The 288,358-nt window shown below is 38.0% G+C and overlaps 10 protein-coding genes across 22 annotated transcripts; 2 read left to right on the top strand and 8 right to left on the bottom strand.

The window, feature by feature from the left end:
* Positions 1–27,249: 27,249 nt before the first annotated feature.
* Positions 27,250–33,433, bottom strand: LOC114355756 (uncharacterized protein K02A2.6-like). 4 transcript variants are annotated; one of them, XM_028308766.1, is made up of 2 exons: positions 30,708–33,433; positions 27,250–28,900 (listed from the first exon to the last, which is right to left on the bottom strand). In XM_028308766.1, the coding sequence occupies exons 1-2, from the start codon at positions 33,278–33,280 to the stop codon at positions 27,370–27,372; spliced, it is 4,104 nt and encodes a 1,367-aa protein (XP_028164567.1). In that variant the 5' UTR covers positions 33,281–33,433; the 3' UTR covers positions 27,250–27,369. The 4 variants fall into 4 exon arrangements, with proteins under 4 accessions (XP_028164567.1, XP_028164568.1, XP_028164571.1 ...); XM_028308767.1 differs by having other exon boundaries at positions 27,250–28,908; positions 30,716–33,433; XM_028308770.1 differs by having other exon boundaries at positions 27,825–27,894; positions 32,497–33,433.
* Positions 33,434–69,465: 36,032 nt separating this feature from the next.
* On the bottom strand, positions 69,466–70,728 carry LOC114355734 (forkhead box protein D3). Its single transcript, XM_028308728.1, has one exon. The coding sequence runs from the start codon at positions 70,690–70,692 to the stop codon at positions 69,796–69,798; it is 897 nt and encodes a 298-aa protein (XP_028164529.1). The 5' UTR covers positions 70,693–70,728; the 3' UTR covers positions 69,466–69,795.
* A 26,157-nt stretch (positions 70,729–96,885) lies between these two features.
* On the bottom strand, positions 96,886–99,814 carry LOC114355705 (uncharacterized). The gene is made up of 2 exons (XM_028308676.1): positions 98,588–99,814; positions 96,886–96,923 (listed from the first exon to the last, which is right to left on the bottom strand). Exons 1-2 carry the CDS (start codon positions 99,687–99,689, stop codon positions 96,886–96,888), a joined length of 1,140 nt encoding a protein of 379 aa, XP_028164477.1. The 5' UTR covers positions 99,690–99,814.
* A 19,878-nt stretch (positions 99,815–119,692) lies between these two features.
* Positions 119,693–122,194, bottom strand: LOC114355704 (activity-regulated cytoskeleton associated protein 1-like). Its single transcript, XM_028308675.1, has 2 exons — positions 120,615–122,194; positions 119,693–119,704 (listed from the first exon to the last, which is right to left on the bottom strand). Exons 1-2 carry the CDS (start codon positions 121,653–121,655, stop codon positions 119,693–119,695), a joined length of 1,053 nt encoding a protein of 350 aa, XP_028164476.1. The 5' UTR covers positions 121,656–122,194.
* Positions 122,195–123,701: 1,507 nt separating this feature from the next.
* Positions 123,702–149,675, bottom strand: LOC114355759 (proclotting enzyme). 3 transcript variants are annotated; one of them, XM_028308774.1, is made up of 6 exons: positions 149,129–149,675; positions 130,404–130,548; positions 125,771–125,880; positions 125,216–125,386; positions 124,714–124,831; positions 123,702–123,945 (listed from the first exon to the last, which is right to left on the bottom strand). In XM_028308774.1, exons 1-6 carry the CDS (start codon positions 149,648–149,650, stop codon positions 123,767–123,769), a joined length of 1,245 nt encoding a protein of 414 aa, XP_028164575.1. In that variant the 5' UTR covers positions 149,651–149,675; the 3' UTR covers positions 123,702–123,766. The 3 variants fall into 3 exon arrangements, with proteins under 3 accessions (XP_028164575.1, XP_028164574.1, XP_028164576.1); XM_028308773.1 differs by lacking the exon at positions 149,129–149,675 and adding an exon at positions 145,156–145,977; XM_028308775.1 differs by lacking the exons at positions 124,714–124,831; positions 149,129–149,675 and adding an exon at positions 145,156–145,977 and having other exon boundaries at positions 123,807–123,945.
* A 726-nt stretch (positions 149,676–150,401) lies between these two features.
* Positions 150,402–162,677, bottom strand: LOC114355746 (MAGE-like protein 2). The gene is made up of 3 exons (XM_028308749.1): positions 162,609–162,677; positions 157,279–157,401; positions 150,402–151,230 (listed from the first exon to the last, which is right to left on the bottom strand). The coding sequence occupies exons 1-3, from the start codon at positions 162,627–162,629 to the stop codon at positions 150,751–150,753; spliced, it is 624 nt and encodes a 207-aa protein (XP_028164550.1). The 5' UTR covers positions 162,630–162,677; the 3' UTR covers positions 150,402–150,750.
* Positions 162,678–170,210: 7,533 nt separating this feature from the next.
* On the top strand, positions 170,211–202,712 carry CPSF1 (cleavage and polyadenylation specificity factor subunit 1). The gene is made up of 24 exons (XM_028308674.1): positions 170,211–170,565; positions 171,095–171,315; positions 171,694–171,867; positions 172,429–172,592; positions 176,130–176,269; positions 176,911–177,021; positions 177,835–178,016; positions 178,661–178,808; positions 181,398–181,603; positions 182,322–182,523; positions 185,065–185,186; positions 186,607–186,745; positions 186,997–187,136; positions 189,360–189,479; positions 190,307–190,441; positions 192,843–193,034; positions 193,777–193,962; positions 196,581–196,731; positions 197,638–197,816; positions 199,025–199,239; positions 201,395–201,541; positions 201,630–201,733; positions 201,843–201,969; positions 202,079–202,712. Exons 1-24 carry the CDS (start codon positions 170,403–170,405, stop codon positions 202,710–202,712), a joined length of 4,302 nt encoding a protein of 1,433 aa, XP_028164475.1. The 5' UTR covers positions 170,211–170,402.
* Positions 202,713–211,809: 9,097 nt separating this feature from the next.
* Positions 211,810–280,614, bottom strand: pum (pumilio). Of its 8 annotated transcripts, XM_028308691.1 has the most exons (11): positions 280,473–280,614; positions 279,740–280,197; positions 279,014–279,508; positions 263,696–263,828; positions 263,278–263,430; positions 262,988–263,183; positions 261,244–261,574; positions 260,420–260,492; positions 260,084–260,184; positions 257,468–257,635; positions 211,810–215,174 (listed from the first exon to the last, which is right to left on the bottom strand). In XM_028308691.1, exons 2-11 carry the CDS (start codon positions 279,953–279,955, stop codon positions 214,596–214,598), a joined length of 2,445 nt encoding a protein of 814 aa, XP_028164492.1. In that variant the 5' UTR covers positions 279,956–280,197; positions 280,473–280,614; the 3' UTR covers positions 211,810–214,595. The 8 variants fall into 8 exon arrangements, with proteins under 8 accessions (XP_028164492.1, XP_028164491.1, XP_028164494.1 ...); XM_028308690.1 differs by having other exon boundaries at positions 279,740–280,614; XM_028308693.1 differs by having other exon boundaries at positions 263,278–263,427; positions 279,740–280,614.
* A 1,995-nt stretch (positions 280,615–282,609) lies between these two features.
* On the bottom strand, positions 282,610–283,653 carry mago (mago, exon junction complex subunit). The gene is made up of 2 exons (XM_028308683.1): positions 283,154–283,653; positions 282,610–282,836 (listed from the first exon to the last, which is right to left on the bottom strand). Exons 1-2 carry the CDS (start codon positions 283,409–283,411, stop codon positions 282,654–282,656), a joined length of 441 nt encoding a protein of 146 aa, XP_028164484.1. The 5' UTR covers positions 283,412–283,653; the 3' UTR covers positions 282,610–282,653.
* A 1,106-nt stretch (positions 283,654–284,759) lies between these two features.
* RpS8 (ribosomal protein S8) lies at positions 284,760–287,128 on the top strand. Its single transcript, XM_028308732.1, has 6 exons — positions 284,760–284,864; positions 285,086–285,192; positions 285,376–285,475; positions 285,556–285,731; positions 286,524–286,653; positions 286,984–287,128. The coding sequence occupies exons 1-6, from the start codon at positions 284,861–284,863 to the stop codon at positions 287,091–287,093; spliced, it is 627 nt and encodes a 208-aa protein (XP_028164533.1). The 5' UTR covers positions 284,760–284,860; the 3' UTR covers positions 287,094–287,128.
* Positions 287,129–288,358: the final 1,230 nt, after the last annotated feature.

Raw genomic sequence — 288,358 nt, 5'->3', positions numbered from 1 at the left:
TGAAAACACATTATGTTTCATTATCGTTGCGTGTTAGTAGAAAAATAATGCCCGTATTCACAAACATTACTATGAGGTCTTACAGTGCGTGTGGACGGACAGGGTGACATACGAACCAATTACAGAGCTCTATTCAACGCTGTGCGTTCCAGTTGCTGCTTCACTTAAGCAAGCATCGTTTATGAATACGGGCGTAAGTCTGTAAATAGAAAATCAGATAGACAACTTCAACTGAATTGTCTAATTCGTTTACTTTAATTACACTTCAGCACCAAACCTTGAACCGAATACTTATGGAGTTAAGAAAATCCAATCTTGGTTGTCATGGGGCGAACCGTTAGTAATTCAATAAATCCTCAATGAAAGGGATCACACTTTTTCGTACGCAACATAATATAGCATTCCCTTTCGTCATAAAAACGTACCCGCTAGTGTTGCGCTCAATGTCTGAGGGCCTTGTGTGAGTTTTTATTAAATGCGCTCACTATCACTATCACGGGCTCACGCCGTCAAAAAATGACATTAAATGTATGACGGATTGTACAGCGACCTTAGCGGGAAACTTTCAAAAACTAAAATTTTTATACATTTTGTTAAACGCGCTCACTAGCGAGTGCGTTTAAAAAAACTCACACTCAGCCCACTGGGATATTATAGTGAAAATGAAATAATAATAACAGTAATTCATTTTAGATCGATAATTGACTGTAGATAATTTTAATAATAACTAGTTCCAGTAAATAAATGCATCTCTATGCATGTCACTCGTATGGCATATAATCCAGTAACTTAATTGTTGCTTTATGTGATGACGACTATTATACAATTCTAAAAAAAATTGCAATTAAATGTCATAAAACTGAAAGCACAGATGACTTCAGCAAGCTATATACATTTTTGTCGCGAAGTCTGTCTCAGTTTTTACAACCATAATAAGATCCCACAATGTTTGTGCCATCGTAAGCACTAAGCCCGTATACAGAAAGAAAGCTGGAAACTTATAAGCGTAACCCGCGCAGGAAAATATATGAATGCGCGCCGATAAACACTGAACGGCCCCGACAAGTATCAACACGCGCTGGTCAGCGTTGGACGCTGGCATATAAAAATTCAGCTTGCCAGCTTCCTTTGTGAACGAACGGACCAGCGCTGACAAGCGCCGGTAAGCGCTTATAAGTTTCCAGCTTTCTTTCTGTATACGGCCTAAGTAGCGACACACGGGCATCCCTACCCGCCTATCTGTGGATGTATTGCCAGTAATAACTCACGCCAGTATTCATTCGTGTCAAACAAATCGTAAAATGTATTCCCGATCCAGGTTTCAAGTTAAAACGAGTTTGCTGCGTCATATCGTAACATCGATACGTGATATTAAATCATATCCTATCTAGATTTTGATTTATTCAATTTTTTTGTCGTGTTATATTAAAAACGTTCAAAAAATATTTTTTGCTTCGTTGCGGATCCTTTTCAAAGTGCGAAGTTTGGATGTTTGTTACTCTATCACGCAAAAACTACTGAACGGATTTTGATGAAACTTTACAGTATTATTGTATATAACCCAGAATAACATATAGGCTATAATTTATGACGATCTGTGACAAACGAAATTTCACGCGGGTGATGCCGCGGGCAAAAGCTAGTAATAACTATTTCAACTTAGTGTTTTGCTAATTAATTTTGATAGCTCTTTGTAATATGGCTTTCTAATATTATGCTACAGTTAATTAAAGGAAGTTAAGTAATTACTGTGGAACACCTAGATTTATCAAACCAGATTTACGTTAAGACACTTAATTAATAAATAAAACTTACCAAAACGGAGCTCTTCGAGATAAATTGACCCTAAAAAAGTCGTAAAAACTTAAATCATGATAATAATTTTCACTAAAAATATGGTTTTCTTTTGAAAAGTTTGTGAACTTGGGAAATTATTTTCAGGATTTTCATCTTTCAACAACTCTTAAAACTAAAGTTTGCGTGTTATTATAGCCGATGTAAAAGGTCCGAAAAGCTACGGAGTAGGATAAAATTGAAGGTAATTTATTATTATTTATGACAAACAACACGTGTAAAGTACTTATTTAATTTACGAATTATTTTTTCACTGTATTTTTCCTGCCAAGCTTTTAAAAAATTTTGATGTCACTTTATTATTATTATTATTTACGGTAAAGGACACGTATAAAGTATTTAATTTTTATTAATATTTTTTCTCTGTATTTTATTTCATTACATTACAATACCTATAAACTACAAAAATCTAAGCAAAAACCGTTTCGCTGTCACTATGCACGATGAATGGATTCGATGGAAGGTTTTAAAATAAAAATGTCTGCCGAATGTTGATTAAAAAATGTTTTGATCAAACCGAAGTCCGCCCAATGTTATTTAGTGTAACATGTCAATGGTATGAAAAAGGGTGTGAAAAGACTTTCCCAAAAATTGAACTCTTTTGTTCAAAATACAATAGTTAACCCGTGTCCACAAAAAGGGAATCTCTTTGCATCCTTTATTCCGCACATCCACAGATAACGTATTTCTTCAGTCCCTTTTAACTTTATCTATTATGCTAATATGAGGTCAACGCTTTATCATGTTTAAATGGATTAGGAAATGTTGTTTTATCTCCTAATGCTTTTATGCGAAGAAAAGGCTTTGACAGACGTCTAAGCCTTTTGTTTTTTTTTAACACCGTGGAAGATTGCAACGTTATAACTCAGCAGAATAAGGGTTAAATAAACATTAAAGTGTGTTTAGCAAAGGATTGAGAGATGTAGTGCATTCAAGTGTACGAGTACGTATAAGCATAACATTCCCAGCACAATTCCCAGTGAGAAAGTGTGATAGGTTTTTATGATCAAGAAAAACTTTTGCCAATACTCGAAAACCTGTAACCCAAGTAAAGTCAGCTCAATCTCAGCAATGAATTACCAATTTTCTTCATAACAAAGTCGTGACTTTCCCAGTTTTAACCCTTTCAGTGGCTAAGTTCGTTCATTACGCTGCCGACTCGGGAACTTTTTGCCGAGTGTCGAATATTCGAGAGTAGCAAATGAGAATTTGTTGAGTAGGTTTTGATCAAAGCCGCGACGCCATGCACTGTTGGAGGCGGCAATTTTTCTCGCGAAACTTTTTTTTCGTTTGAAGTCAGAACTCTTGAGTCAATGAACTCACGACCGTTCAGAATTTGAATGTTGATGCTAACGCGTCCCCTTGTATCGTAAATTTTAGATCTCACGCTATTACTACTCACAGGCCTTTCATAAATTTTAGGATATAATGAGTCTTGGCCCAATCTTGAGCTTACTCATTAATTGAACATAAAGTACGCCCTAGTTTCTCTAGTAAGATCAAATTATACGTTGAATAAAAGGCAACAATGTAGCAAGCTTGTGGTAGTAGCAAATAATGTACTGTTAATTGGTATATTTTATCTCGGGACGCAAACAAACTTTAAAATTCCAAGCTGTTAACCACCCCGGGTCGGGTGTCAGGTGATTCTTTGTATAATGGGACCTTTATTCAGGGTCCAAGTATTAAATAAATTAGTTCTGTCTGTTGACTTTAGAATGATGGTCTATCACGAACACGGCTTCGACCTGCCACCGCGGCAGCGCTTTCGTGTAATATTTAATATTAAAAGGGCGTTCTGGGTATTTGTGTGTCTAGAATAATCATTTCTACTTTCATGAAATTGGCTTCTCAGAGAAAAATCCCAGATTTTCTTGAAGACAAGTTGAATTGAATTAGGTTATTATACCTATACACTTTTTCGAATAATATTCGGAATGTTCCAAATAAAAAAGAGGCTTAGCAAGGTACGAATGTTTGCCGTGTACTATATACTTTTTGTGGGTTGTTAAAAATTTCGATCACCTTATTGAGTCCATACAACAAGGCCGCCGACGCGTCTTTCCGTTCTATACATGGCCAGAACGCACCCATAGGAAACTGCTCGTGTATATTTCGGAGTGCCTGTTTGTAAATTTGTGACTCCAAACTATACACGAATTTTGCGTACTGATCGTGTATAGTTTGGAGGAGCTTAGTAAAAAAAGTCATCTCCAAACTATACTCGATTAGTTTCTACTACACCACTTACACTTGACTAGAGTGTGTTTAGTTGATATTGATTTAGTAAAATTAAGTAAAATATGGAACTATTTTTAAAATTACATTTATTTGATATTATTACATAAAATATTATTATTTTACTGAATCTATAATAAATCTAGATTTTTAAAACTATTGTAAGTGGTTTTTGAAATTAAATTGATTAGGTAGATTTCAAATTAAATAACAATTTAATTAATATGAGAGAGAGTGAGAGAAGAAAGTTCAACGCGCATTAAATACAATATTATGCGAGACTTTAAATGCTAGGTTTGTATTGTCGGCCGTTTGGTGTAGTGGTTCGAAGTGGTAGCGGGTTCGATTCCCGCACAGTACAAAAATTTGTGTGCATGAACATATTTGTTTGTATTGGACTGGGTGTTTTCTATGTATGATAAGTATGTATTTACAAAAAAAAAGTATTTAATTATGTTTATATCCGTTGTCTCGTACCCATAGTACGTACAAGCTTTGCTTAGTTTGGGACTAGAAGCGCAGTGTAAAATGTCTAAGGATATTTATTTATTATTTATTTTATTTATTAACTTTTATCTCAAGAACAAAATCATTTTGACATATTTCCATACCTACAATTGGTGAAATATCAGCCCCAAAACAAATATCTTTTCTATGGCAGAATAAGAAACACCAAAAAATCCTTTATCAAAACAATGACACGTGTCGTAAGATGATTCAATGTTTAAAGTAGACACGCAGATATGAATTAATCTATCTATATAAATAAAAATGAATTGATGTTCGTTAGTCTGATTAAAACTCGAGAACGGCTGGGCCGATTGAGCTGATTTTGGTTTTAAAATGTTTGTCGTAGTCCAGGGTAGGTCTAAACGGTGAGCAAATACGCGCGCGATATTGTTTTTCTGTAACAGACAAAATTCCACGCGAGCGAAGCCGCGGGCGGAAAGCTAGTATGTAATAGAAAGAGAGGTCAATAAGTCAAAATGACTAGCATGCAACTACTCGCGTATAAATTGTAATCACGCACTTATTACAATACATACATGATTAGTCCGTATGCGTACTGGCGATGTATATTTTGGAGGAAGATAATTGACCTAAGTCACTACAAAGTATACGCGAGCAGTACGCAGCGTATGCGTACTGGTCGTGTATAGTTTGGAGGAGCTTAGTAAAAAAAGTCATATCCAAACTATACTCGATTAGTTTCACACCCTTGCGTTCTGGCTATGTATAGAATGGAAAGACGCGCCGCCGACAGCCGACATGACTCATGTCGGCGCGTCGGGTTTGATAATATGTAGACTGCATTAGTGTTTAATGCCGATGGGGCAGCAAGGTTCTGGAGTGGAGGCCGCGTACCGGAAAACAGCGTGGGTCCACCCACAAGGTGGACCGACGACATCATAAAGGTAGCAGGAAAGCGCTGAACGCAGGCCGCTACCAACCGGGCAACATGGAAAGCAGTGGGGGAGGCCTATGTTCAGCATGGACGTTCTATGGCTGAGATGATGATGATGATTAGTGTTTAGTGCTAAAAACACGATTTTTAAGAAAAAAACAAGTATTTAGATATAATAGTCGTGTTTGATTATTTATCGTGTCAAATTATTTATTTTCATACAACTACTTTATATAAAGTCTCCATTGTATATTTCAGTATTCCTTGTGCCCGATGTATGGTTTTGCACACGCTCAGTGTAGCGCCCGTTTCACTCAAACTTGGTAATGAGAATAATTTATTCTAATTATTCTTTGGTTCTGCCTGTGCGGGCCATTGAACGCTTTTACATAAATTACAAAGTAAACTGGGTATTTATTTATTAAAANTAGTTTAATTCACGATAATGTTCGTTTTCACAGTGCTCGCTCAGTACAGGCACATCTAAACCATTTGGATATACCCATGATGCAGTGGCTGGCAAGATCCCTAGACAAGAATCCTATAGAGCATGTCTTGGACTTTCTTAAAAGATGTGTTAAACTCAGAATACCACCGGTGGTGTTGAGAAACGCGTTACTAGAGGAATGGCAGACATTGCCCCAAAATACCCTTCATATCATTAACTGCAGCATGCTCAGATGAATGGAAACCATCATCAGAGCAAGAGGGGGAAATACCCATCATTAATTCATTCATTTGGATAGTGATAAGCTACCCTAATTTTTAATCTGGCCACAATTTCTAATTTTTGTTCAAAACTGAAAAATTGAAATTTCGTTTCGATGATTTTTTATTAAATAAAAACGACTAAATATTTAAAAAATATATGTTATTTTATTTTATTTTAATTATCTCTTTATTTTGTATAATAAATATTTCATAGATCAGTAGTAATTTTCCTTATTTTCATACTTTTTTTTGCGTTCCGCTAAATCTGCCGGTGTGTGTATTATTGTTCTGTATGTATTGTATTGTAATACCTATTATTGTATATCACCATCATCATCATGACATGACGTCCAGTGCTGAACATAGGCCAATGATTTTCACAAAAGCCGGTCGTCGGTAGCGGCCTGCATCCAGCGCCTTCCTGCTACCTTTGAATGGATGCGTTTACTTAATTTATCAAATTGTGATTGTGCTGAATTTTAAGCGCGCATTATTATCAATCATTAAACAATCGGATATATTTGATTCGGTGTCAAAACTGAATAACTTCAATGTTTAGAGGGCAGAATCTAGAGTTTAGGAAAGTTCAAAATCTACCCTTGATAACAGAAATCTAGTTTTAGCTTTGATCCATAATTAAGTGATAGGCTCCGAGTGGCGTGAAGTTCGTATGAAGAATTTGTTTGACTTGTCAGCAATTTAGTTACAGAGGCCTTTGCCCTTTAGAAATACCACATGAAAAAATATAAATTGTGTTCAGTATCTTATATTATTAATTCAAGTGAATAAAGAAGAAGAAGAAGTAAAAAAGTGTTTAAACTTAGGATATAGGGATGAATACGAAACTATTATAAGCCGTACAAGTCTTCAATGGACGTCTTTCGGCTGAAACGAACGAACGAACGAAGTCTTCAATGCTGAAAAAAAAACAGTAAGTAAGTTGTTGTAGCAACTACCTACGCGACATTATGAACAACGAATTGCCTAGTGTTTCGATTCTAAGTAAAAAAGTTACAAAGAAAAACGATGTAGTACCTAGTCGTTTTACTAAGTAATAGCACAGAATAATAATAAGTACTATAGGCTTTTTTGTTTTTTTTTTCTGTAACATCTTATCTTTATTTGGAATATAACTAAATGAAAACCTGTTGAATTTTTGTTGTCGCGTCTGCTACACCGAACCCTTCCATTATATCTACAAACGAGAGGAAAAAATAAACCTTATTTTTTGGGGACAAATCGCGATAAAACTGATTAGCATGCCACAACCCTACTCTGCATTAAACAAGATCGGCTAACAATATTCCAGTACGTATTGTACGTAGAATACAATTAATCTACGGATTCCAAATCCCATTCATAAATATTCTAGATTTATAGCACGTAACACCGCAGCGATTACACGTCGACCAAAATTGTAATTTGCGTTTCATACGGTCAGCCGATGGCGATTCGCGAGGTTTGCCGACCGTATTGTTAGGTTTTGAGCGTTTTCACCGCTGTTTTCGATATAACTTATTGCTGGTAGCCAATTGCGAATGAAATTAACGAAATTAATTAATGACTATGGCAAAGTAACGATCGAAACTGTAATAGACAGTTTAATAAACGCAGTCTTAACCAGCATGTTTCAATAATTGTTTATCTTTATTCAATTTATCAAATAATACAGTAACTAATAACTGTAAAGAAAGAAACTAAAAGTTGTACCATTCAGTCTCTTCTCTTTATTATTTTGCTTCTATATTTCTTCAACGACAAAAGTAAGTGGCTTAAAAAGTTGCCAGCCGTTAATCTTCCGTTGCAAAATATTATCCAACAAACAAATGAAAAGGTGCAAATCCTTGAGCAAAACTGGAATGAAGTCAGAGGCCTAAAATTAAAAATAACAGATCTACCTACTGGGAAATGAGGCACCCTTAAAGAGAGCTCGTTATCTTCGAAGTCTGAAGAAAATAATCAGCGGAAAACAAAGCAAAGAAAAATAGCTGGATGAATAAATTTTGAGTAAAAATCTTTGGTACATTTTTCTAACTGCATTTCTTTAATCCGGGATCCTTAATTAAGTATTTTACTCACTTAAGACGGCAATAGACTTTGACAAACAATGAAAATGGCTTTTAGTGCCCTTAATTACTGATAAACTCACGCTTTGAATTAAGAAGAATACGCTATAGTAATTGCTTTAAGAAAACAGAGAACAATTCAAAGTACCTATTCATTTGAGTATCTTATGTTTCATGAATACTAATTAACTTATTAAGTTGTGAAGATTTTTGTGTTGTTATTTTCTTATTTGTTATGAATTAATTTAAATAGTGGTTTAATCGAGATTCACGCTTCTGAGTGTCAAATACCATCACCATCTCACTTTAACTTTGACAAACGTCAAAAATCTGTCAAATTTCCTATTATCGTCATAGTTACGGTCAAAGTTAGGCGTGGTTAGGTGGTGCAACTCAGCCTTAAATTCGATTTACAAGTTCGAACGAATAGGTTTTTGGCAACACGTCATTCGTGTGAACGTTTATATTAAAACTTATACTACTAAACGGGATCCTACAAAAATCAGTCCCTGCAAGCACTCCTGTAGAAACAAGCTCTTAAAAAGGATGCAACGCATTTCAGAGAAAACTAAAAAATAAGTGGAATTTAGAATTCAGCGTCGACACGAAGAAACTTCTATGCAGAAGTCCTATTTACACGCTGCTAAAGAAATATGAGCTCTGCTTCTGAGTGAATTATACCAGTCGTACATAACGCTTCTTAAAATGTCTGTTCCAGTTTTACACACGAACAAGTTCCAAGTATTCAATGTTCATGAATAAGTAATATCCTTGTTACGAAAGGATACGGAACCAAAACTTGTACCGCCTCGATAACTTGGAAGTAGTTAAGAGTAACATAGCTGACGAGCTCTTAGCAACTAATTGCAGTTTTTCTTAAAAAGAAAACGAATTTAATAAGCTAAGGATCAGCAAAGTTAGCTCAGTAGATGCAATCTCAGATTAAACGGCTCCAAAAGTTAAGGATTAACTTTCAAACTCGAGATGATTGTGGCTTATGCTTTGATGTTATTAGTCTCCTCCAAATTTTTAATTCTATATTAATCTTCGATTAAAATTATAAAAAGTAAAAAACTTTGACTAAATTAAAATTTCGTAGGCTGCTGTTAGATGCTAAGGTAAACGATTTAAAAAGTTACCTACATCAAAATAAAATTGATCATTTGATTTTTAAGTAAAAAAATCTCAGGTATGCTATTTGATATGGTTATTCACAAATTCGTTTATTGGCGTAGTTAATTATTTAAATTGTATTAACAAATGTAATAAAGAATGTTGCCAGAATAGGTATTCAGACATAACGAGATTTAGCATTTAAAAAATCTCTGAAAGCGGTGAGAAAAACAACACTAGCGGAAAGAATCCCATCCCATCCCAACTAATATTATAAATGCGAAAGTAACTCTGTCTGTCTGTCTGTCTGTCTGTCTGTTACGCTTTCCCGCTTAAACCTCGCAACCGATTTTGATGAAATTTGGCATAGAGATAGTTTGAGTCCCGGGAAAGAACATAGGATAGTTTTTATCCCGGTTTTTGAAACAGGGACGCGCGCGATAAAGTTTTTCTGTGACAGACAAAATTCCACGCGGGCGAAGCCGCGGGCGGAAAGCTAGTTCTAAATAAAACACAGGGAACAAGCATAAGTGATGTAGTAAATAGACTGTGACAAATACCCTTAACCGCCGGGGAAATCAGTGCGAAGCCGACGACTGAAAAGAAAATCTGGAGTTGCAGCCCTCCGGTGAGTGCATTCCGGAGGTTAAATTAGTATGAAACACAAAGGATTCTTACTCCGTTTTTATTTGTTGTTACTTCCTCAAAACATTTATGGAAATAAAAAATAGTTGGAAATGTGTTTTGTTGTTGCTGTGTATAGATCTATGTATTTAGGTTATAATGAGTTACAAGAAATTATACAAAACTAAAATTTATTGTTTCACGGTGTGACAAAAACCATTGCAGCCGGGCTAAGATGCGCAAAGTGATAAAATCTTATTTATTTATTTTATTTATTTATTTGGTACACCAACGATAGGTACAACAATACACAATATGTTAAAAAATACGCAAAATATTAAGCTAATTGCACTATCACTTATCGATGATTTTAGACGACAAATGTATGGGCTTATCGAGTAAAATCGATAAAATGGCGTGATAAACGCTTATCGCGGCGCGCATCCTAGGCCTACAGGTTTGATTATGGTGTACGAGACCACGGAAACAAAATAATACTTGTAGGTATTCCACATAACATGCGTTACTAGTTTTCGTTGCTACATCTTAACACGATTTCTAAAAATATAAAATTAGTCAAAAATGTCGTAAAATATTTACTTAGTAACAATATAGAAGAAGGAAAGAGGCGTTAAATGAAAGACGTTGCCTGTATTCGTGGAATTTGGTCTGTGGTTTATCGCGAGCTCCCTGTAAATGATGAACTTCAATGGGATAGAAGTATTTAATAATCTTTCACAATACTGCCTATTTTGACCCAAAAAATTCTGGAAAAATCATAAGAAAATTCATCAGGAGAGTAATTATTAACTAACCGCAGACTTTACCGTTCAAAATATTAATTAGTTTGGTTTAACTCTAGGTTTAGGTAATAACTAATTTCGTGAGGAGAAAATAGGGTTAGTAGTCATTTGGTCTAGACTAGAAGATTGAACGTCATATCAAAAATAGTTTCTCAATTATATTATAAATAAATGGCCTTTCGATATTTACAGACAAACACTGAAAATCTGGTTTGTAAAATCATGACTCTTTTGTGTGATTTTCCAATAATATTCAATGTTTTAGATTTTTGATGTCAATCATTATTTAAACTCACTTTCACTCACAGGGAATAATTAAAAATGACACACACAGACCTTTGATTCTGTCGAAATCACTAGCATACGAATTGTGTATTGTTTGAAAACAATGGATGGTGGTATCGTCGTTAGTTGACGTTGGCGAGGCGCATTGTTCACGCAGTAGCCTACATGCTACATGGGAAATACACAGAGACCAACATTATTTTGAACTAAAAGTGCTCACAGGTGGCTAGGCATCGAGACTATACTTCTTTGCATGGCAACTTTAAGAATTTAAGCTTGTTTCGTCTCATTTTGTAAATATTTTTTTAAACACAACGAGGAAGCTCTTGGCCTGCATCTCACCTAATTCGGCCGAAGGTAGAAACAGTGGAAGCGAACTATTCTTGAAGTCTTTCTATTTTCAAAAATCGTTTAGGCAAAAATGTGACAATAAGGAAAAAGTACTGTGGTATGAACAGACCAAAAAACAGTACGTACAAGTACAGTGCAAGTAACATTTATTTTCCAAACAATTGTTTTTGAAACGAAACTAATCCCGCGAATAAACTGTATTCATCATCATTTAGCAATTCCTAAATTGGCCTTTAATCTGTCAGGCTTACTCAGCAATATGGAACAAATCCTATGACAAGTGTGTAACATAATGCTCGTTTAATTTTATCAGTTGCAAATGACAGATGCGCATTTAGGACATTAGAGAGCAAACCGCGGCGACATGTCGCGGTCGATTCAACTATGCAAATTGATTGCACCGTCACTCTCGCAACGAAACCTCATTACTGTAATTACTGTACATGCTTTTCGGTGCTGTAACTAGGGTTGCCAGGTCCAAAAACACAAAAGCCGGACTCTGTGCTTCATTTGGCCGGACATTTTACCCTAAAAGCCTAACATCTTGATGCGTGAGCTTGATATTATTCTGTAGCTCGACTTTCGCCTGGCACGGCAGCCACATAAAAGCCGGGCAGGCCGGACAAGCCAATATTTTTCCGGACAAGTCCGTAAAAAGCCAAACATGTCCGGCTAAAGCCGGACACCTGGCAACCCTAGCTGTGACGCGATGTGGCTAACAGACGCGTTATATGTTAATGTTTTATTGCCATTAAAGAGGTGGCAGGGTTAAACTGAAAGGATTAGTACTCACTATACCTACAGAGGAGAGACAGTACGCGGGCGATGATTCGTGGGTCTCATTGAGGCGTTTCAAGTACCAATCGCATCTTATTAAGTCTGACACCTGAACTAAGTACACCTTATTTCTGAACATTGCCGATAATTGACTGTGTGGTTCGAGCAGAGTAGAATAGGATCATCTCAATTCAAATCGGGAAAAGTTAGGGAGAAAATATATGAACATCAGGCCCCGAGCCAACGTGTGGATTTTAGGCCAATCCTTCTTCTTGAATTTAGTACCTAAAGAATAGAGGGTTACTTTGCTATAATGGAGTTTTAATGATGATTACTTAAAGAATACACCTTCACCGCTTATGTTTTTGAGTTTATTATATTCACAAAAATGTTATCCATCAAAATTAGCTCACTTAATTACATCAATCAGGCTACAGTCCCCAAATCAAGTAAGAGGTGCTTGCAACTCAGTGTTGAGAGCACTTCGGCAGTGATTATCTAAGTTAAGCGACACATCGTGAGAATGAGCTACATATTCACCTTCTTATTAGGTATGAGGAATATTATTATCATGATTTTAGCAGTCAATGTATGTAATGTAACAAGTATGAGTATGTAACATTTATGTAAGTTGTATTTACGTATGTTCTTTCGTAGCGCCTAAATTATTTTCCGATTTTGATGAATAAAGTTTCAGGCTACGTTTTAACTAACTTTAATAAATAGGAAGAGTCGATTTTCGGTCGAATAGTCGGGCCACAGATTTTTTTAACTTCTTGTTAATTTATTATTAAGTGACGCTGTATAATGTTTATCATCATCATTATCATCTCAGCCATAGGACGTCTACTGCTGAACATAGCCCTCCCAATGCTTTCCATGTTGCCCGGTTGGTAGCGGCCTGCGTCCAGCGCCTTTCTTCTACCTTTACGATGTCGTCGGTCCACCTTATGAGTGGATGTTCTACGCTGCGTTTTCCATATGTTCACTATTTAGTAATTTAATTGTATAATCATACAAAATAGGACGACTGGCACTTGGGATGCATTCTAATTTTCTCTGTTTTCTCTGATGTAAACTCTATATAATTTAGTCTTTTGCTCATGTCCTCAGATATTCGGCCCTAGCGGGCATAGCAGACACTGTAATCTCACAGTGCCTTAGTTTTAGAGGTACCCAAATTTCGTTGTTTTCATAGCAAATAAGTTTGACTTCACCCAGATGGTAGCATGTAACTAGTGACATGAACAAAAAATATCTTATTATCCTATCCAATGAAGGCATGCAGTCCATCTAAATGTTGTTTGGAACCATAAAAACTATTGCAACCAATGAAACTCATAGATTTTTTTTAAAAGCTGGCATTTTATGTACAAACTTCCCAACCAAATACGAGTATGTGTTAGTACGTTTGTATGGTAACTAATTACAATCATATTATGAATTGCTGATTTTTTAAATAAGTAATGAAGTTATTGTAGTCTGCAGTTACCAAAGTTATTATGTTTATACCTAGTCAATATTTAGGTCATGTTTTTACCAATTATAATCTACCATGTAGGTTGAATATTCTCCTCGCTGCAAAATAAGCGTTCATTACAACTGGCCAAACAGTAAAAACGTATTCCAATTTAAAAATTAAACAATAAAAAGACTTAATTAAGTGGTCACGTGAGCACGCGGTGTTCTACGAAACAGTATGGAAATGTAAAAATTAATCAAAATGTGCTCCTCTTGGTACACTCTCACAATTTAGTGGAGTGTGCATATGTGTGCGGGAATTCCCAAACGTTAACTTAATTAAAACCACATAAATGGTATTGTATTTCTAGGGAGCTGTTAAATGACGTGGGTAACTTGATAATATTGTTTCAAGTACTGTAAATCAACTTGAATGTGTTTATTTTGACTGGATTCCTTTTCGTCTGTTTTGGGATCGTGGATGTGATAAAAATTTATTTTAAAAAATTCCAGCTCAATAGAAAACCGGGAAGTGGGTCAATTTTAAGTTGCAAGATTTGACGACAGACACCAGACATGTGAAAGTAATAAAAAGCTTGTAATATTGTGGCTGTCTATGCCTGCGAACATGGATGCTAGGATAATTATTATACGAGTATATGAATCTACCTAATCGAACTCTGATCGCTATTGCGTGCATCATAGACTTAAGAGGATGGATGACTTCACTGTATCGTACTTTGCACTATTACTTAGGTAACTTTCGACTGGCGATGCAGTGCATTACAACGCGTCGTGTGAGCATAGCTTAAGGTTTTAATTGTGAAAATTAAAATAAGCTTTTAGAAAAATGTAATTTTTACACACATTGGACTAATGACTTAAAAAAAATTATCCTCAATTTAAGGGCGGCTTCCTTTTTGTTACTAAAAGATGAACAAATTTCAGTAAATCCGCTTCTATTCTATGGTAAAATGAACACTGTAAAAAACCTTTTACTAAACATGGGCTGGGCAGGTTATTTAACTCGCCTGTGACGTTAGGTCAGGAGGCTCTATTTTAGCAAGCCCCTAAAGCCACAACAGTTTCAGCATGTTGTGTGCTCCAAAATTGTAATATCCTTTGAAGGAAAATATGGAATGTCGATTTTTAGACCCGATCCAAATTTCTACTCATATGTACCTATTGTGATTGGATGTAAAATTGACTAATATTCAAAATAGAAAAATCATGAATCATGTCTTTAATTTTTTCATTCAAATAAGAACTGTAGCCCTTCAAGTACCCGCGAATCGAGACACAACAGAAATCAATACATAGTTACCGCGGTTTCATGAGATAGCGCCGGGTGAACACATTTGACAACAGAATATCAAACGCTTGTTTACAGTTTATCCTAGGCGCAGACCACCGACTTTTAGTTGGCCGATAGTTGAGCCCGATTCTAATTTGAATGAAGAATCGGCCGATACCAAATCGGTGTAATGTGCGCACTTTTATACTAATTAACAGCCCGACTGATTAACAGCCCGACTAGGCTTACAGAAACGACTTCCAAAATCACGGTATATTCCACTTTGATTACCTGGATTTGATCACCTAGGTGATCAAAGTGGACTTCTTGGAAGAGGAGGAGAATGATAAAAATATCTGTGAAAAGAAAAATCTGAAAGAATTTTTCGTCAATTTGTTTATAATCAGCAAAATCAAAGGAACAGGATTGGGCCTTTAGAGACTGATTCTGCTAATGTCAGGCGTAAAGATACACCACAATATTACGAAGTCAGTGTCAAGAGACTATTTAAATTAATGACTTAATAGTCGTCAAGTCTTCAACTGATCTCGAAATTAATTGAACCCAATTAGAGGTCCCACAAACCATAATAGGCTCTTCAATAAATTAGATGGACGATTCCATCTATATAGTATTGTTTGAGTTAAGAACCTAGGTCTATTAAGGGCTACGTTTGTTTTCAAGTAGCATAGTTGAGTTCGTTGGAAAGTTGAGGAATTCGTCGTAGTTATGAATGCTTAATATTTGTTTTCGTTGCTTGTCAGCCCTAGTTTGAAGAAGACCAAATATCCACTCTTTAGATTGACCACTAAAGAAAATGGTATTTTGGAGATACTGGTTGCTTCTAGGAAAAATATCTCTTGAGTTAGGAACTAATTCAAGTAACTAAATCTTAAAAATCATCAATTTTATTAATTCTGCTGCTTAGATGTCAGGACGACATGATAAAGAATTGTTTGTGTTAAATAAAATTGTGCTTAGCTTAAAATTATAGAATTTGCACTTCGTGACACAGTAGGACTGTCTACCTACTTATCATTTGCTTTATTTTCAAACTAAATAATCAAAACCCGAGCATTGGCTAACTCCGCTTATCGCTTGGCGTTTCACTGATAAATTCCAAAGGTTCGTTGATTTCAAAAAGATCCTATTCACAAACAATCAAGTAAACCGTAGATAAACGAAAATTTACATGAGAACAGAATTCTGATAAAGACAGTTACTGTAGCAATCAGTGTTTAAACGATTTAATGTTGCAACATCCAACTCCAGCCTTAAAACATTTCAAAGATTCCGGGCGAGTCGGTATCAAATCAATTTTAAGCGCCGTCCTTTATTTAGTATTGAGTAACTTGGCAATTATAAGACAGGGATTCTGATTTTGCCTTTGTAAAAGGATGTTTTTGCGACAAAAAATAATTTTCAGGCGTTGAACTATGATTGAAGTATTTTTAGGAACTCGTCTTTTGAGTAAATGATAAAAATATAACAGTTGTTTAAATCTAGTTAAACGTTTGTTAGAATATTAAGGAAAATATTTTTGTAACAAAAATAAACTTACTTAATTGTAACACAAAACTTCACGGTTTCTACGTTTCTATGTACGAGCACCTAATAAAACAACGAGAGTTTAGTGAAACTTGTACCTACTCGTATACCTTATAATGTCTCACTATACTAGCAGTTAGTACAGTCACGGAACGAAAAGGTTCGTCAGTTTTCAAATTGATTCCTTCAACGAATCGCGAGCACATAATATATTACCTTTTGAAACTATGTTACAGAATAATCTCGAGTTAGAGAAAATAATCTTTAACTGTTCGTCACTAAAGTTCAAAATTATTCAGATCAAAGTTGTTTGACGATTTATCTTGTCAAGAAGATTATTATGATTGATAAACTAAAACCTTTTTGTTGGTTCAACCTGCCATTATTATTTCTTTTAAATTAAAAAAAAACTATTGTCAATTGGTCAATGTCATCATTGCATTGCACTGATGGGATAGAAAAATAAACAAGCAAAACCTTCCCCCCTAGACAAAACGCACTTTTTGATCGAATCGAAAATCGAATCCGTCAAAACTCCATACAAAAAACCACAATCAATAGTATTCGGTTGTCGCTGAACACTTGGAAACTGAATACATGACTCCGATAGATACGGAAACAAGGCTTTTACATATATTTTTTGCGATTTTCCTAGAACACCAACAAGACTATCGTACACACGCAGTATTCCATTAATGTAATAAATACAACTCCAGTGCCCCACTAATCCCACGTCACCGTCATAAATTACTTGAAGGTGCGTCTCATTTTTAGGTACAGGTTCAATCAGTTCAGGGTGTTGAAATAATTCTAGCTCACGCGGTCTAAATGATGTGCACCGAAGTAACTTTTCATGAAATGCGCGAACCACATCATCTTCGATATAGTTATTATAATTCAGAATGTAGGAAAACGTATTATCTAAAGTATCCATTGTTAGATGATATACAATAAGCTTTAGAAATTTTAAAAACCTGCTACGAAACACTAAAATTTGCACCAAAAACAAAGGAATTTATATTATTGGGGGATTTATTAGTACGTGACCGGTTTAATAGCACCTATTAAACCAGTATACCTACTTACTTATTTTTTATAATAGGTACAATTCAATATTAAAAAGTCTCAACGCCAAATTCGACTTGCGAAAGAAGTAAATGGGAACGATGAAATTCTCTTAGCGCGCACAAGTGACAACGACGTCTGCCCTCACGTGTCTGCCCGTTCGGGTCGACGCGGTTAGCTATCTTATCCCCGCTCCCGCGCGAGACCACGCCCCGCAACTCACGCGCTGCAGCGCAGCGAGCGACCGATCTTCTTGAATCGATGTAATAATAATCTATAGGATTAACGCGTTTTAAAAATATTGGTTCGATGGATATGTTTAACCTATTATTACTCAACAATCACATTTGTAATATTAAACTTTATCAAATGCACAATGTATTTAAGGTACATTACTGGATAAGGATTAATGGCGTATTGCTTGAATAAGCTAATATTTCTCGTAAAAAGTACCTACATTATAAAGATTTTATATCATCGCGGATTTTAAAAGGTGTACAATACTGTAGTATATTTTTTGATCTATCTTATAAGGTTCAGCCATCGTTTTCAGTGTAAGCACAATAACTTAACCAAAATTACAGTTAAATCAACCTATCTCAAAAACTATAAGAGATACTTTGATCAAACCAAAAATCGTTGAAAGAGTTAATTAGCATGCATCACCTCTATTTTTTTTAGAATTTTATACCCCGTAGTTATAAAAATAGAGGGGGGGGGACATACTTTTTACGACTTTGAGAGCTGATATCTCAAAAACCGTTCACTTTAAGAAAAATGTTTTTTAGAAAACTTTATATCATTTTAAAAGACCTTTCCATTGATACCCCACACGGGTATGTACATCGAAAAAAAAATTTTCATCCCTCAGTTACATGTATGGGGGGCCCCACCCCCAATTCTTTTTTTTACTATTTAGTGTCATAATTTTGTAGCGGTTCATACAACACATATTCCCATCAAATTTCATCACTGTAGTACTTATAGTTTCCGAGTAAATCGGCTGTGACAGACGGACAGACGGACAGACGGACAGACGGACAGACGGACAGACGGACATGACGAAACTATAAGGGTTCCGTTTTTGCCATTTTGGCTACGGAACCCTAAAAAGGGGCTTTTCGACCACTTATCGACTGGTTTGCGATTATAATTTGCACTTTGTCTAGACCCACTTATTCGTTAGCAAACGTCATATTTATTTAAATGTTAGCAGCACTGTTTCTTGTACTGTTATGTTGGCAGGTTTGACTCTTACAGTACCTAGTGCAAGCGAAAACCGACACTAAGGTGACGAACCTTTTCATTCTGCGACTGTACATACTTGCCGTGATACATTATTTATTTTATAAGCGTACAAAAGGAAGATAAGAAAGCGTTGAAATAAACTCAAGATAACGAACCTTATTTACTGTAAGCAAATTACCTAAATCTTGCCGAGCCTAAAAATAAGGTTGGCTTATTTTAGCATTTTAACGATTTCCTTAATTACAATCATTTTGCCCGAGAACAAAATACGTTTGTCCCTTAATTGCCTAAGTAAATTGCGAATGGAAAGTGAACATTTTCTTTTATATTACAATCAATAATTGACTTGCTACTTCCATAGTATGTGCGTAGTGGAAGTTAATAAATGAAATAACGAATGGACTGTATAAAGGACAATGACCAAAAATGTATGGAGTGTGGTCCAAATGTCCACCACTAACGAGACCTATGTAGTAAAATAGTCTACTAAATACTGATTCATTATAACCAAACCGCAATAAAAAATATGATGTCAGTAAAAAGTTATGACTGAAAGAAAAGTCATGTTTTTTACCTTTTCATCCGAAAAATTTTTTTGATATCATTCTATCCATCGCACATTTTGGACTAATCTATGCATGTTATGTCATGTCGCTTAGTGTGCCGTGTTAGGTACTCGCTAAAAAAAAAATAAGCTCAGAAGAAAGACAACAATATTGGAATACTTGGAATAATGCGAAAGGGGTAAAAATAGTCTTATTTCCAACTGGACGGGATTATAGATGAATTATGTTTTATATTATACTAGCTGTGCCTACGACTTTGTACGCGTGAAAATAGTTTGAATAGAATAATATTTCCTATTTTAAAACATTTGTCTTTACTGCTCCGCCCCTATTGGTTGTAGGGTGATGTTATAAAACCTAAAACCATCCTTGATAAATGGGCTATTCATAACAAAAATAATTTTTCAAATCGGACCAGTAGTTCCTAAGATTGGCGCGTAAACTACTACAATTTTTCAAACAGTCATAACTTTTTACTGACAGCTTATATTTTTTCGGCCCATACTAAAAGTTAATCTCTATTTAATGGACTATAAGCCAATATAGGTCTCATTAGTGGTGGACATTTGGACCACTTTTGGTCATTGTCCTTTAGTTATCTATTCGATTTACAATGGCAAGATGAGACCGTTTAGTGCCAAGACGTTGAAGAGAGTGCGTCAGGGTAATCTTCGTGAATGTTCGCTCGCGAACCGAACATTGCTCGTTCGCCGAACACTCGCCGCCCGCTCGCTGCTCCCTCCGGTCACGCCGCCAGAGTAATTAGTCCACGTCTGCCCACAGTTGGGTAAATTATTTCTATCATCTTCTACACTTTGTGAAGCTACTAGTAATTTTAATATGACTGTAATGGCCACATAATAGTACAATCAATATGATTTATGTATTCTCAGATTAAGTTTGCGATCGACTATTGAGTTATTACTCTCTATCACAATCAATGGTGAGTAATAACGAAGAGTAAGAAATGAGCTCGATTACCTGAGTCGTCTTAGCTGAATATTCGATTTTTAATATTTGACTAAGTATGGATTGAATTGAATAATCGAACCGTTTAAATAGTCTAATAACTTTTTAATTCAAGTTCATGAAAATTTCATTTGATCATCAACATTTTCATTTTCAGGCAAGTTAATATCCATTGTAGGAGCACGATCCTATTTAATTTTCCAGAAGCAAATGGAGGATTTCGCCTCCATTCCTCATCCTATCCAGATGGGTCAGGAAGGCCTTATGTTCGCATGCTTGTCCCTTAGTCGCCCTGTTCTACATCCAACGGAAAAGTGAAGATAGACCTATTCTACACTTCAAAGATTATTTGAAATTTAATCATTAATTCTACAATAGTATTTATCACATTCTGAGTAGCTAAATTGTTCTCAATAACCCAGGGCCGGATCTACCATATGGCTTTTTGGGCTTCAGCCCAGGGCCTCGTAAATTCAAAGAGCCCCAGCTAAGTCAAAAATCAAAAATAGACGTGCAAAAGAGTATAGTAGGTGGGCCCCTAAGAAGTATTAGCCTAGGGCCCCCTAAACTCACGGTCCGGCCCTGCAATAAAATAATAAAAGAAAATTATGACGTAATCTAACATTTCCCCAGTTTTTCCTCTGCCTGTTTATATACTTATTTAGACAATATTAATAAACATGTGCTCAGGTGTGATGATTACCGCACTTCGCTGGAAAGTTTCAGGAGTCTACCCCTTTGGTGCTCCCTCAGGATTCAAGTTTGTCCCAATTTCCAAGGACGACATGTCAACGGTACATTACTGCATGTATGTTTTCTATTGTTATGGTATATTCAGTTTGAAAGGATGAGCAATTCATGTTGAATTTTACTGTCAAGTCAAATGTGTGATAGAATGTTGACACATTTGAATCAAACCACTACTTAAACTTTCATAATAACATAGTTTTTTAGGCAATAAGTCAGGTAACTGAACAAATGCACATAACGCTAATAATACTTACTTACTTCATTACTTAAAAAGACTTGTGCTTAATTTTTTATTATTGTGACTTTATGTTTTTTCTTGCGTTGCTCCAGCTTTGCGTAAAAGAAGAATATTCGTCNCTCTTAAGAAAAGTGACTGCAAAAGCAAACAAAATAGGCATTAAACCAGCTTCTCGTCTACTGCCTCATAATCTCTGCCAATATCGCTGTGTGAGTGTCCCCCCAGTGGGGTGGGGAGTAGGGATGTACCCCACCAGTCCACTGTTGACAATTGATGGATGTCTCTTGTCTTGAAAAGGCAGGATTAATGTTCTGCCCGCGTAACAATGGTGACAGTCCGGAGGATTAGCGTTCGAAGTGAGAGATCTCGCTCTTCAATAGGGAATATCCAGGATACAATGAGGAAATGGGGGGATATTTTTTAAGGGCACCTTTATGGTTTAGCTCTCCGAGGATTGGCGACTGAAGATTCGGATTCGCTTTGACGGACGTTTTGTAATCGAATCAAAGGGTGGGATTGTTTTTTCAATACGTTGCTTGGAATATTTTATTTGATGCTTCTTATTAAGTAAATATTCGGATTAAGATACGATAAAATCTAAAATGGTCGACGTTGGAAAATTATATCCCTAAAATATTTTAACTAATTACACAGTCTAGTGCCCTCTCTCTAAAAGGAACGCCGCGACGCTTATACACATACAAATCTAAAAAAATTCTAAAAATATTTTCAGTGGTTTGATTTGGTTTTAATACTGAAATTCAAAAATCACTGCATGAATCCTTCCATGGAATTAAATTGATGAGATGATGATGACCTTCACTGGTTGGGTTTTTATTGGCGGTCAAGTTGTAGATCCTGGCTACACAGGATTTGCAGCGGTGGGAAGGAGAGGTGGGTATAGTCCCGTAATAAACCATTTAATAAGGCTAACAAGATAACAAATTGACATTATTATCCCTCCAAAGTTTTTAGCCTTGCCTTCAGGAGTTATGAATAAAAAAAGCAATTTGGGACATTCCTTATGACGCGAGAGCCAAGCCAAGAGGCCATCGCTGGACAAAACACGAATATCTCCGTAGTACAAGCCAACATTATTGCTGACAGGGTTTATGGAGGATATGTTGTCGGGTGATAAAAACGTACACCGGGAGAGATAAACGCCGAACTTTTGGAAACGCGTCGAACTATCGCCTGTTTGTCGGCAATGGAATTCGCTGCCTGCTGCTGTCTTTCCCGAAGACTATAATCCGGGCCTTTTCAAGGCGAGAGTGAATAGGCACTTACAGGGCATCCTAGACTGCATCCCACTTAACATCAGGTGCGATTGAGGTCAAATAACTGCCTTGTTAGGCATTAAAAAAAATCGGTACTAGGTCAAAAGTAGAGTTACGATAAAATATATTTACCTTTTATTTAGTTTATTAATTAGCGGGCTATGCCAAAAGCACGTGACTTTTTAATACTGATTGCAGTGGTTTAAAACTAAAGAAAATGTTTCATACTATTACAGGAATAGCGTCATAAAAATTATTTCAGTCTAGCTTTATCATGTACGTATTTCCGGTTCAAAAACCGAAATAAAAATTATCCTATCTTCAAATATCTCTAAGCACAATTTTATCAGTTCTGCTGAAAATGTAACAATACAGAAAGACATTACTTTTATACAGAAATTACGGACTGATAGTAGGTACGGAAGTAAGGATTTTGAGCAAATGAGAGATATATTTTGACGTAGTTTTCTCTTTGATATTTTGACTGTCTCTAAGCTGTCCACTCTGTACCAATTTGATCTTCACTTTTTACACGTTTTCAGTGTCCGGTGACCGTCGGCAGCTGTCCGGCCAACATATATGTATGCAGCTCGCGACGTGTCCGGGCGTCCGTCCCACGAGGTACATTATTGACTCGTCCAATAAGCGTGCGCCTTTTATCAGCTTCTTGAGCGGGTGCTATGGAAATGGACTCTTTGATAAATCTTCAAGGTGAGGGACACTTACATGTAAATACATATTTACCATCCCAGAATGCATCTCACTTAACATCAGGTTTGCGGTCAAATACGTCATGCTTTTTTCTGCATAAAAATACATACCAGCATAAAGTTAATACGATGCCCGTATTCCAACCCAATAGATATGTGGGTAATCATCAACGTAATAGACTTAAATATTGCTCTTATTTTCCTTTTCCCTTCTTCGTCCATCGCGCGCGCCATAAAAAAACTACTAAGCGTAGCTTCAAAGTAAATATTTTGTTTTGACGTGCATTGATATAGGGTTGCATCAAATCTAAATTTACTGGCAAATATCATCTAGGTTTTTTTTAATTCAACTTTGAAGTTTTCCGAAAAGTTAAAAATGGACTGAACATTTAAGTTTACATGGCTATAAAAAAATAAATAAAAGAGATAGCGATCTTCGGATTTTATCAAAACTTCAATGGGGATAGACTAGAGTCTATCCCCATTCAAATGGTATACTAATCTTGTTTAAATAATAACAACAACTTCACAAATTCCTTAAATTAGTGCATTGACTCTACTCGGACTGATTTGCGAAATTTGTGTTTATAACCCCTTTTTGTGTGAATAGCACGTTAAACACCTAACAGGTAAAAATTATTTATCTTATGCAATGTAAAAACCTTTTCCCTATCGTTTTTTAATGTGGATTTCTTGAATTTAAGGACGAAAATAATAATTTTGATCGTTTATTAATTATTACAAATTTAGTTCAAAATGTCCGCCTCGGCAACGTATACACTCACGACATCTTCTTCTAATTTCGACGGTTGTCGTATGTATGCAGCCACATTTCTCTTTTTATTACTACAAAGGCGTTTTTTATTCGTTGTTGTAGTTCTTTTATTGTTTGAATCCGTTACGTACACCTGTTCTTTAACTCGTCCCCAGACGTAAAAATCTAACGGAATTAGGTCTGGGGAACGTGCAGACCACTGTATAGGGCCATCTCTTCTAATCCACGAGTAGAAAACGCCTTTGTAGTAATAAAAAGAGAAATGTGGCTGCATACGACAACAGTCAAAATTAGAAAAAGATGTCGTGAGTGTATACGTTGCTGAGGCGGTCATTTTTAACAAAATTTGTAATAATTAATAAACGATCAAAATAATTATTTTCGTTTTTAATTTCAAAAAATCCACATTGAAAAACGATAGGGAAAAGGTTTTAACATTGCAAAAGATAAATATTTTTTACCTGTTAGGTGTTTAACGTGTTATTCACACAAAAAGGGGCTTTAAACACAAATTTCGCAAATCAGTCCGAGTAGAGTCAATGCACTAATTTAAGGAATTTGTGAAGTTGTTGTTATTATTTAAACAAGATTAGTATACCGTTTGAATGGGGACAGACTAGAGAAGTTTTGATAAAATCCGAAGATCGCTATCTCTTTTATTTATTTTTTTATAGCCATGTAAACTTATATGATCAGTCCATTTTTAACTTTTCGGAAAACTTCAAAGCTGAATTAAAAAAAAACTAGATGATATTTGCCAGTAAATTTAGATTTGATGCAACTCTACATCAATGCACGTCAAAACAAAATATTTACTTTGAGGCTTAGCCTAGTAGTTTTTTTTTTAATCTAAATTAAATGATGCGATTTGGGTATTTTGGTGAAATTACTAAAAAAATTAATATAAAAGTAGCCGCTTGGCATGGAACGTGTTATGGGGGCTGAAAATATAGGAAATGACCCATTTTATCTGCCAAATCATTTTGGCACACGATGCGCCAAACACCCTGTATATCTTACAGGAAAGATTACTGCTTACAAAAAAGTCTCTTCCATACTTTCTTCCCCATAACGGTCTTCTCCCGAACAAATTCCTTCGCGTGATTAAATGAGCCGTCGGCCATCGCGGCATATTGCTCGGCGAACACGCGCGAATGTGGATTGCCTGCGCGGAATCTTATACCGCATTAGGTCATCTTTATGTCATGTTTAGTGTGCAGTGGGATTTATTTGGTTGAGGCTGTGTTTGTAATAAGTCGACATGGGAGCATACTTAAGTTCGTTCGTTCGTTCGTCTCAGCCAAATGACGTCCACGGCTGGACAAAGGGGTCGCGGGAAGAACTTGGATGCGGGCAGCGCAGGACCGTTCATTGTGGAAAACCTTAGGGAATACTTAGTATGATATCTTATATGATACAGCAGAAATAGTTGATAAGTAATATACCGCCTCTGTCTAGTGGTAAGACCACCTGCTTCAGTGGCCCCGGGTTAGATTCCCAGTGGGAATAGTTTACAGTCTCACGACGATGATTTGTAGATAGAATAATAAGCGATATTTTTGACATCTGTAATTGAGAAAAACGGGTCTCAAACGCGACATTAACACGTTGAGTGCGAAACCAGGTCTATAGACCTTGTGTACGTCTCGCTTACCGTGCGGCTAAGAAAATTATAGTCTTCCTTGTCGTGCGAAAGGCATAACTTCAATTGGGTCTTGTGTAGGAAAGTGATGAATATATATCTATGATGTATTCTTAAAATAGAATCCAATGATGTACCTACCTTAATACCAGGTTTTTAGACCTGGTACCGCACGGAAGTAATAAAATGTCTTCACAATGCGAAACCAGGTCGAAGCACCTTGTACCCTGCGCACCTGGTACCGCACNAACTTCACTTGGTAAGTTCGTTTGATCATTCAAAAATGGGAGCAAATCAAAAGGTGAGGCCGCGTGCTATCTTGGAACTCGCGGTGCTTTAAACAAGATATCTTTGACAATTGATCTCAAAATTCGTAGCGCGTTTCGACCTCGAATTTGTTGAGCCGGTATTCGGTGTAATTACATTATGTTGCCTTCTCTTTAACTTTGATTATCTATTTGACATCGCACCCAGAACACTGTCTAGCGCCTAATGAGGAACATTGGACCTTAATTCAAGAAAACATTTTTCTTAACCTAATTATTTTGGAGACGACCTTTGATGAAGCCTTTTCGTCCTAAGTAGCTATTTTGACGAAATGCTTTTATTAATTAGTGAAATAAATATTTAAATTTCATTTACTATAAAACACTATTCGGTTTTATGGTTTGTCAGGAAAGTGTTAAGTAGGTACTTCCTCAGTAATTAAACAGTACAGAAACTAAAGAAGATTTTGATAATCCTACTACCCTTATTGTTCTCATCCCATTCTTAACAAAAAAAACAATATGGCGTCTATTCACTACTTGACACAAACTTGTAGGTACATACTTACCAGTAATCAGCTGTATCATGTAACCACGAGAGATGCAGGCCAAGAACTTCCTCGGTGTGGATAAAAAAACTTAACAAAACACAATAAATCGTTTGTCTTGCTAGAGCACAATTGGTATACTTACCATGAAAGCATTTTTCCATTTTCATTCTCCGACTAGATCTAAGCGTGAATTGAAAGGCTCATAAATTGTCATACTTAGGGTTTGTGAGTGCTCCAGACAATTCAGCCTTCATTTTTGTTATATACTTTTGACAGAATGAGGGTAAGCCAAATTAGCTTGTCTTTTAGGACGCACTGACCTCTATATGAAATATGATCCCAGTCTTATAGACAATAAGGCCTTATGATTAATCAAATATCTATGCTCAACTCTGATGGCCATAATTTTATTGAAACAAGAGAAAATAATATTGTATTGTACAGTCTAAGGCTGAGTTGCACCATCTTATTTTAACTTTGACAAACGTCAAAAGTCTGTCAAACTCCATACAAAATACACCGGTTATCGCAATAGTTACTGTTAAAGTTAGTGGTGCAACTCAGCCTAAGTCAAATAGTTTGTTACACCGAAAGTGTTCAAAAAGACACGTCTTTGGTTGTTGTTATATACGCGAATAGGGACGTGTTTAGTGAAAGGCCGGTTAGAGCGCACTGAGGTTTATTGGTATAAGCACAATAATAAATATGCCGGTGATCGCAGTCACGCGGCGAATACCCAACAGTTCCTCCCTCAATAGCTTAAGAACATATCAATAAAAGAATTAAACATCTAAGCAAAAGAATTGTTTATAATCTACTTGGGGTACGGGCCGTAACAACCTTCCGGCTGCTCTGCTACGTGCATTTGGTAACGGGGGCTCCGAAGATTGCGAGACTGATTCCAAACCTGCCCCACTCTCTCCTTCTAGTTCAACTGCCTCATAGAACTCCTCTTCTTCTTCGTCCTGTGAGCGTTGAGGTATTGGAACCTGCCCGACGTTCATGGGCTCGGTAATGCTATTCGGTGACATAGACTGTGACTTTGTGAAATCGTCTAATTCTATTACACAGTCTTTAGCAAGCAGTTGTTGGTTACTATTGGCTGTACCCCTATAAAGCGTTAACTGATTTTTATGTTTTTTACATGTTAATGACGTTATACAATCCTTAACTAAATAGGTTACTTTTCCTATTTTTTTTATAACTATACCCTTATTCCATGGGTGAAACTTAATATTATATGTTTTATAAAGCACAATGTCTCCTTCACTAAAGTACTGTTTATTTTTTCCACCATATGATTTACTCTGCAAACACTGGTTGTTTTTAACATTATTTGCGAGGGCGTCGGATGACGGCGGGGCAGTTAAGGGGTTAATCAGATCCAAGCGTGAACGAAGTTTACGACCAAAAACTAGCTGAGCGGGCGAAAATCCTGTTGTAGAATGAATTGAATTTCTATAATCGAATAAATACTTTAATATTTTTGCATTCAAATCTTTTTTATTGTTTTCAATAATACATGACTTAATGCCACGTTTAATTACTTTAACGTAACTTTCCGCCTGTCCATTGCTAGCCGGGTGGTAAGCAGGTGACGTCACATGCGAGATTCCGTTAGAAATACAAAATGCTTTAAATTCCTGTGAGGTAAAAGCCGTACCATTATCACTAACAAGCGTCTGTGGGAGCCCGAAGCGCGATATGAATTCCATTAATTTACTTACTACCGAACTAGAAGAAGTGCATTTCATATAGTAAGCCTCAACCCACTTACTGTGAGCGTCTACAACAATTAGGTACGTAAGGTTATTAATGGGACCGAGAAAGTCTATGTGTATTCTATGGAATGGCCGCTTAGGGTGCGGCCACACTGCTAGCGGCGCTCGACCGGGTAATGGCCTTAGTTGAATGCACACTTCACAATTACTTATCATATTCTCTATTGCATTGTCAATACCCGGGAACCATAATCTAGCACGGGCCTCAGCTTTGCTTTTTACCACCCCCAGATGTGATTTGTGTAATTCTACTAGAATTTTGTGTCTTAATGCCTCTGGAATGACCACTTTATGTCCCCGCATTATACATCCATTTTCATAAGAAAGTTGTGTCCTACATAAATAGTATGGCTTTAGCACTGGATCAGATACCTTAGGTGGCCAACCGTTTAATATATAGTTTACAACCTTACAAAGTACTCTGTCTTTACTAGTAAGTTCGCGCATATCGCGTAGTGTGACAGGTAACGTGCCATCTGTAACAAAACAAACATAGGACGCACGGTCGTCAATGACGTCATCGGGAGCGCCGTCTCGCTCACAATATTTATTAACATGAAGCCAAAAATAAAATTAATATATCTTAAATATTACAAGGTCTTTAAGCCTTGTGCCGCCACAATGTAAGTTTTAATACCAGGTTTACTGACCTTGTACCGAAGGAATGGAAAGTATTAGAAAGTTACTGCCGCAGCAAAGGTGTTAACGCGCGCGCGACGTTATTCATTTTCTCAATTTATCAGAAGAAACTTCGAACTCGTAATTCGAAGTTAGATCGATATCCTTCAGTACAAAGCGGATGACTGAAAGCCATATTAACCTACTCACTATCACCGAAAAGCACGAGAGTTTTTCTTTGCCGCGACACGAAGTAGAAAAATTAAAAAAATATTATTCACTTTAAAAGTTGTGCGAGTTTACAGATCCTGCCAAGTTATTTGTTTGCTCTACATTCTCACAAGAAATAAGGCAGTCTAGCCTAGACTGCCTTATTTAATTATATCAAAAATAGTATCAAAAACGGCAGACAATGATTGATTTTGCCGCTAAAGGTAGGTACATAATGGATAAAGTAGTTGCAGTTCTCACTATACTTATGTGATTAATTTTGAAGACTTAGTTTGAAAGGCAGCCCATCTAAAATGGTGTCAAAATGGCAAACAATATTGATTGATTTTGCCGCCAAAGGTAGGTATAATGTACAATGCACTTTCCTGCTCCGTGATTTGTGCGCTCTACACTTCCACAAGATATAAGTGTGACATAAGGTAGTCTGAGCCATCAAAAACAGTATCGTAAATGGCAGACAATGATTGATTTTCCCGCTAAAGGTAGGTATAATGTACGAGTACAATGCAGTTTGCAACTCCGCTAAGTGATTTGTCCGCTCGCGTGCATTATTGATGCGCAGCCGGCGGTTGCCACGGCTCTCTGTTATTTTGTAGGCTCCTTTTTGCGAACGAAAATGTATAGGTAGCGGAATTGGTGGTTGGTGATGATGGGTATTGGAATAAAAAATTTGTGATAAGAATGATAAAAATATTAGTATGACAAAGTTGGTAAAAGTAATACAGGGTTGCCAGGGAGTTGACGTTCAAAGCTAAAATTTAGATTCCTTACATCAAGGTGTAACTAAATCACCCCCATGTACCTATGTTCTACGATTTTGCTTCGTTTATGAGATAGAGTTAATTTTGTGATTTATCCCAAACTATCGAACGGTTGGTTTAAAACGTTTTTGTGGTTTTTTTCATTACAGATATACATACTATCAATTTCTGCTAAGAATTATATTGAAGTAGAGTACATTTTATTATCATATCATCATATTTTATCTTTCTATTGATGAAGTTTTAAATACGCTGAAAAATCTACCAACAACTTCGACCAATGAAATAAATAAAACAATTGACAGATATTTGTCATTTATTAACACACAAAGGAGTACTAATCGAATTAATACCGTACATTTCAGATGACAGAATAAATAATTGCCTCGGACATCGCTGCAGTTAAATATTCATACACATAGCACGCAGTAAATCCAATTGCGTTGTGGAGCTTATTACGGAAGTATTCGTAGACTGGGAGCTTTAAATTGAGTAAGCACTACATTATGACGCTAATAAATTAGCTGTAGGACTAACTTATAAAAATCAAAACTTGGTAAGTAAAATATGATAACTAAACGAAAACACAAAAACTAACCACTTTTTACGTGATTGTTACTTTAGTGAGGTACAAATTACATTTTACAGTAGGTAAATCACTACCGGTGTTTTTTGTATGGAGTTTGGCAGATTTTTGACGTTTGTTAAAACGTTTATGTTTGTTTGTTTTCTCGCTCGGCGCGCGCACGCGCAGCCGCCTGGGCGAGCTCTGGCAGACTGGCCCGCGATAAGTAGTCGGCGCTATTGTTACTGCTACTTATGTATTCTATTGTATAGTTGTAACCGCTTAAAAACATTGCGTATCGCTGTAATCTGTTAGCGGATACCTCGGGTATGCCGCGTTGTGGGCCAAAGATAGACAAAAGTGGTTTATGATCTGTACGTAGAACGAAAGGAACAGATCTGCCGTACAGATATTGATGAAAACGCCGTACTCCAAAAATTATAGCTGTGGCTTCTTTTTGAATTTGCGAGTATTTCTTTTCAGCCGAGTTCAGAGTACGAGAAGCAAAAGATACAGGCCGTTCCGTTTCATCGTCCCCTATTTGCGATAATATTGCCCCCAACCCGTGCGGAGAGGCATCCACTGTCAACACAACCTTAGCCTTGGGATTGAAGTGAGCTAGAACATGATCTGAAGAAAGACACTTTTTGATTAGATTGAAAGCATCGTTCTGTTCTTTACCCCATTCCCACTTATGTCCCTTGTGTAATAATTTGTAAAGTGGGCATAAAATTGTTGATGCATTAGGTACAAAATTTCGGTAGTAGTTAACGAGACCTAAGAAAGACTGAAGTTGATTAATGTTAGAGGGAATGGGGGCCTCTAAAATAGCTTTTACTTTTTGTGGAGATTTATGTAAGCCACATTTATCTATAGTGTAACCCAAATATTCAACTTTATCTTTAAAAAGTTCACATTTACTTTTTTGAAGTGTTAGTCCTGCGTCCTGGAGTCTCTTCAACACTGCATTTAGTCTTTCCAGGTGCTGAACTCTATTAATTCCCGTGATCAAGATATCATCGAGCATGCATACAACGCCGTCCAGCCCCGACAGCAAACAATCCATCGCGCGTTGGAATATAGCTGGCGCGCTAGCTAAACCGAACACAAGCCTAGTGTATTTGAACAACCCGCGATGAGTATTAATGCATGTGAGTTGTTGCGAGTCTTCGTCTAAAACAAATTGCGAGTACGCTTGTGTAAGGTCAAGTTTACTGAATTCTGTCCCGCCGTGTAAGCGAGAAAACAGTTCCTGAGCGGTGGGTAACGGATACTGCTCCACTAACAACTGTTTATTAATTGAAACTGAATAGTCTGCACATAACCTAATTGAACCGTTGCGTTTGAGCACAGGGACTATGGGTGAAGCGTATGCTGCATGCTGAACCGGTTTTAGGACACCTATACTTATCAAACGATCAATTTCCGCATCTATCTTGGATTTTAGGGCAAAAGCAACTGGACGAGGCTTAAAAAATATGGGCTTTGAGTTTTCTGTCAACTGTAATGTTACCTTGTATTTATTAAATTTGCCTAAAGAATCTGAAAATACAAATGGATATCGTGATTGTAATTGTTCCAACAGGTCGTCCGTTGACAGAAAATTAATAGGTAACAGTGCTAGTTTGAAACGTGAAATAAAATCGCGTCCCAGTATCGGCGGTCCGCCGTGCTTCACGACGTAAACATCAAGCGAATTAGTTACGTTGTTATATGTGAATGCTAAGCGTATGATACCTAAACAAGATATTTTTTCACCTGTGTAACTTAACAGACGCTTGTTAGTTGATTTTAACGGTACATTTTGAAATTTCAACTGATAAATTTTATCGGAAATAGCTGTGACTGCCGACCCACTGTCAATTTGAAACTTCATTTTCACGCCCTGAACATTAACCATTTCAGCCATTGGCTCCCCACTAAATGACCTAATATTATATAAAGTTGACCTACCGTCGTCATCCTCGCTCTCGTTTACCACTGCATTATCCAAGTAATTAACTTTTTTGCACATTCGCTGTAAATGCCCTTTCGTGTTGCACTTTTTACACTTGTAACTTGCAAACCTACACACCGATGCCGTATGATTTTTGTAACCACAAACCGAACACTGGATTTTTTTATCACTTGCACTTTTTACGCGATCTTGCTGCTGGCTGATTTTAAATAGCGCCTGGTCGTTTGGCGCATGCGACGCCGCCGATGACGCTGCTCCTTGGCGAGCGCAGTGCACGCTCACCGCCAGCTCCAGCGCCTTGGAGAGTGTCAGCGCCTTCACATCCTGCGCGAACAGCTTCTCACGTTCCGGCCCCGGTAACATGCCCATCACAAAGCGATCTCTAAGAGCTTCTTCCACATTGAGGAAACCGCAATGAGCTGTTAGACCACGCAGTCGTGCCGCCCATTGAGTGTATGACTCGCCCAACTTTTGCGTAGCGACATAAAAAGTGAAACGTTCGCTAAATCCGCATGTTTTTGGGGTGAAGTGGTCGTCGAAAAGCTTAATTATGTCTTCAAATGGCAAATCTTGCACTTCTTTTGGCAAAGCCAAATCTGCTGCCAATTTATATGATCCATCGCTGAGTGCACTCAAAAGGATCGCTCGTCTTTTTATACACTGAGGATCCTCTGCCCTTCCGATGTTATTCGCGATAAACCATTGACTCAACCGATTTTTATATGTTTGCCAACACTGTGAATTATGGTCAAAGGTGGCCAAAATCCCAAAATGAGCCATTTTTTTTTTGCTTGTGGGTAGACGTCGCCACTGTTATATACGCGAATAGGGACGTGTTTAGTGAAAGGCCGGTTAGAGCGCACTGAGGTTTATTGGTATAAGCACAATAATAAATATGCCGGTGATCGCAGTCACGCGGCGAATACCCAACAGTTGTGTTGTGAACTTTTTGGCCAATTTGAGTTTCACGAACCATTTGACGCAGACTGTAAGTATATCTATTAGAAATTACTTAAAAAAAAATATTTTTATGATGTGTAAAGATGGTTTTTTAATAATTTCCTCTTTTTTTTTAAGAGACGCGCGCTGGTATCTTGAGGAGCTTTTCCAGCTTCACCGGGCAGAGTGGCGAGTACAGAAGGTACTCTAACCGTTTGGCGATCGTCGGTGCGCGTTTCCTCCATCGAAAATCTTATTAAAGTATGTAAAATACGTAGGTATCAGTGTTGCTATCAGCGCGGCAGCGTGGTTATTCATGAGCAGTGACAGTCTTTGATAAATATTCAATGTTTAAGTTTAACCTCCTTGTTCTGTTATGTATGGTTTTCTGTTGGTGGTGGTTTATAAATAATGGGTGTAAATATTCTGAAGAATATCACCATTATTCTTATGGAAACGAATTAAAGCCACTGCTTTAGCACCATATTGTTTAATCCGTGTAGAATTTTTCTAGTCTCTACCCCACCATCACCACCACCAGGCTTTACTTGGGAATTCAATAACTCTTATTTTATCAATTAAACAGTAAGTATTTTTTCTATTCTGAGAACAAGACAACGAGCAAATAAAGACCCACTATCACTAAGCTTAGGATCAGTAAGCGCTGCGATAAGCTTATTATCGATTTCCCACGATAAGCCCATACGTAGGTCACCTAAAATCATCGATAAGACTGTATCATGCCACGCATCCTAGACCGGCTGGTTTGGTGACTGAAAATAACATAAAAAATACCAATAGTATCAGATCTGAGCTGCATCAACCTACTCGTTAATTTATTTTGTGATAATAGGTAATTAATTTGAGCTTTCAGCTAATTGCTTAGGTAAATCCAATTCATCTGAATCTGTTCATATCAATTTTAACACGTACTAATTCTATAAACAGTCATGCCACCTAAAACGCAGGTGTAAATTGATTGACAATCGCAAACTAATCAGCGATATAGATCTAGTGCAACCTGCCGGGTAAACACGATGTCTGACGTTTGATTAGTTAGATAACACGGAAATTAGCTCAGGGATGTGAACTTAATTGCACAATAGGGGGTCATCTACGCAGAAGGGAACCAGATAGTCGTAATCAACTGGGTACGTCAGAAAAAGGTTTATGAGTCGCCCTCGCTGAAGCAGGAAAACGGTCGCAAATATAACAGACTGTAAGAAAGAAGTTATATGAGTTAAAACCGAAACGTACCTACAGTTTTTACGCTATTTTGTAGATGAAAGTTAACATTTTAAAGTTATTCAGGTAACTCACCCGTGATAAACACCACTAACTGATCAAGATCAAAGTGTACTTAATTTTATTGACGATTCTTTAATTTTTATTTTCTTTGATGTCCAGCAATAAAGTAAAAAACTTTACTTTTCATAAACCTTATAACTTTCTCTTATGAATGTCTCAAAATACATATAAGAACTCAATACTGGGTGTTTTAATATCTACTTATATTGAAAGAGGCAGTAAAACACGTGGAATTAAGATAAAAAGGATAATCCAATAAAGCGAAATATTAGGACAAGGTCACGTTGGTTTCTACTCAGCGAATTTCCACTCACCCGATAAAATTATATTGGCGGCGCTAGTTGGGAGTAACCCAACCTCTGCCGTATAAACCACAAAAAGACGCTTTTATTTATTGGGCCCAGAAAATAGGTAACGCTTACAGAGTATGACGTGTAATATTAAGTATGTATGTGAGTCAGGCGGTGTCCACATTAATAAATGTGATGTATGCGACTTTTTGCGAATTACATAATTCATCTCGTAATACAATCTCGTCTCAGATTAAACCAATTCCCAGGTTAAGTCTGGTAAAGAAATCGTATAGTGGTTTTGACATTGAAACGAGAGATTTGCGTAGTGCGTGAATTCTAGTTTGGCTTCAGATGTTCGGGGAGATATCAAGAGGCTATAGAAGCCAGAAATTACTAAACTAGATAGAAAGATTAATATCTAGATAGTCTTTTTATCATAATAATATAATAACCCCAGTGGGGTTCAAACTAGCGTTCCTCGGATCTCAAGTCGGCCAGTCCGACAATGACACCGTTGGGTTATTGTTGCCCAAAGTTATTATTGTATTAACATACTTTTTGTCTGATTTATGATACAAGAGCGTGTATTTGTTATGTATGGTTAATAAATTTATCTTAATCTCAACGTTAGGAAACTTTTCACATGAAAGGGGTTCATCATCATTTCAGCCACAGGACGTCCACTGCTGAACATAGGCCTCCCCCAATGATTTCCTTAATGACCTGTTAGTAGCGGCCTGCATCCAGCGCCCTCCTGCTTCTTTTATGAGATCGTCGGTCCATGTTGTGGCTGCGCTTTCCGTATACTAGAGCTTACTTATTAATCGCTGAAAAGTATTTAAGAATAGTAGGACTAGCTCGAGTAAAAACCTGACCTAGAACAAGAATATTATTGTTGTTACAGGTTTCCTGACATGCGGTTACTGATCCCACCACTACTAACTGCATACAACGGATTCGTCTGAAGGGCTTTACCTTATGCAATCCACAATGTAGACCCACCCTAGCAAGCATGTGAAAAGGTCTAAGAAAAACACGCCGCCTATAAAATGCTCAAAGTAAATTGAACAGGAAACTACTCCTTCTCTATTTCTTATCACGTACGCGCGTGGAATACACGATAACGACCTTCCTGTAGTTGTGATATTAAAGAAAATAACATGGACAAATTGTATTATAAGAGCTTGCTACAAGAAATGTGTGATAAGAAGTTAGTATCGAATATTGGAAGTATTGGAGCCAACGTCGCGGAATTCGACACCGTGGGTCAAGACAAATTATGCTGAGTGGGGTCCATTGTGCCAGAGTTTCACTGCTTAGGCTGGGTTGCACCATCTTGCTTTAACTTTGACAAACGTCAAAAAGCTGTCAAATTTCATACAAAAAACCGGTTATCGTTATAGTTACGGTCAAAGTTAGGTGGTGCAACTCAGCCTTACACTTTCACTTTGCGCGATAATAAATTAATGTTTTTGGTAGGTAGCGTTCACTTACCTTACCTGGGTTTAAATCTAGTTTAAAATGGGTACTGCATGGAGTGTGTCAACTGTATTATATTCCAAATTATATTTGTAATACGTACTGTGTAAATATTCATAACAGTAATTTATTATTCATGGAAATCCAGGTGGGAGCATCAGCGTTTACATACTATTTACTGTTCGGATTAAGAACACAAAAACGTCATGTTCTCTCTTTGTATTATCCCACGTAATTGAAGTTTTACCCCAGAATTTGTTTTAAAAGCAGCACATAATGGCATGTTATGGCCTATTAGAGGCACGTTCGAGGCGATGTCCGTTGTTTTTTCATAATAAAAAAAGTTATTCTATGACCACAGTCGTCCTTTTGGCTGTTTAAACAAATAATATAACGTCAGGAGAGTGCTTTTCTTCTTTTTTGTAGTGTAAAGTGGCACTATAAAGTCAGCTGTATCGTTTCGCTTTAATTACTTTGGTTTACAAAAAATAAGATGAAAGAAAATATGGGCAGATTTTTGGGAACCTACTTGTATAATGAGCTACTTAATAGTCTATGATTAAAGTTACCCCAACCGTTGGCTTTTCAAAACATTTACTTAGTTTGTGGCTGTACAGTGTATTCAAGAAGCTAGCCCAGACTATTGACTGAAAATATTACTTTAATGTAACGTCTTGCTTTAATATTAAAAGTAAGTTATATTTTGTAGGAACGTTCGAAGTAATTCTTTGAATCTGCGACTTCAGTTAGTTTGCGGGTGCAGTTTTGAGTCCGTAAACTTTGAATGCTGAAGTGCGGTAAAGGAAAAACTAAAAGGAACTTTAGTTTCTTCATCAAAACTTATGCACAGACACATTTATTTTCATCATCTACATTAGTAATCTTGTGGAAAGTCAAGAAGGTTATATTAAGTAGATACCTATGTGTTTTTTTTTACTTCTATTCATCTTTCAAATCATGATTTTTTTAATCCACAACGAGGAAGTTCTTGGCCTCACCTGATAAAAAGTGATTATGAAAGGTTTTGAAATAGATTCATTTCAATAAGGAATATTCCATCTTTTTTTTTATAATATAATAAATATTATACATAATTACTTATAAATATTAACATTGAAAAGCCAATGATTATGTTAATAGCAAATTATAATTTACAATAATTACTCTGTAAAATAATTAATCACCGCCATTTCGTATTTAATTTTGGCAACTCGTGGACTCCATACGTTACTGGTATATACTTTAAACTTACATAATTATTTTAAATTGAACAATGCCCGAGTGAATTCAATACAATTATTTTCTCACACAATGTGTTGTACCTCGCTTTTGTGGCGCTAAATGTTCACCGAAGCCAGAGTAAACGCATTCTGTCTTTATCCCCCAAAAATGTAGACCGGGCAAATTTCTTCGAACAGTCTTTGAGAGCTTTGTTGTTGTGGTCCAAAGATTTGTGGGTATTATATAGCACAGAATACATTTAATAGTTTATTTTTTTTTAAAAGGGCAAGAACTTCGGTGAACTTTAAGGCAGATGTGTGATATTCATCTCACAAGTTTTTGCCCGTGGTTTCGCGGTAGTTGAATTATTTTGGTCTATTAAAAAATGCCTAAGCTTTAAAAATAATGCAGCTCTCCACCTGATGGCAAAAGAACTATCAAAATCGGTTCAATATTTCCAATGATTAAGTTAACAAACTTACAAAGTTTATTTCTATATTTTAATTCTGTCAATTTATTCTGAAAGACAAAGACATCCGTCAAGGATTTCCATGTTGGCCTTTGTCCAGCAGTGGACGTTATTTGACTGAAACGAACGCAGAATGAGTAAAATAACTTATATAGATGACCCACGCTGAACTGTCCCACCAAACTCAATGACAGGGGGGCGCTACCATCGTTCAACTATAATAATATGGCAAATATCGGAACCAGTGATCCGGTATTGACGGTGGCGCCCCACTGTCAATGTCATGGATAGGACAGTTCAGCATTTTGGAACTATAGCTTTTGAACGCTCGCTATTTATTAAAAAACAAATTCTATTCACAAAAGTTCAATTAGATTTGCAGTCCGTAATTAAAAAGGCGTTAGAGTATAACAAAGCGTGCGTTCATTTGCCTGTTGTGCGCTTGGAACAATGACACACAAAGTTCCGCGGAATCTTAGCCGTTTGCGAAAGGAATTCTCCAAAGTGCTTGGATTTTGCAGTAGTGGCGCCAAATTATCGACATTTTTATCGACAGTAAGTAAGCCCAAAGACTGGAAATTAAAACATTTTTTTTCTATTGGCCTTAAAACTCACTAATGTTGTATTTTGTCTTTACGTTGTTCTAATCTATCTATTGCTGAATACCAAATTATCAACACAGTATATATCTACTGTGTTATCAACGTTGCAATTTAACTTTGTATGATTCAAAAGAAATGTAGTTAACTAAGATTTTTTGGAAATATGATCGGAAATAAAACTTTAATCCTAATGCAGTCCGCGTGTAGGTATAAGAGATTGACTTCTTGCCGGTTGACTATTTGATCGAATAAATTACGCAGTATCCTAATTTCTTATACCTTCTGAAATAAGTGCCGCAGCATAACAATCGTACTAGTGTTGTACAGTAACTTATCGATATTGGTGCCTCGAGGAACATCACTAGCGCACAGTAGTCGGCTGGAACTCGTCGCCTCATTGCTTGTCCTATATACGCCCTTCATTACATTTTCTCTTTCAAAAAAGCATTCACGTCTGAAGATTCATAATTTGGCACAGATTACCCTTTTTGGCATTTAATAGGATAAAGTAGATCGAAAAGAGCCCGAGTATTAATACAAAATTGAAACGTAACTTTGTAGAGAGTTTATCGATATACATTTTGAAGAGGGTAATCACTTTTTTAAAGTAGCAAAAATATTGAATTATAGGACAAAATTATTTTATCGCAAAGAAAGATGGGTGCGAATGAATAAAGTGATGAGAAAATGTTTAGTAAGTAACTATCATTTTGTCAACCTACTACTGTCATCGTAACTCTGATAAAATAAATACCTTTTCAGATATCTAGCCATAGATAGATAAGTAATTTTATGGGTCCTAATCTACTAATATACTACTATTAAAATAATCACAGTTTTAATCTTTAGTATTAACCATTTCCCATAAACTATTATATAATTTCCCATAAACAATATTTATTTAAGTTAGCTAAGCCTGTTTTGGTTAGGCAATATCGCGTCCTTTTGTACTCGTAGTTTAAAACTCGTGTAAAATATTGTAGGCCACATTGGTTCCCTAAGTACTCCCACGGGCAGGAGTCGGAGTGTGCCTACTATTTTTATTCGGGTCAAAGATTCCCACGAGATTTCATACCCAACTTTAAGCTAGTGTTTATTCATTTGGAAATTCCGTACTTAATTGAGTTAGTAAAAATGTTTTTTAGGTTGCATAATCTAAATATTTTTTCATTTCGAAAACTGACATCTTTTAAAAATAGGTATTACACTTTCTTTTATATTTGGAAGATATTTGAAAGAAATAAGCATATTTTATGCAAGACACGTCACTCAAGCGATATTTCTTTCATTATCCTGCNACCCAACAGTTTAATTATGAAGGTGCAACTCAGCCTAAGACATAAGACATTGATTATTGTCCTTCACACCTTCGCATTAGAAGTTGGACTTTTTTGACTTGGATTTCTGGGTTCAAAGAAATGTGAGAAATCCCTGAAAATGTTTTTCAGTTTACTTACTATACTGTAGTTAGGTACTTGGCTTGAATTTATAGGCTTCAATCAAGATTATCTGAAACATGGTTTTGTGATTCGGAGGAAAAGTTAAGTTTCTAGTCTGACTGACTTACGCCAGACACAGCTTATAAAATCTGTCATCAGGATTGTGGTCCCAATTCATACAATCCACACTAAAGGAAAAGCATATTAAAAAAACGCGTATTTCTAGATTTAACCATCATTTTACTACAGTATTTTATTAGCAATTGTGCCATGTTGAGTGAATCGCGAAGTAAATGAGGCGCCGCGCCATAATAAGTGTTAACTCTCGAATTATGAATATTATTCATCCCCTAGTTCTTGCTGTGTTCAGATTGTGCGACTGATAAAAATTGCGCTACTGGCAGCATCAGAAACTTCACAACATGTTTTTCAATAACATTATTTCCATTATTTTTATTAATGTTACTGTTCATTTTAACCGACTTCAATAAAAGGAAGAGGTTCTCAATTCGATTGTACATGTTCATTTATTTATTTATGTTTTGTATGTATGTTACCGCAAAACTCCGTCAATTATGAACCGATTTTCAAATTTTTTTTCTTGTTCGATAGGGTTTCTCCTTGTCAGGACTACGGAACCCTAAAAACCACACAATCACAGAAATGAATACTTTTCGGCGGTTTTAAGTTGTGATGCCATTTGCTAGAGAATCGAAAGTCACATCGATTGAGCCAATATGAGTAAAAAATCTAGAAATAAAATTATTTAAGTAGATTGTCAAAAAGACTAAAAATTTTCAGTTGTTTTTTTCACTCTCCTTTTTAACTCCTGGTGCAAAAAGAGAGGGGTGTTATAAGTTTAAAAGGTGAGTATAGACAAAGCATTTTTATGACTGACTATGCAATTGAGTCTTCTTACGAATGGTGCAATACCTACATGTAAATACACGAAGTGAAAGATGATACACTGTAACTTTTCAAAGAGCGGCTCGTTGTTCTGATTAAATGCTGTAGTCTATTTCACCTCTTAATTTTAATTTATTAGAAAAAACCGATAGTCTGTGCGGTCAAACGTGACGTATATTATGTCATGCCCTTTGACCTTTTTGTCCCTGTTTTTGTTTAAAGTTGTTTTTATAAGCATTCTTGCCTTGGTTAACTGATTGGGGTCATAATAGAAAGGTCTTTGTTCTTCAGCCTTGAGTCGATTCAAAACATTTCAGTTATGTTACAATGAACTGATTGTGGGTTCTTATAATGTTAGCTTTAAAAATTTGCTTGTCTTTCAAATATTAAGTTACAATTTAATTGTTAGGTCTATTTTGGATTCAAAATACCAAGGCAATATTGTAATGGTTGCTTTAGCCCACAGTTTCGCCCATGGGGATTTTAGTCTGGCATTGATATTAGTCTCACTCATCTTGATTACAATAAACTCAATAAGTAAACCATACAAAACTAATATTACAAACACACGGAGTTGATCAGGCCGAAGGTGGAAGCGAGCTTCACCCGGAATCCTCAACCACGAAGGAACTGACTATCTTACCTCTAACTGCCGGAACACAACAATGCTGTTAACATTGTTGTTATGGCGACAGACTTAGGTAAGATGGAAGAAATAACTAGTTTAAAGGCATCTCAGTCTGAGCGTCCCCAAATGGAAATGGATCCGGCATTCCTTCTGGTTTTTAATTGAAATATTTATAATTGCGCGCGCTGTAATGCGAACGCGTAAGCAATTATTGTTTTTATTCCCGTTTCCTGTTCCCGTAAAAGGGAATTTGCGGGATATTTTGCAGACTTGTGAATTGAGTTTGAAATATTAATTTTTACCCGACTGCGTCAGAAGGAGAGTTATGTTTTTGAAGTTGAGATGAGACAGTGGGATATTTATACAAGCTTTTGCCCGCGACTTCTTCTTTTACCAATCAAAAGTAGCTATCAGTAGCTCAATCATCCAAATGACGTCCACTGCTGGACAAAGGTCTCCCCCAATGATCGAAGAGTACCAATGGTCTAGTTTTACAAAAGAATGAACTTAAAACATATTTTCTGCCTTCTTTCAAATTATACTTACATTGATTACTAGCTGCCGCCCACGACTTCGTACGCGTGGACTTCGTATTGTTATTACTTCGCACTGTTTCACCCCCTTAGGGGTAGAGTTTCGTAAAATCCGTTCTTAGCGGATGTATGCCCTGCACCCTATAAAGAACCTACCTGCCCAAGTTTGTAGGTTTCTAAGATTTCGTGATGAGTGAGTCAGTGAGTTTTTGCTTTTTTATTGTATTAAAGATGTCGTGCGTGGGTAATAATTACAACGAATTCTTACCATACATGTGAATATTGCCAATCATGTTTACTCATAAAAATATGTGCTTATCTAGCAAGGATTTAACAGCTTATACAAATTCGTAGTCGCGCGTAGCTTTCGTAGTCTCGTAGCTACAATTGTTTATCCGTAGACCTTACCCTACATAAACATGTTTAAAAGTTAAAGAATGTTATAATTATCTCTTAACCATCTAAGGTTCGGTTTCCATCACAAACGGAGCGGAGCGAATTTTTCTATAGAATAGGGATGTTTTCTGGGTAAAAAAGCAAGAGTTTTAATTAGTCCGTCAGTTAGCTTATCAAAAAATACTCGACACGTATTTTTCACTTTTTCAAACTAATGAAAATGTAAAGAGATAAAGCGTGTCAAAGCTCTAAAGAAAAGGCCCGTGACATCAATGAGTGCTTAAAAGTGCAGCACTTTATGACGTCGCGCGGAACTTCAACGCACTATAACTTTGTAATTATTTGTTTCATTGACAATTAAAAATATACGTATCCAATTTCTTTTTATATTAAAATTGACGGACTAAACATTTTTTTTAGGAAACTAGCTTATCAGACAGCGGTGGTGGTGCGGCGCGAAGCGGAGAAGAAAAGTGGAAATCGGCCATTCTCAAATGAGCTAGTTTTTGAGTGTCCGGGCTGTTAAATCGTTAAAAATGACAAATTAGAGACATGCAAGTATTTTTATATGTTACTTAACAACCCCATCCAGTTGTGCATTAAATCATAGGCCTCTATTTTAAGTATTTGTGACTTAATTAATTTCATGAACCTCTGTTCTCTAATTACCGTTACGCGTCCGCACACCGACTTAATGTTAAAACTTGGCTGTAATTTTTATGTCGTATAGATTTGGTTTACTCCATTCAACATTTTAAAGAGTACAAAAGATTGTCTTACGCATAGCAAAATATCTATTCAATAGAACCATTCTGTAAATAATTAGAATTAAAAAACTGCTTGTCCGAGCGAAAGTCCTAATTCCCGTGACGTTTTCTGTTTTTGGGCACACAAGCCTAAATAATAATATTTGACACATCATTTACGCGCGCGGCGCGAGCCCTTAGTTAGTTCTAAGACCTGTTAGCAAGTAGACGTCTATTGCGTTGGCGTACCGTCGATGAATTGCGTAAGAGTATAATTACCATATCTTTGGTTTTCAATTTTTCTATTTACCATGTCCTTATTTTTATACTCGATTTTTGAAGGTAGATCCACGTTGTTAATTTAAATAGATTCAGTACTTTGGCCTTCATACGTTGTAGTAAGACAGTATTTGCATAAGCTGAAGATTTTGGAAATTTTGAAGAAAAACTATCGTTTTATAATTTCCATGTACTAATTACCGTATATTTATAATCACCGTTGTATGATATTATTACCTACAAATTGCACTCACGATTGAATAAGTATGATGATAAAATATGAAATATACCTAGACTATCGCATAACAACTGTACGGACTTTTCTTCCAATCTGACAATCAAAATTTAAAAAAACTTTCGTTAGAGTAACCTCGAAATAGATTCGATTTCATGACAAATGTTCAGCTTCAGTTGCTGCATGGTTGTTGGATTTAAGAGTATATTTTAACCCCTAAGGTGACCCCACAAAAAGAAGTTACCTGGAGTGAAATCGGGGCTTTCTGATGGCCAGGAGATGTCACCCCTGCATGAAACATGTCTCGTACCAGATATTTATTTTTACTTTTAGTATAATTGATATAAACATTTTAAATCATTGATTAATTCTAATATAATACCATTAACATCTATCCATAATACCTTTGCTCTAAGAAGATGAGATTTTTCAACAGTGACACTTACCTGGCGTGATCATATTAAGAACAAAAGAGAACAAATCAACAGACAATGGGACTTTTCAAGGCAAGAGTATATAGGCACTTTGTACCATCCTAAACTGCATCCTACCTGCTTTGTTATGCATAGAAAAAACTTCGTGAATATGCAATGGGTACTGGACAGAAGAAGCTTGGAGAATAAACTATATACAAATGGATCCTAAAACCCATGTAGACATGGCATCGACTTAGCCTCGCAAATGTAGAAATACTTTAACGTTTTCAAAATAAAGTTTTAAAAATCTTGAGCTGTGTACCTTGGTTTACAAAGTCCATTGAAGTGATACCAAACGTCAAAGAGGGTGTGGAAAATCCTGTAAAGCTTACAACCAAAGACTAGTCCTTCTTGCAATCTATTTGCTGTATCCCTTCTAAATTTTAAGAATTCTGCATTTAGGCTCAGGAGAAAGCGAATAGCATCAATCTAAAAACTTATTGTAAAAGAATCGAGGTGACAAATCATGGGATATGCTGAGCTGGAACTGTCATTATTACACAGTCATTATTACAAATTCAATTTAATCTGAAAATGGGTGATGGCTAATCGCAGATAGATTAAAAAGAGGAAAAATCACTTAAATCATTAATTAATTTTTCGACATATGCATATCCGAAAAATCAAATTTGTGAGATCTCCTGATCCATTATCTGTACGTTAAATCGTTTGTACCACATTGAAATCAAATAAATGATGATTAAAATTCTGATGAAATGTGACACGTAGCCCCTTCTGGCCGAAACTAAGTGTTCCTGTTATAGCCTCGATTATTGCAGTACACTGAAAATATCTTGATACAATAAATAATAGAAATAAGTGTTTTCCTTTTTTCAAAGGGTTATTCAGTGTACCTACAGCGTGTTTTATGACGCTATTTATTTATATACAAATTTATCAATGCAAGATATTGTTTTCTTACTATTTTACATATTTTTTATAATTACCGTTAGATTAAGTATTAGCCTTATCTAATTACCGTGACCATAAAATTTTTGGGTCTCATTTATTCTGGCCGAAACTAAGTGTTCCTGTTATAGCCTCGATTATTGCAGTACACTGAAAATATCTTAATACAATAAATAATAGAAATGAGTGTTTTCCTTTTTTCAAAGGGTTATTCAGTGTACCTACAGCGTTTTTTATGACGCTATATATTTATATACAAATTTATCAATGCAAGATATTGTTTTCTTACTATTTTACATATTTTTTATAATTACCGTTAGATTAAGTATTAGCCTTATCTAATTACCGTGATCATAAAATTTTTGGGTCTCATTTACGCGAAAACCGCTTGGAATAATTTGACGCCTTAACGATTGTTAAATTCGTACTTTTCATGTGTTTCATATTTAAATGCGTTTAAGTCAATTAAGCCAAATTTCAAAAATGATATGGTAATTAGGCTGAGAACGCCTAATCGTGAGAATGGCCGAAATAATAACTGATTGGTTATTGAAAACACTTCTCCGCTTTGATCCACTTCTCTCCGGCGTCGTGGCGGAAACCGGGCCTAATCGAAATGAGCACGTGACGTATATCAATTTCACGATCAAACTCAAATTCAATTCAAAAAGAGCGTTAAAACATTCATTAAGGCCGCCACGTCGATATCTCCCGTGTCATCTACCCTCCGCAAACACTTCGCGAATTGTCCAATTATTGTCACACTACAATATTACATCGCTCAACGCCCGCGACACGTGACCACTCGTATGCTTTATTGCTTTTTTATTTGTATAACATCCCTTTCAAACTTGTCAACTTGTTTCTTTGGACAACCCTACGCTAAAAATGCTACAGCATTTTAAACCTTATGCTGTTGTTATAAGAGTGGCCAATATTTAGGGGGAGGCATAGACAAGGAAGCAGTGCACTTATTTGCCGTTTGCTCAACGGATATTAGTTGAGTTGGAGAGTATTTGATGTCCTCGGATTTGTTCCCATAGAAATGGTATTAGCAGCGATTTTGTTGTTTTTCCATTTTGCAGTCGGCTGTGTGTGTTTTATTTCGTTTAATCCGGCTTTGTGAGTGGTGACACTTCAGTTTGATTTAAAACTAATCTACATTTATAAAATCATAAAAACAGTTATAGATTATGACTGAAATGTTGTGTAACAGTTAAAATTACTCGTATTATGGACTCTACATAATATTATGCTGATTTCTTACTGAATAAAGACGCAAAAACTCAAGTAGCACTAGGCCAAAATAAATCTATTTAGACGATTCTAGCCGTAAAAGGTAAGGTAATTCAACCTCACGAAAGAAATAAGTAACTCTAATCTGGCTTACGAAATTAATTTCTAACATTTTTCAATAAAACGTACTACGTCTCCATTCATTCAAAATCCCCGCGCAAAACTAATTCATTCGGCATTCCACAGATCACCTCCCATTTCGCGCCAAGGCCGGGCAGAGACAATCGCGAGGATTTTTTTTTCTAAAAAAAGCGCAAGGGAGTTCATCAAAACGGTATTTCATTAAGACTCATCGGTTGGAGAGCGTTACGTCGACTGAAAGAAAGGCGCGCATTCCTCGAGCCCCACTTTTGTTGTAATGAAGAATGTCCATCTTAAAAGGCTGACTCGCCGCTTTGTCTTTGCCATTTTACGGATTAAAAAAAATAAAGATTTCCCGCGTATTTTTCGGCGACATAGTTTTGGGAGGCAGTTCATTATATTCATTGATCTTTAGATCTTTAGCATAGTTACTAAACTTTGGGGCCCGGTCTTGTAGTTCAGTATGGTTTCATAGCTAAGATTTCAAAAATCTGTCATCATCATCACTCAAAGTAAACCTTAATCAATAATTTAATATCCTTTAATCCAAATTAGATTCATAAAACAGCTTTCAGCAGTTTAGAAGTTAAAAGTTACTCAAACGTAACAGACATGTAGGTATCTAACCTATGTTTGTATTAGGTACTTATGTATCCTATTCTTGAAGTAGGTACAAACGATAGTTTGGGTACAACAAGCTAAATACGGCGGCAACTTGTGTAGTAATAGGTAGTATAATTGGAATAATCTACTTATACTAATATTATAAAGAGGTAAAGTTTGTGTTTTTGTATAGATATTTGTTAAATTGTAAGGGGTAGTGGGCTGGTCAGGGCACATAGTACGCAGAACTGACGGCCGCCAATGGGGCAGCAAGGTTCTGGAATGGAGGTAGACGACCTGATAAAGGTAGCGGGAAGGCGCTGGATGCAGGCCACTACCAACCGTGCGATGTGGAAGTCATTGGGGGAGGCCTATGTTCAGCAGTGGACGTCCTGTGGCTGAAATGATGATGATGATGATGATGAAGGGGTAATCTCGGGATCTACTGAACCGATTTTAAAAATTATTTCACCAATAGAATGCCACATTGTAGTGGTTTGGGTCCCAACAGCCGAGGCCTAGGCAAGGGTACTCGCTGAAAATCAGCGTCGGGACATTTACTTATGTCCCGAGTATCGCTGAGCGGGCGCCTTTTTGGCTCGGGATTTTTACTGATCTGGCTGGATTATTTTACTGTTTTTTATTTTTTATTTTTTTCTTCTTTGTGTACCTTTTTATACTTGTAATTATTGTCATTTTTTGTCCCGTGCCAAATAAAGATTTTTATTATTATTCTCTTTATTAACTTTGGTTCTTAATTTTAAATTTTTTTTACAATGTAAATTATAAAAAAAAAAAATACATTATAAAAAAATACTTAAAAATAGTTATTCCGCTGGTAGCGGAGCAGGGCCCAAGCTACCGGTGGTCAGGGTCACAGGCTGAGGAACCTCCGGACAATGCGTGCCGTGCTGAGGATCACCGCCTTTTGCATCTGACCCTTGAGCCAACCATCCAGCGAGAGCTTCTTTAGATGTTGGTCGAAGCTCTTCGCTATTAGCCCGTTTGCCGAGACAACTATCGGGACAATGATCGTCGAGTCAACATCCCACATGGCGGTCACCTCGTGGGCCAAGTCAAGGTATTTGCTTTGCTTTTCCTTCTCGGCCTTCACGAGGTTTTCGTCATGCGGGATGGTAATGTCAACGAGCATTGCCCGACGTTGGGATCGGTCAACCACCACAATATCAGGCTTATTACAGACAATAGTCCTGTCTGTGATGATAGAACGATCCCAATAGAGCAATGCATGACCATTTTCGAGAACTGGCACCGGCTGGTATCGGTAATAAGGCGTCTCAGATTCAAGAAGGTCGTACTGAAGAGCAAGTTGCTGATGGATGATTCTGGCTACTAGGTTATGCCTGTGCAAGTACTCACCGTTAGCAAGATGCGAACAACCAGAAATTATATGCCTGAGTGACTCTCCGGGACGGTGGCATGCTCGACAAATGTCGACCGTACCGTCCTTCAGGATATATTATTATTATTATTATATTACATTATTGCTGAGTGTCATAGGTTATATAAAAAACCGAAAAATCACGCGGGCGAAGCCACGGGCGGAAAGCTAGTGTAGCTATAAAGATGTGTGATGCTATTTCGTCTACAATACGTCCTGTCGGCGTTCTTATCCAATGACATGTCTCACTCCCGTATTCACAAACATTACTATGAGGTCTCACAGTGTGCGTGGACGCACAAGGTGCCACACGAACCAATCACAGGGCTCTATTCAACGCTGTGCGTTCGATTTGCTGCTTCACTATAATCAAGCGTCGTTTGTGAATACGTGCTTAATAATAACGCACAAAGCGTTACATAATAATTATGTAATAGTAAATGGCAAATGCCTGTTTGAAGGCCAAAAATGGACTGCTTGTTTATTGACTTCAGCTACATTAAGGACATACATGAGTTAAATCTAAATAGCAACGAATTAAAGTCGTTATTTGCTCATTTATCCGCCGCGAGTGTCGCCGCAGGGCTGTGTGCTGTTCGCACTGCCGCGTGCGCTAAAGGGCTGGGAAGGACGTGTAATTAGAACGTAGTCTGACTATAGGGACTTACTTTTGTTGTAAAGTAGAACCTATTGCAAGTACATAAGCCACTGTGTTTAGGTTCCATCGTGTGTATAAATAAAAGTACCCTAACAGACGGTTATAGTCACTGATAGAGATATTATTATACCATTGATTTAGGCCCGTATTCACAAACATTACTATGAGGACACACAGTGCGCGTGGTCGCACAGGGTGACATACGAACCAATCACAGAGCTCTATTCAACGCTGTGCGTTCGATTTGCTGCTTCACCTAAGCAAGCATCGTTTGTGAAAGCGGATGTTAGTTAGGTGTATTAGGAAAATTTCTTTTGAAAAGCTGAAAAAAAAATTCTTTTTGATTCAAAAGATTCGTTTGAAAGCATGAAGGTCTTACACAATAAATATAACGAATATTTTTTCACTAACTTTTTCCCGCTTCTTCATTAACTTTTTCGATATAAATTATTTAAAAGAATATCAATTGATGCATTCGTGAAGACTGTATAAAATTATGAATCATGATTGGTGAAGGAGGTATGATGAAACTTTTTGCTGAAAAGAAAAAAAAACTAAATTTTTCCTTGTTCTAATTTTAAATCTAACTTATTCTCCCGCCCAAACCATTCATATCTGACATACCGCCGAACCGCTGTAGTGTGACACTTTTGATGTTCACGCCACGTGGCGTGCGCGCGCGTTTATTAGCACAGATTAAATATATCATAGCGCTTGATTGGAATGTTTTGGGGTGCGAATGAATAGTTTGCCAATCGATCGACATGAACGATTTTATGAGTGTCAGAAAGGATGCCAGTTTGAGTTCTGCGGCTATTTTTGACATAATTCTAGCCAATAATTATGACCAAAATAATTAATAACAATAAGTATAGCGTTTAGCTGTTTTTTATTTTATAAACGAAATTCTAAGAATCGTTGACTAAAAATAATAACAAAATTTTCTTAGAAGAATTGTCTATTCTTGAAACTTGGATTTCAAACTTTCTGAATTTCGGTTTCTAAACTTCGGTTATGTATAAAAAGTTTAGAAAAGCTCTTTTGGATTTGATTGATATCTATTAAATCTGCTGGAGTCAGCGATAGGAATCCTGTGTGTCCTTGATATTATTTGTTTTAATGAAATACGTTTGGAAATGTACTGAAAATAGTCCAATCTACACCTAATTAATTATACAACGGTATAATTATACCAGTTACGACAAAGCTTTCAGAAAATAAGACAATAGATAATCCAGTTGTACATGAGAGAAAATCTTTGTACTACGACAAATTCGCTATAATTACTTTTTATCACCCAAACAAAGCCAGCCCGACAAATATGTTAAGCATGTATTTACACGCGGTGACGTCACAGGGAGACCGGCTTAATCTCACCCGCGCTGAAAGTGTGCTTGAAAATGTGTCATCACGCTGAAAAGCACTATTTTCGTTCGGATGCGGTGGAGACGCGGCGTCTAGGCGGACTGACACTGTTTGATCGTTTATGGTTTAGATTTTTGTTGAATTAAAATCTACTTGTTCATACTTGGAATGTTATAGCTATTTATACTCAGTATGAATCCGAATATTTTCTGCATAAGCGAATTGAATGTAGATCTGTTTAAAAATATCACCAACTTCTCTACTAGAACTCATTGGATAGTATAACTTTTTGACATTCATAATTAACTACCTACCTGCAATACATAGAGCTAACAAGGTTAGAGAAGCATAGCAGTAGGTCGCTATTAGTTATTACATAATAGCTTTTTTTAGCGTTTTTTTACAAACCTATACCACCGATTTACTAATAATGTAGTTACTACGCTACGTCCTATACTCGGATCAAAAAAATCTATGAAATCGCAACGCAGCCTCTCCATGAAAGAAAGTTAAAAAAAAAATATGTACCTGTTTTTTTTAATAAATCAAATACTGTGGGTACTTTCTCCTTCTTTAAACATAAAGTTACGATTCCTTCAGTGTCACGACTTGCCAGGCGGAGTGTACGCTAGATCCGGTTTATTTGCGCGTATATTGTGTGGACACAATACTCCAGCGGATCACGGCGCCGACTGTGCAGGGACCGTCTACACACCTATAGTGCCGACTATAGGAGGATTTTCTTTTGAGGATATTGTTTGTGTGAAAGTGGAAGAAAACTGAGAAATGCTCACTTTTTGAGTAGTCTTAGGATTTTCACTTTTAGGAGTTGCAACACCTTATTTAAACAGTAACTATAACCTTAGCCTGTTTTTTGCATGGAGTTTGACAGACTTTTGACGTTTGTTAAAGTTAAAGTATGATGGTGCAACCCAACCTTAATATAGCGAATGATATACCTACGAGTATCATTCTATTCTTTTCTAGTCATTGCAAGTGCTATTATTTTCTATGGACGAATCAGTGGCATTATTGTGGGAGTTTTAAAAGGAAAAAGCTTCATAGGTTTCATAACTTTTTTGTTTTTATCTATAAAATCCGGATTGTAGCGTTGTTATAGCCAAACACGATGTTCGCCTTTTTGTTCTTTTTGGTCATTTCACGATCGTTGAATGAAATTTCAGATTCTGTTCCATAGTAAACATCAGAAAACATAAGTAAATAAAAATCTATTGAGTACATTCACTAGAAATATAAGATTTAAATCTTTCATACGAAAATAGGCACAAATCACAGTCTATATTTGCCTGAGAACCGCACATCTGTGGAAGCCGAACTGCAAACAGCCGTTGAATGTTTAATGCGCCCTAAAAGCGCATGGAGTTTACATTCAGTTTTATTGTCTATGCCTCGAGTGGCCAGTTGGCCACCGTAAGACTGGGGAATGCGGGAGAAAAAAAATGTTGATAAAGTTCTAATAACTTTTATATTTGGAACAGTAGTTTTTTTTTTGGCTAGTTATTTTGGAGGAAAGGGCAAAGACATACGCCATACAGCCAAATCAGCATGATTTCAGATATTTATTTAGTCTATAAATTAGCTAAGATGGAGGAGCTAGGAGTGAGTGTGCTATGAATTTGATGTTTTGTAAAAAAAATACACAATTCAGTTCGTCAAGTTTTATGACATTTCCTTGGGAATGATAAAATTTTATAAATTACTCATTCCCAAGGAAACATTACAATACATATTTTTTAGATACGTTAATGTATAGAGATGCCCCCTGCGGAATTCGAACCTGCAACTGAAGCTGACGTCCGAATCAGGCGACCTTCAGCCAAAATCTACGCGTAACTTAATATTTACCAATAAGAGTTCCTCCTTTATTACTATTTCAATACATAATTCAACAGTCACTGTCGATTAATTAAATTTTACGACTGCCCACAAATTGACAAGTTTGATACCCACCATTATCGATGAATGCACTGCCAAATATCCCACCCCAAACTTTAATCCACGGATAGTGGTGTGAATTAATCGAAACCATTTTAATGTCGATGTCAGACTTTGCGTGGCTCCACTTTACACAAGTTAAAAATGCTATTTTAAAGCATTCCTAGGGAAAAATGGCAATGCCTTTTGCATTCGAGTAGCTTTTCAGGCAAGAAATATTTTAGGATGAACGCAATTTTTACTTTACTAAAATTCCTACATTACTGTTTTAATACAATCACAAATCATGGAAACAAATAATGCTCGCTAGAATAAAATGGTTTAGAAGTGTTAAATGAAACAAAATGCTAATTGAAAATAAAAATAACGGTAAGATTATTGAGTCATTTTAATTTCTGCTTGTATGAGCAAAATTAGTAAAATCTAATAGCGTGGACGGTGGGCATATTATTATTATTATCAGTAGTAGAGTCATCTTAAAGATATGCTGTTTATAAAGAATCATCATAAATGTTGAGCCGAATCATCGCTTAATTTGTCGATAAAATTAACCGTCTATTTATCGATAACCATCCCCATCACTACTCGCACTACTTCTAAATCCCTCTGTGCCCTAAATGAATCTCTTACACCCCGGGCCCTCATTTAAATCTTATTTGTACTATTAGTCGGAAGAGTCAACAGTTTAGTACGTGTGGGGCAGCGAGGCTAAAAATTGGTTCGTGGGAAATTGAAATATGTTTCAATGTGCAAATACATTTGGCAACGTCATGGAATGTGTTTTAATGGTATGCTTGTAGCCTAAGAATATTTTTGAAAAATTAGGTACTATAACTTTCCTGATGATGATGATGATGATCCATCCGACTGATTTCAGCCATGTCGACCACTCTGACTCCTAGCTGACTTGGCGGCGCTGGTGTGCCCGAAGATGGCTTACGTAGCCGATCTTTAACTTTCCTTTACACGTATGAAGAAATACCTAACAATTTCATGGAATTTACGAACTGTTAGGTATACAAAGATGATACATGTTAGTTGGGTGTGGATTTTAAGAAATATAGTTATTTGACCGACGGATTAGCAAGATGAACACTTGGTATGCAAAACTGACGGCCGATGGGGCAGCAAGGTTCTGGAATGAAGTCCGCGTACCGGAAAACGCAGCGTGTGACGTCCACCCACAAGGTGGACCGACGACATCATAAAGGTAGCAGGGAAGCGCTAGACGCAGGTCGCTTACCAATCGATCAACATGAAAAGCATTGGGGGAGGCCTATGTTCAGCAGTGGACGTCCTATGGCTGAGATGATGATGACATGTTAGTTGGGTGTGGATTTTAAGAAATACATACATTTTAGTTATTTGAAGTCTTTTATACAATAAAAAAATAAACGTGTGTATTCTTACTATAACTTATCTTCCTGAATTTCAGTCAACGGCAAGCCGTTGCTGCAGACGTAAACCTTACTCAAATAACCTTTTTTCATTCACTGTCAGCCAACTTTTTGAGCAAGATAAAGCGGCCTTTTACTTGTCGGAAAACTGATAAAAGGGAATAAACGGGTTCCTGGATGGAGATGATAATGGTAGGTATTTTAGTGTTTAAGACGTCAAAACCTGCACGATAATTAAAACCGATGACCTCAAGAAATCTGGCAGATACTATGATTATCTATCTATATAAATAAAAATGAATTGATGTAACGGCTGTGCCGATTGAGCTGATTTTGGTTTTAAAATGTTTGTCGTAGTCCAGGGTAGTTAGGTCTAAACGGTGAGCAAATACGCGCGCAATATTGTTTTTCTGTGACAGACAAAATTCAACGCGGGCGAAGCCGCGGGCGGAAAGCTAGTTTCCAATAAATTATAATTGCCATGGTCAGGTAAAAAGAGAGTTCGTTTATGTAAAACATCATGTCTACCAAAACGCACCAGACAGGGGACAAAAACTACATAAAACGTTACCAATTAAGCCCAAACAAGCCACATACCTCACTTTTGGGCACCGTTGAAAAAGCCCGGTAGTTTATTTCCTCCCAAAGTCACGCAATAGAAATTGTTCATGGTGCTTACGCGCGAACAATCGGCCGTTTTGTGAAATGGCCGGGCCAAATTGGGGGCTGGGGCAGTCGGGCGTTACCGAATTTGCCCCACCGGCAAAATATTTATTTCATTACTCCTATTCATGAGCTCTAATCTGTGTTGCGGTGGAAGTGTGATTTTATAGCGCGAGGTATTTCTGGTTTAGGTTTTGAGATTATGCTTTTTTCATGATTACGAACTTGCGGCATGGTATAATAGGTATAGTTTTAATGTTTTTTGAAATAATTTAGCATACCTTAATATTATGTATAGTAATCATTTAACAAACTCAGTTCAGCAAACACTGATTCAATTTCCATGAAAACTTATTGGTTTTGCTGGTTTCTATGAGTAAATAAAATCGGTAATGTGTGTAAACATATTTACACATGACAATTTAGAATGTTACCTAGTGTAAGTTCTTGCTTTATAAAATGTCAAACACAATAACTTTTATTAATTTACTTCATGGACCAAATTAGTGTTTGGTACAGTTGTTCTTTATTTATTTCTTTTATTGAAATTGAAATACTTACTTAAAGCAAATTATACTACTTATAAATGTGTGAAAAAAAAATCAAAATTGCCCTAGACATACTCCAAAAGTCCTTTTTCCCACAATCACCCGCAACAACAGTAACAGATCATAGCTTACTACCCAGGGTGTCGGTAGAGCCGGCTTTCCCGACCCCTGCCGTGACATTGTTCCTCAATCCCGACCTTAATCCCTTATCATAAGACCCACATTCTCCCAGCAAAAATCTGTCGACGTAGCTTCAATGAGAAGCACTATTGAAGATAATGCTGCGATCAAACGCAGTTCCATTGTGGTATTTTAAGAACTACAAAAATGAGTCTTAGTAAGATGCTTTTTAAGTTCAAATTGTGGTTTTGCAAAACAATGCATACTTAAGTAAGGACAAGGGGTAAGTGAGATAGGTTTAATTCGTACAAATTGTCGCAGGGACGGTTAATTTTGAAGGGTGTCTGGGATATTAAGAAATGTTTTGGCAATGACCAAATTCTTTGAGTTAGGGAAATAACATGCCGTTGTTTTGGAAATGAAAAGGTTTAGTTTTTATTTGAATTGAGTTGATTGTGTATTTTGTAGTCCGCGTGTGTCTAGAAGTCATCATTATAACAGAGAGCCAGTCCTTAATACATATTAATATCTTTTTCTTACAAAATAATGAAACTGCATGCTCTCTATTTAAAGCGAGCGAATTTCTCAACCCGTAGCCCATGGATTCGGATCCTATAGGTGACATGTTTGCATCGACTAACATTTAAATCACAACTTAGTGGTCTCATACTTTTTAAGCTAGCAAACGTGGCGTACCTATGTATGTCTCAATTTATTATGTTTTTACCTCTATCTCTTTTTAGAAAATTATGTTGAATCACCATCACTATATTATGTACCTAGGAATCGTGCCCAGGACCTGCTATTCTAATGCAAAACTCACGCTATGTTATTGACCGTAGCTAGATCCGAATCTCTTCAAGCCTGAAATTCAAGTTATTTTGGTACCGAATGCCTTCCAAATTCATCCAAAAAATTACATGCCAAATCGAAAGTCTTTTCAGAAATCCGTCGAATGTTTATTAGATATACTAAGTTATTAAGGATATTATACGATAGTAAAAAGGATAATATGCTAAAGTATGATTGTTAATTTAAGCAAAATGTTATTTAACTAGCTAGGTAAGTATATGTTTTGTAACATTGTTAAAAAAACAACAAATCACGCAAACAAAATGCGCACGTAAAATAACATCATTGTATCCATCTCATGTATTTAAGCATGTTTTATTTATTTAAAAATAACAATGTGTTGTTTGTTGATAAGGACTACCGTGATTTTAGCATCAACTAGATGTAAAAAAATTACTTAGGCTGAGTTGCACCACCTAACTTTAAGGCTTGGTATTTCTGCTAAAGTAGGTATTTCGCGCTGTCAAAATCTGCGCGCGCAATACTTCGCCGAAGACAGCGCGCCAAAGAGCTCTCGCGGCTACACAGTATAGAAATACCAGTTGGTTAGGTTAGGTTGACTTCCTTCCGTTCAAGCGTCATACTCACAGCACTTTCTAATACAAATCATATCCAAGTGATACAAATTAAAACAACTTTCAGAATTTTTGGGAATATATTTTAGAATCGAATAAATATAAAATATAACTGTCAAAGTAAACACGGTTCAAAGAGGCGCGGCGTGGCGTCACCCGACCTTCCGGAATTTTCAAGATTACGTCACCCGACCTATCGTTAGGTCCTCGGGAGCTTGAGCGATTGGAAAAACATTTTATGATCAGTTACTCTTAGTAGCGATTATTTAGAGCTTGGATAATAAATTATAGTTGTTGCAATTCACGAAACTTTGCATGTGGTTAATTACATTAATCAGTACACGCATCAATTTTGTACAGTCTTTTTGTTTATTAATAAATAAAAATATCATACTAAAATTGCATACATATTTTTTTGTATTGGTCTGGGTGTTTTCTTTCCATAATTTATGTATAACGTATGTACGGGGCTCTGTATTGAAAATCACTATGAGCATCACACGCGGTTACCTGCCGCAGGCACCCGCTCTGAGCACTCATGGGAGTTTATGCAGAGGTCGCTAGAGTTTGACTTTGAGCTTTGTTTATAGTCATTACGAAGCAGATTTTGATGGGAAACTGCACTGTCTTGAATTCGAAAGGGTAATTTGACGGTGTTAGGGGAATTCTAGGAATAAATGCAGAGCCTCCTCATTGAAATTGAGACATTTCAATTTGAGATTTCACTTGACATTGATTGCAATCTGACATGGAGTTTTCAAACACTTGTAAAAATAAAAAGTAATTAAATCAAAAGCAGTAAGACTCCCAAAATAACTTTCTACCCCTTTTACACGTTTGTCATAAATTATAATATTAAGNGGAATTTACTATGTATCATGAGTAGAGTCTTCGTTTAAAAGGATGCGAACGATTTAAATTTCAATAGGTAGACAAAATTGATAATTCTTAATTATCAAATATTTTAGCTTTCTCCAGTAACACTGATATTAGTATACTGTGACTCATCAAAGTCATCATTGTCAAAAATATTGACAAATCGCGAACTGTCACGTCCAAAAACCTGACACGCGTCCGTCCTCCGTAAGCGCCACCGCGCGACTGATTGAGATTGTCCAAGCCGTCATGGACGATTTTTTCCACATTTTTTAACATAGTAACTAAATAAGACGCAATATAAAAATTCCATCCGTTAAAAGCCCTCAAGTTATTTCTGAACTTTAGTTTAGTAAAAGATTTAGAATCTCAAATCGCTTATTTTAAAAATAAAACCATAATTAGAAAACGAATAGAGGTAACTTTGGGAATTTATTCTATCGAGTCAACTTAATCAAATCGTGTTTCCATCCGTTAATAGCCTTAGAAAATATCCTCAACTATGCCCAATAAAAATCTTAGCCTTTAATTTTACTGTTTAGTACCTCAAAAATGAAAAATGAAAACCTCATTTTCGCCATTTTCTCTGCTACCCGGCCTTAACTGTAACTAAAACAGTAACAAGTGTTTTTTGTATGAATTCAGACGTTTGTTACAGTGAAAGTAAAGTAAAAGTAAAATGGTGCAACCCGGCTTTAGAATCGCGAAAAAATATCAAAAAATATTTTTAAGATGTAAACATAAACATGCAATAAAAGAGTAAAATGCCTTTACAATTGTTATTAAATAGTTGAACTTCAAACTAAAGTCTAAACACCACTGTAATCCGAGTAATCCACGAGTAGTCCGAATACATCAAGAAGGTATTACAATCGAACTCCTTAAATTGTTTTCCCGAAAGTCTTGGAGGGATGTTTATTAGATTCACAAAGGATGGCCCTCCAATCCCTTTCCGTATATAACAATAGGTAGGCATGTCTGTTAGGTATTCGCCGATTTAGTCCGGATTTTTGTTTGGTTTATCGCAGAAATTGGTGGATGAAGACGTATTTTGGAGAAGATTTCGAGTGGAATAATGAATTCGTAGATTACGAACGAATAACCTGCTCACGGGAATATTTGTCTTCACGGAATCCATGAAAAAACAAGTTATAGTTGTTGCAATTCACGAAGGCGACATGTGTGGTGGCTCGCTACCGCTACTGTTAGTTTTTGAAAAGTTTTGATAGACATTACACTCGTTATGTGCATGTACCTACACGTACACACGCAAGTAAAGCTCACTCGCCTTCGTGAGTTGCAAACACTATAACTAGAAGACCATGTTCGAGTTACATCAATTTCGACTTGAAAGATAAAAAGAAGAATTCGTTCACGGAAACTGCCCAAGTGATAATGTTCCTACACCAGTTTTATGGTCTTTGCCTGAATTCAAAACAATGATGAATAAAATAAAATTTCAACTGTTCACGCAATTAAATTGAAAAACTGAATCACAATAACTCATTTTGACCCATTACTGATTGTTAAGATAAAAGATTCCTTTGTCCATGTAATTTTTACCCACTGCTGCGCTTGAAGGAGGGTTTATTATTTTTGCTTCTTTTGATAATGTTATTTTGTCCATGGTTTCTATTTGTATTACTAGAATGAAAAGCACTTGTCTAAAGAAGAATACTAGTGGACTTGATAGTCCAGTGCAAAAAACATACCAGCTGAATGGAGAACCTCCTCCTTTTCATGAATTCGGTTAAAAATCACGAAAAACGGAATTAATATTATTTAAGAAAAATGTCTATCTATGCGTAGTCATAGATTCGCGGCGGGTTCTTCCAAGTAAAAATTATGACTGTTCTAGGTGTAATAAAATAAATGCAAATAAAAACCATGAATCATGGTATAACATGTTTAAACACACTTGTATTCCACAAGAGCCCTCCAGTGCAGATGACAGAATAATTACTGGCAAACTTACAAATATCAAATTGAATACATTATTCGCGACAAAAGGACACAACTATTAAAACGCACTTGCGTCTAATCGCCCTAGAAATGGGACAAAAACATTTCGTATAACTCAATAAGAGTCGAACCCGCTACCCATGTGTTCAAGGGTTCTCCACTCGAATGCACCCGTCATAATATGAGATGCTATGCTCATGCGCAAGGCGCGTTTTATGGGGGCGCGCAGCAGGCGGCGTGTGCTGTCAAAGACTAAAAGATGTGGGAGCAACTTCGAGTTTTATGCCTTCTAAAAAGATCAAGTTGTGTTTCTCAGTGTATTCCCAATGGTATTGAGCGGGAACCGATAGAGACCAAAAGCAAGAGTTTTCAAGAGGAAGAAAGCTCTGGAGAAAATGCCTCCAAAGGCGGGAGACTTTTGCTAAGTAAACCATGGCCTAGAATCGCAAACTAATTTCCAGGACATCTTAAGACATACTTATTGTCACTCTCAACAAGCTAAGGAAGTATCTGATGGAGGTCTATTTTTATCTACTTATAACTAGTAAAAAATCTTGCCTTTGATTGGATTAATCGGGGGTAACTTCTACTTAGTTACTTCTACGACTATTTCAAAGCTGCTCTCTACAAAGTAATTTTAGGACAGAATGGTCACTACATTGTAGAGGGTATAACCGCTACAATGTATTGACCATTCTGTCACTTATTCATCATTGCCGATTGTTAAAATTAACCAAAGCGCGTAATTCACAATACTTAATTGTGCGTACTATCACTTGTGGTTCTTTTGTTGTTTTCTTCTAGTGATACTTCGGAAGTAAGGAGTCGTGGACTGATACCTATTCGTAAAAAGATATTGTTGCTATCAAAAGAAATGTTTTACGCTAATAATAATGGCACTGTAGACTTTATCTTGTTTTTGTATGCGTACTTATGCTTGTAAAAACCATTTTTATTTGCTCGGCAAACATGAAATACATTTCATATGACGTTTTGTTAAGATAACTCAACGCACAGACATGAAAAACTGCTTTGCATAATATTCAACCGATGTTATTGGTTTCGTAAAAACATTATTGAAGGTTCTTTTTACCCGACTGCGCCAGAAGGAGGGTTATGTTTTTTCGTTTTATATTGTAATTTTTGTCTACTATTGTAGGTCTCAAGGTATCGCACTAGTTAGTTACATAAAGTTGGCAACTTTTTTACAAACGACGATATAATATTACACTGTTACTTTAGTACCTAGAGTATAAGGTGCTATTTATTTTGCAAAAAAAACTGATATACACTTATTTACTGTAAGAGCAAAAGCAGTAGGCATATCTTTTCACTTTTTATTTTATTTTGGAGTTAGTTTAAGACAAATATGCGTCACATTTTATGTTTAGTTTCAAACTATTTGTAAAATTATCTGTCGCAAATACAGCTTTCAAAGATAACGTAGAATAATTTCTCCGTGGTTTGTTCAGTCAATATTTGTTTATTAAAGTCCACAGGCTAACATAATAGTGTTACATTGTAGTTAAAACAATAATGTGGTTCAACAAAGATTGCGAATGTTAAGATAACATTGATGCTGTAACTAACTACACTGATAGAGCTAATTGTGGTAAAGGCTTAAATGCTACGGGCAGTAACAGGCATAATAATATCTAACGTAAACGAAAATTTAAAACGAAATGTAATGTAAACGTAGTATCAAAGAAAACGTATCTATCATATTAAATTGATACGAGTAGCACACGATTTCGTGCCCTGCGTGCCCAAACAACTGCACGCAGGAAGATTTAATGAAGGCTACTGACAACGCCATTCTTGTGGCGGAGTTTTGGGCTGACGCTGTGTAGGTTTGTTGTCAACACGACAAGAAGAAGAAGAATTGATATAATTTATTATTTTCAAATATGTGTGGCACAATGTTAGCCCTCAGTCCCATAGTCACCCCCGCATATATCAAAAACTACCTACTACCTATATCAAAAACTCAAACTTATCATATAATCGTCTCTGTACATAGAACTGGATTATGTGTTTTTTTAATTATGGTGATTTTAAAATATGCTTCAATAACCTCAATTTATATGCTGTCACAAGACAGGTGTGAGAAAATAGGAAAATATCATAAACGATATCCCCGTACTTATCTGTCTTCAATGCCCATAAATATCTACTCGTACTCTCAGAACTCAGGAAAGTTCTTCCACTAGGTGGTGGACCGACGATCTGGTGACAGTCGCGGGAGGTGCCTGGATGCGAGCGGCGCAGGACCAGTCTTTGTGGAAATCCTTGGGGGAGGCCTTTGTCCAGCAGTGGACGTCTTTCGGCTGAAACGAACGAACGAACACTCAGACACTCACGAAAAGTCTAATTTCACAATATAAACGCGACGCACCTTGAACCAAATAATGTCTCCGTCCTTCTGTGTATTTGCCAGTCATTCAATGTAACAGCTGATTGATATAATTGTAGTTTCATTTAATTAATTAATTAATAATTACATGCACCGGAAGAAACTAAGGAAAACGTTTATCGATATTTACTGATGTTTGAATGGAATTATACTGTAAAGATAATAATTTGTATATTTCTATCTGCCTTCATGGAGAATGGATATCTACAACTAATTGGTTACTTTTTATTTGTTGAAGTACTGAAGAGGGCTTATGGGCACATTAACTAAGTAGTATTAAGTCCACACGTTTGCATTTTTGGAGTTACAGAACCCCACCTTTCATTTCCACCTCTTGGACATTAGTGAATTGATTTTGAAGTCTTTCAGTAGAGAGCTACTTTATTCTTGAGTTTATGTAGGTAAAGTCGCGCTTTAAAATGAATAGGTTTGTATTTCCAAAATAAGTGTTTAATTGCGCTAAAAATGATATTCAGATGACGCTACATCTTAATACTGCTATTCGTATTTAGAGAAACATCGTTTTGACAGATTTTAATAAAATATCGCCATTCAACAAACCACAATACTGCGGATTTACACTTTTTTTCGCTCCTATCTATTTCAATCAATTGCACTTCGGAAGTAGGCACCTACTTTAGAAAAAAAATACAATACAACAATGCTACACACAAAATTGAGTCTACCCTCAAAATTACACGCTTTGGTTAATTTTCACAATCTGTTTTTGGTTATTTTTTGGAAGCTTATGGAGCTTTTTTATAAGACCCTAAGCTCTTATTATAGATATATACGTTAGGCTAAACACTGTTTGTAATATTTGTGAATTGTATTTTACTGAATCAGGGCGCTACTTCACACTTTGAGATAAGATCTATAATTTTTTATAAACAAGTAATTAATCATCAAAATCTAAAAAAAAAATATAAAATCCAATTATTTTTGGTAATTATACTATAGTCCTCTGAACGGTGCCTATAGCTATTCCGTTGAAACAAACCGTTTACACAGTTATAGAGCAGTTAATTAATTTCTGTATTAGGTAGATACTAATTACGATAAAATGTCATTTAGTATCGAATGCAAACCCTTCAGATTCTGAGTTAGTTTGTTGTTTTAGTTGGGGCACAAGAAAGAAAAATAAAGGTTTTTTATGCAAAAAGGCGTCAAACCTCTCGATTCATCATCATCATAACTTCATAACAGAGCAATGAATTGCTACATTTCAGTTACTATATTGTCATCATTACAAGACAGCTTAGAATCTGTTTAACGACATCGCTATCAAAGCCAGTGACATGTTACAATGTTTTCGAACGAGACCACACATGTTTATCTGGCATAAATTACTTTTTACAGCCGGTACAGGCGACGACAGATGTTTTAAGGATTCATTCTTACAAAGGTAATAAAGCAGCAGTGGTAGTTCATTCATGCAAATGTAAAGAAAGTATTGAACTATTGATTGTGTAAAGTAATGGTTGTGTGAGGGGGTAGTGTAGAGTAGAGTAATGGTTGTGTAGAGTAGTGTAATGCTTGCTCAATCAGTTCAGCCCCCATTGAATAAAGTCAAGAAATCAAAGTATAGAAGGTGTCTCTATTTAACCAAATCACTTTGCTCTACATTTTTTAAAGTAACCTCTGCGCTCCATCCACAATAATTACGAAATTGAATCTGTAATGAATGTAAAGCATACAGTAGAAATATGTCGGAAAATTTAAATTACAATGTGTTGTTCAGTTCCAATTAGAGTTTAAAAGAAACCAAAAGAAAAATAGAACAAAAAACCAGCCTTTTTTACTTTTCCCACCGACTGTACGCGTTCATCTCTGCTCAAATAACCCGCTTACAAAAGTTTGTTTTCCCAAACACAAAATTTGTGTTAGTTTATGTTTGTTCGAGTCGGATTGCGAAATGGCATTTTTTACGTTGTGCAATCCGTCACATTGTGGGTTTAATTTGAGCAATTGCAATGTCGTAATATACATACAGTAGAGTCATGTAGCGTTTTGATAGGCCTACTTTTAGTGACAGAAGAATAGTTTTTATTTAAAGGTAGCCTTTCGAACTAAGCGTCACAGACGCAGCGTCTTTAGCTTTGGTCTTGTGCCACTAACGCCGCATCACTTAACTCGCTTCGAAAGGCTAACTTTAAGATATTAAGCCTTCGAAAGGCTACCTTTAGGAAGGTATTTGACCGCAATCACATATTATGATGTTGAATGAGATGCTGTCTAGAATGGTATTACAATACCTGCCCTGTAAATGGCTATTCACTCTCGCCTTGAAAAACTCCTTCTAATTCCCAGGCTAGATGTTGTACTTTCTGGTAAAATCAGGCAGGTTATACTGAATTAAGATGTTACTTACGAAGATAGAAGACACTTATCAACATTACAAGTAGTCGGATGAGAGTGAACTGTGTGCCTACCATGAGTTTACGTTAGGTGAGCTCGCTAGCGAATACGTCAAAAAATTCTATGAAGATTTTATTTCTTGAAAGTAGCCGCTAGGGGCGCTGCACAATATGTCATACATTTAAATGTCATTTTTTTACGCAGTCGCTAGCGAGCACACCTAACGTAAACTCATGGTAGGCACACTGAACGAAATAGAAAAAAACTTATGTAAGGAATTAAAACGTTTGCAACATTTCTGATTCCGAAATTAAATGAAAATTGCAAATAGCATGCTTTATTTGTTGACTCTTATATTTTAATAAACCATTACTCATACTAATAAAATAAATAGATAGTTACTATTTTCCAATATTAAGTAAAGCAAGCGAGTCATCATCATCTTCATTTCAGCCATAGGACGTCCACTGCTGAACATAGGCCTCCCCCAACTCCCTCTGAAGTAAGCGAGTAATAAAGACAATTTATGCATTGATACCTACCAAAATATTATGAGGTTTTGCCTAATTACCACACTCGAGTTTTAGAATGAAACATTAAAAAATAATGTCTGAGTGCCCATCATAAAAAGAGCTACTAAAAATACATTTAGTACTAGACATTTCTACTGATAAAGATCTTTATTTTTACTAAGTCTAGCCGGTCAAAAAGGTTTTTCCTTCACCCAGACCACCCACCTAGGACCCGTGACGTAATTCGCAGCTAGCTATCTGGCAGGTAATCCTCTCCGCGCTAAGCCCGGCTCACAGGCCTAGTTCGCCTCCCGCGTGTGTTTGCATAAAGGATACAAACTCGAGTAAGGATTTAACAGGCCTTCTGATTGATAAGTTGGAGTTAGGGTAAGTTGTTTCAATAGAGGTACGTACTCGTATGTCTTGAATATAATAATAACAAAACATATTATGTAGAGATTACTAAAATAGCATATTACACAGTAAATTTTGCTATACCGTAGTTTACCGTACCGTACCGCGTAGAATACCGTAGTTTTATTACTATTCCATTTTAATTTGGTTTAAAATACTTTATTGACTTAATTATATTTTTGTCATGTTTGTCTCGTTTTTTACGGGAAAAGATAGCTTTTCAGTCCGTTTCTAAGTTGTGTGTATATTTTCAGTGTTTTTATTTTACCACGAAAAAATACTAACTACTTACAATCATAAAAATGTACTTATGTCCATTACGTAAGTACGAGTGTTTGTATGCCTTTCAGCTAAGTATTTTAAATTGAACCGTTTCAAAAACGTAGGTATCTCTATAAATATGCAAGTATATTTCCTTTCTTCTTTTGTGTAGTGTACAATCAAGTGTTTATCCACCTATCTATATTTTTTGTTATTGGGTGTTTTAGTTCTAATTGATTTTTCATGAATTTCGTAGAGACGTCTTCTCATTTGATTTTAATACGCTATTAGGCTCATAGCAAGATTCTTTGCTCTCGTTGCACTTTTTACCATCACTTTACTGCACTTTGGGACACAAAATAACATCAAAATACTTAAGTCAATTAAATATTAAATACCAACCACAATTTCCATTAAACTAGCCGCTTGAGTCATTCTTACATCTGTAAATATCGTTTAAATAAACATCATACAGTCTGCACTCTTAAAACAATTTTAAAATCGCAAACAAACTGCAAATGTTCCAACTTTTGTTTTACGTAATGCATGGGACGGTAGGTATGTGAAATACTGGCAGCTGTGAAGGGTCACCTTGGGGACGGATCTACAAAAACCATTTGCTACGGGTTCCGTTGAGAAGAAAAGTTATTTACGCAGATATTTTTTTAAATATCATAAAGTTTATTTATTCGGTTGTCTATTATTATTACTCCATTCATCGAGGCTGGGTTATATTATAGTAGCATCAACAAAAGAGGAAAATTTATGAAAACTGTTGCAAAAATAGAAACTAGGGAACGGGAACGTACTGCAAAAAAACATCCACGGTAAGTGAAAACCTCAATATTTTATTATTTTTCTGTTTCATTAGACAGGGTAGGTAGTTATCCAACAGTAGAGACTGATGATATGATGATGATTATGCATTAGTAATGTCTGAACTTTCTATATTTGAAAAGCGAAATGATGATGATAACTGAGACAGTTTACTCTCTGTTTCAGTCAATTTCATCATTGTAATGATACCGTGGAGCCATGGTATTATACCGATACAGGATTTATCAGTTCTCAAGCGGATTTAGCATACAATTTCTAGAATCATCATCATCATTTCAGTAATAGGTGAACATTTATGATCTCCCCGTACTATTTTCTAGAATAACAATCTTGTGCCTGCACCGACCATTTGAGTCTATGAAGACTTGACTTGGAAAATTGAGGTAGAGTCAAATGAGTTGTAACATGTTTCCAAAATTTATATTGATTTTTCATTGGAAAAACGTATGATTTAACATTTTTGTGAAACTATCGGATTGTTCAACGTATAAATGCCCGTGTAGGAGAGCGTCTAATAATTATGTATACCTACTGTAAATTATGTAAAAATTTATCTTTTTCACACCAAAATGAATCTCCCTTCGCTCTGATGGTGGATGGAAGAAAAGTAACTTGTTATTGTTTTTTTCATATCTGACAAGCAGCAAAAAACTGTTACAAACGTGTGCCGTAACATAAACATTTTATGACACGTTCTGGAAACCAATTCGACTCGAGCTATGTTTTGTTAAAAGAGATGAACGGAGCATTGTATTGGCTTTAATTTAATTTATTTTAATATTGCCGAGTTGATTTATGGAGGACTCAAAGGTTTCTTAAAATTAAGATTTCAACATGTTATCGCGATAAGGAATGGGACAACTAAACGTTTTTGTGACTTAAAAAAATGATTCTTCCACTTGAAACTTTGACAGTCACTCAGTCAAGTGGCTTGATATCCCTCTTTCAAGCCGCTTAATTTTTTTTTAGATAGATACGAGTTTAAGTAAACAAAATAATAAATTATTACAAAAAAAGTTAAAGTACCTAATCAAACAAGTGGTTTAAATAAAAAAAGTATAAAAAATCGTTAGGGCCATATTATCATTAAAAAAAACTTATTTTTTCTCAAAATCAGATTCTAAGCAGAAAACAAACATACACGATTTGTTATCTACATATAATAGGAAAATGAATCGCAAAATAAAATTTTACCAATTCTTTTTTTTAATGTTCGTTGAAGTCCAAGGATTGTTTTTACCGAGATTTGCAAAATTCAATCCCTAAGGGGGTAAACCGGGGTCCACGCGTCGAAGTCGCGGGCGGCCGCTAGTTGGGGATAAAAAGGCAAATTAATTCATTTCTGAAAACCTCACATTTTCAAGTAAAAATAACTTACACCACATTTTTTTTATCCACAACTAGGAAGCTACCTGTATCTCACCTGATAGAAAGTGATGCTCACGCCGAAGATGGAAGCTTCACCCGGCGAGCGAGCGTACCTAATCTTGAAACATAATGTAGAGTCAATAAAATTGCATTTTTTCAATGTATCTTCAAATACATTTTTAACGATTTCAATTTAAATTTAAATAGGTAGAATGCAGTATCCGCTCACATATTATAATTTAATTTGACATTTGCACAGGAAAAGATAAAAAACCTAAATGCTCTTTGAATTTTATTTCAAAGAACATGTGCGCATGAGCATGGAATTGCATGTACCTTTTATGTCATATGTTAATAATTGTTATTTTTACTCGTTATTTATTTTACACAGACAACAGGTCACTGTCAATGTCACTAAATGGTGTAATAACAATAACAGAAAATAAATGCTGCATTTGTGTAAGCTTTTTCAGCTGTCCAAATGTTATAATATGGTCAAGTGTGCATTGAAATACGAGTATGTGGTGAAGTATCTAGTACCTACAACATAAGTTTTAGGGTTCCAGTTCCATACCCCTAGAGTAAAAACGGGACCCTATTACTGAAACTTCAGTCTGTCTGTCTTTAGGTATCTTGTGATCTGTGATATCTAGGCGGGCAAAGCCGCGGGCGTATGTTAGGAAAAAATGATTTGTTTTTCTTAGATATTTTTTCTCCAACCCAATCAGATTTTCTTTTGAATTGAGATATTTCTATGTAATTTATTTTCAATAGTTCATTGAATTAGAAAATGAGTGATATACAAAATCTATGAAGGAGTCACTATTTGAACCTCTTAACAAAGTGTTAAGTCAAAAGATTGTTTGTGCAGCTAGGTACTAGCCAAAAATGGCTCTAACCACCTTTCTGTATTTTAACGATGTCATGACATTGTAAACATGTACGAGTACCTACCTAAAGAAACTACAATTAAATAAATAACTATTTGTATAACTCGTACATCATTTTACCAAGACTGCTTTAGATACTAATACTTATTAATCTGTGATATTTTGAGAAAAGTTAATAATACGAAAATAGTTTTTTCTTCAGGGTTATTAAAATCATAAAACGTTTTCTCGTAATATTTTTATATTTATCACTTAAAAATAAGTTATTACACAAAAATATACTACAATTGTACTGTTTAAATACATCTTACAATTATTTTTTGATGTACAAATTCCTTATAATTCAAGGACTTTTGGAAACTACATTTTATTTTAGCGAAATATTTTGGCAAACGTAGGCAAACCTTGCAAGTTGCAAGATGGATGTTCCCTAGCATATAATTATTTATCTACACTAATAAATTATTGCAATACCACTAATTAGAATTAGAAAAGTCTACAATAACTAATATTTACAAGAAAAACTTACAATTTATCCTATTTTGTACACGAAATGACTAGACATTATGATTTATCACCACTTTTTAATAAAAAAAGAAAGAATATGAATAAACAAAATATATTAAACAAAATTATCTTATTTACCTAAAGAAAGTTTAAGAGTTGTTTATTAAAAAGTAGAGATAATATTTTAGCACTTTAATTTTAAACTTATTTCGTATTTATTTTTACGGACGACCTTTCGCAATAACATTATTCCAATGTAAATAACAACTCAACATGCGTAAAGCATTAATAATTACATTTTGCCACAAAACAAACATATTTGGTAACTTTACAATGGCTTGGTCATTATTACTAAACACTATTTGATATTTGGTTGAAGCTTTATACCCGTGTAGGCAAATATACATCTTAAAATCACTGAAACGTCTTTCAACTACCACTTCAGTCATGTAGCGAGGACTCGGTACTCAGTCCGACGGACTTAAAACGGGGAGGGACTAGAAACACACCCGTTGAGGTACATTCACCTCGCCCAGTCGTCTGGAGGACAATTCCCCTGATGCAGGGGAGAAAACGCACTTCTTCTAGGCTCGGATGTCACTGGGGAGTCTTGTGATCCAATTATTGACTCAATAGAGAACCCATTTCGTGACCGCTTCCCTCTAGGTTCGGTGGTTTCTGCAACTCGCGGCGGCAGCGGGACTGGGCGCAACGCCGCCGGCGGCGGGCGCGGCAACGACAGCAGCGGCGTCGGCGGCAAATAACACGGCAGCGGCAGCAGAGGAGCGTACGCCTCCCGAGCGAGCATCGCCACCACTGCGTGAGCATGCTGCAACGACGGCGCCGGCCTCTTGTACCTCTTCCTCCTCCGCAGAAAACTCCCATTGTCGAACATATCCTCCGCCAACGGATCCAGCGTCCAGTAATTCCCTTTTCCAGGATTTCCCGGCTCCCGCGGAATTTTAATAAAGCAATCGTTCAAACTCAAATTGTGCCTGATCGAATTCTGCCACGCGGGAAACTTTTCTCTGTAGTACGGAAACCTTGTCATGATAAATTCACAGATCCCGCTCAGCGTCAGTTTTTTGTGCGGCGACTGGAGGATGGCCATTGTGATGAGGGCGATGTAGGAGTACGGCGGCTTGATGAGCTGGGACGAGGATTTTTGTTTGGGTTTCTTCGGCGAGCTGGATTTTGTGTCACTGGGGCTGGAGGCCTCGAACCTTTCGGAGTCGCTGGACGGCGGCGGGACTTCTGGCGTGTCTTCGTCCACGGAGACGTAGGTGTCGTCTTGAGGGTATTCCGTGCTCTCGTCTCTGAGGTAGTGAGGGAGGTAAAGCCGCGGCGGAGGTCGGAGGTCGAGCGGAAGATCGCCTTCGATGATCATGTCGCGGTATTGGGCGAGATCACAATCTTCCATGCTGTGTCACATGTCAGAGGTGCGTTTGGGCGCGTGGCGCGGTGTGGACTGCGGCTGAGGGCCGCGGCCGGGGCTCTGCCCCCGAGGCCCCGCCCCCGGGGGGCCGCCCCGGGCCGCGTTTACGTTCCAGTAAACACAACAATTGTCGTTATTATTACTGCGGGTCGGGCTTTGTGCATGAATTTCAGGCCGCCGACTAATAATTATTAGTACGCCTCGTGCTTATCGATTCAACTTTGTTGCGGTATTTATTTTGGATGGGATTTTGTTTTTCGCTTTGCGCTCGACGCGTTTGTTTTTTGTTTTGTGGTAAATCTACATGGGATAGTAGAATGTTTATCACATGTAGCTTTTATTGTATCTACGAGTGTAATATGATGGTTACTTACTTATTTTTATATCTTTAAAATTAACAATAGGTTATAGGTTTTTTACAAGGATTTTATTCATGTCACCTATTTTAATGTTGATAAGTTTTATCTACTTCCCAAAACAATATTTAAAAATTAATTAATCATAAAGTCTGTGTACTCAGCTGCTCTTAAAAATTAACGCATGCATATTGACCATGAAGTCGCAAACGAACAAAAAGTCAGTTCAACAAACCAGTTAAAAACATCATGCCCCAAACGAATGATAACAAAAATCCGATTCTCATAAGAGCATGTTCAAAGAAAAATTTAATAAAGACCTTTCGTATCGCAAAGGCAACTGTTTACAGAGATATATGCGACCCATGATCCTTTAATCCTAAAGGACTCGTTACGTAGTTATTGAAAAAAATCTCATAAAGCGAATTCTAGCACTCCATTCAGGTAGATGTCTTCAAATAAAACGCGCGCAAAAAATATCCAGAGATACCGTTGACAATGCCCCGGTCTGTAGAAAACCTTCGTATATGTTTCGTACCAAAACATTTACCCCTCAGGCGTTGGGGAAAAAGCTACACGAGGGAGCGGGACAGGAGAGCCGCTAGAGAGAGAGGGGGGACGGAATTGGCCAATCAGGGCGGGGATACCGCTGGGCGGGGCGCCCCAAAGCTAACATGTCAGGGCGGGGCGGTAGATCCTATTATTGTCTCGCAAGGCAAATAATATTTTGCACAATGTACACACTGGCTAGGGGGGCGCACAGCGTCCCTCGCTAATTTATTCCCAACTTCGGTTACCGGTTGTTTTTCAGCTTTGCAAGCTTGTTATTTAAATTGGAAGCTCCGAGTTATTTGTGTGTTGCTGGCTGTAGACATTGTACGTCGTAATGAAGGAATTTCACGCTGTTTGTTGTAGGATTTCGGGCGATTGTGGGGTATTGCGTGAGTTCTGTGGATCACTTCTTTTTGATCGCCTCTCTTTACGCCGTTCGCAGTTTAGGGTTAAATTTGGGCAACTTTTGCGGGAAACTTTTGATGAAACGATCTGGATTGTAGAGTTTATGATTGCTGAAGCTTTCGCGTTCAAGCTTCGCGTTCTAGTTAGAGAGTGGATTTTCCTGGAAACCCTGGGTTCGATATCCCGGTGGGGCACACGAATTATTCGTAGTAAAGAAATTAAAATCTTTTGGTAAGTATGAATACAGACGAAAATTGGCCAAGTTATGAAACGTCTACATACATAGGACAATACAACGGCCGCCATTCAGTCCTGTAATATTAAGGTAACTTATGAGTTAGTTATGACAAACGCCTTTCCTCATCTCTGCATCACTGAGAATTATTAAGATGGGATAATTAACTTACTGAAGTAAGGCAAACTTACAAAATACTACGTGCTGATTTAATTGGTATGATTCAAGTTTCAACCCCTCAGAATAGTAATAAATGGGAAAATGCTGTCGCGACGTTCTTTCTGCATTCCTATAACTTGGCTGGCTTTAAACACGAGTTAATAAGGGACGAGGGACTTATTTCACTAAGGATGATAGATCCTACAAGTATGCATGCTTTTCAATGCAAAATTCTGTACCATTTTTTTAAAGTTTCGAGTGCAAACTAGGAATCAAACTTGTGACTTCGTTATATTTTATGAAGTTAGAGCACCTTAAAAGCTTTTGTAAGTAACTACAATGTACATCGGCACAGCACATTCCCTACCCACCGGGTGTAAGAAGTGTAGCTGGCTCGAGTATTGGCATGTTATTAAATGTATTAGATACTGTAGTGACTTTTTATTGGTGTTCCTATTAATGAATATTAAGTAAAAGTTTACATTTACGTAGTATTGCATTATATTGCAAAAAATGCTAAATAAATTCGTACTTTAATGTTCAGTTTAATAAAATAATAATTTATCATAAAGTTTAGTTTTCATTCAGCGTTTAGCTATAGGTAGGTACTTCAATATTAAACAAGATATGTAGACCTATATAATCCAAATATTCTAATAAATTCAAAGTGAAAGCGAAAATACGGCTGATAAATGAAATTAAAAACAATTTAATCCACCTAACTGGTACATTAAGCGTTTTAAAGCTAGCAAATTGAAAATAACGATTCTACAGGATGTTAGGTAAATGGGTATATTAGCCGACACTAGCCCATGTTAACATGGTCATATAAATGGTATGGTGAAGTCAGAAATTTGATATTATCATTTTAATTTTTTTAATTTTCATACAAAATAAATTTTATAAAATCCGATTTGTATGAAAATTAAAATAATTAAAATGAAGATATCAATTTTCTGACTTCACCATACCATNGTATGGTGAAGTCAGAAATTTGATATTATCATTTTAATTTTTTTAATTTTCATACAAAATAAATTTTATAAAATCCGATTTGTATGAAAATTAAAATAATTAAAATGAAGATATCAATTTTCTGACTTCACCATACCATTTATATGACCATGTTAACATGGTCTAGTGTCGGCTCATATACCCATTTACGTAACACCCTGTATACTAAAATATTTAATACAACCAAATGGACTCTAAGAACGATTTTCTTTTGCCGACCGTTTTAAATAGACATCATTTTAGCTCAATTGAACTTCAAGTTTGGCTAAATTCGACTTTTGAGATCTAATTGCCTTCTTGTAGACATGTGATGTTAAGATAACTAATTTATTATCATCGTAATAAATTATTCTAATTTGCAATCTCCAGAATTAATACCGGTACCTATTAGGCTTTCTTTTTACAGTAAAATAACAAAGTAGCATAAAAATGGTTTTGCGCCTACCTTTTCAAAGAAAGTGTGAATGTTTTTTCGCGGGTTATCCTGAATCTACAATAATTCTACATTAGTTTAGATCGATTAAATACCTACGTATGCTACCATCTGTCACTGCTTCTTCTTAGCACTTACAAAATGTTTGTCTCGAAACGCTGGTAGAGCAAAAAAAAATGTGACATGTAAAGGCTCCATAGGAGCAATAAACGAATAGAATTTTATAATTCAGCTGTCTGCTACTTTATTACATTTTAATGTAAATTTCAACCACTGAAAAATGGAAAAGCACATATTGTTTGGATAAAGTAGATAATTCAGCTGTTAAAAAAGGAAAATGGGACATGAAACTTTTCATGGATCAATTTTTTCGTTACTTAGTCGTATGTAATAGAACTTGAGCAACAAATTTTCAGTCTATTGAGATATTTTGTAAAGCATGTATTTTTTTAAACCCAGGACCCTCTAAAACCGGGACAAAAGTTTTCACTTAAATTAATTTAATCCGAATCGCGAAAACGAAAATCCATGCTAGGCTTTTTAACTATGGTTAATTTATTTTCCAAAACCGATTCTCCTAACATAATTCATTACGCAGGTAGAACGATGCCATGTTTTGAAATACATACATATTCATTTTACTACATGATACAATCTTTCAGTTTTTCAAAAATAAAAAATTATTAACACATTAAATTTAAAAAGCATAAACATTAAACAGTAATCAAGTTTATTTTCCAGATTAAAAGGAAGCAAACGAAGAAAGTTGCGGGATTTAGGATAGGTAGGTAGCTACCTACTTAGTTACTTTAAAATATTTTCATAGACTTTATTTAGCCAATCTTGCTCGAAGGTTGCCGCTGGATAGCGCTTAATCCAGCTTCGTCGTCCGTCTGCTTATCTTAGGAATAGAAATGTTTGCCCAACAGGCTTACTGCAGCTAACAGATTATCTTTTCACCAGACTTAAATCCGAAAGGGAACTCAACTTGTTTTGACACGAGCTCTTGTGTTCTACGTAGCAAGTATGTACCTACCTACATACCTATTTTAATACTTTATAGGTAAGTACTTAGGTTTTTAATTATTATTATATGTAGGTATGTAGTGTGCCTATGTATGACTAAATAGTTTTCATATTCCTAAAACTTAATTACGGAATATTTTATGGACTTCGAGTACTTTTTTGTCCATATTATTTAAATTTACTAAAAGTAGGTAGGTACCTTAATGAAAAAGGTAAAGTCGATGATTATTTAAAAGATAAAAATGTTTGGGATGCTTAACTGCCTAGCTCGCATAAATATTTTTATCTTTATGTATGTTTTAAAGTCTGTAAACCTTTGAAAAAAAAAGCCTGACAATAGTGACTGAGTTTCTTGCGCTGCTTCTTCTCAGCACTGGCCCATTTATTGTCCTGAAGCAGTGGTAGGGTTAATACTGGGACGTGTAAAAATGCCTTTTTAAAGCCTACTTGCATAAATAAATGAGTTTTATAAATCCCTTAAAACTGTATCTAATAACACAGGAATAAAACTACTCTACTTATACAAAAAAAAATCCGTAAAGGGCAAACCTGCCTGAACCCTGAAATAATATTTCCTATAGTTATTTTAGCTCTATAATATAAAAATGTCGGTAAGCGCCTTAACAACGCCTGGACTGATTTTACAATTCTTTTTTTTTAATGTATTTTGAAATCCAAGGGTGGTTTTTACGGCGAGAAAAAATCGAATAGTTTCCGGGAAAATCCTAAAAACAGCCCTTTTTTCACGCGGGCGAAGCTGCGAGCGGAAAGCTAGTTTACGATTAATTACATTATCATTATTCAAAATAAATTCAATTTTTCATTTAATCTGGAAAAATAATCAGTGGCTGATCTACATTATAAATAGCTATAAAATGTAGATATCGAAAGCCCCACATTTCAACTCGAAAAGCTTTTGCTCGTAAAAAAAAGCTTTTGCTTAAACACCTAGCGCCACCTAGAAGTTCAAATGTAAACTAAAGTTATGAACTACTGCCATCTATGATTCAGATACAATACTAGTTATTTATTACATTGCCATCTAGTGGCATAATTTTTTTCTACTTGCCAGAAGAAGGCAAGTCATTTAACCTAGTTTGCATAGATGGCGTTGTTTCGAGTCTACAGGTGCTTTTTAATTGTTTACTTTAATTAAATATAGATGTCACTAAATAGCATAATCTTGATTTTTGTTTTATTGCAATAAATATTTGAGAAGGAAACCTAAAGAGACGAAATCCTACTACTGTTTTACAATGTTTTTATTCATAAATTTTTATAAATAATACGTTTGACAAATAATTTAGTTAATAATAAAATCGCATAATCAATGAGTCCTAGTTGCAATCTATTTTGCTGCTATCCTCCACTAGCTAAATGAATTAAAGTTTGCTGAAGAACGTCGTACATTATTTATATTTTAAATAACCATTTTAAAATTGGTAAAAAAAAATACAAAATAATTAGTAAGTAATAAGTACCATACCTGCTTAAACACAGGGTTTATGTAAAAAATATTTTACACAAATAACTAAGTTATATAATGAGTAATTTATGATATTTAAACGAAAAACAAGGTAAGGAAATAATGACTAAATGGACGTAAAAATGTAATAGGTACCTAATAGGTTAACGAAAGTTATTTAAACTTAGGTACAGAAGATTATTTTTATTAAAATAAATATTCTTAAATACAATGTGTACACGCACCTTCACGTACAATTTATTAAATTTTTTTGTAAGTAGGTAACTTTCGTTATTAAGTACCTATTACATTTTTACGTCCATTTAGTCATTATTTCCTTACTTTGTTTTTTGTTATCATAATGTAGTTTATACTTATTGATTATTTTTATACCTATTGTATTTTTATCAATAACGTCGCGATCCGTTTAAACTCCGTATAAATTGTATAAACTCCGTAAACGCCACGCTGATTTCAAATCAGTCTGCGCGCGCATGCGCTCCGCGTTTGACGTGTGTTGTTGTGTCGAATTTTTTGCTGTCAATCTTTCGTAACGTATTGATATCGTTGTGAAGTGTTTTGTTCTCGTTTTGTAATAAAAATCAATCGAAAATGGAGAGAAACGATCGCAAATCGAACTCTCGAAATCACACAGTGGCTGTAGATCGTGAATCTGCATATGTTTTGCGAAAAGTCTTCATGGATTTCGCTATTGTATTTTGCAGTAAGTTTATTTTTACTTTTCTATTTACACCCGAATAAATCAATGTTTACACCTAATAACTTTGTGTATAAGTATAACTTGTTATTATCACGATACGCATGAGAAATATTTCGAATACTATTATTGAAAAAGACAGAATTATTTAGGTATTTATTTACTCCAGAAAATAATTACCTTTATAACTCTTCTTTCTCAAATGATATTCTGCTCTGAGAGTAAAATAAATAATGCATTCAAATGTATTTTCTTACATTTTTTAAATTCTAATAATTATAAATACTTAAATTATAATTCCTGTTTATAATGCTGTGTTTATTTTATAGAAGAAATTTAATTGAATGCAATACTACTGCGAAAACTATATTTTGACGATTTATGAAAATGCCAATACATGTGGTTTAACCTATTTAGGGAAAATGCCTTCAAAAAATTCATTGCAAAACAATAATTATTATCATGTAAGAAATTAACATTCGTTGCTACCTCAGATCTCTATGATCTGAGCTTGCTACTATCTTGTTGATAACCATTGGCCTTTTAAAACAAGGTACAATATAATAATAACAACCATATTAATATTTAAGAGTAAAATATTATAAAAACATATTTTTTGATCCCACAAATTTTGTTTACATAGTTCTAATATTCTTTTAATGTGATATGGAAATAATCCAATTAACGTTGGACAATATGACAATATTTTATCAATGTCCTTATAGTAGGCATTTTATGCCTAAACTAATTTATAAATGCTTCTTTTCTCCTTATAGTGTCGACAACAAACCTACACAGTGTTAGCCCAAAACTCCGCTACCTACTTATTAATTTACTTTTTAAATTAATATTTACTTAATCACAATGACTTTTAAAATAAATACACAGTCTGCATAACAGTAAACACTTGTTTGAAGGCAGTTTAACGGACATACATATTGAATTGTATATTTAATTTTGCAAAGCGATACTTAAAAACAGATGTCAATATCCAAAGCTGATAGTAACAAAGTTTACAGTCATGCATTAACACATCGAGTTGCATTCAGGGCTTGCAGTCTAATTAGTAAATTAATTAATTAATGTTTTCTGCTTAAAATATTTTTATTCACTTTTTAAAAAAAGTTTTTTTTTTAACTAAAAGGCTTTTTTAAAAGTAACCTGTAATAAAGTGAGTAAAGCACAATTTCTGAATTGAGATTTCCAGCTTGTTAATGCTCAATTGCTCATCTTAGGGCAAGGATGAATTTAATATCAAAGTAGATAGTTGATTAGAAGAGGAGCACATTTGAGCCAAAAATTGTATCTAATTTTGAGTTTTTTGAGTGGTTTTGTAAATGGACGAATTGCACGCATAACTAGAGTATAAAAGGCGAACTTAATGCCAGCATTCTCTTCCAGTCAACCATTAGGCCCAGGTAACATTAGAGGCCTTTATTTGTCAAAAGGCGAACTTAATACCAAATGGCAGTCTTTCAGTGAACCATTGGGCGAAGGCGAAAATTAGAGTAGGCCTTTTAATCGGGTTTTGGCGAGCCCTAACCGCATCGCATGCGGTTCCCATGGCACAGAGGCCCATTCAGGCTGAAGTGTGCCATTCATGCCGCCATACTGCAGGCGGTACTTGGAAATTGACATTGTATTGTTGCTCTTTCAGTATGCAGGTCGTTGTGCCCGATGATTGCGATTCTTGCAATCATGTTTCATTGAATGCTGCATGATGTGCATAGGTCCCGTAAAACATACGAGTTTTAATGTACCATTAACCTTATAATAAGACGTTGCTGTAATAAAAGTAACAGGGAAGCGCTGGACGCAGGCCGCTACCAATCGATCAACGTGGAAAGCATTAGGGGAGGCCTATGTTCAGCAGTGGACGTCCTATGGCTGAAATGATGATGATGATGATGAAAACGTTGCTACAGTTTCATAATTCAAATATTTACTTTTTTTATGCTTAACATGGCACATTTGATCGCGATCGCACCTGGTGTTAAGTGAAATGCAGTCTAGGATGGTACATGTCTGCCCTGTAAGTGGCAAATCACTCTCGCCTTGAAAAGCCCGGATTATAGTGTTCGGGAAACACAACAGCAGGCAGCGAATTCCAGTTCCTAGTTGCTCGCATTATAAGAACTTTTTGAACAGCATTTAAAATATATTTTTTTATTGCAATAATCGCATAACCGCAAATATTTTTTTTCTATCAGCAAGCGGATAAAACTTATTAATTACTTTTTTAACTACTTTACTACTTCCTAGAATCTAGATCAAACTTTTTGTACACCTTTTGTAACATTATGGATGCAATAAATGATTGAGTATTGAGTATTGAACTTCTTTAATGCCTATGCATTCAAAAACGTTATTGGGTTTTCTCAAAATCCTATCGCCAATACACCAGGCAAAACATTTTTATGCAAATAGCACTTATTTAGAACTCAATAAAATGTCACAATGTGTTTTACTTGATATGCTTTCGTTACAAGGAAATAGGTCGCACATTTTATCGTATGCGATGGATCGATGATATTTTCATTCGGGATTTTCCTGCATTTAAAAGGACGCGCAATATGATGGTAGGTAACGTTTCAATTCCTTGAAAACTTCGCAAGTCGTCTCGACTCTTGTCTTGTAAAGTTAAGAAGTATAAAGAAGTTGTTCTTATAGTTCGCTAGAGGTCTATGCCTAAGTGATAGAGCTTTTGATAGAGCAATAAAGTCTAGTTTTATGAGGCGCACTTGCTAGGACAACCTGTTGACATCTTTGAGGTAGTTTTCCCTTACTACCTCCTTTAATTCCTGTACGGTCAATAAGTCTTCTGCAACAAGAAAGGGTTAACCCGGTCCTAAAAATCTATCTGAAAAATACTGTTTCATATGCCAGCGTTTCCTAAACTTTGTTCTGTCATGGCCCGAAAATGCCCTATGATCTGAGCATATGCCGATGGTTCGTGTATTCTGTGAGGCAGGTGGAAGAAAATTGTCCATTTCTGGCCCACTCAACACTTTGAAACGTGAAGATAGCATACGCTCGTGTTATGCACGTTTAAACTTTTTCTCACACTACATCGCTAATTACCAATTGCTGGCTAGGTATTGCCAGTAGCTCCATCGTTGGTGGTGCCAATAGCTACTAGATAGTTCTTACGTAATTACAAAGACGTGCTTGTCTGCAGGCGCCGCCCTGACCTTGGCACTTGCTACGGTCATTGCATACCGTCGGCCATTAATGAGCTGCGCGAACGCCCATGTATGTAAATTCGTCGATGTAAGCACTATGTTTGTGATTTACCGCTATAAGTAAAATATAGTAGGTAAAGGAGTGGGTGAAGTAGCAAACCTTGTAGACAAATTTATCTATGTACAGGTCGTTTTTAATGAATTTGTCATGTTGCTCTATAATTCTGAATAGGATGTAGATATTGCCTTTTTGCCTTAGATTAATAAAACCTAGATGGATAGTCTTCATACAAACGCTTCGTCAAGAGTGAGGCAAAAATCTTATGTCATTAGTGTCAATTTTGTTGGGGAGTGTAGACAGTGAAGGCGATTTTCCCGAAAGTAGGGAAATTTTTAATACATTTTTAATAATTTTATAATTAACAAAAACAAAACGCATCATGTACTTACTTATTTATTGAATTCAAAGTACCTACCTAATAACAATAAGATAAATCGACTTAAAAGTCTCGATTTCATAAAAAAGGAAGTGTATTTGTACGGCGAACAATTGGGAAATAAAGGACATTGTCAGAAACCGCCTAAAAACCGCCCAAAAACATTAACCCATCATAATTATTTTCTATTTTTTTTAATACATTAAGCACCCATTCATTCTAATGGACACTTAAGCATTGAAAAATTAAATAAATAAGTATTTTAACGTTTATTCTATAATACTATTACAACTTCCGGACGTTTTGGTGCGTGGCATGGTCTAAAACCTATCAAGTTCCATAATTTTTGCCGATAAAATCTGTACGAGGCATTACCGTACTTTATTGCTGGGAGTCCATGTATAGTGATGTTCCTGCGGCCATCATAGACAATAAAATATCGATTTTGAAAATAAAATAAATCGATTAAACTGCTTTGAAGACTAGATTTGCGTTAAAAGCTAAAAAGATATTGACAGTTTGACACTATTACAAGAAGATATCTAAAGTGTCCAACTGGTCGAAGGTCGTAAATAAAATAAAAATAATTAGGGAGAAACCTTCAGTTGTGGTGTCTTTGCGGAAGAATCTGCGAACGCTGATAATCTTCTTGCTACTGCTCAACATGGTAAAGATTTTTTTGTTATTGTACTTTATAGGCACATTTCGAATTATCCCCGTGGTTTCGGTGGATGAAGCTGGAATGCTGGCTTTGAACTGATTATCACTTAAGAAGGTTTTATTATTCAGTAGTGCATTGGCTAGACCTGGCTTTTCAAAGTAGACTCCTATTTTGTACTTGTTGAGTGCTTTCAAATACTTAACGCCTTTATTGTACCTTCTCAGAACGTTGGAAAGAGATAATAAATCTCTGGTACCAATGGGCCTCTGGCTATCAGCTGACTCTATGAAGACTACGAATTCAAAAGCTGCAGAGTCCTCTGGGTATAACCTGGTGTAGTCAGTAACATAATACGGAACAAGAACACTTCCCTGACCATCCTCCACCTCGGAATCTGATGAACTGGTATCGCCGTTGCTGCGATCGCCCGGATCCAAATCGGTGACCTCCACTTTTTTCCTTTTTTTACTACCCCTCCCCATCGTCTTAATAAACTTTCCTAACAACAGAAATCTAACAGATTTAGTTTTATTAATTTAAAACTTTCGGAAGCGCGTCTTGCCACTTCGAAGTTTCCCGCCTTTTTTTTTCTTTTTTTTTTTTTTTTAATTTCACTTTAATTTAGGCAAAGCAAAGGCGTGAAACGTGTAATTCATTATTTGAATTTGGAACGTACGAAAACTTTAGAGTACACACCGTTGATTTTTCGTCGGCCGATAGTTTAATCGGGCTGTTGATCAGTATGGGCATGTATGGGAGTGCGCACACTACGCCGATTCGATTTGGCCGATTCTTCATACAATTTGAAATCGGGCACAACTATCGGCCAACTAAAAATCAACGGTGTGCGCCTACTCTTACTTGAAGAAACCCACAGACAAAAAAATTGGAACATCTGGGGGCACGGCAGTGCCCCCACCAAGTCGAGCAAAAAAGCGGCACGGCCGTACCATCCTTTTCTCGAAGCAATTCAGGCTATTTTCGACTACCTGTAACTTCGTTGTGGATAAAACTAGAAGGCTGAATTTTCATTAGCTATGCAGGCATTGTAAAGACACGGTATATTGNTTGGCTGCGACTCGGCGTGACGACAATACAAAACATTTTTCGCGAATCGGTGTTCATACATTCACACAATACATTAGACGCCATGTTGTCATAAACGACATATTATAAAATCGCTGTGATTTAATATTCTTAATCATTAATTTTATGGCAAGTGTCCATCAGGAATCATTGTTCTTACACACAGAATCGTATTATTTCGCTTTCGGGTAGTAATATGTCAAAATTGTTGGTTCTTAGGCGAACAATGTATGGAGAACGAACATTGTCCTTTCTTGTTACTGGTATCATTCCCGTATTTAATTTTTGAAAGCCAAATTCAAGCAAAATACGCATCGAATCGTAGTATACTTACTTATGAAATGTAACACTGGTCACTTTCTTTTGTTTTTCTGATGTATTTTAGACACCCTTTCACAGCACAACCCGTTTTAATTAATTAAAATTAGTCGGACGTGTTTACCAATTTTTCACTTTGACAGTTCATGTGACGTTTACGGGTAAGCCGTGCCGGCTCCCTAAAAACTGCCTCACCTTTCGTGCACTGACTATCTATCTAGGTTTTATTAATCTAAGCTTTTTGCATCCAGCGCGCAGCGCCCATGAATTATTTTCGCATCAACTTACTAGCTTACAGGTACAGACAAATATCATTAATTATGTCACTTACCATCACATTTGACTGAATGATTGATGATAATTACTGAACTGACAATCTTAAATTAAAGAAAAATCTTATCAAAATACAACGGTACCTGAAGGCCTGAAAAGTTCTTGGTTTTATCTCAAAACTTACACGCAATGTCAGTCAGGATTTAACTGGCTCACACCGAACAGGTTTTGCCTTTGCTTTTGTACCTTACCACATTGTCATAAGAGTCAAAAATAGGGTCAGATTATTGCATCAAGTACACCCGCAGGATGTGAACGGTGGGCACAGCGAACCGCCAAAGTGGCAGGTAATTGCCGCGCTGTCAAAACATCCGACGCGTACCTACCCGCTGTCAGATTAACCGTATCCGCTAAGGAGGCTGAACGGAGGATGCCGTTGCCTGCGTGAGATTTAAAAAATAATATGTCATTGTAATTTCTGCCGCGTTTTTCGTGGGCGCGCGCATGATGACATTTCGCCTTTTTTGGCAAGACACAGGCAAAAAATTGCAAGACGTAATCTTTGCATAAAAAATCCTTAGTGGGTAGGTGCTGTATTTCTTGACCCCAAATAAGGAGACAATGAATGTCGATAACACATTTTTGTAAAAAATCCATTTTGACTCGTCATCAAATCAAGTCAAATCAAAATTATCTTTATTTGTAAAGACTAATTAGATTAGTAGTTACAAATCGTCATAATGTTCTTTTTTTTGCCCTACCAGCGCTTCGAGACAAACATTTGGCAAGTGCTGAGAAGAAGCGCCGCAACAAATTCATACATTTTATTTAATAAGGACATCGATCGAAAAGCTTTTATGTCCAAATTTTTAAGCAAGTATACATAGCTTTTTCTTACTCAATGATTCAGTTTTAATAAATTCCAATCTTTATTAATAAAATTTCATTTTTTTGTTATTTAAAGACGTAGTCCATTCCAAACCACGGCCTCACATAGTCCTCCTTTTTGAAGTCGGGTATAGAACAATGCCATCTTATTGCCAACTTAAGGCACTTTTAGGTGCGTGGGTAGAAAATATACACAGACAGGACAATGGCATTGTGACCATATTTATTGTGACATCAACAATTCTTTTAAATAATCCTCGGAAAGTTGTTATTTTGTCCTTTTTCGTACACGTATCATCATATACCATCTGAATTGTTTTCTTTATTTTATTAAGGTTCCAATTTGAATACACCATTTTTCAATTATTAGGAATTAAGTACAAGAAGCTTTTCTAAACAGAACTCTCACTTGACCTGAAATCGCAATCAAAAAGTGAGTTCACAGGTTCCAGAAAAAAGCAGCATTCACAATATCTTTAAAATCTTTCAGTATCTTTCAGTATCTTTCAGTCTTTCACTTTATGTTTTGAGTAACTTACTATAAGTGCCCTCGAGAACTCACCTTATCTATTTTATGTTTCCAACATGTTCCTTCAACAATTAGAGGATGATGTTGATGTCCCATATAAGGGACCCGATGCCAAAGATTAGTTTTACGTAGAAGTGACATTTGTCATTATGCTTTTTTACCTACCACTGTTTTAGAATGAAATTAATACGCGGGATTTTTCTCGTCCGTTCCAAAGTGTAAATCCTTAATGCAGTATTAATTTTCATATTACATGTAACAGATCTGAAAAAAATATCTTTTTCTCATAATCCATCTCCAAGCAAATGAGTGGCAAGTTAAAATTGGGCGCAATAAGTTTACTTAATATCTAAAAGGTACTACTATAATAAATCTTACTAATATTATAAATGCGAAACTTTGTATGGATGTCTGGATCTGGATGTTTGTTACTCTTTCACGCAAAAACTACTGAACGGATTTTTATGAAACTTTACATTAATATGTCGGAGAACGGTCAGAAGGGGCAGGACATTATGTTTCACCAGGAAGTTAAATAAAACGATGTATAGTTTTAACACTATAGATTGTTGTATTTCGGTAAGAATACAATAATAACAATAATAATATTCGAGCAGTCTCACACACAGGACCGAGACAACANTGACTCACCGATCATCAAAATTCTAAGGCACTTCTAGCAGACCTAGAAGCTTCAAATTTGGAATATAAGTAGTGTTTGGTGTATGAATCAAGGAAAAACTAAAATATTTGGGGGCACGGTAGTGCAACCGCCAAGTCGAGTAAAATTTTTCAATTTCGGTCCAGTTTTCTAGATACATAACTGCTGTCTACAAATCGCATGAAAACACGTGTAAATTAAATTATTTAGTGCGATGGCCAAGTCAATATATTTATGTAAAACGTTAAAGATTTCCTGGCCTGGACTTGGTATTACATGGATCTCACAACTTTTTACCGTAGAACAACTGAGTTGCGAGACTTGGTTTTTTTGACAAGTATTGTTTTTGATGGGATCATCTTTTCAGCCCAGCAATCCAGTTCGTTTACTCCAGTTTTGTAGTTTTTTTCATGTTATAAACTACCTAATTGTTTTGAGAAAATTACTTTCATATTCTAAACTTAACACTTAATCCAGTGGCTTGTTCCCAGACTAGATAACTGTTTTGTAAAGCAACATGGCTGGTTAAGGTGTCAAGTAGGGACCTACTTTATCTGTCGCTTTTGTGGCCTTATCCCGCAGTTGGCGGGATTTGCAGGAAATTCCAGGGCAGTTTTATTAGTATTGAAAATAAGGGTGAAGACATACGGGCGACTTTTACACATTTCAGTGGTTTTAACATAAAAAGGTAACAGGCAGACAAACCTACTATCGAGAGAAAATAGTATTAGTAAGAATGGATACTCCAGCTGGTATGTTGTCCCGAAGAAGTGATAGGGCAAGTTATATCCTTATAGGGCCTTTTCAAGGCGAGACTGAATAGGCACTTACAGGGCAGATATGTACCATCCTAGACTGCATCTCATTTAACACCAGGTGCGATTGCGGTCAAATACCTGCCTTGTTCTGCATTAAAAAAATCTATGACGTGCATAAATGTCCTGCCAGGTTAGGATGCGGCTTATCGTTTTACACGATAAACCCATACATTTGTCGTCTAAGCCTAATAATCACTACATAGTATAAAGCAAAGTCGCTTCCCGCTGTCTGTCACTCTGAATGCTTAGATCTTTAAAACTACGCAATGGATATTGAAGCGGTTTTTTTGATAGATAGAATGATTTAAGAGGAAGGTTATGTGTATACCAAACACCCGTGCGAAGCCGGGGCGGGCCGCTAGTAAAGAATATAAGAATTTGCGATTAGTCGTCCGTGCTCGCTCGCCCTAATCCTCCAACACCCACCTTTTTCGCTGGAATCTCCGTATCTGATAAATTGTTTCGGTTTACTTGGGTGTCCTTTATTTGGATTATTAACGACATGCATTAAAATAAATGGAAGAAGCTTTGGGAGAGATATTTTATTGGGCACTAGCTTTGCCCGCGACTTTGCATGCATGGAAATAAACAAAAATATTAATGTATATTAAAAATGTCCTCAGACATTTTGTTTTTATCTATACTATACTAACTAATATTATAAAGCTGAAGAGTTTGTTTGTTTGTTTACTTGAATGCGCTAATCTCCGGAACTACTGGTCCAATTTGAAAAAATCTTTCAATGTTAGATAGCCCATTTATCGAGGAAGGCTATAAGCTAAAATCACGCTACGATCAATAGGAGCAGAGCAATAATGAAAAATGTTACGAAAACGGGTTTTCACGCGTACGAAGTCGCGGGTACAGTTAGTTCTAAAGATAAAAAGCTTAGTGAATAAACCTACTTGAGTCTTTTGTTATTATTTTTAGGTCATACTACCTACTGATAATCTAGAGAAGGTCGCGGGAAGCACCTGGATACAGGCAATGCAGAACCAATCGTTGTAGAAATCCTTGGGAGAGGCACTCCTTTGTCCAGCAGTGGACGTTCTTTGTTTAAAACCAACGTAGTATTAGTAGAGACCTTTGTCCAGCAGTGAACATCATTTTTTTGGAAACAACAAACCTATGTAAAGAGTTTTCAACACAAATTACATCCTTTTTCAGCGTTGACTACTCTGTCAAGTCCCAAAAGACAAAAGGGTTCAACTAAGTCAATAACATCTGCGGTCTCGGTAAAAACATGTGCAACTCAAAAAACGAAAAATCCAAGCTTAACGTGCCCATTGGCGCATCGTTTTTGCGCTCTTTGACATGGTAAACAAAACAGCGTCAAAAAGAAAGATGGCGGCGCTTTTATTTGCGGTCAGACTGCGGCCAAAACGAGATATTTTCGTCACGATCGGTCAGCAGCGCTTGCGTTTGTCACTTGATATTTTTGAGTGACAAAATAGTAAGTGTCTACATTTCATTTTGTTGCTTGTCATGGTTGAGTTCAAAAGCAGAAACCCCTAAATGTCATGCAATCTCGTTACGTTTAAAACTAAATAAATAACAAACTGACAAATTAAGGGGTGTTTTTGTAATTTATATTTTTGCTGGAAAACGAACTAAGGATCTCCAGAAGAAAATCGAACTCTGTAACCAACACGAAGGTGTTGAAAATAAGAACATCTTTCAACATTGTTTCCACCGTTCAAGGTAAAATAGACACCCCTGTGTGGTTGAAAGAAAGCAAGAAAAAAAATGTTTGACAACTATTAGAAGTACAAAAACAATGGAGAGAAAAAGAAAGAAAAAAAAACAAAAAATGTTGCCAAAGAGGTCACCCACTCAGTAAGAAAACATGTTTATTCAGTATCACATCACATATACATAATTTTGAGGATTGAGGATTCCTGGTGATTGATCATCCCTTTCCACCAAATGAAATGCAAGCTAAGAGCTTCGCCGTTGTGATAAAAAATACTCTCTGGCCTGTAAAATGTTACCAAGATGATGAAAAGAGAAAAAATCTCATGTATGAATATCAAATCTCATGTAGAGCCAAGCTTCTAACAATCTACATCAGTCAAAATACAGGGTGTCCCAGAATGGGTGAATCAAACTGCTAGGGGAGGTAGCTCTACTAATGTACTATCCCTAAAAAATATGATTTTTTTTTTTAAGTGAAAATAAATCAGCTTTGCCTAAGTATCTGGCTATAATTGCTGCGTTTGGAGTTTATTTGTACTTTTTTCTTACTAATATTAATTGTACATGATCGCTTCGTTTATCTGTAAACAAACTTTTGAAAATAATGACTAGATTTCGAGAATAGAGCACTTTATTTAAAAAAAAATCCGAGCTCAAAATTTTTTTTTTCATATTTTTAGGGATAGTACATTAGTAGAGCTACCTCCCCTAGCAGTTTGATTCACCCACTCTGGGACACCCTGTATGTGTCAGATTCCAGTTTAAGCTGTTTGTAATCTAAATTAATAGAAACAGTACGAAGTTTTGAAGGTCATTGATATACACAAACCCGTACAGTCCTATCAGATATCAAGAACTCCATTCGTCTTACCCAATGATACAACAGCTATCATGTCCGACGACCACAGAGTCCCTAAATGTATATTAAGTATTCTGTTATGTCTGTCTAGTCCCTTGAGAGTTGGGACGGACACGATGATTTATCGATGTTTTGGGTGGTTTAATTTCTGGTATTGGTAACTGAGGTGTTAGGTTAAACGACCCAGTGAAAACACGCCAACTTTTTAGTGCTACTTTGGTTACTTAAATTACTCGAAGTCAGAGCGATAATGAGAATAATTTTATAGTCTCAGGATACTGACATAGTCCCGATAGATGGCGTTGTTTAACATGAGGTCACAAACCTGGTGTCAAATTCAATGTTCCATCGCGGCCCGAAATGGCACAATCAACCGATGGGACGGCTAAGTAACTAAACATGCCTTATAAAGCTCGAAAGGGTTTTAATCCCGAGAACTTCAGTCTAAAGTAGGTATCATTTTTTGCATCAATTAATTAGTTCATAATGTGTTTAGCTTATAGATGACGGTTTACGTCTAAACTTAATGGTTTATTAGACCTTTGATCCAAAATTCGCAGCAATTAAGGTTTGCTTTTGAAAAGCAAAGCCGTGGATAGAAGCTGAATCACAATAAACTTATCGACTCGATTTTAACTTAGTCTATCGACCTATTTACATCACTAATCCCTTATCTCCCCGCAAACTAGTATGTAATCCGTCAAATCACACAACTACCCTCGGTGATAATATTAAACTGAATATAGCATTTAATTAACTATGGGATTAAACAATTTTGCTATGAATGGGCAATTTGCGTAATCGGTGTCACTAACGAGACATACAAAGCTTGTGAAACACATATCAAGACCTAACTCAAAATCATCTATTCTTGAGCAAAGACTCGTAACTCAAGTGACATTTAATCTGCAAGTGGGTTTTAAAAAAGATATTTTACATGTCGTCGTATTACTTTAACTCTACCACTGCTTCGTGACAATAAGCAGTACTGGGGTTATTTTAATTAACATAATCCCAATAATATTATAAATGCGAATTCGCTGTGTGTGTCTGTCTGTGTCGCTTTCACGCCTAAACCTGAATCGATTTTGATAGGCATGGATATAGTTTGAGTCCCGGGAAAGGGCATAGGATAGATTTTAATCCCGGTTTTTGAAACAGGGACACGCGCGCGATAAAGTTTTTCTGTGACAAACAAAATTTTACACGGGCGAAGCCGCGGGCGCAAAGCTAGTACCTAAATATAGGAGCTTCTTATTGGCTTCTTTGTTTAAAATAGGTATGCCGCTTATGTAGTCACCTCACAAAAAAAATTGTCTATCTTTGTCTCTACATATAAAATAAGCTGATTTTTTTTCTACATCTACACTAATATTATAATAGAAGAAAAAAATTATTGTATGTATGTGTTAAATAGACTCAGAATACTGGACCAATTTGATAAATTCTTTCACGAACAGAATACTACATTATCTCTGATGAACATAGCCGGGTACAAAACCGGGTCAGCTAGTCCCAACTAATATTATAAATGCGAAAGTAACTCTGTCTGTCTGTCTGTCTGTTACGCTTTCCCGCTTAAACCTCGCAACCGATTTTGATGAAATTTGGCATAGAGATAGTTTGAGTCCCGGGAAAGAACATAGGATAGTTTTTATCCCGGTTTTTGAAACAGGGACGCGCGCGATAAAGTTTTTCTGTGACAGACAATATTCCACGCGGGCGAAGCCGCGGGCGGAAAGCTAGTATTTAATAAACGCTAAAACCCGGTCACCCATATCTACACCAACGGTGCATAAATTTCACAAATCCAATTCATGAAACTAGATATCTTGGCTTAGAGCGTTTTCGCACTTAGGCGATTTAACAGCGCGACAAACGCGCGACAGACGCGCTGCCAAAAATGTCATACTATGTGACAGCGGATGCATGCCTTCACATTATAAAAACGCCGCTGCCGCGCTGCAGTCGCGCTACTAACGCCCTAATGTGAAAGCGCTTTATACTGCGATTTAGCAAACCGGGGATTACACTATTGCCGTTTGGATCTAATTAAATTTTAGTTGACGTCGACATTCATCTGTTAATGTCGACGTCAACACAGTCGTATCAGTTGCTGAATTTCGGGTTTATGTCTGTGATTAATTAGTAAGATAGAATCAGCAATAAGCTCCTTGAGAAGCTATTTGAGAGCTTTTTGACAAATTTTTGAGATAGAGTCGGAGATACCGCCAAAAACTCTTTACGGACTGTCAAAACGTTTTTTTTTTATGGGTATAAAAACATGAGACGTCTCTCGTTGGCCAAATAAATTGAATAATAATTGCTACTAACTGCGTTTTCAGAACTAATATAGGTCACTGAATAACAGTTTAACGTGGTCTCTGAATCACGGTTTTTTCGGTCTTTTACGTTATTTTTAAGTTAACAATTTGTCATCCTAAAAGGCAATAACTTCACAAAATTATTTTTGATCCTCTCTTCCTAGTAATCCAACCCTGGGCAATTTTTCGAAAGAGTCCGGCATTTTCACCACGGTGTGATCACTTAAGTGCCTAAGTAGCAATAAAATATCACATTCCACGGAACGTGATATTATCCCTTCTCACCACTAATTCAAATCGGCGCTTTGAAGTCCCCAAACGGAATAACGAAAAAACAACACTGTCTGCAAAAACTGAACGCTCCATAGTCGTGTTATTGGTGTGTGGCTTTGTAAAGACAATGTTTAGGTAAAAAAAATAACATTGCTAGATTTAACTGGGGTTTTCTTAATCATACAACATTATTACTTATAGCAAGGATGGATTCCAGTTAGATGGACGGACCAGATCAAGGCCGCAACTAAGTGTTCGGTTAACGAAAGTGCCCGGAAATCTGCTGTCCGCGAGGAATGGCGCCGTATTGCGAGGAACATCACTCATCGTGATTCACAATGATGACCACGACCACTCTGACAAGAATGTACCGACTGAGCAGAAGAAGAAGAAGGATGGATGCACAAAGCTACAAACTGCTAAATGGAGTTCAATGAAGTTTAAAGTATTAGGTATTGTTTATACATCAGCCGGGCTAGGGTGCGCGCCATGATAAAATGTTATCGATGATTTTAGACGACAAATGTATGGGCTTATCGTGAAAAATGTACAAAATGCCATGATAAAACTTTATCGTGGCGCACATCCTAGGCCTACAAGAAAACAACAGGTCATACATAAAGATGTAATAGAGCAAATTGTCCAATTGATAACGCTAAGCCTCAGTTGCATCACCTTAACTTTAACCGTAACTATTACTTTAACCTTTTTGTATGGACTTTGACAGACTTTTAACGTTAAAGTTAAAGTATGATAGTGCAATCCAGAGTATGTGTCAAGCAAGTCAGTATTTGTGTGACATTCTGAATAGGTACACGCAAGCAAAGCCATGGACAATAGCTGTGCCACGGTACGCCTGTCACCGAACTATGGAGAATTGGAGAAGACAATGTGACAGGCACATAATTACGATTCAAATTGGCAAATTCTACACTTGATATGCGGAATTAATTAGTTATTTGTGATGGCTGCCGACGTATTTTAGGTAGAGGAACATGTAGGTTAGCTGTAGCGTCGATACATAATATCAAATCAAATCATTTATTTGCATTACATGTGTGGTTTACCAGTGTATGTATCTTATTACGAGTTCGTACTTTAATCATCCCTTATACATCCAACATACATACATGTTTATAAAAACATAAATAAAAGACACCGTACAAAAAATTTACAGCGCGCAGTTTTAACTTCCTTCTGAAAAATTACTTCTTTTACGAAGTGTTAGGCTCTGCGCAATTATTTTAAAGACTAAAACTTTTTTCTTATCTCTGACATGTGTTTTGTGTACGCCAATATTATTATTATGTTTATGTATCTAGGTGTATGTCTATTATATTAATATGTATTCTTATGTTATTTATTTTATCTAATGCTATGTAAGTATATTAATTAAACGTCATATTTATTGCACCGCCTTAGTCTCTCTACTCGACCTGTGGTTGACTGGCAGATAATGCCACCTGGCATTAAGTCCGCCACTGTACAATTGTATGTGCAAAGTGTAAATAAATATGCCAATTCGAATATAACTTGTACACGCAAAGTTATATGAACTTAAAGCCAAACCACGGAATAAATATAAGTTCGTTAATTTCAGCCACATTTCCATAACGATACTACAATCCAATTCTAGTACAAAGTAATGTTTTAAATGCCTCTTTATTTTACGATATCTAAAAAGTTAATATTAATTGACTTATCAGCTTACAAAAATACACACTGGAACTAGTGTGAAAAAGCCAGTTTAACTTCGAAAATTCTACCAACAACTGACTTTGTTCTCCTCGCTTGGCCGGTTAAACAGATTAAACTGTGCTTGACCACTGCCCAAACCATTCTGCCTCGTCACTAACCTTGTGCCTAAATCTCCCCAAAAACGGGGAGATTCGTTTTTCCCGTTAATAGCATTATAATGAGTTGCCGTGGCCTAACGAGGAAACAAGTTAATCTATGTGCTGTATTGTGCGTCACGCTCGCTAACAAGGGCGTAACGTGAGACGGGTATAGTGATGTTGGAATAGCGATTAGATTAATGTTAGTACCATCCGAAACAGAGCTCAAAACTCTATTCAAACTTAAGCCTGTAAGTTTCGACAATTAGAAGTTACAATTTGAAATCTTTGAAAATCGTTTCCAACTAAATACGGACCTACTCTTGTATGAAAAATCGGCAAGACGGTTATCACTGGTGCATTACACTAGGAACCACATGCTCTACAAGATGGGCCTAACTACGGATGACAGCTGTCGTCCTGTATGTGGAGAACATGTGGAGTCCATGAAACACCTGGGATCAAACCATAACTGGGATGGGTCTCCTGGGGTCGGCTTATCCGGCACCAGAAGATTATAGGTCCGTCTCTTTTAAGCACTTGATCCACTTAATGGATAGGATTTGGAGGAGATCCAAAAGTAAGGGGAAGCACAAAAGATCCCAATGGGTCGACGTACGCTGCGCTCATGTTTGGCCCTAAATATTACTAGTGTACAAGTTCCAAAAAGCCCACAGGTAGTAACTTGAATAAAACCAAGATTCCAGTGGCAAGTTTCATTTATTCCGAACCAAATTTGACTATTATGTTGCCGTCTAAAACTTACATACCGCGATTCAACCTACAGACAGCGCCATCTCTCGGTAATTCAATACACTACATATATGAAGCTTAACATTGAACAACAAGATATGGCAAAAATGATGTTAAATCGCTTGCCGCTCATCTTCTCACCACAATTGCACCTTTACCATCCCTCTAAGTCCTGATCTCCACGCGGGAATAGTTGGGGGATTCTTCGAAGTTCTCAACCCAGGGATATTGTGCGTGCCGAGATATTGTTGGATGTTGCTATACAACAGTTATGTTGCTACAAGTTATGATGTTGCATGTTTGCGGAGACTCTTTGTTAGAGATACGGAGTTTACTAACTCGGAGATGCTTTAGTTACTCTTTTAAGTGGTAACCTACTTTTGAGGGAGTTGGGTAAATCTTTGAAGAGAGATGCGATACAATTTTACACCAGGACCAGTCTATATTGCTTTATTATGAATGTAACATTGTCAGTGAGATACAGGCCAAGAGCTTCCTCGTTGTGGATACAAAGAAAAAAAAAGAAAGAAAAGTCATTTATTTGACAAGCAACAAAGACTTTGATTTGATTCCTGTCATCATCATCATCATCATCATCATCATCATCATCATCATCATCATCATCATCATCATTTCAGCCATAGGACGTCCACTGCTGATCATAGGACCCCCCAATGATTTCCATGTTGATCGATTGCTAGCGGCCTGCGTCCAGCGCCTTTCTGCTACCTTTATGATGTCATCGGTCCACCTCGATTCCTGTATTTTAGATTATATCATTTAATATTTAAATGTTGTTTAATTATCTCTATACGACTGCTACTCAGCATAAACCCTTATTAACCCTCTGTAACGTTAGTAGAGTTAATTAGTAACTTCAAATCAATCTAATTTTCTAGCACGAAAGAAAAACGCAGGGATTGAATTTTCTGTAATGAGCTAGGTAACTTGATTCCAATCTAAAGTTGCTAACGTTTGTAGCATAAACACAAAGTATAATAACATTAATAAACTATTTAAACACCACAGTTAGTTCCAAACAAGTAACACAACTCTCAATAAGCAAGTGGCTTCAATTCCCTGTGGGGTCTCAATCAAAGAGGTTAATTAATTTTGCTTGCGGGGTCTTTTACAGAACAAAACAATGAGCATTAAAATCTAAAAATTTAAAATTAACCGTTTTGAATACAGATTCATAATCAATCTACCTTGGAGCTGAAATGACTAAGAGAAGGAAATATGGGACTGTGCCTAGATTTTTCGCAGACTCTATGCACCGTGAGAAATACGAAATACTATTCTCACCTCCCGTTCCCACCAAGCAATTCCTGTGTAGCCAGGATCTACGGCTTGACCGTCAATAAAAACCCAACCGGTGAAGGTCAAGTTCGTCCCGGAGAAAAGTTCAACTGTCATTAGACTCGCTACAAAATTAATCAGAAGATCATAGGAGGAGTTAGAAATTAAGTTATTCCTGTTGATAAAGGAAAAGCTTCTGTGTAACGTTATTCACTGTGTATTGCCTAAACTTGCCATGAATAAGTGGGGTAACTGAATAATTAATTTAAAGACAGTGTATTCATTCAATTAGGCTGATAACATCTTCACGCTTCAAAGTCACACGATAATTGAGTGACATCCTGTACACTAGAAAGGCCGCCGTCCCATTTTTGTCCCACTTGCGAGTTTGATCGTCTCTAACTTTTTTATTTTTTAACGAAAGTTCATGAAACTTTTTGACTTTTTCTGATTTATTGAGTTTTATCATTTTTTAATGTTTTTGATACTATAATATTAATAGAAAAAATTTCAAAATCGGTTTTACCTAGAAGCGCCACTGGGTCAATTTTGTCCCACCCTGGTATTTGCAACAATAATTCGACGAAGAGTGCTTGTTTCGAGGAGATACGAGAGTGGAGAGGTGAGGAGCGTTTAGGTGACTCGTGACAATGCAGAAATGTAAATATATTGTACTAGTTCTTGCCTGTGACTTCACCCATGAGAAATTAAATTTATCATAGAAAGACCTAACTTCTTTGCATTTATCGTTGTTATTTGACCAAATAACTGAACATTATTCTAAATTATAGCCTATATTATGTTATTCTGAAGTATTAGCAATAAAACTGCAAAGTTTTATTAATATCGGCTCAGTATTTATTGCGTAAAAGAGTGAAAAAACATCCATCGATCTAACCATGAATCCATACTCACTTAGTTCAAGTTCAAGGCATATATCCACCCATTCATCCTTCATATCCATTCATCAGTCCATCCATCCTTCAATTCATCAATCTTTACTAACTTTTACACTTATAATATTAGAAGGAAGGTGGCTTTTAAACATTGGCCAGTTCATACATTGTATGATTTGATACATTTTTAAAATGTGTGACTTATATTTTTTTTTAAATTAAACGTACATTCTTTTCATTGCAACTGGTAAAAAACTTAACTGAGTGTGTACGGATAACAGAAAAATAACCATACCTATAGAAATTCCTAAACACATAGTACACCAGAGAGACAAAAAACCCATACAAAAAAGCTTTGAGCAAAATGTGCACTACTATTTGTAACATATTTATTATTCCTTCAAAAATAATAATGAATAGTAAAAGTAGTAATGTCATAACTTTAATACAGTATAACACCATGTAATATGTGTCAATTTTTATATGAAACCAAAAATATCTGTTTTTTAATAATTCAAAATTAAAATTAAATATTTTTATATTTTTAAAGAAATATTCGGATATCGGAATAAATAGTCGGAGAACGGTCAGAAGGAGCAGGACATTATGTTTCACCAGGAAGTTAAATAAAACGATGTATAGTTTTAACACTATAGATTGTTGTATTTCGGTAAGAATACAATAATAACAATAATAATATTCGAGCAGTCTCACACACAGGACCGAGACAACAATACCGAGCGGCGGGTGAGGCCAGAATGCCACGACTACGGTCGTGCTCGTTCTTTTATACAGCCATCCCTACCCAAACCGGCTAGCAGGTAGCGCCCGACCTGTCTCGGTACGGTCAATACAACTCCTTTTACTTACTGTAAACTATTTTATAACATAACTAGACATTTACAATAAATCAAATTATAATTTATTACATTTAAAATTAATGTTGTTATTATTATTTGGTTTTATTAAAATGATTACTAAGTAATTACATGACAATCAATATTCTACGACACGGCCTTCCTGACGTTTCACACGTCCTCGGGTGATGAGTACTCTTGAGAATCATCTGCAAATGAGATAAAATTTATGGATTATATTGCTCGGCCAAACCTGACTTCAAAAATGAGGGTACTTTCTACTCAGAGTTTTTATACTACTTACTCCAAGGGTTCATACTACTCAAAGAGTACATACTACTCAAAGGGTTCATACTACTCAAAGGGTTCATACTACTCAAAGGGTTCATACTAAAATGGTTCATACTAATCAAATGGTTCATACTACTCGAAGATTTTATAAATGATCAACACAAAGGAAATTCTTCAATAAAACTAAAATTGTATTTTATATCTTCTATACACAAAATTGACACAAGTTACCGAATACCTAGCGCAGGTTGCCCAACCCGGTGTTACCCGAGGCAGCCACCGCCACCCAAGGCAGCCTCCGCTCCACACAGGAGCCCCCGCTCCACACAGGAGCTCCGCTCCACACGGGAGCCCGTCATAGTTATAAGTCACCTCCACACAGGAGCCAGTCACAGTCATAAGTCACCTCCACACAGGAGCGCCCCACACAGGAGCCCCGCCCCACACAGGGGCCCCGCTCCACACAGGAGCGCTCCACACAGGAGCCTAATCATAGTCATAAGTCATCTCCACACAGGAGCGCCCCACACAGGAGCCCCGCCCCACACAGGGGCCCCAGTCATAGTCATAAGTCGTGCAGGATCATTATCCACGATGGTAGATAAGACCCCCACAGCCCTCCCAGTCATAGTCGCAAGTCATGAGTCTTGTATAAGTCATAAGTCACTTATTCCACTAATAAAATACATTGTGCGGGATCATTATTCACAATGGTAGATAAGACCCTCACAGCTCTCCCATGCTAGCCCAGATCGTCACCCAATAGAGCAGGTGAGACTTCAGCAATAATCAACATCAGTTTGACGTGATAAGGTATTTTCAGACTAGGTTTTAAAGGTATTGCCCGGAAAGCTCTATAACTGTGCTTTATTACATTTGAATTAAATTACCAACGTATGAGACTACTATCACATTGTATACAAATTTTAAAAGTACAGTTTTTTTTACTTTTTGTTAATTAAAATGTATTATACAGTGAATGACTTTTTAAGTAATAGAATGATGTGACATCGGTAATGAAACTTAATTTGACATTTACAATTAATTTGAGTCTAAAACTAAATGTAGCAATAATAATTAACATAACTTTTGTATTATTATTATGCTGCTGTTATGTATAAGAGCTGTGGTTTTCTGAATAAAGAAAAATTAAATAAAAAAATAAAACTATAAGAACAAGAACTTTTGCACGTCGCATGCGACAATATGCTGGAATTAACTAAATTAACACCAATCTGTAAGCATGTTCCTGCAAATAAATGATTTTATTTATTATTTTATTATGTGATACTCGGTATTTACTACTCGGTCGGTACTAAATTCATTTATTTTTGCAAATTAACCCTACCACTGCTTCGGGACAATAAATGGGCCAGTGCTAAGAAGAAGCAGCGCAAGAAACTCNACAGACAGACAGACAGACAGACAGACAGACAGACAGACAGACAGACAGAGTTACTTTCGCATTTATAATATTAGTTGGGATTGGGATGTATTAAAGAATTATGCGAATTCTCTTTGCATACGGAACATGTAAAATTGTATCTACATTTTTGTGCATGCTTATTTAAACATATTTTACATAAATTGTAATTATTTACATGTGAAAGCCTTTCTGAAAGCTTCATTGATAAAAAAGTAGGGCATTTGTATAATTTGTGACAACTATCTCTACACAATAAACAAGGAATCATTGTTGATTTTGCATTATTACACTTTGGATTAGGTTTTGTATTACACGTGGAAATATGAAAAGACATCGAAGCCCTTTCTGTACGGCTCGTGTCACAAGCCGAGCTAGCCTCGAGCGAGATAGCACGTCTCTCTAGAAAACTCAGCAGCGACTCCATACTGGGCATGCTACAAAAGTCCTGCTCTGCACTAAACAATCTTACAGTCAGTGAATCTAATTTCTTCATCACGATGCAAACCAATATGGAGTCCCAGCTATCAACGGGTTCATCATAGCTACGTAGCGCGCTCATTTGCTGCGAAATCTGTGACACTAAGGAACGGATGGCCTGGGCAGTGCCACGCGTAATACTAGGTAGATCTAAAATAGTACTAATATGCGTTTTAATCATTAGTCCCTTAGTGTCGTATCTCCTATTCAACAAAGCAATAGCATCATGATACGACTGGTTTATGAGAGGCAAATTATTTACAAGATTTAAGGCCTCGCCCTTTAAATAGCCCTTTAAATAATATAATTTTTGTACATTGGATAACTTAAAGTTTTTTCCTATTAATTCCATAAAAAGCTCGATGAATGGCTTGTATGCACAGACGTTGTTACCGTCAAACGATTGGATTTCTATCGGAGGCAGCCTCGTGGTCTCGAACAGCGGCGTCGAAACGTCCACGGCACTCGCAAACCCCAGCGGCGAAGCACTGCTGCAGCGGTCCAGAAGAGCGTCGATCCGGGAGAGGGCTTCGTAATAGCGCTCCTCAAACTCCTCTTCACCGTCCAACACCTCTTGGCCTTGCAAAATGGCCTCGTCCGCCAGCCGGTTGTAGCGCGCGAACGCTTCTTCAACTGCCTTCCGTCGGTTCGTCAGTTCAAACACACTCGGGTCTGACTTTTTGTCCAAAAAAGTAACACATCGTGTTATAGCGGCCTTGCATTGTCCTTGTAATAGTTTGGTTTTATGTTTATTAGTGTCACCACAAACCTGGGTAGCCATAATACCTACTGCAATTGGCAACTATGCCGGCGTTGGCCCTCGGGATAATTTTCTAGCAGCTCACAAAAAAACCAATGTAATCGATGTATGGGTTTCGGCACCAAATTTATGTTGCATAAGACATAAATTAACTATTGAATGTATGAATTATTGGACTAATGTATTAAAATATGGATAAAATGTATGAATAAAACGACTTTCTTTCAGCTGTCAAAGTGAAGAAGTAAAATTTTATTTTGTTTTAGAAGAAAAAGTAAAAAAACATTAAAAACTCTTTTGTTGGTTCTCAACAGGTTTTTTGGAGTCGGTTTTTTTTTTATACAAGCAAATCTCGCGNAAAAAGTCATTCACTGTATAATACATTTTAATTAACAAAAAGTAAAAAACTGTACTTTTAAAATTTGTATACAATGTAATAGTCTCATACGTTGGTAATTTAATTCAAATGTAATAAAGCACAGTTATAGAGCTTTCCGGGCAATACCTTTAAAACCTAGTCTGAAAATACCTTATCACGTCAAACTGATGTTGATTATTGCTGAAGTCTCACCTGCTCTATTGGGTGACGATCTGGGCTAGCATGGGAGAGCTGTGAGGGTCTTATCTACCATTGTGGATAATGATCCCGCACAATGTATTTTGTTAGTGGAATAAGTGACTTATGACTTATACAAGACTCATGACTTGCGACTATGACTGGGAGGGCTGTGGGGGTCTTATCTACCATCGTGGATAATGATCCTGCACGACTTATGACTATGACTGGCTCCTGTGTGGAGCGGGGCCCCTGTGTGGGGCGGGGCTCCTGTGTGGGGCGCTCCTGTGTGGAGATGACTTATGACTATGATTAGGCTCCTGTGTGGAGCGCTCCTGTGTGGAGCGGGGCCCCTGTGTGGGGCAGGGCTCCTGTGTGGGGCGCTCCTGTGTGGAGGTGACTTATGACTGTGACTGGCTCCCGTGTGGAGGTGACTTATGACTACAACTGGCTCCTGTGTGGAGATGACTTATAACTATGACGGGCTCCCGTGTGGAGCGGAGCTCCTGTGTGGAGCGGGGGCTCCTGTGTGGAGCGGAGGCTGCCTTGGGTGGCGGTGGCTGCCTCGGGTAACACCGGGTTGGGCAACCTGCGCTAGGTATTCGGTAACTTGTGTCAATTTTGTGTATAGATGATATAAAATACAATTTTAGTTTTATTGAAGAATTTCCTTTGTGTTGATCATTTATAAAATCTTCGAGTAGTATAAAATCTTTGAGTAGTATGAACCATTTTAGTATGAACCCTTTGAGTAGTATGAACCCTTTGAGTAGTATGAACCCTTTGAGTAGTATGAACCCTTTGAGTAGTATGTACCCTTTGAGTAGTATGAACCCTTTGAGTAAGTAGTATAAAAACTCTGAGTAGAAAGTACCCTCATTTTTGAAGTCAGGTTTGGCCGAGCAATATAATCCATAAATTTTATCTCATTTGCAGATGATTCTCAAGAGTACTCATCACCCGAGGACGTGTGAAACGTCAGGAAGGCCGTGTCGTAGAATATTGATTGTCATGTAATTACTTAGTAATCATTTTAATAAAACCAAATAGTAATAACAACATTAATTTTAAATGTAATAAATTATAATTTGATTTATTGTAAATGTCTAGTTATGTTATAAAATAGTTTGNTTAAGAACATAGAAGGAGCCAGGGCTATGTAACACTTCAATAATATTCGTCAGTAATAAATTCGTAGGACACTCGAGTATCTCCATTTCCCACACTAATTACCATTACTGAAACTGTACCATTAAGTACTAGATATCACAACGCTGTGTGCATCACCCATCGACTACACACTACGATTTACGGCTCAAAAGCAAATTCGAGTTCCCATTACAGAAAAATCGTCATCACCGCTACTGTGAACAGCATGTACCTCGACTTCAACTTTAGACTGGTACAAAACCCTATGGCATTCTTCTCAATTGATCATGAATAGGTAAGCAAGTGCAAAGTGGCAAAGCTGCTACTTTCCCGAGATAAAATCTTATTTTAAGCCTACCGCCCGTATTCTATTACACGAGTACCTACTACAAGGTAAACCGATAATGAATTCAGGAAGTCTATTTAAGCGATTCTAATAGTTTCAGTCTATTTACATCCGTCACGATAATATTCAGATCAGTGGTGAACCGTGATAGGTTCAAATAGTTTACAATAACTTTTTTTCACTCAATGCACGTGACGTAATTTATTGCATGTTCATAATGGCGCACTTTTTTTTGATACTATTTGTACCACTGAGCCAAACTAAAAATTGTTTTGAGTTAAGATTAAATTATCACTTATGATTGGATGTAAATACTAATTTGCAAACTTTAACCATAATTATGGTAAAACATGAATATTCATCAACTGAAAACTACCTTGTCTTATAAAACCTACTATAACGAAAATAAAAGATAAAAGTCAAAAAGTACAAGTGCATTTTAGTCAAATATAAAGAAAGCATCATGAATAGTAGGTATGCAAGTGCCACAACTCTGAAAGCCATCCCTGTGACTATAGATATCAAAATAATGTAATCATCCCTGTGATTTCGAACATGGTGATAGTCAATTGAAAAAAAAAAATAACACGGGCCTTCTATTTCTGCATTTCGGTGTTTGAAGGGCTCCAGAACAGCCGATAAATGACTTAGCGGAGTAACATTGACGTGAGGGTTGTTAGAAATATTTTAAAAACATGGCCATAATGTTCCTTGAGTTTTTGCCTGTACGGCAGAAAGGAGGAAAAAAAAAAATTGAAGTGGGCTGGCCTTCTTTATCCCGCTTCTGATGTCGGAGAACGGTCAGAAGGAGCAGGACATTATGTTTCACCAGGAAGTTAAATAAAACGATGTATAGTTTTAACACTATAGATTGTTGTATTTCGGTAAGAATACAATAATAACAATAATAATATTCGAGCAGTCTCACACACAGGACCGAGACAACAATACCGAGCGGCGGGTGAGGCCAGAATGCCACGACTACGGTCGTGCTCGTTCTTTTATACAGCCATCCCTACCCAAACCGGCTAGCAGGTAGCGCCCGACCTGTCTCGGTACGGTCAATACAACTCCTTTTACTTACTGTAAACTATTTTATAACATAACTAGACATTTACAATAAATCAAATTATAATTTATTACATTTAAAATTAATGTTGTTATTATTATTTGGTTTTATTAAAATGATTACTAAGTAATTACATGACAATCAATATTCTACGACAAGTACATATTTATTTAACTATATAGATAAACCATTTTTTAAGGATACCATAAATAGTTTTAACCATAATGTTCATGCCTGAAACTAAAAAATGTTACAAAAGATATGCTGGGACAAAATTGACCCAGCGGCGCTTTTAGGGGGGTCGTAATCTTCGGCACTTCTAGTGTTAATGGAAAACGTGTCACTAACACCAGAATTTTTATTTTTATATAGTCTTCTTACCTTTTGGGCTCTACCAACACTTTGAGACAAAGATAATAATATACCAAGTGCTAAGAAGAAAGAGCGAACTCTTGTAGATTGAGCTTTCAATTGGCTAAAAGATTATGAGGATGAAATACAGACTTCATGCCTAGCTCTTACTTCTTGTAGGTACATCTTACACCTACATCTAAAGAATAAAATTCTTTAAATAAAGTTTTCTTGTTAAAATTGTGTCTAAGTGGTAGTTGGGAAAAAATTGTGAAGGACACAGTTAACTATTCTTATTAAATCATTTCTATTCGAATTCCTCTGATCAAAACATACAAGCTGGCAGCTTAGAAACATATTTTCGATTCACTGACTTGGAAAAATATTCAAAAGAACCACTTCCTAGATCATTTTTCCCCAAAAATGTATACCGATTTTTCCGATCACATTAATTTCGCAAAACGCAGAGTTATTAGCAATTACTAAAATAAAACGTTTGCGCGATCGTAAGACCGGGTAAAATATTATCCGGGGTAAGACAGGAGGTTTTATGTAAATCAAACTGACAGGGAACAGAGTTTCGTGGATTTATTTTAGTAGCGTTCTGCTGGAGAATATTTACAAGATATTGTATACCAAATAAAATTTCAATCGATCCAATTGGTCCGTAGAATCATTTTGTTGCGTATTTTTTGTTGCCCTCAACTCAACAGTAATCGAACAGCGTAGGAATGATGTAGGTGGAAATTAGCCTTATTAATTTAAACTCTTTTTTATGTAGGCATCCTGAAAATTTTGACAACTTGTGCATTCCAAGGTCAGAATATTTTTCATTTGGTCATTAGCAGTTATTTATGATGGTATGCCCTTCAAAAGGCGGAATCATATTTTTAACCGACCTCTAAAAAGAGATAACTAACTACCGTCTCAATTCGGTTGTAAGAAAGAAAGAAGAAAGAAAGAAAAAAATTATTTAAGAGTATGTTTTTCAAGTAATCAGGGAAATTCAAGCCCCGCCATGTTATTTACAAATACTTATCTAATCAAATTACCATCCCGAAGCAGTGGTAGAGTTTATACTGGGACGAGTGAAGTGCTTTTTAAAAGCCTAATTGCAAAAATAAAATTATTTAATTATAAGTTTTAAATTGGAAAAAACTACAAATTAGTTTGTGTTTCCCATCCGGGTGTATAACCCAGGACTATGACGAGTCCAGCTCTATAAACCCCCGTTTATTTTCCTTGTTTGTATGCCAGCTCGCCCTTGACCGTTTAGCGATAAATCTAATGGGCCACTGGGCCTAAGGAACGATTGTAATTCGGCTTATCGCGATTGAGAGCGGCGTTTGAGATCGTGCGAGGTGGAATGCGGCAACTGGCATTTTTCTTGCAACGATTTGCGAAAAAACGATCGACCCGCTGAGTACCTACAATATGTTCATTTAGATTTTTAATCAATAGTAGGTAGTCTAAGGTCGGAGAAAGATTGCTCTAATAAAGCCATTAGACACGACACCAAGAAATAGAGCATTAATTCGGTAAATATTAGACTAAACTAATCAATCTAAAACTACATAATTAGTAAATCACCATAAAAAGCCGAGCCGGAAGACGTAGCGTGGGCAAGCCTCCCACTAGGTGGACAGACGATCTGGTGAAGGTCGCGGGAGGTGCCTGGATGCGAGCGGCGCAGGACCGGTCTTTGTGATAATCCTTGGGGGAGGCCTTTGCCCAGCAGTCAGTGGACGTCTTTCAGCTAAAATGAACGAACGAACGAACACCATAAAAAAACTCCAGCTCATTTAAATCAAGACCCTAGTCAAATGTGTATTTTTGTCATTTTTCTTTCTATTGGATTTACAAATAAAAGAACTTAAAATAACTCACTCACACAAGAATGAACATCAAACGTATCTTATACATTCACTATGTAATTTTTCTTTTCTATTCTATTCTGTTCGATTTTTTGTGTGAGTAAAATAAAGATTTATTTATTTATTTATTTATAAATATATAAAATTAAAGTGTACACCATATTCAATCTTGTAATATAGCGTGGAATGGAACCATTTGCCTGGGAACTCGAATCGTCGATTTTACTTAAAAAAGTATCATGGAATGGAGGCCGCATAACGGAAAACGCAGCGTGGGACGTCCACCCACAAGGTGGACCGACGACCTGATAAAGGTAGCAGGATGGCGCTGGATGCAGGCCGCTACCAACTGTGCGATGTGGAAGTCATTGGGGGAGGCCTATGTTCAGCAGTGGACGTCCTGTGGCTGAAATGATGATGATGATGATACTTTATCGCTCGTCTTATATTATCTTATGATACTTCATCTATACTTATAATAAATCTGTAGAGAGGTCAATTCTGTACATGAAATATATTTTCTCTATCAGAGGATGATTAGTGATCGATACTGATGCCAAAAATGCAATCAGTAAAATTTTTGTCTATCTGTCTGTCGGTCTGTCTGTCTGTCTGTATGTTCCTTATAGAAACAAAAACTACTTGACGGATTTTAACGAAACTTGGTACAATTATTCTTCATACTCCTGGGCAGGTTATAGGATACTTAGGAATTCCCACGGGAACGGGAATTAGCGGGAAAAACCTTTTGTATGAAAAATCTAAACCGCTTAAGTAAGACGCTTGAAATTTGGCATGCAGGTACCTTAGTAAACTTAAAGCTTAGTACAACAGGATATTGCAAAATTCCCACGGGAATGGGAGTTAGCGGGAAAAAACATTTGTATGAAAAAATCTAAACCGCGTAAGATAGGTGAAGGGGGTAAAACGGGATTCACGCGTACGAAGTCGCGGGCGGCCGCTAGTAAGAAAATAAAAATGAAGCTAGAGGTTAGAGGGATAAGGTGCATTGTTAATACTTTCATCAATAATGCCAGTTGCCTCATTCCACACACAGCCAGCCCCGCCAAGTAAATCTGCCGTTCAGTACTAATGGGTGAGCCCTTGAGATATAAATCTCCGATATCCTAAGAGATTTGTCTGATCACATTCAATGTTTGTTATTATGTTCATATCAGAGTTGAAGAGGAGAGGTTGCTCTATTCTATCTGTAAGGCCTTTTATACATTAAAGCTGAATGAGCCAACTAACTTTAACCGTAACTATAACTGGTGTTTTTTTATATGAAGTTTGACAGATTTTTGACGTTAAAGTAAGATGGTGCAACTAAGCCTAAGACTATATGCAGTTGTAAATGAAACAACCTTGATGCAGAATCAATACACGTCTACCTATAGACACAAATGTTACTAAAAACCGCAGTGTATAAATAAATGGCTTAAGTAAACAAGATGACGTAGCGACACATTTGGAGGCGTGTTTCTGGGATATTAGATAGAATTCATACGACTTTAAACCTGACCTCTGAGTTACGAACAAACATTTACAAATACCTACGTCGAGACTTCTCTATCTTCTTCAAAATTCATGGTTCATGAGAATTGTAATCAGCAATTAGACAGTTTATTAATGGTTTGTAATTTTTTTTTTCAGAATTTGGATACTGTTCCTGTAGGAATATTGTTCCATTTTGAGCAGTAAAATCAATCCTTTTTGTTTGATCACCCACCCTGTATGTATAACATATTCTATCTTGTTTACTATCCAAGATTTCCATACTAATTAACCCTTCTCGATGTTACATCTTAATATACAGTATCGATTTAAAACTCGAAAAACTGGTTGGAACTGATGATCACAAAGATCGATTTATTTCCATACTAGCGGCCGCCCGCGACTTCGTACGCGTGGATCCCGTTTTACCCTCTTCATCTATCTTACGCGGTTTTCCCGCTAACTCCCGTTCCCGTGGGAATTTTGCAATATCCTGTTGTAACTAAGCTTTAAGTTTACTAAGGTACCTACATGCCAAATTTCAAGCGTCTAACTTAAGCGGTTTAGATTTTTCATACAAAAGGATTTTCCCGCTAATTCCTGTTCCCGTGGGAATTCCTAAGTATACTATAACCTGCCCAGGAGTAAGAAGAATAATTGTACAAAGTTTCGTTAAAATCCGTCGAGTAGTTTTTGTTTCTATAAGGAACATACAGACGGACAGACAGACAGACAGACAGACAAAAAATTTACTGATTGCATTTTTGGCATCAGTATCGATCACTAATCACCCCCTGATAGTTATTTTGAAAATATATTTCATGTACAGAATTGACCTCTCTACAGATTTATTATAAGTATAGATAAAGAAACTATAGCCTGACCAGGAACATAAAAACCCTGGCATAGAGGCGTGTCAATTGCATTTGATAGTGCAACACTGAGTACAGTCGTACATGTGTTAAATTAATAGGCAAAATGTATGTATTATATATATAGGATTACGGGCTAATCTGATATTTTCATAAATTAACGAAAAAATATTATTAAAGGTAACCTGGTTTAAATAAATTAAATGAAACCATCAATCTAGCTAGAAGGATTTATTTTATTATTCATCAATAATCAAATTCAGAACTTGAATATTCAACTTCAATGTCTGCTCATGAACGCTTCAAACTCGGTACTTCTTTCCCAATTCCATAAAATTCAAAACTTAGATAGTGACAAAAAACTTTAAAATAGGTAGTTGAAACAGACTACAGCTAATTTTCATAGTGGACATATAGTACATATACGATAAACATGTCAGTCAATTTGACAACCTTTGTCGGAAACATTATTCAATGAAAATATTGTCCGAACCCTTAGTATTTCTCTTCGACAAATACATTAACACATTGTGAACCACTTTTCTTTCACGACTATAAAAATATTTTAGCAATTTAATTCACAAAATCAATTGCACACATTTATAATAAAGTTTGTTTACACTTTGACAACAATAGACTGACATGCAAGGTGACATGTCAATGAAGTTTTCAGTTACTGTTGCCATTAAAAGAAATTAGTACCATTAGTTTTCCGCAACATGGCGAGGGTTTTTATGTTCCTGGTCAGGCTATAATACAAAAGAAACGCGAGTTTCGGAACGCGACATTAAACTCCTCCAACTATGTATATATAGTTCCAAAATACTGAACTGTCCTATGCATGACATTGACAGCGGGGCGCCACCGTCAATACCGGATCGCTGGTTCCGATTTTTGCCATGTTGGAAACCATACAGTTGAACGATGGTAGCGCCCCCCTGTCATTGAGTTTGGTGGGACAGTTCAGCTTGGGTCATCTATACTTATGTATTCTGTGCTCCAACGCACACACGCACACACGCACTTTGTTTTGATAGATAAATGATCTTTGACGTTAGGAACACACCTACATTGCTTAGACAACAGTGAGTGCTTGTAATTTAATATGAACTTTATACCATAGCAATAAAGCTCAAATTGACTACGTTTTAGTTACAAATCATTTGTATGAGAAAAAGAAAAGGGCTATTTTTAGGGTTTTTCCAGCAATAATTCTAATTTTTCTCGCCGTAAAAACCATCCTTGAACTTCAACGAACATTTTAAAAAAAGATTTGGCCAAATTGGTCCAGGCGTTGTTGAGTTATGCGCTTACCAACACATTTTGCGATTCATTTTTATATTATAGATAATTGACAAACCGGAAAATATTTATCTTTAGCGCAAACCACAATGGTTCTTAATGATAGTTAACCTAACTTTATCGACACATTTTCCTTGGTTTAGTAATCTAGATCATCTTAAGGTCACAGTAATTCTAATAATAGCTGGGTAATTAGTGTGTTGAAGTGTTTCAATCTGTTTCTAAGGCCTTCGGGGCTTTCATCAGAGCATGAGGATTTTCCCAACCTATTTTCAAGACGTAGTAAGTAATTATTATCAAACAGAATGGTCACTTACTACTTTCATCTCAGATCTCATCGAATTTAAGGGCATGTAGCCTGTATTCAATAAGCATGTAACTCAAACAGTTGGCAATCCTTCAAGAAAGTTTTTGCCTTTTTCTTTCCATTACCTAAGTGTGCAAAAATCACTAATTCCCTCCAGCTAACTATATTATTATGTCCATGGCTTCACTACAATAGCCTAGTCACACAGTCGGTGGGTCAAATAACCGCTTGAGTCCCAGACGGCATTCATTAATTTCATAACAATTGTTTATCTATTGTGTCTAGATTCGCGGGCTTTGAAGGATTAAGTACAAAACAACTAATATAAATTTTGCTTTATTTCTTTAGATTAAAGATACAAATCATCTAGAGGTCATTTTCTGATAAGTCAATGTGCAAACCATTCATAACCTTTTAAATGACCAGCCTCACATACAGCCAAAACCAGTTATATATTTTCCATAAATATGTGTATTATTAACATCAACTAACAATAAAAACAGGTACGAATATAATTTGTTCTGTCATTATAAAGGTTACAATTCAAAGCATAATTGTACTCTAATATCACTAGAGGTAGGTAATAATCCTAATCTTTGTAATAGCACTATATTTCTCGTCATATTTAAACGACGGTCTCCTCCAAAAATAATTAATTAAATACAAAATAAGGTAAAAAAATAGTATTAAAAATAAACTTTGGCAAAATACTCATCTTTATACCACTGCTATTTTATTGAAGTACTTTTTAAATACAATAAAGATTCGTGATCCGTCTTCATAATTCTGAAACTACGTCATACTAATTATATTATTGTCCAGTTTCTCTGTTGTACTTTCGGTGACGTCATCTTTTGTTACACTATCACTAAGATTATCACTAACACTGTCTTTTTCACTTAGATCACTGTCATTCTTATGTGGATTTTCACTTATTTCTAACTCAAATACTTCAACTTGTAACATATCTCCATCATCAGGTTCATCTTCTATCAGTTCTCTGTCGCCAAACTCTTCGATTTCAGCTTTTCTTCTAGCACTTAAATCGTGGACGTTGACTTTCCCCCTCAATTCTTCAATAACTTCTCCAATATCCACTTCTTCTGGCACCAACGTTCCGTTGTCAAACACAAAGTCGACTGCGACCAGTCTCTCTTTCAAGTAATTGTTTGAAAAAGACTCAAACACAACTTGGTCGTTTTCAATGCCATCGTCGCAGCAACGTTTGAAGAAAAGCCTGATCACAGGCCGGTCGTGAAGGTAGTTTAAAACCACAATCAAAATAAACGACACTAGAATGCAGAACGTCAAAAATCTCCACCACATATTTGTCGCATAGTTCGACTATAGCTTGGTGCGTAGTAGATGGGTGACGATGTTGAACTAACCGAGGAAAACGCAATAAAAATATATCAGCATCGACTAGTAATGAGACTTTGATTGTTTAAGGCATCGCCTGGGGACGGCAGACGAGCTACTTTTAAGGTCGGGCTAGTCGCAGTATAAATTAATACATTTACATACTTTAACATTGGTTCCTACTCGTAATTATAGAGTTTGAGTGCCAAACTAAAGTTTTCGACGTTTTATGCATACAAATACCTTTTTTTATTTTTATGGGCTTAATCTTCAAAGTGTTTTGTTTAATCCATTATGTTTATTATTCAAAGGACAAATACTTCACAAATCATCTGATATCAAATGGATATCTATAGGTTGGACGCTCTTACATTTCTTGCGTTATGATGTTGAGAGCTTTTAACGAGAGCTTTTAGCTTGTAACGACTAATGGAGACTAGGATGAAGATCTAATCTAGCGTCCAATAAGTGGACCAGTCTGTCGTACCCAATAATAAGGACGTAAGTCGCCGGTCTGCACAGCACCTATTGTCGCCACGGCCAGCACAAATGAAGTATATCGCTCGTTTGTATGCAGATGCCGATGCTACCCCAAGATGTTTATCCGATGTGCACCGAGCATAGTAATGTGGTCCCCGCAGACCATAAACTGGATGTGGCGAACCTTACTAAAGGAAATGTCTTTGTTAATATTTTGAGGTTCAAAAACTTGTAGGCACTATACGATTACGCTGCATACAACTAGGGATTGGAACTCGCTATTCCCGATAACGCATCATCATGATTTCAGTCATAGGACGTCCACTGGCCTACATAGGCCTCTCCCAATGATTTTCATGTTGACCGGTTGTTAGCGGTAGGTCCCGATTACTATGATTTCGAAATTAAAACTGACGAATGTTAACTAATCGTCTAGGTTTCCAGAATCCAAATTCTAAAACCATTTGCCTATTACTGACATGTCTCTCGTTTTGCTACAATTCAGGGCAGTCGATAAAATATAATAGACACTTTAAAGTCCTCGTATATTCTTCTCATAACATTCGTTGCTGGTTCCAAAACAATCAAATCATACTCAATCTACTCTTGGTGGGTTTTAGGGGTCAAACTGTAGACCACTCTTGGGTCAAAAGTGAGAACGAGAGTTTAGGGAACTATTCCCACCTCTCGTTCAAACCGCTGCAACTTCTGTGTAGCCAGGATCTACAGCTTGACCGGCAATAAAAACCCAACCAGTGAAGGTCAAGTTTGTCCCGGGGGAAAGTTAAACTGTCATTGGACACGCAACGATAACGAGAGCTTATAAAATTACTCTGAGTCTGGATCCAACTGAATTGGTGGATTCACCATTACCCTACATTCTTGTGTCGCTTCCAGCTCTGATTATTGACCATAGAAGAGCCTCGCCTTTGGAGATGAATTTATTTGTCTTTGGCTTAATTTGCCGGCCTCCATCGGACCAGTAATTGTCCCACGTCCCGTCCCGCTGGTCCGAGGAATTATAACGATTTACATAAATTCAATACGAGTATATGCCCCGATACCAAGAACGTATTATGTAAAGTCTTCTATGTACAAATAGACAGGCTGTGTGGGGTAAGATTAAGAAACGTACTAAGGCTGAGTTACACCACCTAACTTTAATGGAAACTTTAACGATAACCGGTGTTTTTATATGGAGTTTGACAGATTTTTGACGTTTGTTAATGTAAAAGAAAGATGGTGCAACCCAGCCTAAGTTTGTGATGCCTAACAATCTTTCTTTGTGGGAACTAAGCTTCTTTGAGAGGTTTATTTCAGATAATCGTTTGAAATAGAGATTAATTGTATAATAGAAAACGGGACTATCAGTTCTATTGGTTTTTCATGGATTCCATAGAATCAAGTATTCCCGTAGGTATAAGCAGGTTTCAAGACGCCCATCGGGACCAAAGCGAGTAGTTTACACGACAACTCGCTTGACACTTAAAGGTTACTCAAATTCAAAGTTCGTTCGTTCGTTCGTTTCAGCCGAAAGACGTCCACTGCTGGACAAAGGCCTCCCCAAAGGATTCCCACAAAGACCGATCCTGCGCCGCTCCAGGCACCTCCCGCGACCTTCACCAGATCGTCGGTCCACCTAGTGGGAGGCCTGACCACGCTACGTCTTCCGGTTCAAATTCAAAATATTTTTATGTATTTTTTATCACTTCAGTGCAGTTTAAAAAAATACAATGTAATTCAGTTGAGTCACTGAAATCGAGCCTATTGTCACAAAAATCCACAGCGAAGTGTAATAAAATTTTTAGTCCACTTTTCAACACTCTTTTGATATAGGCTGTCGTTTTGCAAATAAAAACAGTTTTCCGATTGTTTTCATAGTTTGAACTGGTTCATTTGCATATTTTTTATTGCTGGCAATAAATCGGGGTTTAAATATGAAAACAATGCGTATGTAAATGTGATATGGCGCCGACTGCATGCGATTTATACGCTCAATCAACGAATTTCATTATACAAAGTATGCCGGGAAATGATACTTTTGTATACTAAGTATCATTTTATTTTAATTTTACCAATGGCTCCTATACACTTCTGGACAAAGGCTTATAGCTTCTCTTTGGGAAAAGCAAAGAGAGCGTTATAGTATGAATAGTTGTTGCAATTCACGAAGGCGAGTGAGCTTTATATGTGTGGTGGCTCGCTACTGTTTGTTTTTCAAAAGTTTTGATAGACATTTACATTATGTGCATGTACACGTACTCGTACACACACAAGCTAAATAAAAGCACAAATGGACTAGATCTTTAGGAAATTATATCTCAAAACAATACAGGACAAAAGCGGTAGCAATTTGTACCTAGTATAAATAAATAAATATATAAATATCCTTGGACATTTACACTGCGCTTCTAGTCCCAAACTAAGCAAAGCTTGTACTATGGGTACTAGACAACGGATATAAGCATACTTAAATACTTTTTTTTTTGTAAATACATACTTATTATACATAGAAAATACCCAGTCCAATACAAACAAATATGCTCATGCACACAAATGTTTGTACTGTGCGGGAATCGAACCCGCTGCCTCCGGAATAGTAGTTCGTTTCGAACGAAGCATAAGATNTAGGTTAAGGTGCCCTAAGCCGCCTATTTAGTTTTATACACACATAAATGACCTCATATTAATCACATTTACCAAATCATGCGGTAATTATTCATAATAACCGGCGATTATTCATAATTTTCACATTTATCACTTTGACCGTAACATATACAGTGTGAGTCACGTTAAAGTGTACATATGAAAACAGATGAAAGTAGACCTATTTTTATCGACAAAAAAGAGGTCAAACATTTTTGGAGATTTTTTTTAATTTTTTTATAGAATTTTTTTTCTTCCAATTACTTATTGTAAAGAAAACGTAATAACTTTTAAACTAAGCGGTATATCCTGATAAAATAAAAACAGTAATAATGCTAAATAACAGGCAATACTGAAAAAATACATAAAATACCCAGAAAATGCCAACAAATAATAAAAAATGATACTTTTTGAAAAAATCTGCTTAAAAATTCGTATTTTTTTTGTTTTTTGATAAATTTCTCAAAAAAATGCCCCTATAGCAGGTGGTTTTTATTACTTTGTATTATTTTCTATCGTATTATCTTTGTAAAACCAAAAATCGCATGTCTCTATCCCTATCACAATATTTGCTATGATCGTTTGAACAAAGGCCTGCCACCACATTATTCTCCGCTACAGGTAGATACAATTTTAATTTTAACTAAAATGCTTATTTTGCTTCGAAATCTTTTGTTTTTATTTGAAATCTAACTTGTTTTTATCAAAATTACAAATCTAGAGCCATTTTCAGTTTCGTTGTCAACGAAGCGTTGAAGGCGCGCCCGGAGAGGCTTAGTTCAAACAATCATTGCAAACGTTGTGATAGGGATAGAGACATGCGATTTTTGGTTTTACGAAGGTAATACGATAGAAAATAATACAAAGTAATAAAAACCACCGGTTATAGGGGCATTTTTTGGAGAAATTTATCAAATAACCAAAAAAACACAATTTTTTTAGCAGATTTTTTTCAAAAAGTATCATTTTTTATTATTTTTTGGCCTTTTTTGTGTATTTTATGTATTTTTTTAGTATCGCCTGTTATTTGGCATTATTAGTGTTTTTATTTTATCAGGATATACCGCTTAGTTTAAAAGTTATTACGTTTTCTTTACAATAAGTAATTGGAAGAAAAAAAATTCGATAAAATGATAAAAAAATTAAAAAAAAAACTCAAAAAATTTTTGACCTCTTTTTTGTCGATAAAAATAGGTCTAGTTTCATCTATTTCCATATGTACACTTTAACGTGACTCACACTGTATATAAACTAAAGGTCGCGGGAAGAGCCTGGATGCGGGCGACGCAGGACCGGTCGTTATGGAAATCCTTGGGGGAGGCTTTTGTCCAGCAGTAGACGTCACTTGGCTGAAACAAACGAACGAACGATAAATTAACTATTATTGAAGTAAACCTCAATTAGGTTAGTCTTAAGAACGAGAAGAAAAAAGATGAACAAATAACTTGCTCACGCTCAAAAAACGCTCGTTATGACTCTACGATACCTACAATGAGAGGAATCAATGCAATTAATTGTTATGCAATGCATCGAGTCATTGACGCAATGCATAATCGCCTGGCCTCGGCATTCACACATTTACATGCAAACATTTCATTTGATGACTTCAAAGACTGTATAACATGTTTATTTATGTATTGTTGGTTATCCTATTCAATAAATAAAGACTTGTATGTGCCACTATAGGTCGTATTGAACGAAAATAATGTCACTAAACGATGAGATTTCTATGTTATCACTTCATTTAGTCGATTGCCAGCCTTATTGGCATACCTCGCAGAGCTGATGGCCGCTGGGGCAGAAAAGTTCTTGAGTGGCGACCACAAGCCGGAAGACGTAGTGTGGGCAGGCCTCCCACTAGGTGGACAGACGATCTGGTGAAGGTCGCGGGAGGTGCTTGGATGCGGGCGGCGGAGGACCGGTTGTTGTGCAAATCCTTGGAGGAGGCCTTTGTCCAGCAGTGGACGTCATTCGGCTGAAACGAACGAATTACGAAAACAAAACTCGAAGACTTTCTTTGACAGAAACTTTTTTTGAACGAAATTCACGCGACGCTGCGGGCAAAAGCTAGTATAATTTAAGATCCCAAAATCTTTAAATTATTTACTCTTCAAATACATTCAAATGTTTGTTATTTAACATTCAGATAGTACATAGGTACTCATCAGCGCGAGTAAATAGAATGTTTGCTGGCAGTCTGCGTTTACAACACAAAATTGATTGACTTGTCAAGTGGGTACATTCAGCGTCAAATAGTTCCAAAGTGAAAAGTGGCCAAAATAATAAATATCCTTAGACATTTTACACTGCGTTTCTAGTCCCAAACTAAGCAAAGCTTGTACTATGGGTACTAGACCACGGATATAAACATACTTAAATACTTTTTTTTTGTAAATACATACTTATTATACATAGAAAACACCCAGTCCAATACAAACAAAATAAATATGTTCATGCACACAAATGCTTGTACTGTGCGTAAAATCGAACCCGCTACCTCCGGAATAGTAGTCTGTTTCGAACCACTACACGAAACGGCCGACAAAAGTTGACATATTATAACCTTATTCCAACGTAATAAAGACGTGGGCAGGCCTCCCACTAGGTGGATCGACGGTCTGTTGAAGGTCGCGGGAAGAGCCTGGATGCGGGCAGCGCAGGACCGGTCTTTATGGAAATCCTTGGGGGAGGCCTTTGTCCAGCTGTGGACGTCATTTGGCTGAAACGAACGACCGAGCGAAAGACGTGTTGTGAACTTTTTGGCTACTTTGGATGTCACTAACTTATTTGACTGTACTTAATAAGGACTAAGTTGTCGTTTGAAATTGGGAGTAACCGTATATAAAAAAAATCGAGATGAATATTTTTGTGGGCGCTATGCTATAGGGATCTTGAAAGGCAGAAACACTTGTGAATTTATAGGTTTACTTCCGAACTCTTGACGATCATATTACACACTAGCTTTCCGCCGCGGCTTGCGTGGAATTTTGTCTGTCACAGAAAAACTTTAATGCGCGCGTCCCTGTTTCAAAAACCGGGATAAAAACTATCCTATGTCCTTTCCCGGGACTCAAACTATCTCTATGCCAAATTTCATTAAAATCGGTTCAGTAGTTTAGGCGTGAAAGCGAGGCAGACAGACAGACAGACTGACAGACAGAGTTACTTTCGCATTTATAACATTAGTATAGATATAGTAGGAAGTAGGATTAGTCTAACAGACCTGCCGATAGCTATAGGTGGCTCTCTAGGCGGGTTTGCAAGCGCTCCTTATTAGGGCAAGCTTACGTCCATGAGTGGGCTTAAACAGGCGACCGTGGATGACCAAGTTCTAATGCCAATCACGAGTCCAGTATCAAAACAATATCAAACTGCACGTGACGACCGTCTATTGAAGTTAAAGGTGTGTTCATATGAACGGGAGTGGAATAAGAGGACTTTTTCAAATGTATTAGTCATCATCATCATCATTTCAGCCACAGGACGTCCACTGCTGAACATAGGCCTCCCCCAATGATTTCCACATCGCACGGTTGGTAGCGGCCTGCATCCAGCGCCTTCCTGCTACCTTTATCAGGTCGTCGGTCTACCTTGTGGGTAGACGTCCCACACTGCGTTTTACGGTACGCGGCCTCCACTCCAGAACCTTGCTGCCCCATCGACCGTCAGTTCTGCGTACTATGTGCCCTGCCCACTGCCACTTCAGCTTGCTAATCCGTCGGGCTATGTCGGCAATGTATACTAAATAAATACGTGGTTGAGGATTCCGGGTGAAGCTCGCTTCCACCTTCGACCTGATCATCACTTACCAGGTGAGATACAGGCCAAGAGCTTCCTCGTTGTGGATAAAAAAAAAGTTTGGAAAATTGAAATGTGTAAATAGCGAAAATAAAATAAGATGGAACTTAACATTATTCCAAATAACATACAAAAAAAATTAAAGGACATTTTAAAGGTAAACTACAATCCGATCGAGCTAACTGCGAGTGCGCACCTCGCTGGAATGCGACTCTTCCTCCCACTCGCCTGCTCACCTCCCCGCGATCGCCCCGTCCGCGTCCGTACGAACGTCGCCGCGTCGTCGCCGCGTCGTCGCCGCGCCGTCGCCGCGCCGCCACTGTGGCGCCATCATGCTCAGGGGGCTTACGCCCGTATTTACAAACATTACTATGAGGTCTCACAGTGCGCGTGTACGCACAGGGTGACACACGAACCAATCACAGAGCTCTTTACAACGCTGTGCGTTCGATTTGCTACTTCACTTACCTAAGCAAACATCGTTTGATGTAAACTCACAGTAAGCCCTCTTAACTCGATCGGGTTATCTACTATATAAAAATAAGTCGGGTTTTCCTCCCTGACGCTATAACTCCAGAACGCACGAACCGATTTCCACGGTTTTGCATTCGTTGGAAAGGTCTCGGGCTCCGTGAGGTTTATAGCAAAAAAAATTCGGGAAAAGGGGGTAAAACAGGATCCACGCGTACGAAGTCGCGGGCGGCCGCTAGTAAATAGTATAAAATTTTTATTCTACTTACCATTTGGATCTCCTCGAATCCCTTGCCGCGGTGAAAATTCCAACCAAGCACGAACAACTTAAGGTTTCACAATACACTATGCCACAAACACTACATATTATTATCACCACTAAATTGTCTGCTGCAGGTTGATTTTGATTTTAATATTTCATGTTGCATTAATACTAAAGTCTCACTACTACCGAATTTTGCAACACCAACATTTTTAAAAAGGTACCTATTTACCTTCCCGACGCGTTTCGACTCGGTTGCACGAGTCATAGTCGCGCGCAGACTGAAGGGATGCGTCGTCTGCTCGGACGCAATGAATTTTCTTAACCAACCCGCATTTTGTCCGTGTTTTTTGTAAACGATTTTGATTTTTAATAAAGATGAAGCATTTCACATTAGTCCGCGAGAGAAAAATGAAAATGTGAAATCGACAAAATGCTTGCCCGTTTGACATTCTTTTTTTTCGCGGAAAAATTGAAAAAGGAACGAATGAATGAACGAAAGAGTCAATCTTGTACCTGTTATTTTTCGTATCAAATGATATTCTAAATGCATTTATTTTGTAATTATTTCTGTTCTGTGTATAACAGGTATTTTATTGGAATGTCAAATTAATTTAAGACACTACTAAACCAAAAATGTAAAAGTGATAAAAATAAATGTAATAAATAAATTAAGTTACTTAAGTTTTTTGGCCTGAAGGTTAACTGGTAGAGAATGCCACACGGCCTTTTGTACCGCATTTTTTTGCAATAAAATCCAACGCCGACATTCTAAGTTTAGCAACCGCTAGCCGCCACGCTTCGCCCTGCTACTGGATGATCGGCCTAGATCCGATCATGATTACCAGCCGGTCTAATTATCCGGCTACATCCGATGCTGTCCAGCCATTATCAACATAATTACTGTCTAAGCACTGATTGCAGGCGGGCAAGATAATACAATGGATTGATATTGAATTTCATTCAATGTTGTGTAATTTAAGTTTAGTGTAATTTTGGTGTATTCAAAATATCGTACCAATTTAAAAATCGTTTTTAATAGACATTTTAGCACCACCAATCAATTGACGTACTTTTCAAAACTGTCAAAACGAAACTCTTCCATAGATTTTGCATGGCACTACAAGCAAGTGACGTCACTATTTTGTCAACTCAATTAAACTATTTTTTTCAATTACAATGCGAAAAAAAATCGTTATTTACAGGTAATTTAAAATTAATTAAGTTTGTAATGCCAGAATGAAGGATCTCTTTAAAAAAGTTGTGGTTTCGAATTATTGGGGTATGGTGTCAAACTCTCTATTATTGTAGATTAATGCATAAAACAATGTTCCATCAGCTACTCTATCAAATCAATATTGTGACAGAATTCAGAGGTGTTGATTCGATTTCGGGTGTTTTGTGAAGCGATTAGAGCCTAAGCACGGTAATAATATCATTTTAGCGTGAGACTCTTCAGTGTTGGGCTCTTCTCAGGGTTTGGGTTCTTTTTAAAATGAAGAACACGACGCAGGAGTATGTTGGCAAGTGTGTATTTCGCTTCGAAGCTCACAATCAACTGGCTTGTTACTGCGAAGACGCAGTAAGGCAAAAACAATACAAACTAATACAATACAAAGCAATAAAAACAATAGAAACACCGCAGCCCCTAGTCGTGGTATCTTTTGGGCCGTTTGATTGGCCGACGCTTAGGGCGCGAACTGGAGTGGTGTTCGTTGGTTGGTTGTCGCATATGGCGCGAACGAGAGTGAGCGCGGCGGGAACGAGGCGAATCGGCCAGACTACCTGGATTGGCGATAGCTGGCGTTATTAGGCGCGCTACATAAAATCTAGTTTAACACTTTTATTTCGACCGACATCTACTTGCAGCGTAGTGGTTAAAACTTGGCGCCACTGCGCTGAGCCATCAGCGAGTTTGACTCGCATGGTCATCTCGATAGTCGGGTGTCGACGCTCTTGAAGCAGTTTATATAAAGAACTTCCTACAACGCTCCTTTTAGCACCTGTATCTATTAGCGCTGTCCCTTGCAGGTCTAATATTCTAACACTTAAAAGAGGCCGTGGTTGTGACGCAGATGTGTGACGAGTATGCGAAGACGTAGAAAAAAGTTCTAAAATATCAAGCTCGTACGTCACTTCGTCGACATCTGAAGAAAATCCGCGATCGCAATTAGAGCTTATGGTCACCCTACTACTCCCACTGAACCCCATACGCTTGTTAAAAGGCTTCGTGGTACTTTTGGATGGGTTTGACCGCTTTGTTTGACGACGATCGGAATCATACAAAGGAATTTTATTATCTACGGATAGCACAGCCGGGTTGTTAGTAACACCATCTGGGGACGCTACACGTGAACCATCATTGTTCAAAATAATAGAGGTCGTAAAGTCTACGGGAAGTATGGGAAAAAACTCAGACAAATAAAAATCAGTGTCTTCAACTGACGTTAAATTATTTTTACAATTATTATCTTTAGGCATGATAGCATGGTATTTTCTACGATTATTACGCTCAGCGAGGTGAAATTTGTTATTAGGAAGAGATCTAGGATTATGTGAGGAACGTAATTTGACGTTTTCGGCCCCAAAACAATCAGTAGTTTTACTTACCTGTACGGGCGACTCACGATTGGAGAGGGAGGTTGGCGACGCCTTATGATATTCACACGATATGGCGTTGAACTGCGTACTACACTTTGCACAGTTGGCCCGTACGACTCCTCNGCTGGCTGCGGTCGTGGACGAATTCGTGTGCGTGGGTGACGGTGAACGGGCTGAGGCATCGATGCACGTGCGCGGAGACGCGAGTGGAGGCGCGCGTTTTCGCTGATTGTAGGCACTCGCGGGCGCAGCGTCACATGTGTTTTCCTCAGCAACCTCTTCTATTTCGCGTGCTTTTCGTAGCAGCGTTTCGAATGTTTCCACTTCTTCTCTTCGTAAACGTTCCCGAACTCGCACATGGAGAAGGCCGTAAATCATGTCGAGTTGCACCTTTGCGCTGAGGTCTTCTTTCGGGAGGCGTGCTAGCTGAGCGCGTGCTTTGGCTACATAAAGCTCAGTTCTCTCCCGGAGTTGTTGCGGCTTCGAGAACAAGTCTCTGTAAATCCTGTGTGGAGGTCTACTGTCGCCGAAGGCGCTGCGGAGATGCTGCAGGGCTTTGCTCCACGAGGTGATCGTGGACTTAACTCCCTGCCACCACGTGGCTGCGTCGTGTGTGAGAAGTATCGACAAACCACGTAAGGCGTTAGCATCACTGATATTTGCGCAATCTTTAAATGACTCCAAAGCATCGATAAAACCGTCGAGGGACTCGGTGGGCGCTCCGCTGTAGGTCGATTTGCACGTGGCGAACGTTCCAGATGCAAGTTGAGCGGGCGGCGGCGTGGAAGAGCACTGCGCGGCGTGAGCCGGCGCGGGATGTGAAGATGGCGAGCGGCACTCGAGCACTCTTGATAGCAGGCGCTCAAAGTTTTCTGCTTGCGACTGTTGCAGGGACACCATCATGGCGGTGAGATCGTCCACGGTGATGGGCGTCGGCGCTGGCGTTGGCGTCGGCGTTCTTGCAACGTTGTTGTCGCGTCCATCGTCTTCCACGTCGAAAAAGTCGGTCTGGCGGCGATTTGTGTTGCGGCGTGTCACAGGGCGTGGCATTTTCTTAAAATTTTATAAATACCACGGAGGTCGTGTTCTTTTAACTTGCTCGTCGTTGAGCTGCCAGTTTGTGCGTGGCAGCGTTCTTCAACTTGACTCACGTTGGGCTGCCAATTTAGCGTGGCAGCGTTCTTCAAAGTGCCCCACGTTGGGCGCCAATTTAGCGTGAGACTCTTCAGTGTTGGGCTCTTCTCAGGGTTTGGGTTCTTTTTAAAATGAAGAACACGACGCAGGAGTATGTTGGCAAGTGTGTATTTCGCTTCGAAGCTCACAATCAACTGGCTTGTTACTGCGAAGACGCAGTAAGGCAAAAACAATACAAACTAATACAATACAAAGCAATAAAAACAATAGAAACACCGCAGCCCCTAGTCGTGGTATCTTTTGGGCCGTTTGATTGGCCGACGCTTAGGGCGCGAACTGGAGTGGTGTTCGTTGGTTGGTTGTCGCATATGGCGCGAACGAGAGTGAGCGCGGCGGGAACGAGGCGAATCGGCCAGACTACCTGGATTGGCGATAGCTGGCGTTATTAGGCGCGCTACATCATACAGTATTGTAACTTCATATAAACAGACGAAACGAGAACTTTCTTTCGAAATTCAAATCTCGGTATGCGCTCGGTATGCAAAAGTCGGGGGTGTCGCGAATGTGCCGAATGGACGTCGGTGGCCAAGTGTTAAAAATGACAAAACTGATTGAATTTGAGTGACCGTCATTTACGGTCAAATTGTTCAAAAACTAGTCAATTTGTCATTTTCAGTCAGTTTGATTTGAAATGAAAATTATATTGTATTAAACCAGCTTTTGCCCACGACTTCGCTCGCCCGAAATTAACGTAACAGATCATTATGATTATTAAAGTTTCAAAATTATTTACGTAGTTTTAAATAATATAAATCTACTAATCACAAAACAACACACATTTTTAACCTATTCCATTCACAAAGTATTTTGTTTGTCTAACTAAATAAAAAAGTACAATCACAAAACTGGATAGAAATTGTAAGTAGGCAGATGTAATTAAACTGGGTACTGTAGGGGGGCACCCCTATCGCATGTTGTCATAGCGTGACGTACCGCGCGACTGTTGACATTTATTTCAAAAATATGGCCGAGTTGGAATACTGTATAGATAGTATTACCGTGGCCTAAGCTTAGGTATACCTACAGGTGTATAATGAAACGAAAACCTCACTATATTCAAAATATTTACAAATATTAAGCCCTTTTCAGAGTTGCCAACCGGTCAACATGGATATCATTGGGGGAGACCTACGCGCTATGTTCAGCAGTGGAGTTCTGTGGCTGAAATGATGATGATGAAGGCCTTTTCAGAGCACTTACACATTCAAATATTCTGTCCCGACGTGGTGGTGGTGGTGGTAGCTTGCCCTACCACCACTTCAGGACAATATTATATCGATTCACTACTAAAGCAATGAACGAGTGCTACAAAAACAGAAATGACGTCACAAACACTTGCCTTCTCTCTCACAAAGCTTCCGGTGCAAGTTCCAACTTAAAACAGAGCTACTTTTGTATGGAAATTGTATTTGTTCATTCTATTCTGAACTGGATCCGGTCTCTGGAGAAAATTTTAAATAAGCTCTAGTTGGCGATTCAATTTTGACTTTTGCCTTTCTATTTCCTGAGAATCAAACACTAAAGTTTCAGCTGAAAGTTTTAGCTTTGAACTTGTTGAATATTTTGTTGAAAAGCTCTTCAAAGTACCTAACGAAGTGCTAGGGGTAATTTTGAGAGGGTGTTATTGGTTTTCTGATAATCTATTTCAGTATTGTAGAATTTCTTTTTCCTCAATTTATCTTTTTTTTTCTGTATGAGAAGTAATAGAAAGATGTTGGTACTCTACATGACCTTCTCCCAGGTCATATTCGGACACAATAAAGACAAGAAGTATTATTTTATGGCCTCTAAAGAAGGTTGATTTATCTCTATACCAAAATTTATCAAAAAATGTTAAGCCATTATATTATCAGACAGGCAAACTAAAAAGTTATTTTCACAGACGTTAATTTATATTAATAATTTTTACACGATTTAAAATCATTTATTTTACCTTAAAACTAACTAAACTCTATCTTAACAAAATCTTAAACATCAATATTCTCAGAAACCCATTGCGTGTTGTTCTTCAATGACGTGTAGTTGACGTTCTTGATGAAGCAAATGCCTCGATCCGTCGGGTCGCCAGTTCGAATCCCTGCTAGGTACAATTTGTTTGCTTGCTTGGTCACGTATAAGCCTCCGTAGCTTGGGCAAAGTGCCACATCTGTAAAATTGTATCTTCTTTAGTATGGAAAACGGCTTATCAAGCTAATCAGTGTCTTTTGTAATGGTAATAGGTAATATATTGCAACAAAATTTACAATGCCCGTTTTCACCATCAATCCCTAATTTGTAAGTGACTCCTATGGTAAGTTACCATTGGTAACACATAACAGGAATTTTGTTTAAATAGGGTCACTTAAAAATTAGGGATTGGTGGTCAAAACGGGCATAAGTCTGTTAATCTTATAAGTATTACAACCCAGGGAGTAGCAGTGATTCTCTCTATAATGACTTCTCAGTGGAGTTAGTAAGTAAAAAGTGTATTTTCGGCTTTTGCGATAGCTACAAGAAAAGTATAATAAAAGTAACAGAAAGGCTGAGTTGCACCATCTTACTTTAACTTTGACAAACGTCAAAAATCTGTCAAACTCCATACAAAACACACCGGTTATTGTTAAAGTTACGGTGAAAGTACGTTGGTGCAACTGAGCCTTAAACTTCATAATTAACACGTCAAAAATGTCTGACGTGGCGCGTAAACAACACAAAAGTTAGCAAAGAAAATAGGCATTAAGTTGTTTTGTTTAATTATGTCGCAAAATGGGAAAAATAAGCTTGGTAGAGAAGTCACGCACGTCCTTTTAGCGACAATCGGCTCAACAGAAAATAAACAGTGCCCACACGCCCTGGAAGTCGCCGCAATAAACCACAAACAGATATACATTATTATACACACCGCCATTATCCCTAAAAAACAAAATGTCCTCACCATCTCCGTAAGTGGCACAAAAAGTATTTTCCACTTTATTATTCGAGTCGCAAGCTTTACTTTTCTCTTTATCGAAATATATGAGAGCGATGTCACCGGAAAGGCCCCACGCGGTGGTCTAAAACAAAAATGCTTCTTTGTGAGCGCCTAATGAAACCGACATAGCAAACATTACTTGCTGGTGAAATGTGTCGCGGAGTATTTCTGCTATTCGTTTTCGTTAGGCGTTCTGAATTAGAGGAAAGGGAGTCAGTCTGTAACCTTTTCAGCAATAGCATAGGCACACATATTCACACATTAACAAGCTATTAGCTTTAATTAAGCAATAAAAAATATGTCTCTAAGGCTGAGTTGCACCATCTTACTTTGACTTTAACAAACGTCAAAAAACTGTCAAACACTATACAAAAATCACCGGTTATTATTAAAGTTACTGTTAAAGGTGCAATCCAGCCTATTTTTAAAAAGTATGCAAAGTGATAAATAAGTATGCAAATTTTACCACAGAAACACTCGATTCTCCATCTTCCTCGTTTATTTCCATATTCTCCAAGTTGGCTTTAGATATGCCTTCATTGAATAAAACAGGCTCTTCCAATGTTAATACAGCCAGATCATTTTGAGCCACACTGCTTGCGATTGTGAAGTATACGTGGGTCTTCACATCTTGTACCTGTTTATAAAATAAAGTAATCGTAAGTAAGATTTTTCACTAAAACCTAAATAATACAATAAACTTTACTGTTCATAATACTACTTTTTCCTAAGACAAGCTTTCTTATACAAGGTCACCTTCATAGCAGTTGTACTATAGTTAGGGGGGAATTAAACTTATGATTATTATGAACAACTTTGTAGGGAATCAATGGTGAGAGCGAAAAAGCCGTTTTATACAAAAAGTTGCTATCGATCGATTTAACCAAAACACATGAAACCCAATAGGGTAACAATAAAATAAATAAATAAGGACCAATACGGACAAATAATATACCGTTACAAAAAAAATGCAATACAACCTTTGAAGACCTTTGGGTTGTACGAATTTATTAGAACTTACTCGTAATATTTTCTCCTGGCTTCCAGATATCCGTAGGGATGTCTTTCCCAATATTACTATGAAGCTCTCTGGAGAGTAGCTGCCGGTTGCATTGCTGACGCACCTCGCCGCTGAAACAATCATCATCATCGTCATCGTCATCGTCATCATCATCATCATCATCATCACCGTCCCCAATGATTTCCAGATTAACCGGTTAGTAGCGGTTACCCTTATTTGGTCAGAATTTTTTTGTCAATAATAATGTATTCGATGGCCGCCTCTTAGTTTGCAACCGGAATACAATCCAGCTGGGTATCAACGTGGATTTCAGCTTTTAAGGGTCGATTCCTATTGAGGGCAAGATTTATAAATGTTTAGGTAGGTCATTTCTCTACAAATTAAAGTCTGGATCGGATTCCAAAAATATTAAGCTGGAAATGTCAGAATTAAAACTGTTAGTTGTCCAATAAAGCAATCATAGACAATTATACGAAGCTCCTCCATCTATCACAGTTAAAATAAATGTTTCAACAGTTCTTAATTGGTCGTCTTAATCGTCCCTTTTTTAATCAAAGGAAGAAATTTAATGACGATTTTTCATGAAAGATAAAAACATCTCTCAATTAGACCCGATTTATCTTAAAAGCGGAATTATTACTTTTAAGAGCTTTACCGATTCATGAACTTTTTTTTTGCCGCCGGCTTGGTGCTTGCCGTACAAGATTGATAACAACTCTACGGTTGTTGATTCGAATCCTATTTTTATCCGAGGTTATATTCTATACATAATAATATGTTCATTCGTATACTACAAGCTGTACCAACTTAATTTAGGGTTAAGCCAAGTGTTAGGCTGAGTTGCACCACCTAACTTTGACCGTAACTTTAACGATAACCGGTGTTTTTTGTATGGATTATGACAGATTTTTGACGTTTGTCAAAGTTAAAGTAAGATGGTGCAACTCAGCCTTAGAGTAGGCGCACACCGTTGATTTTTCGTCGGCCGATAGTTTAGTCGTCCAGTTGATCAGTATGGCCATGTATGGGAGTGCGCATACTACGCCGATTCGATTTGGCCGATTCTTCATACAAATTAAAATCGGGCACAACTATCGGCCAACTAAAAATCAACGGTGTGCGCCTACTCTTAGACTATTTATTAATCGGATAAAATTATTTTATTGCTCTTTATTCCAGGTTCATATCTAGAAAGGAAAAATCTTGATTTTTGAGTAGAAATGCAGACCTTGGCCTCTCGCTTGGACCTCCACGTATCTTATTATGTTTAAGTTTCATGACTGCCATGTAACTTTTTGTCAAACCATAGCGACCACTTCCTACTTCTCCAATATGGCTGACGTAGTTACAATAACTAAAATGGAACCCCCACGACTTCCAAGACCCTGAAGACTGATGGAAACTTGTCCCCACTCGCCAAGTTCTTAATGACAAAAAGTTAATTAAACTCAAACGCTCGGCTTTCATTAGACAGCAGGTTCATCCGAACTTGCCGTTAATGAATTTCATTACTGGACACTTAGTTCTGATCGTAGTGCTTAATTATTTCGAGAAATTTCCAAGTTTCGGATAATTGGACAAGTCTAGAGGTTAAGACTGTTTCATACAATATTTATAAATCCCTTATAGTTACTTCCTAAAACAATTAACTCGAGAGTGAAAATCCGAATAAGTCCAGACGTTTCGAAGATTAGCCGGGACAAATTGACAACCAAGGAAACTTTCTGATGCATGCAGTAAATACATATCATTATCATCATTTAGAAAGAAAGAAAGAAACATTTATTGCCATGGACATCACAAAAGACAAAAGATGTAAATAAAAAAAACAAATAAGACAGAGGTGACATAAAACATACAATGGAAGAGAAAGTAAACTAAGCAGTGCCACCCTGTCGCACAGCGATGTCCATCGCAATGGGACCCCACTCAGCATATGCCATATACACATTTCAGCCATAGGACGTCCACTGCTAAACATAGAACTCCCCCAATCAATCAAAAACAATTGGTGGTCACTTTACTAGACAATTTTCACCTCTCGTTTCCACAGCTGCAACTCCTGTGCAGCCAGGATCTACAGCTAGGCCGTGTATAAAACCCAACCGGTGGGGTGTCACTTAAGTAGGTGAACTAAAATTTCCCCATTGAAGATCTCCGTGAACACCGGGGACAAACTTGACCTTCATTGGTTGGGTTTTTGTGGCGGTCAAGCTGTAGATCCTGGCTACACAGGAGTTGCAGTGGTAGGAACGAGAGGTGGGAATAGATCCGTTGTCCCGTTGATCTACCGTGAACCTTATGCCCCCAATCAAAGCCTTAAATTTATAATGGTTTCCTACAGCATTCGCTTGCCCTTTCTCTCAGCTATAGGCTATAGATCTAGCGCTTATCTCAGACAGTACCTGAGGTATGGGAGAGGTGACATACCATCAGGTGAGATACAGGCCAAGAGCTTCCTCGTTGTGGATAAAAAAAACATTGACATAATAATATTACGACGTGACAGAGTATACAAAACTGAAGCACAATTGAAGTCTCGCTGACGGACTTCTTGGCGGGAATCTGAAGCGTCATGTTAGCGGTTTTGTTTTATTTCCTCAAATTCGTGTTTAGGCGACTATTAATGTGTAATAATGGTGGATTATTAACCATTGAGTGTTCGTGAACGTGCATGAGCGTGTGGGCAAGTGAAGCAAAACAGTGCATCGTGATTCTTCGGGTTCTCTCAAATTGTCCATAGGAGCCTAGGAGGTCTCAGTAAAGCACCACAACTTTACTGAGACTTAAAGGGTGGGAGGGGGTATCATCTATCATCCTTCTTATATAATTACTTGATCTCACTTTCTAACTCGTATCATTTAAATACTTGAAAATGGCACAAATCAAGTCGACCTCGACGTGTATTGCCAACTTCATCAAAAAAGAAGAAGAAGAAGAAGTCTCGCGAACGTTTGACGTCACAAAAACACCCTCCCGTGCCGCTCACATACCTCAGGCACTGACTGAGGTATTAGACCATTGGTTCCCAAAGTGGGGGTGCGCCCCCCAAGACCTTTAAAGGGGGGCGTGGGCCATCTGTGAGAAACCTGCGACCACTGAGAGAATGCATTCTAAAGCCTGGTCCGTGAGCACGTAGAATCCCGTCCAATGACCCCAAGCTACCCATCCTTATCGCTCGCGCGTAATTATATTGCTGTCGCGACTGGGCGACGGGCGCCCGCAGTGAGTGTGCGAGCGCGACAGCAACATAATTACGCGCGAGCGATAAGGATGGGTAGCTTGGGGTCATTGGACGGGATTCTACGTGCTCACGGACCAGGCTTTAGACTGCTCGATACGACCAATAAATAATCTTGACTGAAGGAATTTTTTTATGGTCGAAATGGGGCGCGTCTCAAATAAGTTTGGGAACCAATGCGCTAGCCCGTTTTCCGCTCTAACTATAGCCAACTTGTTGGATCCGTTATTTGCTCTTTTTGCCCCAAGGTAGGAAGGAAACTTAATTATCGACTCCTATAATTAAACTACATAGTTGACTATGATTTACTTTCGTAACGTGAACGAAACAATCTCTGGTTTAATGCAATTTGTAGGTTATAGTTTAACGCCCATAATTCACAAACATTACTATGAGGTCTCACAGTGCGCGTGGACGCACAAGGCACATAAATCAATCATAGAGCTCTATTGAACGCTGTCTGTCATCAATGATTGAACCGAGTTGTAATTAACTGACTTTAAGATATCAAAGACTACCTTTTTTACCTTTAGCTTGATATTTTAAGCTCCTTGTTATATCTGCACAGTCTTTCAGCTTTTTTTGCCTTTTCTTTTCTAACAATGCTTTCCCAGTATAGCCACAAGGCGAAGTAACTAAATAGAGATTTTCTTTGCAATATTCTCCATATTACACTAACAAAGCATGAGGTTGAAGGTTCTTCTTTGCAAACTCCTTGATAAGTCGGCGTGTGTGAAGGATGGGAGCAATTGCCGGTTATTCATAACTGGGATTATTAAAAAACTTTCGGCGAATCCGTTGCTTTGAGAAGTTTGGTAGAGAAAGGTAGAAGTTTTTGGGTAATTAGTTTTCACAGGTGTATAAAACCTATTATTTAGCGTATATGGGCATTTGATTGAAATTCTAATTATGAAATAATGCGGTGAAGTTTAAAATAAAATCTACATATTTCTATAAGGCGATTCATGATGCCAGACAAATTTCTAAATTCATGATGCCAGCGCTCTTTGGGTACAGAACCATCCATCTTTCTACAAATACATTTACTGGTAAACTTAGTGTAAGCAAGCTCCTCTCGGTGCACTGAGGATCTGGTGAAGGTCGCGGGAAGCACCTGTAGGCGGTTGTAGAAATCCGTGGAAACCTTTGGATTTAATGCTGTTAAGACATTATTTCCCTCATCCAGGAACTTCCCGCTATCTTTACCAGATCGTCGGTCCACCTAGTCCTCCCACACTACGTCTTCCGGCCCATGGTCACCACTCGAGAACCAGGAGCAGGACCGGTCGCAGTGAAAACCCTTGGGGGAGGCCTTTGTCCAGCTGTGGACGTCATTCGGCTGAAGCGAACGAACGAACAAAGGCATTATTGAATATAATAAAGCGCTCTTACCAGTCAGAACAGCTCTATCCGAGACCAGGGCTCCGTCGCAGTAGTAATCGAACTGGCTGCCTGTCTCGTTCTTGAGGAAGATGGTGGCGATCCATGGTGCCATTCCCTTCAGGATCTCATCTTCCGTTGTACTGGTTTGGATGTTCTGGAAAATATGTATATTGAATTAGTAAAAGAACATTTATTTATTTAAAAACTCATCGTCCACCGCCATCCATCCATTCATGATTTCGTCTCAAATGTTTATAAAGATTTGTCCAAAGATTTTTTATATTTAACATGGTGTTAATAATTAAAAACTGCCACAATAATCAGTATGCATCATTTAAATACATAGTGACAGACTAACTACGAGTATTTTAATTGTAGTTATACTCGTTTTCGTAAAATTTGTGCTTAGGTATTTTGAAATGTTTAACATGTTTTATTTAAGCGTACGTAGGCATTTGGATGCAATATTTTTCGGCATGTATTTAAATGATCTTTTTAAATTAGCAAAAACGGCAAATAAAAAAATCTATTTGGTCGTCTATTTTAATGATTGATCCTCTTTCTTTGAGACATAAAATAAATAAAATCGATCGATATTTTAACCTCTTTTGAACTACGCAAAAAAAAATTGAGATGTAAAAATTATATCTGATCGTTACTTGTTGGTCCTCAAAAATAAAAGAAATGAGCACCAAATATTCAATATTGTGATACTTTTTTAAATAATTCGATTTGTATAAATTATTTTTTGTCTATATCAAATAATCTTCAAAACAATTATGTTATGGTACTTATTTTTATTAAGTTGTAGTCAAAGGATGGAAACTATTTAAAGGCACTTGATGTTCAAAGATTTTTTTTTATTAAAAAAGCATACTTAACACGTTCACACTGCGTTATCGGGTCGAATTGACCTTAGGTGCTGGATGCGTTGGTGCGGGATGGATATAATATTCGGTCTTTTCAGTAGTACGAAAGATAAATAAATATTGTTTTGCAATTGTTTAAATATTTGGAAAAAAAAAACTTATCAGGTCCTTACGACCCGATGTCGCACTAAAAGTAAACAAATATCCTTTAGTGCTTTTATCGTGTCTAATCGACCCGTTGACAGATGACTTTATGGTCACTGATCACGGTCGAGATCGGTACCTATACTAAGAGAAAATCAACCTTGCGATTTGAAAAAAATAAAGAGGTAAAAATTATGATGTCGGGTTCAGGGATGTCAGAAGTAAGAAATTATTTTACATAGCGCCTCTAGTCCCAAACTAAGCAAAGCTTGTAATTTAAACAAACAGGGCAATGTACTATTCTGCTTGCTTATTGGCCGCTAAGCCCTTGGCCAACTCAGTAACCAATGACGGATGATTGTTACTCAACCACAAAGTACCGCGTAAATTAAAAGATATTTTTTAATTAAAAATATTAACCAATAATATTTTTTGTTAGATCAAATATATTTTAAAGTTAAGTTATACATAGATCGAAATGTATTTATTAGGTGATCAATAATAAAAGGCAAACTTGATATAAAAATCATCAAATTAACAAAATTAAAGATCAATAACTAAAAAAGAGGATCAAATATTATTTTTGTTTACCAAATATTAAAAGAGTATACTAAACATAAATATTATGTTACCTTTAATGAAGATCATTCATAATTTATCCGTAGATCAACTAATATAGACCCAATAATTAATATAAAGATAAGATATAATAAAAAACATCATTTATTTTTAAAAGTGCACATACAAAAAAGATCAATTAGTTTTTAGAGGATCAAATAATATTGTCCCATATTTTTCAGTCTAGTTTTCAAGTCTTCGCGCTATTTAAAAGTTAAAAATCCGTGGTCTACAATTAAGTAATTAGTACTAACAAGTTTTGTTTCCCACACGTCGGTCAGCCTGTCAAAGTTTGTGAACAAGCCTACAAAAAGTTACAAGTTAATTACGGCAGCTCGAGCGGCGACGGGAAATACAGGAATAAATTACGTGGGGCACGGACGAGAAAAGTACATACAGTTTGTTTGCCTTTCATCATTTCAGCCATAGCACGTCCACTGCTGAACATAGGCCTCCCCCAATGATCCCCATGTTGACCGGTTGGTCAGCAGCCTGCGACCAGCTCCTTCTTGTTACCTTTATAAATTCCACCTTGTGGGTGGACGTCCCACGCTACGTTTTCGCCTCCACTCCAGAACCTTCTGCCCCATCGGCCGTCAGTTCTGCTCACTATGCCACTTCAGCTTGCTAATAATCGGTCGGGCTATGTCAGCGAGTTTACTTCGTTTGTCATGTTTGTCTTTAGCCAAATATAATGTGGACAAGATTCTGGAGTGGAAACGTGCCGGAAAACGCAACGTGGGAGCCCACAAGGTGAACCGACGACCTCATATGCATAGCTTTCGATTTTGTATGCCACAAAGTACTTCTTTCGAAACTTTATAAATATGGTATTCGCGGACCATGCTACACATGGATCGAAAGCTATTTGTCACAGAGAGAACAATGTGTGATAACTCAGAAGTATTGTCCTAAAAGTAGATGTTTAGAGAACTATGTATCATCATGTGAAGTTAATAAATTTGGAGTGCCTCAGGGTAGTATCTTGGGACCGCTTTTGTTCCTTCTGTATATTAATGATCTACCCAGAAGTATACCACATGAATGTATCTTGTTTGCAGATGTTATCAAAGGTGATAAAGATAAAAATTATTTATGTCATGAAAGTGATATAAACATGGCATTATGTAAGGTTATTGAGTGGCTTAATAGAAACAATTTAAAAGTAAACATAGATAAAACAAAATACATACAATTTGGTACACATAAAAAAATACAACCGAAACTTAACATAAATTTTAAGGTACCGGTAATTAACGCTGTTCAACATACAAAATTTTTAGGAATAACTTTGGACAGTCATTGTGATTGGAAGCAACATATATTTGAAATCTGTTCTAAGCTGAATAGGTTTGTTTTCGCTCTTAGACGTATTAGTCAAATTGTATCACAAGAGGCTGCTATCACTGCTTACAATGGCTCTGTACATAGGGATAAGGCATTTATTATGCAAAAGAAATGTATTCGAGCTATTTTTGGACTACAACAAATAGACTCCTGTCGTCCCTTTTTTAGAAAATATAATCTGTTAACTTTACCTTGCCTTTACATTTTTGACTGTTGTTTATTTATCCAACAAAATCAAGACTTGTTCAGAAATTTCAAATTTCAAATCGAAACCTACGTTCTGTATACAGAAATAAACTAGTAAGGCCTCAGACAAAATTAACACTAGCATCAAGGAATGCTTTTATTATGTGTATAAAAATATATAATACACTACCAGACGATTTTAAAGAACTAAAATTCTCAAAATTTAGAAATGTTATTAAAGAATGGTTAATTAAAAAATGTTTTTATAGTGTACAAGAATACCTAGATTATAAATAAATATGTTTAGATATAAAAATTAAAAATGTGTATACGCCTGAAAGGGTACGATCAAGTGATACTCTGTAATTAATTTAAGATCTTTCTGTAACCTTGTTTCTATACACAATAAAGAACTTACTTACTTACTTACATAAAGGTAGCAGGAAGGGGCTGGATGCAGGCTGCTACCAACCGGGCGATGTGGAAGTCATTGGGGGAGGCCTATGTTCAGCAGTGGACGTCTTGTGACCGCTCGACTATTGTGGTTAACTCACTCGTAACACTAGCCTATTTAGCTTAGTACGGGGGTTAACCACACTACATAGGTACCTATTTGCAATTTGAGCAATACCAAGTTTGGTTTTAACCGTTTTTCTGCAAGATAAACTTCAGGGTCCTTATTCGTACAATGGAGCATATTGTATTGTCCTAGTTACAAAAGTAAATTAATGGCCGTGTCAAGGTATATTTAAAGATGTTCATTCATGATAATGGGAGTATCACGATTCCTAGTTTGTTTTTGAAATCTTTTATCTGAGTTGTATTTAGAAAAAAATCTTATTTGTCATTGTTACATTTGACATTACGCATAAACACCTACCAAATCGAGGATGTTAGTTTTAATAGTTAACTAATTACAACTTATTTTTAACATTTTACAAAGTCACATACCACTGATTTTCAGTCACTTAGATTCGCCTCTATGACGTATAATTATCATAATAATATTTAAGATATAAAGTGTCGTAGCATATTTACATAGTCACTACGACTAATACTGAGGCAAGGACCTTTTTGGTTTTTTTTTTCTGTACGTTATGTGTTTTTATGTATAATGTGAGCTACATAAAGATATTCTTTCTCTCTACTACAGAATTTTCGCAAAAAACGATGTTAGGTTGTTTAAATAATTAATAACATGTTCCTTGTTTAATACCCTGAAATAAATCCACGAATTACAAAGAAAACCATACAACTCCGGTCCATTCCAAACATAATAATATCACTTACGCTACTTTCATTTAATTCCTGAAAACGGGTTCCCATTGAAAGAAAATTACGTAGTCCTTTCATTAAAGTAACAAAAAAAACCGGCCAAGTGCGTGTCGGACTCACGCACAAAGGGTTCCGTAACATTGATTTAAGAAATTAAAATTATTATTTTTTAATTTAAGTTATTTGTATGAAAGATTACGCGGTAATAAGCGGTTTACGATTTACGAGGTATTAAAAAAAACTACTTACTAGATCTCGTTCAAAATAATTTTCGTTGGTAGTTTTTATATTAATGTACATCATATGCTTTTTTTAAGATTTTTCATTTTCTTATTTTAGAAGTTAGAGGGGGGGTGGCAACTTTTTTCCCCCTATTCCACTGTAATCCATTGGTCAAATCCATTAATGGATTAGATTCCTCTTCTGGGTACACTTTAGTCCATCGATGGACTTGTTTCCGCATCAGAGTATTCCCTAATCCATCAATGGATTTGATTCCGCTTTTAAGTACACCCTAATCCAAGAAATGTTACACAACTGTTTAAAGTAGGAGTAGAATAGGTACCAACATCTTTTATCCATAAAATTATCACTTCACGGGATTTATTGCAACAATATCTATTTTAACGGTAAATAATATTTACCCTCCCATTATTTATCTTTTATCCATCCATTGGAAATACATTTTAATTCGAGATTTATTTTATTGAAATATAAATAACATAGATTATAGAAAATACGAACTCATTTATTTTTACAGGAAAAAGCACAGGTTTTTATTTATTTAAAAATCTGGGACGCTATATACAGTGTGAGTCACGTTAAAGTGTACATATGAAAATAGATGAAACTAGACCTATTTTTATCGACAAAAAAGAGGTCAAAAAATTTTTGAGATTTTTTTTAAATTTTTTATAGAATTTTTTTTCTTCCAATTACTTATTGTAAAGAAAACGTAATAACTTTTAAACTAAGCGGTATATCCTGATAAAATAAAAACAGTAATAATGCTAAATAACAGGCGATACTAAAAAAATACATAAAATACACAAAAAATGCCAACAAATAATAAAAAATGATACTTTTTGAAAAAAATCTGCTTAAAAATTCGTGTTTTTTTGGTTATTTGATAAATTTCTCCAAAAAATGCCCCTATAACAGGTGGTTTTTATTACTTTGTATTATTCTCTATCGTATTATCTTTGTAAAACCAAAAATCGCATGTCTCTATCCCTATCACAACATTTGCTATGATCGTTTGAACAAAGGCCTGCCACAACATTATTCTCCGCTACAGGTAGAGACAATTTTAATTTTAACTAAAATGCTTATTTTACTTCGAAATCTTTTGTTTTTATTTGAAATCTAACTTGTCTTTATCAAAATTACAAATCTAGAGCCATTTTCAGTTTCGTTGTTAACGAAGCGTTGAATGGCGCGCCCGGAGAGGCTTAGTTCAAACGATCATTGCAAACGTTGTGATAGGGATAGAGACATGCGATTTTTGGTTTTACGAAGGTAATACGATAGAGAATAGTACAAAATAATAAAAACCACCGGTTATAAGGGCATTTTTTGGAGAAATTTATTAAATAACCAAAAAAACACGAATTTTAAGGCAGATTTTTTTCAAAAAGTATCATTTTTTATTATTTGTTGGCCTTTTTTGTGTATTTTATGTATTTTTTTAGTATCGCCTGTTATTTAGCATTATTACTGTTTTTATTTTATCAGGATATACCGCTTAGTTTAAAAGTTATTACGTTTTCTTTACAATAAGTAATTGGAAGAAAAAAAATTCTATAAAAAATTAAAAAAAAAACCCAAAAAATTTTTGACCTCTTTTTTGTCGATAAAAATAGATCTAGTTTCATCTATTTTCATATGTACACTTTAACGTGACTCACACTGTATATAAAATACTCGAACAAAAATTGGCACTTTAAAGTTTAATAATTTGCAAACAGATCCCTAAATCGAAATATAGTCTTAGAAACCCCTAAGCCATTTTAAAAGGCCTATCCAATGATACCCCACACGATGGGGTAGAAGATGAAAAAAAAATTCATCCCCACTTTACATGTAAGGGTAGCTACCCTAAATATTTTTTTTTTCTAAGTTTGATTGTACCGTTTTGTCGGCGTGATTAATATACATACATTTTTTAATTTTCATACAAAATAAATTTTATTAAATCCGATTTGTAAAAAATTAAAATAATTAAAATGAAGATATCAATTTTCTGACTTCACCATACCATTTATATGCCCATGTTAACATGGGCTAGTGTCGGCTCATATACCCATTTACCTAACTCCCTGTATATAATTTATATTTCAATAAAAGAAATCACGAATTAAAATGTATAATCCAATGGATGGATAAAAGATGTTGGTATTCTACTCCTACTTTAAACAGTTTTTTTTATTTTTGCATCAATATCTTAATGCGGTTCACCGAATACATTTACCTACCAAGTTTCAACAGTATAGCTCTTATAGTTTCGGAAAAAAATTGCTGTGACATACGGACGGACAGACGAACGGACGGACGGACAGACAGACAGACATGACGAATCTATAAGGGTTCCGTTTTTTGCCATTTGGCTACGGAACCCTAAAAACTCGTAAATTCGCTTTTATAATTACAAAAGCACTGGAACCCGGGTGCGAAGGCCAAGTCCTGTGCCATTCGTCATAGCATTCAATGGAAAATTGTTTTTCGCGCGTTTCCAAATGGATTTTTCTCCTATTTTGCGGTGGGCATGATTGATTTGAACGCCCGGACGGTGTGGTGATCCTTGGGGACTCACGGGAGACGGGAACGGTCAGCAGAAATGGAAGAGAACAAACGAATGAATCTGATTCCATGGAAACAGGGCCGTTGGAATTGAAATAAGCGACAAAACACAATACTTGACAATACTTCATCTTTATCTACCTAGTAACTATTCATGTTAATCCTGTTACAAATGTCATCTATGTTTTATGTAATAAATTATACAATCATTCATTAGTCTACAAACTTTTTGTCGGCCGATAGTTGAGTCAGGCTTTTCCGATGAATCCCTATGGAAATGTGTGAATGTGCGCACATTACACCGATTTGGTATCGGCCGATCCTTTTACAAATAGAATCGGGAATAACAGTCGGCTGACGAAAAGATTGTAGTCTGCGGGGTATCCATATCTTCTATAGGTACATTAAATATTAAATATCTAAATCTAAACATAACTCAAAGATGACTAACTGACTGATCACGCACAGCCCAAACCACTGGACGGGTCGGGCTGAAATTTGGCATGCAGGTAGATGTTATGACGTAGGCATCCACTAAGAGAGGATTTTACGAAACTCCACCCCTAAGGCGGTAAAACGGGAACTACGCGTACGAAGTCGCGGGCGGGCGATAGTTCTACTCTATAACTTGGCTTTATTTATGTTATTTTAAATTCTGGTTGCTGTATTAATTCGCTAAACTCAATACCCGTGTGTCCCCCGAATACTTATAAAGCCATTGTTATTTCCCGGCTCAAAAACATTCCGCTCATATTTTAGGCACAATGAGTTTTCTAACGGCGCCGTAACGGAGTCGCGACCTGCAAACTTGATAACTTAATCATTATACAGCTCAGAGTGCTTTAAAAGCCATTTAACAGCTGTTTTAAAATGGGCTTAAATCTTTTCTTCATAGAAAAGGAGGAGGGGAGAGGAGGTTTTATTTGGTACTAGCTCTCCGCCCGCGGCTTCGCCCGCGTGGAATTTTGTCTGTCACAGAAAAACTTTTCAAAAACCGGGATAAAAAGTATCATAATTATGTTCTTTCCCGGAACTCAAACTAACGTAAATGCGCCTATTACCGCCAGTTTAAGCTGTCTTCGGATAAACGTTAGAAAATTAGATATAAGACGTGGTGATAGAAAAGACACTTTAATTTATTTATAACAATGATGAAGTAATCTTTGAATTCAAGTAGTAACAATGAGTATACAATCACACAATAATGAATAAATAGCAATTTAATCTGAAAAAGCAGTTGTTTCTATTACCGACCTATAGACGAGGTGTGTTTCTATTAACGTTTTTTCTGTTTCTATTACCGACCGCTAAGAATATTGCTCTTCAATTGGGTATATTCCAAGAGGCACGGGTTCGATTCCCACTCAGAGGCTCGGGAACCACTTGATTTTTTCAAGTTAAATTTGTTTTGCTTTTAGTTTTAGTTAAATTTGTATTTTTTTTCAAGTTTTTTTTTTAATTATTAAAAGAGAAAAGGCACGCTTCTCGAAAATAAATAAATAATCAAGCAGAAATAGTAAAATAATAAATTCCTCTATTATACTTGATTACGCGGTACCCGGTGTTGTAGTGAGTAGTGGGGGTCATTATTTAAACTGTATTTGAGTTTTAATAAAATTTAATTTTCATTTAATATTTTATTTCTATTTTTAATTTGACTATAATTTTTAATTAGTTTTTGATTGATTTTAATTGTGTGTAATTGTGTATTTTAATTTAAACTATGAACAATTGGACACTGTCTGTATAATTATTTTAAATTATTTTTTATTATTCAAAAGATCCTAAAAAGTTACATAGTAGTTGTGATAACGCATGTTTGGTTTGGTGTCATGTCATAAATGTTAGTTATATACAAAATAAAGGCTTATAAGTCTTCGCATGTGGCGTTATAGTTATGAGGCGGTAATAGAATTAAGTATGAATATTACTTTATTCTATTAGCGACCGTAAAAAAAAACAGTAACCAGCTAAAATATCTACTTTAATGAAGACGTGATCAGTGAAGTGACATTTTTATTAGGTTTTATTTTATATCAAATAGGTACTAATTAGAATTTAACAGGTTTTTATAAAATCTATTGTCATACATTATTAGAGATATTATTTAATGTTCATTGCAGTTTTATGCCAAACCTATGACAGTTAACATATGGCGTTAATTGATTTAGTTATGTGAAATATTCTTATGAATCGATAAAGATAACAAAATGGAGGTTAAATGCGTAATTAAAGATATAAATACTAAAATAAAAAACGTTATCAAAATTCTAACAACGCCATGGGTCGTTATTAGGAACCAAATTATTAAAAGTGTTTCTATTACCGCCCTTATTTAAAATTGTATTTAAGCGACAAAAATACAGCGAGAGGGCTATATTGAAGTTTTATTAAGGAAACTAAAGTACGAATTAATATTGTTATGCAAAAACGTGTTGGTATACTCATTTTAAATGTGTTAAAATCGCTAATTAATAACAAGGTGCACCTTAAGTAGCTGGGAGCGCGTCAGTATGAAAAATGCGCCCGTTGCAGGCGCGTCCCATTTAATGTCAAATAACTCCGTTTACTGGTTATTTACGAACACAAACTTTAATCGTTGTGATAGTCAATAAACATATCTAGATATTTTTTAGGTAACGTGTTTTCTGGGACCTGTTATTATGTCTTTCATGAAAGAAATAAAAATAGGGCGGTAATAGACTACAAATTTTGGGGGGTCGTTAATAGGCGCACTTACGTTATCTCTATGCCAAATTTCATCAAAATCGGTTCAATGGTTTAGGCGTGAAAAAGAGACAGACAGACAGACATTGTTACTTTCGCATTTATAATATTAGTATAGATAAAATTTTCAGGGAGCAAAATGCACTCAGGTATCCCGAAGTAATGGTTACTTATAGAATATTCTTCAGTAAGATCTTTTTGTAAGTTTCAGTAAAATGTTTTTCCGTTTTTGGGCCTAATATTGAAAGAAGGAAGAATATTTTTTATGATAATTTTGAATTATTTTATTGCGCTCTTTCTATTGAAATAATTTAGAAAAAAATGGTATGAAACTTTGATAAAAAAAAGCCGTAGCAATGGGTACCTAAGGTAATAAAAAGGATGAAGCAAGTAATGAATTTGATTACAGAAACCATCCAACTAAATTGAAAACACATAATAATTTTCAAGAGTAACTAGAATAAAAAGTTTTAGTATGGGTACATAAAACCTTGAAAAAGAAAATTACAATGTTCTTACTAGAGCTAGATTTAGACTAAGACACGTGATAAAGCTAAGACCTATTCAATATTACCTTGCAGGGACTAACAATAGTTTATACTTTCCCCGTTTCTCCCACAATATAAGAGCTTATTTACTCAAGCCAGGTAATACCGTAATAGCTCTATGTACCGCATATGCGATCAATCATCCAGAGGCTCGTGCTCCCCCAAGGAGCGATACTTTAAAAGCTTTCTATCAATGGATATTCGTGTCTGGGAAACCCGGAAAAGATCGAATTTGTTTACACCTTTGAGTGCATGTAATAGGGAAGAAATGGGTAAATTTCCCAAACACATTTTTTGAGCGGCGTAGCTGAAAATCATATGTTTTTTATGACATAGAACTTTGATTTTTTTTTACACGAAAATATACAGAGGTTCCATTTTGAGGACAACATTATTAATGAGTACTTTCTTTTACAAATTCGACAAAAAATAATTGAACTAAGCGTTTCTAATTTTGGTGCAGTGTCCACATCCTTAATTTCTTACAATATGTATTTTTTTAGCTGAAAATCAAAACAGAACTTAGGGAAAAAGTATATTTTTGGATTATACAATCTATCTATTATCTAAGATTACCAAATTAAGCAAGTTTCCCAAATAACTGTGATTAAGTCACGTCCTTAAGTTTTGTCCGCGAAAAATTTATGATTTTGGTGTCAATAATGAAATAGCTCGTCAGTTTCTTTAAAGATCAAACAGGATTTAAACACTCCCATCATTCGTTAGGTTTAGTACCGCCCCCGCGAGCAGTGACGGCAGACGGGTGCAAGACCTCTGCGTCTTCCCGCCAAAAACGTAAATGTGTCGTTTTTTTTTAAACGGACAACAATTCTGCAATTTTGGTGTCTTTTTGTATAAGATTTCTAAGCTATTCTTTTTAGTTGAATTCCTCGTATAATGTAAAGGAACTGTTTTCATACCATGTGTTAAAATGTTATTGTTATATTTAAAACAGATTTCATATAATTTAGCTTTTTCAACGAGAATCTAATTTTGGTGAGTCAATTTTGGTGTTTTTGGTGGTGCACCAAAGCATTTTTAACCGACTTAACTCCGTCAATTGTGAACCGATTTTCAAAATTCTTTTTTTGTTCTATAGGGTACACTTATGTGGTGGTCCCATTGTCACCAAGTCAGGATCTGATGATGGGATCCTAGGGAAATCGAGAGTAAACCTCAAATTTTGTAGGAATGCAATACGTTTTCTAAAGTTATTCAAGTAGTCATCATCTAATGTTGATGAGGTGATGATGGAAGGTAAAACTCCTTAACGCTTAGGAGTTGGAGGATAATTCTTTAAATATTTTAGGTAGGTATGTACATACAGTTGTATTATTTCAGGTATTTAAGATGAGCTGATGATGAAAGGTCAAACAACATAAGTTAGGAGTTAGATGATACTCAATACTCATTTGTTGATACATACATTGACACATGATACATTGATACTTTTTAGTTGCCGATATTTAAAGTAGGGAGCCTGTATTTTGCTAGGAAGATTATTTACACTTGGATTGTGATTAAGACTATAATTTTCCATTACAAAATGGAAAATTATAGTCTTAATCACATTAAACATAGGTACTGTCCCTCTTCAGTGACAATAACAAGGACTAATCAACTAAAAAGCATGAAAAAAAATAATTTTAACAAAAAAATTAAAACCGACGCCAACAATCACTTAAAAGTAGAAAATAAGTACGTCGTTATTTATTTATTAGGACAATATACCATGATTAATATTTTTGGAGTCGGTGCTGGTAAATTTAAAACCATTTCTTGAGCTTGGCACTAAGATATGACCGACTGACAGCATATTTTCTAATTTTGGTGCTTTAATATAAATTTTGGTGTTCTCTTAATTTTGGTGTAAGGAAAATCTAAAAAACTACTGGACAAAATTTAATGTCTTAATCATTTTAGAAACAGTATAGGTTTCCAATAAATTTGATCCATAATTAAAGAATAAAAATACACAAATAACAATTTCCACCAAAATTAGGCAAAAATATGCACTTGTTGAAATTCACCCAAATGTAAAAAACTAATACTTCTGTTCTTCCTACTGATGGACAAGCATGCCGTTAAAAACCTATACCGTATCGTACCGCCTCTGTGGTCTAGTGGTAAAACCACCTGCTTCAGACGCAGAGGGCCCGGGTTCGATTCCCAGTGGGGGCCGATTTTTCTGTTCGGTTTGGTTGGTGGTAGGGCTTTTTCTAAGTTCGCCTGGCTAGCTACCACCATCTTACCCAAGTCTGTCGCCATAATAACAATGTTGACAGCATTGTTGTGTTCCGGCAGTTAGAGGTAAGATAGCCAGTTCCTCCGTGGTTGAGGATTCCGGGTGAAGCTCGCTTCCACCTTCGGCCTGATTGTCACTTACCATCAGGTGAGATACAGGCCAAGAGCTTCCTTGTTATGGATAAAAAAATTATTGTCACCTGTCATCCGCTTTACACTGGAGAGAAGTCGAAACTTCTTCGAATTCCTCCTATGTTCTTCTGATTCATTTCGTTGCGGGTCCAATGACAGCTTAACTTTCCCCCGGGATAAACTTGACCTTCACTGGTTGGGTTTTATTGGCGGTCAAACTGTAGATCCTGGCTACACAGGAGTTGCAGCGGTTGGAACGAGAAGTGGGAATAGTCCAGTACCGTGAAAAACATGAAACTTGTTCGTTCGTTTCAGCAAAATAAAGTCCTCCCGCAAAGATTTCCACAGTGGCCAGTCCTGTGCTGCCCGCATCTAGGTACTTCCCGTGNCACATCCACTATGAATTATCTTTGGGTAAAAGAAAAACTGTTTTTTTGTAAACTAGTGTTATCTAAGATGTTACATTTCGCTGCGCCCGCGACCCGGTGAACTCTGCCATTCACTTTTGCGTCACACTTACCGAATAAAGACTTGTAGAGCTTATTATGTGATGTTACTGTATAAAAAAAACTTTAACTACACTTAATTATGAAACTGTTTTTTTGTTTGATTGAAAGTGCTAATCTCGGGAACTACTGGTCCGATTTGAAAAGACTTATGCCCGTTTTCACCATCAATCCTTAGTTTCAGGAATTTTGTTTTCATTTCACTTAAAAATTAGGGATTGATGGTGACTAAAAACGGGCACGGACACGCTTCCATAAATAGGAGCAGAGCATGAATTTTGCAAAAACGGGAAAAAATCAAGCTATTTTCACGCGTACGAAGTCGCGGGCATAGCTAGTGTTAAATGTAAAGTGGGAAAAAAACTAAAACTGAAAACAATAAAGGCGATATCATCTGATTGATCTAATCATTTTTATAATAATAAACTTCTATAAGCTAACTCAGTCAAGGTTAACAGCGCAGTTAATAGTGTTTATTATTTCCAGTAAGAACAGCCAAACAATTAAAAATATTTTGATTAGTCAACAAGAATTGCCTTTGTTTTATTCAATAAATCCGTACACAAACAAAATCCACCATTGTCATTATAACTCTAGTTTACACGTGTAACTAGCTATTTCAACTTCGTGACTTATTTTTCCCACTTATTTCAATTAAAAATAAAAACAGGAATGATAAGTTAATAACACAGAACGACTCTACGTCGATTTGCTTATCTAAAGCATGTTTGTAGTATTTTAATTTTATTTTGTTTAGTGCAAACCAGTTAGTTTTTATGGTATCGTGCCAACTACATTCTATTAAATTAATATGCATCCTTTGTCTGAATGTCAGGCTGTATCAATTCAGGAAACTGGGTTTTATGTGTCATTTTTGTTTTAATTAATGATAATCAGCCTCTTGGAATGTAAAGAGTGTGTATGTTATTGCCGATATACCAACAAAAGGTCTATCAATCATCAAAATTAAAGGAAATAAAAAATAACAAAGGACATACACACATGTTGTAGTTTGCATTTGTTTCTATTAGATTTACGAAAGAATTGATATCTAAATATATAAAAGGAGAAACTGACTGACTGACTGACAGATCAACGCACAGCCTAAACGGCTAAACGTAGGCACTTGAAATTGGGAAGGGACGTAGCTTGGGTACCGTAGAGGTGCACTAAGAAAGGAATTCCCGAAATTCCCACGGGAACGGGAATTAGCGGGAAAAACGGGATTCACGCGTACGAAGTCGCGGGCGGCCGCTAGTAGGTACATAAACTGCATGATATTCAATCTTATACAGACCCCTCTTGTGCAAATCTGACTCGTACTTCACCGGTTTATACAATTTATAGGACAAGTAATTTGACTTACATGATTGGTCACATTCTCGACCACTTCCGCCAAAGCTTCCTCGTTCGCCAAATTTAAGGAATGATTCAATAGATTCTCTATTTCTGTCTCTTGTTTATTAATTTCTGATCTAAGTTCGTTCGATTCAGAAAAAAGATTCGCCTCTGTAGGCTGGTAACTTACATGCTCATTGGTTGTATCTTTGTATATTTCTATGTAATCTATATCAGGATAGTCGGTGACGTACTTCTTTTCATCAGCTTCCTCGTAGGATTGATCAATGTCATCATTTATTTCATTGTCTTTCTCACTTTTGCTTTCTAACGGGATCACTTTAAATGCATCCTCTGTAGTCGGCGATTCCGAAGGCGTTGTCACAGTTAAGTCCTTAAAACTTATATCTTCAGCTAAATTAATTTCAGTGGTTAAAATCAAATCTTCACTGTCAATGTGTTCTTTGTTTTTAACGCTATCATCCAATTCAAAAGTCCTGACGACGATTTTCGTGTTGTTTTGGTCATGGATGAGAACCTCAGATTCCTTTATGTTTCCATCGATTTGTTTAATTAAACTTGTTAAATCCGATAAAACTTTATCGATACTCGCATCTTCTGGTTCACTGAACTCGTAATTGAGCGTTTTATTTGAATTGGTAACGTTCACTTTATCAGTTTGCACAAAATGAATATTTCCGAAGAAATCTCGAAGAAAATCCCCAAAACATTCGATATATTGGTCACAATCACAGTGCACATTATTAACGGCCAGCGCACAGATTAAAAATAAATAGCGGACGTGCATGTTCGCTAAAAGAAGTTTACAAATAAAAACGTTTACACTCACAGTCAGTTCGTAAACAAATGCATGAGAGATGAGATGTGTTTCTATATCATAGTGGACAATAGATGCAATCTCAAACTTGATCTTATCCCCGAGGTTATTAAGTTTAAGTTCCTTTATACCTTCTAACGCAGGTTAGGCAAGGATCACCTTGAAACTTGAGGCAATTTTGACTTTGATAGATGGTGGTAGACAATTAGCGTTTGTACCAGCCAATTTTAAAACCTTTTGAAGATCTTTTACAACAGAACCAGATTAAGTAAGCTCTTTGTCCATTGTTCGATATACTATTCGGGTTCCGTTCCCAAGTGGTCTTATTAATTCAATCTATACTTAATTCATCTTAAAGGAGGTTTTAAGATTTCTGTGACAAAATGATAGCTTTTCCTAGATTAAACTGTCTCAACTTTTTTTCTGTGCTAAAATTGTACCATGAAATAGACAGATGAGGTAATTTACGCATTTCATTATAGTTATTATGGGAGCTTAAACGCAGCGTAGGACATCAAGGTGGACCGACGACCTCTTATAGGTATCAAAAGGGCGTTGGATGCGGGTCGCTATCAATCGGGAGATGTGGAAATCATTGGGGGAGGCCTTAGTTCAGCAGTGGATGTCCGGTGGCTGAAATGATGATGATGATGATGATAATGATGATGATGATGATGATAATGATGATGATAATGATGATGATGATGATGATAAATAAGGAAGGCCTGTGGATTCCCAGACTAGAACCTACTGTACCTTCCTAAGTTGTGGTCTGGAGCTTTATTAACAATAGCTTTTGCAACTGAAGCTGTGTCAATCGTACATGCTTTACGTAACATTAATTGTTGTCTTGTACATTTTCCAACCGACCAATTAACGTTTAATTTGTCAAAGATGTGAGAAATCGTCAATTAAGTGACGTGTTACACAATTTTAGGGTGAGTATATAATAACTACTTAATACCTTCGTCAATTATAATCTTGCAAAGTAAAAAGCAGATAAAAAATCAATCAAATAAAAAAATCTATTATCCTGGTAAGAAATAAACTTTAAACCCATGAATGCGTGTAATGCTGATTAGTTTATATAGAAGACAAATTAAAAAGAACCCTAATTTTTAGTGGCGAATCATCATCATCATCATTTCAGCCACAGGATGTCCACTGATGAATATCTCCTCTAATGATTTCTATATTGCCTGACAGGGACGTCCACCCATAAGGTGGACTGACGATCTCATAACTGTAGAAGGAAGGCGCTAGAATGCAGGCCGCTACCGATCGGGTGAAGAACTAAGTCGCATTAATTTATGGCAGAGCATTGAGACAAATATTTAACTTAATCTAATCTTATTTAGCTTATGTTGTTCGTCGAATTTCAATAATTAACCATTTGAATTTATTTTTAAGTAGAGATGCACTTAATTCTACTCCTTAAGTGGGCATTAGTCACCTTTGTTTACAGTTTACTGGTAATACCTTAGTTAGGTAATACCCATCGGAGGAAGTCAGCAAAAACTATTCAACAAAAACTATAAGATTCAGAATCTCGCTATAAAAGTGATCTAGTTTATTAGAGACTAGCTTTCCGCCCGCGGCTTCGCCCGCCTAGAATTTTGTCTGTCACAGAAAAACTTTATCGCGCGCGTCCCTGTTTCAAAAACCAGGATAAAAACTATCCTATGTCCTTTCCCAGCCCGGGACTCAAACTATCTCTATGCAAAATTTCTATGTTAATACTGAACCCATTTTGATGTTTTTTATGAAATATTGTTACTTAAATATGTTTTAAATGCATCTTGTTATTATTTAATTTTAAATTTTTATAATTGATCAATGTATTTAATGCTTAATTTATGATTTTTATTATTATTTTTTTACTCTTTTTTCTGTTTTTGATAAATAGCGCTGCAAAAAGGCACCCACTGAAATCAGTGTCTTGGCAGTCACACTGTCAAGTTATTACTGAGTGGGTGACCTTTTTTGGCAACTTAGTATTTTTTTTTTATGTAATGTCTTTATTGCCTGAATCTGTGGTTGTCAAAATAAAATTATTTTCTTTCTTTCTTTCTTTCTTTCAGTAATTTAGGCGTGAGAGCAAGACAGACTGACAGACTTGCTTTCGCATTTATAATATTTTATTATAAGTACAGAAGTATAGATTTATCTTCTATCATTATCTAATGTTCCCACTACAAATCATTCTGTGATAGAAATCTTATTAGCTGTGTAATAATGGTAATAAGGATAATTTGTAGTGATTGTTTTATTGCCTTTTTGTAATTGACTATTGTTATGAATGAGCAAATAAATACTATCTAAAGGCGTAAAAAAGGAATAAATTGATGTGCCGTCCTTGACTGAAAAATAGTATTGAAAATAATCTTATTCACATCCTCTATTACTCACTAAGTATATGTATACACACATTTTTAACTCAAGTGTAATATGGATTTTTTACAATATTTATATCTGCACCCAGAATTTTTAGTAGATGATCTACTTAATTGTCGTCGATATTGTCTTCCGTTTAAAGTACCACAACCTCCAAATATTTCCACCTACAAAAGTTTCGATAGCAAAATGCATGTTGAAAGCCTTTGCTTCGCGTTGCAAAAAAGTCTCAGACGTTTTTGTAAATGTACTTATAGCCAGTAAGGTTTTTTAAATTTTAACACTAGCTGCTATGCTAGCTGTAACCATTTTGTTTTTTTTTTATTTGAGAGAACTGATAATGTTCTTAATCTGTGTCTTCCCATTTTATTTGGTGTTGGCCGACGCCTCTCCCTAGCAAATCAAGGCAGCCTGTCAAGAGAGAACAAATCAAACCCCAAAATTCTTCTGTGATTTATTATTCACAATGATTTTATGAATAAATTCGATCCACTCTTATAAAAGTGATGTCAATGTCAGCACTATATTTCTATACTACCTAGCTAAGTAATAAATAGGTCTAGTTTATTTGATATAATAGGTAACTAGTGATAGTAAAAGTTTAATCAGTAACTTTCAGAACATATTATTTATCATCCAACTTCATACACCAACTATTCGTGAAAGGCAAACTAAGTTTACAACTTTTTTTGTCAGACGAGTCAACGCCCGAGAAGTGAAAGAGGTATGCAAGATGTCTAACTTCAAAGGTAAAGTGTTTAACACTCACCAACTTTTGAACTGCCACCAAACTCGGAGCATCACTCATGACTTCAACATCTTGAGATCTTGTCGTAAGCTTGGATTCATCTACTAAATCCTTAATAATTTTCGTGTTCGAATCTTCGTCCACGAAAAAGTAATCAACGAGTATAGTCTTCTTTGGCACCTCACTGTAGTCTTTGCCCATATCTTCTAGCTTTGCGTTTCGTCTAACTTTCGATTTCGGAAAATCGAATTCGTCAAACGAAAACGCATCGTCTTCTGTAGTATCCAACCTTGTGGACGAGTCGTAATCGATATCAGTCGTCGAATACATCTCAGTCGCATAATCCACTTCAATAATCGTCAAATTTAGTTCTGACAGCGTCGGTATTCGAGTGATAGTAATATTAGCATTTACGTAGTTGTAAATATCTGGCCAATATCTTGCGCTGTATAAAAACGCCGATATTAGAAACAGACAAACAAACAAAATAAGCAATATGATCAGTCGTATGACCATTTTTAAAAGAGAAATGTTAATCTTCATTTTGTTCTTGATTTTTGCACTACACTTGCTGATAACATAGGTGATACTGATCGATTTTGGTTGTCAGTTTCTATAAGATCATTACTACATCCTTTTAAGGAGCGTATGTTTGAACAATGGGCTATAATAGTACCATCATAGGATACTAAGGACAAAAGGTGGTACGCAGTTTCGCGATCATTGTATTCATTTCCTCGTATTCTTATAATAAGTGACAATGCAATCTAAAGTAGAAATTAATTTAATGAAAGTTAGTAGTAGGCATTTAATCTGTTAAACATCTGTGTAACTGTCAGGTTCAATCCCATTGTATAACTGTAATGAGTGTTACGTGAAGATAATTGAAGTACGAGTTACTATGACGGTGGGAATTTGTGTTAAACATATTTCGAAGTAGGCAGAAATTGCCATTCACGGATTGTTTGATTATTATCATCAATAAAATACCATCCATCTAATACGTAAGTACAGCGTCAAATAGTTTGTGATACAAATAGCCAAAAAGATAAAACACAACCTTATTCCAATGTAACAAAGACGTATTGCAAACTCTTTGCGGCTACTTTGGGCGTTACGAACTATTTTTTTTGACACTGACTATACCCTCAAATTACATAATGAACATCACAGCTAGTTTGGAAAGTGTATTGGATCACTCCAATTGGGTGTAATTTATGAAATAACCTTTAAACCAGAAGAACATCAAACTCCGAAGCTATTAAAAAACCATGTTAGGGAAAACAACAGTTTTATTAAAATAGAAATAATAGGCAACACTTAAAAGTAAGAAATAAAATTAACAACAACAAACATACAACTCGATCACACAGCAGTCACACATCAGTCAGCAACAAGGCAACAAGGTACAACAGCAACCCGCAGGTACAACAACATTTAAATGCTGTAAAAAAATAAATGCTACAACATTTTAAATGCTTTCACTTTTTGAAGCACTCTTTTAAATCTAAGTGAATCCTAATTCTGTATTAAAACATTCTGTTTAATTTCTTTGAATTTGGTAGAGACAGATTTGTTTTAATGAAGAGTTAAGTTTAGTTCTTCGATTTAAAAAAGTGCCACAACTTTTACAATGACTCAACTTAGATCTTGTGGGATCCCTTCTTGGTGTGGATGATGGTTTCGTAAACAGGCACCTTGAAAGGCACAGGCTTTTCTACAGGCACAATGATGTGCTTGATCACCTCAAAAGGCACCTCTTTGATTTTAGGCACGTGAACGGTTTTCTCTACTGGGTACGGGACTGACTTCTCCACAGGGATGGACACTTCTTTGATGATGGGGATGACGACGGCCTTAGGGACGGGCACTTGAATTGGGACTGGGTGGGGTACAGGGATCAGGACTGGCTGGTTAATTTTGAACTCTACGTTCTTGGGTACAGGGACGACAATTTCTTTATAGTGCTTGATGGGCTCGGGGTTTTCTTCTTCCACGTGCTGGTGGACGGGGTAGGAGTGGGCCTTGAAGTCGTGGCCTCCGAAGCTATGACCGCCAAGGTCATCGTGTCCTCCTTCAGAACCGCCAAAGTCATAGCCTCCAGAGTAGTCGCTCGGTTGGAACTGAAACAAAGAGGAATATGGATTAAATTCACTGTAATTAACGTTTTAAACTTAAACTTGCTGATAACTATATTATGAGGCGAGGCGAACTTTTCTTAGAAGTCCGTTGCGACTTGGTTTGGAATTTATGAATTCAGGTTTATTTGTTTCAGTAGGTAATTTTCATCTTTGAGTAGCTAATTAAAAGTTGGATGTTAGACATAATCGATAGAATAACTAATTATGCTCGTAGCAGTATCTACTTTATCAACATAAAACTTAAAATTGAAATATTCAAACGTGCGGCCTATACAAAATTCATGAAACTAAAAGTTTTTCAATTTAAAACTGCATAAAGCTGCTATGCATGGTGTGACCTAATACTTCCATCGTCACATCAAAACCATCAAGTGGCGTTGCAACAGAATAAAATTAAACGTTTTTGTTGCCGGAACGCCGTTTCGCGCCAATTTAATAACGGTAAAACGAGTTGGCGGCAAAAAAGCAAAATGGCGGGCGACAGTGGCTCCGCTCGCGTTTTGTTTGCATTTTTTTGCTTTTTTAACTTTCATTAACATTTTATTTCCGTTTGGCGAGATTATTCAATAGGTTCCGTAATATCAGACTCGGTTTTATTTTCTGTATTCGATTCGTTACACTTTTTAGCTTGCATAATGATAATATTGGTGTTAGTGTAAGGTGAGGCGCGTATTACGTCAGAATGAGAAAAAAGTTTAAAGCTTTTTACGGTCTATTTCATTACCCTCTATTCTAAAGTATAAAAATGCAATCAAATTGTATTTACTTTAGAAGAAGGAATTGGATTGAAAAAGCTCATCATCTCAATTTATTTTGTTATTTAAAATAACAAAGTCTATGCATTCAATTTGAATATTGCCAAGAGTCATCATCTAATCTGCTGCTAGATTAAAGAACTGAATAAAAACACAGCTATTTTCAAGGTAATTTCCTTGCTTTACCATTTACCCTTGCATTTCTTTTCCCTTTAAATATTTTCTTTCACCGGTAAATTGAATTTCTGTTGGACTGCAATACGTTTAAAAAATATTTTGTATACAAAGTTTTTGCCCGCGGTTACTAATGCAAGCTTTATCAACTTTCTTAAATCTAGATCTATGAGAGTCGACTTTATAGATGTTGTCAAAAGTCGAAAAGTACAAAAACAAATTGATTACTTTTTCCTTTTAAATAAAGCCGCGAAGCTGTCGGTGGTCTTGGTGTGTAGAGTCCTTAAGGGAAACATCAGGCTTCCAATGAGCTATCGTTTTTATACTTAACAGTTGGCACCCCTGGCGATTGACAGGACCTTACTCTACAGTGGCGCCATCTTGATGAGTGCAAATGCGATAGTCCTCCTACCACTTTAGCGCTCACCAGTTGGTGCCACTGTCTTTGCTACTAGCAAGTGACAGGACCTTACTCTACAGTGGCGCCAACTGGTGAGCGCTAAAACGATAGCCCTCATTGAGTAAATGGCTCAACTGACAGTCGCATTACTTCAACTTTTTCCATTTTGCTAACGATCCGGAACTGTTCATAGTTTAACGTGGTAATCCTCTACAAACTACACCTCCACCGCAGTGCAGATGCCCCCAAATCGCATTATATTTCGTTACGAATAGTAATGTGTAGATATCGAGTCTAAATTCAGTGAAAACATCGATAGATTTCTTACATTGTAAACTTTCGGTCAAAAAACGAAATCAAAATGGTTAATAAGAGTTAGATTTAGCATTATAAAAATGTCTTGGTAACTTTTACAGCAGCACATATAGTTTTTTAATTTGTTAATTTGAAAAAGTTGTTGATAAGATGACTTTAGTGAAAATACACCTAGCTTGTTCACTTTATTACTCTTCAATTCATCTTTTACAGTGAGATTGAGAATAATCTTGTCTCATCTAAAAATATGACAAATATCAGACATTTTGTTTGACTGGTCCTCGAATTTGATGTGTTTCCTAAATACTATCCAAAGTTCGAGTAACTATTATATCGATATTCTTATAACAGCATTCCCAACGAACCACATAAAAGTAAAATTCAGATTAACCGACCATCCCCCACCACTAGTCAGAGCTGAAACCCAGCAGCCACCTGGAATCTCCTTTATAATAAAAAAATATAAGACCCTCACATCGTAACCTCCCTTTATGGGCTTTTATATTTTCTCTTAGCAAAAAACATTGCGATTTTAGTGTCTGGGGTTCCGTAGGCGGCAGATTGAGACGGATCGCGTGAGGGCACCCGTTTACTGGTGATTTACTGAGATCTGGATGAAGGTTGAAAGGAAGGAATAGTGATATATCTTCAAACTAGAGCTCTAATTTTGCACGTAAGCACTCAAGTTAGAAATTGCTTGGTAAGTATTTAGGCACGACGTGAATTCTTAAAGGATGAGTTATGCCTTCTTTTAAATAATAATGTGCAAATTGGACAACGAAACGTTACAAATTCATATTCTTTATTAGTATGCGTCCCAAATATAGCTTGCCCTATAGCAAAAATATGGTGAGTGACCATCGACATGTAAATCAAAAGAAGTATTTATTTAGCTTCTAAACTGACTCCTTTTACTTATTCTAAAACCAAACATCTACGAGTATGTAAAAAGTAAGCCCAACTGTAAATGCTATTGATAAAATAAAGTCTTGCACGATACCAAGAAGATTATTTAGACTCAATATGGCATTCCACATAAATTATGCCAGTTTTACATTCCAATGCATTCCATTTTTCTTTCCAGTCGTTTTGGCATACTCCAATACCTCCATTGAACTGCAGATTAAATAAGCGACTATGAAAACCAGCGGAACAGAAATATGACTGATTTAAAGCGAAGACCAGCAGACTCAATAGACTTCCCTGCATATTTAAATGAGCAAATTGTCAATAGAAAATAATAAATACTAAGACACGACTTCTTTAAATCACTGCTTTCTGGCTAACGGTAACCTGAAGGTAAGGTAAAATGTCCATCGTTGACAAATTTTTAATTTACATCATCATCATCGTCATTATTTTTATTTAATGAAAGTCCACTGCTGGACTAGCAAGGCAAGAGCGCCAAAGAGCATCTCCTGCTTTTTTCACCCAGCAGGGGCAGCTTCTTGAAGTCTTTGATTCATATCGACTTTGATATTTTATTTAAATAAATATCCTTGGACATTTAACACTGCGCTTCTAGTCCCAAACTAAGCAAAGCTTGTACTATGGGTACTAGACAACGGATATAAACATACTTAAATACTTTTTTTTTGTAAATACATACATATTATACATAGAAAAACACCCGGTCCAATACAAACAAATATGTTCATGCACACAAATGTTTGTACTGTGCGGGAATCGAACCCGCTACCTTCGGGATAGTAGTCCGTTTCGAACCACTACACCAAACGGCCGACTATGTCTCAACTATATTTGAATTATATCATCATCTTCAAGTCATTCAGTGTTTTCCAGAGGCTAACGGAGGTTTTGACCCACATTACCCACGCTTCCATGGCCAGACCAGAATTGTAATAATCTGCGATAACATTTAGATAGTTTTAAATAGAGTAGAGTCTATGCGGTCACATTGTCTGTAGAAACGCAAACATCCTGAGTTTTACAGAATTTCTATTTACACCCAATACTGCAGCGGGGGATGTAATTAAACCTCTTGAGCTTTCCCATTTGAGCTTTGATTCCACCGGCATTTTGCGGGGACTTTCATTTGAGTTTATTTTTCAGTGAATAGAGGTGAGATATTCCTAGTTAGTTAGAGGATTCAGTGAATAATTACAACGGAAAATGGTTCTTAAATGTAAATAAGGCATAAAGTGTGATCCTGGAAATAGAGGCGTCATGATTCCAGTCGTTAAGCAGAAGTAGTGCTAGATGACTCCATCTTTGTGAATTAAAGCCTTGATTGATTTCTGCAGAATACCTTTTTAGGCGGTGTAAAAGCGTTTCTTGAAAGCCTACTTACAGAAAATATATAAGTATTAAGAGATTTTTATGAGTTTCATGGTCGATATTCTGCACCAGGCAGGATAGAAGCTCTGATACCGATTTCCTTACATTAACTTCTTCTAAGCCCTATCTACAATATTGAACTGTACCTGATTGGTCAATGATAGTCTAACCTCGCTACATGACCTTGTATTTCTCAAAATACCTTCAAAAAATCTTCGTCACAAGGTAACTTCTTAGGTGTAGAAAAAAGTTTTCCTATCACTTACCAAGTTAAATATCAATTACAAATTGCGAGTCTGGAAACTTTAGCTGTGCTTTAGCGTTAAATTCAGGTTAAGTTACGGAGTTCTTTGAACTGCGTGTCCATTTATAGAATCAGTGTTACTCATTAAAACTTTGGTTTCCATGCAATAGAACCCAAGTAAGTTAATTAGTGATTAACACTTGTATTTGAATTAGAACTAACTTATTTCACACGTAGATAGGTACCAAAATCTCTAGTAGTGTATGCCTTTATTATGAAACTCGATTCAAACTTGAGAACAAATTCAAGTGCTCAGTTTTGGAACTTATCTAGAATTTAGCATAAGTGCAGATTTATGTCTTATTTTCAGAGTCGGTTTCGGTTTCAGTTTCAGTCAACGAATAGAGTTTTTACAGTAAAAATTAACCCCAGACACTTTAGTAGGATTAGGCTTAGGGTTTTTGCATTTAAGATGCTAACTTATCACAATTTTCAAATTTAAAAAAGTGAGTTCAATTACCCTCAGAGGCAGACTTTTCAAGTCTTAATACAAATTGTTGATTATTTATAAACTTATCTGACGGAACCACAGGTAATAACACCGCCTCTAGCCTCCCCAGTTTTTTTCCAAAGACCTGAAGGCAAGTGTGCGTACGGATTCCCACTGAATTTTTAATGTTTCTGCGAAATCTTGCTTTTATAGCCCAACATCAAAGGCTGAATTAAAAAACACGCAGAGGGAACTATTCTGGCAACACTCGTTAGCTTTGTAGAGCCGTCTCTATTGTTTTCGTTCATTAGGTCGCGCCAGTCTTTGGTATACGCAATTAAAATTGTTTTTGAAGCAAACAGAATGGTAACTTTTGTCTCTCGTTATTTGTTCAGTGCGATCCATAGCAATACTATTTTTAAACTACTTTTTGAGAAATTCTTTCGACCTACGTTTTTAATTGGACTTAAGTTAAAAATTTCAGTCAAAACTGAACTTTGGAAATTATCTTACTTTCTTACACTTTGTGTAAAATACAAGATCAGTATGTACGAGATCGTTAACAATCAGTAGATTTTTGAACAACTAACTCAAAATTAGAGTAGGATTTTTTTTACTAAAATCCACTGTTACTCTAACTCCTCACCTACTAAACCATGTCCGCATTTTGAAATTAATTAACGACCGAACTCCGATCCCATTATCAGTGGCTTATTTATACCCTTCGTAAATATTGAATTGTTATTACGTTGACATGTTACATTGTCGAACGGTTCCCAAATAGCTCCCTCGCCACTCGTCGTATTGAGACGATTCGAAAGGGAATAAGGGGCTCACTCCTCATCCATTTACTTGATCTACAGGATCTACGTCATTGAGGCTTATACTGTAAACCTTATTTGTTTTGGCCTTTGTTTAATAATTGACGATAGACATGTTGAATTGTTCGCGTAGGTGCGATGTCTTTCTATGTAGAGTTACTTTCCAAGGTGAGAGTGAATAGGCATTTTTACAAGAACTAACAATTACCACTATTAATGGTCAATTTTCAAACAGGGTATGTACCACCCTAGACTGCATCTCACTTAATATCAGGTGTGGTTGCCTGAAAAACCTGCATCAAATAATATAATTCCTGCCTTGATCTGTATCAAAAATACTATGGACCAATTTACTAAGGTTATAGGATAGATTAAGGTTTTTGTGGTTCTATCAGTATGAAAAGCCCAACGGGATTCGATCCAGCAACTTCTGAATGCGTCCAGAAATGAACCACTAAGCCCTGATCTTGACCTGATTTTTTCCCGCCGATATCATCTATAATAACCTATCTTTATGACGTCAGCAAACATACCTGTTGGTCCTGCTGTTGGATCTGGTACTGCTGCATCTGCTGCTGCATTTCGGGATAGAAGCTCCATTGCTGTTGCTGAGCTGATGCTGACGCTGACGCTACCGCGACAAGTGCGCTGACGATCTGGAAAATGTATGGTATTGTTTTAACGCAGTCAACAAACGGGTTTCGATTCTAGTAAATCAAGTAATATGAAAGATCCACTCTTTGGTAGTTTTATCGAATTTGAAATAAGTTTAACTTTGTTATGGCATTGTTTTTTAGGATTTGAATGAATAAAAACTACGTATGTAAAGTACAACTATTTACTCGTAGTAGTTGTATCTTTAGTAGAGTTCATTTTAGTGTCAGTAACATATAAAGAAAGCAAACGAAAACTTATTGTGATTGAATTAGTAAATTCATAAATCTTATATTCCATAATGACCGAAAGAAAAATAAAATTATTTTGAAATCTGTCAAAACACTGGCCATTTTCGCTATTTTCCGCCTAAATAAAAACTAAACTGGCGTGAAAAACTGACACAGACTAAAAATATTTCGCGGGCTTTTCTGAAAAAAGGAAAAATTCACAGAATAAAACAGGCCAGTCACACAATCGCGCGGCTGTTACACAATATCGGAGTGTTGGAACGCGTATACCGTATCACTCGTCAAGTCGTCACTCAAAATCATAGAGAAATAAATCACTAGATGAATGTCATGAAGACTGTAATAAAGACGAATTTCCTACGAATTATCTAGTAAACAGGGTATTATGCCATGTGGATGTTCTAACTTATTGGCTTTTGAAAATAAAACTTTTTTTTTTCAAGTTACCACTAAATATCCTCTTTTGTAAAGTCGAATCACTCATCATAATCAGACACAATAGTCCAGTCAATGAATGCCTTAACGACGGTGTAGAGAGAAATCCGTGGAACACAATTTCTGACCTCGGGACTTTATTTAGCCTAGTTAGGTGGTGAACATAGCAAAAGTCCCCGCCCTTAGCCCTTGAGCCAGCGGGGAGAGGGGGGTTTAAAGGTACCACTTTTCGGTTTTTCGCTTAATCCTCGGAAACTATGCGTCCTAGTGACATGACTACTATGAACCAAAAAAAGCTTATTCAATTTGCTACAGGTGAGACCGTCAAGTTTTTCTATATCTTGTATAGTTTTTGCGGCATCTGCTCTAGAAAGTCCCCTCCCTGGAACTAGGCTTAACATGCTCCCGCATGTCTAGAATGATTGCTCAATGTTGATTTAGTTGATTTTCTCCTGATGGGAACATGTAAGACAAAAATAAAATTTCCAATATTGCAGACCTTCTAGAGCAGATGCCGCGAAAACTATACAATTTATAGAAAAACTTGACTATCTCACCTGTAGAAAATTGAATATGCTTTTTTTGGTTCATAGTAGTCATGTCACTAGGACGCATAGTTTTCGAGGATTAAGAGAAAAACCCGAAAAGTGGCAACTTTAAACCCCCCTCACCCCGCCGGCTCAAGGGCCAAGGGCGGGGACTTTTGCTATGTTCACCTCCTAACTAGTCTAAATAAAGTCCTGAAGTCAGAAATTGTGTTCTACAGTTTTCCATCTATAATGCTTTATTGACTGGACTACAATCCATTTTTGTTGCGAAATAGCTACACGTTACTTCATAATCTTGCTATCGCAAAATAGAGCCTTTTTTTTGACCATACAAAAACTACTTTCTATTCGTTCTGAATTTACATGTTGCACAGACGCATCTAGTAATTTACGTCAGCCGTCACGCGTATCGGGATCAGTTCCGGAATTGTTTCACTTGATTTTTTCTTTTTTTTAGTCGGGCAACCACTCGCTGCCTCGACTTTTATGTTCTATTTTTGAACGGTGGCTAACAAGCAAATATGTGACTACCTTCACAAATATTTAAACATTGCATGCTCTGCGTGCTTTTTAATATCTTACTAGAGCCGTAATTGAGCAATACAGCCAAATAATTTGAGGTGGCAATAGCCCAGCTTTGTCAGTATTGAACTGCTGATTAAAAGGTCAGTGCAAATCCCTCATCCGCTGGGGTACAGTGGTGAACCCACTCCTATAGTTTAAAACAATAAAATACGATTAAAACAATTAATCAAAAAATTCCCGCCAAAACAACGACCTTCCATCGGGGGCAAAAATCTAGCGAGCGCGACCGCGACATTTCTCGCGCGTTCGGTTTTTACGAAACATTAAACAAGTGTCAAACGACGCCGCACGCGCGCGGTCAGATACGCCGCCATTATGGAGTTAGGGTCACCGTGATAGTATGAAAATATGGGATAAATCAATTAATTGTCTAACAAGAATGAGACTCCCACTTGACTGTTGCTATTGTTTGAATTCCCTCCCAAAGTAGTGGTATCCAAGGAAAAGCGATGCATGCGATGTTTACCTTAAATTAATTGTACATTAGTTATTACCACTTTGGCTGTATGTATGCTGTGTAAGCATCAATGTAACAATTTCTGGTAAACCAAATAAAATAAAAAACTCCAGATAAATTATTATTAAAAAAGCCTTTTTAAAAACAAACTTTTATCATGGCCATCTTCTGGCTCCATTCGTCAGATAAGAACCGCCTCGATGTCATCCAAGACCGGATTGTCCGGAGTAATTATAAAGACAAATCAAATGAGCCCAAACTCGACATGATTTCATTTGAAACAAATACCTATCTTTATTTGCACTGTGTGGAAGACATGCAAGAAAAAACTGCTATATAACTATCCACAAATTTTCAAAACCATCGTCACCCTACCATTTATTGTATAGGTTTTTGAGTAATGGCACAGAACAATCCTAATAAATAGCTGTAACTGGCGCCATAACGAGATGTGTACTCGGTATCAGTAGCAACACTAACGCTGAGTTGCACCACCTAACTTTGACCGTAACTATAACGATAACTGGCGATTTTGTATGGAGTTTGACAGATTTTAGATGTTTGTTAAAAGTCAAAGTAAGATGGTGCAACCCAGCCTTACAGTAGCGTTAACGATGCGAATCCACTGCTCTTTTCTCACAAAGGATTTTGTTTTTGCTTAATGTAGAGTAAATAAATGCTTTCTTGATACTAAAAACTTATTAAGCACAAACGAACTAGGTATCTTCTTTATTAGTAAAAACTGAACAAAAATCAAGTACCTAAACAATATTCATGAGAAAAAGCTTATAACTTTATCTAATTTCCATAAAATATTACGTTCATTGAGATAGAGACAATTTTTTTTTCTATACATATACCTACTTTTTTTCATATAAGTATCTCAAAAGTAAACAGTCTATGAAATAGGTAGAATTATTTTTTTAGTGTTTATTTAATCATACAAATTGTACTTTACCCGAATTAACTACACCTACATTAAACAACTATGAATTTAACAGCTTAAAAGACCTGAAAATAGCTGCAATTTTCTCTCGGAACACACGAAATCATATTCGCACCGATACCGCTGGTCTATCGAACGCCGCTGAGCTGTTAATCTGGGCTATAAATAACGACAGAAGCTGACTCCGCTGGCTACATACGTGCTGTAAGTCACAGCTAGGGTTCTTTGTTGGGAAACACACGGTAAGATATTGCGAGCGGGGATGCTGCGTCTAAAACGTTTCAAATTCATAACGGTTAAAAAATAGATTTTGTTTCATGATTAAGTGGCAAGAAACAAAACAAACATGCATGAAATTTTTAACTGACTACACCTTCGTTGATGAAACTTGCCCGTCATTAATAACTAAAGTAATTTTTACTTGTTTTAACTAAAGTAAAATGGCTTTCAATCAAAAAAATATTACTACCCTCTAAAGTTTGAGTAGTCTATTAGTAAAACAGTCAAATAGACCTATAGTTATGTTTGTTTGTGATTATTTAATAATTACTTTTTCTTACAATAAAATAAACATTTTTGGCACAAAGCGACAAAGAATTCATTAGTCGTTAAATCGTGCTTGTAGCACTGTATAATATTTTTATAATCCCTACTAATATTATAAATGCGAAAGTAACTCTGTCTGTCTGTCTGTCTGTTACGCTTTCACGCCTAAACCACTGAACTAATTTTGATGAAATTTGGCATAGAGATAGTTTGAATTCCGGGAACGGACATAGGATAGTTTTTATCCCGGTTTTTGAAACAGGGACGCGCGCGATAAAGTTTTTCTGTGACAGAAAAAATTCCACGCGGGCGAAGCCGCGGGCGGAAAGCTAGTTAGGGAATAAAACTAAAGCACCACTAAAGATTATACTGTATACGTTACTACTGTTGTATTACGACAGTGCTTACTTCCGGTTCCCAGCAGATGAATCATTACGTCACTGTTAACTCGCACTTACAGTTTTATCTCTATCACGTTCCGGCGGTCTTAAAGGGCCCGCTCGTAAAGTCCTCCCGTGTGTTTACAACTTCATAAACCTTTTTACAGTTGGCCACCACCCGGATAGCCACTTAATGCATTGTTGTTTGCAACTTCGTTATTTATAACGGTTATTAACGGTACACCATGAAATAACGTTAAAATATTTATTAGTTAAATTGCCGCAGTACTGAGTAATGAAACGTAAACAAATACGCTTAAAGTTTGTAAATGAACGGAAAAAGACAATGCCGGAAATTGGCGTCTTTTTTTTTTCGCGCGGCCATCGACTAAACCTTGTTTTTTGATTACAAAATAGTGTAATAAACCAAACTTACTATGACATGTATACCTCTAAACTCAGTCTGAACTGAGTTACGAGCATCAGAAGTTTGATGATTTTCATACTAGATTTGCTGTTTGCGCGCAAGTTTTGTAAGAAATTGCAACAAAATAATGACATTGTATGTGTAAACAAACAATACCATCCATTAAAGGCTCCAGACATCAGTATGCAGCAGAATCAGAGCAAATAAAAAAATAACGCAATATTTTGTTACAATTTCTTGGAAAACTTGCGCGCAAAAAGCAAATCTAGTATGAAAATCATTAAACTTCTAATGCTCGTAACTCAGTTCAGACTGAGTTTAGAGGTATACATGCCATAGTAAGTTTGGTTCATTACACTGTTTTGTAATCAAAAAACAAAGTTTGGTCGATGGCCGCGCGAAAAAAAAAAGACGCCACCTTCCATACAAAATCTGGCATTGCCATTTCATTGAAAACTGTTATTTTAGTAATATTTACTGGCCTATTTGTTATTTTAATTGTGTGCTTACATTGTCACACATTTAAGCATCAAAATATTGGTTTTAATGTTATACGTGATGCCATAACGAAAGGATAAGGAGTTTTCACTTCAAAAGCACTAAAACTAAGATTTGAACAAATATTTGCACTCACATAAAATTGCACTGCACACATTTTGTTGTCTCTTTCAAGTCACGGATAGTTGTGATGTCACAATAAAATTGCGTGCCATTTTTATACTAGTGACAGGGCGTTCGAATTTCAAATGTTTGAGTGCTTACTTGCCGCCTTTTTCGTTTTGCTCCATATTAGATACCAGTCTAACTTGGTCCACGTTATTTTGCTTTAGACGAAGTGAGACAGATCTGTCTCATCTGGCTACGTTATATCACTGCCAGAACCGGGCGCTTCTAATTTCAAACGATACTTTTAGAACTGCTGTACATTGACCAGTTTGTAACGAAAATAAATTCTCAGTCAATGTAAAACCAGCAATGTATTAAATGTAAGATGATGTGACAGGCACTGCGGAAGTTCTAGTTCCGTAGTACGAGTTGTTCTTTTTATCCGTTGTCGTTTTTCACGTTTTGGCGCGAAAGGTAATTGAATGAACTCCAAAGCGATGATGTGTTATCTGATTGATGTAAATGGAGCAGATGTGTGTGGAATACGTAACAGTGAAATATTACGTGATATTAGTTTTTCGGCACAATTATTACATACCTAATGTGGTTGGTTTCAACCTTCACCGACCGTTGTTATTTTTAAAAAAAGAAAAAAGAATCGCTCTACATTCGGGCATTCGTCCATTGTTTTTTTCTTTCTTAAATCTGCACTGGAAAATCGGATCCCCATGAAGTTATGATAAATGAGCACTGAGCAGTTTGTTATTATTAGTTCAGAAAAAGTCAAGAATATAGTGAAAAAAAACTCTAAGTATCCGATTCAAAAAAGGCAAAGGATGATGGGCATATTGGGCGTTAAACCAACAGAAACAAAAAGTATACTAAATTAAAGCTTAATACTAGTACTTCATTTCATAGTATGACAACAACCCTGAAATACGCGGGGATACGGAGATAGAGGTCGTTGAATATGCAAAGTTTCCATAGTATTTCACATCACATTGGGGTAATAAAAATTGTATTAGGTCAATTAGATTGCTTTTATCGATTATATTGAGAGTATTATTTCATATCTTTCTATAGATTCTATCGATTTAGTAAGTATGTATACCGAATAAATATTAATCGATTATTCGATTGCAATAATCGATTATATTGCTGAAAATAAGAAATTGAATTAACAATTAAATGATAGTAATGATGGTAATCAATAAAATCGATTAATCGAATAGTTAATCGATAAATCGTTATTTGGCAATATCGATTAATAATCGATCCGTGATCGATTATGCAACAACACTACAACTTAACTGGTAGAAATCTCATTGAAACATGACTGTGTTCATGTCATTTCTCTAATTGGTACCTAGGTATGGTCCTACGCTTATAATGTAGAAGATGGTTTAAATATACCATTTGTTGGCCCAACTCCTGAACTGTTGGACATATATAATGGATAAATAACTTAATGTATTTAAAATGTAAGTAAATAAGTTATATTAAGTAATAATATTTTTTGTTTGCGCAATGAAGCACATATTACTATTACACATTATGTCAATTTTCAAGCAAACCCGGGAGTTTTTGGTAGTTATTTATATGAAAATATATTTCTGGTATTAAGTCCTAACAAATAATAGTAGTTACATTTCTGTTGGTTTTACGCCCAGATTCCATAGAAAAGTGCCCATCATCCTTTAAGGTTTTTTTATGGGATCAAGCTAGGGATCAATTATTAAATAAAGATTTCACTGTAGGCCACTGCTGGCAGATCTGAAAAACGTTGGGGGAGGCCTGTGTTCAGCAATGAACGTCCTGAGGCTGAATCGGCTGAAATGATAATGATGATGATGAGGAAAACAATTTTTGATATGGAAAAGTGTTTACTTTTTTCAGTTACTTAGTCATAGGATTTTTCAGAATCAACTACCTACTTTCTGGTATCTCGAAAGACAAAAATCCATTTCCTGTAAACTTTATTCTCTGATCATTATATTTTTAATGAAAATACTACTTCCAAGTATTTAAACATCGCTACAACTACTAAAGCTAAAGAAATTGTATGGGAATAAAATCGCGCAGTTTATTTACTATAACGAAGACAAGCAGCCTTCCTTGACGCATAGCCCAATATACCAAATGGGAGTCACTAGAATTTTAGAGTTATCTAACTGAAAAATGTGCGCACTTATCTATAGCGCAGCTAACGAGCAAAACGTAGAAGAAACTTCTTTAGACTCGAATTATTTTGATAACAAACTGGAATAGATTTAAACTCTAGCGCTCGAAGCTCCAAATTCAAAACCAAGCATAAATATATCATATCGTTTGTACGTTCGTTTCAGCCAAATGACGTCCACAACTAGACAAAGGCTTCCCTCAAGGATTTCTACAACGAACGGTCCTGGGCCACCCGTATCCAGGCACCTCAGTCGACCTTCAGCAGATTAACTTATGCCTGCACAGATAAATTTTTTATTGATCCATCTTGTTATTGACACACATGAAATGATATCTTGGACTCTACTTGTCTGTCGTTTCGCTTTTGGCATGGCGATTGTGGTCACGTTGAGGCGTCCATACTTAATGTTAATGTTAATGGTAATAAATTGTTAATGGTAGAGTTGGATAGGTACCTACAGTTCTCTTCAAGATCTCTTGCCATCTCTCCCTGTTGGCAGACTACCTGGTGCAATCAGTCAGATACGCGTTTCCCACTGCGGATTTCATTTGGTCAGCACAGCGCATAAGTGATCTGCCACGCGATCTGGTTCCCTCAACTATTCCCTTCTTCTTTTCGTGTCGACAACAAACCTACACAGTGTCAGCCCAAAACTATTCTCTGAGCGACAGTCACTCTATACTTCTATGGTATTGTCATTGGTAGTTGATCGTTAATGAAAGAAATGGGTAAGACTCTGTTTATCTCTTTTACTTCTATGTTCATTCCGTTCACGTTCTAAAGGAGCGGGTGGCGCGTTATAAGTCAGCCTGCTGGTGCCAGCCGGACGGACGGATGGGACTTCCAAAATACTTCCTAATAGCATGCTAAGATGGCTTTGGTTATAACACAGAGATGTCTTTAGAAAGATTTCCTGTTTGATACTGTATCCATAATACCTTGGGGGTCATCCATAAAGTACGTAACACGTAAAGAGGGGGGGAGGGGGTCGACAAAGTGTGACATGGTGTGACAAGGGGTGGGAGGGGTCTTAAGTTTCGTGACATCACATTTCAAAATCTAATATATCTAGAGGTACTAATCGCGTAATTTGTTATAAATTATACTAAAAAATACCCCCACCACTTAATCACAACTTCGTCGAAGTCGAAAACCTAGGAGAGTTAATGGGCAACCAATGAAGACATTAAATCAATAAAATCTTTTGTAGGAATTATTTCAGATTTAAAATCTAATTCTACTGGCCTATAATGTTGCCAAACGCACCGTACCTCGCGCGTGATTTTATTGTTTCTATTTGTTGCTATTTTTTTTGTTAATTTAATAATTTTTCGATGTGAAATTGNATCTAATTCTACTGGCCTATAATGTTGCCAAACGCACCGTACCTCGCGCGTGATTTTATTGTTTCTATTTGTTGCTATTTTTTTTGTTAATTTAATAATTTTTCGATGTGAAATTGCAAAACATGTGACGTCACACTAGGGAGGGGGGGGGGGTCTTAGAAATGTGACCACCTGGACAAGGACGGGGGGGGGGTCAAAAAATCATGAAATTCGTGTGACGTACCTAGGGAACGGCTATAGGAAAACCTTTTTTTCAGGAACTTTAATATTTTCAAGTTTACGAAACATGTTACGTCTGAAAATGCTCAATGGCAAGATGTAACAGTTCTTCTAAACTTTGGAATATTTTTTCTTAGGGGTTCAATTCAATAGGATGTACATTTATAAACGTGTTAAAAAAAATTGATAACGCATTTTCACAGTCTCCGTTTTCTATTCTGTTCTGCTGGGCCTTACTTACTTTGTGTAGATGGCAAAATTAGCGTGTGATAAAAATCAATTTGATTATGGATGCAATTAATTATTGAGTATTGAGTAATAGATGATATCAGAGCTTCTTATTTCCATGTTAAGTCTAGACTCCAGAATCTAGACTAGATATTGAAAGTTGTCATTAGGTTGTAGAGCGAAAACAACTGGTCATTTAGAAAGCTACTGGAGCAAATAACTTAGCGTTTATTTTGATTATTTTTAATAATCGTCTTTAGTGTACAGTTGGTAACACTTACTAACTAGTTATGTAATATCGGATGATAATGTGTAGAATCGCCTACAACTGGATAGTCACGCAGTAAAGTGGGAAAAACTGTATCATTCATAATTTTAAGGTTTACTTATAACCAGCAGGTACATAATAATATTATTATCTGCTCTGTAATGTAAAAAATACTATTTATATTTAGCAAACGACTTTCCCTAGCTTGGTACGAGTAGTAGAGCGTAAAAGAGTCTTCTTGATCTTGTTACACAGCGTATACATGTGTGTGAAAGTCCTTTTTTAAGCTTATAATGCATAAATTGCCCACTTACTATTGTTCTAAATAAATTCCTGTTACTCAGTGAGAAAACGTTTACAAAGACCCACTTATCCAAAGGACTTCGGGTGTCAGAATGGGGCACAATTCATCTCCGCAAATCTACAATAAACACTAACTCGGATGCTCCACATTACCCCGGCTTCCTCTGCTTAATAACGCCTTTGTTCTTTGTCATTATCGTCTAGACATTGTCTCTGTAGATTACGGCTGAGGGGGTATTCTGGTGACGGTAGAGAATGTCGAGCATTTTTGAGAAATTTTAACCGACTTTTTTATCTAAAATTTTTTTTTATCGTTTTAATAATCACATGAGTGTGGATAAAAATAAAGAAAAAAAATAGTCACATACTAAGCGTAAACCCCTTGAGTGTTTTCTTTATAAAATCGTAAGCTCGTAAGACTTTGATTTTATAGCACATCAATGTTTAATTTTACGATGAGAGAGCTAAGTAAGTACTGCCGACAAACAGTTAAGTATTTGGCAGATATTGTATTTTAGAAACGAAATTAAAATAAGATAGGACAGGTATCACAGCTTTAAACCTAACTTATGGCCCGCTTCATCATCATCATTTCACCCATAGGACGTCCACTGCTGAATATTATGACCCTCTTGCTTAGTGTGAATATCATTAACATTACATTAGCTGTTATGTAGTATCTTAAAAACGCACAATCAGATGTTTTTACAAAAGCTAATTCCCATCAAAATGTAGAGTCATTTGCGTAAACTCATATTAACGCCTACTTTTTACATCATTTTCATAATTTGTTTACTTTTTTTTTTGAGACAGTGCTAAGTGGACCGTGGCTGCACGAAATTTAATTTGCTTGATGAAATACCGTAACTAAATAAATAAACGAGAAAGGTTTAATTTTTTTAGGTTCAGGCCTTTTGGCAAATACAAATACCCCTACTAGTTTTATTTACAAACGTAATTTATTGTAGGTATACATAAGTAACTAGCATTGTTCTATTTATGCGAGAAAAGGCTCTACAGCAATAATACCAAAAGATTTCTTAATTATGAAATGTAATAAAAAAGCATTACTTTGGTGACTCTTGTGCACAAAAATGCCCCAAATTGTCGTGATCCTGCACCACATGGTACCTACACAAGAGGTAAGTAGTTTGTGCCTACTTTAATGAAAATGACAATACTTAGATTGTCCAGGAACGTGGGTCCTCATGACGTAAAATAACCACCATTATAAAGTACTACTGAGGCTCGCGATCACACCTAGTTAGATTCATTCAAGTCTACAAACCAAGAAAGCAATCTCATTGTCAGTGGTTAGTTTTTTTATCTCTACATTGACATCTACATTGACAATCGATAGCCGAGAATGAATAGATTAAGATATCCAGCAGAGGCTTGATGATAAAAGCGGCAAGTACTTTATTATTGCTCTGCTTTGTGATGATCCTTTGAGTTCGTTTGGAAGGCTTCAACGTCCTGCTGGACTGACATAGCTAATTTATTGGAGTGTGTCAGCAGCTCACGTTATTGTCCCAGAGCCTTCCTTTATAAAAGGGACTCACTGATGAAGGTTGCGGGTTGTACGCACATGGATGCAGGTAGCGCGGGCCCAGTCGTCGTGGAAATCTTTAGGGGAGGACTTTGTCCAGTAGTCGACGTCATTTGACTGAAACTACTTATGGCTCGGAAACGTGGCCTCTCACTATAGGCCTTATACAGAAGCTCAAAGTTGCACAGCGTGCTATGGAGAGGGCTATGGTTGGTGTTTCATTGCAAGATCGAATCAGAAATGAGGAGATCCGTAAACGAACCAAAGTCGCTGACATAGCCCGACGGATTAGCAAGCTGAAGTGGCAATGTTCAGGGCACATAGTACGCAGAACTGACGGCAGATGGGGCAGAAAGGTTCTGGAATGGAGGCCGCGCACCGGAAAACGCAGCGTGGGACGTCCACCTACAAGGAGGACCGACGACATCGTAAAGTTAGCAGGGAAGCGCTGGACACAAGCCGCTACCAATCGATTAACATGGAAAGTATTGGGGTAAGTAGGCCTATGTTCAGCAGTGGACGTCCTATGGCTGAAATGATGAACGAGCGGTAAAAAGGAGCTGTAAAGTCGCACGATTCCATGATAGCCCCCGGGATGGAAGCAGACGAGCGCATTTCCGGTCGCGTGCTACAGCCGAGCACGTCTTTCTAGACTCGTTAGATACGTCTGCCTAGATTTGTAGCCTCGCGTTACGTTACTTTGTTTTTGACATGCTCCGGTATAATTATGTAGCTTACATAATAATTGGTTGGTCTGCAGAAACCACCGATTTCACAGAAAAAAACTTCCGAGTGCATAATGATTCCCAAAATAGCTTCTTATGTAGCAATTCATGACATTAATGTATCAACTGCAACTGGTGAAAGCGATTTAATTTGATTACCGTTGAGTTTATCAGTTGCACATGATTGATGACTATGACCTGAGCCCCGATTACGGTAACTTTTATAACGTCTACAATCCAGACGCGTTTCTGATTCTGCGATACGATTGGTCAAAACAGCTGACGTACGCTGTTGAACGACCAATCGTATCGCAGAATCGAGAAGCGTGTCTGGATTGTTGACGTTAAAAATTACCGTAATCGGGGCTCAGTTCTTATTCTCAAAACACCTGTCCGTCATGCAAAAAATCTCATTATGCAATCTGCATCAATACAGTCGGATTGAGAACATCCTCCTTTTTTTAAAGTCGGTTAAATATTCACGAACTTTTATAAACGTCAACCTCAAGTCGTTAATTCCTCTATGACCTCAATCAAGACCACCACCACCCACATCTGCTATCCTCTGTGCCACCAGGTCACCACCACGCCACAACCCAAGAACTATGCCAATTTGTGACGTCATACAATATTATGCAGAAAAACATAAATTTTCTTCTAAAACCCTGATTAAAATTTATAATTGGCAATGTTAAGAATAATATTTTAACCATTTCTGTAAAAAAAATGTTTCCGAACGAATCTTTGTATATTTTTGATTTTGCAGTTTCTGATTTCCGAACGAATTATTATTTTGAGTTGTGTCAACACGGAGCGTTGTTTTTGTCGTATTTTGTGCAAAAAAAAAGAGAAAGAATTTGTTTCGCTCCTAAATTTAGCTAAAACATAAAAAAACATGCTGTGATATTTCGAAGTGTAATGATCTTAAAATATTTTAGTGAATATAAGATTTCTTTATAGTTTACTAACATAACCTAAAAGCGGTTGACGCGATCTCCAAAAATGTTTTCTATCTGCCGCCAAACACACCCAGCGACTGGGATCGAGCACGCTGTGAGCTGCTGCTTCTTCAGCACCGATGAAGTGTGCTTGGTCACCGCTGGAGCGAATATTATCAAGGTCTTCAGGCTATTCCCTGAGGGCCAAACCAAAGAGGTCAATGCCGGTAAGTAACTGCATTTTTACACAAAATTATCCTTTTTAATTCTTTAGAGCCATGTAGATCCTTGTAATTATGTTGTTCTTGTTTCTTTTACAATTTTAAAGCGATACTTAAATTTTAACTACCTACTACTGCAATCAAGAAAAATGATATAGGCAATCAGTCTTGGTAGTCACACCTTACATATCAAAGTTTCCTTTAGACTGTATACTAACTACCTACATCATAAGTGCCACTTGTGGTCTAAACTGAATAAATATTTTTGATTTTGATTTTATGATACTTGATTTGTATACCTCAAATTAATGAATTCATTCTCTATAATTGAGATTTATTGTATTGCCAGAGATATTCTTTGTCAGACTTGTTACTTCATTTCTTTAATTGTTTTTAGTATTGTCTTATACAGGAGAAATTTATTGATAATATTGTGATCAACGGTCTATTAACCAGTAGAGTTTTCGTACTTAGTCCCAGCTGTTTACTCTTGTTAAAAATGTGTGTTCTCCAAATCTGTCTTTAAATTTTCCAGCTGGTCAGCAAATACCCCCTAAGATGAAGCTTGAATGCCTCGCAACCTACACGCTATGGGGCAACGTGATGTCCATGGCATCAGTACGATGCCCCAGTGCTGGCAGAGACCTACTGCTGGTGTCGTTCAAGGAAGCCAAGCTGTCAGTACTACAATATGACCCGCAGACGAACAATCTGATCACTTTGAGCATGCATTACTTTGAAGAAGATGATATGAAGGTATGATACATCTTTTATTAGTACATATTGGGTACTGATACTACTACAAATAGTTATATAGTTTTATAGAAAAACTTCTCTACACATTATTTTTTCAATTACCTGTAAAATTAGTTTTTGCTAAGATTAATTTGCCTTTTTATTTGCCTTGGTAAATTAGAGAGGGTCATCCTATTGCACTCGAGTTTAAGTCGACAGCAGCACAGCAGTTTTTATAATTTGAAGGCGTGCATCTGTTGTAATATTTTATGGTATGAAATTATCAACAGCGCGTCTGTCGCACATTCGTCGCGGTGCTAAAGCCGCCAAAATATTAAAGCACTTAATGACCTATTGACGATGATGACTAGACTAATATATCATATTTCATCATTGCAGAATGGCTGGACAACACACCCACACATTCCATGGATCCGAGTAGACCCAGAGTGCAGGTGTGCAGTGATGCTGCTGTATGGAAAGAAACTGGCAGTGCTCCCGTTCAGAAAAGATATCACATCTGAAGACGGTGACCCGCTTGAGGCAAAACCGTTCAATGATACTAAGAAAAATGTAAGTGCTATCTTAATCGCCTTTTCCTGTTCCTGTTACTTGAGTTCCTCTAAAATTAAAAACTACCTACCTAGTTGAATATAAACAGTATTTTTTACTACAAACCAAATTGGTTTTAAACCTCTAGCAAAAAAGAATTCTACATAAAGTGAACATTATGTGTGATGTCAAAATCAATGGTATGTCACATAGCATAAGCCATGATTTAAATAGGACCTGATAGTTCTTCAGGGGCCCTTTCCAAACTGCCGGAACACAATAATGCTGTTCATTGTTGTTATGGCGACAGACTTAGGTAAGATGGTGGTAGCTAGCCAGGCGGACTTAGAACAAGCCCTACCACCAACCAAACCGAACAGAAAAATCTGCCCCCACTGGGAATCGAACCCGGGACCTCTGCGTCTGAAGCAGGTGGTCTTACCACCAGACCACAGAGGCGGTTGGCAGTTCTATTGCTCCTGAAATACAGTTTACACTAAGTCTAGTTTAGTATTCAGGGTTTCAATATAAAATGTTACAGTGTATTTACATCAATAAAGCTATTCTTATTGCTCTTTCCAGGCGCCCACACAAACTATGACCCGTGCACCCACTCTCGCCTCCTACGTCATAGTTCTCAAGGAGTTGGATGAGAAGATAGACAATATACTGGACATACAGTTCTTGCACGGATACTATGAGCCTACACTGCTGTTGCTGTATGAGCCTGTGAGGACTTTTGCTGGGTGAGTTGTATTTTAGTTTATTTTTGTGGATTCTATTGTGGATTAAAAAACCTCTGGTATTTTGACAATATCTAGTGTTCAAAGAGATTTAGATTTTCATGCCTTTTGGCTGGTATAGATCTGTACTCACAAGTAGACTGTAGTATCAGAGTAAATACAAATGAGTAGGTCATCTTCATAGAAACGCACCGAGCGCGGTTTGTATGTGAGTGCGCCTATACGTAATTACAAAATACGTTAAGTTTACGGGTACTCCGTTATCTGGGCCACGGCCGGTTGCCTTCAACTTCCTGCAGCCGTGCCGGTTCCTATCGACCCTTAGCATCTTGTTGTCTCTCTGTTATTGCTACTGCCTGTGTAGTTATTGAAGTCCTTGCCCTTAGCAACTTGTTGTTTCTCTCTGTTGCCTCTTCTTTAGCCATCTTTCTTTAAGATCTTTAGTCTTACCACTGTGTTATTTTTCTCTTGTTGTCTCACTCTTATCCCCCCGTCTTTGGCCTTAGCATCTTGTTGTCTCCCTCTTGTTCTATTGTTAGCTCGTGCTGTTAAAGACTTATTCGTCTTAGATTATTGATTGATGCATCTTCTTTTGTCACCTTTCTCTCTCACACCTGTGCCCTGTGCATCTTGTCTCTTATGTTGCATCTTCTTTGGTCACCTTTCTCTCTCACACCTGTGCCCTGTGCATCTTGTCGTCTCCCTCTGTTGTGACGCGCCCATTCGGCCCGCAGCCGCACGGCCGTGCGCAACGACACGTGCGCGATGGCCGGCGTGAGCCTGAACATGAGCGCGCGCGTGCACCCCGTCATCTGGGCCACGGCGGGGCTGCCCTTCGACTGTCTACAGCCGTGCCGGGGCCTAAAGCGCGGATTGAAGGCTTTGGTCTTAGCATCTTATTGTCTTTCTCTGTTGTTAGAGAAGCAGACGCAATAAGACACACCGCTGTTAAAGTGTTATTTGTTTCGTTATTGTATCTTGTCGTTTTCTCTCTCTCTCTCTCTCTCTCAGATCCTTGTCCTTAGCATCTTGTTGTCTCTTATCGTGCTGTTAAAATGTTATTTGTCCCCCGTTGTTGCGTCTTCTTTTGCCATCTTTCTCTCTCACACCTGTGCCCTAAGCATCTTGTCGTCTCCCTCTGTTGTGACGCGCCCATTCGGCCCGCAGCCGCACGGCCGTGCGCAACGACACGTGCGCGATGGCCGGCGTGAGCCTGAACATGAGCGCGCGCGTGCACCTCGTCATCTGGGCCACGGCGGGGCTGCCCTTCGACTGTCTACAGCCGTGCCGGGTCCCATAGCGCGGATTGAAGGCTTGGCCCTTAGCATCTTGTTGTCTCTCTCTGTTGTTAGAGGCAGCGACGCAACAAAACACTCCGCTGTCAAAGTGTTATTTGTCTCGTTGTTGCGTCTTCTTTTGTCACCTTTCTCTCTCACATCTGTGCCCTTAGGATCTTATTGTCTCTCTCTGTTGTTACTACTGCCTCTGTCATTATTAGTATTTGCCAATAGCATCTTGTTGGTGCATCTTTTTGTCACCTTTCTCTCTCACACCTGTGCCCTGTGCATCTTGTCGTCTCCCTCTGTTGTGACGCGCCCATTCGGCCCGCAGCCGCACGGCCGTGCGCAACGACACGTGCGCGATGGCCGGCGTGAGCCTGAACATGAGCGCGCGCGTGCACCCCGTCATCTGGGCCACGGCGGGGCTGCCCTTCGACTGTCTACAGCCGTGCCGGGCCCATAGCGCGGATTGAAGGCTTTGGCCTTAGCATCTTGTTGTCTCTCTCTGTTGTTAGGCGAAGAGACGCAATAAAACACTCCGCTGTCTAAGTATTATTTGTCTCTCATAGTTGCGTCTTCTTTCGTCATTCTCTCTCACATCTTCGCCCTAAGCATCTTGTCGTCTCTCTGTTGTTACTACTGCCTGTGTAATTATTAGTATTTGCCAATAACATCTTGTTGGTGCATCTTTTTGTCACCTTTCTCTCTCACACCTGTGCCCTGTGCATCTTGTCGTCTCCCTCTGTTGTGACGCGCCCATTCGGCCCGCAGCCGCACGGCCGTGCGCAACGACACGTGCGCGATGGCCGGCGTGAGCCTGAACATGAGCGCGCGCGTGCACCCCGTCATCTGGGCCACGGCGGGGCTGCCCTTCGACTGTCTACAGCCGTGCCGGGCCTATAGCGCGGATTGAAGGCTTTGGCCTTAGCATCTTGTTGTCTCTCTCTGTTGTTAGGCGAAGAGACGCAATAAAACACTCCGCTGTCTAAGTATTATTTGTCTCTCATAGTTGCGTCTTCTTTCGTCATTCTTCTCTCTCACATCTTCGCCCTAAGCATCTTGTCGTCTCTCTGTTGTTACTACTGCCTGTGTAATTATTAGTATTTGCCAATAACATCTTGTTGGTGCATCTTTTTGTCACCTTTCTCTCTCACACCTGTGCCCTGTGCATCTTGTCGTCTCCCTCTGTTGTGACGCGCCCATTCGGCCCGCAGCCGCACGGCCGTGCGCAACGACACGTGCGCGATGGCCGGCGTGAGCCTGAACATGAGCGCGCGCGTGCACCTCGTCATCTGGGCCACGGCGGGGCTGCCCTTCGACTGTCTACAGCCGTGCCGGGGCCTATAGCGCGGAATGAAGTGTTTGCTCTTAGCATCTTGTTGTCTCTCTCTGTTGTTACAACTGCCTCTGTCATTATTAGAATTTGCCTTTAGCATCTTGTTGGTGCATCTTTTGTCACCTTTCTCTCTCACATCTGTGCCCTAAGCATCTTGTCGTCTCCCTCTGTTGTGACCTCGTGCCCATTCCTCGTCTTCTTTCGTCATCTTGCTCTTTCATATCTTTGCCCTTAGCATCTTGTTGTCGTCTGTCGTTGTTGCGTCTTAATTTGCCATCTTTCTCTCTCACATCTGTGCCTATGCATCTTGTCGTCTCCCTCTGTTGTGACGTGCCCATTCGGCCCGCAGCCGCACGGCCGTGCGCAACGACACGTGCGCGATGGCCGGCGTGAGCCTGAACATGAGCGCGCGCGTGCACCCCGTCATCTGGGCCACGGCGGGGCTGCCCTTCGACTGTCTACAGCCGTGCCGGGTCCCATAGCGCGGATTGAAGGCTTTGTCCTTAGTGTCTTGTTGTCTCTCTCTGTTGTTACTGCTGCCTGTGTCATTATTAGTCTTTGCCTCTAGCATCTTATTGGTGCTTCTTCTTGTCACCTTTCTCTCTCACATCTTCGCCCTAAGCATCTTGTTGTCTCTCTCTGTTTTTATGGGAAGAGACGCAATAAAACACTCCGCTGTCTAAGTATTATTTGTCTCTCGTTGTTGCGTCTTAATTTGTCATCTTTCTCTCTCACATCTGTGCCCTTAGCATCTTATTGTCTCTCTCTGTTGTTACTACTGCCTCTGTAATTATTAGTATTTGCCTTTAGCATCTTGTTGGTGCATCTTATTGTCACCTTTCTCTCTCACACCTGTGCCCTGTGCCCTGTGCCCTGTGCATCTTGTCGTCTCCCTCTGTTGTGACGCGCCCATTCGGCCCGCAGCCGCACGGCCGTGCGCAACGACACGTGCGCGATGGCCGGCGTGAGCCTGAACATGAGCGCGCGCGTGCACCCCGTCATCTGGGCCACGGCGGGGCTGCCCTTCGACTGTCTACAAGCTGTGCCGGTTCAGAAGCCGCTGGGTGAGTATAGATTTGATCATTTGATGCCTTTGCCATCACTTTATTTGAGATGAATTAAAAAATAAAATGTCAATGTGTGAAAGTGTCAATTTTTTACGCGGGAAACGAAAAGAAAAGCGGCTTTGTTTCTCAGATTTAAAAATTGTGATAAAAAAGTTAAAAACATACCTGAAGTATGTTCCAATATGGCACTGCGAACACTGCTCAGGTCTAATTCTTTATTTATATTCTTCCACTAGGCTTAAAGATTAGGTAATAACTGGCCCATCGGAAATCTGGTCCGCGGGCCAGTTAATACCTAACCCTTATAAAAAGCTCTTTTACACTTTTGTCACTGGTGGGTGTGAAACACTGAGCAGGGCTAGCAGTGATATAACGGAACATACAATTTTATTAATGTCTTTGCCATGTCTGTCGGTAAATTAAAAAATAAAATGTCAACGTGTGAAATTGACGTGTTTTTACGCGGGAAACGAAAAGAAAATGGCTTCGTTTCACAGATTTCTAAAATGAAAAAAAAATTAGCTGAGGAATTTGAATTCTACCTTTTTCTGAGCTTTTGCTATCAACTATTATACTGAAATGCTGTTTCTTTGACTTCGGACCTTTGAAAGGCATTTCATTTTTATTGCAATTCACAGGTGGCTGTCTTATAATGGCGGTGAATTCACTGATCTACCTCAACCAATCGGTGCCACCGTATGGAGTATCCCTCAACAGTATAGCGACACACACGACTAACTTTCCTCTCAGTAAGTACACAATAAAATTGGTAATTTGAACTAATGTAGTAACTCTTATATTGGTGTGTTGTGTGGTGTCAAATTGAGAAAAAAATCTATTGATTGGCGAAATCAAAAGCCTGTAGCATATTCATTGGTAAACTTGCTTATTTATTTTAGTGATGTTAACACGCCATCTGTCCATTGGTGGTTGGTGATGTCAATGTGCCCATTGATTGATGATGTGAACGTGCCTATGGACAGGATAACAGGGCGTCAACGTGTCTTGATACGCTTGACACGTGCCTATTGATTATTCAACGTGCCTAATGATTGTTCAACATGCTTATTGACTGCTCATGTCAATAGTGGCGTCCATTTATCTTCTGATGAGCAATGTGCTAGCTGTCACTCGTGTTGACTGAGCTGTATTTTCCAGGGATCTATCCTGCGCACGTTCATATTGATTAGATCGTTTCATCCGCTCGGACGCGCCCCACCAATGTTTGGTCTCGGTCGCGCGGGGTGCGGGGAGTTTGATCCGAGCAATCCGAGCGGCATTATTGTAGTGTGCGTGTGCACTTATGGATAATTTAGCGTGTACTGATAACACTCAAACATTAGAGGAAGAATGGTGGGGCGCGTCTTCGTGGATGAGACGATCTATAACAACCCGATCCAACTATCGTCCAAATAAAAGTCTGTGGTCTGCGGCTAGGGCGAGCCTTGCCTAGGGCGCTCTGTCGCTGCTTTACTAGCCCCTATTTGCCTGTTTATAATATTAGTATAGATTTAACGGAGTGGCAGTTGTAACACTTATGCTTATTAAGTACTTTTCCTTAGGAATCCAGGAAGGTGTGTGCATCACTCTAGACGGGGCTTGCGTAGCGCCACTGGGAGAGGCTCGCTTGGCGCTGTCACTGCGCGGTGGACAGCTATACGTGCTGACACTGCTGTCTGACAGCGTGCGCAGCGTACGAAGTTTTCACTTGGACCGCGCCGCCGCCTCCGTTCTTACTACTTGTGTGAGTCACAACTATCGTTGCTTACGTCATGACTCACTGTTACGTCATGATTGTCGAAGCTACGTTACCACTGTCGCTGCTGTATACGTCACGACTATCGCTGCGCGGCGACCAGCTGTACGTGCTGACGCTGCTATCTGACAGCGTGCGAAGCTTCCATCTAGCTAGACCGAGTGGCTGCGTCCATGCTTACTACTTGCGCGAGTCACAACTATCGTTGTTTACGTCACGACAGTAGCTAATACGTCATGACTGTTACTGCTGTATACGTCACGACTGTTGTTGCTACGTCATGACTGTCTTTGCTACGTCACTACTGTCGCCGTATACGTCACAACTATCACTGCTGTATACGTCACGACTGTCGCTGCTATGTACGCCACGACTGTCAGTGCTACGTCATGACTGTTTTTGCTGTACACGTCGTGTCTGCCGCTACAAAATATGCCACGTCACACGACTGTCACTACTGTACACATCCCGATTTACTTTTAATCAAATCGCATTTGACCAAACTTTTCGTTAACTTCGAACTATGTTAAGATTGCTGACAGTTCCATAAATAATTTATAATAAACACTTCTATGCACTCTAGATAGGTAATTTTTTCCCAACAATCCTACTAATAGTGCTATCTCTTTCAGATGTGCGTGATAGAAGAGGACTTCCTATTCCTCGGATCTCGTCTCGGTAACTCGCTTCTCCTACGAGTGACAGAGAGAGAAAACCGCATGTTGTTCTCTGTGGAGAAACCTTTGGAAGCTACTGTGGATCTGACTGTCTCTGACGCTGGTAAGTACTTTAAAATGTATTAATTTGACACTGGTAAGAAATGGGAATATGGTTTCCACCATATTTTAAATCTTATTCCCTTGTTTAGGTTCAAGGTTATTAAGGTTCAAAACAATGTTTTTTTTTACCTACTATGCCTCGATAGATTTATTTATAGCTATTAGCGTGGGTTTGGATCTGATCATCATTTCAGTCACAGAACGTCCACTGCTGAACATAGGCCTCCCCCAATGAGTTCCACATCGCACGGTTGGTAGCGGCCTGCATCCAGCGCTTTCCTGTTACCTTTATCAGGTCGTCGGTCCACCTTGTGGGTGGACCTACCTTGTATCAGTAATAAATAATGTAGCTTTCTTCTACTGATGAAAAATTTATAAAGATCGGTTCGGTACTTACTGAGATTGTTTCTTATAAACAAACACTCACTTTATAATATTCGCCCTTTAGGGCTCACCAGTTCTTGCAGAGTCTCTTTTAAAATCTAATGTCACCGAGTGCCAGTGTCTGCTCCAGTTCAGGCATATAGATTGTAATACAATAATTAAAACCTTTAGAGAATTAAATATGAAAAAAACTGAGGACCTTTGGGGAATCTCCGTCAGTATAATTGGAACAATTATTGACACCATAGCTCCTCACCTTGCATTCATTTTTAATACATGTATTGATCAAGGTTGCTTTCCTAGCTTAATGAAGTTAAGTAAAATAATTCCATTGTTCAAGGCTGGTGACAAATGTGACCCCTCTAATTTTCGACCGATTTCTATTCTACCAGCACTTAGCAAAATTTTCGAGAAAATTATTTTCCACCAACTTCTATCTCACTTCATTTTTAACAAATTATTACACAATAAGCAATTTGGTTTTACGAAAGGTAGAAGTACTACTGACGCTGGAGTAGCACTATTGAAACACGTCTTTGATGCTTGGGAGAGTAAAAAGGACGCTGTTGGTATTTTCTGTGATCTTTCAAAAGCGTTTGATTGTGTAGACCACCAAACCTTACTAAAAAAATTGCGACATTATGGTGTTTCGGATGAGGCACTTGATCTGTTGAACTCGTATCTCACAGGCAGAAAGCAAAAAGTTTGTATTAATGGAACTGAGTCTTCTGGAGCACCTCTTACCATGGGTGTGCCACAGGGATCGATATTGGGACCTTTGCTATTTCTTATTTACATTAATGACCTTCCTTACTTTGTAAAAAATCTGTGTGATATTGTGTTATTTGCTGATGACACATCTCTCATTTTCAAAGTTGATAGAGGTAAAGTAAATTTTGACGATATTAATAACACACTCTCACAGGTTCTACATTGGTTCACTGTTAACAACTTATTGTTAAATGCAAACAAAACTAAGTGCATTAAATTTACCTTACCTAATGTGAGGCAGGTTTCCACGCAATTAATGGTGAAGAATGAACCATTAAATAGCATAAATTCCACAACATTCCTGGGAATCACTTTAGATGCTAAACTTCAATGGGGTCCTCATATTGAAACTTTGTCAAAAAGGCTCAGTTCGGCTGCTTTTGCAGTGAGAAAGATAAGGCAATTAACTGACATTGAAACGGCAAGGCTAGTATATTTTAGCTATTTTCATAGTATAATGTCATACGGCATATTGTTGTGGGGCTCAGCCGCGGACATTGAAACTGTGTTTGTTCTGCAGAAGAGAGCAGTGCGGGCCATTTATAACCTTGGACCCCGATTTTCCTTGAAAGATTTTTTTAAGGAAATAAACATACTGACAGTAGCTTCACAGTTCATTTATGAAAACCTTTTATATGTCCGCAAAAATATAGAGCAATTCACGAAAAAGAGCGATTTGCATAACTTTAATACAAGAAACAAAAATAAACTTGCCGTTCCAAATTTCAGATTGCATAAGATTGGTAATTCATTTATGGGAAAATGTATTATTTTTTTTAATAAATTACCACAAACTGTTGTAGAACTACCCATTCATAAATTCAAAGCACATATTAAAAGTACCTTAATGAAAAAGGGCTACTATAAAGTGATAATTTAAAAGATAAAAATGTTTGGGATACGTTACTGCCTAGCTCGCATAAATATTTATAACTTTGTACATTTTAAAGCATGTAAACCTTTGAAAAAGAGGCTGACAATAGTGACTGAGTTTCTTGCGCTGCTTCTTCTCAGCACTGGCCCATTTATTGTCCCGAAGCAGTGGTAGGGTTAATACTGGGACGTGTAAAAGTGCTTTTATAAGCCTATTTACAGAAATAAATGAGTTTTAATGAGTTTTAGCGTCTTAATTTTTCATTCGCTTTTTAACCTTTGTGCTATGTGAATAATGTTCAAATTCTGCTGGAAATAATATATTCGTCATAGGCACTTACACGATTACACTACATGTAAACAGAAAGTAGACTTCATTTTACCTCTATTGCTATTATGTCATTGTTTAATCTTTTCATTGCATTATAAATGTTACATTCGAAACTCATAATCGGTCAAAATCACTTTAGCGTCAGTTTTGACTGTAACATACACATTATTTAGGCGTTGTACATTTAATACTATTTAAGTTAACTTTCGACTTATTTTGCCTCTCTTTCAGAAAGAGAGAAAGAAAAAGAGAAAGAAGCGAGCTCAAACAAAGACCAGTCTCAACAAAAAGACGACCCGGCGTCCAAGAAACGTCGCCTCGACTCGCTGAGCGATTGTGTGGCGACCAACGTCATAGAGATCAGCGATAAGGATGAGCTGGAAGTCTATGGCTCAGATATCAGGACTTCTACGCAGTTGACCAGTTATGTCTTTGAGGTAAGGCTTTATAGAGTATCAATCAGTTTGGTTGGTGGTAGGGCTTGTTCTAGTTCCGATTACTACTAAAAAGTTTTAAATCAAAATGTTCTTTATTTGTGTAGAGAGACTAATTAAATTAGTACTTACAAATCGTCAAATGTTCTTAAAGAACCTATACATGTCTCATTCAGTTACAGCTTTAGTCACCTCACCAGTCCATCAGGCTATAAAATTTTGATCTAAAATTGCAATAATTATAGGTCGCTCAACGAAAGTTGAGGCAAACACGTACTCGTATGAATATTTTAATACAGAACACACAAACATATTACATTATTGAAGACATTGAGCGTGGTAGCAAGCCACGCTCTTGTTAAATGTGTGCAAAGAAAAGACTTTGGCTACAAACTTTGCTTGTGGCCTCAACTCTCGTTGCGCGCCCTATACAACTACATCACATGTCATTGACAGTTTTAAATCCATATATATAAAAAAAAGTCGTGTTAGTTACTTCGCTTATAACTCAAGAACGGCTGAACCGATTTAGCTGAAAATTGTCAGGGAGGTAGTTTAGAGCCAGGAGAAGGACATTGGATACTTTTTATCCCGTTCGAAATTAAAAAAAAGTCTGCTTATTTATTGCCATTAAGGCGGAACAAAGTTCGCCGGGTCAGCTAGTTGTAAATAACATACTTATGTTTATTTTGATGTGCCATTATTTTCTTTTCCCCTACAGGTGTGCGATTCCCTCCTAAACATCTGCCCTATAGGCGATGTTTCAATGGGCGAACCGCAGCTTCAAACAGCCGGCGACGCAGAAACTGAAGCCGAGCCTTCCATCGAGTTAGTGGCCTGCAGCGGCCGCGGCAAGAACGGAGCCCTGACTGTCCTGCAGAGGGCGCTGCGGCCGCATCTGGTCACTGCCTTCACTCTGCCAGGTGTGTGCAGTCTCCTGGCCTAGTGACACCTGGGCAGCAAGGCCGAGCCTCCATCGAGTTAGTGGCCTGCAGCGGCCGCGGCAAGAACGGAGCCCTGACTGTCCTGCAGAGGGCGCTGCGGCCGCATCTGGTCACTGCCTTCACTCTGCCAGGTGTGTGCAGTCTCCTGGCCTAGTGACACCTGGGCAGCAAGGCCGAGCCTCCATCGAGTTAGTGGCCTGCAGCGGCCGCGGCAAGAACGGAGCCCTGACTGTCCTGCAGAGGGCGCTGCGGCCGCATCTGGTCACTGCCTTCACTCTGCCAGGTGTGTGCAGTCTCCTGGCCTAGTGACACCTGGGCAGCAAGGCCGAGCCTCCATCGAGTTAGTGGCCTGCAGCGGCCGCGGCAAGAACGGAGCCCTGACTGTCCTGCAGAGGGCGCTGCGGCCGCATCTGGTCACTGCCTTCACTCTGCCAGGTGTGTGCAGTCTCCTGGCCTAGTGACACCTGGGCAGCAAGGCCGAGCCTCCATCGAGTTAGTGGCCTGCAGCGGCCGCGGCAAGAACGGAGCCCTGACTGTCCTGCAGAGGGCGCTGCGGCCGCATCTGGTCACTGCCTTCACTCTGCCAGGTGTGTGCAGTCTCCTGGCCTAGTGACACCTGGGCAGCAAGGCCGAGCCTCCATCGAGTTAGTGGCCTGCAGCGGCCGCGGCAAGAACGGAGCCCTGACTGTCCTGCAGAGGGCGCTGCGGCCGCATCTGGTCACTGCCTTCACTCTGCCAGGTGTGTGCAGTCTCCTGGCCTAGTGACACCTGGGCAGCAAGGCCGAGCCTCCATCGAGCTGGTAGATAGTTTAGCAGGGCAAACTAATACCGCACTTAGCCTCTTGATTGGGCCATTGTGCACTGCCAGGTAGGTAGCCCTTTCGCAGGACTAGCACTGTCCAAATTAGTCCTTGACAGTGGCTGCAAAGACAAGAATGGATCTCTAATTGTACTATAGAGGGCGCTGCGGCCGCATCTGGTCACTGCCTTCACTCTGCCAGGTGTGTGCAGTCTCCTGGCCTAGTGACACGGGAAGTCGAACCTTAATTTCGAACTCCTCCTATGTTCTTCTGATTAATTTCGTTGCGGGTCCAATGACAGTTTAACTTTCCCCGGGACAAACTTTACCTTCATTGGTTGGGTTTTTGTGGCGGTCAAAGTAGATCCTGTAGATCTTGGCTACACAGGAGTTGTAGTGGTGGGAACGAGAGGTGGGAATAGTCCCGTAGCCTAGTGACACATGGTTCTTCAAGGCCGAGCAAGTTTTTAAAGATCAATATCCTGTGAGCGTCGTTCCCAATGGCTGCTGAGACACGAATATCACACTTACTGTTTCAGAGAGCTCTGCGACCGCATTTGACCGCAAGTCGACCTGATGTTAAGTGAGATGCAGTCTTTAATTATACAGTCACGGAATGAAAAGGTTCGTCAGTTTTCAAATTCATTCCTTCAACGAATCGCGAGCACATATTACCTTTTGAAACTATGTTACAGAATAATCTCGAGTTAGAGAAAATAATCTTTAACTGTTCGTCAGTAAAGTTCAAAATTATTCAGATCAAAGTTGTTTGACGATTTATCTTGTCAAGAAGATTATTATGATTGATAAACTAAAACCTTCTTGTTGGTTCAACCTGCCATTATTATTTCTATTAAATAAAAAAAAACTATTGTCAATTGGTCAATGTCATCATTGCATTGCACTGATTGAATAGAAAAATAAACAAGCAAAACCTTATTTGTTAGAAAACGTCATATTTATTTAAATGTTAGCAGCACTGTTTCTTGCACTTTTATGTTGGCAGGTTTGACTCTTACAGTACCTAGTGCAAGCGAAAACCGACATTAAGGTGACGAACCTTTTCATTCTGCGACTGTACATACCTGCTTATTCATTCTCGCCTTGGAAAAGCCCGGATTATGGTCACGAATAATAGTGAAAGACAACAGCAGGCAGTGAATTCCACTCCGTAGCTGTTCGCATTATAATCCATCCGACCGATTTCAGCCATGGCGACCACTCCGACTGCTATCTTAGCGGCGCTGATGTTCGCATTATTGGAGTTAGCGAAACGCTTAGTGCGAGCTGGTGAAGTCTCGCAATGTACGAATGGCACGCTAACCTGCGTCTGGTTTCCCAGTGATGGAAGTGGGCTAGTAGAATTAGGTTGTGTAATTCACTTTTCCCGGTAGGTGCCAGGCTTTCTATATTTCCTAGGACTTTAAGAAGCGGAGTTCGAGCAGTCAATTAATCTACTTGTTTGTGACTCTCATTAGGGTCTTGACAGCAATGCTGTCTGATAATAAAAGAAATTACGTGAAATATGCTCTTTCTTACTTGTGAGACTAACACCCGTATTCACAAACGATGCTTGCTTAAGTGAAGCAGTAAATCGAATGTACAGCGTTGAATAGAGCTCTATGATTGATTCATGTGTGACCCTGTGCGTCGACGCGCACTGTGAGACCTCATAGTAATGTTTGTGAATACGGGCGTTATTTGGCTACTTCTATCCCCAGGCTGCCTGGACATGTGGACGGTGATCGGCGAGCCAGCCGAAGGTCAGAGCTCCCGCGAAGTGCACAAAGACATGGAGGGTACGCACGCATATCTTATACTCACGCAGGACGACTCTAGTATGGTGAGTATACAGGAGTGTTTACAGCAAAATATTGCTTGTGCTAATGATGTTAGTTATCTACACTTTCATTTCATTTCATAGTCATTCAGTTCTTATGATGGCTTGGAACCAAACAACGGGGTGATTCCATACTTTTGCTCGTAAGTATAGTCTTGCGAGGTTGCTGGTGTTATGTAAATAATCCTACTTGTGATCCACGCATGCTTCATATAATAATAATCACTTACCATCAGGTGATCCGTCTGCTCGTTTGCCTCCTGTCACATAAAAAAAATATTCACATAGGATTATGCAGCATTGTGATTGGTAACTATGCAAAATATTTTATAGTAAAGGCTACATCCACTATTTTGGTTGGAGTGAGTGGTTCCTGCTGTCCTAGATTAGTGTAGGAGTGGTGACCAAGTGACGACTTCAGAAGTAACGCCTGAAGTTATCTGATAAATATGCATTTATGCCGGCTTTCTACTCAGTGGTCCGACGAAGGCTAAATGAAAGTAACGCAGGACCAGTCCTTGTGTAAATTCTTTGTGATCGTTTCGTCCTGCTGTTGCCTTTGGTTGAAAGAACTCTAATGTTTTTGTCCTGCTGTAGCTTTTTGGTCGAAACGAACCCAATTATGAACCCTATCCATTGAAAAAAAAAAAATGATGACACGTTAGAGTATTATCTTGCTAATATTGTGAATGCGAAAGTTTGGATGTCTGGATGTCTGGACATCTAGATGTTTGTCTCTCTTTCACGCAAGAGCTACTGATCGGATTTTGATGAGACTATGCAGTGTTGTTGTTTGTAGCCCAGAATGACATATTTGCTATGGTCTGTGGCGATCTGTGACAAACTAAATTTCGCACGGGTGAAGCTGCGGGCAAAAGCTGCATAGTAGTTTATACATCCAAATACATATGCTTAATAAATGATGTTATGATCCGTAATAAGTTTAATCTCACGTGAGCGAAGCCGCGGGTAAAATCTAGTTATTATTAAATTGACCTACATCTTTTTTGGGTTGTCTGTGGGGTGAGTGATTATTTAATTTTGTTCGGGTATCTGATATCTATTTGTCTGTCAAACTATAAACCTTAGTTTAAGATTATATTATCTGTGGTTTAAGTAATTTAAATTAATTACATTTTAAGTTAATTAACTTTAATTTAGTCGTCAAATGTGGCTCAACTTTATAGGGTGTCAAAATGTATTCTCATAATAATATTATGTAAGTTATTTGTAATGTTCTAGTTTTCATCTTTTGGAGTTTGCGTCTCGGTAATCCGAACGGTAGATTTACTTTAAGGATATTCCAGGGAAACCTATAATTAGCCATACTTATAGTTAAGTTACTTTAAGATTTATTCATTGTAACGCCGTTGGTTCCTAAATAAAATAAAAATAAAAAAATAAAAAATAAAAATGTCTACAGATCCTCCAGACCGGGCAGGAGATCAACGAGGTAGACAACTCTGGCTTCATGACGGGCTCGCCGACCGTGTTCGCGGGCAACCTCGGCCACAACCGGTTCATGGTGCAGGTCACCACCACCGCCATCCGGCTCATCAAGAGTAAGTCCAGGATATACCACCTAAAGCCCGGTCCGTGAGCACGTAGAATTTTGTCCAATGACCCCAAGCTACCCATCCGCGTAATTATATTGCTGTCGCGACTGTGCGACGGGCGCCGGCAGTGAGTGTGCGAGCGCGACAGCAACATAATTACGCGCGAGCGATAAGGATGGGTAGCTTGGGGTCATTGGACAAAATTCTACTTGCTCACGGACCAGGCTTTAGACCTATAATTAATAACAATCCCACAGATGGCACCAACATCCAATCCATTCAGTTCGAGTGGACGGCGGAATATGCCAACACGGCTGATCCCTACGTATGCGTGGTGTCCACTTGTGGGCGAGCGCTGGTATTGGCCCTGAGAGAGTTCCGCGCTAAGGATGGGACGGTAAGTGGTTTAAAAAAATCTAAGTTCACCCCCTAAGAGGGTGAACGTGGGTCGAAAGTTTGTATGGGGAAACTAGAGTAGTTAGACTATTTGAAACTTCATAGGAGTACTCCTATTGATAAATAAACAAACGCCTGTTTCATGTTTCATCCCCTAAAAGGAAGAAATGGGATAATAGAGTCTGAAAATGTATATGAGTATTTGTAGTTCGGTATTGGATCGCTATATTGCTAATTACGATAACAAAGACATTCTGTGATTAAATTCACGCGGGAAAAAACTAGTGTTAAAAAAACACTATAACCACAGAATAAGTAATAGTACAGGTACAGAAGGATTACTCCGCAAGACGATTTAAATAAATGCGAGTCTTGCTACGACGCGATACAGTGGAATTCAGCTCGCACAGCACTACGTACCTACAATTTTATTCACCTACAAGTTTTGTCTCTTTCTATCGCGTGCCTCTGAACTCTTCTTACGCTGTTAGGGTTGCTGTCTAGTGAAAATATAATTAATCTACTTATTTGTAAAGAGGTACGTATGTAGGTAAGTATGCATTCATTATGGAAACCTTGGGAGAGGCCTTTGTCCAGCAGTGGACGTCATTTGGCTGAAACGAACGAACGCATTCTGAGCAGTAGTCATAGTAGGTTAGGTTCCTATACTATCCTAAGAATTATTGATTACCTACATGGCCAACATACCTGTAGGGGCCTCGACCGGGAATCGATGAAATGAGAACGTAGTGGACTGTATTACAGGTTTATTGAAAGAAACTACGTTAATGACAGTTTAGTTGGCAATTATAAACAAGGGAGCGCGCGCGGTGTCTGCGGTGGCGTGAGGTGAAGTGGGCGGCCGATCGCCGCGGGTGCCGCGCGCCCGCGCCTCTGGGCCGAGAGCAGCCGAGGGCAGCCGAAGGTGCTCGAACATACCTTTCAGCATCTTTGGGAAGCGAAAAAAAAAGATGAATCCGGTAGATTACTTTTCGAATTTAAACACCCGAACGCCGCACAATATTTCTTTCTCTTTATGTCCATTTTTAAATAATACTTCGATCATAGAATTATAATCATACTACAACGCACGCCAGCGTCCTGACGGGCGCGCGCGTGACACTCGACTGATATAATACCCGCCGGCGGGGCGCTTCGCTGTAGGTAATTATCGGATGTACCGCGCGGAGTGAGCCAGGCCTGCTATAACCCGGTCGAGTTAACTGCGCACTTGGCAGCCGTGACGTCACACGACGCTCTAGTACAGACGGGACGAACGCGGGGAGGTGTGCGGGTGAGCGCGAAAGAGAGTCGCATTTAGGGTTGCCAGATGGAAACTTACCAAATCCGGGACAATTCTACTAGGACAACGGTGTCGGGTCTTGGCCATAGTAAAAATATTTTGATTTCTCAAATGATTTAATTTGTATTTCAAAAGAAAAAATTTTATAAAAAAAAAAATCGTAAAATTTTACTTATTTCTTGCTTTTTAGTTAACTAATTATTACCTTGATGTTACCACTGAAGGTAGGCAGTACACTGAGACCAAAAAAAATTTGGTTCATAATCGGCGGAGATATTGCGTATAAAAAAGTTCATCCCCAATTTTCCACCCTGGGGGGTGAAATATTTTCTTCAAATTCGCATGAAACCACCCTTTTGATAATACCTATTCAACAAAAAAATAAGCGTTCAAATTGGTTTATAATCGGCGGAGATATTGCGTATAAAAAAAAATTCAACCCCAATTTTCCACCCTTGGGGGTTGTTTTTTTATTATTAAATTTAAACGGGACCACCCTTGAGATATATTACCTATACGCCGAAAAAAGATTTGTTCAAATCGGTTCATAATTGGCGGAGTTATCGCGTAACAAACATAGAAAAAACAAAAAAAAAACATACGGGTCGAATTGAGAACCTCCTCCTTTTTTGAAGTCGGTTGAAAATGCCATTTATTTTCAAATACACACTTTTATTAAATAAGTAATGTACGTCAACATACATAATAGGACTCACAGGCAGGCCAGCCGAGTCATTTGTTATTACATATTAGTTTATTTTGACACAAAACCATTAGGTTTTCGGAAATCCAGGACAGTAATGTCTAATTACTGGACAATATCAAAGTGCTTTCCTCAAGAATGCCATCATACATTCTCATCAAAATACTACAGCTTGTTTATCATAATGCTCAAATAAATGAATTTGATTGGTTTTCCAGCAAACGGGGCGTCTAGCACCAACTCGGCAAGCGGTGCCGGCGCGGCCGGCCCTAGCACGCTGCGTGCCTTATCGGGACTTGAGTGGGTTGTTGGCACCGCCAGATGCTCATCCTGCACAGGTATGGACTTCTGTTCCTTTTTAAGAGAAAAAAAGATTAATTCTGGACGCTTTAAAATGAACTTTCTGTCAGCCACAATAAATTTTCTGGATAATGACCTCCGTAGCAACTGCAACTTTAACCAGCATACCCACTGAGGTATGCAGTTATGTACTTCTTCTCAGTCAAAAGGTGTAATGATTTCCACAGCGATCGGGCCTACGTCACTAATGTATGTCAATAGCGTCTCGCTACCTTTATCACGTCAACTCTCTACGGAGTTGGAAACCTGTAGGCCCAAGATGCACGCCGTGATAATTTTTATCGACGTCAAAATGTATGGACAAAATCGATAAAATGGCGTGATAACCGCTTGTCCTACTGAGTCTACTGAGTACATTAAAGTTATATCTTCACAATGATCACTCTTACCCAACGGCCATCAGTTCTATAAGTTTTATGCTATATCTGGCCTGTTGCTTACGTCAAAGTCGAATGCATGCACTTTGACATTTTAGTTATTCGGGGGCTAATAAAGCGCTAGTTTCCCCAGTCTTCCGTGTTACCGAAAATCTTTCATTCGTACATTACCAGGACTTATATTTTTTTAAATATTATTAGTAATCAATTTGTTATTGCACAAATTACTAATAGTCCCGTTAGCCCCTCGTACTAAGCTAAATATGCTTGTGTCACGAGTGAGCTCACCACAATAGTCGAGCGGCGGCGGGGACCGAACCCGCGTTCCCCGGATCACGAGTCGGCCAGTCCGACCCCTTCACCGTTCGGCTATCGTGGCTTCATATAAAAATATCGTTTCACGCAAAAATAAACTTTATTACCAACAGGTGAAGGGCGAGTTCCAAGGCAAAGCGCCCAGCAACGTGAAAGCCGAAGGCCTTAAGCCGGGCGCCATCTATGAGCTCAACGACGACGACGAACTTCTCTACGGCGGCGACCAGACGCCCGCTTCTATGGCCAGTGTAAGTAGGAACATAAATATTCTAAAGCCCGGTCCGTGAGCACGTAGAATTCTTTCAGCCAAGTGACATAAAGTGCCCACCAAAGGCCTTCCCTAAGGATTTCCACAAATGGATCACAACGACCGATTTCCAATTTTTACGTCATACACCTCCCGAGAGAGGAGACTAATGCCCGTTTTCACCATCAATCCCTAATTTTTAAGTGACCCCTATGAAAACAAAATTCATATTATGTGTTGTGGAAGGCATAAAAGTACCTAAATCCTTACGAAGTCAACTTGCTATAATATCTATGGGGACGTAGAACTAAAGCCTGGCGTCTATGGTCAGCGTAAGTACACACACCCGTCTTCTAAAGCCCGGTCTGTGAGCACGTAGAATTTTGTCCAATGACCCCAAGCTACCCATCCTTATCGCTATCGCTAAATTTTACCTTCTTATGAGGCCCATAGTAAGCGACCACGTCTCAGCTCCGTAAACCATCACTGGCAACACACACTGGTCAAAGACTTTTGTCTTGAGACTGCGGTATTTCGGACGTGAGAATATCGCGAAGCTTCCCGAACGCTGCCCAGTAATAGTAACNCCACCCCGCCCACGCCCACACCGACGCCGCCCACGCCCACACCGCCCACGCCGCCCCCTACTAATTCTGAAAGAATTGATAGCTCTATTGGTTCTGAAACTTTTCGTTACCCTACGACAGTGTTTCTTAAACCTTTTTTGTCCACTTAGGATATCGAGCACAATTTTAAGAAGCTGCCTCATAAAAAAGCAGCAATAAATTTCGATTACAAGACTTGGTGACATTTATTTATGATTCTTAAATGGTCCATAAGTTAGGCTACGGACACCCCTCGCGGACACTCCGACGGCCAAAGGTAAAGAAACACTGCCTTACAATATGGCCTAATTTTGCGCGAGGATTCCTCTTTTATTCGTTCATAAGAGTAAAGGGCTATGTGAAGACGCATTAATTTGTTTCTTTAGACATTATAGATAAATAGTTAATGATCGATAACTTTTAAAAAAAATAAAACCGACTTCAAATGCGTGAACACAAAAAAAAACTAAAAATTAAAAATATTGCGTATAAAAAAGTTCAACCCCAATTTTCCACCCTTGGGGGTGAAATATTTTCTTCAAATTCGCATGAAACCACCCTTTTGATAATACCTATTCAACAAAAAAATAATCGTTCAAATTGATTTATAATCGGCGGAGATATTGCGTATAAAAAAGTTCATCCCCAATTTTCCACCCTTGGGGGTTGTTTTTTCTATTATTAAATTTAAATGGGACCACCCTTGAGGTATTACCTATACGCCGAAAAAAGATTTGTTCAAATCGGTTCATAATTGGCGGAGTTATCGCGTAACAAACATAGAAAAAAAAAAAATTGCAACAACTATAATTTATTATCCAAGCTCTAAATAATCGCTACTACGAGTAACTGATCATAAAATGTTTTTCCAATCGCTCAAGCTCCCGAGGATCTACCGATAGGTCGGGTGACGTAATCTTGAAATTCTTTTAGCCGGCGCGGAAATTCCGGAAGGTCGGGTGACGCCACGCCTCTTTGAACCGTGTTAACTTTGGCAGTTATATTCTATATTTATTCGATTCTAAAATATATTCCCAAAAATTTTGAAATTTGTTTTAATTTGTATCACTTGGATATGATTTGTATTGGAAAGTGCTGTGAGTGTGACGCTTGAACGGAAGGAAGTCAACCTAACCTAACCAACTGCGTATTATTTTCTAAACTGCGTATTTCTATACTGTGTAGCCGCGAGAGCTCTTTGGCGCGCTGTCTTCGGCGAAGTATTGCGCGCGCAGATTTTGACAGCGCGAAATACCTACTTTAGCAGAAATACCAAGCCTTAAGCCTGCAGCGCCCACAAGGGAGCGTTATCGCCCACTTTGGGAAAGACTGGACTAGACTATAGCCAGTAGCCTTATTCACGTAGCAAAACTTCAACGACAACAAAACACTGAGTTGCGATCCTATCGAGTAATCGTTCTATCAAAATGACCCTTGTGTTGTGTCAGCGAGATCTTGACTGTCAAAATACGTGAATTAGGCCACTGGTTCATAACGTAATGAATCGAGCCATACCTTACTACTAGATTTTTACTAGCCCTTTGGACTTGTTCTGTAAGCTTACATGTGTTTTGCATCAATAATAACGAGTAAGCGCAAGAATAGTGAGGTACACCTCTAACTGGATTTAGTTTTTCCATATGATCTAAGTTGTCAAAATCTTGTTGACAGACAAAAACAGTTGTCGTTACTTGCCTCATTTTAGACGAAGCGTTTGTACAAGGTCGATTATTAATCTAAGATTTAAATAATTTTAATCACTTTTATGACTTATAATCCTATTTCATCCCCCCACAGATAATGTTAGCAGAACAGTCCAAGAATCCAGGCGTTCCTCGCCGCATCTCGCGCTGGTGGAAGAAACATCTAGTGGAGGTCAAGCCTACGTACTGGCTGTTCGTGATCCGACGCAACGGGAACTTAGAGTTATACTCACTGCCGGAGATGAGACTGAGCTTTTTGGTCAGAGACGCTTGCGCGGGACATAGGGTGAGATGTTTGGCTTGATTTAAAACTTCTAGAAACTTCTTTTGATTTAGAACAGGCGTCTTTTGGGAAAGCTCCATCTTAGGTTGCATTTTTACATTGTATAATTGTACCTACTCAAATGCAAGCAATTAATTTGCCCCGTGACATTGTACCTACTCAAAAGCAAGCAATGAGGGCTATCGTTTTTGCTTAACAGTTGGCACCCCTGGCGATGACAGGACCTTACTCTACAGTGGTGCCATCTTGATGAGTGCAAATGCGATAGTCCTTCTACCACTTTAGCGCTCACCAGTTGGTGCCACTGTCTTCGCTACTAGCAAGTGACAGGACCTTACTCTACAGTGGCGCTAACTGGTAAGCGCTAAAAAGATAGCCCTCATTAGTTTGTTTGCGCGAGACATACGGTGAGTTTAAAGTTTCTGAAATAATAATTACGTACTAGTAAGTGAGTCAATGCCTGGCGTTTGACGTAACGTCAAACGTTAACGAGACTTCAGATGTGCTTCGGACTTGTATACTCTGTCACGTCATATGTCACCCCTCCCGTGTCAATCCCATACCTCAGGCACTGACACTAATCAGATGTGCTTTGCGCATCTATCTATATCTAAATTGGAAGTTTGGCGATTCACGTGCGTACCTTCAACTATCTTACTTCGATTCACTTCGGCCATTACAACAGATTCTGATTAGCTGAGGTATTTCGATATCTTGCCATTTACATTATTACTGTTTCTTCCAGATCCTAGCAGACAGCCTAGAATCAGTCCCAGTCATGCCGAACCCAGCGGAAGACGAGCAACTCAACTCTTCGCATCACAACGCGTCAGTGGACCGACTGCGAGAACTACTGGTGGTTGGGCTCGGGAACAAAGGCTCGCGAGTGCTGATGCTGATGCGCTGCGATAACACGCTGATGGTCTACCAGGTACGTGAGTCGTATGTGATACGTGTGAGTCGTATGTGATACGTGTGACTCGCATGTGATACATGTGAGTCGCATGTGATACATGTGAGTCGTATGTGATACATGTGAGTCGTATGTGATACATGTGAGTCGTATGTGATACACGTGAGTCGTATCACATCGCCTCAGTGGACCGATTACGAGAACTACTGGTGGTTGGGCTCGGGAACAAAGGATCTCGAGTGCTGATTCTAATGCGCTGCGATAACACGCTGATGGTCTACCAGGTACGTGAGTCGTATGTGATACATGTGAGTCGCATGTGATACATGTGAGTCGTATGTGATACATGTGAGTCGCATGTGATACATGTGAGTCGCATGTGATACACGTTAGTCGTATGTGATACATGTGTGTCGCATGTGATACATGTGAGTCGAATGTGATACATGTGAGTCGCATGTGATACATGTGAGTCGCATGTGACACACGTGAGTAAAATCACAACGCCTCAGTGGACCGACTACGAGAACTACTGGTGGTTGGGCTCGGGAACAAAGGCTCGCGAGTGCTGATGCTAATGCGCTGCGATAACACGCTGATGGTCTACCAGGTACGTGAGTCGTATGTGATACACGTGAGTCGTATGTGATACATGTGAGTCGTATGTGATACACGTGAGTCGTATGTGATACATGTGAGTCGTATGTGATACATGTGAGTCGTATGTGATACATGTGAGTCGCATGTGATACATTTGAGTCGCATGTGATACATGTGAGTCGCATGTGATACATGTGAGTCGTATGTGATGCTTGTGAGTCGTATGTGATACATGTGAGTCGCATGTGATACACGTGAGTCGTATCACAACGCGTCAGTGGACCGATTGCGAGAACTACTGGTGGTTGGGCTCGGGAACAAAGGCTCCCGTGTTCTGATGCTGATGCGCTGCGATAACACGCTGATGGTCTACCAGGTACGTGAATCATACGCAGGGATGTTATGGATATCTGTAACCATAACCGAAACTATCGGATATTCGAAATAAAAAAATATCCGTAACCGTAACCAAATCCGATTAAAAGTTTCGGATAGTTTCGGATAAAGGCGGAGTTTAAATCTTAATGATTTTAATATTTGTTACATATTAAAATCATTAAGATTAAGCATCTTGCTAAGTATTTGAATATTACCATTTTAAAATTCTAATATCCGTAACCGAAATTATCTGAAACTTTCGGTTATGATTCGATTTCGAATCCGAAATTATTTACTATCCGTAACCGTAACCGAAACCGGTATAATATCATTCTAATATCCGTAACCGTATCCATAACGGAAACTTCATATCCATAAAACTCAGTAAAACTCATTTATTTCTGTAAGTAGGCTTTAAAAAAGCACTTTTACACGTCCCAGTATTAACCCTACCACTGCTTCAGGACAATAAATGGGCCAGTGCTGAGAAGAAGCAGCGCAAGAAACTCAGACACTATATAACATCCCTGATCATATGTGATACTTGTGACTGTGAGTCGTATGTGATCCATGGGTAAAGTACTGGTGTATCCCGTATTGGGGATGGCACATGGGACATTAGAAAAGTTTGGGTTTTTTTAACTCATATTATACAAGAGCAGTCCTCGTGAATTATACAGGGTGTTAGGTAAATGGGTATGTGAGCCGACACTAGACCATGATAACATAGTCATATAAATGGTATGGTGAAGTCAGAAATTTGATATCATCATTTTAATTTTTTTATTTTCATACAAAATAAATTTTGTAAAATCCGATTTGTATGAAAATTAAAATAATTAAAATGTAGATATCAATTTTCTGACTTCACCATACCATTTATATGAGCATGTTAACATGGGCTAGTGTCGGCTCATATACCCATTTACCTAACACCCTGTATATGATTTATCACTGAAATAAGAATCGCACTTTTTAACCATCAATTTCACAAAGGTTTAAATAGGTATAATGATATGAGTACATTCGAATAACGTTCGTATTCACAAACATTACGGGACTATTCCCACCTCTCGTTCCCACCACTGCAACTCCTTTGTAGCCAGGATCTACAGCTTGACCGCCACAAAAACCCAACCAATGAAGGTCAAGTTTGTCCCGGGGGAAAGTTAAACTGTCATTGGACCCGCAACGAAATTAATCAGAAGAACATAGGAGGAGTTCGAAATTAAGGTTCGACTTCCCTCCATTGCAAAGCGGATGACAGGTGACAAACAAAGGTTTAAAACCTTTAAGAAAATATTATGCACCACGGACAATAAATTAAATTAGGGGGCCTATCTTATTGGCATATCTTATATTCACAAACATTACTATGAGATCTCATAGTGCGCGTGGACGCACAGAGCAACCAATCACAGAGCTCTAATCAACGCTGTGCGTTCGATTTGCTGCTTCACTTAAGCGAGTATCGTTTGTGAATACGGGCGTAAGAGTATGTTCCAAAGTGAAAGCAAATCTTTGCAGGTATACAACTCTCATTAATCCCTACTTTTTTTGTGAGCTTTCAAATCGACGTGACATCTTTTCCACCACAGTCTTGTTAAATAACTTGTTAAACTGTATCTTCATGGCATAAAGTTCACATATCATTGCAGGCTTACAAATACCCCCGAGGCAACTTAAAGATGCGTTTCTCCCGAATGAACGTGAGCTTTCCATTCGGTTACGCGGGCGGCGATCCGGCGCCCGCTGACTCGTACGAAGGCACCTTCCTAAGGGAACACGTGAGGCAGATGCGGTACTTTGGTGAGTGAACTTGAGTATTTACAGGTTGTCCCAAAATTAGCACGTCACACTGACACTGGAAGTAGCTGGGCTGGGCTTAAATGTACCGAACAAGCAAAAGTTTTGCGCCGACCCTCATGCCACTTCTGAAAATTCGGGTACGAAGTTTGCTACATCTTTTCAACCTGCAAATCTCCCTAGTTTGGATTTTAATTTGTCAACTTAAAATTATACAAAACTATACAAAAAAATAGGCCGTGGAAAGTGCTCCTATGAATTTTAGTGGACCACTCACTACGTACTACATTGTCAATATAAATCTGGGCAAAATACCGTTAAGCTCACTGCGGCACTGACGAGGGCCAGAACTTTACAATGGCGCCATCTTAATGCACGCTTCAGCACTCACTAGTTGGCACTACTATTGTCATGGAGGTTTAACGCTTACCTCAAGTCAGTGCCTGAGATATGTGAGCGGCAGAGGAGGGATGATATTGACATTTATAACGTGACACTCTCCCGTGCCGCTTCCATACTTGAGGCACTAACTGAATTAAGCGTTAAGGCAATTATCACACTGCACCGCGCTGCGCCGCGGTCCGCGTGGCGTCATATAATGAATCCCGCGCGCAAACGCGTTGTCAGTGTGTTGTGCCGCGCGTGTTTTCTATACAAAATGAGGTACTTGCATATTGCAATCTGTCGTCCCGCGTACCGCGTCGGAGCGCGGTGCAGTGTGATAATCGCCTAAATCTATAGCGAGTGACAGGATTTTACAGTGGCGCCAACTGGTAAGCGCAAATACGATAGCCCTCATTTACAAAGCAATTTTACTGTCACAGGCAACGTAGGAGCAGAGTAAATACAAATTTGTATTTACTCTGGTAGGAGGCTTCTTATTAACAAAGACTTGTTATTGTGTCACAGGAAACGTGGGCGGTTACAACGGGGTATTCATCTGCGGGCCCACGCCCTACGTGCTGCTACTGACGGCCCGCGGGGAGATCCGGCTGCACCCGCTGGCGGCCTCAGACACCACCGTCGTCGCCTTCGCTTCGTTCAACAACACCAACTGTCCGCAGGGCTTCCTGTACTTTACTGCCGATGTGAGTCGCTGCTGTATCTTAAGACAATGACAGGACGCGCGACCGATGACAGGACGCGCTAACAGTGACAGGACGCGCTAACAGTGACAGGACGCGCGACCAATGACAGGACGCGGGCCCACGCCCTACGTGCTGCTACTGACGGCCCGCGGGGAGATCCGGCTGCACCCGCTGGCGGCCTCAGACACCACCGTCGTCGCCTTCGCTTCGTTCAACAACACCAACTGTCCGCAGGGCTTCCTGTACTTTACTGCCGATGTGAGTCGCTGCTGTATCTTAAGACAATGACAGGACGCGCGACCGATGACAGGACGCGCTAACAGTGACAGGACGCGCTAACAGTGACAGGACGCGCTAACAGTGACAGGACGCGCGACCAATGACAGGACGCGCGACCAATGACAGGACATGCGACCAATAACAGGACGAGCGACAAATGACAGGACGAGCTACCTATGACGGGACGCGCGACCGATGACAGTATTCGATGATGTGAGTCTTCATCATCGACGTCCACTGCTGAACATAGATATGTTATTCTGATTAATTTTGTTGCGGGTCCAATGACAGTTGAACTTTCTCCCGCGACAAGCTTCCTTTTTATTGGCGGTCAAGCTGTAGGTTCTGGCTACACAGGAGTTGCAGCGATGGGAACGAGAGGAACATAGACCATAGACCAATGATAGGCTTCCCCCGATGATTTCCAAATTGTTTGATTTGATAGTTTTTTTATTTATTTATTTATTTGGAAACTCAACAGCTTGGTCGACAATTTACATGTTACAGAGTAGTACATTATATAACTCTAGCCAATTACAGAGTCTCACAGCTAATTTAAGTGTGTAGGATTTTGAACGTCATGTGGCAAAAATCAAAAACTGACAACCCAGTATTGATAGTAGTGCCCTCCTGAAAATGTCATGGCTGAAACGGTTCAATGTTATTATGTGTGTGTCAGTAAAGTTTTTATCTATCTACTAGCGGCCGCCCGCGACTTCATACGCGTGGATCCCGTTTTACCCCCTTAGTGGTGGAATTCAGTAAAATCCATTCTTAGTGAGCACCTACGTTCTAAAAGGAACCTCCATGCATGCCTCCTGCACTTGTAGTTTCTGAGATTTCGTGATGAGTGAATCAGTCAATCAGTGACCTTTCGCTTTTATAGATGTAGATTCATCCAGTCTCATGTAAAATGTTTCTTTCCCCAGTCGGAGCTCCGCATCTGCGCTCTACCCACCCACCTATCCTACGACGCTCCCTGGCCAGTGCGGAAAGTCCCCATCCGAATGACGCCGCACTTCGTGACGTACCACATGGAGTCCAAGACTTATTGCCTGGTCGCGTCTACGTCACACCCCACGCAGACTTACTACAAGTTTAATGGGGAAGATAAGGAGAAGTCTAATGAGAATAAGGGAGACAGGTGAGCTTTATACTCCAGCTTTCGCCAGCGCTATCGTTTTTATACAGTTGTAATCACTAGCGATTGACATGACACTACTCTACAATGGCGCCATCTTTGTAAGTACAAATGCGATAGTCCTACCGCTTCAGCGCTCACCATTTTACGCGATTGTCTTTCGTCACTGTCACCGTGACCTTACTCTATAGTAGCGCCAAATGTTAAGCGCTGAAACGATAGCCCTCGTAATCATATTATGACGCCGCACTTCGTGACGTAGTACAACATGGAGTCCAAGACCTACTGCCTGGTCGCGTCTACGTCACACCCCACGCAGACTTACTACAAGTTCAACGGGGAAGATAAGGAGAAGTCTAATGAGAATAAAGGGGACAGGTGAGCTTTATATTACAGCCATCGTTTTTTTTACTTAACGGTTGGCACCACTAGACATGACCCTACTCTACATTTGTGACATCCAGATGAATGCAAATGTGAGCCTACCATTTCAGTGCTATCCAGTTGGCGCCACTGTCTTCTGTCACTGTCACAGTGACCTTACTCTACAGTGGCGCCATCTTGGTAAGTAGAAATGCAATAATCCTACCGCTTAAGCGCTCACCAGTTGGCGCCACTGTTCTCTATAAATGTCACAGTGACCTTACTCTACAATGGCGCCATTTTGGTGAGTATAAATGCGAGTCCTCTTAGCGCTTCAGCGCTACCAGTTGGCGCCACTGTCTTCGCCATTAGCAAGTGACCTTACTCAACAGAGGCGCTAACTGGTGATCACTAATACGATAGCCCTCATTATCATATGACGCTGCACTTCGTGACATACCACATGGAGTCCAAGACCTACTGCCTGGTCGCGTCTACGTCACACCCCACGCAGACTTACTACAAGTTTAATGGCGAGGATAAAGAAAAATCCAATGAGAATAAGGGAGACAGGAGAGCTTTGTATTACAGCCATCGTTTTTTTACTTAACGGTTGGCACCACTAGACATGACCCTACTCTACATTTGTGACATCCAGATGAGTGCAAATGTGATCCTACCGTTTCAGTGCTATCCAGTTGGCGCCACTGTCTTCTGCCACTGTCACAGTGACCTAACTCTACAGTGGCGCCATCTTGGTAAGTAGAAATGCAATAGTTCAGCGCTCGTCAGTTGGCAACACTATATTCTGTCACTGTCACACCTTACTCTACAGTGGCGCCATCCTAGTGAGTGCAAATTCGATAGTATAATACCGCTTCAGCGCTCATCAGTTGGTGCCATTGTCTTCGTCACTAGCAAGTAACTTTACTGTTCAGTCACGCCAACTGGTGAACACTAAAACGATAGCCCTCATTATCACATGACGCCGCACTTCGTGACGTACCACATGGAGTCCAAGACCTACTGCCTGGTCGCGTCTACGTCACACCCCACGCAGACTTACTACAAGTTCAACGGGGAAGATAAAGAAAAGTCCAATGAGAATAAGGGAGACAGGTGAGCTTTATGTTACAGCCTTTGCCCGCTGCTTCGTCTTTGTTTAATAGGGCTATCGTGTTTAGGATTTCGTAGTCCTGACAAGGCGCCACTAATTAGCGATTGACATGACCCTACTCTACAGTGAGTGAGTGTAAATGCGACAGCCCTCATACCGCTTCAGCGCTCATCAGTTGGCGCCACTGTCATCGCCACTAGCAAGTGACAGTGACGTCTACAGTAGCCTGGCCACTGTGGAGAGAATAAGGCAAATTCTTCATTTACTTCTGGTAAATTAAAGACTGACGAACTGCAGCAGGAAGGTTCTGGAGTGGAGGCCGTAATCCGTATCGTAAAATGCAGCGCAGACGAGTGGATGTCCAAGGTGGACCAACGACCTCATAAAGGTAGCAGGAAGGTGTTGGATACAGGCCGCTACCAACCAGTCAATATGGAAATCCAATTCTTCTTCTTATTCGTTACGCTCTTGAAATCTAATTGGGAGAGGCCTATGTTCAGCAGTGGACGTCCTATGGCTGAAAACGGTGATGACGACTCTTGACTCAGCACTTGCCAAATGTTGGTCTCGAACCGCTGGTGGGGCAAAAAAAGAATGAGACATATAAAGGCTCCTTGTCTATACAAATAAAGATAATTTTGATTGTGATGATGATAACTAATGTGTATTTATCCTCAGATTCCCGTACCCGCTTCAAGAGCGGTTCTCCGTGGCGCTGTTCTCTCCGGTATCCTGGGAGCTGATCCCCAACACGCGCATCGAGCTGGACGACTGGGAGCACGTCACCTGCCTCAAGAACGTGGCGCTGTCCTACGAGGGCACCAGGTAATAGCCTTATCAGGGCTCTAGGTAACCGTCTCAGAAGGACACCAGGTATCCATCTCAGAAGGACTCCAGGTAACCGTCTGACTAGGGCACCAGGTATCCATCTTAGAAGGACACCAGGTATCCACATCAGAAGGACACCAGGTATCCAACTCAGAAGGACACCAGGTATCCATCTCAGAAGGACACCAGGTAACCGTCTGACTAGGGCACCAGGTATCCATCTTAGAACGACACCAGGTAACCATCTCAGCAGGACACCAGGTAACCGTCTCACCAGGGCACCAGGTAACGCTTTAAGAGCGGTTCTCCGTGGCGCTGTTCTCTCCGGTCTCCTGGGAGCTGATCCCCAACACGCGCATCGAGCTGGACGACTGGGAGCACGTCACCTGCCTCAAGAACGTGGCGCTGTCCTACGAGGGCACCAGGTAATAGCCTTATCAGGGTTCTAGGTAACCGTCTCAGAAGGACACCAGGTAACCGTCTCACCTGGATACCAGATAACTGTCGCACTAGGGCACCAGGTATCCATCTTAGAGGGCACCAGGTATCCATCTCAGAAAGACACCAGGTAACTGTCTCAGAAGGACACCAGGTATCCAACTCAGAAGGACACCAGGTAACCGTCTCACTTGGGCACCAGGTATCCATCTCAGAAGGACAACAGGTATCCACCTCAGAAGGACACCAGGTATCCACCTCAGAAGGACACCAGGTATCCATTTCAGAAGAACACCAGGTATCCAACTCAGAAGGACACCAGGTATCCAACTTAGAAGGACAACATGTATCCACCTCAGAAGGGCACCAGGTATCCGCCTCAGAAGGACACCAGGTAAATGTCCCAGAAGGACACCAGGTATCCACCTCAGAAGGACAACAGGTATCTACCTCAGAAGGACAACAGGTATCCACCTCAGAAGGACACCAGGTAACCGTCTCAGAAGGACACCAGGTAACCGTCTCAGAAGAACACCAGGTATCCATCTCAGAAAGACAACAGGTAACCGTCTCACCAGGGCACCAGGTAACGCTTCAAGAGCGATTCTCTGTAGCGCTGTTCTCTCCGGTCTCATGGGAGCTGATCCCGAATACGCGCATCGAGCTTGACGACTGGGAGCACGTCACCTGCCTCAAGAACGTGGCGCTGTCCTACGAGGGCACCAGGTAACAGCCTTATCAGGGTTCTAGGTAACCGTCGCACTAGGGCACCAGGTATCCATCTTAGAGGACACCAGGTATCTAACTCAGGAGGACACCAGGTATCCATCTCAGAAGGACACCAGGTATCCAACTCAGAAGGACACCAGGTATCCATCTTAGAGGACACCAGGTATCTAACTCAGGAGGACACCAGGTATCCATCTCAGAATAATAAATAAAAATAAATAAAATAAAATCTTTTTATTTACTTTTACAAGCAGGTATTTACATTAATCTGAGGCTGGGGCCTACCTAGTAAGTATATGGATATACCTGTGGCAGGAGGCCCCGCTCTTCTTACACTGGTTACGATAATTTAAGTACATAGGTAATCTTTAACACTAGTATGCAAAATAAAATCATCTTTTTAGATTTCAGTAGAAGTTTTTTACAGAAGCAAATTCTTACAATTTTTAAATATTTAAATAACGGTCGATTCTCACTGTTTGTAANGTGTGTGTGTGTGTGTGCGTGTGTGTGTGTGTGCGTGTGTGTGTGTGTGTGAGAGAGAGAGAGAGAGTGTGTGTGTGAGTTTGTGTGCGATGGGTAGCCCTACGATTTTAATCTTGGGATCGGTTTTTAAAGACCACTACTCAAAACACGGTTAGGTTCGAATAAAAGCCTACAGTACAGGCCTTGAAAGAAGGTCTTCTAAGTCATGGTAGCCAAAAGATGCAAGTCCCTTTATCAGGATTTTTTCACATTCAAAGTATTGCAATTTATAAATATTAAGTCTTTTATGCAATCTATTGTATACAAAAGTAGACTGAACATAAAATTGCCGTCTGGCAAATTCAGTTTTACAAGTCGGAATAGGTATCACATTGTTTTGTCTTCTACCAGTCATCAAGTCGGGTTTGTATGTCATGGTTTTATGTACTTTAAGTGTTGATGCTAGGACATATAGTTTTCTAACCGACATTATGTTATAGGTTTCGTATAATTCGTCTGTGGGAAATTTGTACGGTTTAAAAAACATCGTCTTTAGTAAGCATCTTTGTGCTCTCTCTACCTCGAGGAATTTAGATTTTGTGGCACCTCCCCAGATAGCTATGCAATATATCATGACAGATTGGGCCAAAGCTATGTAGATGCTGTAGAGAAGATTTTGAGAAGTGACGTGCCTCAGTTTTTTGAAGATCCACACAAGTTTTCTTATTCTATCATCAATATGATCTATTTGATGATGCCAAGATAGCCGTTGGTCGAGAGTTACCCCGAGGTACTTAGTGAAGTTTACACATTTGATTGCAGCACAACCGCAGGATTTGGTGTTGCTGTAGTCGCAGTAGTGAATTTTTAGTTCGTAGTTAATAGATGGTTGTGTTCGTTTATTAATAGCAAAGCAAATATAGTTGGTCTTAGCAATATTTAGGGTTAAGAGAGCAGATTTGAGCCAGTTAGAGATCTTAAAGAGTCCTTTCTCCGCTATATCAAACACAGAGTTCCAGGAGGAGCCTCCAAATACGATGGCCGTGTCATCCGCGTAGGAAAAAATACGACCACCCTCAATATTAAGGTTTGTCAAGTCATTTAGATATATTAGAAATAGAGTGGGGCCCAGTACGCTACCCTGTGGTACTCCGTACTCAGTGGTTGTAGCGTTACTTAAATAACCGTCTATCCTAACACACTGCGATCTGTCCCGAAGATAGTCTGTTAGTAGGTTTAATGGAGTACCCCGAATGCCAATGTTTTCAATTTTTTCTAGGAGTACGGGTATGGCCACTGTGTCAAAGGCCTTTTTTAGGTCTAAGAAGACCGTTAGACACTTAGTTCCTTGATCTAAATATTTAGTGACCAGAGAAGACAAATCCATGACCGCATCTTCGGTGGATTTCCCCTTACGGAAGCCAAATTGGGAGGTGGAAATGATTTTGAAATTTTCAAGGTAGTTAATGATTCGAGCATTAATAAGTCTTTCGATTATTTTTGAGATAGCCGGCAGGACAGAAATAGGTCTGTAGTTATTAAGGTCGCTTTTGTTACCGCCTTTGTAGACTGGTGTGACGATGGATTTTTTTAGAACAGTGGGAAAGATACCTTTCTCAAAGCAGAGGTTTGCTAAATGGCAGATGATGGGAACAACAATGGGTCTGACCATTTNTTGATGAAGACAAAATTGAGGAAAATGATCTGTTTCTGAGTTAATTTATGTAACGTGTAATTCATTTTTTTTTTCTGTTTCTGAGTTAATTTATGTAACGGTTTCCTCGGGATAAAGGAAGTAGTCGAAGCATGTAGTGTAGAAGTTGGCATGTTTTCTGTAATAGCAGATGCTATTGCAAATACAGATGTATTTGACGTTGTTTTTCCACTAGGTTCAGTAATTGAACCAACATTTTCCTCAATTTTGTCTTCATCAATAACTAGTTGCCAGACCCAGTTAATTGGAGATTCAAGGCAATCACTGTTTCTTCTTTAAAATTAGGGAAGAGATAGATGACAGTTTGTCCATCGTCCATTAAGATTAGTACAAAAATTCCGGCAAACTTTTTTTAACTTAACACTGTTTTCTTCTGACAAATGTACCATTTTCTGCTAAAGGTGATTATAAAGTTCCTCACTGTCCATGAAAGGTTTTAAGGTATTTCTTAAGACTACGAACAAATCTATATTATTCACAATAGCTTCCATTGTAATTACATGTTAAAAACCGCATTTAAAGTTGAATGTTTTTGGTGACGTTACACAGCCCAAACTAAATTTAAAACAAATAAACAATCCTTCTGTTTTTTACCCCCACCCCTGACCATTATCTGCTTATTCGCAAAACACGTTATTTACGAGGTATGAGTAACTTCATTGTTGTTTTAAAGACATGTGCTGATAGGAAAGAAAGGGTTTAACAGATTCTGAGAATAGATAACAATGTCGCCTAACGATAAAATCACTTTCTAGTACCGTAATCGAAGCTTTTTCTAAAAAAAAGAACTAAAATACAATTACAAGAAGAGTCAATTTTATTTTTTTGCGGAATCGTTTAACGGGCTAAGTTGCGGTTTGGAGCAGCTGGAAATAGCTTAGAATATTAATAAATAATGCAGTTATACCGACCTAGGTTGTTTCAAGTCACGATCTAGCAGGTCTTCGGAGAAAATTAGCACTTTATGTCTCGTTTCATACAAAAAAAACACAAATTATTTTTTTTAAGCTAAAGTATCAGGTTTAGAGAAAAATGTAATATGACATGTCGTGATGAGTGAGCAAAGGACTATCGATTGGCAATTTTTAAAATTCGATTTTCCGGAAAAAATCCCTATGTCCACTTTAATGCCATTTTGATCCACCGTGCGATGTGGCCTACTTTTGGGCGAGGATTCCTCCTTTATTCGTTTAATTAAAGTACCTACGAGGCTTGTTTAGAAGCAACTATTTATTTATTATCATAGATAGTTATCAGTATTCGTGATTGAAAAGTAACGGAACGCGTTTAACACCGTCAAAGTTACACTGCAAAGCCACTAATCAGCCAAGTGGCAAACGCAGTTTTGACATTTAGATTGCTTGTAAATTAAAATAAGTTAGACGACGCCTGTCTTACGCATTGATGAAAAATTTGACCGCAATATGTTCAAACGCCCAAATGACCAAGATCAATATAGCACGCCAGCAGTGACTACGGATTAAACCTATGTCTAGAACATTTTAGGCACATAGACTTTTTACAACAACCAGCATTTGACCAATAAAGTCGCCAGATGTCGCTATATGATATCAGGTAGTCATATTGACTTACTGATAGTTGTTGTTTATTGTAAATACAAACTACCAAAACCTATGAAAAACAGGATATTCCGTAACAGTTTTTCAATAGGTCTGACGCAGAATGTGCACTTCGCAAAATGCGCACTTTTCTATACAAATGTAAGGGCTCAAGAGTATATTTCTAAAAACATAGTATGGAAAAATGTGCATATTGTGAAGTGCACATTTTGCGTCAGACACCCAGTCAGTTAATTCGACTTCAAATATCAGTGACGGGCTAACAATTTAAGTTTTAAAGACACATCGCGACATCTCGATCTTGTACGTTAACAAGTTCGACGGTCACAACGGCTAGAGATGTGTCTATTCCATAAAGTTAATATTCTTTCGGAATAGAGCAACAACCACAAGCTGTCGACTGTGGATGACACTGGATATCATTTATGTATCAGTGTCAGGATCATTTCACTGTTTTGTACAATAAATCAATCACTGAACCAGTCACCACGTTTCTGAAGCGCTATTTCTCAAACATCCACGATTTTACTCACGTAAAATCTGAAAATATCTCAGAGTTCAAATTTTCAGCGTACCACTAAGTGCCTAGCTCTGAACTGTCAAATAGTGGAAAAAAAAACAGTTCTGTTTGACGTGACGGCGACGGCATCACGAATCTTTTTATCACAGTGTTGCTGCTAGTGACATCTCGCTCGCTCAGTTTTTTCCGCTAGGTATACAGGGTGGAAACGATAAGTGATCACACTCGATTATTTCTAAACTATACAAGATATCAATAAACTGGTTACTGATCCTGAAAGTGCTTCATGAGCTCTATCAAACTGTATTAATAATAGGTTACAGAATAAACTGGATCTATCCAAAAATTTAATGTTTCCTTCTTCCATACATTTTGTACTACCACATTCATGACACTCATCTCTTGACAATATTATAGTAAGTAAAGCCTAAAAAAAAACAATGTTTTCCATGAATAATTTAAAATAAGAATACAATTTACGAGTTTATTTTAAGAGTTTATCTATATATATAAAAATGAAACCCGTTTCGCGTTGTCACGGCATCACGTGTGAACGGCTGAACCGATTTCGATAATTCTTTTTTTTTAAATGTTTGTGGAAGTCCAAGGATGGTTCTTACGGAAAAAAATATTAAGAAAATCTCTACGCTAAGGCGGTACGAAGTTCGCCGGGTCAGCTAGTTATTAAATAAAAAATACACTTCTAATATTGTGTGTCTGGCATACATTTAGTATGGAAGCTGGAAACATTGAATTTTCAGATAGATCCAGTTTATTTTGTAACCTATTATTGGTACCGTTTGAAAGAGCTCATGAAGCACTTTCAGGATCAGTAACCAGTTTATTGATATCTTGTATAGTTTAGAAATAATCGAGTCAGATCACTTAACGTTTCCACCCTGTATTAACTTTATGGTCTAATCAGGATACACACACCTCATATCAGGCATGAAATGCACATCTCTAGTCAACTGCAACTCAACGCTATTATTGTGATTATTTTGGCTATGACAGCATTTGTGTCATCAAAGAGCAGGTCTTCAGTGACGTAGAAATGCCACCGCACTGTACTGCTGGTGTCGCGAAATAATAGCAATCATATTCATAGCTCATTATAGCCTCAGCCGAGCGCTGGTAACCCCGGCACAGCATGTGCATGTGGATTGAGTGATCCTTGCTTCAATCTTAACAAAAATCGAGGAAGTTTTACTTAAAATATGTTAAAACATTGCGATGAAGTTTAAAAATTTGTTAAACCTAAGATAAAAATGTTATGGCCAATAAATAGGAGCACTCATACCGCACGCTTTAAGAAAACGTCAACATGTTTATTTCAGAAAATAAAGCCTTTCCACTTCTTTTTATAGTATTGAAAAATTGTTAAGAATATGTTAAAACTATTAACAAATTCAGAAATTCCTTGCACGTCCCGTTCGAAAGTTATGACGATTATTTAGGATCACTCACACCGCACACGGGCCGTATGAGTGCTCTTCAAAATAATGACTTTTTATTAATAAATACGTTTTATTTCTGTTGGGAAATGTGTGCAAACTGACGAGCGAATTTGTTAAAGAATAAGTGTGACAAAACTTAAAAGCTGAAGGAATAAATTAACCTTTATTCTTTCCTCCAATATGCCGTGTGAGTGATCCTTACTTTTACCTCTATCTGCTCATATGTAGTTCGTAGGCAGACTGAGATAGTATCTAAAATTGTTAATTGTTTTTAACAATTATTTGGCATATATTTTGCTTTTATTAAGGTCATAATTTAAGAAATATCAGGCTTAGATGATTCCTAAAGGAAAATGTTGATTAGGGTACATATGATTTTTTATTTTGTGAGACTGTTCCGATTCGTCAGACGTGACAATGCAAAACCAATGCAATCTAATATGTAGTAGGTTTAGGGGCCTCCGCTAAAACTCGCGGGGGGCGTCCGTCGCCGCGGTCGGCAGTAGCGCGAGTTTTAGTGGTTTACCCCTACATCTTGAATGATAGAAATAAAGAAACATTACAATTGTTTATAGGATTGAATTCAAATTTGACTTGTAATATGAATTGAGAAAGATACTCACGGTTTTATTTAAATAAATTACAAATTTCTCAACAAAACTGTTTTTTTTGGTTGGACTATAAAATACGATAAAATAATATTATTAAATCTCACATGTAAACTTCTGATGAATCGAAACAGTCTCTCAAAATAAAAAATCATACGTACCCTAATCACCATTTTCCTTTAGGAATCATCTAAGCCTGATATTTCTTAAATTATGACCTTAATAAAAGCAAAATATATGCCAAATAATTGTTAAAAACAATTAACAATTTTAGATACTATCTCAGTCTGCCTACGAACTACATATGAGCAGATAGAGGTAAAAGTAAGGATCACTCACACGGCATATTGGAGGAAAGAATAAAGGTTAATTTCTTCCTTCAGCTTTTAAGTTTTGTCACACTTATTCTTTAACAAATTCGCTCGTCAGTTTGCACACATTTCCCAACAGAAATAAAACGTATTTATTAATAAAAAGTCATTATTTTGAAGAGCACTCATACGGCCCGTGTGCGGTGTGAGTGATCCTAAATAATCGTCATAACTTTGGAACGGGACGTGCAAGGAATTTCTGAATTTGTTAATAGTTTTAACATATTCTTAACAATTTTTCAATACTATAAAAAGAAGTGGAAAGGCTTTATTTTCTGAAATAAACATGTTGACGTTTTCTTAAAGCGTGCGGTATGAGTGCTCCTATTTATTGGCCATAACATTTTTATCTTAGGTTTAACAAATTTTTAAACTTCATCGCAATGTTTTAACATATTTTAAGTAAAACTTCCTCGATTTTTGTTAAGATTGAAGCAAGGATCACTCAATCCACATGCACATCGGCACAGCGTAGTAGGACTAATGAAAGTTATTTTATGTTACGTGTAATAAAAATTACGCAAAAGCATAAACCCCAGCTTGATTGGGTTGTATTTTAAGAAATTGATATATAGCTTATTATGAGATTTCCGTTTTGTAAATGTTGTTATTTTTTTATTCATTCTGTTATCGTGGGTCAACGGATCGAATAACATTACAGCACATTGCAAGAGCGTGCGCATTGCGCTCCATTCAACTATAGGTCTCTGGCACACAGCGGACGTGAGTGCGGTTTAGTGCGAGCACCGTTTAGGTTTCTACACAATTTGACAGCCGTCGCCTCGCACTAGGGTTCTCTATTAGTTTCAATACTAAAACAACTATTTATATTACACCTACTGGTTGTTTTATTCTCTTTTAACACCTAAACTATTCCGAAAGTGCTAATGAGAATCACTACAAACTAAACATTGTCTGAGTTGGCAGTTGGCACTGTCCTTTGAATCTCCTTGAATTTTATGTTTGTTAGCGTAACAATCGAATTATATTTGTTAGCTTGGTGTTTGTCAAAGATACCATAGCAAGTCGCAGTTATCAAGTGCTTTTAAGAACAAACAGACGTCACGTTTATTATTGGATATAAATTAGAGTCCTTAAATTTAAATTAAGACTAAATTGTAGTATTTACAGAGTTATTTACGTGATGCTTAAAGGTAGCTATTTACATAATGTACAACATGTTATCTGAAATCAAATGTTTTGATGATTTAGAAATGATGTGTTAGCTACCTGAGATAGTGCCCACTCCACTGAGTTTGCTGAGTAATGACGATGAGGAGCCGAACATTCCATTGCTCGTGAGACCTTGGGCTAAACTGCTGACATTTCTGTAACGCATACAATGAAAATGTCAAGAAAGCACACCATCATTAGAGGAAAAGTAATTCGAATACTGAAACAAGATAATAAAAACGTCATGCAAATATATAAATACTGTACAATATTAAAATGTAAATGTATAAAATTTTACATAGCGCTGGTATATAAAATATTTACAATATACAATGGCGCACACTCTGACCATAACACGCGCGCACATACGTAAACTCGTTTGCATAAAGTCAGCCGTTCGAGCTTTGTAAACTGCAGCCGAGAACCTGAATAAACTTTACCGAGTTTATTGTACTTACTGATCACAGAGCAGGACCAAAAGCAGTGGGAGTCGTTAAAAATAATTTATTTACCATTTACTTGTTTCCATAACGGTTGCGGTAAAACTACTTTGTGCCCGGTAATGCGAATCGCCGTGGCGTACATTTTGGGTCAATGAATATTGTACGTTCGTGCAACGAGTTTTAGACGTGCGCGCACGTTGTGGCGGCGTGCGCCGGGCGCCGGGCGGTGGTAGGCGCGGTAGCGGTGTGCACCTGTACTTGGCGGTCTCGGCGCCGGGCGCGGCGGAGACGGGGCGCAGGCCGACGGGCCCGAGCGCGGCGCCCAGCGGCGGCGACAGCGGCGAGGGCCCCCACTTGCGCGCGTACTCCTGCAGCGAGGACGCCGGCCCGCCGCCGCCGAACTCCAGCGAGTCGCGCCGCGCGCCGCCCGCGCCGCCTGCAACACGACATACCTCCGCGCTCCAAACTCCGCTCTGTGCACAGTGCACTCTGCCCGACCTGCGAGCCCCACGCTCTACGTACTCTCTACCTTCTGTACACGACCCTACGTCTTGTGACCGACTTGTGATGAGTCTATGTACAAAATTATAGAAGTACGGATAATATACACTACACATATACAAACAACTTGTCGCGTTGTGAGGAGGAAGATGCTTATACGTTAAATTATCTGGATTATGTAAATAATTGTGTATGATTTATCAATGAATTAATATGTATTTACTTTTGGTTTGAGAAATTCACAAATTAATTAATAAAATTATCTATTTTTTGATCCGATACGCCCCAAAACGTTAGTATTTTGTATGCAATCTACTCATGACAACTCATTAATAAGCACAAGGTCAAAGTGTTCGACGGTCAAACGCAGCATTTATTTATTAGTTATGAATAAATGTTAAGGTAAAGGTAATACATATTATTACGAAAGCAATCTTTAGAATGTTTTATAAACAGAGATTTTTTTTACAATCGACAACAGCAGTTATTTACGTAGACACTTTAATAAATAAATACAATCTATTTTTAACACTGTGTCATTTTGTTAATCGGAGTGTAGTGACACAAATAGGTACATGTCTCACTTATTAAAGTGATTGGTTTGAATTCTCAGTTCTAACTAAAGTTGTCCATTAAAAAGTAATTAGGTTGCAATTTATCTATCATATAAGTTTCTAAATATTTGATGAGCCACATATCTACCTCTCTGCATCGTCTTGGGAAGAAAAATATTAATCAAGATCCTTATTTTTTCCGTAACACTAGTAACTTAATTTAACGACATTATTTGGATTGTTTAGACTGTACTATCAAGAAATTATTATAACAAGTTGACCGTAAACAAGACGAGTGAATATGGGTAGTATGCTTATGTTATAGCCAAACTAGTCAATTGAAAAGTGGACACTATTTTTCGAAACATACAAATTCACAAGAAGGTTCTTGAAACTATACTGTTCTGTTCCTAAACTTTTATCCTATCCCTTGTTGTGTCCTAGTATGGTCTAATTCAATTGGTTCGTTTATACGCAGTACCTATATCAGAATCGCAATCCACATGTACATTTATGCAAAATTTGCGGTATTATTACCCTTAAATTAATTCTACCCCTGAAGAGCAAACCCCTTTAAACAAGATCCTTAAGATGTGAACATGCAGTTTATGTTTGTAATTGAACGAAGCGAGGTCTGCAACATAATGCATCAAATAAATATTTATACGCATGCTGCAGTTGTCAAAATGTTAAAACAACACGAGAATTTAAACTGTCTGCTATAAATATGAAATTCCTCATTAATAGACAGATAGAGCGCAATGGAAACATTCATAACTGATTGCACAATAACACTTAATATCACTTTTTTACAATAAATTAATGAAAACAAATAAAAGCAATACATCTTCAGAGCAGACAGCTTATTAAGTCCGTAATACAAAGAAACGCTCTACAACTCGAGTTGGTGTAATCTTTGCTTGACATTGCATTAAGGTTTGAACTTCGTTCTGCAGAACGCACCATAGACGTTTGATGGAATTACTCTATCCATATTTAACGTTATCCGTAGGTATATGCGATTGGTAAAGGTAGTAAGAATCTATGTGGAACTAACCTCGTACAATCAATTAGTAGATATATCCGTATTTTTCTCCAATGGATAACAACGAAAACCCAAATGTTTGCTGCAATGGATAGCAATCGCAACCTATTTCATCAAATATTTGCATTGGCTCGCTGTAGAACCACAGATTTTTAACGTATAGGCATCTTGTACACACATCGACGTGAATGTAATAAGGAGCTTTGTAATATAGTTTTGAAAATATCTCGGTAAGTTTTAAATAGAATATGAATGTTGTAAAATATATACATATGTAAATATTAATAAAAAATCTGTAACTACATTATTCGAACATAGTAATGATTATAAAATGAGTTGTTAACGGTAAAAAACAAGCAATACGAGTAAAAACATAGCTATCTTTAATTTATGCATCGTACGACTGTATACCAAAACATCATGCGAATACTGACTGGTCATGGAAAAATACTATAAATCAATCTACATTATTATTATAGGTAAGTTAAATACTATTTGTTTTCACTTCATACTCAATACTGCTTTTAATTGCATTAATTGATTTAAGCTCTCCATTCATGCATATCGGTTATTCCTTAGTTTTTGTTAATTGACAATACTAACACTAACACATTTATACATCAATGAATTAACTCCCACAACTCACTACTTACAAATAATTATTTTATAGCGCATGTTTTGATTGTAACGACAGTATTAACTTAAAAGCAATGTAAGGTCTGTGCAATTATGATATCTCAGGTCCGATAGTAATTCAAATTAAGTTTTCTTTTGGTTATGGTCATTGGGACTTGCTAGCAAAATATTAGGAGTTAAATAAAATGCAAAATACACTGGCGATCAAAAAATCTGGACACTAAATAATTTTCCACACAAAGTTAAGACATTTCTTGACTAACGAATCTGCCACTAGCTCAATAAATCTAAAATCGTTTTTCATATCGTTTTCAAGCCTGATTAACTAACAAATTAACGACTATGACGACATTACAAAAATTTACAGCAATAACTAATGGACTTTCTCTACATTTTTATGCAACTCATCTATGAGCTCGTGGCCACACTAATAAAATAATACTTTAATTTTCTTTTAAGCTCTATATGAGAAAGTCCTAATATTGTGCGCAAATTTTGTGTGTATGAAAGATTTGTGCCACTTCATAAATAATACCGGCTTAATTTTAAAAACTATATGATTACAAAATGTCTTACGTATTTTTAGTAAGACAAAGAATGTCAGATAAATTAAAGGGAAAGTTATAAGGTGCCTTGATTAATTTTACGGCTAGTGCTAGTTGTGGCGTGATGTGATGTGATGTGACACGCACGTCTTAATATTTGTTATTTCCTTAAAATTTAAACGTACATTTGTGAAATGTCTTTGTACATGTTCCTGTAAATCAAAAGCAACCAAATATGTCGTTGGGCAGTAATGAGACCGCATGAATGGTTATTATAATGTCAGTGAGTGAGCGTGCAGCAACGTGCGGGCACGGTAGGGTTGCTCACCAGGCTGCGGCTGCTGCGGCTGCGGCTGCGCGGCGGTGGGCGGCGCGGCGGAGGCGGCGGGGTGCGCGGGCGCGGGCTGGTACTGGCGCGGCGCCAGCACGCCGCCCGGCGACACCAGCCGCAGCGGCGTGCCGTTGCGCCCGCCCATCACCAGCGAGCCGGGGTCGTAGTACGGAATCACGTATTGTCCCTGTCCGTTCACCTGCTGCTCGCCCTGCTGGGGCGTCAGCGGCCTTCTCGGCTGTTGCGCTTGTTGCTGCGCCGGCTGCGCCACCAGCCCGGGGTACACGCCCCACGGAGCCGCCACGCCATAGTACGGCGGCACTCCCGCTATCAACGCACTGACGTAGGGCGCGCCCTCTTGGCCGGCATTAATAACATACGGAGCCTGGGTGAAGGCCTGTTGCGCGGCCAACTGTTGTTGTAATTGGAACTGTTGTTGTTGCTGTTGTTGTAATAGTTGTAATTGTGCTGCCGCTGCTTGACCGCCTGCGGCCGCGGCCTGCTGTGACCGGAATAATTGCTGTAACAAAGAAAATATACCATTAAATACCTATGAAGGCCTACATTTTCACACTATAATAATTACATATAATGTTCGCGACTTAATTTGTAGGTTTAGCCTTCTATCAAGTCTCAAATCATATAACATCTCTATATCTAATCCTGCCACTTGATAATAAAATAATGTATCAAATCCTGGAATACATAAAATCCCCTTTTCTATCTCTATGAAATAGCCTTAGTAACTATTTGACGGTATAATAAAGTTATGGCTCTACAAAAACCCAGTATCAGTTTTTGTAGAGCGAGTGTGCAACACATCTATGTATAAGAAGAAAGTTTTACGAACAGATTCAATTCCGAGTTGTATAGCGTTTTAATTAATAGCGGAATGTATCGTTTATTGTTTTTCAACTGGCGGTAGCGGACACGACACGAGGCGCTCGAGGGTTCCTCGTGGCCGCTAATTAACGCAATCGTTTAAAAAGTTAATAACAAGCCGCGCGTGCTGTCCGCAGCATCTGCCGCTGCCGGCAACATGCTTACTGTTTTATCGTTCATCTTATTACTTCACAAGCATCGGATAAATTCAGTTATTCGTGCGGGTGAAAACATTATAATAAAGAGGCGATGCATTACGTTACGTATTTCACGTCGCATTTCTAAATATCTTTATGCGTACGTAACTTCAACTACCTCACAGACAGTAAGGCCTACCCGATTTGTCTGGCAAACAAAAATATTAAACATGTGTAGATATCAAAACATCGAGCGCGTATTACATAATAGTGTCCAAAATACTTTTGTTTCGGACGCAAGTATTTTGAATGAAGTGAATCAGTGTAAGCGTATGGTGTGTGATGTCATTAGTAACGCGCGGACTCTATCTACCTGTTGAAATTGGTTGGCGCTGGTCCAGGGCGGGAGTGTGCGCGAGATCTGTAAACATCATGAACACGCCACACATGAGCACGGTTCGTGCCGCCGCGTCTATTGCTACCACCTGCGCTGCGCCGCACCGTCCTAACACTGATTCATCACAAACCAAATTACCAACATGTTAGCTCTACATTGTTTATTCTTCGAAACACGCAAGTCTGCACATTTTCAGAGTAATAGCATTATGCGGCGAGTGAGAAACATGAGAATTGTTAAAAAATAATGATCAAGATACAGAATTAAACATTTATAAAAGCATTCCTGTACGCTATAAAAGATAATAATAGCATAAATTTCAAATATACTAGAGACCAATTAAATGAACGCAATCTTAGAATAATAATTTAATCAAAATTTCGTTGTAATATCGAGTGCAAGTTTAAAACAGATGCCTTGGAACCATCATCATAATTTTAATTACAGCGCTCGCCTCCAACGCTCCTCGGGCCTATTTTATTTTTCATTAGCTAATTGACACGAAATGATTATCTAATGTCGTAACTTCGCAGGCGGGCAACTCTAAAATCTCCTCACTCGTCGGGGTGTCGCGTTTGATCTCCTGAGGTGACCCGAACCCGCTTCCACGGCAATTTAATTCATCGAGTTAGTGTAATTGTGGTGTAATGTGCGGGTTTGTTGTGTCCGGGGTGCGCACGTGCGCAGACGGAACAACTTGACCGCGGCAGAATTAAGTCGCCCGTGTAGCTGAGGTAGAAGATGCTACTAACGGCGAGGAAACGTCTCGCATTCAATTAGACGCTCAGTAATCCGGCAGCGGCGAGCTTCGATACCAATTACGAGGTTATTAGTGACGGAACGCGCACCCGTGCTCTGCTCGACCCGATCATTTACCTGCCTGCATTTAGATCTCCTTTGGTATTTGATTTAACATTTAATTGTTCATGGAACGAAAATAGACTATTGTTTGTCGACAAAGTTGGTATAGGCCTTATTTATAAATTGTTATAGGATTCTACGTAAATATACCAAAATGTTAGAAGGGTTTAAGTAAATGAACAGAAATTCATTTTATTAATATCACCCCTTTAACAATTCCTCGGAAATGTACTTATATGGTACACAGAATTCTAGTCCGACAATATTGCAGTACAATCCATCAACCGTAGTAAGTAAGGGAGGCGTATAGGTGCCGAGTCACGGAGACGGCGTGCGAGCCAAGCGGCGTTGTGGTGCGCTGCGGTAGCCGGCTCACCCTTAGCAGATGGTGTATTTATTATTTACGGAGACGATGACGAAAGGACGAGCGCCACGATGCTCCCGCGAGAGTCGCACGCTCCGCCCGTCGTCGACAAACAAATTACGCGACAAAGCAATCAATTACAAGGACAGAACGTAGCAGCGCCTCTTGAATCGAACGCTACGTCAACAAGAAGCTTTTAGCGGCAACGGTGAGGTGCTATGACTCTACGTGCTTCGTGCAAAGCTGACACCGTGTTTTCAAGTGATGTTGTTTAACAAACATTTAAAGTTCAGCAAACTGAGAGAGAAAAACATTTTAGATGGTAACGAATTAGATTGTCGATCGAGTACAAAAGGTAATTTGGAGAGAATCGGAATCGACGGGGCCGGGAGTCGCAACGAGATTACGGGGATATCCACGGCTGTCGCGTGCTTAGCCGCCGCCCGTGGTTGGCGTATCTTGCTCTAACGAGTTTATCTGCCCCGCGGGCTGTGACCCCGACGACGATGCTCATCTCTTCCCTATCAACGGTAAATGAAATAAACTTCAACAAAGCAATTTTTAGGAAAGTTACGCGAATAATAGACACATTGGACAGTTTCACTATAAGGCTTACTTGGAAGGTAAAATAACTTTATGAGTAGTGTAGAAAACTGTCTAAGATTTAAATTTTTAAATATAATGATTTCACGTCGATTTCATCGGTCAATTTATCAAAATACTGAACTGAACCTAGCCCAAATAATTCGGTAAATTTTGCCGAATTGGTATTTCTAATTAAGTTGTTGATTGAATACCTACGAGCACGAAAAGCATTTACAGATTTTCAGCGAAAAGGTGGCAAAGGGCGAGGGCGGGCCCAAGCTGGGCGGAGCGAAACCACGCCCACGTCACCCACGCCCTGCCAGAATTACAACTTGGTTTTTGTCTTAACACATTATTCAAATGAAAAATAATCTAAGCTAGCACTGAGACCACTAACGCCAAACTAAAGTCTCATGTAAAATTTGCAGAAAAAATCAGTGTCTGTTGTACTAATTTTGCCGAAAATGCAAAATGTCTTAAATTCATTTTAAAAGATATTTCAAAGAAATTTACTTTTCAAACTAACCTTTAAATTGATTTAATTGAATGGTACGTACGTAGTTATGGCATTCGATGCACTGGTAAGTAATATTCATGTACTGCGCGACAAACACATTTATTCAGTTCGGGCCAATCGTCAACGCAAAAACGTTCGTAGCACCGTAGTCAGTCGTGAAATTATTGACGTGTGACTAGGCTATGAAACTGGGTTTAATCCTACTAATATTATATATGCGAAAGTTTGGATGTCTGGATGTTTGTAACTCTTTCACGCAAAAACTACTGAACGGATTTTGATGAAACTTTACAGTATTATTGTTTATAACCCAGAATAACATAGGCTATAATTTATGATGATATGTGACAAACGAAATTTCACGCGGGTGAAGCCGCGGGCAATAGCTAGGAAACAATAAATTATATCAATTGTACAATTATCAAAATAAAATAATATGTAATTAATTAATTATTATTTATTTACGTAAAAGAAACAAAACTAACAAGCTGTTATGCAATATTAGCGCAACGTTTATCGATTTGGAATTTTAATTTAAAATTTCGCTCAAGCACACATTTCAGGAGGATAAATCGTACAGGAGTATATTTTTACAAATGGCTGATCAGGATGTCCAATCTCGGTATAATTTCAATAAATTGCTTAATAAGCGAAAGGTAATGACACCCTAATCCACGTTTGGTTATCTAATGAAATAAGCTATAATTTGCTGATCTGATTCCATCTGAAATTCGGGGTTTCGATCCACATTGTGGTATGTAAGTTGGAGGTAGTCCGAGCCTCTGAATGCATATCGAACGTGAGAGCGAGAGTTAATGTCTCTAGGTAAATAATAACTGATAATAAATTGTAAGTTGAATGACAGGTGCTTTGCTGTAAGCAAAAGTTTAGTCTACATACGAGGGGCGGCTGAAAAGTTTTGAGCCTAGGGTATTAAAAATGCCGATAGAAAAGTATAAAAAATATATTTTTCTATTTAATCTCCCTCTACTACAACGGACTTCTTACATTTGTGTAAAAGAGCTTTTAACCCACTGAAAAAAAATTCGCAATCTTTGCCTTCGAAATGAGCCTTTAACGCCGCCTTCATTTCTTTGTCACTCAAAAATCTTCGTTCCTGGAGGTCTTTTTTCCAATTTGAGAATTAGACAACATAGCTAGGGATTCGGACTAAACTAAGTGGTGGGTGATTAATTTCTTGAAATCCAGTTTTACCCGGGGCAAGCCATGCAACATGCGCGGTGTGCGCGGGCGAATTGTCTTGCAATAACAGATTTCCTTTCGCCAGTTTGCCTCTTAATATTTCAACAACCACTTGACGCACTCTTATCAACAGTACAGCATAATAATCCCCGTTTACTGTTGTTTTTTTAAGTAGGTAGTCAATGAATAAAATTCCTCCAAAATCCCAAAAATAGTGGCTATGAGCTTGGGTGTCGATCGCTCCACTTTGAATTTCCGCGGCGGCGTTTTCCCTTTTGAATCCATTGCATTGACTCTTATTTTGACTCTAGATCGTACTGCCGGATCTACTATTTATCAATAGTGACAATGTGAGAAAAAAAATTGTTAGGATTATTGTCAAAGATGTCCTAAAACTCCTGCGAAGTTGTGACTCGACGCTGGTTGTCGAGCGGCGTGAGCATTTCTGGCACCCATCGCGCGCACCCCTATTTCATGTACAAATGAGTACTAAAAATATCGCCGATACGTTCCTTGCTAATGCCTATGGCTTCAGCTATCTGTCACAGCTTAATTCACTGATCTCTAAAGCAAGATTCTTTAAATTTTCATTATTTTATTCGTTAATGGCGAAATCTGGCCGCCCTGACTTGCGGTCATCTTTTAGCGACTCCTTGCTATGCTTGAACTATCGGATTCAATCTTTCATGATGGCAAATGAAGGCCCAGACTCCCCATAAACTGTTGACATCTCTTCAAATGTTACCGTCAGCATTTTGTTCTTCTTTTTGATGAATTTTATGACAACTGTGTACTTCAATTTCGTACATTACGCGGATGACTGAGACATGATGATGTTTACGAATTAATTACTAAAAGCGTGATGACGCTAATGAAATGAAACTTTGTACATATACTAAGGAGGTTATTGGCAAATTAATGAAATTTAGCGCGAGTCAATAATAACACTTGAAGATACTTAGGCTCAAAACTTTTCAGCCGCCCCTCGTACATATTAAGTCGCCAATAAGAAAAATTGCAACCCTTTCTAAGTTGTTAGAAATTTATAGCTATTTGATGACTTTAATGGAAATCAGATTTAAAGCTAAAAGGCCTGCAGTAATATTTTTATCATTTCCTGAAAAGCCTCTGGATTGCAACTTTTGTACAAAATGAAAAAGAAAACATCTGACATGTGAAAGTTAGGGACAATTTTAGTTCGAAAACTAAAATCCATTTATATGACGACAGTATCATCGTAGCAAGGAATGGCGTAATAGACGTTCCAGTGGGATATGGATGTGTATTTATTGGTCGCAGCGGTGATGGTGGCGGGCGGGCGCGGCCGGACGATGCTTTTATCAAAATTAGCAGGCGCGCCCGCGCCGGTCGCACCCCACTCGTAAAAACACCACATCACGGCACCGACGACGGCTTCGATACCACACCTAGCAGTCGCACCCTAATAGTTAACCTACCCTTTGGGTGGTTTCGTTGCGACTCCATTCCCTATTAAGACGTTTTGGCGCTTGAGGAAGAAAAAATATCATCTTTTCTTTGAAGCTGGATAGCATCAGTTAATACGAGCATGTCCCTTTTATATCCAAATGGCTATTCAAGGGATTTAAAGCGTGCCAGCGGTTTTGCGTTATGCTAATGCAGTCATCTCCTGAATAACAAATAGTTTGTATATTTACTGACATACAAAAAGAATATATTTTTAAGATAAGATGTTTATTTAAACTTAAAACATCTTGCCTCTATAATCTAAAAGACAGTCGAACATTTGGCGTTTAAAATCTAAAAATGTTCATGTTTAATACTAACTTGATCCTAATTTCGGCGCACTATCACCAAATGATTAGAATGGAAATGATCTTAAATCAGTTGCCGTAATGTGCCTGTGACACAATAAGTTGGTCAAGAGGCCGAGGTGACATACATGTCAACACAGTTCTTCCATCTTCATCTGTATGCTATTTGCGTGCACGGATAACCAGTCCAAGTTATGATAGCAAACACTATGATATGAATTAATTTTATTATATTTAACGTATTTATAATTAGGCTGGATAAAGGTAATTTATCTGCACACAACACTGGCGAGAGCCCAAGACATTTGTTGCTAAACGACACACGATAGACCGAGTCAGATTTGGCAGGTGAGCACAACACTTTCCAGAATACCAATATCTAAGAATCCTGAAGGAGGAAATGTAGGTAGACGGCAGATTCGTATTTTAGATTTATTTTAAACACCCTTATTTTAAAAACAGTAAGTGTAAGAATGATCTATAGTTCATTCAACTTATGATGGTGATTTAGACAGATAAAACGTTTCGTTTTATGATTATAACTTTCTACGAANGAAGGAGGAAATGTAGGTAGACGGCAGATTCGTATTTTAGATTTATTTTAAACACCCTTATTTTAAAAACAGTAAGTGTAAGAATGATCTAATAAGAAAATTCTGTAACAACGTCACCTTTAAACTAACAACAAATCATTGTTTTTATTCAATTTTAGGATTATCTTAATATAAGTAAGAAAAAGAAACATTTAAGATGCGAAAGTGGTGAAATGTGAATATATTACGGGGCAATGGGAACGAAGTAATAACACGCACGCAAGAACGGTGCCGCGGTTTATGCCTGCAGAGAAATAATTTTACTAAAGCCAATAATTCACCTTCATACACTTTAATTTCGGGCAATTTCTAAAAGGAAAAAATATAAGGTGGGAATGAATGTGTATCGAAATTTTCACGCTTGTTATGTTCTGTTATTTTTATGTTAGATAAGTTTTCCCCAAGAAGGCGGTGGTCGTGCATACCTTTGTTATATTTGAAATACATGTGCAGGGTCCCTAGTTGACGGTGTAGTGACAGGGACGCAAGACGTGTGGGTAATGAGGCCGCGTAATGAAGTGGCACGTTAGGACCTGGGTCGCACCTTCGCTCCAATTTCTCGCTAACTGGACCCCTAACGAAACGAGCCCCGAGCGTTTACTGCTATTTATACAACCCGGTAAAATAGGAGCCATACCCCATAACCATACCCACGAAATGGATTTTAAATGGACAACTACGATTTCATCACACTTATAAATGAATCATTTACAATGCTATTAGGGAAGCTCATTTTCAGAAAATAAACAAAAGGAGAAGAACAAGCAAATTCAATCTAATTATGTCGCTTGACGTGGTAGAAGGATAGCGAAATGGCTTCCTTAATTTTTCTTATCATATTTTGTAAACTTAAATAGAAAATATAAGGCACCCGTTTTTTATTACTATCCTGGTCTTTTTGATATTGTTTTCATGTAAAATGTTTCGCCTTTTATTAATAGGCCATCAAAATGATTACAAATACATGCTACTGTGCTTACTTACCACTGACCTGTAATATTACACACTGGACAGGCTGTCTCCATACAAATGACAGCTAATTTTGTGTGGCAATTTGAAGCGCCACTACGATTGTCCCGAGAACTAATTTTAACGTACATTGTTTGGAGTAAACATAGGAGTAAGCTAGTAAGAACATCACTAATTTGAGTTCCATGGACAATTGTATCTGTCTACAGGGCCTCGATTGCGCTAAAAATTTTCAACTGCAACGCAACTGGACGACGATCGAACTTCAGCTATTTTGACAAATTTGTATCGTTTTGACAGCTAGTTCAAACGATGTTGTGACGTAATCGGAAAGCAAATACGCCTTTGAGTAAAAGCTGACAGAAAGCTACTTTTTCTCACACGCAATTCAAACGCTTCACAGGATATTTGCTGTACAGGATTTTAAAAAAAAATAAGGTGTTAGGAATTATAATGGAAAGTGCATAAATACGTTGTTTTTTATTGTTTGCACGTGAACTTTACCGTCAACACCAAATTGCACATCAGCTGGAATGGCGCATGACTGGAGTGTGGACTAGAGATGAAACGCCGAATGAATTGGAGACATTAGAAATTAGCGCAATCGGGGCCCTGTATGGCCTACAGCGCCAAATGGCGAAACTCAAATAGGCACAAAAATATTATGACAGCAGCCAGTCCAGTGTGTACAGTTCTTGCAACTCACGAAGGCGAGTGAGCTTAACTTGTCAAGGATTAACCAATGGACATTAAAGACAAAGACTATCTTGCAATTTTACTGTAGAAACTGTTATTATCTTCTACTAACTAGCGTGAAGTGCGTCGAACTCTAACGGTATTATGTTCCGAATTCGTAAAATCAAGCCTTTTTATTCTCAAACGTCTTATTTACACGCGTATGCGTGGTATTATCGACTCGCTGAGATTTCTTTGTCGTGATCTGATATCTCACAATGACTCATTCGGAAGATGATTAAAACGGCACAAAATCAGTGTGGAGTATATGGTTAAATCACTGTTTATTTATTACACCTAAACTAGCCTGCAGGATTTAAATTAAAAGTTTCCTCATGTATGCATCTAAATATATAAAAGGAGAAACTGACTGACTGACAGATCAACGTATAGCCTAAACGGCTAAACGTAGGCACTTGAAATTTGGAAGGGACGTAGCTTAGGTACCATAGAGGTGCACTAAGGAAGGAATTCCCGAAATTCCCACGGGGACGGGAATTAGCGGGAAAAACGGGATTCACGCGTAGGTACGAAGTCGCGGGCGGCCGCTAGTTTTTTATAAGATATGTGATATGTCAGTAATATCATAATAGGAAGATGCTGTTATTGTATCCTAAAAGAAACTTTAAGGAAAAACCAGTTTCATGTTTATAATGAAAACAAAACATCATTTATAAAACGGATTAAAGTATTCGAAGATACTTTACGCGCTGCAATTTACAAAGGCTAATTCTGTCTCCACAAATCCGGCAAATAATAATATATCGATCTGGTTTCAAATCAGTATTTTGCACCGCAGAAATGTACAGTACGCTCGCGCGTTGGTGAAAGTTTAATATAGTTAATAGCGTATAAAGTTAAGCAGCGGGAAGGGATTGTGCCGCAAGTCGCAACAGTGCGAAGACAGCAAGATGGTAGAGGTGAACGTACGCACTAAGTGTGCCACGCGCCGGAGAAATACTTCTGAGTGGATACCGTTAGTGGAACGCGGTCAAGCAGGCAACAGCGGTACCAGTGACCGTGCTGTGACATCGCCGCAATATCACCTTTCTTTCATATCCTATACAAAATGCGATACTACATTACGATAAGCACGAGCCGGTTGATTTGGTTTAGAAGGTAATCTAAAAGTCATTTCACCCAGCTTATTCTTTACTTAATTATGTGGTCCAAATATAACAATTGTATTTTTGTATTTATCTTATTACTTATTTTATTATTATTCCTCTACATGTGACTGCTTATAGTCCTTATCTTGTTAAATAACCTCACCTAATTAATCGTACTTTAACTATCTGAAATAACCACTAATGAGACAAAACACGATTGAAGCCATAAAAAAGACATTATAATTTAATTGACATACAAAATCTCAATTTGATAGGAGAACTAGATATGCAATTCAGATCAGAATCAAAAGCATTTTCATCATACATGCGAGATAAATTAAGGCCATGTGTAGAGTACGGAAAAAATATAGGGAACAATAGGCAAAATAAAATATTCCTAACGTGAAATGGCGCCCTGCGAGGGCAACTCGGCGCTGCAAGAACAGTGGCGGCGGCACCTCGTCTCAGCGTGGTAATCGGAGCGTTTCTAATACCCACGCTTTGACTCGGTTTCACCGCACGCTTCTTGCCTCCGTTCTTGTTTATTCGTTTTGCGAAATCGTTTGAAATATGATAACGTTTAGTTGAGTATCTAGCGATTCTAGGTTCTCACGAAACTTCACACGGACTTCTTGCAGCAAGTTCTGTTAGCTATTGAATTCCCGCGATTACGCCTAACGGGCTCGGCTCGATATCGCGTTACTAAAGGAAAAGAATATGCGAATATTATAACTGAAACGGTTGACTTTGAAACAGCTGCATTATGATAATGCACGACTAGTCGCGGACAAATGAATATTTTTCAGGATAATTACAATGGTGAAGCAGGTAAGGCAGCGGCGCATCGCGCGCGATGCGGTGGTGGCGTCGGGCGCTACAATTTGCATCACAAATGCGGGTGGAGTCGCGATGCGCCGCTCGCCCTTCGCATCGCACAGCGCGATGCCCACCCGCACTACACAATGTCACAATCTACACCGCGTGGACGCTTTTTAGCCACCATGTGATTGCCGATTGTGCTTGGTCATAATCATCAGAACACGAATTTTAAATGTCGCTGTTTGTCAACTTAGCCGTCTTCATGCAATGGTCTGTTTTAATAAAATAATAACATGCACCGATCTGGGACTCGGCTAGCGGTCGCCTGAATATAAATATTTTAGCGAATTTCAAACTGTAATGGTGGCTCGATCTCAAAGGGAAGAGCTCTTGAACGAATAAAAGCGAGTGGAGTTAAGATATGGTGAATTAATAACGAACTCCTCCCGCGACGCGTGATGACGTCCAACATGAGTCGCGCATTAGACTCCACAGCGAAAATTTGCAAAAAAGCCCGCTAATTATCCTCTGATATTTTCTCGCGCAAAAAATAACTTTGAAAATTATGGAAAAGAATTTTGAACTTAACTTTCTACTTTAGCTGAAGCGTTATAGGTACCGAAGTAATTGTATTTTGACGTCGTTACTTATTTGCATACTATGACTCAAACATTTATTCTGTAGCTGAGTTATTCGCTGAACACAATATCCCGTAGCGGCTACGGCGTAGCAGGTAAACAAAAAATAATATTTTCTAAATTGGAAATGCAACAGGAAAAGGGTGCAAACGAGGGTCGGTCACAGAGCTAACAAATGAAGTCCATTTGTTAAATTCCGTGCTGAGAGGTTGAAATATCACGACTATCTCGGCTAAACGATGCAATCACTAGCGGATTTAAGAGATTTCACCTTTCTGAGGCCTTTGAAAAGATTTCACTTTGTAAGTACTAAAAGGGTACCGAAAATATTAATCTTTTACTACAGACATCTTGTGAATTTGGAAATTAATATCGTATATGATATGACGAAGACATAAAATCTGATAGTACATTGTTATCCGAGGGGATTTTAGCCAAGGAAGGTAGTAAGACGGGCAATATTGAAATAAATTTCCCGTGGAAATGACTCTGTTCGAAATTAACCTGGTATATACGGTGTGAAGCGTTACCTCGGAGGAAGACGGTAAAGCGGCTCTTAATTAAATCAAGTGACACGTCTCGTCGTCGGTTACCTCAATCACACGACCCCAATAAAACCCGTGTGCCGAACGGATACTGCGCTTGGCCATATCACGGTGTCTGTCTACTTGTTTGTTTTTCGATGGTAACTAGACCCATTCTTTCTCTTTGGCTTGTCCGAGTTCATTGGTTTCGCAGAATCTTATTTGTTGTAAGCCATGCCTTAATGCGATATTCTATGCATGGATTTTTATGTAGTTTCATCTTTTTAAAGTTCATACTGACGCTCATTCCTGCTGCCAATAACTAAATACTTGAAGATAGCATGAACATAATATGATCTTCACATGATTTTTGACCCACAATACAGTAATAACAATTATAGCATAGCAGTCCAAAATAATCTTGCATCAGATTTAATAAATATGTGAAATCCAATTCAATGCACAATAGCAACATGTAATTGAAGCTCTTTTTCTACTGTTTTTTTTTTTCAATGAGCAAAAAACATATACGCCTAATTAAATTAAATATCGATTTCTAATGAATTATATGATACGTGTAAGTTTTTCATGTATACGTGTTTTGTCCATCTAGCCAAATTGCATCTTTAGGACGCAGTCATGAATTAACTAACAGTTGAACTGAATAAAAGGCCAAATATCTGTCTTGTAAAATTTTGTAGTAACATTGACTGGACCCATAGTACGCGGAATATAAGTTGCATGTGTTGTTAGTTAACCTAATAAGCTTTGCTTATGCGAGCCCACGTTGTACCATCGTATAATATTTCAGCATTTCGTCGTTACCGTCTGCGTCAAATTTATTTTTTGCACTGCAAATTACGTGGCTATTTTTGTGTTTATCTGTACTGTTGCGATAATAAGTGCACAAATTGTTAAGTACTAGTTGCAGCCGAGCCGGCGACGATATTGGAGGTTGATTAAACTCGTAAAACGTCCGGGATAACAATAAAGATCGAAGTAGGCGCAGCGAGCGCGGCCCGGAACAACTTGTGCAGTGGGTGCGCAGCGGTCGCACTCATTATTTCCATAACGAGCTCGCGGCGACCGCGCCGGAGCCCGCGGACGAGCGCCGCTTTCGGTTCCCAACTCCGAGTCACGGCAATTAATTAACTGGCTAAACGGTATCGCGTTATACATTCTGATGTTTACGCAGCTCTCCAGCGATAATGTCGCAGGCCATCGGTATGACAGCCACCCGTGCTCATATTAATTAATAATTACATGCCACCCCACTAAAAAATTAAAATGGTTTCATTATAGAGCTCGTTATAGCAAACTCGTGCATATAAATTACATCATATTGATTAAGTGGTATATTGAGTGTCTTTTGCAAATTACGTTGTAGCAAAATGCAAAGAAGTTTTTGCACTCAATAATTAGGGGCCGCAAGTCATTATTGTTAATTTTTGTATTATTTTAATGAATTATTACCAACGAAAGGAGTTAAAAAATCTTCTGTAATAATAAGGTAGCTTAAAAAACTAGACCAATCTTAGCTAAAGCCAAAACAGGTTGGGCTAATTAAAATGTTTAAAACGAAAATCAATTTTATCTTGGTATAGGTCTTGTTTTCTTTTTTGTGTTAGTCTCGGTAGAGCCAATACTTTCACTCTTTATTTCCATTATTTGGACTGTTTTTATCGTGAGGTATCGCGACTACAATATGAAACTATACTTACGAGCAAAAGTATGGAATCACCATCTTGTGTTCTATTCCCAACTATCTGAAGAACTCAATGACTATTTATGCATATATGGTATCAATTTGAAGTTTGTAATGTAACCTTTAAACTGGTACCATTTTTAATTTAATCTTCATAGTCGTTTAGCTACAAAGATTACTCAAAACGAATGGGGTGATTCCATACTTTTGCTCGCGAGTGTACTTTTTGCTATGTTAGGCGTTACTGTGATCTCCGTTTTGCTCAATGCCTTTTTGTTGTTGTCATTATTTTAGTTCTAAAACTTCTAATTACCTATTCTAACTCACAACTTATTTTAATATTTTAATTTTCGTTTTAAATTTTTGACATAAAACATATTTTCAGACACAAGTGCTATAAACTGAAAGGGACCCGAATATATTGTACTTCAAAGCCCATGAATCAAACCGCTCGTAATCTCAAGGTTTCACGATCGTGGTCGTATAACGGTTTATTCACTATTGTAGGCGTCATGCATGAACAAAACATTGATATGTGTTAGGGTATCTGTTATTATTGGACTTGTGCACTAGATTGATGAACACATCTATGACCGCCGGTGAAACGTTGTGTCGTAAGAGCTGGCAGGAGTTGTTACTTAAATTAGTTAACAATGACACATTTCGCTGGCAAACAAACGAAGAGGACTCTCCTAAATAGACCGCAAGCTATTCTTGATCTGTTACCGTCAACCGGTGAGCGTGCCGCCTGCTGACTCACGCACACCTCAAGGTGATGTCGACAGGAATGAGCACAGCTCATACACGGGATAATACTAAGTAGCCATTGCTCTAAGCGTGTCCCGAATTGAATTATTATGAAAACTATTTCTGCATATTGAAACGCACTCTGTCTCGATGATCACCTGTATCACGCGAAATGTTACGTTTGCTAGCGACTCAAGTATGTGGAATAATAAGTCGATATAACGAGTTGTCAAGGACGTCATGTCGCATGCGAATTTTATATTTCTATCTTTCGCCGATACACTGAAAAAGAAATCCGAAATATTCATGATTCTGCAACGGATCAACAATGATCATAATTATTCATAAAAGTTCCCAATTGGTTTCAGTTCTTAGTATGATCCGGAAAGTGCGCGGAAGTAGTGGCAGACATGGTAACCGTCCAATTATTTCACGTATTTTATGTTCAAACTTGTAAAAGATAATAGCGACCATTTTTGATAATTTGGGAAATAAGAAACAATATTAGAGCGAGAGTGTAGCGACATCATTTATAGTCAGTGTTAAGTACGCCACCCGAGAGTGTAGCGAGGGGCGCGAGCAGAGCCTTGCGCGCGAGTCATGCAAGCGCATCGACTTCCCCGCGACTTGCGTAACGGCAGTCAGCAGTCAGGACATTGATCTCGCGCTTGAACTTGAATTAGCAAAGCAAGATTTGTTTAGTTAGACAAACGTAGCACTATTGGATTTTTACAGCTATCTGATTTTGTATTCACAAATGTCTCGAACTTAAATCTCAAGAGCGCTAAAGAGCAAGCTCGTTATGGCTTCGGAACTTCAATATAGTCGTCTAATTGTGACACAATCTTAGAGTCCGTTCTTGAATGTTCAATATCAATTTTAACACTGGCTCATTGAAGATGTTTGAATCTTGATTTAATAATATGGAAGTGACTGTGAATCATGAAATGTATGTGTTTGCAAGTATACTTGAATAGTTTTTATAATTTTACAAGTTACTAAGCACAGTTCAAATATTTGAAGACTTCATGTAGTTATTGAAATTGATGCCTATTTTTTTTTATACTACAATATTCTGCCAACTATAGACAAAACAAAATTTCCATAAAAGTTGTTGTTTTAATGCAGAGTTAACTGTTGTTACAAATTTATTACTTTAATGCTTAGACGTAACGTATTCATCGTGAGACGAGTAAAATTTACGTGAAAATTATTTTCAACACATCAGTATACCAAACGCTGCCCGGAAATTGTAGGAAATTGCAAGAGAAAATGAATCCGACGGTTTGAGAGGTCCGGCTGATGTGAAGGCTTACGAAAGCCGTTTTAGACTATACATCAGTATCATGGTTGTGTAGGTTCGTATTAAATAAGCCAATACAGGAATAAATATGTCACATACCAAGAATACAGTACATTTCAATAAGAAGAGTTCAAAATAAGTTGTGAATATTTATCATGTGAGTGTGAATCTGATAAATTAACACCAGGTGCGATTGCAGTCAAATAGTTTTATTATGCATAAAAAAATACAAGTTATAATGTAAGTGTAAGACTGTTACTTTTGTTGCATAAATTCTAGCAGGTAATAAGCGCAGTTGGTTACGGATGCGCGATATTATCTATACTAATATTATAAATGCGAAAGTAACTCTGTCTGCCTGTCTTGCTTTCGCGCTTAAACCACTGAACCGATATTGATGAAATTTGGCATAAAGATAGTTTGAGTCCCGGGAAAGGACATAGATTAGTTCTTATCCCGGTTTTTGAAACAGGGACTATTTAAGTTAAAGTTTTTCTGTGACAAACAAAATTCCACGCGGGCGAAGCCGCAGGAGGAAAGCTAGTTTTTTATAAGGCGACCCGAAGTAGAGCCCACGGCTAACACTAGTGCGATGTATTGATGACGAAACAAAGTCGTAAAAATCGTCGAACGTGTTAATTGTTAAAACGACGCGAATAAATGAAATGTGCAAACAGTGCATAATCGGAATGAGAACAGTAAACATAAAGAGATGGCCATCAATCACACGAACAGAGCCCTCGCTTCCGCACGCGGGCTGGTCGGGCGAAACATTTCTTTGAATAATGAATGTACAGGTAGGTATCGTGCCCTGTAACTGGACGTGATATACGCCGTCGTCGGCCGCATGCATAATTTCACTTATTTTATGTGGTTAATTGTCGAAAATGACCGCCAGTGAAATATATTAGAGCGTTCCGACGCCGACACTGGTGGTGGCGGTTAATGTATTCCGCAGCTCGTACGCTCCGCCCTCGCCTTACCTTCGTCTTTGTGCTGTACTGGGGCAGTAATGTAGCTACAATAGCATACGTTTAATGCAAATCAACTATGGTGGAAAGTGTCAAAGGGTACCGTATATTCATATTTACCATCATGCATTTTATATTGGCTCTTGGCTCTTTCGGTTTAGCTATGTTTCGGTGTGACTTTCTTTGATACGACCGCAAAGAAGGAAACGTGAATTTCCTAATTTTCTTAGACCTTGAAATACGGCTTGAAAAAGAATAAATTCAAATGTACAACGGGGGTTCTAACTGCACCCGGTGCGCACAATCGCGGTAACTCGCGTCTACAATACCGCTGCATTACAATTTTTCAAAGCAGACATAGGCGACAGAGCATAACAAAAGAGCTAGGAAGTCGCAAATAAACGAGCGCTGCGGCAACCGAGTCGGGTGCACGCACACAGGCCTCTCTCCGGGACCTAAATATCTAAGCACTCTACAAATTGATACTAAAGCATTTTTTAAACAGTAAATATACTACACATCCGAGTATAAAGTTTTCCCGTACGAATGAATAGTAAAGTTACAAAGGACGAATTCAATTTGTATAATGTAACTTTTAGCCGACGAGCGTAAAACCCTCAAAAGCTAGATGAGACGGTTGTAAGGAATATCTCTACATTTAGCGCTTTTCCGGGTGTAGCGATGAATGCAGGTAGATCGGGCGGCGAGATACGGCGGCGAGGGCGGCGCGGCCGCGGCGGACGTTCGCCGGGCGGCTACACCACGCGTAAAGGCAGACAAGTTGCAATCGCGGCTACATCTACCGTAAGCCCGACGGCTAGCCGACTCCAAAACACATCAAACAAATATCTACATTCACGTTTGAATACATTTCCAAGTACCTAATCACGCTAAGCGCCAACTTACTGGTTTGTGAAGACAGTTTTATATAACAAAAAAAAGTTTAAACCGGATTGAGATATAATATTATTCATTGATCAATGCGTAATGCCTCGTCCATATACATATTGTTTAGATGACGTAAAGCCTAATATGCAAAAAAATGACCAATAATTAACTAAATTAATTTAAAAATTGACCAGACCAGACTCATGGAGATATTTTAATTTTGTAAAAAAAAATAATTAAGTTATATGTAGACAATAATATTATGTTGTGTATTGTGCAGGGAATGGAAAAATCCATAACTTTGTTTATCATGCAGGCAGATATATTTTATGGCCACACACAATACGTAGACCGTTTTTTATCGAGTTGCCCAAGAAATGAGGTAAGTAGGTATTAATTAAACCTGCCTGCCAGGCCACTGACTAATCAAGTTACATGGTACGAGACACTTCATAAGGTGAGGAGCTCAACTTTTTAGACTTGATAAATATACATAAATAAGTAAGATCATGAAAGCTCGCGAATTCCTATGTAGAGATTTCTGTTTCATGAACTAGGCCGCGGGAAAGCCGCGCATAACTTTAAACCTGTTTTGTTACTATTTTTATTTTAGTTGTTATGTATAGTTTCAGTTTTATAATAATGTGATGGTTTCATTAATAATGTTGTTTTATTTGTACATATACCTAAAAATAATGACGAATGATATTAGTGTTAATTGAACGAAATAAGTACATACCTCTTAAGTATAAGTAAACTTGACATACCTACAGAAGTTTCCGAACTTTGCGATTACTTGCGAATTAGCCGACACTTTGTTTACAAAACAAACTTTAGGCTTTGATATTAACTAGCACGTTATCCTCAATATCTATGGTGAAAGTATAACTGTTATACAGAATGTCTTACAATTTGTAATTTGAGATCCTTTCCGGCAGCAGCGGCGGCTGTGACCGAGGTGGTCACCGGCGACAGCCACTGGTGTAAGTTTATGTACCGCTTGGGTAAAAGTTTTAGAGAAACATCCGCTTGAGCATAGGCACGCTCCAGACACGCCGCGGCCGCTCCGTCGAGCGCCAGCGCCGGCTCGAGCAGGGCGCCGCCGCCCTCGAGCACCACCATCAGTCCTAAAGTCCGTCACTGGCGTCCGAAGCACTGTTCAAAACACAAGAGCGATTCACAAGCGCGCGGTTGTGCGGAGGCTACATGTCTGTCGCGCGGCGCGTGACGTGCGAGCGGCGAGAGTCGCGGAACTGGCGCGGCGCACCTGCCGGCGGGCGCGCGCCGCCGCCCGCGCCCCTCTCGCGCCGCCCACCAACTCATCAACAAACACCGTTGCTGCAGCGGTCGCTCTGCATCTACAAAGCTGTGCAGACTACTTTCGTCCTACTTTCCGAACTCTGAACTGTGGACATTGATAACCGGTTGTTTTGTATCCTAATTCCGATGTTGTTGTTTATTTGTTGTAGATTTTGAATGGAATGGCTATATAAGAAATGCAAATCATTAAAACAATTAAGTTTAGTCAAATACATAGTTAATTAGGTCGGTATTTTTCTACCACGTAGCCCTTCTGTGTATTGTGTCTGTTCTAGTCAGTATGTCTTTTATTTACTTTTACTTTAGATCAGAGGGCCTAGTGTGAGTTTTAATCAAAAGCGCTCACTAAATGACATAAAATGTATAAAGGATTGTACAGCGCACCTAGCGGGAAACGTTCAAAAACTAAAATTTTCATACATTTTTTGATGTAAACTCGCACTCAGCCCACAGTTCAAGTATTAGTGACCATGGCAGTTTAGATGAATAGTTTTCCCGAAATCCCTTCGCAGCATAATAATAATGCTCTACTGCTCTCAATTCACCCAATATTGTGAACAAAAAGCTCAGCGAAGCCTTATTTTGTCCTACATACGACTTCGATAATTTGGAAGAGGGGCTGTTAATAAAACAATAGAGCCGATGAAATGTGTTTGGTGAAATTAGTCCAGCAAAGTTGGAAAACGGCACGAGGCGTCGATTCCTGCCACGTGACAAATTCAGGAGCCCCTCCTCTTTAAATAAATTAAAGCTCCATCTCCTAACACAAAAACAACTTCCAAACAATCATCGAGTGCTCGCAGCGTGATAAAATAGATGAGGCATTTATAGTGTTTTGAAGAGATATCACTGCATGTGTTGTTTTGATGGAAATCCCATTTGTTATAATAACTTTGTCAAGTTACAAAAACTTCTCAAAGTAAATAACAAAAAAGAGGAATAACCTATGAAATGGCGTGATTCAACTTGAATCCAATTTACAAGAACGTCCCCAAGAGAGGTGTACCGAAGCAATGATAAAACTTGAGAAAATGTTGATTCGACCGTACGCATCATGGTGTACATTCGAATATCGAACAGGAAATAATGTTTTTGGTGGAATCTAGGGCGGAATGGTCTGTTTCGTGAAGCAATTGACGATAGACAAAGCATGGCACACGCAGCGCGGGCTCTCTAAGCCAAAACTCTATGCCGCAGAAATTAATTTGCCATAAACACTGGTATTAATAGACGCGAGACAATAAGCTACCCCCCGTGAACTCCTAGTCAGCGACCTAATGTAACGCAGCACGCGAGCCACGTCGTCGCACCCCGACCTCGAGGCGAGGTTCGCATTTGCATACAACGCATATAAATAAGAAGATGTTACATATTAAGGAACTGGAACTACTTCACGCGCGTCCATCGACTGCATATAAATATGCAGATGGTAGGTGATGGATACGTCTGAATCAACTAATCAATTAAAAAAATGCATCCGTTTGTTTATGAATAATTTATAAGATTATTTTGTATGTATTTCAGAATGAGACAAAATTATGGATTGTTTGACATACATTTTGGCACGTTTCAGGCGGTAACTAACTCTTGTAGTAGAATTTTGAACCTGACAACAATCATCTCTACTCAAGGACATACCAACACAGAAGTTGCAAATGTTGCTATATCCTAATATGTATTTACTGATGACCAAAATGAACGTTTACCTTCGTGCAATTTTGACACATCACAATAACAGTTCTGTTGCAAATAATGCAAGATATTTATGTGTATTTGGGTGTAATAGTACTTAAACTATCAATAGGGCGACTTTAGATAAACACATACCTCACATTATAGATTACTTATCTCAATAACATCAAATTAGCTTCTCTCTGCAAAACACGATCCGCAAACATAAAAAACGTCATTACTCTACAAACAATGTGAGATGTTGAAATCTCAATCGGTAGGTAAGTATGACTAGATGATATAACTTTATGCCACGGCCGAAACTAGTACCTATGTAGTAAGAAGTTAAGAACATATCAACCTACTACTATAGAACTACCACATAATGAGACGAAAAATATTTGTCCTACACAAACTAAAGGCCTATTCAAACATTTTGATAATTTAGATCTGACTAGCCAATTGTGTATGCGAATTGCAAGTATGAAGTGTAATTATATTACGATGGCGGAATCACGATTAATATTTTTGCAACTCTTATTGTAGCTAGGACGAACTTAATACATATCGACGAAAAAATATGGAAAACAAGGCGCGAACACCTCACTTATGGCTAGAAGAACAAAGTAATATAAAAGTAGTAATAGAGTAAAAATAAAAGTAGTAAAAATTGCTGTAAGTTATTTTTTGTCATGAATCCATCATCCACGAGAATCCATAGTGCTTACACAAGCGCTCTATTTTTAATTTGTATTGAAACATCACTGTAACAAAACCTTTGTTTATACAACGTCATTAAACTGCAAACAAAACGAAACCATCGCATCAATTATTTCACAAGTCAAAAGATTTTAGGAAGTATTCCGTCTCGGCAGCTCGCCTGTCATTCTACTGAACGTAATTAACTTTCTTTTCCACGGCAATGTCAAGCCGAGCATTTTTAATGAACTTGGTAATTATTTTGGTAGGAAACCATTTTATTGAAATCCTTCTAATAATAGTCGTGCTGGAGAGAAATGCTACTTGGAATAGCCGCAACGAAATAATAGTTGCGAATTCTGTGAGGATAATATTTATAGAGCAAACACCTAAAATACATGTGACTTCTGAAAATTGATGTTTTCCTTCATGGATCTCGTCATCACCAGAAAAAAACATAATCAAACAGTCATATCAATTAATGTCCAATCGATCCATTGCTTAAAACGATTGAGAAATCTTTGTACTTGACCCACTAAATTATTAAAACAAATTCGAGGACCAGTAATTTAATTTTTCTACAGGGAAGAAATTTCGGAATAAGCTTTTGAAGAAACCAAATAGGTAGAATACCTACCCAAAATGTACATGTATAGGCTCTAGTTGTTTTCCACGAGGGATAACCAAAAGTACAGTTAATGAATGTGAGGGTCGTTACGTGGATTATGCAGTTTGCGGTTGATGATCGCGTTGGTACGACGGCCGCGCGGAGAGATTGACACTCGGCCGGCGGTGTGTCGGCTCAATTATTCACATGACACGCCCCCACCCGCCGCATCATCCGCTTGCTGCCAAATTAAAAGTAAATAACGAAATGAAAACAAGCGCGCCCGCGCCGCTAGGGACTCGCAAACCTTTTACCGCTGTCGGGTAAACAACTGGCCACCGCTAAACACACTTTATCATTCTATCGGCTATCTATTTGCAAACGAATGAATGCAGGTAAAAGTGCTGAAATCAACTTGGGCACCATAACGAAATTGCAGAACAACGGCTTCGTTAATACAAAAAAACTGCAATCAGAGCAACAACGTGGAGGAAGATATTCAACAGCTAAATAGCAACCGCACATACATTACGTGAGCGCTCACTTTAAAAATGTATTGTGTTAACCGTTAACTGCATAAATGGTTTGCAATCAATTTCTATTTTAACATAAATTAATAAAAGTACTTAAGGAAATCGCATAATGTTTACGCTTCACTGCGAAACACGAAATACACAATTTAAGAGTTCTTACTTTTTTAGCTTGTTTAACTATTACGTAATGTATTCTATTTATTTTATTGAAAAATATTCATGATTTTAGTTTAAAAAAATCTAGTTAGTAAACAATAAACGACGTAACATCCAGCTAGACCCAAAAAGCTGAACTCTGCGGAGAGCAATTTCGAAGAACAATACACTGGGATGAATACTGGCGCCGAAGTAAAAAGTCTATTTACTTCCTATGCATATTTCCTGCAACAATGTAAAAACCGCAGAGACACAGATGTTGCGTGTAAGTATGCAGCAAGTAATTAGTGTGCTCGGATAGCGGCACAATAAGAGAAATAAATATTTTGATACCGAGAGGATTTAGAATAACGTGAGACATTGCGGGTTCATTAGTGACAACGTAAAGCGTACTATTGCGTCGGCAAGACAGGTGAGACAGTAACGAGCGGTCGCCGAGTCATCGCGGGGTGCGAGAGTAGCCCCTTGCGGCGAAAATTGTCACACAGCAAAGTATGTCACGGGGATCATTATTTCAACACCAGCGGGAGGTGACGGGAATGTACACAATACACGTTTAAGAAATAAAAATACTGGAGGGGAAACGATTGTACATTGTCATGGAAGAAATAATGTTTCGTATTTTGTAATCTTGGATAATATTGCTTAAGTCTAAGATGTATAAAAATATTTCCAGAATGTAGGAAGTGATGGTTCTCAAGCAGGCAGCACGACAAAGAGTTGAACGGCCGCACGAGCACCGGAGCGTAGCACATACGGCGTCGCACCTTACATTACAGTATTACTTACATCACTCATTCACACAGCTATCAGTGTTATACATTTTCAAATATGAAAAGAAAGAATATGAAGCAATAATAAAACGATGTTACTTCTTCTTGACGATCAGACTCACGACGAGCTTAAAGCAAGACGCTAATTTTCAAGAAAGTTTAAATAACTACTCCATAAATCAAATAATGTTGAAAAATAAAATCACAGACGTTCGTACATTGAATTCTTATTGGAAATGAATAATGGCTTTCATCCACCCTTAATATTTCATTGTGATGCACGCTAATGAACATGGATCACTTAACAATGAAAGCGTGGTTTATAATATCTTAGAAGAAGGACGATTAAGCAGATTTGTGTGACAAAGCATTTTACGCACAACAAAACAACTGCTATTCGAAAGAACAATTACGCGAGTCAAAGCAGGTATCTCGGCAAAGCGCGGTGGATATAACAAATCGCTAGCGCAACAAAGAGGCTTTCTCGCGGCCATTACCACGAGATGCACAGAGGAAAGCGAGGTGTGGGGCTCGAGGAGCGATTAGCGTATGCGGTCGGTCTCGGGCCTCGGCGTACTTGCGCTACGGGCTAACGGCCACGCGGAGGCCGGTAGACCCCAGAGACTGGCCCAATTTACGACTGCCGCAAACAATATCTTCGAAGTGGCGTATTTGCGAGCCGCTACTGACCATCACACCTGATATCAGAAATGTACAGACCGCACCTGCAAGCTCTCGTTTTACAGTGTTAACAAAACGTTGAATTTATATGGATAGATTGAATAAATAAAATTTCTTACGAGAGCCGCATTCGTAAGGTAGACGACAGGTAAGTAAAGGTACCGTAATAAGGGTCACCATAAAACGTTACATTAGGTAACAGCGGCTTCTGGGGCGGCTATAAATATCTCCGTTCGGAAGTACGGCCAGTGTCCCGCGGGAAGACGACACATCGTCCGAAGACTGAACGTGTCGCACGAATAAAAACATAGCTCTTACACTCCTCGCTCGTAGCGACCGCACCACCTCCACCAATCAATATCACTTAGCAATAACAGCCACCCTTCATATGTGACCATTATCTCAACTTTATGTTTGTGCTACAACAAAATTACGACTTCTGCTTTTAGGATAAAAATTAATCATCTTGTCAAAAGAAATATGTCATTTTACATAAAGTTTAAGACGTAGCAGACTAGGTAACTTTATGAAGCTTCATTTCTTTAGTTCAAAAGTCACCTTGTTCTTCTTACCCAAATCTGTTTTTTATTCCATTTTATTATGATAGCACTAATTATTTATTTGACTTTAAAAAATGTAATTGATTACTTTCAATTAATTACTTCGATGGGTTAACTACTAAGCAAATAATTTATATGAGATACAATTTTCAGAAATGTATATCAATATCTGCCACATAAGCTATAGATAAAGACGTGGGACTCCATTACTGAGACTGGTTATGTGACTTTCGCAGGAGAAACGATGTTAGTTTCACTAGATGACGGCAAGTGAAACCGAACTTTTATCGCTGCTGCTACAATAAGCTGGGACACATTTCCAATACAAGTTATTATAAAATGAAATAATTATACACTTACGACATAAGTATGTTATGAAATATGTTTACAGAAGTCAAATATAATTTAAAATTGAAGAATGCTCAGACTTTGTTGATGTAAGCATTAATAATTCCGAGCGCGGACACGAGTCGACTGTTCTGACTACGTCCAAGGCTCCAACAGGCTGAATAAGTCAAAATCATCAAATCAACTTAGCAAAGCAAGAAAGCAAACAGAGGGCGGCCCTCAAATTGCTTGCGTTATTAGGCGGACCTAAAAAGTTTAGGGTAGTTTAGTTTACAAAGGTAAGCTTGACGTTAGCCAGGTATGTTTATTTTGGAAGCATTGTTAACAAAGCTTGCGCATTACTTAAATAGCGATGGAATGTATTTTTAGCTGAAAGTACTATATTTTTTTAAGTTATTTACTAAACTTTACAAATGTAAATTGACATCGCTTTATCATTAATTACACAAAGGATGTCTCATTTAATTTAACCTTATAGGTATGTGTAAATTTGCTGATAAATTAATATCCATGGCTTTCTTAGTTAATTAAAAACCACTTTATTGTCACTTGCGTGAGTGCGTAGAATTATAACATAATAATATGGTAGTTACGTATAATAACAATTATGTAGCTAATGAGAGCAAGTCGAGTATTCCGCAGCAGGCGGCTAGCAAGTTAGAGCTACATGTATGTGCAGTCCCGTGAGGTGCAATATACGCTTGCCGCATGTCCATCAAATGTCACTATCAATTACGACCTCCCCGCTTCACCCCGTGGATAATAACTTGCCTCATAGATACTGTCAATTTATTAGTACACAAATATTCAAAACTTCAAACGTTTATAATGTAGCGTTCCAAAAGTCGCAAAAATAGAAAAGTAATCAAGTTTATTGTTTTCATACCGTCAGACGTAACTTCTCTGAATAACAATCTGTGAGTCGGGTAAGTGAATTTTAAATAAAAGAGCGAGAAGTCGAGGGTCGACGGCGGCCGAGGCGGCCCCAAGTTTTGTCATTGTTTCTATATTGCGCGGGGCAATTAGCCCGACTCGGACGCTGCGCGGAGGTTTGCAGGGATGTCTGATCCAAATATTTTGTAATCTCTTCAACAAGTCAATAAAACTCAAACATTTTTTTAACTACAAACAATTAATCCGGCGAGTCAATGCCCTAATTTTCGCGGAAAGGCTAACAGAGTTTGACAAATAACGCAAGGGTTGCCGCAGTGAAGGGTTAAATTGTAGAGATAACTTTTTTTTATTTTATTGACAGTATTGTTAAAAAGTAGCATTTTATTTCAAGCTGTAAGCCTGTAACGTGATTGATAGCTGCTGGCAATATATTGAGATGAATATAACCAAATCAACTTCGAGTCATCTCTACAAACTATAGTTTCACCGAATGTCGCAAAAAAGTATTGCTTCAACAGAAATCGGTCAATTGGAACAAAAAATTGTAAAGGTCGAATGATCTCCATTTTACTGCAGTTGATATAACTTCCGTAAGTGACGTTAGTCAAATGATTGCGTAAAGTGCAATCTGATAAATTTGTATTCAGACAATGGTACCTATTATTAATTTTAAATGGCAAGGAAGAGTGTTTATTATCAAATACGTGAAAATGCCCTTAGATTACACCAGACAACCCTGGCCTGTCGCTGGCGAGACTCGCAGTCCGCTCGCTCTCGTCAATCAAATTACGGGACTACCGCTACACTCCCTCCCAAACCATTAAAACAAACCTTTTCAATTCGTGTTGCAACATCGACACTTCGACTAATGATCAAAAGAAACCAATCGTCAATTTAATTTACAAGCTATCAAACTCTTTAATATTCATGTTCAATTTATGTGAAAAAGAAATATAGGAAATATTCATAAATATGAACGTTTGTAGTTAGTGCATTTTGCAAGAAATCGTTTTATTCAAAGCAATCGATATTTTGATTTCGGTAAGTTTCGGTGACAAAGTTGACATTACAAAGGAGTTGAAACTGTTTACTTGAAAAACATTTAAGTATACCAGTTATACCACCATAAAAAGCTAATTGTATTTCACGGCGTACAATGGCTTTTACTCGTCACACGACTGACTCATTGTCAATAAATCAGCGTTAGGTTAGGAGTTTACTTAAGGTATAATGGTGTAAATTAAATTATGGTTGATTATTATGAAGGACACTTGAACAAAATCAATAAAAGAGTAGATTACCAAGTGGATAGGTATCGTGTAATGTTAGGTGTAATTATAGGCGTATCCAGGAGCCGGCGATGTCGCCGCTGCACACGGGCTGCGCGGTAATTACCACGACGCGGGTCGATGGGGCGCGGGCGATCTCCTGTCAAAAGCATCGCGTGCAAAGCGCGGACGCCCGTATTAAACGCTAGCGAAGAACCCGTGCTCCATCAGATAACATGCAATCAATTTCGCGATCTACATGTCTCTACGTCGGCACCGCCCCTGGACTGACGTCACGCCGATAAGCTCATAGTGCCAGTTAACCACTGGTACCACTTGGTCTTGCGGTCCAAATAAATGCACGACTTCGATGCAGTTTAGACGTATTGCCGCACACCTTAATACCCCGTGGCGAATATTTCAAAGCCACTTTATATCGGTTTAAGCAATACAATTTTTTGGCCCAACCTTTCGTTGGCACAAGCACAAAACGCCTCGCCTAATCAAGGCATTCCCCGACGCTATAGTGCGAGGCTAAGTCACGCGATCGTTTTATCGCACACCTTCTTTCTGTGTTTTATAGACAGATAAAGTTTGTTTTAAAAAGTTCGCATGTCTTTACTATATCGACGTCCTTGTCGTGACAAGTGGCATATAAACTCTCCCCTCGACATCCTAATACGAACCAAACGAGCTTTTCAAGCCTACAATATCAATGATAGCTATGATAAAGATTCCGATACAACACGAATGATGAGTCACTGCTGATAAAACAACTCTACCGTCAAGATTTTCGATAAAAGAGCCTGAGAACTTGGCAACAAAAGAAAATCCTTCCTAGTCAATTTGGTATTATGAGGTAATGGAGAGTAACGGGCATGATTTAGGTGGCGCAGTGGCGGGAGAGCGCGCGTTCGCGGGCAGCACAATTATCGGCCCGCGGGCGCTCTCAATTACAAAGAGGCGCACCCACGGGACTAACCTCCGAACCAACCGAGCCCAACCACAAATCTCCTAGTCTTACTGTCTTACGCCCAACAAGTTGCAAACAGCCGGGGAGAATTCTTCCATTATTTATATTTGCTACGAACGTTTTCCAACTTGCAATCAGTACACTGTTAGCATTAAAATGAACTGAAAGGTAGTGAGTGGAGTGCAATTAAGGCTGCTACTAATTAAATGTGATTAACTGTAAACAAAAATAAAACTTCAAACGATTTATTCGATAAACGAATGGCAGTTTTGAGGATGCGATCGGGTTGAGTGTCGCGTTTTAATTTGCGCGGCGACACACGAGTGGAGTCCGTGCAATGGTTGTGGGGAGCGACGTCGAGTGCCCTGCTAATTGCAGCGCTACGCTATCCTACACTCCGATGTACCTTCCCACTGTGATCATCAAACATAATATTATTTTACATTTACACCTAGTCTGCAGTGTGCAACATTTTTAGGGTTTTATAGCTTTATTATCCAATAAATTAATGACTACCCACGCAATGAAAACACACATAATTATCTGTGTATGTTATGGCGCCACGAATTTCTCCCAGAGGACTAACCTGATAAGCTCTGACCAACGGTAATCATATCTCTACGAACATTAATTACGCGATTTGACATCGAAAGCGCTTATAACAACAGTCTTAGCTAATTACGCATTAATGTGTGTTCGTCGGAAACAAGACATTCCCTTTAACAGACAAGGGAAACGGCTGTTTGAGCTGCGAGGAGGTAGTCTAAAGTAATTTCTGAAGAAACAAATGAAACACCTCCCCTCGCGCTTTGCAAACCGCGCAGCCCATGTAATCGGATAATAAAAAGGGCAAACGCGGTAAATATAAGATGAGGAAGACAGTTTTACGAGCGGTACCTAATTAAGTGGTGAACCAAACAAACGAAGGAAACGTTTACTGGATAAGTAGAAGCGCATGAGAGGATGAGCATCGACCGTATGTAAATAGAGTACGATTGTATGTATTATATTCATCAAAACTATATTTTAGCGAATTATTTAACCAGGTATCCTAATTTTTTATGTAATAAAGAAAAAAGTAACGTTTGAAGTTAATAAAAAAACATCATGCATTTCAGGTTAACAATATACTTCTCGATAGCAAAATGAAATTCATGAGTATCGCTGAACAAAAATATCAGCGCGGCATGTGAGCGGGCGGGCGGTGCACGTTTGTGAATTATTTTGGGCGCGCAGGTAGGGCGGCGCGCGCGCGTAGGAATTCGACCTCACCTGAGCGCGCTGAATCACTTGCGCTAAATCAGTGCGCTCTACATATTTATTAGACATCACCCCGCGAAATGATACACACTTACGCTTGAAGTGTAACTTTGTTGAAATGTGAATACGTTGTTTATTTTGAAACACATAATTAAGGTAATTTATTAGTAGCGAATGACGCTTCATTGCGAGGCGGAAAGTACTGAGCTTTAGTGAAATAAATCTTTCTTTGCGTTGCGGAGGCCGTCAACGCGTGATTGCTAGGTGGTGTTGGGTCAGAGATCGAGTGCTTAAAGATTTATTAGTGGGTTCGTAACAATTTAAGGGTGGTAAACGTTTAATTCAGTCGGGTCGTGGACACGGGTCCGGGCCCGGGGCGATTCATTAGCTCGACCGCGTCAGAACAAACAAATTAACGCGACGGTCGTGTTTTACTCGGTGATAAAAGGGCGCGAGGGCGCGGGCGGCGGGCAGCGCGCCAGCTGCGTGCGCCCGCGCGATAAATCTCGCGGACGGACTCCACGGCACACATTCTGTAACCCAACGCGGTGCCGATTGAATTCCCTACTTGGCACATGATGACTGCGGTGATTGATATATCAAATAGGAAAAAAACTGAACCGCTGATGTCATAATAACCAATTTTGTAACGCTAGGACACTTACGTACTTTAGTGAATTCAATGCTGGTTACATGAAAGGAATTGAATTATACACATTCTATGAAAGCAGTAGTTTTAAACAAAATTGCATAGATGTATTAATTATAATTGAAAAATTTTCATTGCCCTCAAAAACGGATAATAAAACTCTCGTTGCCAACTCTATGATTTCCAAAGGAGGTCACTTGTCATACAAAAACAACTATTGAGTAACAATAACAACCCAATTTCCTAGATGATATCTAAATGTAAATTGAAAGTTTTAAATTTCTGAAAATAAATATAGCTTTCCTGAAATCAGAATGAGCCTATATTCTAGTTTTTCCTAAAATTTAAGTTGGCTTCCGGGATAATTGGCGAAATAGTCTTCTTCGTACAGTATTAAGAGCTTTCCATTCCATTACAATGAAAAATATGTTTTATGATTATCATCATAAACCGTATCAAAATATTGCAAATTGACTTGCTAAATTATGCTTCAACTTTATACGTAGGTAATGAAATGTCAGAATTCATAAAGCAATTCCTGAAAAAAGTTCATATAGATCAGATAGCAGTAGAGCAGACGGACGGGAACAATAAACATAAGGGCTAAACCTATAGAAATGCAGTAAAATGTAGAGTAATCAGATTTCAAGTTACATAAAGTGTGGTAACCGATGTCGGTGACCGATGCCATACGTGAGCGCAGCGCGTGGTGTCGCAGAGGACGCGGGCGCGGCCGGCGACCCGCGGCGCGTAAATGGCTTCGGTTAATTAAGTTTAATCAGGCCCAGATAGCGCCGACGGTCACCATCTGCCGACCTACGCCCCCCTATACTGTTACATGCAATATTGATTGCCAGTTGGCTGAAGAGTACCAGATTACAAACTATAATTGTTTAACAGTTCCGATAAGATCAAAAGTTATCTACATAATATTGCTACGACCACGGCTACGACTGCTACGAAGGTTTCAGACATAATAAATCGATGACTAACAACTTGAATTAGCTGTTACTGTGCCAAAAATTTTACCTTCATAATCGGATGAAACTGCAATGTGAATGAACATCATTAGTTTTTATTTTATTTATTTTATTTTTATTTTATTGTTAGGAAAACAAACAGCAGTTACCAATTAAACTTCACATTTGCCAAAAAATTTTTCACAAATAGTTTATACATACAGGTATCGTTTTTAAAAATTGAGTAAACAGAAACAGACCGAACGGTTTTAATAACCGAAACTAATGTATAATTATGTTGAACAAGAAAATAGTTATTTTTCACTAAGTATTTCATACTATGTATGTACTAACATTTACTTGAAAGGCTTGCCAAAATTAATACATAAGGTAGACAAAAAAAGCTTGTGATAGCGTTTTTCATCCCAAAATACAACATGTGAATGGAATAATGATTCAGACACCCCAGCAATTTTTTTCGTAAATGATTCGTGAACTCTTAGGACACAAAATTTACTCATCACATCACAACATCATCCAAAAGTAGCGTAATCCACTTTGCTATTCTCGTTTGTGAACAAACTAATTTTAGGTTTTACGTTAGCTTACTCATACATCGACAGTCCCTGTGTATGCGCGTTGAGTGCCTGCAAGTATGTATAGTGTTTCAGTTATGATTGGTTCATGGAGAGAGAAATCGCGGAAAGCGATCAAATTAAGATAGATAGGCGATTTATTTGGGTATTTATGCAAGTGAGAATGGTGGCAAAGAAGATAGTCAAGTGTGGCGTGCCTTGCGACTATTAACGCAGCGTGACGAATCGTCCGGCGCTGTGGGGCGGGCGGCGCAGCGGAGCGTGCCCGCCTCTCACGCGATCTTATCGCGCCTTCCGCGAACATCGCACTGCCCGCCCGTGTCTGTTCCGTGACTGCCTTCGCCCTATCTCCACTATTTTGTACGGTCGTAAATTAAAATTCGACTTTCACAAATTTAAATCATTTCGAAACGAGCTATTTAGAAGAGCAGCGACAGTTAACGTTGGCAACACACGTAATGAGCGGCCAATCCTTTGACCGGCTGCACCGGGGTTGGCGCAAACGCCCGGCTAATTAGGCGGCGCAGAACTGAAGCCGCCACCGAATTAGTGCGATTGTGTTCCGCGATTAACTGACTACGACCCCAGCCAAACCTAACAAGTGAACACTTCGCAACGCGATATTCGTGGTAGTCTATGACATTCTAGGTGCAATTTAATATACTTTTTATATCCATGCATGTAGCAGTCGCTTAGAAATGCCAAAACACGAACTTTGTTACTACAATATAACAAAGTAAAACAATATCGTCACGGATCGACGCTGACTGTCGCCCCATGCAAATATCAGCATGAACTTTAAATGTCATGATGGTGATTCGTGCGGTCATATTTTAGCAAAAAAAACCTCTGTCTAAAATAATTATAGACAAAGACATTGAATCATTTATTTTTTGAATATCGTTCGAAATAGCGATGTGATGAAAACAAGAGACTCAATTACAATTACATACTCAGTACAAGTATTATATTTATACCTTATTATATTTTCAAAAACTATCACGTGTTTGCGAATACTTTAATCACAATCTCAATAAACCAAGTATACGTATAAGAAAATGGTAGAATTAACCTCTTTAAAAAGTCATTTCACAATCAAAATACGCAATCCTGAAAAAATAACCATGTCGTGAAGCAGTGTTTTTAACATCATGAATAACAATGAGCTCCACCCTAATCACTCTACCCTCGTATCCAAGTTAATCCGACACGTGAAATGAAACGTGTAATGTTTCTATTCTACATGCCCTATTGTGAATTTTCGTCCCCAATTATATTGACAATCAACAGTTTACCTAGTTTCAAGGGCTATTTAGAAAAAGGGTATTGTAACGTTCAGGGGGGTGACGTAATTTGTTACGTGTTTATTGGGACTGACCGAATAAAGGAATGTATAATGATGCATGGTTNGCGGGGGGCTCGCAGTCGTTAGGGGCCATTACCGGTAAACGTAGGTTTTAAAGTTGGCAGGGTCTCACTGACCCATGAGTAGTGACCAAGGGTTAAATAAGTTATCTACTATTTACCTACTAAGTTTTAAAGTCATCACAGGCTTTGATAAAAAGCAAAGTTAAAGGGGTGACGTAATTTGTTACGTGTTTATTGGGACTGACCGAATAAAGGAATGTATAATGATGCATGGTTTCTGTATAATTTAGATTATAAAACCTTTATCACGTATAAATTACATTTCTGCATACAGAAATCGATAACATGTTAAATAAGTTATCTACTATTTACCTACTAAGTTTTAAAGTCATCACAGGCTTTGATAAAAAGCAAAGTTAAAATATACCAAGTCTTCAAAGAAAAGCCATAACATTAATCTCGGTTTCAATATTAAGCCAGGGTATGCCAATGGTGACAGAGAAAATCCACGCGTCGGCCGTGGGTCGCAGACAACAAATCCTTTCGTGAAATCTGAGACAAATATTAAGAGGAGAGAGTAATCTATCTATGTAGTTATGTATTTAGTATCCGCGATGAATTACATAAAATCTAACTAATCTTATGTAGAGTTAACAATTTTCATGTATTTATTTTTAAAATAATCACGTTTACTCGGTCGGTGGTAGTGGTACGGAAGGATTGAAAAAAGCACCGTCATGAAAATGTAAATCGTGGGCGTCTGCATAAATACTAAATGTAGTACAAGCAGCAAACATATATGAACTAGTGATGCGATTGTAAATTTAATCACGTTTCTGACCACGAACGTCACACCGCAATGGCTCACAGTTGTTGTTGTAGCAAAGCGACATAACAGTACAACAGGCGAGGCGGGCGAGCAAACACAGGCTATTGTGCGTGCTGTAGCCCAGTGACGTGGCCAATGTTTCAGGGGGTTAGCTACTCACCCTGAGTCAACAGTCCGCTTTGCGAGATCGCCTTGTTATTCATTATTACAATACCAAAGAAGAATAGCTATTACAATGCTTTTGTTGTTATCAAACATAGATAAATGCTTTTAAGTTTCTGAAAGGTATCAAAGTTTAAATTTAAATTTTATTTATAGAGAAAATATAGTGATTATTAAAAAAGAACAGATAGTAAATTCCACACCAACGTAGTCGGTCGCGTGACTGTCTAGCGGGTCGGTTTAAATGACTTCCTTTGTTTCTCCACATACCGTACATACTTTCAAGTTAACAAAATGAATACAAAACGGAAAAGCTTTGAAAAAATAAAGAGGTTATTGACAACACAACATTTAAAAAAATAGGGTATTTGATTTAAACTTGCACTTAGGAAGATGGTAAAAGTATAGAATAAGTCATAATATTATAATTGAAGAAATATGAAATATTATTGAAAACAGTAGCTGAAATCGGTGAAACATCAAACAAGAATATTGGTTTGTCATATATCGGCATAAATTATAGCCTATATGTTATTCTGGGTTTATAAACAATAATACTGTAGTTTTGTCGAAATCGTCTTGTTGGTTGTCCTATTAAATAAATAAATCCGTTCAGTAGTTTTTGCGTGAAAGAGTAACAAACATGTTGACATTCCAGACATCCATACAAATTTTCGCATTTATAATTATTATAAGTAAGAGGTAAGATTACCCTTGAAAATGGTTATTTTTTTATGATTTCAAACGTGTTGATCTAGTGACTATAACGACGGTGTAAATAGTTATCATTAATTGACAAAATTTCAGCGCAATTTCATGTAAAAGATAACAGAGGCACAGTAGTTTAGAGACATTACAAAAATGACAACTGGAAATGATGAGGGTGGCGTAGCATGCAGCCTCGTAGCTTGTTTAAAAATCATTTCTCGCCTGAACACTTATATGGCCTGAACTTTATGTCGAAGTAGTTTTTAGAGTAGGGTTGCCATACGTCCCCGTACGCCGGGACATGTCCCCGTTTGAAGCATGGTGTCCTGGCGTCCCGGCCGATAAGCAATTTGTCCCCGTTTAAAAATCATAGTTATTTAATAGAGGGCTGGACTTGGTAAACAGTAATATACCTACGTAGAAATAAACGCGACTAACTAGCTAGGCTAATGAGGCTAATCGTACGTTGATAGAACGACGTAAGCGCTGACACTTAGTTTTGTCCGTTCACGTTTCACGAATTTACATCAACAGTGTCAACACATTTCGGGATCGCGAACTCTCGACGTTGACAGAGCAAGAGCGCTATAGCTATACAACGTTTTGTCCTTATCTGTCAAATTCAAATGTCACAATGACAGATAAGGTCAAAAGATTGTATAGCTATACCACCGCTATACAACCATTATTAGTAAGACTAAGGGGGAACGTGTGCTAATTAAAAAATGTTGACAGATACTTAATACTTTGGTTAATGTTGATTAATGCCTTTTGTTGTAATAAAAGCTCCTTTTTTCTACCTTTAATAGTTTTTCTTTAAATGTCCCTGTCTGAGTCCCCACACTTATGGCAACCCTATTTTAGAGGGATAAGTTGTAACAAGCTCGGTATGTTTTTTGACAACAGGGGTTGCCTGCGGTGTATAGGATTACAAATAGATTTTCTACGTGAACATAGGAAGCTTTTAAAATTGGACTGCTTGTGTCGAACGGAACTGTCAAGTCAACTGCGCAAGTTGAAATGTTTTTTTTCATTGGATTATAATATTGTGTTCTTTATTATTAACATTCGAGTTTATTATTCTAGCTTGGCAAGCCACATTCTAGCGCTTTTAGCTAATCATCTCTACACCGCAATCCAATCGATGGGTAGTTTTCCAATGTGGTAAATATCTGTTACACGTCCGTGGGGATGCGAGTGAACAGTTTGCGGATCTTAGTTTTATATTGGTACCAGGGTTCGAAAATATCCGATATTTATTATAAATATCAAAATATCGGATATTTATGATATATATCCGATATATATCAACTTTGATATATATCAATTTTGTATGAAAGCCATAGTATTATTTTATTGTATTATTCATGAATACTATTGCATATGTGTTACATAAACATGGTTTTAATGTTTTTAAAACTTAAAATCAGACAAATAAAGCAAAAACATAAAATATCTTTGAACTAAAAAAATAAAAATCTTATGTCAAAAAGTACAAATACAGTAACAAATTTTAAAAGTTGATATATATCATCAAAACCGGCTTGATATATATCGGATATATATCCGATATATATCTTGATATATATCCCTTGATATATATCCTCGAACCCTGATTGGTACATAGAAAAAAATACCGTTAGGTGTTGATCTTTATTGTACCTACACAATACACATTATTTTATGAACCTATTATTTTCTTGTTATGAATCTGAAAAATATGCACTCAGAGGTGTTTACATGAGATTTATTGGTGATTACCTATGTATTATGTAAAAAAAACTTATGTATTTGAGTTGGGTAATAATTATTATATTCTGGTAGAAATAATTTCTTCTACTCATGAAAATGAGAGATCGTTAGGTAAATATTTACAAGTCTCATATAATATTCGATGCAGCAATAACACGAGTTAGTCATCGACCTCTGCTCGTAGTAATCGATGCGATACGGAGCTATACATTCACCCATTTTAGTACTACTGTTAGATGTAGCAGTGACAGGGTAGAAAGTTACATAAAAAGGCATTGACAATACACACATTACCATTCGTTTTCTACCAAGGACAAAAAACAATGAACTGCGGGCAAAGACACGCATGTGCGAATGAGTGCTAAGTATTTAAGCACTTGAAGACAAAGGGTTAGTTAAACAAGTCAAAGAACAACACCTAGGTATCATCAGAATTTGAGTGAAACCTATGAAAATATTGCATAATATTCTTCAGATACCTATCTGTTTATAAACAAAACTTGATTTTATGCTCCTTTATTAATTGCACAGTGAACGTTTGAACATGGTAGTTTTCAATGAAATTTATAATCACGGTTAGGAATAGACTGAAAGCAAAATTTCTACCGCAAACTAAGTAGCGCTGCAATATTTATTCGTGAAAATAAATAGCTGTACAAACGAGGTCTGGCAAACGATTAATCTAAGTTTAGAGTAAACAAGAAGGTGAAGTGATCAGCGCGGGCGTTGTTGAAGTTTAATAAGCGTTAGTTGGCGGCGGCGCGGCAATAAGGCCGCCGTTATCTCCGGTGCACCGTGCACCGGCTCCGGTCCCGAACAAATTACGCCTAGGAACGTCTTCCGCTCGTCAGATCCCAACGTGTCGCGTCCTCGCCTACATAACTGGGATGTGATACGCGAGAGTACCATCGACTCCCGAAACGGAATTTTACCTAGAAAAGATGGGATCCATAACGATAGGTTTCGTACAAACTCATCTGATTACACTTGTATGCCAGGGTGAAAATATATTGTTTAGTAGCGGAAACATAACTACCAAAGAACCCACTGAGTAACCAAGGCTTTAAAAACTTATTTAATGACTTAATTAAGACGTAAAGACATAAAACAGCCAATTAAGACTTGTAAACAAGTCGTGCGGACCTTAAAAGCGCAATGTGGTGCATACGAAGCGGGCCGGCCGTCAAAGCGAGAATAATCTCATAACCGCGCCCCGGACGACACGGGCAGCTTATGCCAAGCACCCTCAGGCTTACAGAGAACGTTCTTTGAGCAGACGCCTCTCTTAACACAAAACATAATAAAATTCTTTATTAGCTTTTAAGGTCGCATAACAAGTTTAATGGAGCTAAAGTGTTCATGCGAATCAAAATTAGTGTTGCGATGAGTACCCCCGATTCGGGGTTAGGTGGGGACAATTAAGCAGCGAGGAGTTTCGCAAGTAGTTGTTGCTGGCCGAGGCGGTATTCTAGCGGTTTGCACTTCAATTTCTCCGGAGTCAGTGATGCGTGGCGGCGCAATCGGGTGCGGCTGAGCGATTCCGATCCGATTCGCGGCAGCGATTTGTACGTTCGTTGCAACATTTTGACTACGTGCTCCCCCTTCCGCTACGGCGAAAGCGTCGTCACGATAAATGAAATGCAGATTAATTAGGTAACGGTAATAATCATTACAAGTTATTACAACAACTTTAAAGACGACAGCTGGTGTTATTAACCGATAGGAACGTCCCTTGCCTTCCTTGTGACAAAAAACTTTTAAACGATATCTAATACCAGCAAAACATAACGATTCCGACAGTAAAATACAGTATGCAGTATGAACGTACATATACGAAACAAAACCATGCACATCCTGCGGTGTGAAATAGAGGCTCTGCGAGCACCACACTGATTACGGCTTCATATTTAATGAGCCACCTAGGTGGGTCGTAACAAGCCCGGCAAACTAATTTCAATACAACTTGGCTGAATTTATTTAATAATGCAAACAGCACACAATGAGAAAGAAAAACATGTTATTGAATGAAACCCGTAAGAGTCGAGAAAATCGCAAGAATGTCCGAGTTATTTCTATTAATTGGCATGGCAAGCTCAAGAACAAGTTGTATCTAGAAAAATCGGGGAATCTGCGAGAGAAAGTGTTTTCATATGTGAAAGAGGGGCGGCGAGGACGGGCGTGAGGCGGCGGCGGCGGCGGGCGGCAGAAGACGGCCCGCGCACAGTTTAATTTCCCACGAGGTCGATCTCAGCGCCGCGGAGCGCAACCCGCGGGAATTAATTGCCAGTAATGAATAGTCAAGTGAACGTCCGTTAATTATGTATATCAAAACTGGAGTTCTAAAGATAACATCAAACGTTTGCTCACAATAGCGTCTCGGAAATATCTCAATCCTGACGTTATCACAAAAACACACATCCCAATGGATTTATGTTTGGCAAGTTGCACATGTCAGTAATGTTGTTATTATCGTGTCTAAGGAAATACAATGGCATATTGCCATGCAGTCAAATAGGTAGTAGGTAACCTAGATTGCAGTTTTCACACGGATTGCAGACATCGAACAATGCAAGTACTAAGGAGTTGGTTGTCTAAGTGCATCGACCCCATTTGGTGGTGTCGTATATCATAGATGTGATCAGTTCTCAGGGGGAGAAACTGGAAACGCTAAAATATATTTTAGATTCAGCTGCGTTACCGAAGTAAATAAGATTATGCCACGTTTAATCGAGACTAATCAGAATTAATCGATTTGAAAATTGGTTTTCTGAAATTAGTAAAATTGCTATCTTTTTCTTTACGCATTAAGCTTTAAATTGCTATAACTGGGTAAAAACCATTAAGTGAAATGTACATGCTAACTAATAATATCGCCACTACTACGGGCAAAATTTTGATGAAATCGTTTCGCTCGGGATCCGTTTAACAAAGCGAAATAGTGTTCTGCTGAAAATGGTAAGGAAAGCAGCTTGTACGACATCAACACATGATAACTTGCCAATTCGATAAGACGTTATTGACACATCGGGGTGTCGGCGGATGGCATCGCACGACCGACATCGATTCTATCAAGCATGGGCGCCGTTACAATCGGTAATGGTGTGTGCAGTTAAGGTGTAGCTTTATTGCTTCCTCGTAGACGCGCGCCGTGGGAACAGGCCCGGAGATAGTCGCTCGTTAGCGGGGCACGCGTCGAATCGAGGTACACACTATAATGGTGAAACACTGTTGATAGCGGATTCACCATTGCTATTTTTTAGCAATGAGAGGGATAAAGCTGCAAAACTGTTATGGTTTTTGTAGTTAAGATGGCATTATTCCAAGGGACTCATGCTCATCCCATCAAAAGCTATGATGTATTCAGGCACGTTTTGTATCTTTAATATGATTAACATTTCGCGACGTTGTTTGTAACAACGATACTTAGGAACTTAGCATATTGCACGAGCTCTTGAAAGCCTTATCAAATATTATTCATGAGAAATTCAAATCATCAATAACCAAGATTAGGACATTATGACTTTTAATAAGTAGTCATCTTTTTGATTTTAGAAAATCTAGAGAGGTAATGTAAGGTAAAAGCTTGATTAAGTGAGAAACGTTGGAAAAAAGGGCTCAAGAAAGAACCTTCCCCGACCTAGTTCGAGTAAAATTCTAGAACTGCTAAACATGAGTGATGTAGGCTACCCGGTAGAAATAGGTATGACATGGTGGACATGGATATAAAAGAAGTCCAAAGCCAACTGGGCAACTAATGGCATAAGAAGCAAACCGCCCAGAGCCGCGTGCTGTGGACCACATCCTGCAATAGACTTCAGTGGAAAATGTTTAATTTATGTTTGGTCGATAAAGCGAGATGGCACATCCGCTTAGGATATTTGTGTTTTTGTACAATGCAGGTAGGAAAGAACGAAACTCAGTTGAGAAAAACATGACCAGTCGCTAAAAGGCATATTAATGCTGACACGCTGTCTGAGCCCGTAGGTTACTCAACGATTATTGCGACAACTGCAATGCAGTAAATTTTTGGGTGTCAAGTTGGTATCAGATCATTTAGGACTATTTTCGCGTACAATAAGCGGGTCTAATATTTTTTTTAAAATCCTATTTATACAATTTTTGTACATTCCAACGGATACATACATTTAGGACTTTTTTTACAATATTTTTACTTCTGGATGTACACAGTAATAAGCAGTGCAAGTGTCTTAAAAAGCAAGTGTCTCGAACTGCCTCACTAAGTAACCGTTATCTGTACTGTACCGGTAATAAATAAAAGTATGTAAATACCTGTTTTTGTTTCCTCAACAAAAAATTCGAAATTGTTCCGTCAGATTGTTAAAAGAAATGTGAAAGTGATCAGCAACTGCAAAAAACATAACCCTCCTTCTGGCGCAGTTAGGTTAAAAAGTTTAGAATAATAGTTAAACTTAAGTTTGATTAAAACTGCCAAAACTTAACCTACTACGCCCGTTATATAAGGTCTTTTCATATAACCTTTATTAATGAAGTTAATAACTTACTTACCTGGATTTAAGGCCAGTCCATGAGGCAGGAACATCCTGAAATACCTGGATTTTGATCTCGTTATGCCAAGATCAACGAGACATCAGCACGATTGCTAGACGAAAATCACCCAGTTTCGCTAATTTAATTTGAATGACGAAAGTATTGACAATTGGTCAGACTTGCCAAATAAACTTCGATGGATACCTATTTCAGTTACCTAATCTATATTTTTATACCATTACCGCATACTTAAAACTATCGAAATCAAATCATTTTGTCGGCAGATTATATTTTCAACTAATATTATATTTGTGATACACAAGTAATTTTTGAATATAAATGTAGATACAGAAGTATGCAAGTATTTGTCAGTACACAAGTCCTAATAAAAATAAATGTCATTTAGTATTTTAATTACTCCATTAAGTTCAGTCAGCTGGTCAAAGGTGACTAGTTTCTTCCACTAATATTTATAACTTTTTAAGTGCCTGGTAGAGCAAGTTTTTGAATTTAATAAAATCGTCAGCTCAGACTTACAGACTTGAATTGAGTAAGTTGGCTTTAGATAGAAACTGTTACCGTTTTTTGTTTTGTTTCGATTGCATTGATCTTTTGGCTGTAACCAGACGGCCGTGGCAAGGAAATTTGTCAAGAAAGAAGATAGCAACTTTCAGATGCATATCTCATTCGTATCTGGATACCAACTACAAGTACTGAAATTCGTCAATAAGTGTACCGTTTTTGTTACGAAACGCTTCGGAATTAATATCATAGGAAGTTCGTAGCGAAATATTATAAAAACTTGTACGACAGGGCCAAAAATGCGGTGATATGCGCGCGTCTGCTCGCGTATCCGCTGGAATACGCTCGGAGCCGACCGGCTTCCGACGCATGCTCGCGCATCCGTCCGGATTGAAATGTCAGTTAATCAGTTGTAAGCAATTACGACTCTAAGAACTGTTAATAAAATACTATTTTCTTTACGGCCGTGTAAGTGCGCTCCGACGCGCGCCGGTCGATGGGTATCGTCCCATAGTGTTTTGTAATAAGGTAGAAGAAACTCTGACCAAGTGTCAATCTGTCCCTGAAAAGTTCCTATCAAGGTGTATAGCTCGCGCAGCGACAGTTGAGGCGATTAATACAATTAGTGTTTGTGTATTTGTACTCCAGCGGCGGTAACGTCGTGAGTAGTCTGACTTACAAGTGCTTTCTGTCTCGCTTGCACACTCGTTAATTTAGCAAGAGCGAGCAGTGGCGTAACTATACCATCCGAGGCCCGTGGCAAATGCTGTGGCTTGAATTAGGGTCCTGGGCTGGGGCCCCCTAAGGTCGGGGGCCCGTGGCATTTTGCCAGCCCTGCCACCCTATAGTTTCGCCATTGAATTATTTCAGTTTCTTACGCTGCTTCTTCTCAATACTGGCCCATTTTTATTGTCCCGAAGCAGAGGTAAAGTTAAAGTAATACTGAGTACGTGTAATAGCGCTTTTTCAAAGCCTATGCAATAACTAAATGAGTTTTATTCAATATTTCAATTTGGCACGTGTTGCGTGCGTTTCTGTACACACGGCCACACTCGTTAACTATGTATCTATTTCCGTTTTTGCTCTCGCTCTAATCAAATTATGATTCTTTGCGATAGAACGAGACGACATGAAAGGCAATGGATAGTGAACACTGTGGCCGATGGTACATGTACAGTGTACACGACGTACACGTATTTATTACGTCATCACGAGTACCGTGTCCGCCTCAACTTTCGCTGTTCGATCTATAGCATGTAAAAGTGAAGCAGCTCACCTGCACATCGAAGGGTTGATGTTGCTGATGCGAGTCGGGCGCGGACTGCACGACGGCGGCGCCGTTGACGAGGTTGGCGGCCGCCGTCACGCCGCCGCCGGCGTTGCCCACGCCGCCCACGCCACCCACGCCGCCGCCCACGCCTCCCACCCCGCCCACGCCGCCGTACTGGCAAAACAAAAGGTTTAATGCTGGATTTCTATATTCAATCCTAATCGAAATTAGACGGATTTGGATTGTCAACTGTCAAATTTTAATATGTTTTTGGCCAAAATATCTGCGGTTTTTGATGTTTCTACATTTTTATATTGTTTATAAGACTTTTAAACAATATTAAAGTGTAAATGCATCGAACATTTTGGAAATATAATCTAAAACTGAATTCAATTTGACAGTTGTAATCCGGATTTGGACAAGGATTGAATGAATATAGGAAACGGGCGTAAGTCAGTAATAACATACAAGCCTAGAGATGTCATATGATGGAACATCTTTGTACCACCGAACACTACCGTAATGGACTGTGGATAGTTAAACCTTCAACCCCTTATTCCACCCAGGTAGGTGGAATTCCATTCCCGATACTTTTAGTGCAGCCCTCATACGCTAGAAAACTAATAATTTGTTTTTTTATTTTGGATTTTTTTTTTTGCTAGCTAGTGGCCGGGGCCCTGGGGTAGGCAGAGTGGAATGGAAATGTTCCTCTTATCCCACCTGGATGGAAAGAGTGGAAATAAAGATCCACTCTTCCCACCCAGGTGGGATAGGTGGAATAGGGGGTTGAAGGTTTAGTCCGCATTAGGTTTATGTAGTTCTTTCCACTGAGGCGAGCGATGGAGAACCGGGGTTATTTTAAGATAATTTNTGTAAGTTTAAGCTTAGAGATAGCTTGCTTTTGTTGAGGAAGGGTGTTAAAGAGTGCAACAAAAACAAGCTGATTAATAAAATGTAATAGAAAACCTACTGTATCTGTGGTAGATGTCGCTCTTGTCTATGACATCTCTCTCGAACCCTCCATCATTGTGCTAGGTTGTACCTAAATTGCTTTCCAAGATAAAATACAGAATGTCAAGTTAATTACGCATCTTTTCTTCAATTACCCAATAATCCTAACAAAATTCAGGCAACTTTAGACATTGGCATGAGACAAATACAAATAATCTTGCATGAACAATTAGGTGTAAAAAAGTTGTTTTCCCGATGGATACCGCATTCGCTCTGTGAAGAGCAAAAAGCGGCTCGCGTTACTTGGTGCGTCAGTACTCTCGAAAGATTACACGCAGCATCCTCAAAAGCTGTATACAACATCGTATCAGGTGACGAATCCTGGATATCCGCGTATGAACCCGAAACAAAAAACCAGTCAAGAGTTTTGGTGTTCGAAAATAAGTTAAAGTCAACAAAAATTGATCGTTCACGGAGTGTTGCAAAAAAATGGTGGCCACGTTTGTCTCCAAAACCGGCCATGTTGCGGCTATTCCTCTTGAGGGACAAAGAACAGTTAATGCAGAATGGTATGCTAGCATTTGTTTGCCACAGGTCGTTATTGAACTCTGTAAAGAGAACTGCAACCGCCGCATCATCCTCTATCACAACACTGCGAGTTCTCACACCGCGCACAGAACAAAAGAGTTTTTAGAGCAAGAAAACATAGAATTATTAGACCATCCGCCATACAGCCCCGACCTAAGCCCTAATGATTTCTATACTTTCCCTAAAATAAAGAATAAATTGCGTGGTCAGAGATTTTCATCACCTGAAGAAGCTGTGGACGCCTACAAAACGGCCATTTTGGAGACCCAAACTTCCGAATGGCATGGTTGCTTCAATGATGGTTCCGTCGTATGGAAAAATGTGTCAAATTTCGCGGAGAATACTTTGAAAAGCAATAAATACTTTTTTAAATAGTAATGTTGTTTCACTTCCTTGATTCCCGAAATTTTCAGTGCCGCCCTCGTATTAACCTTATCTTCAGGAAATGCAACCTCCTTATCAACCCTGGGGTAGGCAGAGCGGAATGAAATGTTCCTCTTATCCCACCTGGAGGGAAAGAGTGGAAATAAAAACCCACTTTTCCCACCCAGGTGGGATAGGTGGAATAGGGGGTTGAAGGTTTAGTCCGCATTAGGTTTATGTAGTTCTTTCCACTGAGGCGAGCGATGGAGAACCGGGGTTATTTTACGATAATTATGCCTCATTCCGATGAACAACATAGGTCCCGGTTCCTGAATTTTCTATTTTTGACTTTATAAAATTTTTTGGTATTTCCTGGCTACGACGGCGATATCATATTATTTATTTAGTTACGCTTTAGCCCACTCCACAATTCGATTTCAGTATTTACCGTGTCATCTGTCTACTCATGACATGCATGGCAGAGGCCAACTGAACAAAGGCATCGAACTGCCGATCCGGGCGTCGCGTCTGTAGTTGGAGGGAAGATCCTTAGAAATTCATTTAGATAACGATTAACTCACGATTCGATTGACTCACGATCGATTTATCTTTTCTACTTAAAAACCCCAGTTTACCATCTCTTGAATGGGGAAAAAGGCTTCCCATAATGGGTGTGTAAAAGGCAGGAATATTGAAGTTTATAGATAGTTATGTACTCACTTGCTGTGTACTTGCAAAACTGTTGTTGTCGAATTGTGGATGTTGTTCCATTTGTAATACAAGTTCGATGTGTTGATTCATGGAGTCGTTCAGAGTCATTCCTGTAACAAAAAGAAAAATACATTTTAATGACACGAGACAACTTGCTGACAGTTTTATAATAAAATTGAAATAACACAACAAATTAGTCAGACGCGCAAATTGAATACAGTTCTCCAGAAACAAAATGTTCCAGAAAGTCAATTCAACTCGCGCGCGGATTGAATGCGAAGTCAATCAAGTTTCGATTTTTTAATTTGGCAGTATAAAAACAAAATAAATAAAAACTGAACTGACCTGGATGAATTTGTGGATGTTGTGGGTGTGGTAGTCCTTGCAGAGGAGCAACTCCCAACATTCCAGGGTGTGGCTGAAACAGAAGATAAATAATTTATTATTATAGAAATAAAGACATTTTTGCACACAAATATTGAAGTACTAGTAAAACACACACACAAAGAAACCTTATACCATACCCTATCTGCAAATTTTATTTAGTAAAACAAATTAAAAAGACATAACATGGGATAAAGCGCTTTATTATTACTTGCTAACTAAAAATGTATATTTTAATCGCAAAATAGTGATATAAGTAAATAACTAAAAATTTACTATAAGACCTTGTTTTCAAATTTCATGATTCTAGGTCAAATACTAATAGGTCTTGTTTTTAGGCGTGTCTATTTAAAGGCTCAATAAATACTCGTATTTTTTATTAGATTACCAAGGAGCTAGATTTTTTAAGTTCCCAAGGGCCAATTTATAGTGACCAAAAGATTTATGGATTTGGGCTTTGAACTTTAAACATACCACCAGTGTGCAGTGGTATCTTCAAGGGTACTGTGCGTGGGTCTGTGAATGTGTTTTGGTTAACTACTCTTTTTCAAGACCATCGGCGACGACTGCCGCGACCGCGAGCCCGGCGTGCGATTAGGGTTGCCAGGTGTCCGTATCAGGATGTTGGGGCTATCGATTCGAAGACGATAGTTGATATTACTCACCCATCACAACCCCCCGGCTTTCAGAGCTAAATGCCCGCCCAAATTAAGCAACGATTCTGGCTTTTGTGTTTTTGGAGGTGGCAATCCTAGGAGCGAGCGGTCAGCGTCCCCTTGTCTCACCTGCGGGTGCGTGAGGTGCGGCAGGTGGTGCAGCGGCGGCTGCTGCAGGTGGTGCGGCGGCAGCAGCGGGAAGGCGGCGGCGTCCCCGTTGCGCACCGCGCCCGCCTCCTCCTCCGCCGGCGACGGCTGCCGCGAGCCCGGCGTGCGGCTGGAAGCGGCGCGGTCAGCGTCCCCTTGTCTCACCTGCGGGTGCGTGAGGTGCGGCAGGTGGTGCAGCGGCGGCTGCTGCAGGTGGTGCGGCGGCAGCAGCGGGAAGGCGGCGGCGTCCCCGTTGCGCACCGCGCCCGCCTCCTCCTCCGCCGGCGACGGCTGCCGCGAGCCCGGCGTGCGGCTGGAAGCGGCGCGGTCAGCGTCCCCTTGTCTCACCTGCGGGTGCGTGAGGTGCGGCAGGTGGTGCAGCGGCGGTTGCTGCAGGTGGTGCGGCGGCAGCAGCGGGAAGGCGGCGGCGTCCCCGTTGCGCACCGCGCCCGCCTCCTCCTCCGCCGGCGACGGCTGCCGCGAGCCCGGCGTGCGGCTGGAACGCGGCGCGGTCAGTGTCCGACTTGTTGCAAGGCAATACGGGCGCAAATACAGTCAACGGAAAAGGTTTACACACTACGACGTATTTTTAAGTGTTTTATTTCCAAATCGGTTCGTATTCGAGTTGGAGAAAAAACGCTTCAAAAAATTGTCTTCAACAGAATAGAGCAGTTGACACAACCAACCAGTTTGTTATTGGCAATACTGTCTGTACTCATCAAAACTCCACAACTTGTCCCAGAACTATTTATTGATTTCAAAACTAAAAAAAAATATCCAACAAATTGAAAAGTTAACATTTACATGGAAAACCAGTAGGTTTCTTAAAGTTGTGTCATGGAATTAGGTTGATGGTGTCAACTACCCAATTTTGGTATCTAAATGCAGAAGAATAAAAAATCAAATCAAACACATGTCATGTACTAATTGTATTATCAATTCTAAAATCTCCAAAAAATCATCAGAAAAAAAGAATTTTTACTTCTCATTTATTCAGAGAAGTAAAAAAATATTACAAATTTATTCACAACTAATGCACCATTTATTGAAATAATAAAAACTTGAAATTACGATATCATAATTGGAAGAAGTGCTAAGGAAGTGCTCTAATCTCTATTGTATACTTATTGTATAATATAACAATAATAATCAATGAGTCATTATTATCATAGTGATAAAATAATCGAGTCTGGTCCAACGTCTGTAGCGGCCGACAGACGGCAGCGAGCGAGGGACGCGGGGCAGATGGCATTGGCAGAGGCCATGATCTACGCGCGCGGTTATTGCCCGCCCGACCGCCGGCCGCGAGCACGCCGCGCCGCGCCCGGCGGAGGCGAGCGTTGTACACCCCACAACGACCTTCGCGCACTAAGCCCACTCGATACGACAAACAAAACTACGATTTCGCAACTTCGGTAGAATAAGGGTTAAATTGACCTTTTGAAATTTTACACATGAGCTATTTTCACTCACTCGCTCTGTTATTGCTGTGAAGTTGTTCTCATTTGCATGAAGTAAATTAGAATTGATAAATCATTCAACCACCAATTTAGGTTTGCAAAAATGAAGAAATTTTTATTTAAATATTTTTTATGGAACCTGCACTTGTAATGCTGAAGGTGCGAATTGACTCTACAGAGTTAAAGATTTTTTAAAATATTATTATGCGAAAAATAACAATACAACTTAGGTGAATACAACTACAGCTAAATTGTAATAAACTTACTTGAAAGCTTTGTCATCTTCTTGACCATTATGAAGCCCGTTAGGCAGAGGTCCATGTTCATGAAGTTCATGAAGGTCTTTCTCAAATGGAGAAGCCGATTTATCTTCAGGACGCTCTTCCAGGACCATTCCGCGCAAGCCGGCCACGACGCCAGCCACTTTCTCACCACCACCACCGGTAGCCACTCCTCCAGCTTCTAAATAAAGGGATGATGAAATAACAGCGAACACTAGTACAAATTTCACATTTTTTTCTATTTAAGGTTGAATAATGACCTCTTAAAAACTGACCTGTCGGAGATCCTCCCAATACATATTCAACCATCTTGACTCCAAGGCCGGCTGTATCTCGCGGCGACAAAATACTGCCAGCATCACCACCTTGAAAAGCGGTAACACCGCGGCGTGTGCTCATCATAGGCACTCCAACATTGTGTTCCACTGCTAGAAAAATAGAAAATGATTGTAAAGTGACAGTTTGTTGTAGAGTACTAAATTAATAAGTTAGGTAATTAAATAGTGATTATAAGAAAACAAACCTTGATTACAGTGTAACCTATGATTCACAATAACTTTAAATTTGACTGCTTCTGCTTGAATAGTAGAATAATTTAAAACAAACATGTACCTATAGTAATTATGAAGATGTGAGTTATAAGGTAACTGCCAGTAAGTGTGCATGAGATTTCTAGAAGATGATTAGACTAACCTTGTGCAGACCATGTGGGGTCTCGCCACATCTGCTCGGGGTTGAGTTGCAGTGGAGGAAGGTGCGGTGGGCCTTTGCTGTCACCGCCAGCGCCAGGACCTTTGTCCCACAGTTTTTTTGCAGCAGGTGCAATCTATATCATAAAAGAAAAACAAAATCTTGATGTTACATGCACAAGAGACATGACTCGATGAGTAAACAATTGTTTAATAACTTACTGAAGAATGAGATAAAAATGGTTAACATTTGTCATGTTATAATTGATTATTGTTAGAGGTTGATATTTTGCTAGACCAGCAATCTAATTAGACAATTCCATATAAACCTAAATTCAATTTGACTGTATCATCTTATTAGTGATTGAAGAAGACCCCTTTATGCATATTTTAGACCCCAAGAGCATTTTATTGAATCAGCTTGTGAAACAAGTTCAACTTAACATAAAAACCTTGATCTTCAGAAATTTATATTAAGTTCCAGTCATCCATAATAATTTTGAGCCATCTTGCACAAACAAAGCATCTACCTACCTACTTGCTATATTACCCTATTTACAAGATGCATTATGAGAGAGAGAACAAAAATTGGTAACTTTATGTTACCATTTGTAAATTATTTTTACTATTGTGAAGTAGAATGATTGTATTAATTAAAAAATAATAACCAGATACGAATAACAATAACACTCAGTTAAAAATTTCATGTAGGTATCATACCTATAAACCTAAGTAATTCTAGTTGTGTAAATTATTTTTATTAATTATACTGACAAAATATTGTTTTAAATAAATTAATATTGGTGTTATGTAATAATGTACCACTCTACTTTTTATGTACTCGATGAATTTTTTCCCCCCAATTTACTAATTTCAGGGTATGCAAAACCAGGAGGATTCATAAGATTTGTAATAAAATATTACAAGTCAAGTGTATGGACACTTCCATACAGTACATCTATACACCCAAAGTTCAGTTTGTTAGTAGGTAGGTAGGTATCTACTTCACAAATTTTATGAATAACAGTGAAATAAAGCAAATCATAAAAAAGAAAATCGTTTGAAATAACATCAATTCATGATGTTTGTGAACATTAGGCGAAATGTTTTTGATACAGAAACAGCTCACACCTACACGGCCGGTGAAGACTCCGAACCAGAAATGGCGGACGCCGGTGACAAGTAAACAAAACAAAAACGAACCTGTTGCTCAAAAAAACGGGATTTTAGCCATTTCATGACTTAAAATAGTATCTTTACTTAATATCCCACAATATACCGCATAATAACTCACCATGTCGGGGCCCATATCCTTAACATCAGTTTCGAAAAAAAAGTCACTCAAGGGTTTCATGCGTACAGTCCGCCTAAAGCTCGGTCATGTACGTAAAGCGAAAGCTTGTCGTGAGAAAACAACACTTTCCACATCAATTATAGTTTCACGTAATCAAAACACCAAAATAAACAAAATGAACACACATTTCTTACACTAAAAACATATTTAGGATGATAAATACAACGAGAAAGATCTAAACTCGAATATTACAATGTTGACTTGTTTCGAACAAAGGACATACGCCGATCACAGCGCCTGCGCTAAACTCGGCGGAACACCCCAACATGGGAGCGTCGTTGTCGCGTGCTTATGGCTAAGTTTACGGTATAAAAATATAGATGGCGTTATTTGAAAGCGCGGGACCGTGGCGCGGGCCACCATTTACCAGTAGTATTGAATGTAGGTAATTTGTAAGCTTTCTTCGTTGTTCATTTTGATTTCATTATTGAAATCAAATTATTGAAATGAAGGAATTTATTATCAAACACCGTACTTATGTACGGTGTTTGATAATAAATTCCTTCATTATTATATTAGTAAAAAGCTAAGTTGAAATTTATTTAGGTAGGTACCAATTTTTTTTTATAAGGCATTTAATTAGGCATTATTTTTAGTCAGCTAAAATAATGCTGTATGTTAGGTTATGTACAAAATATATTATGATATTTTTTCAATGTTATTCTGTGATCGATTTGTTCAAATTAATCAAAATCAGCCGGGTATTTTCCTCAATGAGGATCATTTCGATTTTTAGCTGTGAATGCAGATTTATAGGGCTAAGAAATCCTTAATACACAGTGCAAAAATTTTTGTTTTACGACAAAAATTGACGAAGTTATGGCCAAATTACTAAAAAAGTTCACTGACCGCCCGGCGCGGGGACTATGACGTCATTATATCCGATCCGAACGCTGCCGGCGTACTGCGTGGATTGAAAATATTTTTTTATAGCCNCGCACCAAGGGTTCAGGACAAAATATAAGGTGTATCCTGTAAGGTGTCAAGGTCACGGTGCTAGGTGATAGGTGAGGACGGGTTATTTACGTTTTACGATTTTACGTAGTTCAGGAGTAATTTTATAGATTTTACAATTTTATGACCTAGTAGGCTTTAAAAAAATCTTTCAGATTGACTTCTTGGATTCCTTTTTAGGTTTCCCTTATAGATTCGTCATGTCTGTCTGTCCGTCTGTATGCCACAGCCACTTTTTTCCGAAACTATAAGAGCTACATAATATACTCAGTACATTATTATGTTTCAACAGTATCTCATACTGTTGAAACTTGGTATGTAGATGTATTCTGTGAACCGCATTAAAATAAAAATAGAAAAAAAAAAAACAATAAATTTTGGGGTCCCCGTACTTAGAACTGAAAGGAAGGAGACACTTCCAAAGTGGTAAAATCAAACCGNTTAGTGTCCAACCCCCCCCCCCCCACTTTTAAAATAAGAGAATGTACAGAGTGTTTGGCGGAAGGTTAGACAAACTTCGTGAGTGTATAGGTAAGGTCATAAATAAATAAACAAAAATAGTTATGAAAAGCAGTATAGCAGAAAATATAAAGATGTTTGAAGAAACTTTGTATAGATAATTTTTGTATTATTATTCCATTTTCTTCCATAAACTTAGAATTTTTGACGAATTTCAATATCTAACTACTACATGTGATATATCATTGGAAAGAAGAGAAGCTAGAGATGTTTTTGAGATCATTGGCAATCTATTATCACCTTTAATTTTTTTTAATCGAATTCTAAGTTGTATTTTTTATCGTGGATTGTACTTTTGTTAAACTTTGGCGGCTCGTAATTAACTATCCAATCATTATCTGTATCTGAAATTTATTTTATTTAACTAAAGACATATTCGATATTAATATTAAATAGTAAAAGCGGTTGAAAACACGCGAGAAAAAAATAATTAAGCAGTTTTTAGGTCAAAAGACAATGCCGGAAATTGGCGTCTTTTTTCTTTCGCGCGGCCATCGACCAAACTTTGTTTTTTGATTACAAAATAGTGTAATAAACCAAACTTACTATGGCATGTATACCTCTAAACTCAGTCTGAACTGAGTTACGAGCATTAGAAGTTTGATGATTTTCATACTAGATTTGCTTTTTGCGCGCAAAGTTTTGTAAGAAATTGCAACAAAATATTGCGCTATTTTTTTATTGCGCTGATTCTGCTCCATACTGATGTCTGGAGCCTTTAATGGATGATATTGTTTGTTTACACATACAATCTCACTATTTTGTTGCAATTTCTTACAAAACTTGCGCACAAAAAGCAAATCTAGTATGAAAATAATCAAACTTCTATTGCTCGTAACTCAGTTCAGACTGAGTTTAGAAGTATACATGCCATAGTAAGTTTGGTTTATTACACTATTTTGTAATCACAAAACAAAGTTTGGTCGATGGCCGCGCGAAAAAAAAAAGACGCCACTTTCCATACAAAATCTGGCATTGCCATTTCGGAAAAAAATAAATGAAAACAAAAATATAATTAAAAAAAAAAGGCCATGTGCGTGTCGTGCCACGCGCAGTGTAGGGTTCCGTGGTTGGCCGTCGTTACCACAATATATTTCAGAAGCAAGCAATTACTTCATCTGAAGTCACTTCATATTATATAAGGAATTTTTACTGGTTAAGAAATTTTATAATAGACTAGCTTTCCGCCCGCGGCTTCGCCCGCGTGGAATTTTGTCTGTCACAGAAAAACTTTATCGCGCGCGTCCCCGTTTCAAAAACCGGGATAAAAACTATCCTATGTTCTTTCCCGGGACTCAAACTATCTCTATGCCAAATTTCATCAAAATCGGTTGCGAGGTTTAAGCGGGAAAGCGTAACAGACAGACAGACAGACAGAGTTACTTTCGCATTTATAATATTAGTTGGGATGAGTCAAATGACTATTACTCTTAAACTAACTGATGTATCTTAACCGTTATACACTCGGCATCAAATAAATCGCACCTCCCGCGACAAGCACTTATCAAACGTATGCATCCCCACTTCCCACCAACATTGGTACCATTTGAAAGCCTAGTTCTAAACTTCATTTCATTAAAGGAAAGGTTTTTACCCCAAAAATGTGTCTTTACAAGGATCCAGAGTCACTTTCAAAAATAGGTAGTTACGCTATAGCCATTTTTTATGAAGTGACTATAAAACTGTTAAGTTGGGATTAATCGCTATCCATCTGTCAAAGAGGACACGTGAGATCTTTATTTGGTTAACCATAAAAATTGGTCTAATTGATCCCAGAGGTGAGCCCAAAGTGAAGTCTATTTTCAAGTCACATTTATGGTAAATGTTAATCATTTATTTAGAAATGAAATGTATTTTTCTTGAAGGATATTTATTGGACTTTCAAATAACACCAATATTGTTGGGGTACCATGATTGTGTCAGAAGAAAATCTTTAAAGTTCGCGTCGCGGAAGGTGCGGTTTATTTGATGTTGAGTGTAGTTAAGATCCTTGAAAGTTCATGAAAAGCAGTATTATCACGAATTTTTTCAGATTTTTCAAGCCAACAGTTTAGTTTTTAGAGGGGGGGGGGGGGCTCCACAAAATTACAGCTCCCTAGTGCCAATAGTTTCCAAGCAAAACCTCGGACAGACAGACATAATATCGAAACTATAACCAAACCAAAAACGTTCGTACCAAATTTCAAGATTCTGAGTTAACGGGAAGTCCTGTACCCTGTAGGTTTTTTTAATGCAGGACAAGGCAGGTATTTGACCGCAATCGTACCTGGTGTTAAGAAAGATTTTGATTCCCTTGCGAGTATGTATGTATTCAGCTATATCTTTAGATAACGTTGGCAGAAGTTTGATTTATCAGAAGTACGGAACCCTAAAAATACATACAGTCGACATAGAACTTCCTTCCTTTTTTAAAATCTGTTAAAAAGTAGCTCTTAAATAAAAAAAAAGGGAGAAAGTTGAGAGAGAGAGAAAGAAATGAAATGAGATTTAAGAGAGAAAATGAATCGCGAAATCTATTGCGATTATGTTATTCGCATCCAGTCATTTGTGTTCCTCTTACTAACAAACTTCTCTACGTATTTATCCCCGTGATTTTCCTTGTAAACATTTAGCATAAGCATTTATTTTCATTAGCCTGTATCCAAATAAATAGTAAATAGCAAATCGTGTAGCACGAAAGAAATCCTATATTGTGCTATTGAAACGAATGTGCAGAACGAGCCGCACGCACGTGCACCTGGCATCCCTCGATAGAGTTCGAGGGCGATCTCAAGGCCACTGGTCTAACTTGGGGTGTAGCAAAACAGGCGGCGCAATGGTACTGTTACTTATTCTGTGGCGCAAGATAGGGGTAACTGACGGCCGGTCATGCGCACCGGCCTTAAAGCACAAGTAATAACGGTATGTATAAAATTATGCGCGCTTAAGCACAATCCTGTAATGAATTCTTATGCTGCTTTTACACTGTGCGGAAATTAGCCAAGTCAAGTAAAAAAAAAACAGTGGGGTGGGGATGAAAAATGAATTAATTTCATCCCCACTCCTCTGTTTTTTTGACTTGACTCGGCTAATTTCCGCATAGTGTAAATCCGCCATTACAGTCCAGACAGTTTCCGCTCCTGTTACTAGAAGATACATGACGTGTGCAGCGAGTCACAAAGTTTGAAATAGTCTTAGCTTAAAAATGTCGTTGTGTGAGTTATGTCTGCGCCAGTAAACCATATTTTGTAAAATTATATCATTACTAGTGGCCGCCCGCGACTTCGTACGCGTGGACCTCGTTTAATTATTTATTAATGATGTTGATAGATGGCGTTTTTCACGACTTCCCCCGCATGAATATAATTTACGAACGTCAATATTTTTTTTGTCCAGCGCTGTAGATTTTAACCAATGACGATAGATGGCGCTTTCTACCCACATCTTATTTATTTATTCAAATTTAATTTGTCACCTAACATCATCAATTATAGTCTATATGTTAATTTGGGTTATAAACAATAATACTGTAAAGTTTCAACAAAATCCGTTCAGTAGTTTTTGCGTGAAAGAGTAACAAACATCCAGACATCCACACAAACTTTCGCATTTATAATATTAGTAGGATAGGAAGTAGGATAAACAAAATAGTAGGATTTTTATGCATAACAATAATATCTGGGTACCCGAACGGAAAACGTCACGATACAAAGTAATGGCTGAGTTTGGCAGAAAATAGCGCTTGTTAGAAATTGTTAGCAAAATGGCAATCGCCATGGTAACCGCCGAAACTTTAGCATGTTTTCTGAATCTGTTGCCATCCAGGCCAGAAGTAGTATTATAGGTATAGCCTGACCAGGAACATAAAAACCCTGGCATGGAGGGGCGTCAATTGCATTTGATAGTGCAACACTGAGTACAGTCGTAGTACCTGTGTTAAATTAATAGGCTAACTTTATGTATCAGGGTTCAGGATTACGGGCTAATTTGATATTTTCATAAATTAACGAAAAAATATTATTATAGGTAACCTGGTTTAAATAAATTAAATGAAACCATCAATCGAGCTAGTAGGATTTATTTTATTATTCATCAATAATCAAATTCAGAACTTGAATATTCAACTGCAATGTCTGCTCATGAACGCTTCAAACTCGGTACTTCTTTCCCAATTCCATAAAATTCAACACTTAGAAAGTGATAAAAAACTTTAAAATAGGTAGTTGAAACAAACCACAGCTAATTTTCATAGTGGACTGTACTATACGATAAACATGTCAGTCAATTTGACAACCTTTGTCGAAAACATTATTCAATGAAAATATTGTCCGAACCCTTAGTATTTCTCTTCGACAAATACTTTAACACATTGTGAACCACTTTTCTTTCACGACTATAAAAAGATTTTAGCAATTTAATTCACAAAATCAATTGCGCACATTTAAAATAAAGTTTGTTTATACTTTGACAGCAATAGACTGACATGCAAGGTGACATGTCAATGAAGTTTTCAGTTACTGTTGCCATTAAAAGAAATTAGTACCATTAGTTTTCCGCAACATGGCGAGGGTTTTTATGTTCCTGGTCAGGCTATAAACATTTTTATACAATGTGAGTCTTGATAAAGTGCATAATATGAAAATAGGTGAAACTAGACCTATTTTTATCGAAATAAACCATGTCAAAAATATTTGAGTATTTTTTTTTCTTTCAATTATTAACTTTTAAACTAAGAGGTATATCCTGATAAAATAAAAACAGTAATAAAGTTAAATATCAGGCAATACTAATAAAATACCCAGAAAATGGCAAGAAAAATCTGTTATTTTAATTCGTGTTTTTTTGGTTATTTGATATTTTTTTCCAAATACATAATGCCCATACCATATTACAGGTGGTTTTTATTACTTTGTGTTTGTGTTATTCTCTATCGTAATTACCTAATTACCTTTTTAAAACCAAAAATCTCATGTCTCTATCCCTATCACAACGTTTGCAATGAGCGTTAGACCTAATTCGCTCCGGGCGCGCCTTTCAACGCTTCGTTAACAACTAAGCAGACAGACAGACATGACGAATCTATAAGGGTTCCGTTTTTGCAATTTGGCTACGGAACCCTAAAAAGCGTCTACGTCTGCTCAGGTAGTGGCCGATTTCATGTTGATTATGAAAATAAGAGATGTTTTAGCGACTTACTGTCTGTAAGCTACAAAAGACACAAAGTGCCTACGTTGTGCAGACTCAGACTGAATCAGTCAGTTTACTGACATGAAAATCTCGATGTCGTCCTGCAAACAGGATTTTATTAACTGCAAACTGGTCATATTTTTAACATTTCATGTTATCTATAACAAGTAGGTAATAGGACTAGTACTAGCTTAGGTACACGTGTAAAGCGATGCTATGATGGATTCCGGCCATCCAAATTCTACCCTCATAAATTGTTGCATCTTTTCGTCTAAAATACCTCAGTGCCTGAAGACGAAGGTCTACAACCAATGTGTGTTACCAGTACTTACCAGTGATGACTTATGGCTCTGAAACGTGGCCTCTCACTATAGGCCTTATACAGAAGCTCAAAGTTGCACAACGTGCTATGGAGAGGGCTATGCTCGGTGTTTCTTTACGAGATCGAATCAGAAATGAGGAGATCCGTAAACGAGCTAAAGTCGCTGACATAGCCCGACGGATTAGCAAGCTGAAGTGGCAATGGGCAGGATACATAGTACGCAGAGCAGAACTGACGGCCGATGGGGCAACAAGGTTCTGGAATGGAGGCCGCGTACCGGAAAACGCAGCGTGAGACGTCCACCCACAAGGTGGACCGACGACATCATAAAGGTAGCAGGAAAGCGCTGGACGCAGGCCACTACCAATCTGGAAAGCATTGGGGGAGGCCTATATTCAGCAGTGGACGTCGTATGGCTGAAATGATGATGATAAAATTATTGCATGAGGACGGTTGCTGCCCCTTCAAAGCATCTTCTCTTACTAAAGAAATCTTGAAAAGCGCCGACTGCCGAGCATTATTTTCCTATTGGTCTCCGTCGAGAATGCATAATTTCCAAACCCATTGATATTGGCTACTCCCAGCACTCCCACAGCCAACTCTCGATATTATACTCATACCTAAACCTAACGGCTTCTAGCACTTATTTACGGACTTCCCGTTTATCCGAAAGATGGCCATCCTATTCTGCACTGGCCACACAAACAATGCAAACTCCACTTGATTTTTGTCGCCAATGGTTCTTTTACACTGTGGACTACAGACTGTTTGCCATTTTATACTTCATTCTTGTGGTTTGCTGAACGTCCAACATAATCCAGTAATGCAATGATACTTCCTGCTTCTTTAATCTAAAACAATACTGGCTTTTGCCCGCGGCTTCGCGCGTGAATATCGATCTGTCACAAGAAAAACTATCGCGTATGTCCTTGTTTCCATCTTAAATTCTTCCGTCCATATTGTCCGTCCATGGCTCCTACTCGGCAAGAGACAAAAAACCAGGGTCGTGGCATTTTTCACCGTGGGTCATAAATGCTGGGTCCCGTTGCAGTAGGCATCGCTACTGCGAGAAGGTGGCACTGCTCAATCCAAAATATCTCTGTAGCAAGTTTCACCAAAATCGGTGTTACATTACTTACATTCGAATTTATAATATTGAATATGGAAGAGTCCGGACAGGTTACGACGGATACAGACAGGTTAAGTTTATTATCACAGAACCAAGAGCTCGACAAAGAGGCATGGATGGGCGCACACAATGAATATTATAGTTTTTATATGTATGACATCTGATGTCCTTCTTTCCCAAGAAAATACGATTTAGTACGTAAAAGGAAGGGAAGTTATTCTACAAATCCCCATTAGCATTGCAATCCGTCATTGATAGGGCAAATCTATGGAGATTAGTGGAATAACCTAGAAAGGGAGGGGTTGATGATAAAAAAAAAGTTGATATTTCTAATTTAATATCAGGTAAATGCTGACTCACATTGCGAATGCGATATTACTTTTCTGGCTAATATTTAAAAATGCGAAACTCTGTATGTCTGTCTTTGGTTCATAAAACGCTTAGCAACAAATCCTAAAAGGTAATAGAGGGGATTAAAGTTTGTAAATCTTTAAAAAGCTGATGGAGTGTTTTCCCGGACCCATTCTTTGATGGGCCGCTCTCGGTACTTCTCTGAACAGCAGAGCTGAGCTGAGCAGCGGCATAGAGCCGACCATAGCCCGCTATGGGCAGAGGGTAAGTGTCACCAGGACCACGAGTAGAAAACCGCAATAAAAATAACCACGCGGCAGGAAGGGAATCGTGGTCCCCTCGAAGCCGGAGTGGCTCACTCGAGAGCAAGCTATATCCTGAAACGGAGCTGCAACTGTCCAAGTTAAGACAATAATCCGTGGCTGTTTGATTGGGTTCTGGAGGACACTGGCCTCGCCCTTCTTTCTAGTGCAGTTTTGGGTCTGCTATCGGACGCGTTCCCGGGTTGCGGATAGGGGGACGCACCCCATTCGTGGTGGGGTACCGTTCTACCGGCGCGGACAAAAACTTAGTGCGTGGTAGTCAGCCTGTCGGGCAACCCGTGGCTGTCGGGACATTTTCCTGGGCCGCGAAGCAGGGGACATCTTTAAAAACCCCTACAGGCGGCGGTGTGTTTGCCCGGGCCCATTCTTTAGAGAAGGTCGCTCTCGGTACTCATCTGATCAGTAGAGCTGACTGAGGAGCGGCATAGAGCAGACCGTAACCCGCTATGGCGGTTACAACAGGACCACAAGAAAACCTCTATAAAAAACAATTGGCGTAGGAGAATGGGGGACCCCTCGAAGCCGTAGAGGCTCGCTGGAGCGCGAGACTCTAGCCTGAGACGGAGCTGCGGACGAATGTCCAAGTTGGGACAATAACTTGCGGCTCCGGTGGACACTTTTGGGTTTTAGTGGGTAGACCCTTTAGTGAGAGGTGAGGAGAGTCCCACCCACATCATATCCTACTGGCCGTCACTATTGATCAGTGAAGCACTTGAAGCATTTCCAATTTCCAGACGTTAAAAAAGAAAATTAAGGCCCCGCCCTTCTGGTAGGAAGTTGAGACTCGTGACGGCTAGTGAGAAAGCATTTCCTGACGTAAAAAGAAAGGTAGACTAGAACTAAGGAGATCTCTATAATATCCAAAAATACCCGGCGAAAGGCGTTAAATAAGGGTGACGTAACTTTAGCGTGTGGGCAAATAGCAATGCCAGATTAAGTTATGGGATGTGGCGTCTTTTTGTTTTTTTGAGGCGGCCATCGACCAAACCTTGTTTTTTTAATACAAAATCTATACATACAATATTATAAAGCTGAAGAGTTTGTTTGATTTGATTTAACGCGCTAATCTCAGGAGCTACTGGTCCAATTTAAAAAAAATATATTTATAATATTTTTATGTTGGATAGCCCATTTATCGAGGGAGGCTACACCCTACAGTCAATAGGGGCAAAGTCACAAAAAACTGGAAATATTATTCTATTTTCACGCGTAAGAAGTCGCGGGCACAGTTAGTCTATATTAGGGCTTGCAATATCGGATAGTTTTCAATTCCGGAACTGATTTCCGATATTGAGCACTCAACTCCAGAATTCCTGTTCTAGTTCCGGAATTAGTTAAAAAAAAGCGCATTCCGACAAATACGTACACGTATGTCGCCTCCACTTCAGAACTTTGCCCCATCGGCCGTCTGTTCTACGTACTATGTTCCCTGCCCATTACCACTTTAGCTTGATAATCCGATCGCTATAATTATGTCAGGCGAAAAGTTCGTTTACGAATCTCCTCATTTCTGGTTCAATCTCGAAAAAAACACCGAGCATAGCACTCTCCATACCATGGTGTGCAACTTTGAGCTTATTATAAGGCCTATAGTAAGAGGCCACGTTTCCGAACCGTATGTCATCACTACTAGTAACACACGCTGATTGTAAACTTGCGTCTTAAGGCACTGAGGTGTTTTGCTCGAAAATATATTATGACGTAGTTTCCCGAAAGCTGTCCAGTCGAGTTCAATTCGATGTATTATTACATCTCCCTGCCTCACAGTCACAGCTCGCTGCAGAGGAATCGCTCTCGTGCTCAGCCAGGCTCAAAGACCTTCTCATAGTCTAAGAACGCCAGGCATACAGGCAAGTTAGACTCTTCGGACTTCTGTATAACCTGCCGTAGCGTATAGATGCGGTATATGGTAGTGTAAACTTTTCGATAACCGGCTACCTCGAGAGGCTATAAGTCATCGAACCTACGCGCGAGACTATTCGTGATGGCTCTCAAAAACAGCTTGTAGACAAGTCAGAACCCAGATGGGTCTGTAATTCCTTAATAAGGCTTTTACCCCTTTCTTAAAGAAAAACACCACCAAGCATTTGTTCCGTGCCTCTGGCAGTAAGACGGAGTTACAGTCTCTGAAGGACTTTCAGTATCGACTTATCACCCGCCGCGTTCAGAAGCTCCGAGTTTATTTCGTCATCACCCGGTGCCTTGTTGTTCTGTTTGAGAGCCATCCTAATCTCGTATGGGCTGATGTCCGGGATATCTTCGGTATAGTGTCGAGTTAGCTTAGCTCTTGGAACTGTCCTGTGGCTGAGCTATTAACAGGTTTGGTGACCGAGGTATAATATAGCTGTCCATAAAAACTTTTCGATCTCACCCAGAACCCTCAGCTTTTGTTGAATTTATTTATACTATCATCCGCTGTCTTCAGCTGGCTTCGCCCATTAGAGTTGTCTCTAGCGAACATTTTGGAGCTTTGGTTCCGTTCTATTGCCTCTTTAATATTATTAGAAATAAAGTTGCGAATACATATCTCAAGGACTTCCTTATCTAAAGACCTCTTTTGATACTTTAACGTTTTGAAAACTTACAATAATTTATGAAAAATTTCAATATCGGAATACGATATTGGCTTCAGTTCCGGAATTGAAATATCGGAAAAAAACTATCCGAAATTCCGGAATTCCGGTATTCAAGCCCTAGTCTATAAATATCCTAGCCCTATAAAAGCGAAAGGTCACTGACTGACTCAGTCATCACGAAATCTCAGGAACTACAAGTGCTAAGAGTCTCAAATTTTGCATAGGGGTTTCTTATAGAACGTAGGTGCTCTATAAGACGGGATTTTGGAAATTCAACCCCTAAGAGGGTAAAACGGGATCCACGCATAAGAAGTCGTGGGCGGCCGCTAGTAGTGTAATAAACCAAACTTACTATAGCATTAAATGCTGAAGCCATGTATTCATTAGGCAACATTTGTTGATAAACTGTTTATGAGTAGTGTGAAACAAGTTTACCATAAACACAGATTTCTGAAACTTGGCCGTCCAAAATTGCTCTCCACTCCACTCATATCGAGAGCACGGCAACATGTATCATAAACAATGTTTCATCACCTATGTTTATGGACTGTTTATAAATGTTGCCTAATGAATACATGGCTTGACAGTTTAGAGGTGTAAAATTTATACCTCTATTTCAAATTCAGATGGTATTTTCATTGGTATCATAATAATTGCATAGCTGGGCACCGTTAATAAAATAGTTAACTTCGTTAATCGTTAAACCGTTAATAAAAAAATTAACTTCGTTAAACGTTAAAACGTTACATTTAGCAAGATTTAACGCAAGTTAACGTTAATCGTTAATCCGTTAACACATTATAATAAAACGAAAAAAATAATTGTATGCAAGGTTCAGATAATTTCGAAAGCTTGTATCTCGCATGGAATTTATTCCTCTTTTTAGCCAGACAATTTTGAGAGTTCCAACTCCTTGCCAGACAGTTTTTTAGGATAGCTGCCAAAGCCACGATGACCCAAACTTCATAATCCACCAACATTCTAACCTATATTGGGAGAATACGCTGACAAACTTTCAGCTATTATAAAATGACGTTGGTCTGGCGTTCACCAGCTATTAGTCTATAGTATCTCAATCTCAGAGCCTTGGTTCCAACAACCCCAAATTCGATGCGATTCCGCCGTTTCATTTAGGAGTTCCTATGGCCGCCTCCTGACTCCATCATTAAGCGTCTTAAAACTTTCGAAACCCAGGACTGGCTTATGTGGAGCTGACGTGCGACAGCCCTCTGGCTGAGCCCTTCTTGCAATAGTGCAACGATTTGTGCTGCTTCTGAAGGTGTAGAATCCCAGGTAAAGTGTCAAAAGAAGCGGAGATGTGTATGGATCAACGTGTGGAAGCAAAAATCCGAAAACACTTGCTTTTATGGGGGGTAAATAGGCCGCAACTCGCGACGTATCAAACAGTTGATACATGTCTTTTTCCTTACTTCTTTACATCAGCCGGGATATCTTTTTAAATACTGGTATGATTTAAATGAATTTGGTATCAATTTAAAGTTAAAAGTTTAATCTTTAAAATGGTGCTATTTTTTTTGTTACTAACAAATTGGTTTGTACACAAGATCGCGTGGAAACAAATTCATGTAAGTGATTCCATACTTTTGCTCGCAAGTGTAGAACGTAGGTGCTCTCTAAGACGGGATTTTGGAAATTCAACCCCTAAGAGGGTAAAACGGGATCCACGCATAAGAAGTCGTGGGCGGCTGCTAGTAGTGTAATAAACCAAACTTACTATAGCATTAAATGCTGAAGCCATGTATTCATTAGGCAACATTTGTTGATAAATTGTTTATGACTAGTGTGAAACAAGTTTACCATAAACACAGATTTCTGAAACTTGGCCGTCCACAATTGCTCTCCACTCCACTAATATCGAGAGCACGGAAACATGTATCATAAACAATGTTTCATCACCTATGTTTATGGACTGTTTATAAATGTTGCCTAATGAATACATGGCTTGACAGTTTAGAGGTGTAAAATTTATACCTCTATTTCAAATTCAGATGGTATTTTCATTGGTATCATAATAATTGTTTATTAGATAGCGGCTTCGCCTGCGTGGAATTTTTCGATTTTTTATATTATAACCTATAACACTCAGCAATAATGTGGCTTTCTATTGGTGAAATAATTTTTTTAATCGGTTCAGTAGATCCTGAGATTACCCCTTACAATTTAACAAAATCTCAATAGAAAACTGTCAAAAACTTGTAAACAGCTGATTATGTAGATTAGGCAGATAAATAAATATTCATTAAATACAACATTCAGATAAAGCCATATGATTAAGATTATTCCAAGAATATGTTGATGGTGCAGTAACAGTGAATCACTGCATGGTCCTCCATTATTTAAAAAAAAACAAAATCAGCACTGGGTCTTCTCTCAATCACAAACATAATGTTTAAACAAATGAAAAATTTACCTCTTTATATGTATGTTATTACATAAATATGTGACAAATATGTTGGTCACAACCAATACGACATGAAGGTTTCTTAACCTTTACGTATAATTTCAATATTGGAATAAATTACTTTTTTCTTAGACAAAAGCTCATTTGTTGTGTCACTATGCAGGTAACTAACAGATAAAAATCAAGTATTGTGTGATAAAGCTTACCTGGTTTCTGATGGCTGCAACAGGAGTTAGCCCGAGCTGATTTTGGCCTTGCTGCAGGAACTGGTTAGTCCCCGGTGCAAGCATTCCAGCTTGACTCAGATACATGAGGTGTTCTGCACTTTTCCCAATACCATTCATGGCCTGCATTGGAGTCCCAGGGTGTTGATGTATGTCATATAATCCCTGCTGTCCTAGCTGGGGAGGATTCTGCATTCCTTGAAGAGGTGGAAGCATCATTGCACTGTTTTGAATTGTCAAATTGTTTCCCAAAGTATGGTTTTGCAATGGCGCAAGTTGAGTATGAACCATATTTGTAGCCAAATGAGCCTGATGATTTCCAATAACCGAAGGGTTTATCGCCAAGGTTCCCACTGAGGAAGCAATAGCTTGATTTATGAACTGTTGCTGATTAGTCTGGGAATTTTTCAGTTGCACTGCACCTTGTTGCATATTATTCATATTCATTGGAGTAGGATTCTTCCATTTATCTTGATTCTGAAAAATAGTAAAGAGGAGTCTAAAAAAAGTTGTTCTCTATTGTTAACTAAATAATAGTCAATACAAAAGATAATCAATTGTATAAATCTAGATTTTTGTAGTCTTCTAACAAATAAAACATGACATTTACATTGAGTCAAAGTAAACTTGCAAATGTTAGGTTATGTTTGTACATAAATACAAGGGCGTCACAGAAAAGAGCCTTTAAAACTGTACTGTGTTACTAACCTCTACAATTGTATCATCACCGACCGCCCAACGTTGTTTAGGAGTTAGAGAAGGCAATTCAGCTTCTTGGGATTCTCGTTGGAATACGTAATGAACGGCGGCATCGTCCTGAGCGCGAGTCTGTGAGGCGCGAGCGCTTTGCAACCCAGCTTCGCCCGCCTCTTCTTCAGCTCCCGAACCCGGCCACTTCATTGGGCTACCGTGAGGCTCGAGCATTCAGTTTCACTACACTTTGATACTTCACAACGACAAACAAAATCTTCAACTATCTTCTTTGTTTAGATTGTAGCACTACTTCAACACTAATCGAGCTGAGACGTATAGCTCAATCGATTTACATGATCAGAAAACTATTTAACGATGAGCAGATCTCAGCATCGAAGCAATTTAGCGACTACAGCAGTCCTTTTGTCTTGTAATGACAGTTAAATAGATTTATTGAAACACGATGACAGCCGCTATGGACAACCAAAATAATGCAAGTGCAACCGTCTCCTTGACGGATCGAAACACAAAGGTGAGAAGAGAAATCGATGCTTTCAGGGGAACTAATTGTACAGGATTTTCAAATTTAGAAGTTGTGTTTGGTATGCCAGTATACTAACATCAAGGTTTAGCTATTTGTCGGCGTCCAGATTAAACAGAATAAACACTCAAAATAATACACTATTCACACAATTTCTAAACAAAACGAGCACAAATATAATTACTATATGTACACAGAACTATTTACAATGTACAGATTTTACAAAAAACCCGGTTTATGCCATTGGCTAATGTCGATCCTTTCCGATTTAAAAAAGACGACAATCATTCTTCACTCCCCGTCCGCCATAATCGGTCGGTCCGGCAGATGCTATGCGCGCGCAACGCGCAAAGCTAAACACAAAATATAAGCCTACGTTCCGTCGTACGCTGATTTTACTGTTTTTTTACAATATTTTTTTCAAAAAAAAAAGTACTGTATTAATTTTCTCAAATGTTATGATACTTAATAAAGTTGCNAAAGCCAAGAAAAAAAAAAAAAAAAAAATTAGGTACCCTTATTATTTTTTACATGTAAGCTCAAAGCAAGCACATCATGTGTGGACTCGGCTTAATTGCTATGTTGCGGCTGCGGTATGGTACCTATTTACAGTAATAAATGTGTATGTGGTTCGTCGACGGGTTCATCATCACCCACCAACGCATAGAGAAAAGTAATACATAGGAAACACCAACGGGTTATACCTACGCCATATCGAATGACAAATGATCGAAAATCAAAATATCGAATACGTTTCATCGAACGATCAAAATATCGAATGCTCAAAATATCGAACGTTCTGAATATCGAACGATCAAAATATCGAAAGTCGATATAGACGTTTTTATTAAATTTCATCACGCATCATTTCTTCAAGTTTATGAATTTTGAGAATAATGTCCGTGGGGACAGGTGGGGACCAATTATAAGCCTAGCCTGTCCCAAAAAGGAAAGTTCAGAAATGATGCGTGATGAAATTTAATAAAAACGTCTATATCGACTTTCGATATTTTGATCGTTCGATATTCTGAAGGTTCGATATTTTGAGCATTCGATATTTTGATCGTTCGATGAAACGTATTCGATATTTTGATTTTCGATCATTTGTCATTCGATATGGCGTAGGTAACCCATTACCAACCAAGACTGAGTTATTAAAACCTATGTACCTAATTATTTGTTTTTGTTTGCCACGAGCCACGAGAGTGAGCCTATGTAAAGTCCATACATATTCAAAGAGACAAATTTTAAAATACTACTTAGGTAAGCTCTAGTCTAGATTCTTAAGCTAATCGTCCACTTGTCGGTATCGTACGCAACGGACGACGCATCGTACAAAACACATCGTATGGGATGTGCGATGCGTACGATGCGGACAGGTGGACGCTTAGCTTTACTCAGCTTTTCAGTGATTCACGTCGCTCAATAATATTACTGATGGCTGGGTAAGGGTGAGTTCACACGCGCAAGAGTACTCAAGCTGGGGTTGGGTTCGATTCTCCTCGATTGAGACAATTGAATAAAATAGTCTAACTGTGGTATTACTATAGTATCCCTGGAGTCGCTAGGAGAAACGTCCGAACCCCGCACCAAAATAAAAGAATCTATAGTTTCGATTAATCTCAGGAACTACTCCGTTTTAATACTTGATGCCATTTTGATGCTTGTACTCTGTTGTTTAGTCTTTAATAAGAGCAGAGCATTAATGAAAAATGTTGCGGAAAAAATATTCAAACTATTTTCACGCGTACGGAGTCGCGAGCACAGCTAGTCTCATTCATAGCAAACTGAAGACCCACAGATAATTTAAAAAACGTTCGAAATGAATATACATGGTCTATTTGATTTTATGATTTCAAAAAACGAGAACCTCTTCTTTTTTACAGTCGGTTAAAAATGTGAAGAATATACAGCAATCACTAATAAGATCCCGGACATATTCTTTATTCTATACTAATATTATAAATGCGAAAGTAACTCTGTCTGTCTCTCTTTCATGCCTAAACCACTGAACCGATTTTGATGAAATTTGGCATAGAGATAGTTTTGAGTCCTGGGAACGGACATAGGATAGTTTTTATCCCGGTTTTTGAAACAGGGACGCGCGCGATAAAGTTTTTCTGTGACAGACAAAATTCCACGCGGGCGAAGCCGCGGGCGGAAAGCTAGTACATACTTAGATAATTAAGAAAAGGAAGTTTTTACCCAATTATCTTTTCGTTTTAACTGGTTTCAAACATTTATGTAGATGTTCAAGCCATGGTTTTTTTACTTTAGAAATAATTTTGCTCATTAGCAAAATATAACATATTATATGATAATGATTAAAATAATAGCCAAAATGCTCATGTGTGAAAATGGTATTATTTTATTTTAATCTTACAAATCTTATATAGGCTTAATCTTAAAGTGCAGACCGATGAGAGAGAAAACTAAGCACTTGAGATCTTGAACAAGGTAGTAAAAACAGCGCAGTCCTTCAGGATCTCGTGATTGGTTTACATCCACCAATGATCCAGTTTTAGATGTAGTGAATGAAATATGTTCCTCGCCAATTACTATCTCCAGTTCCTGAAACAGATAATATCATGATAATATACATCCAGATATTCTGTGAGTGAGATTCAAAGGCTCTTTCTTAATTACTAAGTGGCCTAGATTGGACATTATTAACTTACAATCTATGAAAAATAATTAGTAAGCTATTAAATAAACTTAGAGCTCGAAAATCAAGACAAAAATAAGGTTAGTTCAATATTCATACTAAAAAGCAAAGTAAAAGTTTGAAGTGTTACGTTTGAATGAGTACTAATAAATAGGTAATAGAAATCTGTATTGGGCGTTTATTATCTAGTTACGAAACTAATAAATTCAATGCTGAAACTTGCCTGCCTTCCAACACGATCTGGTTGTGGCCACAAGCGATCATCTTCATGCATTATTTCAGAATCCAAAATGATACGCTTTAGTTCTTCCATCACACAAGGATGTACATACGCTTCTTTGCGAATCATCGTATCGTTCTTGTAGTTAGAATTATTCGCGTAACGTAACTTTCCATCAGGCCGGAACTCGAATTCAAGAAATTCATGACCAAACTTTCCCTTATGACCAACATAGTAGCGTATATAAAAATCAGTCGACATTATAACTTGAGCACTACAGAAACATCAATAAAATAATGGTTGATGGTAATTCGCTGCAAGGCAATAGTAATTATTTATTTTGCTGCTGTTAAATTTGGTGCACAAACAAGCATAACCTCACAAAAGTGACAAGAGACCGCTACTATAGCCAAACTATGGTTTCATTGCGCGTGGCAATGCAGTTGTCCAAATTAAGCAACCAATAGGAATGAAAAAAATAATACTTCCATCACATCTATTGGTCAATGGTTTCAGTTCTTTTAGTCGCCAAATGCTATACAATCGTGGTAGGATAGGACGCGGGAAGCATAGAGTCGGGAAGGGATATCGAAACTAGAGAGGGGTGCTTCGTATTGTAATCGAAAATAATATCGATTTGAATCCGACATTTTATGTACGGCCTCGGAGTATGGATTTTATAGCCAAAAAAAAAACTATCATAGACAATTTTAACCCATAAGAAAAACTTTGTAAGAGGTAAATAGAGGTAAAAACTGGAGAAGGTTCTTACTTCTTGGGTGAATTTGTGTAACAAAAACATGGAAAAGTAGAAGGAAAGGGGGTTTTGCGTTGGGTAAATCAATTCTAACCTCTGGCAATAAGAACCTACACGCGCGCTAAGCAGTAGTTATACAAATGACATGTACAAATGTAATGTAATTACTTTCGTTAAGTAGGTGAAACTCCAAGAAACCTTTGTTTTGTATGTTCTTTACTATTATATTACGGGTATTCCTTACATACCAGATTTTTTAAACAGACTAGCTAAGATCTGATGAGAACCAATAAAGAGAGCTTTGGCTTTGTTTGACTCACTATGATACCTCGGTTGTCGGTGGCCATATAAAACTTTTAATTTAATAGTTCCAAGCTATGTTTCCAAGCCAAGATTAGAAAATCTATAATGTCTCCTTTGCAAAATGTTGTGATTTGTGATTACACCTTAGTATGTACCTTGCGACCTTCTTTTATGACATAAAACAAAATTTGAAAAAAGTGACGTATAATTTTGTAGTTTTTTGTTTTATCAGTTTTCGGCTCACTTCGTGGTTACTGTGAGAAAACAATTTTGTGGTTTTGCTTAAATTAAGTGAAAGTTTTGTGATTATTCTAAGCACAATTATGATTTACTTTAACATTTAAGAAGATATAGCGTAAAGTGAAGATTTTCTTTGAAAAAGGGCGCCCTTTATAAGCGATCCTTGACTTTCTGTTAGCGTAGAAAAAATTAATGTCTTCGAAAGATTATCTACTGATTGCAATATATTACAAAAACTTTCGAAGAAAATATATTTTTTCGCATTTGTACAATATAATAACGGATTTTAGTAAAAAACCCGTTTGAAAAAAAGTAATAGTCGCAATACAGACTACGAACCATAGACTACAGAAGTAGAGGTATAGTAGTTCCATCTGTCAAAATATCTTTTCCATTTCGGCCCAGTCAAGATGGGTGAGTGAACATTATTTTTGTAGTTAAAATCGTGGTTAATCTTACTTATAATATTACAGATTTCTTGATTTTGTCCTAGATTCAAAAGTGCATTGTTGTTTATAAATGAATACGGCTTTATTTTAGTGGTGACCACTAAGAAAGTACTTGAGTGTGTGAAGTAAATGTCGGCAAAGTGATTTTCTGTGAAGTATCGTAAGTCATATTTTTCCTCTGTTTAGGTATCAGTCGTGACCATTGGCATAAGCGGAGGGCTACGGGTGGCAAACGTGCGCCCATCCGCAAGAAGAGGAAGTATGAGTTGGGTCGCCCAGCCGCCAACACCAAAGTAAGTAGACAAATTTTCTTCACCAACCTCATTACAAACTTCATAAGATAGTAAAAACAGCACGTGCAATTGGTAACGACTAGCCAAGGTTATTGTCCTGTAATGTCGGCATATATTGTAAACATCTGATGATGTACTTGTCAGTTTATAGGTTATAATGCCATGTTCTTTCACTTCTTTCAGCTTGGACCACAACGTATCCACTCTGTGCGATCGCGCGGTGGCAATACCAAGTACCGAGCACTGCGTCTCGACACTGGTAACTTCTCATGGGGATCAGAATGTAAGGATCTTTTGAATACTGTTTTGAATATATTATTATCATTCAACCTATACAAATAATTTGTGTTGTTTAATTTTCAGGCGCCACCCGCAAGTCCCGTATCATTGATGTTGTGTACAATGCATCCAACAATGAGTTAGTCCGTACCAAGACCCTGGTGAAGAATGCTATTGTTGTCGTGGATGCCACCCCATTCAGGCAGTGGTATGAGTCCCACTATCTTCTACCTTTGGGTAGGAAGAAGGGAGCCAAGCTTGTGAGTATTTTATAAACACAAATATTATTTTCTATGTAGAATGTAAATATACCTACCATGCGATTATACAAAAAGGCTTCTAGGGCCTATTTGTATTATCACATGGTATTTTTCAAACCTACTTTTCTGTTTCTGAAATGTAAAATGTAGGATAAAGTGGTGCAGATTTACTGTTATTAAGATTTTACTATGTCTGTAGATGTTGTTATTGCATTAAAATGAATATCAAGTGCATTCAAAACATCTAGTCAGTTGAAACTTTTCACTCATATTGTTATAGATTCATATAATTTGTAATTATTATCACATGGTATTTTCCAGGAAATATATTTTTCAGAAACTAATTTTATGGGCATAATTACTGTTTCTGTATCAAACATAATTTTTAAAAGTAACACAAGTGATGAAGTTCATTACTATTTTTTTTAAATTAGATTAAATGTTATTCTGAACTTTGTTACGTCTTGTTTGAATAGTGTAATTGGTACTACCGTTCTATTCATGAATAAATAAATAAATATTTAAGAAATATAATACAGATATTGGATTTATTATCAGAATGCCCCAGGATATTTTTGTTAAATTTTCAAANTTTTAAAACAAAATCAAGTTATTAAATGTAGTGGTAAACCGTAGAAGTGGGGTGTTGTAATTAATCTGTTGCTTGCTGATGATTTTCAATGCGTGTCATATGAAACTTAGCTGTGATTATGATGTAAATATCTGAAAACCTCTTCATTTAATTTTGAATAGCTTCCCAGAGTCTGTAATAAACCATGAATTGTTTTTCAGACTGAGGCTGAGGAAGCCATCATCAACAAAAAGCGCAGCAAGAAGACTGCCAAGAAGTACTTGTCAAGGCAACGTCTCTCCAAGGTTGAAGCTGCTTTGGAAGAGCAATTCCACACAGGACGTCTGTTAGGTATGTATTGAAGCCTCTTATTCAACACTTTTTAACACTTAATATGCAAGTAAATCATGAGATATGCACCTCACAACTTAGTCTTTCATACATAACATTAATTGTACATTGTGTCGGGGGACATGTCTAAATAAACGTGTTTTATAAAGTATAGATATTTTAATGATGAAATCGAGAAGTTTTGAGACTGCGTTATAGACTGGGACCGTTTTGGGAACAGTCTTGCAGTTGTATGATCCAACTGTCATAGTTACTCTGATCAATTCCTTTCTAGCTCTATTGTTATTATGCTTGGAATACTTGATCAAGTGTTTATTTTGTCTTTTCCAGCGTGTGTCGCAAGTCGGCCGGGCCAGTGCGGCCGCGCTGATGGCTACGTTCTAGAGGGTAAGGAGCTGGAATTCTACCTGAGAAAGATCAAATCCAAGAGGGCTAAGTAAAGATGTAAACTTATAAATAAACCATAAAAACACAATACCATCTTTTATTTTTTACACTTTTACCCTAGTTTTGCAAATTCTTTGTTCCCTATGTCCCGAAGGTCTATAGTTGGTAGGTACTCACAAACTCTTAGGTGTATTTTGATCTACATTAGCAGGACCCCTCATTAGCGTTCTTGTTTTTTTTTAGTATCTACGCTAATGTGTACCTAATCTTTGTGAAAATCTATACCAACTCAACTTGCCGAAACAAAAACCGAACTTGAAACCTAAGTTACTGAAAAACTTATTTTTCATCAACTTTATTACAAAAACAAAAAATATCGCTGGGTACTTATACCTAACATACCGAAAACCTAAGTTTCGGTAAACCTATCTTACCAAAAACCTAAGTTTCGGTAAACCTTTTTCTTTCTTTTCTTTTTTCAGCCAAATGACGTCATGTGCGTTCCCTTCGAGAGGCCACTGTGGAAAACGAAGGTTTCGTATACATAAAGATTTAGCAGGAGTGCATTACCGCAGCAAAATTTTTATAAATGTTGTGCTTTAGAGAGTCGAGAGTATAGCAGATAATTAGTCCATTCCAACCTCTAAAACAAATGTAGCCAGAATGATAAATTTGTAGGTGTTGTAAGTTGGACGCTACAACTCGCCGAATGTAGTCCCTCAGATGAACTATGTCAAATGCCAAATTACTGAATCTGACCAAATAAGATGATTTTGATGAATGGTAATATTTAGGAGGTAAATCGTAGGGCTACATACGAAAATAAGAGCCACGGTAATACTATCTATACAGTAGTCCAACTCGGCCATATTTTTGAAATAAATGTCAACAGTCGCGCGGTACGTCACAGTATGACAACATGCGATAGGGCTGCCCACCTACAGTAACCAGTTTAATTACATCTGCCTACTTAGAATTTCTATCTAGACTTTTTATTGTATTTTTTATTTAGTTAGACAAACAAAATACTTCGTGAATGGAATAGGTTAAAAATGTGTGTTGTTTTGTGATTGGTAGATTTAATTTAGTAAAAACTACTTAAATAATTTCGAAACTTTAATAATCATAATGATCTGTTACTTTAATTTCGGGCGGGCGAAGTCGTGGGCAAAAGCTGGTTCGATACAATATAATTTTTATTTCAAATCAAACTGACTGAAAATGACAATTTGAATAGTTTTTGACCAATTTGACCGTAAATGACGGTCAGTCAAATTCAATCAGTTTTGTCAATTTTAACACTTGGCCACCGACGTCC

The sequence above is a fragment of the Ostrinia furnacalis genome, unplaced genomic scaffold, assembly GCF_004193835.3.
Source record: "Ostrinia furnacalis isolate ACB-3 unplaced genomic scaffold, ASM419383v2 OfSCF2491, whole genome shotgun sequence".
NCBI classification, from domain to species: Eukaryota; Metazoa; Arthropoda; class Insecta; order Lepidoptera; family Crambidae; genus Ostrinia; species Ostrinia furnacalis.
Note: the sequence above shows the minus strand (reverse complement) of the source record. Positions and strands in the feature narration are given on the sequence as shown.

Coding starts and splice junctions, on each gene's coding strand:
- LOC114355756 (XM_028308766.1), bottom strand. CDS start 33,280: ATGGCTCATTTTGGGATTTTGGCCACCTTTGACCATAATTCACAGTGT. Junction 28,901..30,707: donor CGTGCGCGCGCCGAGCGAGA/AAACAAACAAAC, acceptor TTGTGAGCGAGA/CGGCGCTCCCGATGACGTCA.
- LOC114355734 (XM_028308728.1), bottom strand. CDS start 70,692: ATGGAAGATTGTGATCTCGCCCAATACCGCGACATGATCATCGAAGGC.
- LOC114355705 (XM_028308676.1), bottom strand. CDS start 99,689: ATGGCTACCCAGGTTTGTGGTGACACTAATAAACATAAAACCAAACTA. Junction 96,924..98,587: donor TGTAAATAATTACAATTTAT/GTAAAATATGTT, acceptor TCTCATTTGCAG/ATGATTCTCAAGAGTACTCA.
- LOC114355759 (XM_028308773.1), bottom strand. CDS start 145,935: ATGCACGTCCGCTATTTATTTTTAATCTGTGCGCTGGCCGTTAATAAT. Junction 125,881..130,403: donor GGATAGAGCTGTTCTGACTG/GTAAGAGCGCTT, acceptor TGATTGTTTCAG/CGGCGAGGTGCGTCAGCAAT. Junction 124,832..125,215: donor GAGAATCGAGTGTTTCTGTG/GTAAAATTTGCA, acceptor TTTTTGTTTTAG/ACCACCGCGTGGGGCCTTTC.
- LOC114355746 (XM_028308749.1), bottom strand. CDS start 162,629: ATGTGTGCAGTGCAATTTTAT. Junction 157,402..162,608: donor TGTGTGCAGTGCAATTTTAT/GTGAGTGCAAAT, acceptor TACATTTTCCAG/ATCGTCAGCGCACTTGTCGC. Junction 151,231..157,278: donor TCCAACAGCAGGACCAACAG/GTATGTTTGCTG, acceptor TCTTTGTTTCAG/TTCCAACCGAGCGACTACTC.
- CPSF1 (XM_028308674.1), top strand. CDS start 170,403: ATGTTTTCTATCTGCCGCCAAACACACCCAGCGACTGGGATCGAGCAC. Junction 171,316..171,693: donor TTGAAGAAGATGATATGAAG/GTATGATACATC, acceptor TCATCATTGCAG/AATGGCTGGACAACACACCC. Junction 196,732..197,637: donor GAGGCAGATGCGGTACTTTG/GTGAGTGAACTT, acceptor ATTGTGTCACAG/GAAACGTGGGCGGTTACAAC.
- pum (XM_028308690.1), bottom strand. CDS start 279,955: ATGCTCGAGCCTCACGGTAGCCCAATGAAGTGGCCGGGTTCGGGAGCT. Junction 257,636..260,083: donor GTTTTGCAAGTACACAGCAA/GTGAGTACATAA, acceptor TTGTTTTGCCAG/TACGGCGGCGTGGGCGGGGT. Junction 215,175..257,467: donor ATCAACCCTTCGATGTGCAG/GTGAGCTGCTTC, acceptor TCTTTGTTACAG/CAATTATTCCGGTCACAGCA.
- mago (XM_028308683.1), bottom strand. CDS start 283,411: ATGTCGACTGATTTTTATATACGCTACTATGTTGGTCATAAGGGAAAG. Junction 282,837..283,153: donor CAGATCGTGTTGGAAGGCAG/GCAAGTTTCAGC, acceptor TATCTGTTTCAG/GAACTGGAGATAGTAATTGG.
- RpS8 (XM_028308732.1), top strand. Junction 285,476..285,555: donor CTTCTCATGGGGATCAGAAT/GTAAGGATCTTT, acceptor TTTAATTTTCAG/GCGCCACCCGCAAGTCCCGT. Junction 286,654..286,983: donor CCACACAGGACGTCTGTTAG/GTATGTATTGAA, acceptor TGTCTTTTCCAG/CGTGTGTCGCAAGTCGGCCG.